Source organism: Sturnus vulgaris, chromosome 2 (genome assembly GCF_052056855.1).
Source record: "Sturnus vulgaris isolate bStuVul1 chromosome 2, bStuVul1.hap1, whole genome shotgun sequence".
NCBI classification, from domain to species: domain Eukaryota; kingdom Metazoa; phylum Chordata; class Aves; order Passeriformes; family Sturnidae; genus Sturnus; species Sturnus vulgaris.
In genome coordinates this window covers 45135072-45392997 of record NC_142244.1, presented here as the reverse complement: position 1 = coordinate 45392997, position 257926 = coordinate 45135072, and the positions used below count along the sequence as shown (strand labels likewise).

At 37.5% G+C, this 257926-nt stretch overlaps 3 long non-coding RNA genes across 5 annotated transcripts; 1 reads left to right on the top strand and 2 right to left on the bottom strand.

Annotated features, from left to right (window-relative positions):
* Window positions 1–14313: 14313 nt before the first annotated feature.
* LOC148224759 (uncharacterized) lies at window positions 14314–37386 on the top strand. Its single transcript, XR_015801342.1, has 3 exons — window positions 14314–14782; window positions 17189–17214; window positions 34001–37386. It is a non-coding gene; the product is annotated as an uncharacterized LOC148224759 (long non-coding RNA).
* Window positions 35001–45527, bottom strand: LOC148224758 (uncharacterized). Its single transcript, XR_015801341.1, has 4 exons — window positions 45311–45527; window positions 41867–41938; window positions 37708–37795; window positions 35001–35348 (listed from the first exon to the last, which is right to left on the bottom strand). It is a non-coding gene; the product is annotated as an uncharacterized LOC148224758 (long non-coding RNA).
* A 79535-nt stretch (window positions 45528–125062) lies between these two features.
* LOC148224757 (uncharacterized) lies at window positions 125063–257293 on the bottom strand. Of its 3 annotated transcripts, XR_015801339.1 has the most exons (5): window positions 257196–257281; window positions 160867–161012; window positions 150049–150196; window positions 148769–149005; window positions 125063–126907 (listed from the first exon to the last, which is right to left on the bottom strand). It is a non-coding gene; the product is annotated as an uncharacterized LOC148224757 (long non-coding RNA). The 3 variants fall into 3 exon arrangements; XR_015801338.1 differs by lacking the exon at window positions 160867–161012 and having other exon boundaries at window positions 257196–257293; XR_015801337.1 differs by lacking the exons at window positions 125063–126907; window positions 160867–161012 and having other exon boundaries at window positions 148434–149005; window positions 257196–257293.
* Between the last annotated feature and the right edge of the window lie 633 nt (window positions 257294–257926).

Here is a 257926-nt window from a genome sequence, read left to right as displayed (position 1 = left end):
TGGTTAACACACAGAGAACTGGAGCAATGAACTCTGCAGGGGCATGAATACATAAGAATGAGCAAATTGCTGTTAGGAGAGACCTCAGAAACACATCTGTGTACAACAGAAAGCACAATCCATCCTTCATTCACTCCAGTGGCTCCCTATGGAGTGCTGAATAGGTAGAGCAGGACTTGCACCTGTCTGTCTTAGCAGCTCTGTTGGCTTTTTCATATTCAGCTGTCTGTCTTGCATTTGTTTTGAAACATTGCTTCCTATGAACAAAGTCTGGAATCTCGGACAGCATTATCTTGGTTAGGTTCAATGTGGATTCCTTTCCCAGATAATAGGTTAGCAATATATATTCATTATAAGTATGGGATATAACAAGAGTGAAGGGAAATGAACACTCAAAAGAGTTGTATTTGATTTTGATACTATATATGACTATACTTGTTAAAAGCTTGTTTTGGCTATTACTCATTTCATGCATTTTAGGAAAACTGTTTTGAAATGTACAGTGCAATTTTCTTCTCAGACAGAAGGTTAGTAAATGTTTTGCCATGAGAAACAGAATTTGTCTGCAAGATAGATAGTGACTTTGTGCCTGAGCATAGTGATTGTGTGTTTTAATGCTATGTTTCTTGTGGTGCTACTTAGCTGAAATACAGCTGAGTTTTGTGATCCAGATCTGGCACTGAACAACACTGCTTCTCTGCTGTCTATGAATCTGTGCAATTTAATCAGAGAGGATGAGCCTTGCAAGTTAAAAACCATTTAGATCAAGAAGTCATTTTCCTATATCAAATACAACTGTAACAATTAAATAGTATATAAAGAACAGTAAATAACAGTTCTTGCATACTCACACAAGATGACTTCAGTGTTGACTGCTTTGAGCATCCACTCTTAAATTTGTTTTGAATAGATTCTGATGATATTTTATTTCCTCTCTAAGAGCATGTTTTCATTTAGAACAATGAAGCAGGCATTCATGAATGAGTAATAATTAGACTGAGGTATTTAGGCTCTGCTTCTAATAAGAGACATAGCAAATAAGATGTTTGCTAATAATTATAGGGAAGCAATCTAGACAGTTCTGCTATCATACTGAAAACCATTGGGAAACTGAGGAGGTTCATCTTAAATTACTAGTGCTACCTTTAGTGCTAAATTATTTAAATTACTAACAATATCTTAGAATTTCTAACCTTGTTTAGACTTCAGTTTCTTTTTCCCCTTCTTTCCCTGCTGTCTGCAGCCTAGGAGTCAACCTGGTAAGGGAAATCTTCAGCTCCTGCTGCTCAGTGACAGCTGTTCAAATGAATGGCACTATCCCCACTGCCTGGAATGGATGACATCTGTCTTTGGATGTGGGTGGTTGCTAACATGCAACCATAAAACCTCTTATTATTTTTTTTCTCGAGTTTCCCTAGTGCTGTCTTGATATCTTCCACTAATTTGTTATGCCACCATAGTCATTTGAGGTCAGTCTGACTCGGTATCATATTTATTGTGTTTCTTCTGCAAAGCACTTCTCCATAACCATTGCCAGGCACTGTTGTACAGAGACAGGGAATGGAGGTCCTTGAATTTAGGGATGTTCTACTGTACAGCCTCTGAATGCAGCAAACATCACTAATTGCCTTCTTCTTTCCCCTGCCACAGCTCAAGTATGGTGTGTGGGCCTTCACTTCATGAAGCAACCAACCCTCAGATCTGCAAATCCACCAAGCAGAAAAAAATGGGAGTTAAAGCAACAGTACCTAAAGAGAAGAAGTTTGAAATTTTCTGAGCAGTTTAAAAAAAATTAAAAATCCCAGAGATACATCCACTCCCCTCGGCCAGCACACATTTTCAGGCACCTGGAGAAAGACAAGTTTTGGGAGCTACTAGTGACATGGGCAAAATATAGGGCCTGGTGCATCCCTTGAGCTTCACCTGTCCTGTTAAAACCATGGGCTGTTGGGCAAAAAAGGCCTGCAGGCTTTCAAAAAGAGTTAATTTTCAAGTCATGAATTGAGTCTTTTCCTTTCAAAATGTTGACTTCAAACTCCAGAATTGCCTGAAGTTCAAGCACCTCCTCTGTTCAAGCAGTGCCACCTAAAGCAGGTTTCTCAGGATCATGTCAGATGGCTTTTGAATATCTGCAAGGATGAATAGTCCACCTCCTCTCTGGCAACCTGTGTCAGTTCTTGGTCACGCTCACAGCAAAAAAAAAATCTTTCCGCATGTTCAGAATTTTCTCCCATATCTACTTGACTTTCTTCAGAGACATTTGCATTTTGTGAGAACAGAGGAGTATTTTCTTTTGCAAATACAGACAGAGGCAAATAGATTATGAAATGGTAGATTGATGGCTGGAGAAATGATTGGGTGTGAGAGCTCACTACAGACTTTGCTGTCAGGCACATTCGTAACTCAAAGGAGCCATGTCCCCTTCTCTGCATCTCCCCACAAGTCCAGCCCTCAGAAAATTCAGGTAAATTGCTTCCATTTAGCTCCCTGTCTTCCTGTTCTAGCACCAAGACTGCTCAGAGCTGGTTTCTCTTTGTCTTTCCTGGGGGTTTCATGGTCATTGCAATCTCCTGCTTGCCTCTTGGGAATGGCTAGAGGAGGGAAGGACAGCCATTGGAGGTGCCACACATACAGCAGCCACTTGCCAGCTTTTAACTTAAGCCATAAAAGACAGTCTGTCTCACTGACATATTATTCAGCTTCATATGTCTTTTTAATACAACTTCATGACAGTAGCATCCTCCTTTTGGTATTTTTGTGAATTTAGTGAGCTGCCTGCCAACAAAATCTCACTTTCTTCCCCCACCAAGTTAGAAAAAGGAATGAAGCTGCTAGAGCAGATCTGTAGGCTGCTTTTCAGGCACAAGTTAAAGTACAAGACATGCTATTTGAATATAAGAATGCAACTTTATTTACTGTGAGGGTGGTCAAACGCTAGAGGTAGAACAGAGAAAAACTTTGGAGATATTGAAAGTCTGACTGGAGCTGGTCCTGGGGAGCCTGCTGTTAGTGATCCTGTCTGGAGCAGGAGTTTGACTAATGATCCCCAGAGGTACATCCCCAGCTCAGCTGCTCTGTATTGCTGTGGTTCTCCCACACTCCAGCTGTATTTCAGATGTGTTCACTTCTACAGGAGAGTCTGGGCTTTCAGTTCTGGTGGAAAATTCTTACAACTACTGACTTTTCCCTACAATATTGTGCATAACCTTATACAGTACAATCTTGATTTCTTCTGGGCTTTGAGCTCTGCTATAATGCCAGTGTTATCAATGATTTAGTTTCTTAAATGCCATGTTCACTTTTAAGTGATCACTTGTGTTTTTTGTAAAGATAAGGTAGCACCAACCACAATGACTCCAAATTTATCCTGTTTATGTTAAATAACCTAATTTGATTATAAAATACCAAACTGTATTTATTCTAAATGTAGTCTTCTTTCTAGAGAGACTTTCAAAAATTTTGTGAATGCCATGACCATTTTACCTTTAAAACTGAAAGGTGATACATTATTTATCAAGCCATGAGTCATTGTCATTGCTGGGGACTTTTGGTGTTATTGTTTGTATATGTGGTTTTTCGTTTTGTTTTGCAAAAAATATGTAGAAATACAAAAAAGCAAGAGTAATGCCTTTGTGATAATTTTCCTAAAAAGTCAAATTTGTCAAATAGTCCTTAAATTCCTATCTTAAGAAACATGTTAAGTACTAAATTTATGGGGATATATGCATGTGTCACAGAAATTTCATCTTCCATTTTGTAGAGGAGACTGTAAGAAGAAAGTTACCAGGGTCAAGAGATACTCTTCTTTGCTTCTTTTTTCTGTGATGGAGTTATAAATTACTTTTAAAATTCGTTTTTCCTATGTAGGTTTCTCTAGGAATATTTTATAGGATATCAAAATATCAAGATATTGTATCAAAAATAGCATGTCCAGCAGGAGCAGTGCAGAGATCATCCTCCTGTACTTGGCACTGGTGAGACCACACTTTGAATGCTGTGTTCAGTTTTGTTCACCACTGTAAGGAAGACATCGAGGAGCTGCTCTCAGTGCTGTGCTCTAGTTGCCAAGGTGGTGATGGACCAAAGTTTGGACTCAATGATCTTGGAGTCTCTTCCAACCTAAATGATTCTATGATTCTGTAGTTCTGTAAAACTGGACATCCTAAAAGACTAGACTTGGACTCTGAGAGAATGGCCTAAAGTTACACTGGATACCATCACTAAGTGCTGAAACTCAGTAGAGTTGAAATAAACTGTTTCTGCCACTCTGCCCATAATTCTTCTTCTTGTTCTTCTCACTGCTGATTATCACATTAGGAAAAAAACATTTCCATATCCTAATCACCTATTGAGGCAATAGGCAGGAGACAGGAAGCAAGAAGGGATTCACCTATGTTAGTCAGTCTAAGCTGTCTTTACAGACTGTGGAAAGAAACTGGTATTGTTATGAATTAATTTGATTTAATTTAAAAATTGAAATAGTTTGAACACTGCTTAGGACACATCCCAAGGATTTCAAGAGTGTAAAAACCTTTTGCCATTCACTGATAAAATTCTGGCTGCTCTTGCAGCTGAAATATTCCTTTAAGTTAAACAACAACAAATGCTACAGATTTACTGTTGCAACATAGGTAACTATCCATGGACAAGCAGGGAAGTATCCTAGTTTATTTCTACTGAGGTCTATTTTTTAAAGGAAAAAAGCCTGCATACATAAACAAAAAGATATTAAGTAATCCTAATTACTCTTCTTTCCTTTGTTTCAGCAGCTCTGAGACGTGAAAGATTCCAACAGAGATGAATACATTAGGGACCATAATGAGGGTAACACGGGCAATTTTTAATTAGCTTAAGTCACCTTCTATCTGCTTGTTTCATTATGTATTATATTTCATGTATCTCTATGTGTTTTATTTTTCAGTTTGTAAATGGTATATATAAGTAGTATGCAATTTATAAATTATAATTGGTTGTGTATATATCTTCACTGAAATTGTCTCACTAACGGTAGTAGATCTCATCCAACAGTAATGGAAATCAAAAAGCAGATTGCTACATAACACCTTACTACTCTTCAGTAGTAAGGCAAATGTTTTCCTGCCTTTATTAGCTGTAAATGAAAAATGAGAATGAAAATAAGTTCCTCTGACCAGACATGAGCTTCTGGGAAATATATGATAACACCAGAGTTAGCATTAGATTGCTCTTTCCTCCTGCTATTTATGACAGTGAGTAACAGTGTCCTTGTTACGCAAAATCTCTCAGGCTTTATTTGCTGTCCAACGCAAGGTCAAGACAATTCCATCCACCCAAAAAGCAACAGAAAACTAATTTTTTTTTTTTAGACTATGGAAGAAGTACTTTTTTACCCTCCAGAGAAATTTTCTCCCTTTACCCTGTCAGCCTTGTTCACTTCCAACTCTGTTTCCTCTGATGCCACACTTCCTTTCCAAGAAGCACCCGTCTAACCTCTTCCCTTCTTCAGGGCTGGAAATCTACTTAAAGACATGAGGTGACCTGATTCCCAGCACTGTATTCCTCCACAGTGATGGCTATTTTTCCATGTTGTGAAATGGTCTCAAGTGTTTGGTTCTATCAAAAACACTTCTGGCATCCAGTAATTCAGTATTCTTTTCTGTTTCAGTCACTGATATGTTACTCTACTGGATGGGCATTCCGAGCATTCCTCCCAAATCTCACCTGTTTTATCCAGTTGGACTGTATGGACCTGGGGGAGGAGCAGTCCTGCTCATGACGTACTACATCTATCATAACCTGGTATTTCAGATGGAGCTGTTATGTGGGGATAAAACATCTGTGCTTTGTTTAGTTTGGAAAACATTCTACACATACAACATCCCTCAATTACATTACTCAATCCCTGGTTACTCATTAGGATCATATTTATAGAAATTATGTTCAGTTAGCACAATTGTTTCAAAGTAGTTTCTAATTTTACAAATTGACCTACTTTATAAGTATTTTGCAAAAAGGTGTTTCAGAGTCATGATTGCTGTATGTATGCATTCACAGCATAAGCATTTGCTGTTAGTCTGGCAAAGCATACCCAACATACACATACACATATTTTTGCATACTCGACTCAAATACATGTTTGTGGGTATGGCTTTCTGTAAGAATAAGCATGTACACAATGTTTTGGAGTGCCTGTTGATTATTTTGTCCATTCATTTCACAGCTAGCTTAGCTGTTGCTTTAGCAACAGAAAATCCAGTGTAGACAGCTCTCAAATCAGATGGAATTATTCAACTCAGATCAAGTCCAACAGACATGATATCATCACTGTTTCTTTCAATATTTGTAGGCTTATACAAATAGAACACTCATTTTGCTTTTGCTAATGATGTAAAAAACCAGTACTCATCGTACAGAGGTTATTGTTTTAATCCCTCACTCCCTTTCTCTGTGCACTGAAAGTCATAGCTCATGCCTTTTGAGGCTGGTAATATCTGAATGCATCATATTCCTGCTGAGCCTTTACAGTGTTCTGTGTGCATCATATGTCTTGTTTAGAGTAATGATCTGGCACTAAACCATCTCTGGTCATGAATGAAGTTGTCTGTCACGTCCTCACCTCAGGCCAGTGACATCATGTGACATGACTATACTGACTTATCACATTCTGTCAAGTATTCATGGGCTAATTATTCCAGTTCACATCATCTGCATCACTGTATGACTGAAGGTACACAAATATTTTCAGTTGTTTTGTGTCATGATGATTAATTTCTTTAATTATACAAAAAATAACAATTCCAAGGGGAAAAAAATAATGCAGTGCAAATAATTCAAGGATACATCTATTACGTACCTGGGATTCAGTATTTCATTACTTAGGTACTTACATTACTTAGGAGAACAACTTAGAAAGCCAATTCAGGGTAAAGAAATGCTACATTCCTCCTTCTGTGAAGCTGGCCGTATATGGTGTTTTGGTTAAAATGGATAAAAATGTGCAGTAAATATTTAAAAAATATATGGACACTGAAACTTTGTTACAATCAGTCTAGCCATTTGATTGGCAGTGGAGTATATGGCTAAACTAGTCACTCTAAGTGCTCTCTTTAGTAAAGAAGAAAGGAGTTTATCTAACCCTAAATAGGATATCTAAATAGGTCATTTTGACTAAGTTGAGAAGACAGGAATGAAAGACTAACAGTAGAACTGAAGTGCAAAAGTTCACTAGTTAGCATTTTCTCTCTAAAGTTTCATGGATTATACACTATTGCTAGGAGGGTGATATCCCTCATATTCAGGTGGATCTTCCTGTGCATCAATTTTGCCCATTTCATCTTTCCTATTGCCTGATACCACCAAGCAGAGCCTGGCTCTTGCCTCTTGGCATCCTCCTTTTGGATACTTGTGTAAATTGATGAGGTCCCTCTGTTGTCTCTTCTCAAGACTGAACTGGCCCAGCTCCTTCAGCCTGTACTTGTAAGAGAGATGCTCCAGATCCCTCATCCTCTTTTTCACTGTTCAAGGGATAGCCTTCCTTCCAACACTCCTTTACTCTGAACTCCTGGGTAAGAGATCTCTGAGGACTGGTCTTGACAGTGAAGACCAACACAAAGAAGACATTCAGTAACTCTGACTTCTCTGTGTTATCTGTTACCAGGATCCCCCTCCATTTAGTAATGGGCCCACATTACCCTTTGTTTTCCTTTTGTTGTTGATATTGAAGCCTTTCTTCTTGTCCTTGACATCCTTGGCCAGATTTAATCATAGATAGACCTTGGCCTTCCTGGTCTAATTTCTACTTACTCTGACTACTCTCTCTCTATTCATGTCAAATGGCCTGATCCTGATTCCATCTCCTGTATATTTCCTGCTTATTCTTGGGAACAAGAGTTCTTTATTCATCCACATGGGTATCTTGCCCTCTTTGTTTATTTCTTGCTCAAGAGAATTGTTTTTGGAATTGGATAAAGTGATTCTTGAATATCAACCAACTCTTGGACTTGTCTACCCTGCAGAACCTGTCCCTATGGGATTCTTCCAAGAAGATCCCAGAAGAGGCTAAAGCTGGTTTTCCTGAAGCCTGTGATTGTATCTTACTTGCTGCCATGCTTCCTCCTCGCACAATACTGAACTTCTCAATCTCGTGGTCATTGCAGCTAAGGCTGCCCACAACTTTAAAACTCCAGCAAGGCCTTCATGGTTTGTTAGATAAGGTTGGGGAGCACATTCTCCCTCCTACTCTTCACAGTTTCACTCTATGACTGTTCCTTTCCCCATATTCAGTGGTGTTCAGTTTCCTTTGTAGATTTTGATGACTGGCTGCAAGAATCTTCTCTTGCAATTTTATAAGCAGAATTCCATCACCAACAGTTGCAGAGTGTCTAAAAATATTTCCTCTCCCAACTTAATGAGCATTTTTGCAGACTTCCTCTGGTTTAGGGAAAATCTTCGTAACATTGATATGAGACCAAAATTAAAGAAATGTGTTCATGTTCTCCAATTCTTTTTGACACCGTTTATTTGCTTTTAGTTTTGTTATCATTATCCAACTTTCCCGTTGCTACTTCCATCTCAAAAATATCAGCCAATGGAGCTAATCATTTTTTAAGAGCTACAGATCCAAAGTTTAAAATCTATGACAGCTGGTATAATGTGTGTACTGCTATGAAAATTTAAACAAAACTGATTTGTAGCTCCAGAGAATAAAATTTTAGCTTGATCTAACACAGAAACATACTGATAAATTAGTTGTAAAGCATAGAGCCATATCTCTAAAATATCTCTAACTCCTGCCTGGAAGTGTGTTTACTGGAAATAATTGCATAGAACCATAAAATTGAAAACTTGACTTATGTAGCTGTATAATTCTGTGCAAACAATTTTTTTATAATCATGTTACAAAGTGCTGTACTAGCTTAGATATGCCCATCTGAATACGTTTTGCAGCATTGGAATTGTATACTACCCTCACTTGTGTTGCTGTGGAGAAAAGTTCATAGTAGACAGAATTCTTAGGTGTAGAGACTACTATCACCTCATCAATTTACCATTGGCATAGGTATGTTGAGAAATAGCCAGAGAAGCCACAATCTTCAAGGTTGGTTATTACTGCCTGTGGATGACCCTCTGCCAGAGCAGGTGGATACCTGAATGAAGCTGTTGCCCTGTGGGAAGCCAGGACTCAAACAGGCTCCTGCAGGACTGGCAGACCCACAGAAAGAGGAGCCCACACTGGGGCAGGTTTGCTGGCAAGTCTTGTGATCCTGGGTGGGACAATGCTGGAACAGCCTGTTGCTGAAGGACTGCACCCCTGGAAGGGATTCACACTGGAGCAGTTCACTAAGAACTGTATCTCATGGGAAGGACCCATGTTGGAGAAGTTCATGGAGGTCTGTCTGTCATGGGAGGGACTCCACACTGAAGCAGGGAAGGAGTGTGAGGAGTCCTCCCACTGAGGAGGAAGGAGTGGCAGAGACAACATGTACTGAACAGACTGCTGTTCCCCATCCCCCTGCACAGCTGAGTGGAAAAGGTAGAGAATTTGTGAGTGAAGTTGAGCCTGGGAAGAAGAGAGGGGTAGAGGATCGGTTTTTTTATGCCTACTTTTTATTTCTCATTATCCTACTTTAATATGATTGGCAATAAATTAAACTAATTTCCCCAAGCTGAGATTGTCTGACCATAACTGATGAATGATCCCTCCACATTTTTGTCTCAAGCAAAGAGCCTTTTGTTATATTTTTCCTCCATTTGTCTGTCTGGGAGCTGTCCAACCAGGGTCCACCCAGCAGAGGTGCTCATTTGTGCACAGAAAGGTGCTTTACAACTTGTTGCTTCTCCTCCAGCGACCCCCAGTCTCTTCTTCAGAGCCCTGAGTGCATTTACCCTCCCCAGCAACATTTGGCTGCTTGAGCTCATGTACAGCTTTAGAAAGCACAACAGGTGGTTCTGGAAGTGAGACTGTTGTGTAAGAAAGTGAGAAGCCTTAGTGTGAATGATCCTCTTTCCCACAGGAGCTGGTTTTAAGCTAAGACTTTAGCTCTTCCCTCCTGCCTGAGATGAATTCGGGTTGCCTGTCCCTGGCCATGCACGTACTGATGCAGACCCTAACCCTGATACACAGATTGATTTACCAGCTTCAGCTCAAATCTGCCTTGTCACCATGGGTTTGCCTTGTTACTGCTGAGCTGTGTCTGATCCTAATTGTAATCACCAGGCCTGATCCTGATTGTGACCTTCCAGCTTGGCTTCATGGACTTAGCTGATGATCTGGGTTCCAGGCTGTCTCCAGCTGCCAGTCCCCAGCCTGTCAGACATGGCTCCTGATTCCCTGTCCCTTAGGGAGCAGCTGGCCCTTGCTGTGTCCTGGTTTGTTCTTCACACCTAATGCTCTTTTTGTTTTCCAGTCCCAAAAATTGTCTCGGAAAGGTTTGGTTTATGAATAGTGGAATAGCTTATTGACGGGTTCAAATAAAGTCTCACTGTTCTTCCAGGCTCATCAGTCACATCCTTGTGGGTGAAAGAGTGATCACTTTCTGGTTGGTGGTGAGTTTTTCAGCAACCCCAAGGAGACACATCATTTTCTAGTGCAGTCTCAGACATGAACTCTCTGCAAGGGGTTTCTGAAATGTGAGTTTTCAAGACCAGTGCTTAACTGTAATAAGCATGTGCCACTGCTTCCAGTCACATTTACAACTGCTGGTCTATCCCAGCAATTATTATTTTCAGATCTTCTGGATATATTCATGCCTGCATGTGCAATCCTTCCAGAGAAGGAGGATACTACAGAATTCCTCTTTGGTCTGGTTGACAGCCCTTTGTGTGAGCTCTTGGTGGTGTGACCAGGCCAGCATATACAAGGGTGGTGCAGTGAGTGCTGACTTTTTGAAGGAGCACATCAAATGCAGAGGTTTACCAGTGCAGAGTAATGAGGCATAGCCCTGGTTGTTACACTCATGCAGAAACTGTGAACTTGAAACAGTTCCAAGAGCAAGAAATGTGCATAACTTGTGGGAGATATTGGACTAATTAGACATTGAATTTCTTCTCTGGACTACTTCATATGGCTCAGAGAAGAGCACAAAGACCTTCATTTCCCTTGTATTGTTCCCCATGTCAACTCAAATTGTTTTATATGTTTAAAATAACATTTTATTGAAATTTTGCTAAACGAACAGAAACAGGGGCAACTTCTAACATTTCCAATTAACAACTCCCTGTGTGGCAATGAGAAGAAGCAGATCACATGCCAGTAGAATCCGCCTTTGACTTATCTATTGATAGACATGCCAAGATTACTCAGGCCACTGAAGGAGACAAATGAAATAAAAATACACTTTTTTTTCCCTGGTCATTTTACAGTGCAAAAGAGAAATCACAAAATGATTTGCTGCTCAAAAAGAGTGCATTAGTTATGCATTGCAAGGGATCTTTTTTATGTATTTTGGGAGGAGAGGGAAAGATGGCAAGAAAGCCACTGAAATAAGCAAAATCTGTCATGGTATTAATTTTCAAAAAAACATTCCCAACAGAGAAGGCCCATAAAGCTTCCAGCTGTGTCTCATAATCATTGTGATTATTGACATTCTTAAATAAACATTTACAATTTTCAGCCGTAGTTTTATAATTGGTTTTATTTTTTATAATTTTTTTTCTTTTAATTACACTCTGCACCATAAAGCTGGTGAAATCTGTGTACATTTCTCCTTATTTATTACTGGCTATGTTCCTTTCTGTTACCACATTCCCCTATCTTGCCATAGATTCTCTATCCCACCTCTACCCAGGATACAGGTTACTTTCAATCCTGTCCTGCCTGGTAGGTGTTCCTGGTTTCAGTTGATGTTGCTCAAAATAAAGCTTCTATTCAAGTAAGAGAATTGTACCGTGCACACTTTTCATTTGCCATATTCGGCCGGAGACTTTCAGCATTGCATTCTTTGTAATGTAAGTCAGATTTCGTTTGTCAGTTATGGTACAGGAGTTATTCTGGGGAAGTCCACCACAGAAGCCGTGATAAGAAATAATAAAACATGTCAAACTCATACAGAAAAGGGTCTAATCAAATGTGACTTAAAAGAGTTTATATAGAATCTATTTTCACCTGGAGCTTGATGGGCTGACAGTAATGATTATATGTACTTGAGTGAAGAAAGGTTCCAAAGGGTGTACTGTTATTCCATCTTGCCAGTTGAAATACAGTGAGAGGGAGAAAAGATCACATATTTATGGATTTGTAAATAATGTGAATAGTTTCTTATTACCAGTTCAGTCTTTTTCTCCAAATAACACAGGATCTTCCATGTAAAACTGAAATTTGATGTAGTTGCAAAAAATAAGGTTTTTGGCATGAAATGTCTGCCAAATTCTGCGCAGTGCTATCTACATTTTAACAGTAATTCCTGCAGAAATAAAGTTATATGTAAAATTGCATGCAAAGCCTCACCTTTAAAAATTTTCTCCTTTTGGACTCTGAAGCAGTAATTTTTCCTCAATCTGCTTATGCTTGAGAGACTACAGTTACAGAGAAGGTTGTGGTTAAGACAGAGAAATGTGGCTCCCTGTCACAGCAGATGTTTGTTTGGATTTCAGTCCTCATAATGTGAGAGACAGAGAAGTCTGTGGAACAGTACTTTATTTTACCAGCCTCCAGAAACAAGATTTATAGCCATAAATAAAAAGCTACTAAATAAAATCTATAAGATCTGAGGATTATTAAAACCTAATGGGTAGATTTGGCCATTTGCTTCTGATCTTCCCTTTATTGATTCCATAGTTTTATTGATTCCTTTTATTGATTCCAGGGGAACTTCTGGACTCACACTGGAGATGCACTACATGTATCCATAACATTACAGTCTAAGCTCTGCTTTAGGAGGTGTATTTATGGTGGGACAGAAGACTTTTTTCACACAGTGAGCAAGAGTGTTTCAGGCCCCAGAACCACTGTGCCTGGCAGGTGTCTGCTGAGTCTCTCTGGTCAGATGGAGGGAGGGGAAGTGGGGGAAACTGAAAAGCTGTCTCATTTCAGAGCAAGTAAAGAATGTCAATATTCCTGGGTTATGTGTATGCAAGAGGTAGGAGACAGAAGAGCTTCTGTGGCTGCCAAGAGGATAGATTTAGAGAAACTGAAAAGGAGAGAGAACCCAGAAGAGGAAGCTCTGGAGTTCATCCTTTGTCAGTTATGATAGAGTCCCCTCTTCCTCTGCTGTGGACAGTTGGATATATATGATGGGAAAATCTGAATAAACTGGATTAAGAATTAGAAAATCAGCTTCAATCGGCCAAGAAAGGAGGGGCTGCCTCCGTGAGCAGTGGCAATTGAAAGATACAACAGAAGCTGAAAATTCAATGTCATGTGCTCTGGAAGAGATTTGCCTTCTTACCCCCTTCTACCCTCCCCTCAGTCTCATACATATTTATCACAGTTCCCATCTGATGCACAGACTCTTCCTGCCTTGTCCTAGAAAATCCTGACAAGCTGCTAGAACATCTTCTGCCCCAAGCTGCATTACACTTGTAGAAATTTGTCTCGTAGTGGGGAGGTGAAAATGCTGCTTAGGATTTTTATTTTTCCTGGAAAGAGCAAGGCATTCATTTTGGCTGAGGGCCAAGGCTGGAACACTTTCTATCCTTGAGTAGGACTTTTTTAGAATGATGGGAAAGAGGCAATGGCAGACTGAAAATACAGTTTCCTGGGCATGCTCCTTTTGACTCTCAATGGAGACTCCTGGAGGAGCAGATGAGGTTATGTGGTCATCAACTTTCTTCTCAGTTGATTATTTTTCTATTTTTTGAAAAAAATTTCCTTTACTCAGCTGAGCTAAAACAAAGGGAGTTTCTCTTTCATTTAAAAACATTTTTATTATTTCAGGACAGGTAATATTGTTAAGGGTTCACTACTAAATTTTAACAGAATTATAGCTGTTACTTTTTTCTTTTTTTGCTATAGATCTCAGTGTCTTATCACAACTTGCATCCTTGGAACTAGCATGTCATTATAGTGCTCTGATTTATCCACTTTTTACTGGGCTGGCTCTTAGTCCACATAAATATCCTTTCATTTCATGAAGTTACATGTTTGCCCATCTGTGCGTTTGAGGAGCAGTGATAAAGCCAGGATGTCCTGGAATCACCTTTGATGCTTTGTGTGGCTGGAGCTGCTGTAAGGACGCAGTGCTTGCCATTGCCCTTCTCAAACAGTGCCAAGGCCACAGAAGGAGCTTGCTGTAAGAGAAGTCACCATAGCAGGAACTTGAGATAAGCACAAAAAGGAGGAATTTTCGACAGGAAGGTGCTAATTCCAGGCCTGGTGGAGGTGAGATCTGGTGAGCACATGCTGGTTAATGTGTAACAGGCTATAAAAAAAGAGGAGATGGGGTCACTACTGGTTGGCATCAGTTGTGTGCAGCTGTCTGTAACTCTCTCTTTCAGACTTTTCCTCTCATGGATCAAGCAGTTAAAGGTGACTCCTGGGTTGGAAACAGATTAGTGGGGAGAGGGAATGTGTCCAATGACCTCAGCCATGTCCTTAGGAGGCCCAAGCACATATTACCTCTTATCTCTTTCCAATTTGTTCCAGACTTTTCTGTGATGAGGAATGTAGGGTAAAGTGCAGGAAAAAGCTCTTATATCAGTGACCAAAAAAACCTCAGTGACCAAAACAAAACTTCATGCTTAAACTGTCATTTGTTTCTGAGCTTTTCTTTCTATCTCCCTACTTCAGCCTGCAACACTTCTTTTAATCACCAGATCCCTCTCCTGACTCAAAGGAAGAAGAAGCTAGAGTCATCCCTTCACTTTGGTAAGAATATCTTTTGGAGCACACTTCATATTTAGGGCAGATGCCATTTCCACTTTATTGAAAACCAGATGGAAGCTAAAGGCTACATTTTCCTTCCTGACCTTCTGCTGAAAAATGCTGTTCTCTAGGGGAGAACAAAGGAGGGCAAAGTGGTTCAAGATATCTCTCTATACCAGCAGAGCTATAATATCAAATATGATGCTTTAAATAAATTGATAAAACCTGGTAATTTACACCCTTTAATGGTTGCTTATATTTCCAGTTTGTCATATATTTCTGTGTCTGTAAGCTGTAAGAATGTAAGTTTTATTTTCAGTTGACATTTCATGATTCATATGTGTACGAACATCTGAAATCCCAAAAGAAATGAAAGAGATTATAAAAACATTAAATGAAATTCCAATGGGCCTGAGCTAATATTTATTCAGACTCCATGACCTTAACACTTCGTAGAATGCCTTCCACTATTATCTCTGCTCTGCACTTTGCAGTACAGTCTGTAAGAGCCAGAGGACGAGTTCAGTTTGCTTGTGGCAAACACTGGCATAGGGACAAGGTGTATGTGGTATCTGGATTATCAACAGGCAGCAGGCAGGGCCAGATTGACACCTACAGATATGTCCCACAGAATCAAGAAAAGCAGTACTTGATAATGTTTTCAGAGATGGTTTCAAATGAGTACTGGCAACCTTTCTTTGAGAAATAAACTATAGATCTTAAATATGTTTTCAACAGGTTGCAAGATTGAAAGATAGTTGCAAGATTGATAGATAGATTGAAATCTCAAAGTATATAGACAGAATAAGAGTGCAGCTGATTGAATGCCCATGAACCAGTGGTACAAAAGAACCTATGTGACTACACTGAACAAAAAGAATTTGTAAATAAAAACACATCACATTATATAAAGAAAACGTATTTGGTGCTTTGGTTATTTCTGTAGGATATTATCAGTATGCATGGTTTATAAATCCCTTATTTTTCTGTCTGAAGTTGATCCTATTAAAAAAAAAACATATTTGTCCACAGATGAAGTAGGCTGCAAGGACTCACTTCAAAAAATTTTGGTTTGGGTTTGGAAAGGAAAAATGTTTCTATGTCTTGTAGCTTCAAATTTGGTACCTTTGATAATTGCTGATAGGGTCAAATTTGTAAATTTCATACTGAAAAAGAAATACTATTCATTCCCTGAACAACTCTCCCTTTATTTACTGATGTTTAGTTTATTTTCTCAGTATTAAATATAAAACCTGAACTTTTAATATTGCTTACATCTAAAATTTCCTTCAGTTTCTTGTTCGGGTCTCACAGTTTATCTTTGTTCCTTCATTCTTTTTCTCATACAAAGTATAAGCATAATCTTTTCACACGTAACTGCATTTAAAAGTATTGTCTGTACCACAAACTGTCTTTACTGTCTTTACAACTGGAAATACTGGACAGCTTTCTTGTCTAGGTTAGTGCTAAAGTCATTAGCTAGATATCTTTTTTTTTTTTAAACCTCTCTATGTCAGATTTCTGTTCAGAGTAATGGGATTCATGACTAGTTGCTCCTGGATCAGGCTTCTTTAACTGTTGACATTTATGGCCAGTTACTGAAGTATGGTTGACAGATTAGACAGCAGGGCTGCCTTAGTTTTTACTCTTTGTTTTCGACTTCTGAAGGAAATAGCAAACTGGATCAGCACAGAAGTAGAAATGGACATAAATTTTGGTCTTTCAAGCAAAATATAGATCTGGATTTCCTCCCTGGATTACCCACAGACTTCCATGGCACCTCTGAGCATCTTTTGAAACCCCTCTGTTCCCCATCACTCATGGTGTTTAAGGATATTTACTTAGAACACAAGAGGCATGACAGCACTGAATTTTAATGTGCTTTGTTCTTTAAGAGGAAAATCTGTATAAGCATAAATGAACATGGAACTTATATTCTTCTCAAAAGAAAATAGAGAAGTGATCAGTAAAGCTCTAATTTTCCACATTTGATGTTGCATAGTCTTTATTAGATATAAAAATATTTTCAGAATTTGTAAGGTTTAGCACATCCAATATTTTGGAGGTCATCTTCTCCTAAAAGAGTGAAAAATTTAAAATATTTTATATTTAACATAAATTAATATAACTGACTCTTGTAACGTCACTTGTAAGGGTATGTATGGGAAGCTGGAGAAGGAAGGTACTCAGGCTGTAAATTCAGTTCCACTCCTCCTTCTTCTCCTTCTTCTTGATCCTCCTCCCCTTCTTCTTCTTCTTCTTCTTCTTCTTCTTCTTCTTCTTCTTCTTCTCCTTCTCCTTCTTCTTCTTCATTATGCTTTAGCTTGGCTAATACCTCTCTACTTCTTTTGAGTGAGATAGAACAGTGCAATTTAACTGACATATTTTTTTTCTTTATTTCCTGTGCAGGATTGAAGGAAAATATGTAGAAAAAGGTAATTTTTCTCCCTTAATAACATTACATCTCTTGTGGTTAACTGCTGATATTTATTTGTTATTTTAGCAATGTTACTGTTGAATGTCAAAAAGCAGTGAAATCTGAGTCATACATTATATGGTAAGCTCTTCTATAGCTCTGTTATCCACAATGAATTCATGCCATTACATCTCTGTCATTTCAGCAGCAGACGTTTTTTCTCAGTAAATACAAGATCATTAAGTAGTCAGATATCTGCCATCTAGTAACTGATGAAATTAAAGATCCCATAGTTTCACCACAGTAATAATAAATAACTTTTTCAATTTTACAGTAGGGTGGATGGATGCCTTTCAACGTAGGACTTGAACAAGTCTGGAAATGAAATATCTTTTGTATTCTGAAGAGTATATCTTATTCCTTTGCAATAGTAAATGCTAGTTTTGCTATCGGGATAATTTTTTTTATATATCTCTGAATGCAAACAGCCACAAAGGCTGGCTGTTTGCTTTTGTTTTGTCTCTGCTTACAAATTAAAGCAGTTTGTTAGGAGGAACTGCTCAGGGCTTCCAAATGGGAAAGAAGTGGCTGAATTTCATCCCTGAGTTCATCACTGAATTGCCCTGCAACTGCAGACAAAGCAGTGAGATGGATCCCACTGTGATGCTGAAAGGAGGTTCTCTACTGACCTGGCCAGGAAAGCTGGTACTCAGGAGTTCTCAGGCCCAAACAGAGGTCAAGCCTAAATACCATGTCACCATGGAGCTAGGAAGTAATTTTCTCCTTTAGAAAAACGTGAATCTTAGACAAGGTTCAGAGCAAATGGAGATGTGTGTTGTGAGATAAAGCCATATGGACTGAAATTCACTATATAATGCTTTCATGGTGCTCCCTTCAGTGTGACTGAGTTACATGGTATTAAAACCGTTATAAATGTGCCTGCTGCCATCTAATATCCATATAAGTGCTACTTAAAGAGAATTTAGAAATAGGATTCTCTTTTTTTCCCTCTTTCTTTGGCTCTGCTAATTACTTAGCAACAGAGCTTCTGCCATTGCAGAAAATGAGGTTGGCAAGACAACATTCTGTAGTTATTTTAGCAGTTCATATATGTTGCTTTTTAATATTCACCCTCTTAAACACTTTCCTCCCCCTAGCCTCAATAAAAATACATATTTAAACCCTATATGTGTCTTTAAGAGTAAAACTTTACTAGGATGAACGTCCCCTAAGTCTGTTGCACTGGACTCCTACATACCTACAGTCCTACTGGGGCTCAAGGACAGCATCTGTAATATAAACCAAATCTGTAACACCAACACAAACCTGAAGCATTTCAGAAACAGACATTGTTGTCAAAAATCCTGAGTTTAGTGACTTGTATTTTGATTTTTTGCACAGTATCAAGGCTGAAGTCTTTGAGATACTACTACTAAGAAAATATATTACCTCTGACTCAAACCTTCACTGCAAATGATCCCAGGTGGAAAGAATCACTCGGTTATAGCCTTTTCTGTGCTCTTGTCCATGATTTCTGCAGACAAGCAGTGCTAACAGGGGCTAGCAAATCTTTTCAGGGGAACTAATTGCAGCCTTCCAGTATCTGCAAAAAGAAAAAGGAAGACAGAGACTGCTTACAAAAGCATACAGTGACAGGACAAAGGGGAATGGTTCCAAACCAAGAGTAGGTAAGATTAGATAGTCAGAAAAAATTCTTTTCTGTGAGGGTGGTGAAGCACTGGAACAGAACCTGTGGATGCCCCACCTCTGAGAGTGTTCAAGGCCAGGTTGGATGAGACTTTGAGCAGCCTGGTTTAGTGGAAGATATTCGTGTCCATGGCAGGGGTTTGGAACTAGATGGTCTTTTATGTCCCTCCCAACCCAGAGCATTTTGTGATTACAAGATTCTATAATTTTGATATAACCATGAATCTGCTGCCTGGTGTTGCGAGAGATCTTTGTAGAAAAGATTACTTCAAATTTCACTCCTCTGATCCTGAGCATTTACTGAAATTGCACAAAAAACCTTAAGATCGTTGATTTATGTTGGAGATGTTATTTTAAACATATATGTATTCCCTTGAATGCAAGTGGATGGATAACTATACAATTTTACTAACATCCTTGCAAATTCAGTTTGGTGCTAATAGACAAGCTGTGCTGTTTTCATGTCAATCATCATTACTACTGGTATGAAATGAAAGGTTAGAAAAGTTGCATATCCTCTGCCTAACAGGAGCCAGGAGATGGCAATTTCAGAGGGAGGTGTAAAAATGTTTAAAAATAAAAAATAAGATCCTACATGCCAAATTATTTCCATAGTTACACTTCTGAGCATTCAGTAAGATTTCACAGCTGTCATCAAGAACTAAAATTGGCCTGTATGATCTTTCCTACTGGTTGTGATGGGAGTGAAAGAGAGTGCTCTTGCTCTCAAAATTTGTGAATTTTACAGTGGTCACCACTGTGAAACTTTATTAAAAAAGAAAAAGAATGCTATGAATGCTGTGTCCAAACATAAAAATCCACCATGACTTAGAGGTATGACTTATAATCTCTCTATTATGACTTTCTAAGTCATAACTCAGTGCGCTGGATGCTTCTGTGCAAATTTACCTTGAGTCTCTACTTGGAGACGTGCCATATACACACAATCAAGTCAAACTCTAGCCCTTCCTAGTTTACACCCATTCAGTAATGGTCTAGAAAAGGAATTGCATTTTCTTCACTGTCTTTCTGATGGTACCTTAAGAAAAGGATTTCAAATTGATATGGAAGCATATGGACCATATATTGAAGTTCATCACACTCATGGATATGATGAGGATGTGTTTCAGGAGAACTAGAAAATAACTGCATAAGTGGTTTTCATCTTATCTAACTTTATGCTTTTGTCTCTACTTTCACATGCTTGTTAAAGGTAATGAAAAAAGACAGAGAGTAAGGAGAATACACTGTGCTATGGAAAAAAGTATATCCACATTAATCGTCTTCTGGAAGCATGTAATTCTCTTCGCTGACCTTGGAGGGAGATTAGAAGCTGGATTCATCTTTCCTAATGCAAATTCTGCTGTTATATATACATATCTACATTTCAGTTAGGCTTTCTGTATAGTCAAAAGGGATAAATTGGTGTTTCTTCAAGCGATTCATCAAACACTAGAGACACAAGTTAGGTGAATTAATTTTTCTTTCCATATAAGCACACTAGAAGGTTATGATGTTCTACACTGCTGAGATAACTACATTATAGGCATGCAAAGTCAGGTGAAATAGGAATTTAAGTGAAGCAGAAAATAGGTGACTTGTTTAAATGGAAGATCTTACTTCTATGGGAGATCAATTCAGTACAATCTCTTCAGGTTCCAGTCCACAGTCCATATTCCATACATAAGCAGGTTAATAATGTATATTTGCAACCTTTTTTAAACTCTTTTTCACAATGCTAGTGTGATTATTGATTACCAGCAGAACAGAGAGGTCTGAAAATACTTCAGAGAACACTCATGGAAAGAAAATCCTATGCTTGAATGTCTGTAGTAAAAAAATAATAAAAATTAGAGAAGCCTATTTGAAGGTTCATCCCAGAAGGAAGGTAGAGAGTCATAATTCCTGCTGTTGTGTGCAAGCATAGGACCATGCAACCCAAAGCATAGGAACATGCAACACAGACCTCCTATTTTCCTAATGGGATACAATCATAACGTGCCTCAAAGTCCTTTATACCAGATGGGCATAATAAATATTATAGATTTGGGATTAAGTTCTAAATGGTAAAAGTTGGAGGTGGGTAAGTTCTGTTTTACTCTCTTCTGAGCAGGATCAGTAACTGTCTCAATTGTTGGAAGTCTTCTCCTTCCCTCAAGGTGAAACAGCCCCTAGCCATAACACTGATGTGTTAGAGCCTAAGGAAAGGGGAGTATAAGCAGCAGCCATCAGGTCTAAAAGCTGAAGATAGATAGCTGGAGTATATCCACAGTTTAATAACTGGATATTTATCTCAAATGAATTTCAGCCATATTCTCTTTCCAAAGAGCAGGTTTCATGAGTCAAGAATTTGTCCCCACAGTACATTTTTAGTTATCCTCTTTAGAGGAAAAAAAAAATCCTTCCAGTTTGTTCAAAATGCTGATCAGTGGCTTTCTTTTCATGTACAGAATGGGGTTTGATTTGTTGAGACATTTACAGATCTTTTGGCAGATGTATTGGAGGACATGAGATTCCTGCCTTACATGTCTTTTGGACCATTTATTCTGTACATCACATTTTTGCACGCAAAATAAAGAAGCAGCTTTCTCTCGGATTTATTCTTCTTAACATATCTTCCTCAAGATTTAGGAAATAGCAGTGTCCATTGCCTAAATTCAGACCAAATGAAATGCATCTGGACACCAAGGCAGATTTTTTGTTCTAGGCTTTTTGTGTCAAAGACACTATTCTGAACAATTCTTTAAATGGAAAATGCATGAGAAGAGACTTATCTGAACTTAATTTCATAGACAAATATAGCACTTATATGACTTAGATAGAAGGAAATATTCCTCCTACATCAGATGATACTTCTCAGCATCTGGCTAACAGCTGTCAGAAATGAAGGTATGAAATTATTAACATAATGGATTGATTTCAGAGGATTCCATAGGAGAATTGAAGGATCCATAGCTTGGGCAATGAAGAAATAGCTCAAAACTTAACACAGTGTATTCATATTTTTCCATAAAGGATTTCTGTTATTATAATGACTCGATATGTAGTTTGAAAATTGTTAAAATTAGCAAGAATTTGCAACTTCAATGTGAAGAAATTTAATAAGATGTTTCACTGGAAACAGGACTAATGGCCTGAAGCTACCTGAGGAGCTGTGGCCTGCCTTATTTTTCCCTCTACAGTTAGGCTTGCTACATCCTCAGCACCAAGGAACATCAGGGAGTCTGACAATTGCTCATCTCTATTTCCTACGAGCAATTGCCAGATGTTGGCTTGCCAGATCCATTTGTTTCAAAACCCATGTGGTAAAGATGGAGTGATACTGTGTGCAGGTGGGTTGTCTGATTTTTGGAGGATGTAGGCATCATCATGCAGCAAACAAAATGACAGTGGAGGAAACTGAACATTGGGAACCAAAACTTCAGTTGGTCAGAGGAGCAGAACAGGCAACCAGAGAAACACTTTTAGGGAGGCACTCCATGCTGAAAGAGGTGGGAAGAGCCCCCAGGGAGCTGTGGCCACGGGTGACCAACAAAGGGATAAAGCAGCAAACCCTGTTACAAACCGAGTAACAGGAAATCTGCTGTGTACGGGCAGCTAAAACCATCACATGCACTCAGACTCCTGTGCTGCCCATCACCTCTTCAGAATGCTAAAGAAAGGAAAACTAGGGTAGGGAAGAGGGAGTGCAGGGCTAGGGTTTGTGCTCTTTTACTTAGTAAGTAAATCAACTACAGGAGATTGTCAGTCAAAAAAGCAAAATGCTCTGAGCCTAAGAGCTTCAGCCTTAAAAGGATATTTAAGAATATCTCTACAATGATTTGGGTAAATTTGCTTATTCTTATAACAGAAAATGAGATAAAACATATTTTACCCACTACTGAGAATTTCCAGTTATTTGCTGAATCTTAAGAAAAACATTGCATTGAAATCTATTAGGGAATGGAATATTTTCTAATACCTTTAGATTCTCTGGAATTACTGCTTTCACTTTACTTGCTGTAGTGCCTGAAATGAAAACTTTTTACTAGCACCAGGGGAAAAAGTAACACATAGTGTTATTTAAACAAGATCAGTGCACAGGTTAGCTGCAAGTGTGAGTTTAATGAATTCAGGCAGATATTGGATTTATGGATGGTAATAGAGACAGTCATGCACGTCTCAAGGATTGCCACAGGCCAGGAGGGCTTATGAAGTACTTATGACATGCTGACTGAAGGTGGAGAAAACAGAGATAATAAAATAAATATGGGCTCTGATTCCAAAGTCCTGACTAATGAGACAGATACAGCTCTGCCATCCTACAGTGAAGCTAAAATCAGATGTGAGCTAAGTGCTGAAGGTGTTTACAGAAACTTGCTGCTCCTGATTGCTGGTCTCATGGGCGCTGCCCCCATTAAAAGATGTTTCACCAAAGATTCTGCACCACAGTCTCTGAATAAGAATCAACCATTTTAGCAGTCTCTATAAAGGAGAAAAAGTTATCCTTACACCAAAATTATTGTCTTCTCTTATAGAAATGTTTACTTTGTTTTGTTTTGCTCAAAATGATCGCATATTTTAGAATGTAAAGAACTTTGCCTAAGCACATAATATTGATATAAAACCTGACCAAGCAGAAGACAATGAGTCATATAAATGAAAAAGAAGTCCTTACTGCAATTTGGTAGACTTTCATGTATAAAATCAGCCCCAGCTCCTTTGCAGAAAGGTGTATAAGGACTGGACTTTCTGTACCTTTAAAAATAAAATATAAAAAATAGTTGATTTTAAAACTGATTAAAATATATTTTTGGAGGAAAATTATTAAAATGTTTTCTTTTTCAGCTTTCCCACAAAAATTTTTGAAAATTTTAGTTTATCCATACTTTTAAATAATGTTTGAAGTTCTCTACAATTTTTCCATGTCCTACTTGAAAAATGTCTTCCATATTGTGTTGATATCTCATTAGTAATAAACATTTCTGCAGCTCTGCTTTTGTTCACTAATTCATTGTTTATAAGTCTGAGTATAATTTTCCTGCCAATTCATTTTTACCTTATTATTTACCATATGTGTAGCTATCATGGGTCCTTTCCAGAGAAAGTGAATTCCAGAGCACAAGCCTTATTAACCTATGGGAGTTACATTTGTTACTTTTAGATTCATGTCCTTTCACACAATTCATGATTGCACTTTGCCAAATTGTCCAGTCAGTCTAATATAGTCCCATAGCCAACTGTGACTCCACCATACTTTGAAGTTATTGGATAGTTTTACAAGTAACAATTATGTATCTATTGCTGGATTTCATCTACTGATTTATTGTGATTTTTCACTTATATTTAATTTCTGCATATGTCATATAAATAATAAACCATATCACATAAAAATAATAGCAATATCTAAAAAAAATAAATTACAGAATCATAGACTGCTTTCAATTGGAATGGACCTCTAGAGGCAACTTGATCTATTTGTTTTCCCAGAGTAAGGCCATATGAGTAAGGTTCCTCAGGGAAATGTTGTATAAGAAAATTCATTGTTTCTTTGCGCAGGTTATTCCAGTATTTGACTACTTTCTTTGTGAGAAAACTTCTCTCAGTATTTTCTAGAAATTTTCCTTTTTGTAAATTTTGTCTACTTACTGTACATATATGAGAATAATCCAGTTCTCATTAGATATCTAAAGACGGCATCAGTTATAAACTATTATCAGACTATCAAAATGTCAAATTTACACACTACATAAGTCTCTAAGCCATTTAATCAGTAAACAAAAGTACAATCATATAGTCTGATACTTCCATTTTGACACTGGAATTTTCTAGGGGACAAAATCAAGTGCTAGAGTACCCAACCATATCTAAACCTGAGATCTCATTAAAATATTGTCTATCCCTTACAAGTTTAATTGTCATGAAGTCCTTTACTTTTTTATAGTTTTTTCTCCTGAATTTTAATTTCAGAGGCAAGTAAATTTTCCTTTAGCCCTACTTTGGTGATTTCATAACAGAGTTGCATAATATCCTTTGCATGAGAGACATTAAAATTATTCAGGATTTGGATACTCTCTCACAGCAGGATATCTGTGGAAATCTGATGCATGAGATGACCTACTGAAATTTAAGGTACTATCTATGGCCTATAATACTTTGCATGTCTTGTAATCAATTCACTTGAGAGATTATCATGCTCTCACTGTCACTGATGTGTGTGGCAGCAATGTTTTAGCTGTTGTTGTCCACTCTTTTCAAAGGAAAAGTACACACCCATCTGAACATTGCAGAATTTCCTGCATGCTCAGATTTCTTCAGGTTTCTTTCTGCAACAGCCTCATTTTTGTCTTGGAGAAAACTGAATGTGGATAGGAGGTACATAGAAAGAATAAGTGTCTGATTTGGGAACTGATTTAAATGATTATGAGGTGTAATTTAGTCATATTTAGCGTATAATTAAATATTAGACCACCTAGAACCTTGTAAAATGCCTTTATTACATTAAACTGAAATGAAAAAAAAAACCATAATCAGCACCATTACTAATTTACTGGTGATTTATTGAGGTAACAGCTTTGCAATGCCACAGATGCACGCACACTGCAGGGGGCTCTATGTAGCTCAGGTCCAGGAGTCCTGATTAGATTGGGAAATATTCTGTGCAGTTGTGCCCGTCTTGACTGTGCCATCGGTGCTGAAGAAAGACAGCTGGGGACTGTTCACTGCAGTGGTCAAGTGTGGTGCCTAGCTTGTGTCCATAAAAATTAGACACTAGTTTTGAAGCAGAAAATGCTGGATCATCCAAATCCAGAGAGTGAGTTAGCAGTTTCACTGGCTGATGAGTCTGTTATTTCAACTCAGTCACTGGCTCTTTTTTGTTTAACAGTAAAAGTGTATTTCTCTAAAGATATTAGAAACTTGATTAAATAAGTCCACAAGGAACCTGATGCACTGGATTTACTTTCAGCAAAACTGGATTAGGTAGTTTATAGCAGTCCTTTAAGACATTCTAAAATTCTATGAATAATATTTATGATGACAACTTGGTCTTCTCTAAACTAGTTAGTCATATGCTGGTTTGCTCTGGGGTGTTGAGGTCAATCTGCACAGAACATTCTGTACCTACCTAAAATCCTCTTAATCTCCTGCCTGTTGAAAATGGTGCCTTAACCAGACATCTGGTAGGCTCTGTGCCCTGCCTGAGAATTGTTCTCTGATTCTGTGGAAGATACTGGACTAGGTCAGAAAACAGCCTTCCAGGGACTGTATGAATGAATTCACAGGGTGAATGATCAAGTTTCAGTACATGAAAATGTTCCCTTGCCTTTTTTACTTGACTTGTACAGAAATAACACTTGTGTCTGAAAGCAGCTTAGTTGGTTCAGACAAGGGTTACAGATCTGGTCAGGCTCCTTGCCAGCTGTTGTATGGTTTGCTCTTTTCCCCTTTGTGAGCTGTCCCATTGTCTTGGAGTCGGGTGAACTCACAGCCCATACTTTGAGAACTAAACCAAACCAAGCACTGTGATTATTTACAGTGATATTGTTGTTTTAAGATGTTAGTATGCTTTTAGCCTGGGCCACCTCACACTACACAGACAAAGCCAAGGGGCCACTTTGGATAGCACTAGCCAAGGTATGTTCCTGATGGACAGTAAGTACAAGGCCATCTTGCTCAAAGGACATTTAAACATGAAAGGAAATTTAAACATGAAAGCCTCTGTCTTGTGCTACTTGTCATCAGAATGATCCCAGCCCATTTTCTTTACTACCATATAGTTCTAATATAATTTGCTTAGAACTCAGAAATGTTCAACAAGATCCACACTCATTTGCTTCTCTTCATTAAGAAACATTCATTACATTTTGCAATGCAGATAGAAGGTCTGAGATTTACTGAAGTTTGGTATTTCTTGGGATGATTAGTACAAGAGCTGTATGGTTAACAAGAGAAGTTTGAGTCTTGCAAAGATGTATAACTCAAAATACAAGCATTATCTAAAAGATGACTATGTATTTCCAAACTTGCAGTATTCCAAACCAATGTACACTGACTGCTTCTGAGATACCTCTTTCCCTAGAACACAATTTTCCTAAGTTTTCATACACCGTAAACTTGATGTTTTGTAAAATAACAAGAATTGCCATTCTGATGGCAATTCTGTAACTAACTTCTTGGCTACTTTAAATTCTCTCTAAAGCTGTAATGGGTTATCTAGGTCTTTTCTTTTGGACTTCCTGATTAAACTGTTCATTTTCAATCTTAAAATTACTTTAAACTTTTTGGAACTACGTTTAGAAACAGGAATATTTTGGCTTGCCCAACAATTTTTTAAATAATTTTTGACCAAACTATGAGAGATTATTACAAGGTTAAAGTGCTATGTGCCTTAAAATTTTCAAAAACCTTCAGCTGCAGAATCTTGAATTATGTTTTCTGTCCTCCTAAACACGCTATTTGGAACCCCAGAATAGCAGCAGTACATTTTGTTCCACTTGGCAGCTGGGTGAACAACATGAACAGAGAGCAGACACTAAAAGGGGACTCAGGACCAAAAATAGACTTTTTAATTTTTCCTAGTTATTTGCTGCCAGATGGTTTCCAATAGTATTCCTCAAGTGTTTCCTTTGATATTACAGGGAAGTAAGAATCTGAAGTGCCCTTAGACCAATCTTTGTGCAGTGGATTGATGTGTTCAAACAGCAGGTATGACACATTCAAATAACTCTGAAAATGTGTTTATAGGAATCAACAGTATTGTAGGATATTCATCACAGTAATTCTGATCATTTAGATGTTTATTTCTTACCCTTTTTTTCATCTTTGGAAAGGAGTTTATGAAAGACAATGAACAGGTTTAAGTTACTGGTGTGAATATTCAGCTAAAAATTATTTTACAGACAAAGTGGTGCAAGAAAGGGCCATGTTTGCTTGCTTATATTTTCATTTAGTTGGACGTGGTAAGCCATCTGAAAAGAACCCTTGCAAGACACCAATTGCTGATCACAGCTGAATTCAAGTCTGCATTATTTATGGAAAACCAAAATACAACTCAACTAATAAAGATCCAAACTTCAGATTATTCGCTTGCCAAATGTATTTCAATAATAGATTTCTACAGAGCTAATTGAACCTTCCTAATGTTGATGTGAGTTATGAGAGTACCAAGAATTCTCATAACATTAAAACTGAATGGAGTGACATCTGTAGAAACATAACTCCTGAACTGTAATAACTTGGCATCAATGATAATGACATTTCCAGACAGGAATTGTAATGCTGTTGGAAAAATGTAGAAATAATTTAATTTAAACCCACTATTTCAGTAGGATGGGATTTTTTAAGCTCTTCTACATAATGATATTAAATTAATTGAAAATATTTGTTCTTTCTTTTCAGTTCACTGCATTTATTCTTAATAGATAATATGCTTTGAACTACAACAAAGTCCTTTTTCAAAAGATTTGATAGGGTATTGAAGCACTGTCATATCTGAGGGCAGCAAGTTGTAAAATATATAATATGTCTCTAAGTATTAATAAAACCCAGCAATACTTCAAAGTTTTCAAGTAAATCATAGAATAGTTTGGGTTGGATGAGATCTTTAAAAATCATATAGTCCAATCCCTCTGTCATGAGCAGGGATATTCTCAGCTGGATAAGGTTGCTCACAAAGCTCCATCCAATCTGACCTTGAATATTTTCAGGGATGGAGCATCCATTATTTCTCTGGGTAACCTTTTCCAGCGTCTCACCAACTTTTTTGCAAAAAATATTTTTCTATATCTAGTATGAATTTACTCTCTTTCAGTTTGAAACCATTACCCCTCATCCTGCCACAGCAGGCTCTACTAAAAAGCCTGTCCCCATCTATCTTGGAGCCCCATTTAGGTACTGAAAGGTTGTTGCAAGATCTTCCCCAAACCTTTTCTTCTCCAGGCTGAACAGCCCCAGCGTTTCCAGCCTTTCGTCTTGGGAGAAGTGCCCCAGTGTTCTGGTCATCTTTGTGGACCCTCTCAGGACTTGCTCCACGAAGTCTGCTCCCTTGGTGCAGTCCAGGGTACAGCTGAATTTCTGGGCACCAGTGCACATTCCCAGTTCATGCCCAGAACCCCCAGGCCCTCCTTGTCAGGGTTGCTCTCAATCCCTTTATATCCCATTTTGTATGAATACTGGGATTACCCCAACTTACATGCAAGACCTTGCACTTGGCCTTGTTGAACCTCATGAGATCCTCATGGGCCCACCTACTGAGCTTATCCAAGTCCCTATGAATGGCATCCCATCCTTTGGGCATGCCAACAGCACCACTCAGCTTGTTGTCATCTGCAAATTTGCAGAGTGTGCACTTGTACTGTCTCTGCCATTGATGAATGAGAAAAAAGTCACAGCAGTCAAGTTGAAATCACCAGTGACTGGAAATAGGACACACTGCAGTCATTTTCTAAAGGGACAGAAAGGAGGACTACCCGCCTTGTGCATGAAAACATCATGGAAGAATTTCTCCTGGATATACTAAGGCATTTGGAGGATAGGCAGACAATTCAAGGCAGCATGGCAAATCTTGTCTGAGGTATGTATAGAAGCCATTCATATTATTCCTTGCATCCCTTGCCAAGGTCAGTTCCAGTCCCACCCTGACCTTCCTGATGGCATTCTACACAATGACTGTGTTCCTATACTCTTCCTAGGACACCTGTCCCTGTTTCCTCTGCCTGTGCATTTCTTTGTCTCCCTTTAGTTTGATCAGAAGTGTGGTCAATCTGCCTCATCATGCCAGTCTTATCTTCCTTCCCTGATAGCTTACACCTGGAGATCACTAGCTCTTACTGTGTGGAAGACGTCTTTAAAGATCTCCCACTCTATTCTGCTCCCCTGTCCCTGAAGGCGGTTTCCCAGGGGGTCCTCTTGACTAACTTTGTGAAGAGCTGGAGTTCTGCTTTCCTAAAATTCTGTGTCCTTGCTTTATTCTTCACCTGACCCATATCCCTCAGGACTGACTCCACCAGTGCTAAAGTGAAAGATATCATTCAACACACAATACAGATGAAATGCAAACAGGTGTCTGGAAAACGAGAAGAAATTTAGAAAAGAAAGTACGTGCTTCACAGTTCCTAGGTGTTTACAGATTAAAGAAGAGACATAGCAGTTTACAATGTGTGTGAATAACTGGAGGAATTCTGATTCTAATAAGGTGAACTGCAAATAATTTAGTGGCTCAAAGTTTACATCCTGAACTCATGAAAAGAGGTTTTGGTGAGGATCTTCAGTTAATTCAGTTAATTCAGTTTCTTGGAAATCATGTTTAGGAACAAAAATTTTAATTGTGTTTAGCTGTCATGTGTAATGCCTCTGATTAATAAAATTGATATTGATTGTATTCTCATTTTCTAGAATCCCAGACAGTAAAATTCTGGTCCTTTAGGTACAACTAAATAAAACTATTGCAAAATTAGGCCTTTCCTTATGAATGCCTACAACACCTACCATTTGGCCTCTCAGAACAAAAATCTGCTTTTGGTAAGAGCACTGATGCTCTCGTGTACACAGAGGTGCAGCAGTTCAACCTATGAGACAAACCTGAAATGAAACAGCACAATGTGAAAAGACATGCTTTTCAGGTTTCACAGCTCTGCAATTACAGCTTTCAGCTAAATCAAAGCAGTAAATTTTGAAGCCAGAAACAGAAATTAAACAGTACCATTCGAGCTTAAAGAAATAATTGTATAGATTCTGATAGATAGACCTTAACATACAAAATTTATTTGGTTGCAATACTAAAGTAATTAGAAAATTCTTAAATATAAGAGTGCGAGACTGACTTTCCAGCAATGCAGTTTTCTCCAGTTGTCTGGGAAAAGATGATACCTAACCTCCTGCTGCTGAGATCAACTGGCTTTTCAGCATTGAATTCAATAAAAAGAGGAGTGTGATGCCTGCTATGTGCAGTATTGCAGTTGCACATTCTGTGAAGAATTGGCAACTAAAGGTCTTGGTGATTTGAAACAACACTGTGGCATTTGAATTACTGCTTTCAAGTGCCTTCAACTAGTGCCAATCTTTAAAAGGTGAAATACCTAGATTTAAAAAATAAAGTTATAAACTTGTTATTAAAGAGTAAAATCTAAAATTCCTTCTAAGAAACACCAGTGTCACAGACTTGAATTCCTTATTTACATGATATCAGTGGTGCAGTACTAAAGTCATCTGCTAATAAAATGACCATTCAGCTCCAAATCAGATAGAAGGCATAATGCATTTTCAAAAGAGACTAAAATGCATTTTCTCAAAAAATGTTCTCTGTCTTTTAATTGAAATTAGGCCATGATTTCCCCATTTTGCAATCAGCTAATATAAGCAGCAGTTATGAGTCAGTCAGCTACATAATATGAGCAGGCATAAGTTCATTCAACTAAATTATTTGAACATGAGACTCTAAGAAGACAAAGCTCTACAAAACTTCACTCAAGCATATGGCAACGTGCATGTAGAAGGACATTAACCTGTCATCCTCATGATGGCAATTCTGGCTCTTGTTAAAATCTTACACATTTTTGGCGACAGCTCATCAAGTGTTTTGAGGTTTAAAAATACAAATTAATGAGAAAACAGTTCTTTATTCTTGCTTTGTGTCAGTATACAGTATGGTCAGGTCAAATTGCTGCCATTCTGAAGCACACACTTATTTGGCCTGTGTAAGCTTTTCCACTCTTCCTTCTACCTTCATATTTTCTAGCATTTTCTATAACAGTAATAGCCAAAATGTTCAAGATTGATATACTGAGTTACACATGCATTTAAATAGCATGCAAGTGTCAGACAATTTATAATTTTCTTCCTCTCATCTGTCTATTAAAGCAAGACATATAATAAATTTAAATTCTTATAGAAGAGCAGTGATGAAATTATTTAGCAAGCCAGTAGGACTTAGCTTTGGAGCACTTTTGCAGAAAAAGATCTGATATGCAAGGGTATTTTAAAATATCTAAAACAAATGTAAAGCAAAGAAAATTATTAAACTATGAGCCTGACTGACATTAATAAGATGAAAGATTGGTTAAGAAACATAATCAAAGATATTGATTAAAATAATTATTATAAAATAATATTTTCCATGAATTCAGGATTTTATGTTATCTTTTCTCCAACAATTTGCCAGACAGAAACTTCACAAATACAGGGACTGATTCACAGATCTTGGTAAATCCAGTGCCTTGTCCATACACCCCCATCAAATTTCATCATTGTATTCTGTTGTGAAAGTTGATCTATTAGTTTGGATCTTGGTTACATCAGAGAAACGGAAAAAACTTGCACTTGTTAATTAAATTTAACAAAACAATAACAACTGAAATTAGTAAGAAATTAAAATAAATTAACATTTAGTACAAAATCTCTGTAATCTCTTGGAGACTTAAATTCTTGCATATATGGAAGTTAAGGAAAGTGAGGTTTACTAAAGCATCCACTCCAGAGTTTTTTTGTTTTTACAAATATTATATAATAATCTAAATACAAACTTCTAAAAATTCCATCTTTCCAGGACCAACAAGATGAGGCATCTTTTGATTTTTGCATCTCTTTATTTATATATTTATTATGTAAACTATTATTACGTAAACCATTACAGAAATAATGTCAACAAAATATTGTTATTCTGTGTATAAACCAAAACACAAAATATTATTATTCGAAGATCAAGAAAAAATATTGAAGTACTCATAAAATTCAAAGGGAAATATAAACAAACAGTAGAAAATTAGTATGAGAGGAGTAAAAAATAGACTGTTATTACTAGCACAGATTCTTCTTTTGAATCCCTTGTTAATTATAATCACTTTTTTTTTAATGATTAAACATAATATTTCAAGTTTAATTCTTACAGAGCAACCCATGTTTTTTTTGAAAATATGGAGCAAAATCTAGTGGCTTCCTACATTTGCAACAATGAGTAAAGGTACACAAGTCTGTATTTCTTCAAGCTGAATATGCATCCCAAGGCAAAACCAATGGATAGGCTATTTTGATTTTTTCAAGAATCCTCCCTTAAGGTGAAGTTCAGATATCTCTGTTTGGGCTGTGATCCCATGTTTTTAAAGCTTTTCTAATGATGCAAGTGTCAACACATAATCTTTTTAAAATCTGACAGAAAAGGCAACACAGGAATGTTTTGATTTTAAGTTTAATTCCTAACACCAACAGAGTATTGTGGCACCAGGCCCTGGAGTACCATATGGGATGGCATCATTCACCCCATGGTAACTGTGCTGTTGTAGGGACAGGAGCACATAATCTTCACAGTCTGAAGAAGAGGAATTGGGAGGAAGGTTCTATGGCCTAGTAGATGTGCTGCTGGTCTGTGAGAAGGGAGATGCAGCTTCTTGATCATGCTCTTGGTGTTCTCAGTAGTGTTTTTTTTTTTTTGCACCCACTAATATTTGTAATATTTCCGCTATATATTCCCACTGTAATTCTTGCTAGCTGGAAGAACATGGTGAGGAGGCACCATAAGCTCCTGAGCAAGAAGCTGGACAGAGTGCAGACATCATTGTCACAAAGCTGCATCCAAAGTAAAGATATTTTAAGAATTACTATCTTGGATTTAAGGTCACATTTTATGCTTATCCCATTTGCTGAGCTAAAGCCTTCTCTCTGGATCTTAATCTCTGTAATAATATATCCCATCTCTGTGAAAGGCAAAGAACATCTTTTCCTTGCAGCTGTTAAATCCTTTGAAGAAAAATTCAACTGAGTACAAAGGGGTCCAGACTGAAGATACCTTGAATGCTAATAGTACCAGTTGTATTGTTTACTTTCAGTACGTTGATATAATATTAATATGCAAAACATAAGCTAAAGAAGAAAGAGCAAAGGAGTACAAAAACCTAGAGCAGAACTATGAAAAATCTTGGTTAATTTTAAGTTATTATAATGTTTCAGCTTCAGCATTAGTTTTTTAGAAGACTTGGAGAATGAGTAAACAAAGATTTTTCAATCATATTATTCCATCAGGTACAGTTTGATGACTTTTTAAATTACAAGTCTCCCTTTGTCTTTAAGGAAAAAATGACAGTTAAAGTTTGTTTTCGTCAACTGAAATGTGTTTTTTCCCCCCACAGCATTAACTGCACAACATCTACAGTACTGACAACATGCTACTTGAATACCCAGCCTTTCAGTGCCAAAAGAAAATGAATTATGTGTTAAGAAAATTCCTTAAGTTCTCTTCAGCAATACGGGTGTACAATCCTGGACGCTGTAATTATGTAAATAATAATTTGTATTCAATATTGCCCAAGTGCCACTAAGCTATTATATCTGCATGCTTGTAGATATATCTGCAAACATATCTGCATGCAACTCATTCATAATCAGAATATGTATTTGATCAGCTGAAGTGCGTTTTTGGAAGGCAAATGCCTTGTTTATTGGTAATGAAATGAAGGCCTCAGAGTAGCTAATCAAGACTTAGCTAGTGGAAAGCTTTTTTTACACATCCATGTGCCCTCAGAACTCCTGATGAACTGTGTGGTCCAGATGATCAGACAGTGTCACACAGGCATTGACTCACACTACTTGTGATTCTTCCCACATGCTTGATTTGCTCCTGTATTAACCCTTCTTACAGCCTATGGGAGTTACATCTTCCACTAAAATCCTATTGTGAGATACCAAATTAATGTCTGTTTGCCCTGTAGATGAAATTTTACACTTCACCTTCAATAATATTTGTGAAATGTTTTAGACAACCTTTTATTTCATACTACATCCTGGGCTGCGGACATACAGTATGTGATTCATTTGAAAATTAGAATATTTAAATGTACATATTTAAACATAACTGTAACTGTCTGCATAGTAGTACTGGGTGTGTGTGGACAGGTTCTGGTAGCAGGGGACCAGCAGAGGTACCTTCTGTGAGAAGTCACCAGCAGCTGCTCCTGGGTCCAACAGAGCCAACTCCAGCTGGCTCCATGACAGACCTGCCACTGGCCAAGGCTGAGCCCATCCGTGATGGTGGGACCCACACTGGGATAAGAGATTTAAGAGAGGGAAGAAAATGCTGCACAGCATCAGGTGGGAGAGAGCAGTGAGAACGTGTGAGAGAAGCAGCCCTGCAGACAGCAGTGTCAGTGCAGAAGGAAGGGGAGGAGGTGCTCCAGGCACCGAGATTCCCCTGCAGCCCGGGGTGCAGACCATGGAGAGGCAGCCGTGCCCCTGCAGATCCACCTGCAGTCTCTGGAGGACTCCACGCTGGAGCAGGTGGATGTACCCTGCAGGAGGCTGTGACCCCGTGGGGAGCTCATGCTGGAGCAGGACAGATGGAGCCAAGCAGAGAGGAGTGCACTCTGGAGCAGGTTTTCTGGCAGGTTCTGGATGGTGGGGACCCACGCTGGAGAAGGTTTTCCTGAGGAATTGCACTATATGGGAGTCCCCGCGCTGAAGTAATTTGTGAAGAGCTGCAGCCTGTGGGAAGGAAGAAATTCGTGGAGGACTGTCTCATGTGGGAAGGATCCTGTGCTGGGAAGAGTGTGAGGTGGAAGCAGCAGCAGAGACAAAGTGTTATGAATTGGCTGTGAGCCCCATCCCCTATCTCCTTGCATAGCTTATGGTAAGAGATAGAACAGTCAGAAAAAAAGGAAGTTGAACTTCGGAAGATAGGAGTGTGGGGGAAATGTGTTTTAAAATTTGTTCTATTTTTCTCATTATCTTACTCTAATTTACTGGCAATAAATTTAATTAACTTTCCTAATTCAAATCTATTTTGTCTGTGACTGTAATTGCTGAGTGGTCTCCCTATACTTATGTTGTCCCTATGAACTTTTGATTGTATTTTCTCCTCCTGTTCTGCTGAGGAAAAGGGATGATGGAGAAGGTTGATGTGCACTCAGCAGCCAGCCAAGGTCAATCCCTGTCTCTTCCACGTTATTCTGTATTGCAGCAGATATTTTGCACTGGAATTTCTCATAGGGAATATGATCATTAATGATATATAATATAATTATATATATAATATAATGATGTATAATTGTAAATAGCATAATAGTAAATTTTCCCCATCAATTTTAATGTTAATGTTAATGTTAATGTTAATGTTAATGTTAATGTTAATGTTAATGTTAATGTTAATGTTAATGTTAATATTAATTACAGTATTAGGAGTATGAGACTCTAAAAATAATTGTTACTATTTTTGTCTCTGTAGTTATTTTTGTCTTTTATCATGCTTTTGTTTTTTCTGTGAAATGGTTCCTTTTCTCATAGCCAGTTTCCCTTCTCTCTACTACTAATCAACCATCATGTATGTTGGATCACTAGAGAGTTCCTTCAAACTAGTCTGTGGAACACAACTATATTTGTGTGCATTTACTTGATCATAATCTTGGTATCCACAAAATAATAATTTCTTTAAGGATTCAAGTTCTTCAAATGACCACGTGACCACGTAAGGTCCTCAGACTATATCTGGATAGAAAATACATGGAATACAATATTTTCTGAGAAACAGAGTCACTAAATTCACATCATTGCTAACTGTGGAAAGGAGCACCAATGACTACTAAGTTGAGGGGAAAAAAAGGAATACCAATTCTGTAGGCTGGTATCCCAGTTTCAGCAATTCCTCTGAGCTGACCCAGTGAAAATATGCTCCATTCAAGACCATGTCTTGTGAAACAGCAAGGTTCTGTGCCTTGTGTGTTCCTCTTCCAAACAGAAATAATTTATAACAGGGGAAAAAAAGTTATTACCATTATGAACAGCTTTGTTTAATACTAACCACCTTAAGACCCACAGGGAAGAGGAAAACATTAATTTTTCTTCTCATGTATCCCAAGCATTAATGTATAGCTTCACAACAGTTAATCTTTCCCTTTTTTGCTCCTGTCAGTCCTACAACCTTTTTTAGGGAAAGATGTATTGCAACATCAGCCAAGAAAAATGAGTAAGTAATTTCTTTTCCATGCAAGAGGAGTGAGCAATCTATCTGGATAGGCTCAGGAAACAAAGATGAATAATGGAATGAATAGTTAGTTCACTAGAAAGTGCATTGTTGAGGTCATTGAAATGTCACTATTTCTTGAAACGACTTTTTAATAAAGATTGTTTTGAAAAGCTCACATTTTGAGCTTGATCTTTTAAAACAGGATGTTTAAGCTTTTCATTTTAACATTTAATTTCATGATTTTGTCAGTTCTGGTTAAGAATGTGAGAACTGATAATATTAAAAAAAATCACATTAAATTGATTGATTTTTTTTCTAAATCATTTAAGAAATAAACAGAAAGTTTTAATAATGGCATAAAGTTCCACTGAACGGTTCTCAAGAAAAAGTATGTGAAAATATTATCCCACCAAGAAATACTGTAAGACAGTTAAATGTACAATACACTCATAAGTTTTCATTTCTCTAAAATGCCGACAACAGAGGAAAATAATGAACAAAGTAGACAAATACATGTAAACAAATAACAATGTAAAAATAAATTATATTGGTTCTATCTTACTAATTTTCTCATCTAGTTTTTATTAAAAAAATATGTTCATGTACAGAAAAAAGGGAGCAGATAAAGACCATTAATTCAGGAAAATTAACATGTCAGTACAATAATATCTACGGCAATAAAATCTTGGAGAAAAAAATTCTTTTTTTCTTTATGTACTGACTTCAGAATCATTGACAAAGGCTAGAAATTCTGCTGTATACATGAAAATTTGGCTGATATTTCTGAAATCTGATGGGAAGATTTCCTTGGAATGTTAAAATCACTAGGTTTAAATCCATTTAATAAGGGTGAAACATATCAGAACATCAATGCATTGTTACCTTTTTTTCTGAATCCAGGGCAAGGTGGAAGTAAATGGTCTTTCTGGCTTTGAGAGTAATCTTCTATTAAAAGAGAAGACGAGGCAGTCTGAGGTCAGCCAAAGAAAGCCACAGCAGAACAGAGAGAATGAGATAAATGGTCAAGCAGGTCTAGAAACTATGACTTCAAATAAAAAATACATAAGAGCTGCAAATGTAAACATACCGGAGTGGTTTTCTCTTTTAATGGTAGCAGCAAAATAATGTCTCAAAAATATTAGTGACTGTTTTCATAACTTTAAAATATAACATTGCAAGTGAGTAAATTCTAGAGAAGACTTCTGTTGATTTTTGGGTTTTTTTGCAGGTGCTGAAGAATTGATTCAAGCCTAAAAATTAGTAACTATTATTGTGAGCCTTCATGATTTGATTATGCTTGTGTGGAAACCAATAACACATTCTCTGGTGCATACTAGGAACTAGTTACACAGGCATACAGATAATTATAGGCTTAGTCAACTGGTAAATAAAAACTAAAGAGAAAAATGTGAATAATTATTGGGAACTACTTAAGAAGACTTACCAGCTCCTTAAAATACACAGCTGTCTAAAGTCTTGTGTATTATTTACAATTATTTGCAGAGAATGAACATCTGTACATATATTTAAATCACAACACTCAGTTCACTTGTAATATCCTCGAACACCAACCTAATTTTTTCCATCTTCAGCTTTCACACTTTCAGCTTCACATTTTCTGCTAGAGTGGGAAGTCCAGTGTTGTGTGTTTCTTCCCGTGTAGAATGTGATCTAATTACCCATTTTTGTTCATGTTGCTGGACTGAGCTCCACAGTTCTTTCCTTCTAAGGCTTTGTTCAATCCTTTAATAAGCCTTGTTGCACTTCTCTGAGTCCTCCAGTCTACCAGCTTATGAGAAACGTCATTCCCTTGGCTACCAATAATAGCAGAATTAATACATGCAGGGTTCCCATTACCTGTTTAGGCTGTGGCGCCAGAGTGGACACAGATCTTTCAGAACATCATTTACCAGTATTTTGTCTTTTCAAGTGTCACTGCTTTCCCATTCCAATATTTGGCCACACTGAAACTCAAACCTATTCCTATGTGCCTATGCCTATGTGCACATTAAGTTGATGAGTTTTTTTGGTTATCTGCATCTGTCTGACTTCCTTCTAGCCAAACACTCATCTTTGATGCTGTGGATGGCAAAAATCCCTTTCTTTAACTTACCATGATTTTGCTTTTTCAACAATAGCTGACAAAATCTTTAAATTATAGTCTGATTACTTTTTTCCTTCCTAGACTCTCCACTAATCACCTAATTGATGAATTATTAAAAGCGAAAAATAATTTTGACATACAGATCTATTACTTTTTAATATGCTGTTTAACTAGTGTTTAAACTGTAGTGTATGCAGCTCACTAAATTTTTGTTGCTCAGGTTTCTAAACCCTAAGGTGTGATGTAGAATGTATTACAGAATTCTATTGCATTATCACTTGTGCATCTGCCAGATAAACCATATTCACATAAAAGTGAAGTGAAGCTGTTTTGGAATACCTATTTCTCAAAATTTTGTGGGAAGTAACATTCATTGCATTAACATCTTATTAGGTGCCAGATGCTCAATTTCTGAAGCAGCACAACAATCATTACTATTTTCAAATTCAATGATGAAACAGGACTTGGGAACTCATCTTTGGAAGTCTTCACTGCTGGTATATGTGAGGTTAGATTAGATGGTTAAGAAGAGCTGCTTAGACCGAAGAATCTATGAAACAGTTTTAAAATGTATGAGTAGACAGCAAAGAGCTCCCACACCAGGACACACTGAGCATACAAACTGTCATTACTGATTCAAATCAATAGTTAGTGATCACAGGAAAATGACTCCTTCAGGTAGATGAGAAGCTTTAAAAAAAAAAAATTCCAGGCTGATTTTCAATGGGCCTTGTATCATGATTTTACCATACATTAAATGTGCTTTCATACATTAAATGTGTTACAGTAAAATTAAGTGATGCTTATTAAGCAATGTAGGAAACAGCCTTTCCTGAGAGGAGGTGAAAAGTGATGTGGCATGGCTCCTTCTCTGGATTTTCCCTTGGCAGGATATGCTGAATACAGGCCTAAAACAAGGTAGTAGGTAAGCACAGTTTCTTACAGAGCTCCTGGCTAAATTCAACCTTATGGGTGTGATTGAAAACCTATTTTTTAAATTTCTGTTTGAGAGCAGCAGTGTTGCAGGCAGCTGGGCAGCTCAGGGCTCTGCCTGTTCCACACATCAATGTCGATCAAGGCCAAGCACTGCACTTGCACAGGCTGCAAGGACTTGTGTGCACTGACCAATTCTGCTGTGGCAGCTCCATCCTAATGGCCCTTTCCAATGTTTTGGACTGGAATATTTGTCCACAATGGTTTTGTAGTGTGAAAGTCATAGAGGGTTTTTTCCACGTGCTTTTGCATTTCACCAGCAGTGAGAGCGATTTCCATGCATTTGCCCATCTGATGCATTCTAATGCAGTTCTGTGCTACTCTTTGGTCCCAATACATTAGATTATTGCTCTAATATATTGGTGAATATTAAACCTATCATTTTAATGCAAACTTTAATTTCCCCAAGAACAAGCATCTTCTGTGTAACCTAAAAGCACCAGGCTTTCTGCTCAAACCATTTGAAACTTTGATTCATCAACAATGTAAACATACTCTTTAATCCATTTTTAAGGTAAAATTATACTTTTTGAATACATTTATGGCTTAAAGGGATTTTTTTCCTTAACTGATTGCATTGTCAGGAGAGGAAAATTCATTCCTTATGGGCAGCTTTATCTTTGAATCCTCTGCCTATCTGTAAGCAGGAGAGTGTCTCCCGGATTTTCTTTAATTCCACTTCCTTACTGAAATTATACATTTTAACTAAAATCAATCCTTTCAGTGGAAACTCAGATCTAATTTTTCCAGAGCTAGTGAAATCTTGATGTGAGGTGAATGTATACTGGTATAAGAAATTAGTCACTTTCCTCAATATATTCTTCCTGACGAATTTGTCTTTGATCCTATTAAGACTTTCAAAGCTTTAACATTACTTAAAGATCTTCAGAAGAAAGCAATCTGAAATTACATATAAAGGAAAATTATTAGACTTTTTCTTAATTACGGTTAGAGGCTCATTTAGCAGGCATCAGGGGAATGAAGCATTTTAAAATAGGCTGAGAGGAATTACAGCACTTAAAGGCTGTATTTCTGCCTGCTAGAGATTTAGTTGTGATTTCAGTGAACTCTTGTGCTCAGTTAGAAGACGTTTCATATGTAATAAAGGGACAGAGACCCCAGGCAAAATACGTTGGCAGAAATCCAGTGGGAGGAATTGTGTTTGTAGCATGGGAATGTGCCCTGACATTCAGTGCACAGTCAGTTTGAAGAAACCCTTTTCCTTATCTAACCTGAGATTCCTGTAGGAACAGCATCTTCAGAAATGAGTCTCTGGAAGGACACTTATGGGACATGCACTGCCAAAAGCAGCTGTAGGGTATCTGTAAGTATCTGAGAGGATCATGGAAAAAGAATAATTTTATGGAAATAAAAAGCTTTACCATATGATTTTTTTTGCTTTGTTTTGGGTTGTTTTTTTTTGCTTAAAACACAATTCTTCATAGAGAAAAATCAAACAAAAAAAATTAATAATTCCTGGCTGACACTTCATGACTCTATGCATTTTGCTTTTTTAGACTGATGTTTAATATTAGTCCAGTTATTAAAAGTTAAATATAACTTTGATATATGGTCTGGCTTACATCTTCTGATCCTGAAACTACATGGAGGTGTCTAGGTAAAATTATATTGGTTTTATATATTTTCTCAGATACAGTAAAATGCTCCAGGTGTTTTAATACTATGCTGTATTTTCAATATTATTTTCTTTCATCATGCTATTTTCCCCAGCATCAGAATTCTCTCTGTTATTGAGGCTGAGTTTTTTCAATATATAGAATTTCATTTCCATCTACTGTGTTACTGTTTTTCCTGACCTCACCTATGTTTTCCTTTTTCGCATATGGTTTGTAGTTTGCAGTCTCAGACTGTCTTTGCGAGAAAAGTTTCAAATGGAGATGAATCTTAGCCAAAGAGTAATTGCAATAAACTATTGTTGCTTACCTTCTTTAAAACATTTGGAAATAATAGTGATGGTATTGGAATGGAAGAAGAAACACAGAAGTCTTCACCCACCTTGAAAGAAACCATGGATATATCAGGACAAACAGAATATACATATGAAAATAAAAATCCAACATAATTCATAGTAAATGTTTTTTCCTGTTTTAATCACGTGTAATAAATTTGCAGTCATTTCCTTATCCTAAAAGTCCTTGAAGTTAAATTTTATTGCAGAAAAGAAGAGGGAAAACGACTTACCTTAGCTCCTTTCCATAGTACTTAGCTGCATTTTCTTTAATTTTCTAATATGCAAGGCTTATTCTAATCTCTGCAGCTGTTAGTCTAATTGGATGATTTCCTGTTTGAAATGCAGAATAATTTAAAGTGACTAGCAGTTGTTCAGGGAACCTCCCTTTCTAGGACATAACTTAATCTGACATATTCAACGCTCATCAGAGATTCAACATCTTTTCAAACTGATTACTGCTTCCTCCATCACACTCTAAGTTCCTTGACTTCCATTTAAGTGCTCCAATTTAGAGTTTGATTATTCAAATGAAACTAAGAGGAAAAATCAGTCGGGTTTTTTTTCTTTTTTGAATGTGGTTCCTCAAAATGTACACTGTATGCAGTCCTCTGTAATATTTGCTAGATATCTCATCTTCCGTGATGCAACAGCAAGCTCTGTGTTGAGGGTTTTATCTTTGCTGAGATTAAGAGCAGTGATGTGGAGAAATTGATGTTGCATATGGCTAATATCCACCAGAATTTATCACCAAAATCCAATTTTTTAATCAAAGTTTAACCGCTAAAGTTTAATTTTTTGCAAAAAGGGACAACAATTTCTCTTGGGTTAAGAATTTCAGTAAGATGGAATTTTACAAGAAGAGAAGATAATAGAGAAATGTTATTTCCTTACACAACCTTGAAACATCAAACTTTGGTCTGATTTGCCATACCCAAAACTTCATGTGAGTCAGGTCGCTGTGGAATCTGAAAATGTTGACTGTGTGAGAGAGACTATTCCCCTTACCCAGACAATTATTCTGGAGCATGTTCCTCCAAGGAATCTAATTACATCAGACCCTTGACAAAATGCTGCTTACCCTCTGACTTGTTTTGGTTTATTTTTGTTTGGTTTTGTATTTGGCTGCTCTATTCTTTTGCTATTGTACATGCCTACAGAATTCTCCTCCTGCTAGGGTAAAGACATAATCTTTCTCTAGATCCCCTTGAAAACATGAAAATTTTTCTCAAGTAGTTGTTCACTATTGTTAAGGAAGTCATTTGGCTTAATAATTATACCTGCAGAATAAGATTTGAATGGTAGGTAAAGGAAAAAACATTTGCAAGCAGACTATGTAATAAACTCCAAAGGAGGAAATGAGGTTTATTCTGTGTGGAAGAATTTGGGAGGCATTTGCTGAATCATAATGGGATGGTAAACCTCGCTTGAGGTTTCATCTGGAAAATTTCATGCTTTGCAAGAATGTCTGTGACATGAGCAGCACACTCATAAAAATGACTGGAGGACAGAAGATAAAAATAAGATTTCTTAAGATGTACAGTCCGTGGATATCACTTGAACTGAAACAAATACAACACTTTAAACAATCAAAATAAATAAATGCATTCTAATGCAATGCTTGCACCTGTGTTCATGGTGAAGGAGACCAAAACATCTCTCCAAGGACAATTTTCTAGCTGGTAATGTTTTCTGGCTGTCAACTTGGCAGACTTATGATTAAAAGTGGCAATCCTCTCTTGTTTCAAGCTGCCATTCTCTTTTTACCTTACATTGCTATGAGCCAAGGTTTTCCTCAGAGGTAGCAATGAAAAAGGAGTTCAAAAGTTGCAAATAAAAGCTGCCTGGGGTATAAAATATGGAGGTTGATTTTCTTCTTTATTCCTGAGGGGTAGAACATGTTTCAACTGTTGGCCCTCAGTGGACAAGTATATATTCAGTTATATACATATTTTCTAATTTTTTAAAAGCATTTATTTCTTACTACAATGACTAAATTTTACCAGGTCAAAGCTAAAATCGCACAAAAACCCAAACTTTTTTTGCTGATGCTCAAACATAATGTTTACCTGAATAATGCACAGGCAGAGGGTGTGCAGAAATCTTATTGTTTCACAGTCATCTTGGGCCATAAAAAAGTCAAACTTTATTATTTAGGTTCAGAATTGTTTTCCATTTTTATTAATTTATTTATTAATTAAATTGTGGCATATATATGGTGAAAGAAAATGTTTGTGCAATATCAGGGCTTGGATTAAAACATATAGATATGAAGCAATGTACTATGTACTTTCAGGCTCCTGTGAAGGGACTGCATCTTGCTATTCCACGAGGAGAAGCACATGTCTGTGCTGTGTGCCTGTGTTGGCACACAGTGACAGAACACTTGGAATGCACCATCTGTAAGGGAAACAACTGGCAATGAAGTTCTAGAGTAGGTTTGTTTGTTTGTTTGGGCTTTTTGTTGTTTTTTCTTTCTTTACTTCAGGCTAATTCTACTTTGGCCTGATGGATTGATGACTGGTTGATAGATTGCTTCAGCCATTCTCCTCTTCCAGTTTAGTTTCATCTAAGGTGGTACAGTTCAAGATTTCCAAAGACCATTTCTTGAGAATCCAGAGAAGAGAGAGAATCTCACTTTGGAAGCACACTGCTGACCCAGTTTATTTAGAGCTAGTCTGTTAGTCCAGTGTTCTACATTATAGCAATAATGCCTCGATACTGAGACCTCTATATAATATTTCAGGCCTGTTCTCATGAAATCAATTTTCATTGATACTCTGCTATATTCTCTTTTCACCACATTCAAAATTAAGAAAGCGTCAAGTGAACTGGCTTTCTATTTCTGGAAAGGAGATAAATGGCATTTTCCTAGGAAAAATTCTATAAAATAATTGGCTTTTTAAAGTTTTCATCAGTTTCTTTTGAACCTCATAATTTTTTATGAAGCATATTACAAATGTGGTTGTGCATGGAAAGATTAGTCACAAGACATTTAGAGCTAGTTAATTAACACTGCTTTACATAGTTTTTATTTAGTAAAATTAGAGGGCATTGCCTTAGTCTGTTTAAAGGACCTATTATCTTGCAGCTAGCGTCCAATAATTTGTCTTACATAAGCAGCTAAAGTGAGTTGGGATCTCAATAGAGCAGTTTGACAGAAGTGTTAAATATAGGTATCATCTAAATTCACTGGAAATGGTGATTGTTTTTCCTAAGAATGCAGTCCAAAAGCGAACAAAAACGAAGGGGGAAAATTTCCAGCAGGCCTTCTTGGCTCAAATCATAACAACTATGTTAATCAGAGCTTTGTTTTGCACTGCCTGCAATTGCCTTTCAACAGTCAGTACAAAAGTTAGCAAAGCATAAGCATTCATGTGACAAGAATAACTCCCCTAGGAGTAGGAGCTGAAGCTGACCTTCTGATGAGAGGACATTGCACAACTGCAAATATAAGTACTTGGGGAAGGCTTGTAGCATGGTAATTTTTGTAAAAGGCTGCAGGTATTTGCGTCCAGTTCTCATGGAGAAGTACTTCATTTGTTTCTGTGCACCATGGAGTCTGAAGCAAAGAAAGAAAGAGAATACCAGATGACTGTCACATATTTTTATGTGAACAACACAATCTCAGATACCGTTTTGTTAATTTTTTCCCTCAAGTCTTTGAAGCTGCTTGGTATTACCAGAAATCCCTCACCTTAGAGCTTGCTGACCTCACTATTGTGAGGCCACACAAATTGATCAGAGCAGAGACACAAATCAGTATCCCACAAAAGACTGGGGGGCAGAGGCTTAGAGTGTTGAGGAACATTTTGGTTGAGCTCCTTTCTTGTCTCTAAGCTATTGAGTGGGTTTCATAATAATCTGAGAAAATACTATTTTTTATAATATCATAATAATAATAAAAGGCACTTGCCCTGCTAAATCAAGCTGAGAACACCACTGATCCTGAACTGGCTGCTGTCAATAAACTTGTGCATGCCTAAAACAGGGCATGCTTCTGTACTGTGATGCACCTTAGTGCTTGAAACAAAAATTTAAAATCTATAGTAAATAAAGCAAAAAGAATCTTCAAGGTAATAAAAATAACATGCTCAGAGATGTTTGAATAAATAAAGAAAAAAAGAAAGTGCAAGATAATAAAAATAACCTACTCAGGGACATTTTAATAAAATTTAGAAAGACATAGATAGCAAGCTAAACAAAAACGAAGCATATTGTCTGCAATGTGGTAATTATGTTTTAACAGATGAGGTGGGAATCCCTATACTGAATATGATGGAAGTATTCCAAGTTCCCATAATAAATTCCCTCCTCCTTTTGTGTGTGTAGTTGTTTCAGGCAGGAACTTTTCCAAAATAAAGTGATGGGCATTTAATCTAAAGTAAGTAAGATAACAGATAAGTAAGAAAAACTACAATCCAAAATACAGGTTTTCAAAAGGAAAGGTGGCAGAGGTAGAAAAGCTGAACAAAGGAAGGCAAAAGAAGACCAGTGCTCTGAGTGGAACAGACAGAAAAGTTTTACCAATTAAAATAGATTTCAAAATTTAAAAAAATTCTGATGGAAAACCTCAAGAACCCTATTAATTACTACTCGACAAAGAACTTACCTTCAATTTTACCAAAAACTGTGTGGCATTTACAAGGTATGTAATTTTTTACACAAAATAATGTCAAATGCATGTAGTGTCCTGTTGATGGGCCTTTACTCCTTAAATGGCTATTGTTAGGTGAAAAATAAAACCATGCTGAAAAACAGTCTCTGAAGATCGCCTCTGCAAGAAGGACGATCTCTTGTGCCTGAAACATATTAAAGATCAAACTGAAGAGCAGGAAGATGCTCGCAGTAATTAGAGTTCAAGAGCACTTCTGTCAGTCAGCTTTCTCTGAGCTACTTTCCCAAACAGTACAATAAACTTTCAAATTAGCAGAAATTAAAATATTTGGTAATTTTTTCCTTTTTGTTATAATTGATCCAAGATTTTTTTCCTTTTTCTCACTAAGGTATTGGAAAATTATATCAATAATGTCTTTTTTTAAAAGCAAAATTAAAGATGTTAAAACCTCTAAATAAAACTATACATTTATTAATCCACTTAAAGTCTGAAATCTTACAAACTTATTGCCTTTGACTACAGGTTTGGTTTTTTTTCCTAACAGACTTATCTGAGTTTGTCATTTGCAGGCTTCTACTAAAAATGTGCCCCTTAGACTTTCTCTGAAGACACTACTGAATGTTCCCATGACAATTTGCAACAACAGGATCTTCTTGGGGCCTCTGTTTTTGATATTGATCTTAAACTGCATTATTACCTAGTAAATGGAGCTATTGCTAGAAATTACTGGAATATGACAGCTTCTGCAACAATTTCTGAGACATTAAAAGGCAGTTGTTCAACTTCAGAGAGAGAGAGAAAAATTTTGTTTTTCTGGAAAAAATGATTGGTGTAAAAAGGTTTATTTTTGTTTCAAAGTTTCATTCTGATTTCTCTCTGTGTTTTCAGCAGTGATCAGAGAGTCTCCCTGGAAAGGTATAAACCTTTCTTTGGCTAACATCATCAAAATCTGGGGGTCTAAGAAAAGGCTGTCTTTGCATCCTTTCTTTTTGACACTCAGAGGAAAAAACATTCTTTAGCAAAAACATTGCTGCAACTCTTTCACAGTTTACTATTCTTCTGTGGGAAAGCAGGTGCTTTCAAAATTTTATAGAAATTCCTCTTCAAATAAAGGTGACTAGCCAATAATCTTTTCATTAAGTAAAATCAAGTAAAAAAATACCAAGACAAATTCTATTGCACATTCAGTCCGTCCCTGGGTACTTATTGGGTCTAAAAGGAAGCAAGGTATACTGAAGGAAAAATATACTAAATGGTTAGCATGAGGAAAGTCTCAGCACACCCAGAAGGCAATCTTTCTAGGACAAATTGCAAGAGTTCTCCCCTGAAAAAAAAAGGCAGAAATTAATTCTTTATATTATTCTCAATAGATTAGGGTTTACTTGGAACAGGGAGCATCCCAGCAAACTCTTTACTAGTCAATGGATTTAGGCTCCAGTGTGATCATAGAATAAATCTGTCTTTGGGTCTTGTGGTATGAGATCAAAAGAAAATCCTATGAAGCAAAGTAAGAAGCCAATTTAAACTCATTCTGTATGGTCAGTTTTGCTCAAAAGATGTTGCTGTGCTGACTTTGAAGTCTCAGGCTTTCTCCTGGAATAAGTTTCAATGCATTATCTCTTTTCCTACATGCCTGAAAATAAAAGGGCTTAAACACTGTATTGTATGCTTCAGTGCTCATTTGAAGAAATGCCAGCAAGCCTTCTTTCCTGCCCTTCTCTGCCCTCAGTCTGGATAAAATTTGTATTTTCAGTTATCTGGTAGCATACAGATGCAATATCAATGGTTATTGAAACATGGGAAAAAAGGGATAAAAATTACTATTCTTGCTGTATGCCCAGGCTTTTTGCAAACAGAACTAAGCAAACTCCATTTATGATGCTTGAGGACTATAGGTAATGATTCTTCATTGTTAATTTTTTTTTTATACTGCATCTTGGTTTTTATCCATGAATCCTGTGACTTGTCTCATTTGCTTGTTAATGAAAGCTAGTACTCGAATTTTTCTATCCTAATGATGTATTTTTTTATTAGTTATGCAATGTCTTGACTAAAATAAGGTGCTGTGTATGCCTCCACCATCGTGTAGAAAGAGACAGGTAATGAGAAATGGGCAGCAAATGAAGAAAGAGGAATAAACACTGCTGGCAAGCTGACTTCACAAAACAAAAATTTCTCTCTTTTAAAAACTGAGTAAGGAGAAAAGTGGTACGAGTGCTACAGCTGGGGTTGTCAGAGAAAACCCACTTCAGAAAGTAAAACATACTGCAGAGATAAGGCTTTTTTTTTCTAGCTCATCAGAAAGGAGTTCCAAAAAGAAAATGCAAACCTCATCAAATAAATAGTCAAAAAGAGAGAGAACCATCTGTTGTATCCCTTTCCCCCCCTCCAGGGGGAAAGGAAGACCTTCATAATCTTAGTCAGAAACCAACAAATAGGAGACCTATGGAAGGGGCTTTATTTCCTACTCCAGCTTGGAGAATTTGAAACAGGATGGGAAGAGAAGAACTAAAGGTAAAGGGAGAGCATGAAAAAGAATTGAAACAAAAGAATTTCAGAGTGATTTTAATTCCTCTTTACAGATATTTAAAGATGCTATTTATAGAGAGCAGTATTTGCAAACCAGTATCCAAAAGCATATATTAGGAGATGCACTCATTGATGCAAGTTTCACAGGAAATCCTGTAATTTTGCTGAAAAATGGATAGAACCGTGGGTCTATCAGTTTACAGTGAATTAATGTCATCAAAGGGTGGATTCTGCTGAGGAAACACATTGCTTGAAAGATCAGAAGACCATTTGAAGATGTAGTTAATATTATGCCATTGTCTTGAACATTCTTTAAAGATTAGGATAATACATATTTTCTGGAAGTGGTAGTCACAAAAAAAGGAAATATTAGTGAAGTGTGAATCAATCTGTGAGCACTTCTATGTGACTGTAACCTCCATTTCACCTTGAGGCTTCTGTAGATGAAATTTCAGAGCATAATGAGATAAAATATTTTTTTCTTGAAGAGCTTTCAGCTGATGTCCCACGACTACAACCAGGTCCTACAGGGCAACCTGGTTTGAAGCTAATGGAACTCTGCAAGGATGCCGAGGTCACTCCTTGCCAAGCCTCTGGGAAAAGCTCAGCCACTCAGCCTGTGTCAGGCCTGACAACAGGAGTGATGACAGTAGACAAAGCAGCCCTGAGGCAAAGTCTGATTCAAAATCAGGTCGCATGTAAAGGAATCATTGGGGTTGCACTTTTTGCATCAGCTGGGAATCTGGTCCTCAGGGAAAGAAGGTTAGTGGCAGATGGTGGAAGTTCTGTGGATAGACATTACAAGGGCAGCAAAGCCACATAGCAATGATGAAGATCTTTGGAGTCAGAATGCGTAAAAGTAAAATACTGGAGCTTGATTTGGCACACTTTTCATTCTCCTCTTCATTCCCTTCTTGTGCAAATCTTTTATTTATTTTATATAGTTTTGCGTTTTTTCACTCCAAGATCTATTAAAACGTTAATACTTAGACCGGTGTTAAAAAAATGTGATATCCTTTACATTGAGCTCAATTAATATGTAAAGTCCTTCAAATGGTACTGCTTAAACAGCAGAAGAAAAAATAGAGTCTGCTGCAGTGGACTTCATAAATGACAGCTCTGCAATGTGGTCAAAATCTGTGATAAAGTATTTGAAAATTAATGTTAAAAAGTGGTAAAGAGTATCTATTTTTTCTTTCAGAGTAGAGTATATGAATATCATATTCCAATCCTTACAAACTAAAGTACTAAATTAATGGTATTCAATTAAATAAAATCCTCTTGAACCATAAATGGCTAATTGACAGGACTCATGATCAAGCAACTATCTGCTATTACAGATCTCCATGGCATGGTCTAAAATCTAACCTTGAATAGTGTGTTAAGGAAAAAAAAACAAATCCAGTATTTCAAACTGTATCCAGTAGGAAGATAGCAAGGACACTGGCAAGGGCATGGAGCCTGGCAGAGCTGGGGAATCCAGTAGGTGGAACACATCAGCAATGACACTGAGTTGCTTCTTGACAGAAAGCCCATACCAGCCAACTAAAGAGGTGAATGTAGTTGAAACCAAAATCCTTCCCTATCAGATGTTTGCCCTGAAGAATAATAAAAAGAATATTACAGGAAAGCAATTTGTATAGTGTCCCTTTCTTATGAAGGGGTTTTAGATTCAGTCAGCAGTAATAAATTCATCATAATCAACAATATCTATTTAATGATGAGGCTAAGTTTACTATCAGAGGCACCTGTAAAAGTGGTTTTGGTGTCCTTAAAACTACATCCAGATAGAACAATGACCACTTTCTCTTCTGGGATATGCTGTATGTGAGGCCTGAAGCACATGAAAAGAATAGGAACAGAACTTTGCAGGCACCACACGATGGCTTTGTCAAGAGCTCACTATGTGCAATCATACAATGGGAAATCAAGGCCTGAATGAAAAAATGTAGGTCTGCCTCAGGAAAACTACGGTACCAAAAATCCCATTGTGAATACTGGAAGCCAGGACAGAATTACAATTAACAACCAAAAAACTGTCAGGTAAAATCTTCCTTTTTTCACATTTTTTTTTCCCTCATATTAAGTCTTTATCTTTCCCTTGTGAGATTTAGACTTTAAAGACTCTTGCTTAGAGTCTGCTTCCCACACTAATTACAGACACTAAGCATCTGTCAGAATGTCCTCTGGTTATCGCTGGAATTTAAACTACCACCATTCCCCACAGTATAGTAGTTAAATCTTAGTGTTTTAAGTCTATATCCCCTTGTACTTAGTATGCAGTGAACCAGTTGATATATCTGAAATATGCAGCTGAGTTCTAACACACTCTGATAATGGAGATAAAGCAATCATTCACAGGTCTTTTCAAATGAAATACCTGGATCTCTCTATTCATATAGGTAACTTCTAATTACTGTTTGCCTGAGAATTGTCCATGCAATACAAAGTCCTCTTCAGCTTTTGATTTAACTGAAAGAGAAATACCAGATCTCCATTCAGCACTGCAGCTTCATTCTTCACATCTGTTTGATAGTCTCTGAAAGTTGTTTGCTTTCCTTTTGGAACTGCATAGTGATTAAAGAAAGCCAATTTGCTCAGAAAACTCACTGGTTTGTCTTTCTGATATCTCTGCAAATTTTATTCTGCTTTTAGAACTGCAATTCTCAAAATATTCAATCTCGGCTTTTCTGTTTTATTCAGATAGGGAAACAACCAGAGCTCTATTAATTTGCACAATTCCAATTCTATTCCTTGGAGTTTATCTGCTTTACCTGAGAAGGCAATCTTTCAAAATAAATGTTCCTAGCTACCAGCCTATCAGGCATTAGACACTGCATTTTGGACTTACTGCTCAGCTCTCCAGGTTCCCTCACTCCCAGCTTGATTCATTATCTCTGCCCTAAGCTCATTCAGGTCCTGCCATCTCACTAGCTCTTTCTAGTACACTGTTATGAAATGTGATCTCTTCATTTTATTTTGTGTGGGAGCTTGACTATTACAGTGATCATATTGGTTTTTGGTTCCTGCAAGATGTGTATTTTGAGTAAAATAATTTGACCAAAGTAATTTTCAGGGGAGAGTGGGGGGGGGGGAAACTGTGTTTCCAACAAACAAGTCCCAAATTTCTATCTTATTGGAGTCTTTTCATCTTAGCTACACGGGCTCTCATGCAAAATGAAACTTAGGTATCCTAAGTCAGATTTCAAAATTTTCATACCTGAATACAAAATCAAGATTTCCCCAGTCAGTCAATGAGTTGATACATTATCCTGGGACAATCCTGCCTGTATTAATATTGCACTTTTTACCATTCCTGTCTTTCACAATACACTGGAATATTCTTATCCTAAAAATGAGTAAGACTGTCCAATCTTGGTTAAACCCTCTGCAAAAGTAACAACAGCAAGAAAAGGCATTTCTTTTTTAACCTAGCTTGAAGAATTTGATTATGACTGTGAATCGTTAAAAACCGATATGATCGCGGACAAAGACCCTCTAACTAATTAAAGTTAGAAAGTGGTAGGCTTATTCACCAGTGGGCGCCACGGGAGTCCTCTCAGAAAGGTGTGACCGCCCCGAACAAGGTTCTTTGCCTTCTATTTATTTCCCAAGGTTTTACATACAGTACACATGCATAACCCCAGCACCTCCCATCCCCATCCCATATTAAAACGAGCCCATCAGTCCTTCACGCGTGCGCAATTCTTCTCTTGAATTGGGTCGGTGGTCTCGAAATGGGTCAGTGGTCTCAAAGGATGAAGTCAGGAGAGTCTTCATCAGGTCTCAGTGACCCTCTGGCCCGATCCAAGGCCCAGTGCTCCGTGATACGCTCCAGGTGCTGGCCATTGTTCTTACTGGTTTCCAACTGCTCTTATAAGGGTTCGCTTACTCTACGTTCTCCTGTCTGCAAGCCCATAACAGCAAACAATATAACAATTAGCTCTAGCTTAAGCAGCTAGTAATCATTAACCTACCATTTGCCTACCTAACTTACATCTGGTCATGGAAATTGCTTCTACCCTTAGCCGAAATCTTAACTCTTTAAAACCATGATTCAACTGTTTCTGTTCAAGGATGACCATCTGCCTCCCGAGTGGTCCTGTTCCAGGTGGAATTGGGGTCCCCACACGTGGGCTGTCCCCAGCCCGTGCTCCGTGCCCAGGCACAGCCCTGTGCTCCTGGCACCTGCTCTGCTCAGCGAGGGGCAGCTTGTCTGTCACAGGTGACTGCTTTTAGCAATTAATGCATTTACTTAAGCCTTTGGGTGGTGATCCCAAACTACATCCTGCTCTTCACAGCCCTTTCTGGAGCCATCAGAAAGAAGATGAGTTAATTAAAAATTACTTAAAGTAGTTTTGAAAGTTACTTAATCTCCTCAACAATGACCTGCATTTTGAAAGCACCTGAACTTTGCACTGATTAATTTTATAGCCACTCAAAAGTGGCTCTTATAAAATGAGAAATAATGCATCACAGTAACTTCCTGCAGCTAGCTTCGATGGGGTATTGCTTAGCTATATTCTGACTATATTATACAGTTGTAGGTGTAATTGTGCTTTGCTGTTCCTGTTTCCTGTTCTTTACAGCCAGAGCTGCTTTTTTCAGGGTTGGCCTTTGGATAATTAATGACAATAATATCTGTGAAAGAATCCTAGCCTACATAGTAAAGCCCACATTAGATTTGTTTCCATTTATATACATTTAAAATTATTGCTATTATTTCAGCTGTAAATGGGTGGGGAAAAAAAGGAAAAATATATGAAAAAAAGCTTTTTCTTTAGTTTCTTAATTGTTTAATGAATTTTAAGCTTTGTTTATGAAGTCTCCTAAATGCATAATCTGTTCTCATTTCTTGAAAGCAGGAAGATATTTAAGGTTTAATGACATAATAAAACATCTGATAGAATACTTCTGCCTGTTAAATGTATTATCTTTATTTTGTAATAAATTTAATAGAACAGAGGAAAGTCTTTCTTTCATACATTTTACATTTATGGAAAATGATTTTTATATTCTTAAATCAGTGAGGTAGCCTGTGATTTAATGAGATCTGAGCTATCAGTGATGTTTAACAGTGCTGTAAAATTGTTGCTGAACCACAGCTACTAGTTAAAGGCATGTTCACAAAACTATGATTTCTATAATACTATGTATATGTGGAAAATAGTAAGTCTATAAAAGAAATCAATAAAAAGATACAAAAGCAAAATATGCTGTATTCACCCCTCTAGCATTCATAAACATTAAGTCTTGACTGAATAAAAATTTTGCTATGAAATGGATTCATGGTCCTCCCTGTAAAGATGAAATCAAGGATCACAGAAATGCCATTTTGGCCCACCACTAATAAAAGATTTGTACCACTGAGGATTCCAGCCCCACCAAGGTATCATTAGAGTTCTGAGAGAACAGAAAATGTCCTAAACACATGGGAACTATGTAGAATTAAGGGACATAAAAAACACGGGCAGAAGAAGCCTGAGCCAGAAGAGGACAGCAAAAGGTCAGGTTGTGATGCTGAAGCTGTGAGAGATATTCTCTAGCCTTTGGACTGGAGGAAAAGCAATTTCTGCACTTCAGAGAGAAAAGGCATATAAGGAATAGTGGATATGCTTTTTTTTCTTCAGGATACTATTTTTGATTTTCCTTGGGGAGTAGAAACTGTTTAACACAAGAGGAAGAGCTGCAGCATAGGAGAAGATGAATGCAGCTGAATCCCTCCTCCACGTGACTACCTGCATTGAGCCTAATTACCCTGGATTGTTCTGTTTCCTTGATCTTTGCCAGAAAATAATTTGGAAATTACTGATACACAGAGAATTTTAAAAAATTCTCATTGGAATCTGAAATCCCCTACATTTACAGCAGAATATGAATAGTGTTTGAATCCATAACTCTTACCACACAAGAAAGACCTAAACATTTAGATATCCTCCTATCCCACCCATACCTTGAGGAATGAAGTGTGGGGAAGATTCTTTCAGTGAAAGATTCTTTCAGGCCTTTCAGTGAAACTGTTGCTCAGGTTGGCACAGTCGAGTGTCAGAAATGAGTGGAAAGAGAGAAAATGAACCACAAGTCTAAAATGTGTTTTGAGAACTCACTTAGAAAAAGGAGGCAAGCCTAATTGTCTGCCATTGTCCACTGAATGCTTACTATAAAATTAAAGTAATAAAACAATGGCAAAATTTTCCTCCTCCTCCTGTGTCCCAAACACTTAATTAGAATTACTTTTGTGCTTTTTTTCTCTTGGGACTGATGAATATTTAGATATTCAAAGAGATTTCCAACAGCAGCAACTGAATGTATTTGTTTTCACCCTATCCTGACATACCAAACAGTTCATGTACAAAAATATATTTTAAAAAAATGTGAAAGGCCTGGGTAAAAGGAGCTTTCAAGCAAAGCAGCCAGCTGATTCGAAGATGTCTTTAACATCACTAGTGCCCTAGATACGGTGCAATTAGCAGATGGGCATGTGTGCAGACACATTTTGGACAGAGCAGAGTTTTTAGGCTTGCTCTGAGAGCATCAAACAGAAGAGGCCCTGCAGGCAAGGATATGATGGCTCTGGAGAGAGAGAGATCTTTACCTTCTTCTAGGGTCAGATGACATTTTAAGAAAGTAAGAGAGATTATCATAGAATCATAACATCATAGAATGGTTTGGATTGGAATGGACCTCAAAAATCTTCTAGTTACAAGCCCCCTGCCATTGGCAGGCTAGGAGAATTAAGGCTGTGTATCCAAGCTGCTTACATTCTGCATCATTTGGGAATTTGAAGAGTGAATCAATTTTCTAAAAATCCTAAACTTTTATTTCAGGTACCTAAAATAATTCAATTTAATGGCTTTATCCTGAAGTACTTCATAGTCCACCACAGCAATTACCTATAGCTGTTTGCTCAAGGTGATGGCATAGACACTGCATTCAGTTCACTCCCAGAAATATTTCTCAGGGGTGGGCGGGGGGATTAAAAATAAATCCTAGGAAATTAAGCAATCAGCTTTTCACCTTCCTGGCTGAACCACTTATTCCTAAGCCATTAAATCAGGCCTTGCTTTCTGCTGGACCATCATATCCCCCACTCTTCTGTAAGATGCACTTTATTGCCTACTTGCTTTGGGAATTGACTCATTAGATACTATCCAGAGATTCCAGATAATGGCCAGATAAGATATGCAAAATACATAGGTGGTCTGCCACCTGTTTGCTTTGTGTCCAATGCAGAATAGGTCTCATATGTGAGGTCTGGGCCTGCCAGAGTTGTTGGTAGCTCTTCTGGACACATAATTTCCACATATTATGTTGCACAGTGGATTGGCTCCAACAGGAGGGGTAGAATATGCACTGCTCCCCAAAACACAATATAGACTTCATGCACTCTTCTGAAAACAAAATGTGAGCTACAATCCACCCAGGAATGAAGGCATCAACAATAGAATCATTGAATGCTTTGGATTGGAAGGAACCTTTAAAGATGGTCTAGTCCAGCCCACCTGCTAGAGGCAAGGATGTTTTCTACTAAATCAAGTTACTCAGAGCCCTGTCCAATTTTGCCTTCCAGGGATGGCACAAATTTTCTGGGCAACCTGGTCCTGTGCCTCACCACCCTCACAGTAAAGAATTTCTTCCCAATATCTAATCTAGCTCTACCAGATTCCCATTTAAAATCATTATTCCTTGACCTATAGCCACATTCCCTGATAAAGGGTCTCTTACTGTCCTCCTGTAGGCCTTCATGATGCAGAAAATGATGTAGAAATTCTTGCCAGAAGGCACTGAGGACATGAAAACACTTGAGCTTTGCTTGAAAAAATGAGTTACATGAATGCATGGAGAATGGATCTATTTGTGCCTACTGAAGTGGGTGAGCCAAGTGCAGTCTCCAGCTCAGGTGTTGCCAGACACAGAGGCTGGAGAGCACCAGTGGCCTTGAGAGCCCTGCCTGGCCTCCTCCTGACTCTGCCCACAGCCCAGGACCCCACAGCAGCTCCTGCACGATGTCAGGGGCTGCCCAGCAAAGCCACACAGGGATGGTCTTCAGCTTCCTTCTGTCCGTGGGCCCTCACCTGAGCCAAGCCCAGCTTGGCCTTGACTATCCCTATCCCTATCCCTATCCCTATCCCTATCCCTATCCCTATCCCTATCCCTATCCCTATCCCTATCCCTATCCCTATCCCTATCCCTATCCCTATCCCTATCCCTATCCCTATCCCTATCCCTATCCCTATCCCTATCCCTATCCCTATCCCTATCCCTATCCCTATCCCCAGGGTCAGTGCTGGGGGCTGGGGCTGCCCTGGATGTCCTGGATGCCCTGGTGCCTTTCTGGGGCTGTGGGACCAACCCTGACTGCCAAGCCCTGCCCTGTGTCCTCAGCAGTGCAGCCCTGACAAGAGCTTCCAGAGATTGCTTTAATTGTTCCCAGACACTTTAATGTGACAAGAGGAAAAGGAGGGGATGGTGACTCTTGTGACTTCACAGTAAGAACATACTTTTTTCAAGCAATAAGTTAATGGACTTTCCATAAGTGGTAGGGTAGTTGATTTACTGTCAGATTGATCATCTCATCATTTCAACAAGGAACTATCAAGGTGTGATGGAAAATCTTTTCTTTAAAGAGCTTAACATAGAACTGATCATAATTTACAAAGAGAGAGGACTCAAGTTAAATTTTCAAGTAATAAGCTGCCTGTAAATATCCTCAGAGTTCATTCTATCATTGACAATCTGAAAATATAATAGCAAAATAAAATCTTTCCAGCATTATATATATAAAATAATAGAAAACCAGAAATCATGGCAGTCAGCTTCTGTTCAGATGGTGCAAATCAGAAACGGTACACTGGCTTTCATTTCTCTGAAGCTGCTGCAGGAAAATATCCTGTAGAAATATTCCACAGAATAAGGCAGGCATCACAAGGATTATGTGAGCAACAGAGGAGTCCAAGGCCATAGCCATAGACAGAAGTGTAGTAGAAAAATATTGGATTACAAGACACAAGATCATAACAATAATTAAAGTGTTGATAGAAAATTGGGTCAGACAACCATGCTGTAACATACTGAATTCTTCTTCAGCAAATCCATGTAGGAAGGCTACCAGATTATCAAATATCTTCTGAAAGTTCACTTCAGTAGGAAAAAAATGTTATCTTGCCTAATACTGGTACATGGACTGCCAAGATTTGCAGATTATGATCTGAGCCAGAGAGGAGACAGGAAAATATCTAGGCAAAGAGCAAAACACATCGTGGTAGGTGTTGTTCAGTAACTGAAAACAAACAAACAAACAAACAAACCAACAAAAAAAAGGTACAAAATAAAAAAAAATAGTAAAAACCATCTCCTAAAATACTATGAACTTGCCAAAATTATTTGGGAGCCTGGAAAATGGCCTGAGACTTGAATACGGTCTCTGATGATTTCTAATAATAATTAGTATTTCTCTAAGTTTGGGACTAATGAGACTTGGAACCTGGTGTTCTGTCTCTTTCCTGTGAACTTGCACATTATAAAGGCTTAGTATCTGAAGCATCTTTCCTCTACCCAACACCCCTTTGCATCTTAAGGTCTTTGAGACCTCTACTTCTTCAAATTTTGGGCAAATCGGAAGAAAAAAGAAGTAAAATAGAATTGTCAAGAAAGAATTTTACTTGAGGTAACATAAGGAAGAAAAGATAGTGGTAGAATGGCACTCAAAGTCTTTCTGAATCTCCTTGTAAGCTCATGCTTAATAAACAAAGACATTGTGGCGTTTTCTGCTTTTAGCAGGGGAGATCGCCACGTGTTAAATACATTTTCTATACAATACCACAAGGAATTTACAGCATGGGTATAATGATATTTTTTATCTTCAAGATGACCAAATAAATAGAATTAAAATCTCTTATACATTTGATCTGATAGACGGGTGAGAATTACTGACCTGACCTCTCAGAGTCAAGGGCCAGTAACAGAAAGGAGCACAGGAATGCTCTGAACTGGAGAGCACTCAGAATATGCAAAGGCCACAGGACAGGAGGGAAGCAGTTTGTGAGCTTCCCATGTTTCACCTTTAGTATTTATCCTTATAGAACAAAGAAGCCAAATCTTCAACCAAATCTCTTATGCTGAGTAGTGAATACAATTTTCTCGACAAAGGTTTGCTACTTCAGGGTGTCTTATAGGGCAGAATCATCAATTAATAAAAGAAAGCTATGTTCCGTGTGTTGAAGGGAATTTGGGTGTGAGAAATTTGCTACTCTACTAATTGCAAACTCCTCCTACATTTTTAGGAAGGGAACTTTCTCCTATTGCTGTCTGATACTGTCAGCATTATATACAGAATATAAAAGCTCAATACGTGTGTAGCCAAACTGATTTTGATTAAGATTGTAAACATGTTAAAGTGTTAAATATGTTTAAAATTAACTATTTGTGATCTTGCATTGATTTATAACATTTTAAAGAAACAACATGTATCTTGAGAAAAAGTCAGACTGCTTGCAATACGACAAAAAAGCTTAAGTATCCACAAATTCTTCAGCATTCAGAAACAAGGGAAGTAAGCTGTGTTGCTAGGAGACTGTGACTAGAAGAAGAGATTGCTTTGTTTTAAAGATTAGGATCTGTAAGCAAAATACTTAGCAGATAAAACAGCTATATATAAGAGTTCAGTGCAGACCAGGTGAAGTATGAGGCAAGTACAAGAAAGCTTATGAGAAGTGCAAATCTTCGAATACTCTTCAGCTATCATGACATAATGGCCCGATAAAAGCTCATTATTAGCCTGCTAATAATTAGGATGAAATTTCAGTTGAGATACAAATTAAAGAATAAATATTGATGAATCTGTCAAGAAGAGACTGTGATTTAATTTACTTTTGGTATTTACATAGTACTAATTTGTAGGTCTCTGAAAGTTTTTTAAATTAATAACAATAAAACTTGTTTCATCTATAGAGAAAGAAAGCTTGTTGCAGAGAAAAGAGAATTATTCTTAAAGTTACCTCAGATTTGCCAAGAACCTTCCAATAAAGAAAAGAAGTTAGAAAAACATTTAAGTTTTTCCTGCCTACAATCCAGCACAAATAGCTTTATAATATATATAAAGTTTTAACTTTGTATAAATTAAAACCAAAAGTAATAGCTGTAATTTAAAATGTTAAAACTTAATTGAGAAGTAATAATGTATTCAACTTTGTCTTGAAAAAACAAGCTCAAGGTTTTCGAAGGGCTTTTTTGGGTGGAAAAAGGTGTTATTTTAGTTAAAATGCCTCAGTTCTTCTACTTCAGTGTGATTCAATCAATGCAGAGGCAGATTTTTCATGGGATATTAACTATAGAATTAATTTAAACACCCAATATCCTTAGTTTGGTAGCTGTGACACATCTCTTGCTGATGTCCACATCACATTGCAGCAGGAAATTTTAGATATCCAGGCCCACAGAATATGTGTGGGAACCCTGTATATAGGCATATGTGATTAATTATTTCTAAAGTTGAGATATTTTGAATTATTAAAATATTATCAAAATAATTTGACGTAAAGTTGTGTGTAAAAATTGCATTGTTCCTGAAATGTTAGAACAAACATTTTAGGTGGCATTTTTTCACTCCTACTTCATTCTCAGTTTCCACCTGACATTTCGGATATTTCACTGGAGGATAAGACAGAGGTGTTTGTTCTAAAGATACTGTCAGAGAGCTTGTTCATGTATGAAAACGCTCCTGAAAGAGCAAAATAAACCCTCGGTGTGGCATGTGACATCCCTCGTGCAGTCAGTCCTCCTGAAGCATCAGGCTGGTTGCTCATGTTTTCTGGTGGGTGGACACCCTTCTGCAATTCCTTCTTCCGTGCCAAGCCAGCCTGCTCAACACATCAGCCACACAGCCACGCTGAGGCCCCCTCAGCTTAGAGTCACTTACAGATCTCAACTTCGCAGTGCCAAGCCCTTGTTCACAGCAAGCCAGATGATTTTCCAGCACCACATGGTCGTCTGGTAGCTCATTTTCAGTTGTGTTGCTGTACAAGGTGAAATCTTGGCTTCTCTTGGATTTGTTGCACTTACACACCATCTACCTTTTGGAAAACACTTTGAAGTTCCCATTAGGTTGAACAATGGAGATAATTTAAGCCTAGTGGGATTTAAATTTATTGTTATTTAATCCTTTCCTATCCTTTGGGATTATTTTTCAAATGTTACCAATTGAGAAATATCAGAATTTAAAAACACCAAAACTGACAAAAATTTAAATTCTCCTCATTACTGAAGATCAGAGATCTAACTGTTCAAATTACTTCTCTGGCCACTGGTGAACTAAAGCATTCTATGATTCTATGATATCCTCAACCTTCTGCTTTCTGAAAGTGTTCATCAAGAGGAGAGGAGACTTTCTCAGAAAGTTTTCCAGAGTCCAAGATCATTCAGGTGTTTTGTCTTAGTGCTAACTTACACACAACTTCTTTATGGTGGCAACAGCACCTAATAGCAAAGTGCAGTACCTGCATTCTCAAAGAGGATGAAATGACTGAAAAATATTATTTTTTGCTTTAAGGTGTGGTTCCAGTTGATGCAATTGGCAAAATGGGATGAGTGTTAGGAAGTATGTCTTGACACTGAGATACCATGGCAACTTGCATATAAATGTGCCACTAAAGGAAAATTAAGTTACTATCAGAAAAAAAAAGCCCAAACCAAAACCAAACCAAACCAAACCAAACCAAAAAAACCCAAGAAAACAAAAAAACCAAACAAATTTTAAAAAACACAAGCAAACAAACAAACAAACAAACAAAGCAAACAAAAAAACCCACACAAAACAAAAAATCACAAAGAAAACACAAAAACCCCCCCAAACAACAAAAAACAAATAAAAAAAACCCCAACCCCCTCTCCCTCCCCCCCCCCAGTTTGTGTCAGGAAAATAATTTATTAAAGTCAATTTAGTGCTATATTTATTAAAAATTTGAACATGTTCATACCAATGCAGTGATTGAACTGTTCCACGGTGAAACCTGATTTGTATAGAAAATGAGAGAAGACCATATCTTGGGAATATGTGGTCCATGTGGTCCATGCAGGCTCAGAAAAAGGAAACAACTGTAAAAATAATGTAGTTTTCCTCAATTTATATGCAGAAAATAAGGCAAAAATTCACAAATGGCAGGGATCATTCAAACAGTTTTTGTTGTGCACGGTATAGGTATTCTGTAAGACAATGACTTCAGGATCCTTTTAAACTTTTAAATCAGTATAGATAAAGAGGCACTTCCAAGCTTTAATTCTACTCAGCATCAACCAAGTATCAAAGGATCATATAAATCACACACTAAAATTATCTTTTCCTCTCCACTGACTATAAAGTCAACTTGATTTTATGTCTGTTAACATTTATTCTTCTTCACAGCTAGGTGTGGTCCAATTAATTGCTTCTGTATGAGTAAAGTTGCCTAATAAAGTTATGACAGACTTGAAGATTGAGTCAACCTTGCTGGAAATCCTTATCAGCTCCCTGTCAAACCCATCTTTTTCTTTGCAAATGACTCTTGATCATTTGAAAGGCAAATTTGGATGCAATGTGTGAATTCCTGTGAATTTTATCTTTCACAAACTCATTTAAAGGTTCTTTAAAATTTTTGCTGATTTCTTAGGAAAACTTACAGAGACTACCATTTAGTTTTGCTCTTGATCAGCAGGTTGCTACCAAAACAAAGATCACTTTTCCTAAGAAGAACAAACAAAAAGCTTTTTTAGATTAATTGTGTTTGGTAGAAATTTCATGCTCTCTGCTCAAGGTTGTTGGGCACTTAAAATGAGTGCATACCACACATCCACACTACAGTGTGTTTTTCAGAAATTGCAACTAGATATATAGCTGCAATATAATTTGTCTATAGAGGTGTTTACCTGAGATAAAACGTCAAATTCAATTGTTAACATACAGGGCAAAATTTCCTGTCATTTTCATTGTTCATTGACTTCTGTGAGGTCTGTATCATTTTGGCAAATAATTAGGGCCATTGGCGTGTGCAGACCTCTACCAAGAGTGGGTTTTGGGTCTCTGTAAAGTATAACAGTCATAAGGAATCTTTCTGTCCCAGCCATGAAAGCATTATGCTGTGATCAGAGGATAAAGCCAGCCTGACAGACAAGTCAGTCTCAGACTGTTAGTGTCATGTATGTCATATATGCCTTTTGAGTCTGTAGAAGGACAAGTGCAATAGCAAGAATAACAACCTAGCTTGTACAATTTTGGCTGTTTTAGCTTTCCAAATACCTGATATAGAGCCCACCAAACAATCAGATATCTTCAGTTAGTCCAGTTAGAAGGAATTTAAAGAGTCCACTAATTCTCTTCAGACAGTTTCAGGGAGAAAAATCTGAAGGAGTGAATTTTCCTTCATTACCTGCAATGAACTATTATGTCAAGAAGGTTCTATCAAGTAGACTGAAGTAATTACCTTGCAAAGAGCAAAGGTTTCAAGATGAATAAATTAAGGTATTAAGTCATCAAAATATATTGTCTGCAATTTCCTAACTGAAACGTTGTATTTTCTGCATCAGAGGAACTGAGCTGATAACAAAAACAACTGCAGGTTTATGACAGTAAGCATTTGTTGCAATGCTTACGTTTGAAATCTAACAAGCCTACCCATGTTGTGTGGTATTCAGAAAGTCATAAAATACACATTTTGATCTAGCTTGTATCTCAAAAGTCTTCTAGTTGATGTATTGCTTATTTTAGAATGACTTTATTAAAAAATTCTTTTACAAAGAATTTGTTTGAGCAAGTTCCCTGGAGCAAAATGCTTCCTTGAGTTGCATAGCTGTAAAGTTAATCAACAGACCAACTCAGTAGCTACTTCAGATTTTGTGATTTATTGTAGACAATTTTTTTTTCAAATCATATTAGGTTTTTTTCACTTCTAGAAGACTCAACTCCAGTTATGGATTATACCATTTTAAAAAAGTACCAGTATTATTGCTGTAACTGATTGATGCTGTTAGTCAGCAGTTATCAGAGCACATTGTCCACAATGTTGCTTTTGTAAGATGTGCTATTAATGGCTCCAGGACAAGGATGTATGTAGTGCTGTGTTGAGCTAGTAAAACGTTAGTTCTATGAACTGAGAGAAGCATGGAGGATGCTGATATAAAAGATTTCAATGGGCACTCAAAACACAAGATTAAAAGGCCTCGAAAGTATAGGCACAAGATGATAGAAAAGGTCACAGAACTCTAAATGCAGGTCACGAATGGTTGATCACTCGCTGATTATTAAAAGAATGCAACCTGGAAAGTGGTAAAACTGGATTTAGGGATGGTAGAAAAAGAATAAGTTAAGGTGATTTTTGCAAAAATGTTAAAAATAACCTAAAGCAGACTCAGTGTCTAAAATGAAGACAACATCAGTATCACAGTTCTTTAAAAAGTGCAGTAAGAACCTAGATTAGAGATGACTCATCCTCACTTCAGTTCTTGACAAAAACCTTTTATCAAACTTAGGACCTACTGCGGAAGTGAAAGGCTGAGCACAGTATCAGGGAAAGAGAGGACAGCAGGTAGTCTACTAAATTATTATTAGGCTAAATTACTTTGGAGAAAGGGAGGCAAAAATCAGATTATTTGAATAGTAAGTTTTACTGTCATTATAACCAGGCTAATAACATTTTTATAAGATTTTTTTGATAAGAACAAATTCTTGCCTTCATATCTAAGGTTTATTACTATAGCCCATAGAAGTTGTATGTAATGTTTGGTATGATATCCTATCCTTGAAGCCTGACTGTTAAATCTGAATGCAGAAATTCATGGAAAATATAAGCAATCCAGGCTTTAATTTGCATGTAACAGCTGCTGGAGGATATGGGCATCTTCAGCTGATAGTTTGGATGACAATCAGGAAGAATCTCTCTTTGGCCCAGTGCTAATCAAGTACTTTACTGGAAGCAAGCATAAAACTGTAATGAAATTTGCAGATGAATGAAACTGGTTGAGAGAAAAGGAATAATCATGTGTAAAAATTGGTTCCTAAGAGCCCCTTGATGTGCTTTTCTCATTTTAAGCCAAATATAAGTCCATATGCCTAGTAAACTAGAATATAGGTCATACTGGCCTGCTATGTACTTTCCCCAGTTGTGGCTGAGGTAATTGCTGGCATAGAAAAAGAATGTTATGTACAGAGTTACTAGGCAAATTTCTGTGCCACATAAGCTGATTAAATCAGCCCTTCAATGGCCCTTATTAAAGGAGGTCAGAAAAAATGTTGGAAAAGCCACCAATTTTTTTATAAATCCTTGTAGGATGAGACGTGTCTCTCCATTTAATTTAATTTATCAAAGAAGAGATTTACTAGTCATGAAATGATGACAATATTCCTGTGCAGAGCTATCTCACAAAGCAAAGGCATACTGACATCCAAAGGCTGACAGAGAGCACTAGGTATTCAGGCCAGAAACCAACATCTATGAGACAATCAGTGTTATTAACTACTAGAAATATTACAAGGAGTTCAGGCAGAAGATCTGCCACTAAAGTTTAAACTGAAGCTGTTTCTCTATTTAGAAGAAGAACAATAGCTCACCCAGAGATCAGAAAATTACTGGGTGAAAAGTCTGTGCAATGTACGAGAAGAAAATAGATTGTATAGTAAGTTCCTTTGTCCTTAAACTCTGTGATTTATGTATCAGATTTCTCATTAGCTGCTATCAGTGTGTTAATAGACTTGAATTCTGTATGTTTTGATTTTAAGGTATTTGTTTCACGGGAGTTTTGCATAACTGCAAATCCTGTTAGACATATTTTTGCATGAAAGGTTTCGCATGCACTCTGACCCGTAGAAGTCAAGAAAGTGAATTCAAGCTACTGCATGCCAAAATAGACATAAACTCCCAAAGATTTTATCAGTAGTCCGAATTATAGCCTATGAATTTCACAAAGGACGCCAAACACATCACATCACATCACATTTAAAACAGACCTCTTCCAACCACCAGTAGTAGTTAACCATTAGCTTCCCATATCCATTTGCCTTTGAGTTCACTTGTTGCCCAGGAATTATGGCCAAGTTCTCATTTTCAGTGGCCTAACATTGCAAGCCACCAATCATTCATATAATGCACACAAGAATTTTGCTACTGAACTGTGAAGGATTTTTTTGGAATGCTTGAAGTTACATCTAAAAAATTTCCTCGCAAGGTTTAAAACTAACCTGTAGTGATAATAGATGGGCAGTGGGCAGGAAGAGAAATTCATGGAAAAATAAATGCTTTAAAGTCTATGTAGAGAGTAGAGATTCTCCCACAATGTTTCTAGTTTCTTAGATGAAAGCTATTGCAATATAAATGTACCTCTCCTTATTAAGATATTATATCACACTACATTGATATGTTTCTATTGAGTTGAAGAGCAGACATGACATCATGTGAATATTTTTTTGTGGAAATCTACACTCTTCTTTTCAAAGGTACTAAAGAGAGATGTAGCAACCTTACAATGAATTTCCTTCCTCCTCATACTCAATGTATATTTCTGTATCTGTTTGAGGGCTTTAAAGGAGCACCCAAAACACTTGTGGCAAATATAAAGAAGTTCAATAAAAATAAGGTCTGGAAAAAGTGACTCTTTCTAGTCAAACATAAAGATTTAATCAGCTTTCACTGAGCAGAATTTACAGGAACAAAAAACCTCAAACAATAACCTGGATGACTGCTGCCCTTCATATGTATACTTAATAGTTTCAATTAAGTTGGGGAGTGTGACACATTTAAACTTAGCTCTGTTATTCAGCCTCCTCTGTGCAAATGAATACATTGTGTTTGTACATCTGAATCCATTTAGGCATTTTTAGTCAGACACTTTCCTTCTGTCTGTTAAAGAAAGTGAATGTAAAAGATGCTGATGCACATTCCACACTTCACATATGGTGCTAAATATCCATTAGTTGAAGACCAGCAAAGACACAGGTTGATCAGAGAGAGCAGTCGAAGGTCAGATTTAAATAGATGTAGAACATCAGCCAGGCTTGATTGGCCATGGCTTTAGCATGTATCTCTGACTGGCTCTTCAAATATTGATGTTAAGAAAACGTAGAATAGTGAATACACTACTTGAAATTAAAATCAAATACAAAATATTAAAACACTAGCTTTGGACAATATTTTGAATATATTTATTAGAAAATGGTGAGATACAAAATAGATTCATTTTGTAACAGAAAGAGGATCCTTTAATACAGAGCATGGACTCTAGTTCCCATGTAGTTTTGCCGGTAAGACCCTTTTGCTGTGCTCCTAGATGTTAGCAGGCAGACTTTTTTTTGCCACTGGATCAAAGCCCCTAAGGGAAATATGAAAAAGCTGACTCAGAACATCACTTCATTACACTTTGCACTGCTTCTTAAACCTGGCTGGTAGGGGGTCATGAAGGAATCCCTTGTGTAGCCTCACAGCGTCTTGTACCGTAGTTAGCTTTTTTTTAAACTAATTTGCTGATTAGTATTTCTTAAGCAAAATCAACATGCTGGGGAAAGACTACAGGCAGAGTTGAACTCTGAATAGTGAGAAAATAATCATAAAACTTAAAAGGATTATTCAGCTCTCTTTGAAGGGTTGAAACTTTTTATATCTTCGGTGAAGAAAAGTATTTTCTCTTTCCTTTGCCTATTTTTCTGCACCATCCTGTTCATGATCTGGACCCTCGTTTCTGCAATTTATTTCATTATTTTTATGATGGTCTTCAGGTTTTTAGTGTCATGTTGATGGACTGGGCTTCTTTCTCTATTGTCTCTTATGTTTTCCTAGCTCTCATTCATCTTTTATTTCTGAATAGCTTTCATGTTACTGCCTGACATAAAGGTCATCTTGATATTACTTTTAAAGCTTATCTTGAATATGTTGGTCTTCATTCTTCCCTCATGGCTGATTGACGACCTCTGTTTCTTACCTTAGAAATTGCAGTATAATGAGCTTCTAACTAAGTTTTCATAAACTCCTTCAGTCAAAGCTTTTGAATTAGTTATTACTTTTTCTAACAAGAACTTAAAGTCTTTATGAAATCCTTATTTCATAAAGATGACAGTTTTGAAAAATATTTTTGGGACAATGCTAAACATGCTATTTTTCCAAATATTTTCAAGGTTATAAAAGCAAATAGAAGCATTTGGTCATCTTTGCTGGATTTCTACCACGATTTCATTTTCATAGCAAGGCTCCAATCTTGATAGGTAAACTGACTTATTTCTTTTAATATTTCTCTTTCTGAAGTTATGTTCCTTTGGGGACATTAATAACAATATTTCCTGTCTTCCTTTCATTGATGAAACCACCAAATTATTTTGTTTTGTTTTGCTCGCTCTTTGGTCAGTCTTTTGTTTACCAGCAATACACACAACTGAGACAGGTAATGCCATCAGAAAGATCAGCATTGTAATTTCCTCATAAATCCTTCTGTTAGTTTCTTTATCATCAAACACTTAAACTGCACAAACAGAATAGGATAGAGAAAAACCCTTAAGTGCATTGGTTATCACTAAAAACCAATAAAGGATATTTCCCACCATCTTTATTCACAGTGTTGTTCTATTTGTTACAGCAGAATATTTTTCCATGTAGTCTACAGCATGCCATAATTTTCCAAAGATCATTTCACATATTCCATTAAACTGCTTGGTAAATGCAGATATTTTATCAAAAAAATCTTCCTGTTGATTTATATCCATTTCAATCAAAAATGTCGAAGAAGAATTTGCTCTGTGTACAGAAAGCAAATATTTTAAATAATTCCTTCCTCTGCTTTTAGCTGAAGATCTATTTACTCCTTTATATTATGTGATGCTGAACATTTCTGAAACACACTGAATCTTATTACAATAGGTATAGTCATCTATCCTTCAAAATATACTATAAAGGTGGGTCTTTTTCATTTCACATTTTGTTTGAAAGCATAAAGTCTGGAGGATTGTTTTTGTCACTTGCTTTAAGCTTTTCTGTGATTAAATGTATCAAATGCCAGTATGAAAAATTCAATTATCAATACAGAAGATCTGAGTAATGTTGCTACACATTTTAGCTTCATTTTAATTTTTGATTTAAGGAAACTATTATTCAGCTGTTTAAAAATCTCATGCATTATATGTACAAAGTATCTTTTGGCTTGGCTGATGTAGCAATATCACTGCAATATAAATAGAGGATACATTATTCTGGATCCTGCAGACTAAACTGAGCTTCATTATATATCTGACACCAGTTTCAGAGAGGGGAGAGAAAGGTAAGAAGGAAGAAAAGCATGTAGCAACACAAGGCTGCTGACATTGCTCAGATTTCTTTCCTTGTCCATCAGGAAATCAAGGAAACATTGTGAGAATGGACCATGGGGAGAGCCCCAAATTTTGCAGAGCCGTTTGAACACTGTTTTCTTATTCTCCTCTCAAAGGCTGTACTGCTTCTTGCCAGGACTTCCATTGGAATAGTCAGTTAGGGCCAAAGAGAGCATGGTGATATGTAGGTGTCAAGCTAGGCTACAAGATCTGACAGGACTCAGGTAGACATCCAGGAGTCAGAGGAAAGTGGAGACAACATGGAGGTTTTTATGTGTGTAATATTAGATATCTGAAAAAGATAGTCAAGGTCTATAGTAATTGACCTAATCTGCTGAGATGCTCTTTTAAGTTGATAGCTGAGCATAGTACATTTTTTTTTTAATCTAATGCTGGTGTGGAGGAGAGTAATATATTTTCTCTATTCAGTGACTGCATGGATGTGCATGGACATACACCCCCTACCCTCCAAAATATATTAACACAGAATAATTTTAACCTTTACTGAAAAGGAAAGAAATTAAGCTGAAATTCGTCTAGTTCTAGTTACAGCAGAGGTGTCTATTCTTCTGAATCTCCTTTTGCATATAACAGAAAGTCAGATCCCTCTGGCGGACTGTGTAAATAATTTTTCTCACTTTTGCCCCTCTGATTGTCTCCTCACCCTGCCGGGGTTTAGCTGCCAGCTCTAGGTAATCCTCAGCAGTCCTTTTGAACATGTGGGGGATAAACCCACGCAATTTCAGATTTCAAGAACTAGAAAAGTATTTGAACAGCTGATAGCCTTATGATTGTATTAATGGACTGCAAAAACCAGGTGCAAGCATAACTGTTGTGGGAAGCTGGTTTGCCCAGAAAAAAGCTAAATCCAGCAACTTACTGGCTGATTTTCCTTTTTCTCCTACATACGACCTATTTTAAACTTAAGCTGATCTTGTTTTCAAAATCACTCTGTGGATTTCATCTGATCAAATACAGTCATCTGCAGTGTAGATTTTAACTTTCTCCTCAAACTCTCTCCATTCCATCCATTATAGTCAATGTATCAGAGAGCCATATTTAGGCTGACAAATTGTCCACCTACCTCAGGGAAGATTAAGCATATACATGGTCCTTTTCTTGTTTGCTTTTCTGGTCTCTGGCTATTTCAACTCAAAGAGTTTTCATCCTTGCATGTAATTTTGAGATTTTAGCAATTTGCAGATTATTAATTTTACATCTACTTGTACACCCTTCTTTTAACATCCATACACTCTTTGAGCAGCCACACAGTCCTTTGGCATGGAGGTCTACAGATCTTTTTTTAATTCCACTTCCTTTTGTTCATTTTCAGTGCCATTAGTTTCATGTAGCTACAGTCATCTTTTTTTAATGTCTTCTATTTATAATTCTTTGAATTTTTTAGAAACACAAAACAGATTATTTCATTTCACCTTTTTGCAGGCCATTCATGATTTTGTAGTCCTTTTGCATTTCACATCCTTTCTCCCTATTGCCAGTTTTCCAGACTGAAGAGTACTAATCTAAAAAATTATTCTCGTCCTCAAACATACATCTACAGCAGATAAGACAAATCACACTTCAAAAGTGCTAATTTCTCTTTACTGATTTCTGAGGGAGCCTAGGATGAGTAAACCAAAACCAGACATTTATGCTGGGTACTTTTAAATTTAGATGAAATCAGTCTCATCCTCTGTTTCTGGGAGTTATCTCATTGTAAATGAGAGAGATAAAATGTGGAAATTGGTGAAGAGTTTCCAGCATGCAAAAAAGGAATAGAGCCAGTCAAAAAAAGAAAAAAAAAGTAACTATTAAGCAATAAAATTGACTCATGCGTTGTGTACAGAGATATGGAAATGAAAAATCCAGGCTCAGACACTCTATCAGCTATAGCTACATCTTCTTCTTTTATGGTTTTTGCTGCAGAGTTATTAAGGAGGTTTTCAGCTAAAACTTCAAAATAAATACCAGCATTAGAATATTAATAAATTTGTTAAGTATTGTTCATAACTACTAGATACTTATTTGGAATTATGCTGCTATAATTATGTTCACTTTTACTCTTATGATTTTCTTCCTCATCCCACCCAAGGGAGTGAGCAAATGGCTGCATGAGGCTGGTGTGTGTCTAGGGTGACACAATGAGAATAAGTAAAAATAAAAAAAAGGCTGCAATTCTCAATCCATGAACCTTTCTATTTAATTCGGGAAGAGATAAAATTCAAGCAAGCTGAATTTTCTTCTATTTGTTTATTTAAAAGAAACAGTTTCCTAATGGCTTACTGCTTTCCTTGTCTTCTCTAGTTGTTAGTTGGAGCTGCATGTGATGCCCACAAGTACCTGGAATCCCAGATGCCAGGTTGTGAAATACATCCTGTCAGTGCCGGTGTCCGGCCGCTTGGCACAGCCCCACATTATCAGCAGTCGGTCATGCCAGCAACTCAAAATTGCCTCTGGGTCAGTCATGTGCTCTTGGCTTTTATTAAATCTGTGAGGGGATTCAGTTCTCCTGGTGCTGTGCTCCATTTAGATTCATAGATGTTAAGGCCAGAAGGGACTATTGTGATCATCTAGTCTGACCCCCTGCTTAACACAAGCCACAGGATGCTCCTGATTTAATTCCTGTTTGAAGTGTATATATTTTAAGGGAGAAAAAACTCATTCTTGTTTAATATTTCCAGAAGAATATGCCACGACCTAAGGCAGGTTATTTGAAACATTATTTATCTCCAGTGTTAAAAGTGTACACCTTATTTCTGGCATGAATTAGCATGGTTTCAACATTCAGCCTTGGGCTTTTGTTGTGCTCTGCTGGATCGAAGAAGACATCCATATTTCGTCCTCCTGTTATCAGGTCATGCCATAACTTTTCCTTTGTTAAACTATGCAGATAGCTCTGCCAATGCTCAGCTATGAAGCTGTTTTGTATTAAATTGACGTGATTATTTATAGATATTATGGATCTGTGACACCAAAATCCGTACTGAAAATCAGTGAATATGATGCTAAAATCGTTGCTGATGGAAGGGCTCTCTAGTATTTAAGCAAAGGGGCTATTTCTCATGTGCAAAATGCAAGAATGTTTTATTGCAATACAATACTCAACACCTTGAACCAAAACTTCAATAACGTGTCAAGGAGAAGGAGCCCGGCAGTCTAGAGGCGTACGTGGTACCAGGACAGGCAACAAACGGTGTCATTTCAAAATTCAGTTCAGGCTGGAGAAGATTTTTCCCACAAGGACAGTCAGAGAGTGGCAAAGGCTGCCCACATGGTGCAGTCTCTGAACTTAGGGACTTTTAAGCCCCAAATGGACCAACCTGTTCTGACCCAGTAGCTGACCCTGCTGTGAGCAGGAGGTTGGACCAGGGACCACCTGAGGTCCTTTCCAGTTTGAATGACTCTATAATTCTACAGTGTCATAAGATGCTTCAGGACACAGTGACACAAAACTTTTTCAGCTTTTTATATGCTTTTAAAAACATAAAAATAGTATAAATAACATAGTGAAATGGTGTGTAGAATTATATTTGTATTAAATGCTTTTTTTTGTTTGGTAACATTGATAATTTAGTTTATTAATAAATAACATAATATTTTCTTACTTAGATTTCTAATTGTAAAGCAAAAAAAAGTTTATTTTAATGGAGGGACAAATTCAGGAAAAACATATGCTGTTTTCTTTTGCACGGTGTAATGTCTGTATTTATTATTAACATAATTGATGTAATAATTAAGACAACAGGAAGAAATTGTTTCCTAAGGGAATATAGAGACTAGTTGATTATAATAGAATAGAATAACTCCATTTGAAAAGAACCATTCCATGCAAAGAAAAATCCCAGAATGAAGCTTGGTTATCTAAAATACATTGTGCTGAAATTTTACTGGGTTTGCATTCATTCAATATCAATGCACATTTAAAAATGTTTGGATTTCTGTAACTTGAGTTACATAAATGTCGGCTGAGTGTGCATTACAGCTTTCTTCCATTTGTCCTGATTACAGTAAAACTGGGGTGGCTTCACTTCATTAAATATAGTGGCAAAATGAAATATCTTTTCTTGATATTTTGCTGTTTAGTTGGCCAAGGACAAAGAATCAGATCAGAGGGCTACCATCAGCTGAACATCTGCTATATCAGACAAATCTCTTTAAAAGTCCTTTACAGGTCAAAGTACTTTTCAGAACAGACAAAGATGACTTCATGTTTCACTACATTAACATATGTGCAGATAAATAATCCAGATCTTTCTACAATGTCAATCCTCCTTTGCTTTCTCCCCCTCCCCTAAATTTGTTAATCTGCAAATTTTATCAATAGTTGCTCTTTCCTTTCTTTTATATTGAAAAATTTGTTTCTTCAACTGTGAATGTCTATATGTCCTGCTGGGAACCTTTATCCTCAGATGATTCCCCAATTATAGTTCAAAGTGGAGGCATGTCAGCCGTTTATTTCTTATTTTTTTATTTTTTATTTATTTTATATCTAATCTGACTCTGTTAATTTTCTCATGCTTTGTTTTATCATTCAACATTTTCCTCTACATAGGAACTAAATAAAGGGATTTGTGAACTTATCCCAATGATTGTTACACCATATATGCCTATCACTTTATTTAGTGAATGGAATTTGCTACATATCCAAATTGAAACTTCCTCATGCAGACCTTGATCCTGGTAGCAATAAATTGTCTTGGGATGAGTTCCCAGCCAGTCCTGGACTGTGTGTGCCTCCCGGTGTGCAGAGCCTGCGGGGAGTGCAGGAGATGGTTGGAGGAAGACTCCGAGTTTTTGGAGAAGCCAACGCCCTCCACATACCCCCAGATTCTTCCAAACGCCTCACAGAGCTTGTACCCAGGAATCAGAGCACAGCAGAATAATCTTTTGGTCTCTTTCCTCATGATTGTGCAAGACTCTACTTGAAGGAGAAGGCTCTTTGAGACAAACTGAAATAAAAATGTATTAATAGAGTCAGCATTTCTTCTCACAAATGCATTTGAACAATGCCATCATATGCATGATTGAGACTAAAGCATAAATTTATTGTAGATATAGACATCATTAGCTTGCTTCAGTGGTATCAAGATGAAGTACTAGACAGCAGTGACTTAGCACCTGCTGAGCACTTGACTGATTTATACATGTTGTTTTCGTACTGTAGCTGGTTCAACACTGCAGTTGTTTATTTGACAGCCCTTTAAAAATTTCTTAAATTTCATTTTGCAAGGGAGTTTTTATACTCTTAAATTTTTTTTGTGGGAATAAGATCTGGCAATTATGCAACACAGTCACTTAAAGTTGGCTTTCGGGGAAAAAGATTGAAAGAAAGGAAAGAAAAAAAGAAGGGTTTATTCTCTGATTTAGACTTTGATTGGAAGAAAGTCTTCACACCCTCTGTGAGCAACCACTGAATTTGGATTCTTTGGAGAAATAACTGCAGTAGCTGACCATACATCAGCATCCATATCAAGAATGGTACTTGCATGTTTAAACACATCTGGATAACATTGTAATTTATGTTTCTATGTCTTCTATTACCCTTCCCATTAAATTTGCCTAGCCATAGATAACTGATTTAACTCAAGAGGATGAAAAGTAGTACCAGGATAGTACAGTGAGGTAGAGACAAACAAGTACTCAGTTATTTACTAAAGGTAATTAAATTTCTCTCAGGATAATGTCAAAGTACATTTCAATGACTTTTCAAAGGAAAAGAAAGACTTTTCCTTAGACCAGAGAAAAAGACAGCTAAATAGTACAAACCACTGTATTTTCAAGGTGGGAAAACTGAGCTTTAATGATATAGAATATTTCTATTATTTGAATTAAATTCTGAGAAGCTCTGGTGTTTGGATTTAAAATCTCAAGGACATTATTGTGAAAAACTTTGAAATCACCACAGCTGACTATTCATAAACTTCATTTATGCATTTTTAACCTGATCCAGATTAATGCATAAATAGAAGTGCTGATCTGTCAGATCTGAGAGTCTTAAAAATCAGTCTACTTAGGGATACTCTGCTTCTTTATCACATCTTATCCAAGCAATTTCCTAAAATATGTTCTATTTGATAGCTTATTTCAGAACTTGGAAAGTATGTGGTATGAAGGATATTGAAGGAATCTATGCTCAGAAAACATAATTATGTTGTTTGGGTCTTTTCCTTCTAAGATAAACATGTGTCTTTAGTCTTTAGAAGGTAATTTAAACATTTTTTTCTGCTTTAGACTAATAAATCAAGAAAATATATACCATTTATCATAATGGTACCTGATTCCAGCAATGCATCTGAATTGAATGATTTGGAAATTGAGAGACTATTCCTTCCAAAGACATCCCAAAGTCAATTTAGGAGACATTTCTGTATTTTTCATTTTAGTTACATATATAATAACACTGATAGTGCCCCAACACAAACTGCTTGTGACTTCCAACAGGCTTTCAAACTGGGACATTTTCTGAATAGGGGAGCAAAGATGTAAAGAAAATTTTATCATCTGTATGTGAATCATTTTTAAAATTCTTTAAACTGGAGAGATAAAATTTCATACACACTTAAAAAATAATGTGTAAGGATTTTTAATCCTTAGAATTTGTTTTCAATAACAACAATGACAAAATATATTTTCAGAAGTAAACAGTCACACGATTGATTAAACATTCTAAAGGATGTTTTTTATTCCGATCACCTAATTTCAAAACTCCATGATCAAGATTCATTTTGTGTAATAACTTCAAGACCTTGTACATGCATAGTGGGGGTAGAGGGTATGTGTGGAGGACACAGAGGTAGGGAGAGGCTTTAGATTTAATTGAAAGAAACAGGTACTCTCATAGATAGCTGATCCATTCCTTGCCCACATATTTATAATTCAAGACATGTCAGAGCTCCAGTGCCTGAAGATTGGATCTAGAATTCCCTGGTGCAGCTTTTAGCGAAGCTAAAGGCACTTCTGTAACCTGTAATATAACAATTATTATCTTTATTTTTGAAAAAAGTTCTATGCTGTAACAAAACCCCAATTTTTCTTTCTTGGGCCCTGCTTCCTACCTTACCCATCTCCAACACAGGAGCAGCACAAGGAGCACTCTAAACAAGAGAAGTCAGATCTGCCCCTACAGATGTAATCAAGTGGCATTGGCAACCTCTTCTCCATTTCCTTGTGTGTTCTTGAGAAGATTGTTGACCTTGATCCACTCATCAGCCTGGCTTGGTAGAAGGGATCATAAATTGTGAGAATACTCTACTGCTGAACCTTTGCTTTGTAAAGGCTAAGTAGGCCAAAATTCGTGAATGTGTCAATACAAGGATGTTTTCCAGAATTGAAATAAATGCAATTTATTTGGCATTCTTTTGAACTTTTTCCAATTCAAAAAATAATGCTTTGGGTCTCAGAAATATTTATATTCCAACAATATCACTGACAACGGCAATACGAATATCACCATATAATATGAAATCTTCTTGGTATACTCTTTTTGTTACAGATATATTTTAAATCTGTCTGGATGCTAAGCAAAATAAATTCCATGAAGCTACCATTTAATTTGATAACTTATTTGACTGCCCTTTATGTCAGTTGTAGTGCAAACTAAAAATCAAAGGTTGGTTTATTTTCTCCTGCCCTTTTCTGTAAAGCTTCTCAAATTTCAAAATTGGACACTGGTTTTAAATACCTTCATTTTTAGTTACTTACACTGATATTCCCGGGGGGGTGGGAGGGGTAATGCTAACCAATTTATAACCTACTTCTGAGTCTAAACTCATCCTTTCCTTTGCCTACAGACAGTAAAGACAAACAGCCTGGAGGTTTCATTGTGTTATAAGACCTGGAATATTCCTGGAAATACCTACATATTATATATATGTATATATACATAATTATATCACTTATGCAGACTGTATTTTTTTTTAATTAAGGTAGATGAAGTTAAGAAATGCTGAGTATCAATAAAACATGTCAGTAGGATCAGGATAAGTTCAATGGTTATAAAAATTATGCTGCACTTTGGTCTCCAAGAATAAACACATTAACAATTAGCCCTTTTCACTATCAAAACACCTTGCTGATATTAGTCACAGCATTGCCTTCAGATTTTATTTTAAAACAACTTTACATGTTCTACTTTTTACAGAAACAATGTAATAATACTACATTATTACTACCTTAGCAAAGGCATATTATGATTACGATATGAAAAATGGAGACTCAGCATCTGTAATCAATATTATCCAGGATGTAGGGCTGTACTGTATCTGTCTGTTCTGGCAACAAATCCTTCAATTGATTTTTTTAAATACCTTTGGGGCTGTGGGGTGGGCAGGATAAAAAATCCTCTCTTTAACTTCAGCTCAAAATTGCTGGGTCTGTGTCTCAAAGACCTTTTGCTGTCCTATAAATCAGTGGAATGAATGCTTCAATGACTCTGTGTAAATAAGCCTCACACTGCTTATTTGCTGTGCAGCTGTCTAAAATAATCCCCTAAAGGAACAATTTGGCCCATATTGTCTGTTTTGGAGAGCTATTTGTTTATAATATTAAAATGAAGGGGGTGCACAAAATAGAGGTACAATATTCATCATCAAAAAATAGGAAATTTTTCATAATAGATTTCTGCAATGAAAAAAAAGATTGAGGTTGGAATATTTCATAATAGGAAATTTTTAGAAGCAATGTTATAGGTTTGAGGAACATTTATATAGTTGATCGTATAAATCAGAAAAGATCAGCTGTTCTACAGACACAGCAAAGATAATATTCATTTAAATTTCTCTATCAAATAGATATTACAAGAAAGTGAATCATTACAGTATTAAATGTTTTGCTTAAACGTATATAAAACCTCATCCACATGAAAATAACTATATGTACACTTCATTTATTCAGAAAGAAAAACACCTGCAGTGATCAGGCCTTCTGAATATCAAAAAACTCCTAAAGCACCCTTTAAAATAACATTGTTTAGGCACAACAGACTTTGGGTCAGATGAAAGTAAATCAGTGGAAATCAAGTTGGGTGATATTTCTCATAAAAATAACTGTGAAAGAAGAGAGTGGCAAGTACCTTGAGAAGTCTTCATATTTTAGAAGCAATTATGAAACCGAATTTTGCAGTACATGAAGGGCATGATTCCCAAAATAAAGAAAGAGTTGCCATGAGGAGAAATTATTCCCTTGATGGTGTATTCCTTTTATTTGCAAGCTCCATGCTGTAGTCCCAGGAACCATTTTTACTGCTGTAAGAATTTTACTGCTGTTCCACTCAGTCAATATTTGTTTAGTATTTACAGTATAAACACATGCTGAAAAAAAAAAGAGATTATGTTCTAATGAAGATTCTGCACACCCAACTCTGGTTAATAAATTTGCTTAAAATTAGAATGCTGTAATTTATTATTATTATTATTCCTAGAGACCTATTAGTACCTAACCTTAATTGGTAATTTTCTGTTCAATATTTATAGTTTAGATTACATAATATTGCCTTATTCTTTACTTTAGATTAAAGGGCTAAAGTTGAAGCATTCAGCTCTTTCATAGACTGCCAGTAGAAGTGATTACAGATGTACTAATTATCCTTGCTTATGTAAACAGTTGTGACATTGAATATAATTTAACAAGGGCAAGCTTCAGAGCTGAGAGTCCTATAATTCATTTCTAAAATCCAAATGCTTCCAGACTTTCAAAGAAAGGCAATGATTTTCCCCAAAACTTCTCCATCATATTTTTTTAACTTTTTACATGTACGAAAAATGACAAAATATGATCTCCCATATTCACAACCATTCCTTCCCTGATATCAAACAAAACACAATGTCAAACTTACACAAAACAGGACAACTCTGTTTTGGTCATATTTATGTAGAATCTATTTTTTTTGAAAAAAAAACACTTCACGAGGTATGTGGTAGAAATTAGAAAAGAAAGGCAGTAGTTTAAGACATCATGACAAGTGGGAAAAGACTAAAATATTTGAGTTTTTTTCTCTTAGAGAGGATGCAAGGGTTTGTCCTAACTAATATAAAGGATTTAAAAGTAACACTGTGATCAGTTTTTCACTGTGTCGGTGAGGGACATCAAAATTAGAAAACATCCTAACCTGTGACAAAAGAGACCTGGGTTAAATATTAGGGAAAACGTTCCCACTATAGGGACATAGATAGTGCCAAGGTACAACGGAACCTCTTAAGTAGTTAATTTTAAAGAAAAGTTGAGAGAAAAGTATTTCTAGATGACCTATTTAAAGTCCATTCCAAGGATGGACATTGTCAGACAGGCTTTCAAAGGGTCTTTGCCAGCCTACTGCCTTATTTCCCACATTACAGGCCATTTGAGCTGACAGAAATTCAGAGGAAGCCAGGAGTCCTTACCACACAGAGTGAATAGATGCTGGCCACCTTTTTGCAGGCACTGTGTTGCTGCATAATGTACCAGTTTCATACCTTATCCTGAGTCAGCAGCTCAGACAGGAGCCAGGAAGTGGAAAGTATCACCTCTATTGCATTTTTCTCTTGCTGACTCAGAGCTTGCCCTGATCCCAGGTGCATGCTGTGTGAAGTCTTCTCTAGTTGCTGCGTTGTGAAGCCAGGATGGGAGGAAATGACACTTGGAGCGAAAGATCTCATCAAATCTCTTGTCTTGCTCCCCTTCTATAATTCAGTGAATATACTGAACAGCAAAAGGAACAAGTGCTCTGCAGATGCACAGTCTGTTCAGGTGTATTAATGCAGCTTCACTTGGTTTTCTCCATCCATGGCCCTCCTAGGCCTAATCCAAGGCTTGAATTTTATTTTTAAATCTGCCATCTTATGAGATTGAATATTAAAGGTCCATCCTACCCCTGATTCATAGCTACATCCTAGAAAAACCACCGTCACCACTGCAGAGAAAACTGTGTCATGAGGCAAAAAAGTCTTTATGAGCACTAGCTCTGAAAAACAATAATAATAACTTCTGATTTTCCACAGAAAAATTGGGCTCAAATCTTCTTTTCTTCACGATAGTGTAAGAGGGGAAACAGGGAATATAGACATAATATGGAATATAAATTCTGCAGATTTAATCTGAAGTGTTCTTAAGTACTTATTGCTGAGTAAAACATGTGGATCTAAGAAATTTGCTTTTCGGAGGTCCACAACTAGGACACAATCAGATCAACTCATCTGGGTAAAAACTCCATCTTACAGCTGGAAAGTCTGACTAAAACCTTTTATTACTTTCTAGGACTTTCACTTAGATACAGTATTCACTGACTCAAACAAATATTTTTAAATGATTAAAATAAATTTAACAAAACATCATTTTCTCATTCAGTGGCATTTTGATGAAAAGGTCACATTAAGTTGTAATAGCAGAAGCAAAATGGTCTTTGTCTCTGAAGTGTTTAAAGGAGCTAAGTCTACCTATATAGACACATTTGCATCAGCATGGATTCTGCAAGTAGGATGCACAGATTTTTACAACTTCTAAAATTTTATTCTTTAGATACCAGTTTGTATCCTATTGTGTTAGAAATGATCCATTTAACCACTGCTGTAACAACTCTTGAAACGTTTTCTATTTTTTTAATGTTTGGCTGAATTTTGTGTAGATGAAGACTATGCTGCCTTCACTACAAATTATGCCACTTTAGTCCATCACATAAGGGTATTTGTTCTATTACAGTTTTAATGCTGTCATACTTTAGGATTTATTTTCTCTTTACTTCTGAACATTGTTCACTGTTTAAAGGTATGAAGCTCTTCTAACTATGTTTCAGCTGTTTAGTTCTCTTCATGCAATATACGACATCACAAAAATTATTTGCTAATATAAGGTTGAGAAGAACTGTGATTCCTGTGCAGAGAATTATTCAGTAGGGCTAAAAATGAGATTCAAAGAGGGAGATTTTTTTTAGTCTTTTTTATGCTAGTTTTATGAACAAAGGCATAGTAGAAATCACTCAGACAGACAGCATGGAATTTAACAGAACTGGAACTACACAGTGGGTAACCTAAAGTCAATCTTGGGAAGAGATATGTTTTCTGGTCATTCTTCAGTCTTAATAGGTTACATTTGATAATGCAATTATCAATTTACCAATTAGCAATTTTTCTCAATGAGAGAACCATTAGATTTAAAAGTCTGTTTGTGTATTTAAATTTTTAATCAGTATTACTCTGATTTAATGGCACAGAAACTTCCACAAGAGAGCAACATTTACTGGTGGACTCTTCTCGCTGTATCTTGGATCCCACTCCAGGAAGGCCAAAAGAGAAAATGACACAATGGAGGAGACTCGGAGGTCTGGTCTTTACTGGCTAAGGTCATTGATGACACACACCTATAAAGGTCTATACCCACAGACATAAAGGTGTCATGCAACTGTGGTAGTTCAAAATCACCTCTTCACTTTGTCTTCAGTGCAGCCAAGTGCATTAATTATAAGCTCTGTCACACAAATGTTTGGAGGCATTTACCCATTCCCATAGTTTTCTTGCCTACCCCATCTTTCCTTATTTAGCTACATTTCAACTGGCTTTAAAGAAGTGATTCTCCACTGCTATCTGCCCTGCTAGGGGGTGGCAATCAGTTACCTCATCTCTTATCAGCCTTAACATTGGAATGGTCAAGACTGAAGATCTGCTTCAGAATCAACACCTTCCTTCCCAAACTGCCCCAATAAATGAGTACTACTATTCTTACTCATTTACATTTTACTTATATTTTGAAGTCTCAGCCAGGTACTGGAATCCCGTTTGGACAGGGTCTGTAAAAAATGTAGATCAAAAAGCAATACTAGCCCCAGAGGTTACCAAACAGCCCAGAACTCAAAGAGTTATTGAGTCCCGTGGGACAAGATTTGTTTTGCACTCGACAAATCTCAGACAGCACTGTAATCAGACCCCAAGCTCACAAGGAATCTTGACCCAGGAACCGCTCCATTTCCCTTCCTAACCTTCAGTTCCCTAGAAAGTCATGTGGGTGCAGGGGCTAGGAGAGTCCTTCAGCACATTTGGTCTGTGTTCAGATGTGTCCAGGCTTTTCAGCTGCCGGGGCACTGGGGTGGGAGTCCTGTGGCTGAGCTTGTCTCTTGCTCTGGACACAACCACGCACAACAGCTTCATTACAATGAATATCACCTGAGATATTCAAAACTCAGCACTAACACTGCTTCAGTATCGGCCTCACTTTCTGCCTTCATGATCCATCCCAAATCATGGTAAAAGTATCCCAGTATGGGCAATTGGGTAACTTTCTGGTGAATTAAAGAAAAAAAAATGTACAGAAGGAGGATGTGCACTGTATAAGATAGCTAGCCATGGGCACCATCACTGCCACAGATAAAGCTACAACATCAAATCCTTTCCTGTCACTTTTGGGTTTCCAGGCAGGGATTAACTTGAATCCTCTATCAGATAATAAATAATTGTTTGGTATGGAAAATATTAAGTGTGTTGCCAGGACCACAGAAAGGTAGTTTCATGTAGCAACTTCCACTTAGCATGCATTCCTTTCCTCCTTCCTGTTTTCCAGCCTCAGTTCACACCATTAAAAGATCGGAAAAGGCTGGAATAAGTGGGCATCTGGGGCTTTGGAGCCTTGCTTGTACCACTACAGAGCAACAGTGGAGAGCTCATAGGGTGATGGTGAGGGAAATGGTGCAACTCAGGTGTGGGCTGGGCCCTCTCTTCCCTCCAGCACAACTTGCAGAGAGCTGCTGCTTCGAGCAGGAGGTACCCCCACTATTTCAGTCAGAGTTTATTCTACTGACATGCAAATTTCTGTAGGATTACTCTGCCTAAGCAGTAACAAATATTTTTCATTTGCTGGGTATACAGACTAATTATTCAGCTGTAAGAAACAGCTGGTTCACAATGTTCCAATATTAGTTCTTCACATGATTTTGATTTAATTTCAAGGGCAGACATGGGAGACCAGAGTTGTAGAAAGAGGATTTTTTGTTATTGCTGTTGTTCGTTCACTTGTTTGTTTCACTTCTTTTGCAAACCTTTGTTTGATGCCTATTCATAAATTACATTACTATATTATGGTATCTCATTATCCTTTATTAGCAGAACACTACTAAATTGAAGTTGGAATTATATATCATGACCTGCATATGGAACAGAGCAGCATATGGAGACTATGCCTACTGCAGTTTCCAAGCATAAAAAAGCAGGAAATTATACAGGAAATTATACATATTTCAAAGACTCTCTGCCAGGCGCTACTGTGTTGTATGCTGTAATTCAGAGTCATGTTCATTTTTACTGTGTCATTTAAAATTCATATAGTAGAAATACAGGTCCTAATCCATACAGTAAGGAAGGAAAGCAAATTATTTTCCTGAACTTAAAATAGAACAAGTCCCAGTAGAATGGGTTATTATGTCCCCAGCATCACATCAATGGAAATGGTTTCAGAGGGTATGTTCCAACTAGTAGGGACAGATTATTTGTTTAACATCAAAGCACTCAGAGCGATTCAGACTGACTGATAAAATATAAAGTGGGAGTAATGTATCCTCTGTACTATCATGAATGTGATCAGGAACATCTCCTTTAAAAGGAGTGTTGTCTTAGTAAAACATATGCAATTCTCAAAATGAAAACATTTTAAAGTGTTTACATGCTAATGATCTTGATTAAAGCATGAAGTGAATCATATCCTAAGGATTCTGGAAAGGAGTGGGGTTCTTTTCTTTACAAAAAAGCATTTTTGCCAAACAACAAAATTCAAAATGGAGCTAAATATTTGAGTTGTGTAGACATTTAAATTAAGCAAATTTTATCTCATAATACAATTTTGTTGGTAATTTTAACATCTTAAAATTTTATTTCATTGTGTATAACAGAACATATAATGACATCATACACCTTCCTGTGAAAAATAATTTTCTTTTTATGTCTCCTTTTCTTTCAGAAAGAGAGAATAAGTTTTTTTAACTAACTCTCAAAGAAACTCTCAAACTTACCTTTATGCCAAACCTCACCATACTAAACAAGGTAACATAAATACTAGTTCCACTATGTCCCATTTCATCTAAATTCAGCAGCAGAGACAGAAGAGTGAAAGAAATACAGAAGAAAACCTCTCTGTAGATTAAAATCAGAAGCATTTTAATCCATAGTGACAAGATCTGGCTAATGAATAATGTCAGATGAAATTTTACTGTGCAAGGGACTGTCCATCTATTTTTGGATTGATGGACTCGCAGTGAAATCATGCAGTACCATCACCTTTATTGTGAAACGAATATTCGGTGGCCTTTAGAGTAATTGCTAGGGGGAAAAGAATATATATTCAAGCAAAAGAAGCAGAAGAAGAAGATGACACATGAAGGTGTCCTCTGATACTGTGCTGAAAAGAAAAATCAGCACCTCTTTCCTGTACTGAAGAATTCTGCAAGATTCTCTCTTTTCGGACGCATCCTTCACCTTTTCCCATGACAGTCACACAGATGTTTCTTCTTGCAGAGGTGCACCTAAGTGCACAACACAGGCCACACTCCCAGCTCAGGAGCCTTCCATGCATGAATTTTATGTTCAAAAGCAAAATGCATGATAGGCATACCAAGATGGGAGTATTTCTATTTATGTTAGTATGGAGTGAAGAAAAACGTACCTTCCTGACTTGCTCCAGATGATCCTGCAATGATCTGCTCTGAAAAATGGTGAAGAGCCTGTGCCACTTTGACCAGTTATAAGATGATCAATCTTTTGATCACCAAGGTCTGAAGAAAAAAACTGTGGTTGAACAACGATTCAGCTCATGGAACTGCACTAGGACTATACTATGGAGTCACTCAGAATTTATTAGAATGTACCATGCAAACACTATGGCAAGAAAATGTAAAGATCTTATATGCAATAACTCTGAAATATATGTTGCATCTTTTCACTGCAGTCTTCTTCTGAAGCCTCTTACACAATGAGGATGGCCTCCACTCCAGTGCTTTCCTTCATAGAAATTAATCAGCATTTTCCTCTATTTCAGGTTTGGACTGTTTTTTGGACAGTGCAACAAGTAATTTCTTCTCATAAATTGTTTATTCAGGATTCTGGAAACTAGAGATAGCAGTATTGCCATTGGCCATTGCTTCCTAAGCTAATTTTTTTTTTTTTTTTTTTTTTTAACTGAGGAAAGGGCCAAGAGTTTCACAATGATGAAAGAATTATCGACTTTTGGCAAGTGTCAGCTCTGCCTTCAGGAAAAAAACCCTGCCTTAGATAGTTTCATTTGTTGTGATAACAGAAGCAGACAGAGGTGTTTCCTTTTTTCTCAACAGCCAAAGGTACTTTGGAAGAAAAGAAAGTGAGAAAGCCAACATTAGTTTTACAATATAAAAGAAGGAACCTGAAAATGCCCAGCAATTTAGGCACACTATTCCACACTCTGCTCTTGTGAACAGTGTTTGAGGCAGCTATCTGATGCCCTCCTATCTTCATGAAACACACCAGCACCAGACCTCATAAAGGAAGGAGCCTGGAAATATCACCCTCTTGAGTACAGAAAAAAGGTCTTGTTGAAAATGCCTCTCATGCCACTTAAGATTAAGAGTTATAGTGTGGCGATGGGATTTTCTGAGACTTAGATCGTGATTTTAGGTGTGGGCATGATTGCTGGGCGCCAGAAGGGGCTGCTATGAGGCTAAGGGACACAGAAGTCTTTGGCATTTGGAGACAGAAGAAGCTGGAAACTGTTCACCTTGGGGCACCTATGTGCTGTGTCAAGGGACAGGATGCCCTTTTTCATTTACACTGGACAGTGACAGTTAAGCACTGCATATCTACCGAGTACAAGACGGAGAGGAAAAAGGAAAGTCAAGGAAATTAAGAAAAAATATCAAGAGAACGAAATTGTAATGCAACCTTTTCATGAAAAAAAAGCCTTGATTTCCATGGGTACTTCTAAATATATGATCTTCTATACTGACGAGAAAAACTGAAAGGTTTTCAAATGGATTTTGAGAATGGTGAGTTTGAGCAATCATATTCTAGACAAATATAATAGTGCATCTGCAGTGTCCATGACAAGATGATCACTAAACAAATCAGGTGCTTTTAGAGCTAGATGAGGAGGATGCATTGTGTGAGATTCATCAACCTTTTTAAAAGCACAACTCTTTATGATGTGTGGCTTGCATCTGCATGTGCCACTTGAACCTTTGGCCTTCAAATGTCACTCTTTGTGCATTAGCCAGAAACAAGGAGAAAAAAAATACTGTATTATGGGAAAAGTTACAAAACAACATCTGCTTGTCAGAGGAGCCAAAGACAGTAATTTCAAGGTCAACATTTCCCTTGATTTTGCTCCATATGATTTTTTTATTAATGAGTTTTGGGCAAGCAATTGCTGAGCTTTTGGTTTTGGATTTAATTTTTGGGTGAGGGCTGAGGTTAGCTTCCAGTTCATTCCCTTCCTAATTAATGGCATCTGATACATTTAGATTTAATTGGAATATCTATCCATTCTCACTGTATTCATTAAGACTGAGGAAGCTACAGGCAGAGGTTTGCCAAGATACGTGACATCTTCCAGCAACCACTCAATATGGAAAGGATATCCTCTAAGAAAGTTTTCCTGTGTTGATTTGGCTATATGTAGACAGTATTTGACTATATGTAGGTCAGCAAAGAGGAACTGATGCATTTTACCATCCTGCTTCCTTACTGTGGAACTAAATATTTTGAAAAGATTGTAAAACCAAGATTCAGGAGGATAAGCAGTTTAGAGAGAGGCTAGGAAGGAAAATCACAGGGTTGGAATAGACCTTCGAGATCATCTAGTTCAACCATTCATGTAGAATCACCATAAATCACCCCTAAACCATATCCCCAAGTTCCATATCCAGATGCCTCTTGAACACTTCCAGTGACTTCACCACCTCCCTGGGCAATTTATTTCCATGCCTAATCACTCTTTCAGTGAAAAAAAAAATTCTAATATCTGATCTGAATCTCCTCTAGTACGACGTGATATCATCTCTTCTCGTCCTTCCCCTTGAGATGTGGTGGAAGAGACCAATCCCCACCTGGCCACAACCTCCTTTCAGGTACTGTAGAGAGCAATGAGATCTAACCTGAGTCTCCTCAGTCTGCTCCAGACTAAAAAGCAGCTCCCTCAGACACTTCTCATAAAATATGTTTTCTAGACCCTTCTCCAGTTTTGTTACCTGTTCTCTGGATGCACTTCAGCACCTTGGTGTCCTTTTTGAAGTGAGGGGCCCAGAACTGGATCCATTACTTGAGGTGTGGCCTCACCAGTGCCAAATATATCAGGAGAATCATTTCTCTAGTCCTGTTAGTCACATTATTCTTCATCCAGGATAAGATGTCGTTGTCCTTCTGGGCCACCTGGGCACATGCTGGCTCATGTTCAGCTGGCTGTTGACCAGCCCCCCTGGGCACCTTTGTGCTGAACAGCTCTTAAGCCATTATTCCCCAAGCTTGTAGCATTGCCTGGGGTTGCTGTGACCCAAGTGCAGTACTTGTCCTTGTTGATGCTCACACTGCTGTCCTCAGCCCATGGATGCAGCCTGTCCAGATCCTTCTGCAGGCCCTTCCTGCACTCCAGCAGATCAACACTCCCACCCACTTTCATGGTGTCTGCAAACTGACTGAGTTTGCAAACTCATCCAATACATCAACATAGATACTGAACAGAACTGGGCCCTGGATCCTCTTGTTGGATCAGGCATGAACTGGCAGTACTGAGTTTCCAAAATCTTATTTCTTTGTATTATAATTGAGCTTTCATTCGGAAATGTAGAAGAGTCCCAGTATCATCTCTTCTTCATTGTCTCTCTGTAATACACAATCATCAGAGCTGTGGTCCAAGACACTCTTTTCTTTACGTTGCTGCAGTGGTGGCAGCCTCTATGCCATAAAACACTTTCTGCCACAAAGGAATCAGCCAACCCAATATCTTATCTGGTTTTCATTTCCTTGGAGAAATAAAGAAGCTCTTCGTGTACCTGACAATATTTGTGGCTAATCTTGCTTTCTATCTGAATTGGTAATAATTGTTAGAAACATTTTTATAGAATGAGGTCTTTTTATCTGAAAATAGGCTTCGCAATATCTTAAAGGCACATGTTTTTTCAGGGTTCAAAAGGTGAAAACATGCACTCACTCTAAAGGAGACAACTCTCAGAGTAGTCTCATTCTGTAGGAGGTGGAGAATCTTTAGCTCATTATAGTTGTTATTTTATATTTAATTTGCTAAATCTATTTTAATCTAAAGGTTATAGTATTTTATTACTTTAATATTTAATTTCTTATCCTTATTTGCTTCCTCTGAGCTGATGTGCATTCAGAAATCTCAGTATTATTTAATGACATAAATCTGTTGTGTTACTTCATATTTTGCATCAATAACAAAATATTTGTCTTGCTCTTTTTTTGCCAGTTATCACAAATACAGATGAGTTAACCATTGCACACACTTTGATTCCTGTCTTCTTTTGATAGAATGTGTAATCTCACAACAATTATTTTTTGTTTGCATTTGGGATTTCTTTTTGTCAGCAGATGGCCTAAGGAAATTTTTAAAGATTTATATATCCAAACCATGTCCAAAATCTAGCAGTAATCACTGTTAGCATTTTGTCTTTTAGAATATTTGGAATATTTGTAGACATGTGAAACTATTGCATTAATGTTTTATAGACTCGAAAGTTGTTGACATTACCACAAAACCATGTATTTCTTAGTCCCTACATAGTTTTAGCCTAAGTGACAGGGTCTTAGCCAAATGCCCACAATCAGCTTAGGAGTGCTGATTGTGCACAGTGCCAGGAATGCACAGTGCCAGGATTGCTCCCCACAGGTAATACAGATGAATTCACCCTCTGCAGCAGAGCTTGGGCCCTGACTCTCTTCAGTTTACCACGAATGAACTGCTGGAGAAGACTCAGCAGTAAGATGACACACTGGTTAAAGAGCACAAGCTGTTTCTATGGAAGCACTCTTGTCCAAAATTTTTTTCTCTATCTCCAGCCCTCGGACCACTAAAGATCTGTTTATTGTGATTGTAGAGAATAATGTAATCGCTTTGATGAAATGACTTCTGAGATGTCATTTTCTTTTCTGAATCGACTGATACAGAAGTTGGATCAGGCACTTCCCGTGGTCTGAGTGTCGAGCCTGTGGATGGGATTGCAGTGGGACCCACTGCTGAGGAACCCCTTTGTGAGCCTCACCCTGATCGTGTAGGGTTAGTCCTAGGGTTCACTTCTCCCTTCCACCGAGATGAGGAGCCCTCTGCAGATGGACTCTAGGTAAGTGGTATTGCTGTGAGGAGAGTGGCACATATAATGCAGGCTTTTTCCTGATAATTCGGGCACAAAAGGGAGTCTCAAGGGAGGAGTCTCTCTATTCTCATAAACTCACCATATGTCTGTTGCTATAACAGCCTGTCTGCCTCACTCCACCACACACGTAAGCCATGCAAACACAAAAGCTTGTTCCTGGAGAACTGCTAGTCTGCTGTCATTCAGCTTCCTCTTCTTTGTCATCACATCACAATGCATACTCTAGTGCTTTAAGTCTCACATTACCACCATTTCACAATTTTCTTTGAAATCATTATTTAAAATTGAATCTCTTACAGATTATTTTTGAAGAGAAAACAAAGGGTTTTATAGAGCAACTTCGACAAAGAGACTCTTCTCCTTTTGTCTGTTCTTCTCTGCCTTTTCAATCTGTGAGAAAAATGTCTGGTGCTTTTGGTAATTCCAGCTATTTTAAGAGAAATAGCAACTGGCTGTGAAGTACGTTTTAGAAAGACTTTTTAACAGGAAGTAAAAAGATTTATACTTTAAAAATATTTCCCTTTTAAAAAAAACCTCTACGTTCCTGAAATAATTTCAAAGAAGAGTTCTCTTTTAATATCTGAGCAATTTTTTAGTGTAATTTACATTAACATGTATTAATGAAAATAATTCAATAAAACATTCAGGGATGATAATCAAGTATAATTATATACATAGGTACCTAAACTATTCTGTTATCTCTGTGGCTACTGACAACATCTTTAGCTAAGATTTTACAGTCTTTGTTGAATTTTAATTCCTTGTATTTCATTTACTAGTCCACCTTTTCTTTTTTTTTCTTTCCTTTTTTTGTGGCCACATGCTGATTTTCTTTTTTCTTTTTTTCTTTTTTTATCCCTGAATTAGGCTTTCAGTAAAATAACTCAACCATTCTTTAGGATCAAAACTAGGAAAGAGATTCTCATATAACTTTCCAATATCTTCTTGGAGGCTAAGAACAAGCTGGCAAAGATCTCAGGCTTGACTCTGCTCAGTAATAAAAACTGATTTACTATGAGGACAATGAATGACAATGGCTATTCCCTGATGCTCTAGTTCCAATGAAACTATTCCTTATTTTCATTGAAAAAGTAAGAAATGCTTGGTTTTCTGTTTTCTGTTTTCTGTTGTTTCCTTCTCAGGAATTATCATTAACTTACTCCTATATTTAATTCTTCACTTCATTTGGGTTTCTGGAGGGAAAAGGTGAAATTGTAAGCACTGTTTTCTTCTCATCTGAATGTAATTTCCCTTCGTTTCTATAATTATGCAAAGAAGAACGTTATTCTGTGAGATAGCATACCATGGAGACTGCAAAATAGGTTAAATAAAACACTAATTATACATTTATCTCTGTCAGAATAATACATTCAGAAGGGAACAGGTTGCTGTTACACAGTTGGAGGATTTGCCCCGGGATAGCTTCCTGTGAAGTAACCTGTTTAGGAGTTTTGTGGGGGACTACAGAATGTTTGTAAACACTTATAAGCCATTCTCAGATTTGACATATTTTGGGAAGAAAGGGACACAGAAGGTAAGAGCACCTGAGTCCAGCCCTCCTGTTGTTGTGCAGGGCTTGAGCTGCTTAGAGAGCACAATCCTTGGTCTGACCACAGTGGCAGAGCATGCATCAGGATCCTCCAGTGATCACGGGAGATCTTGTGCTCCATCATGACAGACACAGGATGGGAATACATGCTTCCACGAGATACTCATATTGAAAAAAACACAAAAGTTCATTATCAAACCTAAAACCTGTGGTTACTTTTCAAAAAAATCTTTTTTATTTGTGGCGTATTGTCAGCCTGTGTTAGCCCTCTCCTGCTCTCTGTAAGTATGATCAGGATCAATTTAGTGTTTATGTAGAGTAGAATGAGAGAAATTAATTTCCCTAGGGGGAAAAAACCAAAACAACCAAAAATGAAAAACACCAAGGGCTGCACAAAGAACCCTACTAGTGGTTTAATAATTTAATAATTTTTCTAAATAATTTTTCTTAATAATTTTTCCAAATCAGCTGAACTTGCTGAGGTAGCAGACTTAAATTCAAAGCCTCGGTCTGAATCAGGCAGAGTAGGGATTGGTCTTGGCAGCACTGCCTCCCAAAGAAGTTGCCTAACTGCTACATTGTAGGATTGCAGAGGTACCACCACTATTACTCAGTAATTCTGCAAGTGATTTCCAAAATCAAAGCATAATGGAAAAATTTTTATAGAATTTATGGCAGTATTTATTTATAGCTTATGGACTTCAGCAAGACTCTGACCCTCAGCACCCTCTAGTTGGAACTGCAAATGAAAAATACATAATATATCTCAGCAGGCTTTGCTACTGTGCAAGAGGGTTGGCTGCAGGTCTATGACTAGTAACTAAATAGGAAATGGCAGTAACTAGAAGGAGTGGCAAAAGAGATTTGTGGAAAACCTGGGGACCAGGAAAGAATGGTAAGTGACAAAAGAGAGGCAGCAGACAAGAGAATATTTTTATTTTATTTCACTGAAAAACTTCCATAGTAAATTTTAATTCACGGGTAGTTTAGAAAAAAACAGAATTATTTGTTTGATACTTATTCACTTGCTAAACTTTTAACATCTACCTAGATGTAATAGTATTGGAAAATGGAATTTATATTTTTGTTTTTCTGAGGCTGAAGCTGTTCCCAAACCAAAATAACACACTATGAAGCTTCTTCATGCTGAGAATTCTGTTGGAGAAATTCCATGTGCAGAAGGTTTTACTTAGGTACCAGTTGTACCTTGGAGTACTACCAGGTTTGTTTAGGGCTGGTTTAATTCTATCACTGCTCTTTGATTTGCTTCATTAGTTTGGGAAAAATCAATGATGTGTTTGATATACTTTTAATCCAACCATTAATGAAGGCTGCAGTACAGCTGAGCCTTGTCCATGGGTTTTGGGTGAACAACTACACAGTCAGTTGTTTCTTCTGATTTCCACATCTCAGAAGGGACAGGGAGAAATCTGGAATGGTGTTCCAGAAGAAGGAGAAGGCCATTGCCACAGTCTCATATGTCTCTGAGGAAGAGATGTTGACATCAGCGTTTCTGTCAGTAAGGGCTGGGCTGCAGAATCTGGCATATGTTATTGGTTTTGATTTTCATGAATTTGAGAGGTAACATCAGCCTCACACTGATAGAGAAACTGGTGAATGGTATTTGTCTGGGTATCTCTTTCCTTTGTGACTTTCCAGTACCACTTCTGTTCACAAAGACTGTGGGTTTCCTTTCATTGCTGGCATAGCCAATATTTCACAGTACTGAGGTTAATGTACTTGAAAATGTCATTTTCAAACTCCTCTATGATGTAGAAAGAAAATTTCTTTCTACATTTTTTTTTATTTTTTAGTTCAAGGGATGTACAATTTATCATAGGTGCTGTACACATATATCACAGTATATCAAACATTGAAAAAAATTATACACCAAAAATTTTCACTAAAACCAAAAAATTCTTGAACAGGGCATTACACATGTATTCAAGAAGATACAGAGGGCTGCTAACATATCAGACACAGCTGTGCAGTTGCATGTAGGTTTTTGGATTTTAAGTCTATTGGTTATCATTCTCTTGCTTCTAGAAACTGGGCAACTGCCTCCATTGAAGTTTCACAGCATAGCATGTCTGGTTTTGTGTCTCTGAGTCTTGGTGCCAGAGCAGGGAAAGAAGCATGATTCTGAGAAGTTGCATGGAATATGTTGCAGTGTACATTTATTTTATAGAGATATTCATGACCTGAAAATTCTGTTTATGCCTAGAGTGTCTCTGCCCCTAGAACATCCATCATAAATTGTCACTGGATTTAGGGGACCAGTTTTTAACTCGTATTGCACCTTTGGGGGCCTAATTACACTCAAGTTCCACCAGAGCAGGTATCCTAAAACAGCACATGGAACTTAAAGATTCACAAGAAATTAGGCTTGGAGACTTGACAGACCATCTGTCCCTCCTAAAACATCATAGGAGTCCTAAGACTCTATGGTGAGTAAATCTTCTCTGTGATCTCCCTAGTTTTCAAGTATTTGCATTTCAAAAGAAAGTGCTGTAGTCCCCATCCCGCACAAACTCTTTGTCTGCTGTAGTAACAGAAAAATTGTATAGGGAATTCTTGTGAAACAGCTATGAATTACACTCAAAATACTGTTTCTTTACTTCCTATATTCTTTCATGAGCAGCAATAAGGCTGAGTTGAAAGTATGGCCTGATATAGAACACAATCAGTATTGCCTCCTTGCATTTTGCCTGACAACTTAGCTACGACCTTGCAAACTAAGGCACCCATCTGTCATTTATAATTCATGTATCACCATCAATTTATAGAGGACTAGGCAGCTTGCCCTATGTCTCTAGCTAGGAAGAAATGAAAAACACAGCAAAATCCCTCTTGATTTTTACTTCAGTAGAATTGTTACTGAAGACAATTATACTATTAGTTACTCCTTGTAAGCCATTAGCCAGACATTAGAGGAAGACAATTTTCTTCTCTGCAGCTTATTTGAAATCAAAGCAGACTTTTTGTGCTCCTCTAACAAATAATTTCTTTCCCACAGGATGGGATAGGATGGTTGATGTGGTAGAATATCTCAGTGAATGATTGGTTACCCATGGGTATCTGGCATTCTGAGTGAAATTTTCTGAACAATCTTTTAAAAATCCCAACATATGAAGGAGTTGTCAGTAATTTTAGAAATCTGTCATATTTTTTTCTAATTAAAGAGAACTGCAAAGGTAGTAAGGTCTATTTTTTCTTGTTTCTTTGCTATTTATTTGCTCATCTTTTAAAAGCGTTTATATGAACTGCAGCTCTAAAATTTATATTTCCCAACTGAAGTAACTATCAGTTTTGGAAAATAGCTGTTTGCAATTAAATCTATCTTTAGTATTTCACGGAATCAATGCTTTAAATTTGGTTCACTTTTCTAGAGACAAAACTAGAAGGAGTAACAAGGGCATCAGAAAGCCTAAACTCTCCTCAATCTCCTTGAGACCAGATGCAATGCAGAACAAAAGAAGGGGAAAAGAAAACAGAAAGACACAAGAGAAAACTGATTTCCCATTACCCAGCAGATCAATGCCAGATCCAAGAAGCAAATCCACATCACCTAGTTCCTTATATATTGTTTCATGTAATAATTGAGGTGGCCAACTTAAGCCAATCCATACCTTCTCCTCCAAGAGAAGCAAGTAGAATTTACTTGGCTAAGACCATACCTGCCCATGAAAATTGTGTGCAACCTCCCACCAAATATATGTTCCCAATTAATCTATAATCCGTGTACCACAACTAAGTTTAAAAAGATTCAGCCACAGGACACTAAAACAGACACTTCTAATTTAATGTGGGGGTGAAGGCTGCCACTTTAAAAGATCTTGCCAATGAGCGGAGTTTTTTCAGTAGTAAAAGGCTGCTTGGAAATTGTTCCTGGACTATAATGGCATTCTTGACAACATTCATTAGAACATGCTTGAGTCTCCCTCCTACAAGATTTCATCCCTTATAGCATTTAATTCTGAAGCTGAATTATAGGAGAGGCCATATTTAAGCATCAAAATCAAAAGCTAATTAAATTGTATTGTTCTGAATGAAACAACAAAATTATGTTAAGTCAGTAAATTTTGTAAACATTTTACCCTTTCCTGAGGTTTCATTTCTGAGATACAAGTTCTATGCAAATTTCAAGAAGAGAATGAATCTGATGAATATTTTAACACCTTCCCACATGCTCTCGAAGAACATTGCAGCTTCACTGGAAAGTTCCATTATGAAGATACACAGGATAAAATTTCTTGTGCTAGAAGAGACCAGTGCATCTCTTTACAGAAAGTTTTCACTTCATGATGAAAAAAAAAAAATTGGTTGCAGCACATATTTGAGGCACAAGGATGAATAAGCTCTTGAAGTCCATGTAAATGCACAGGCAAAACCTGAGGAAGAAGCATTGATGTGAGCACCCACTGACCCTCCAAGCAGTCCAATGGAATCCCCCATGTGCCCAGTGCAGAAATGTGTCCAGGCATCCACACAGGGAAAGGCTGGCCAAGAATGCTGTGTGTGGCAACATCACAGAGGCTGGAGAAAAGTGCTGCTCTGTGGGCCACCACTAAAGGAATGGAGTGTGCCACTGCCACCTGCAGAGCCAAGGCTGCTGGCATTGATGTGATTGCCAATGAAACTCTGAAGCCACTCTACACCAGCAAAGCCATATAAAAATTATCTCTAGGGTTCCATCAAACCAGCTGCTGGGAACCAAAATATTCTAAAAGTTTGTCTGAAAAAAAAGGGAGAGATGAATAAATATTTTTATTTCCCTTACATAATTAGAATACAAACCTGGAAGGTGGTATTTTTAAATCTGTAAAATTATTAAATCTATCCAGCCCTATTCTTCACTTTCATAAATTGGAATTAAAGAGGTTTAAAATCTGGATTCTTCCTTATTCCTCTGTGGAATAAGTGGACAGTTGCATCTGTGACTAGGAAGGAATGTCAGACAGAAAGATGTGATGTGGTCCCAAATTTAAATTTATTATGGTAGAAATACACAAGGCTTTGTTGCTTTTTAATTTCATAAACAAGTTTCTGCTACAGAAATCAGTTTTAGAGTTTTTAAAAGCGTTTCTGCAGATTCTTCAAGAAGCCCATAAAAGATTATCTAGAAGGTGAACACAGTTCAAAGTGAATGTCACAACTAGGCAAGGAAAGATTAAAAGTGACAGACACTCTATATTGCTATGGCTGCATACTTAAAACATACACAAAAGTAAAGTTTTCTACATAAATTATACTAAAACCACCATGCTTTATCTAGTTTATAATTAAAATGTGTTTCCACACCTCTGGAAAACTCAGTATAGGAATAGCCTGCAGGAGGAAGGATATCTGCATATAAATAATTGTAGCTGTATATGCATGGCTTTTATCTTGACAGATTCTAAATGGCTTTGCCAAATAAAAAAAATAATGTTCAATATTAATTGCCAAATAAGTTTGAATTTAAAATTAGATAAGCTAAATCCAATTTATTATAATGGAGTTTATCCAGGACACGATACCTCTTGTAAAGAAAAGTCTTTGTTGATAATTATAATTGGTCTAGTTCTGAACTTTATACAGTACATGAAAAATATACCACATCCACATCCAAGCAACACTTGTTCTTAAAAACTAAATAGACTGAATTCTCTGCTCAGATTCCCACTGAGAAAGGGAGGACTCTTAACGTCCTGTTCTTTCTAGATATATTTTACTTGATTGGTGTCTCTTTGCTCTTAGTTTCTATTGGTTTCCATGCAGTCCTGTGTGCCACATTTTCACAAGCACTTTCTTATGAAGTGCTTTGTCTTCCTGTCTCCCTTTTAGAAATACTTTCCCTTTTCTCACAGCATATTGGGTATTGTGTTTGGGTAACAGCCTTTAAAACTCTGCAGTGGTAAAACTTCCTATTCATAGCGTGCATTTCTGCACAACTTCAGCCTGTCCCTGGTATTTCACTTCACAGGAAATTTGGGAACAATTGCTTAACATGCTTTTTTTTTGCCTGAACTACCTGAACAGTGCAGATTTGTTTCCAGTTCATCTTCCAAAGTCATCCTTGCCTTCTCTAATCCTTTCCCCATGAGCTGTCCCCTGCGTCACCTCCTCTGTATCATGGTGAAGCTGCCATCTAACACAGATTTTTCTGAACCGTGTGGTGGACTATTGGAAAATCAAGCTCCGAGTGATGCAGCAGAAAGGCTGTCACCCTTTTCAGACCTTAGTGTCATCTCTTATATAATGTATTCCACTTGAACTGAGCAAAGATGCTGAATGATTACATCTCAATAAGAGCAGCTAATTAAATATTTACATGGAAGACAGCTTGCATGCAATACAATTCACCTCCATGAAGAAGATCCATCTCATTGCACATACCTGTGAAGTGTATTCTTATCTTGGTGTACAGTGGAAATAAACATAAAATCTCCACACCGCAAGAAAAGATTATGTCCAAAATTGTTAATCCAAAAAATCATGGCATTTCCTGATGTTTCCAACATTTTTGGCACTCATTTAATTACATCTTCAAAGACAACACGTGCATGCATTTTCATCTGAAATGTTACCATTAAAAACTATTAGTTACCAAAAAAATGTTATTAGTTACCAAAAAACTATTAGTCAAAAGATATTCACTGTGTTGCTCTCTCACAGTGTTTGAAATCAACATTTAATTCACAGTGTAGTATATAATCATGATAGAATGTGATGCAAAAACAGTGCAGAAGTAAATATTTATGATGGTTTTGAAGGTTAGTAAGTTCTTCTGGCATTCAGACAAGAATACAAACTGTGTGCTCTTAACTGAAAATCTTCAATAAAATCCTAAACCTGCTATCTCTGTCTCTGAAAATACCAGCAGCATCAAAATATTTTTAGATAGAAATCCTGGCAGAATATTATTCTATGAAAGCTGGCATTAAATACACGGAGTGTAAATTATACTCACTAAGGCTCCTTTGAGGTCATGGTCATGGTCACAAAGGTATTCTATTCCCCAAAACAAGCAAAAAAAAAAAAAAGAAATAGAACCTCCACCAGTGCTTTACTTGTCAAAAATATAGAGGGGCAATTTTAGTTTTGAAGAAAAAAGTTCTTATAGCTATCTTTTCAATAACACAAGGGCAGTTTAAAAAAACAGAAATCCAGGAAAATAGTTTCCACAATGGAACCACCATTGTGCCCTGGTCTGCATAAACAGAGCTTTTGTGGGAAATGACAACTTTATAGCTTCACTTGCCCCAAGGTGATCATTCACCTGCCAAAACCATCTCTGTATAAATATGATCTCTGATTCAGTGTTGCATGAAGTCAGTGGCCATGCCATACTTTGGATTGCATGTTGACTTCCTTATCTGAGGTGTTCCAAGCTAAAATTGCAAGTTTAGTTTAGTTTCAGTTTGCAAGGTGGAAAGTAAAACAGCAACTCAGAAAATCCAAGTTAATAAATATTGTAAACAGTGAAGTAGTGAGTATGTAAATAGAAAGTCAACATTTCTTTAAATTATAGCTAGCTTCATACATGCCAATAATTTTTAAGCTTTCATAATACCAGGCAATTTACAAATACTCATTCGAAATTTACTATTCATGGTTAGCATCTAAGTATATTATTCAGATTAGATGCTATAATGTACAATTTTAGTTGCCTCTGAAGCAGTTTATGATCCTTCAGTCTGAACAGTTTATTGGTTTATGCATCTTAACATCTTGTTTTCATCATATTCAGATGACAATGTCCCATTCCTTACCCAGATATCGGCTGTAATGAGGAGAGGAGTGAAAATGAAGAGGCTGTGAAAGAACCATCATATGTGGAGTTTGCTAAAGTCGCGACACTTGGTTGTAGAATATGTGAAATCATGAATGTCTCATGGGGAATAGGACTGGAGAAAAGCTCCCGGACTCCAGGAAAACAGGCTTTAGATCGGTCAGGGAGCTGTTAAGTGTCATCCCATGGGAAGCAGATCAGAGGAGAGGAGCTGCTCAGCAAAGCTGGTAGTTCTTTAAGAGCAGACTACGTCTGAGGGCACGAATGATCCATTCTAATACTCGGGAAAACAAATAGACATATCAGCAAACTGATGGGGCTAAGCTGGGAGTTGGTGGGGGAGCAGATTACAAAGGAGGACTTTAGAAATATTTCCCAGACATACAGGAGTGCTGTCCACAAAGCTAATGCTCTAGTGTTCACAAGGGAGAGAAAGAGCAATCAGAAGAGGTAATTTTAGTAGGATGTGGCCTGGTAGGTGGAGCTGTGGCTGAACAGCATGTTTGATTTAGTGACAGTGAACACAGATGAGTCTGAGGTAGTCAGTGCCTTCTCTGCCTCAGCCATCACCACAAAGTCTCACAATCCTCTGCTTCTCAAAGGGGCTCAAGAAAGAGGATACAGACTGGCTGTGGCTGAGTAAAAGGCTGCTTGAGAGAAATTACAGAATGGCTGCATCTGGAAGATAATGCTGGAGGTGGTCTAGCCCAACATCCCTGCTCAAAGCAGAGTCACCTACACTAGCTTGCTCAGAACTGTCTCCAGTCAGGTTTTCAATATCTCCAAGAATAGATATTCCACAATCTGTCTGGATGACCTGTTCCAGTGTTTGACCAACCTCACCCCCTCAGAAAAAGAGTGGTGTTTTATTTATGTTTAAAGGACATTTATGGTATTTCAGCTTGTGCCTGTTGTCTCTTATGCTGTCACTGAGCATCACTGAGAAAAACCTGGCTCTGTCTCCTTTGCTTCCTCCCATCAGGTATTTATACACATTAGTAAAACAACAGAATGAGTCCTCACAGAGATGTAGAGCACATCTCTGTGAACATGAAGGTGAAGGTGATCAGAAATGAACAGAAATGATTTATCAAGTGCAAATCATGCCTGACCAAACTGTTTGCCTTCTGCAGTAAAACAGAGAACCTCATTGCCTTTCATAATAAAATGAGTGGATTCGTGGGCAAGGAAAGAGCACTAGACATAACTTAACTTGACTTCAGCAATATTTTCTACACTGTTTTCCACAATCATCTTGCATCCATATAAAGAAGCTTTAGTCTCTGGGTAAAGAAGAATGGATGAACAAGAAAATCAATAAAGGCACAGTTGAATGGTTGAGGGCAGTAGTTATATACCTTACCTGGAGGCCAGTGACAAGGGGAGCACAACTGGAGTCTGTCCTGGGACCTGCCTTGTTTGACACCCCTATCCATGAGCTAGAGGAGCTTACAGACTCCTTGTTCATGTTTGCTCTTAACCCCAAGCAAAGGGGAGGGGCAGCTCCTATACTTAAGTGCATAGCTGCCATCCAGAGCAATTCAAAGTGGCTGGGGGAATGGTGCAGTGGGAATCTTACAGAATTCAACAAGAACAAAAAGCAGAATTCCATATCTAGGGCAGATGAACCCCTCCAAGTGACATAGGCTGGGGATCAACTGTTTGGGAAGCAAGTCTGTGGGAAAGGACCGAGGCTTCCTGGGGGCAGTAAGCTGGACATTGGCCAGAAGTGTGCCCCAAAAGCAGAAACAGCCAATGGCATCTTGGGCTGCAGGAGCAGAGCTAGTGATTATTTCTTCTGCTCAACACTCACTGCAGCACACCTGCATACCACATCCAGATGTCAGCCCAGAGTACAAGGAAGACGTCAAGGAACTGGAGGCTGTTCAGCAGAAACCACCACTGTGGTGGGAGCTGGAGCATTTGTGCTGTGGGGAAAACTGGGGGAGCTAGACATGCTCACCTTGGAACAGAGATAACTTTGGAAGTACATAACAGCATCTGCAGCACCTGCAGAGTTTGCACAGGGGACAGGGCTGGGCTCATCACTTTGGTAGAAGGGTAAGAGACAACTGACACGAGTGGAAACTAGAGAGGGTCACAACAGATATAAGGAGAGTTGTTTTCCCATAAACACAGACAGTGGCACAGGTTGCCCAAGGATTTTGTGCAGTTTCTGTCCTTGGAACTTTCTAATCCCTGAATGGATGAAGACCTGAGCAGCCTGCTCTGACCTCAGAGCTGCCCCTGCTGTGAGCTGAAGGTTGAACCAAAGAACTCCTGAGGTCCCTCCCAGTCTGAACGATGCTCTGATTTGTGGTAAACAAAAGTTTCTTATCATTTGGCAGAATGGGTCAAATACAGTTATGGGAATAATTTCTTCATAACTTCATCTGTGGCTTTCAGACATTTTTCCTGTTAGAGTCATTAGAGTTTTTGACTTATTTTTCTTGTTTTACAGTCATCCGGAGATCAAAACAGACTCAGAACCTCGCTATAGAGTGCATAAATAATAACTTTCTATGTTGCAGTAACTCACTGTGTGGCAAAGACTCTTTCCAGAGGGTACACTACTTGACTCTGTTCTTTACTCTGCTGAATATGTTCGCTAGATCTTGAGCACGGAACATTTGAAAACATAATTTAGAGTTCTACTTATTTCATTAGGGTGACATGCGTTTGCATTAATTTGGTTTGACTTGATTCCTGGCAGACTGATGTATCACAGTTGCCATTTATACTAAAGGTGGCAGTCTATCTTCTCTTTCTCATGTGACTATTACTTGGTACAACAGAATTTGACTAGTCACTGAAAATAAATACAATTAGTTCACAGATAAATAAATAAAATCACATAGAAATAATATCAATGGGATAAAAAAGCCTTGTATTTTAAACAACAAAACTTCAAGCAGCCGTAGGAAAATACGTATGGGCTAAGTCACAGGTGGAATGTGAACAGTGTCCTGCTAAAGCCTTGCTTCTCATACACCAACGCAGTAATGTTTTGTTCATTGTAGCCTTTCAAAGATGGAACAGATGAAAATAGTACAAGAGTACATTTATGTAACATCAGGTCTTCTGAACATTGTCATCTTGTTCTCCGAAATTCTAAGCTTTAATACGGACACGCACATGAGGATTGTGGGCACAGTGATTCATCGGTGCAAGAATGAAGAATGAATCATCCCAAAATGATCATGGAGGAGGTGGATATGGTGGTACAGGAGGGCACACCAGAGGCAGCATGCTGCACCATCTGAAAAACATGTGCAGGAATGATTGAAGTGCTCTCAGATGAAGTCTCTCTTGGTATATTTAAATTAGAGCAATGTGATTTCTCTATAAATCTACCATGTAGAAAAGTATATTCTACAAATAAAACCAAATTTTCAGTCCAGGAAAGGCATCTGGGATTGTTCTTACATTTCTAGTTTCTCAAATGATCTCAGTTATAAATAAGTGTGCAAATGTGGGAATGCCACCTGTAATGTGCAGCAGTTTTACCTTGCTCCCTGCAGGATGAATGTTGTCACCTAGCTGCCTTCTGTTGTAACTTATAATGACCTCATAGTATCACCTGATGAAGAAATGATTTTCAGCTGTACATTTCTCTTCCTTACATCTGTCAAGCCCTAGAAAGGAACAGTAATGTAAAGAATCTGGTCTCATGACCTGCTGCTAGTATGAGTTTATTTAACCCGATTGCCTGTATTGCTGTATATTTGTTTTTTATTTCCAATTTATCACTCTGTAAAGCTGCCTTATAACTGACAGATGTAGCAAATGACAGTGCATTTATCCCTCATCCATAAGCATATTTCTGATTTCCATCACTTTTGATGGTTCAGGTCAACTCTTGTGACAAAATTAAGATACAGAAACAAAATTAATACACAGTAATAACACTGTATTTTGAATTAGAAACATTAAAATGTCTTTTTTTTTTTTAATAAAGCAGATTAAACTACACACTTTCATTATTTTTTCTATGGCTCCCCAAGATACTGGCATGAAATTCCTCAAATATATCCCACTCTTGAGGAGCTCAATAATTATTATTTGGTCTAACAATACAAGTAAAACCAAAATCTGTTTAATTCTAGTTATAGCAACAAGTCTCACCCTAAAATAATGTTTTGATACTTCCAGACAGAATTCTCATTCTTTTTTATGACAGTCATTCATGAAATAAAATGCCAGTATTGGGAAACCAGGAATTTACATTCCTTGTGGAAACAGCTGTGCCCATTATTGATCCTGCCAATTGCTCTGGAGTGAGATGTGAAACAGAAAGTGTTTCAGGAAATCTAATGTCTTATATTAAATGATACCTTGCCATAATATTCAGCACCATATTATTTGGGCAGCAAGGAACACATTAAGTCCATTTTTAATGTGTGACCATAGTCCACACAACTAAGAGCAACCAAAGGGTATCTGCAATAGCATTTTTTACAAAGGCCTGAGGCAGCAACTGAAGACTTTACATAAATTTTCTCACTGAAAGTGAGGGATAAAAGCATCTCAGGAAGGCAATTGATAAACTAATGGATAAACTTGTGGGGTTTTTGGAGGAATTCTTTTAATTCTTTTTTATTTTTTACAAGCCTTAAACTGTAACAGACTAAAGCTCCACCTGAATATGTTTTGGCTCTGTTCACAGCCTCCATGCCCAGGTTTTCTCCTCCTCTAATCAGGATCTAGATCTTTCAGAACTGCACTACAGCAAAGAATATAACAAGTCAAATGATTTTTCAACAGATTATTTTTCAGAAAATACTGCTTCACATATACAGAAATATTGTTTAAACTTCTCAAAGAGGATCTGAAGGTGAGAAAGATATCCCAGTGTAGCTAAAAAGGCTAAGGCAGTGACAAGTGATACCTAAGTCCAAGTCCCTACTCCAATCCTAACTTGCAAGCCTGACTTAAATTTCACAGTCCAACATATTAGACAAGTACATACAAGGCTTCTAAAATGAAGATGTCTTCTGCTGTCTCTCCTTGTACAACTTCAGTTTAATTTAGTCAGGAAAAAAACAATAGATTTTCAGACCAGTAGCTGAATTTTCTGGGCAACAGTAGCACTGAATAGTGAGAGCATCTGAAAGAGTCCGTGCAGCTCAGCCTGAGAGCATCTTCACAGGGCTTGTCCTAGGCTTGGTCACTGCTCATCTGCCTCATCCTGCCCCACTCATGACAGATAGGGCTCTCATGGGGTGCCCTACAGATTCCCCACAGCAGATCAGTAAAGAAAATAAGGATTCAAGATTTGAAAAGATTTAATCAGTCTCTCATCTAGATGTTCATGGTTTTAAGGTTTTGTTTCTTAACTCAGTGGGGAGATTCAAGGCATAAAGAATCAGTATCATGGAAAAAGTAGCAAGTAAATTCACCTTTAAATAAATAAAAGTAAAAGAACAGAGAGTTCTTTTAAATAAGGGTATTTAAAGGAAACTGTTTGTTCATTTTAATTTTATGTATCCTGCCCTTTGTTCTCTCCATTAAAGGGCAACCTCAGATGGTGTAAAGAGAAGGGCATGGGGGAACCAAAGGAAATGCAATGTTCATCTGAGTCATGCGTGAACTATGTCTTTCAGAACTAGTAAGACGTTTTTATCTAATCTCTCAGATACTTTAAAGGGCTTACAAAAACATTGCTTACATACTCAGAGCTTTAAAGAAGCTTACATTAGTTAGAGCTCCCATACATTATTTAGTCAGTGAATGGTATTTATAATAGTACAGCTCTCATCACATTTATAGAGCTTTCCAGCCATGAATATGTGATATACTATCTCTCTGCCCAAGTACAATGGCTAGATAAATGAGGCCCAAACCAATGAAAACAAAGTGCCACCATGAAAGTTTGGTAGTTTGAAATCAGTGACAAATTGCCTGTTCACTTGATTTCACTGGGACAAGGATTTCAACTAGAAATATCACCACAGAGTAAAAATCCATCAAGTACCAATTGAAAATGCACATTAATCATTTCCATTTGTGAGAGCAATAGTTTCTGATCCATTCATTTGGGCAATTCTGCAACATATTAAAATTAATAACATGCAATGTTTCAGAATAGCAGTAAAACAGAACCAAGGAGCTTAGTCTGAATCTGATAATTTTAAGGACAATTTATTTATTCCACTCCTTGTTACATAGTAACAGCATGGCTAGACAGTCATTCCTTCTCTCTTTCCCCATCTGCATGGCTGCTGTATTTACCCTGTGAAGGGCCAGACTGTTGAATACACACAGATTAGGTTAAATAGAGAGAAAATTGTTCCAGTGATTATCCGGCTTCTCAGATGTCACAATTATTCTAAAGATTCAGCAGCTGCTTCATGTTTACCAGTTACAGCTACAGACTGGTCAGTAGAAAGAAAGATTTTATTTGATTTTTCCTTTTTTTTTTTTAATTTTGGTACATTGCACTCAACTAAAAAGCCAATCGGAAGCCTTAGCTAAAGTACTGAAACAAAAAATTGAAGAAAGATCCAATTCTCCAACTTCACATTCAGATCAAGTGTTTGGAAAAAAACTCAAAACACACAAACATTAATATAAGACTCAGGAACTGAGTTTGAAGCAAACCTAATTTCCAGAGATGCCCTGACTTTTTTAGCTGTTGAGTCAAAAATCAATTACTGGAAACTGGGCTGATCCAGGGAAACGCAGCTGTTGATGTTAAGTTGCTGTCCTGCTACTTTATTTCTCCCTGCTGCATTGCTTTCAAGTTACTTTGTGCATTTTATGACCATCCTCTAAATATACTTTTTTTTTAAACTTCATTTTGAGTATCTCTAGGTTTTGGGTCAGTCAAACTCTCAGGAAGAGGCATGAGCCTTTTACTGTGGCAGGACAAATTAGACAGCCTTGTTTGCTCTGAGCAAGGTATATATTAGTTATGATTCCCTTTTTTAAAAAAGCAGTGGGTAGGTTGTTGCAAGGGAGGGAAATTCCCTAGCAATGGGCAGTTGAGATTTCAGTGCAGCATATGTTTTAGGTACAGTTATTTCTGTAATTCTGAGATTTTCAAGAAAGTTAAACAAAGTGCATTCCATGCTACGTCCAAGAACCAAAACGAGGGCATATACATACTGAAAGTCAATAATTCCTTCAGGCTTTCCCAGGTGGAGAGCTCTGCCTTAGCCAGTGCCACTATACCCATCACAATTTATGGAGCTCCAGCCTGCCTCATTTCTGTCACCTTTCCTGACCTTCCCATGGGTCACAGCAGGTTTAGCTGCTGCATGGTAGTTTGTGTTTTCATGCCATTTTATCCTCTGCAAGCCTCAGATATCGGACCATATGAAGGAAGGGTGGGGTCACTTGGTTGTATTTAGCCCTGTACCTGCACTACAGGGATTAGCAGTGATGCTAATCTGATCCCTCTGGTGACCACAGCACTGCAGGGATTAGCAGGGATTGCATGGACTAAGTGGGATGAGGTGGGTGTGGGACCTTGCACAGTCTTTTAAACTGATTCTACAACAGAGGTTCAATATGATGCACTTCCTTGCTTCCCTGTCAGCCTTCCAAAGCACTCATTCCTTATATACCATTTCTTTTTCATATTTTGGAGTTTAAATATGAGTGATGCCTAGGCTTCCAGTACATCTATCCAATTGTACCTAACATAGGTCATGGATTCTAGGGAATCAATGTAGACAAGTGAGATAGTCTGTGATCCAATAATTTAAGCCTAAAATTAACTTCTAAAATATGGTCAGACAAATCCTATCCCACAACTCTTCCAATTTGTTGCCAAGGTTGCATATTTATAGCTTGTTACTTTTATATCTAATTTAAGAGCTTCATTTCAAATGTTTTCTCAGAAATTCTTCATAGGCAAAGGCTATATGGGAAGTTTATATAGGGCAGCTAGTTCTTTCCCATACTTTTAGCTAAAAGACAGTTTGTTCAGATATGATTTGTTAAGGTAGTTCCTCCGTAAGCTCACTTTAATATATCTTGAACCAGTGGAAAATATATTACTATATCATATTTTAATTAGCACAAATAATTGTTCATTTAATTGGCAATCTCATCAGTTAAGAGCCTTTAATAAGAAGATGTAGGCAGTTCCAAGCTTGTGTGCTCTTCCACAGTAAAATTCTCAAGGGCTTTTTTCAATTAAATATTCTGTTAACTATCACAACACTTTCTGAATCAACTGATTTCACTTTCCAAGGCTAGATGTAGTCTGTGCTTTTCCCCACCATTTTAGCTCCTTGTAAAAGGTATAAGAGGGGAGTAAAAGACTCAATCAAATAAGTTTAATAGATTTTGAAATTACAGTGAACATTATGAACTTTAATAGCCTGACTCCCTAAATAACACAGACTGAAGAAGCTCTCCCAGCAATTCCTTCGTTCAACAAAAAATGTCTGTTTAAATTTTAGCACAGCCATGGGATAATTATCCAGTCACTGTAAAAACTTCTAGATCTAGCACATCCCTAGAGATGTACTATTTGGTAAATTACCTTGAAAGATTAAACGAGATTTCATCAGGTTTTCATACCACTTTTCATAGTAAGCAGAGATATTGAGTTACTTCCTATACTGTTGTTACTTCTAGATCACCAGCAGATCATCTTAATCCCTTTTTGAGCATATTACATGCATTGATCTTCCTATTTTCCATACGATAAAAATGCTTTTCAGATGGACATAATTAATAAAGTTCTTTGTGAATTTTCCATTTTTTCTTTTATTCTGGACATCAAAATGGGACCCAGATAATGTATGCAGAGGTGAATTTTTCTCTCTACTTCATCTTAATACTCTGCAACTTGTATTTCAAAGATAACACTTTCTTTCCTAATTATAACAATATACTGACAGTTTCCCCTAGGATAGCTATCAGTACAACTGAGATCTCAGTACTGTCATCAAATTCCCCTGTCAACAGTTATTATTCTTAGACATATGGAGCTCTATTTACTTCTGTTAATTAATATTTTTTACAGTGGAGATCACCTCCTCAATTGATCCAGACCACTGTGCAAAACAGACATGCATTAAAAATTTTTACCAGTCTAGAAAGTCTAGACAAATTGTCACTGATTAAATTGATTTTGTCCCATAAATTTGTTAGAAACATTGAACTATTATGAAGGAAAACTCAGATCTCTTTGTCAAGATGGTATCTGAGCTATGATGATGCATTGGCAAACTGCTTTTATTTTTGCATTTAGCTAGTCTTCATCCAGTTCTAATGATCTACTCTGATTTAGAGAAATTCTTTTTTTAACAACTGTGATATTAAAGTAAAATATCTTGTCAATATCTGCTATAATTTCTGAGGGTTTTTTTGGCATCCAAATTTTTTATATCATGATTGTTTGGCAGAGTTAAATAAAAGTTACATAAACCCTTTTTGATTGTCATTAGTTATTTCAGCATCCTTTTATTTTTATTTGAATGACTTCTATATTAGACAGACAACTGGACTCACTGGAGCTTTGAATGCCCTATCTTTTAATGATTTGGAACCAGATTTCTAAAAAGTGTAACAATTGATTTTGAACATAAGAGAAATCAACTGAATACTCACTACAAATGGCATGAAAGCCATTAATAAGTTCACTTTATTTGGGAAAAAAGGACTGTTTCAGAAGATTAATACCTTAGAAAACTGACTAAAATTTGGCAAGAGGAAAACAAAATACTTTTCCACAGTTTTAACAGCATGAGGTGTGTATTTGACCAATTGATTTATTACAAGTATTCAGCATTTTCACAAAAAACCTCATTACTTTAACCTATTTCCAGACAAAAATTATGAGAGTCATATTATTACTAAGACCAGTTTTCCTGTGAGCTTGTGGAATGTCAGTGCCAATGTGAGTAAAAAATTATCCATTCTTCATGCATAATTTGTAATGCCATTTTTTTCCATTCTAATTTTTTTTTGTGAAAACTGGTTCATTACAGAATCTGATGGCCACTTTTAGTCACTGGCCATGTTAGCAGCCCTGATGGTTTGGTTGGAGACTTGTAACTGCTGCAGTTTCTCAAAAGGTCGTGGATTTCATCAGTTGTTGTGTTTTAAAGTGTGTGTGTGGGTTTGTATTCCAGAGAGAAAATAACAGTTCTTATGATAGCACCACTTTTCTTCAAGCTAATAATGGGAGAATTCCTTCACCTCAAGTAATAGAGGATTATGATTCTTTTTTCTGTTTTATTTATGAGGTATAGCTGCATTCAAGACTGAAGGAATCCTGTAGGTCACTCAAGACTAAAACAACAAGCTACTATCTGAGTCTTTAGTCTCTTTTTTTTTTCCCAGTGTTACTTGAGAAAAATATAGGCCATTAAGGCAATATAGCAATTTCCTTCATCTTTGTAGTGATTCCTGATTATTTTTATATATCAAGTGAGAAATTAGGTCCATTTTTATTTAGAAAATGTCATAATTTTGAGATATAAAATTTAACTTTCCCTTTAATCTTGCATTTTTAAATTCAAAACTTTTATCATAGTTTTATTAAAATGTTAGTTAAGAATACAGCCTATGTATCATTTGAGGCTGCTTTAAACGTTCAATTATAGAATACAAAAACCATGCTTTTACTATTTCTTCAAATACCAAAAATAATCTGACGTTCAGGGCAGTCTATATTCAGTTTCAATTTCAAAGCCGTCCTCCTTTTGGCATTCACCCTTACTTAATATTTCTTACTTGAGGAAAATGATTCTTTCTCCAGCTGAGGCAGCAGCTGCATCATATTGATGAATCCAAAAAGGAGAAAAAAAATTAGTTATTTTTGCTTGGACAGATGACTTGAGGAGACTCTATATAGAGAATGTCACGTAAAGTAACAATGTTGTCTCTTTGAGGCAAACCCATCTGCCACTGCAATTACTAAGTTTCTTCCACACACTCAGCTTTCTTTTCAATTTGTACATTATACACTTGTTTTCCACTAATTATTCTTACTAAAAGCAGAAAAAACCCCACAAAACCCCACAAAACAAACCAAAAAATCCCATCTCTTACAGGTAAAGTATTTCATACTATCCAGTTTTGCCAGAACAGTAGTTTGATTTTTTTTTTTTTTTCAGGGGAGGTGGTATATTGTGATTTAGAGGTCATGGGTTTAGTGCTAAAGTATGAAATTTTGTCCACAAAATATATTATTGACACCAGGAAATTGTTTGGTAAATTCCTCCATGTTTGGTTTCGGGGTTGTTTTGTTTTCCTTCTCCCCCAGTATTTCTTTGTGACACATTATCTGCCAAGTCTGATGTCCTGCTTCCAGTGGTGACAAAAAAAACTAGCTGTAGTTGAAAAGCACAAAGCTCTGTAGGAGATCCTGATCATCATAGTGATTGCCTCTTAATTTCAAGAGCCCTGAAGATTTAAGCTTTATATTCTCCTGCACATAAAATAGTTTAACAGTTAATAGTCATACAATCTATGTGAATATCAAGTATGATTTTGAGTCCCTGCTTCACTGTCCTCATCTTCGCCTTCAGAAGAAGTCAGGTTCTGGATATCCACACTTTCAGCTGCTGCCCTGAAAGTTAATGGGAACAAATAGTTTAACTTCCCAGCAGTACCTAATTTCCTTATCTGCAACTTTAAATTCTTGGTTATCGAGCCAATTCACTGACTCTTTTCCAAACTCTTGAGTTTCATTAAGGAAAACAATCTGTTTGTTTTATATCGCTGGCTATTTATAATAATTTCAGTCATCTTAATTTATAATAGCTTGCAGTAATTTAGGCTGCTGCCAATTATGTTCACTGGAGATATTTTAGCTAGAGTAACCTCATATGACTTGCTGTTAAATCATATCAGTTTACTTTTTACCTTCCAGTTCTCTCTCTCATTTTTTTTATTTTGTCACAAGAATGTAGGTCTTACTGCAGTATTTTTGTTAGGTTTATTTTCTGTATGCAAGGATTTTTTTTCACTTTACATTATATTTTACTTGTTTCTTTTAGCTTCTCCATATCAAATACTCATGCAGTCACTTATATTTTACATTTCTTGAATAATTGTTTTCTGAGGTAGATTAAGGTATCTCATATGATCTTAAAAAGAACAAAATGTACACATAAAACGCTACTGAAGACAAATTAGTGTTTTGTAAATTTATTACATTTTAAATTTACCATGTTAACTCACACTGCAACAATGATCTACTCCCTTGATCTCCACTCTGTGACTTTTCAGAAGCAAATGGAAATGGATGATCTAAATAGTAGTACTGCACAACCACAAAGATTGTCAAAATTGGAGCAAAATAAAGATGTTTAAAAAGAGGCAAATATTTCCATTATTCCATTAGCATAATTTCTAGTGGTTTACACAGTCTCAGCAGCAGTTTTAAATGCAGTATTTGTATCCCTCCTCACACTTTTTCCACCTATTTGTTTCACAATTTTGTCTTAATTCTGAATATATCTTGGTTTCTTTCCTTGCATGTGTTATTTCTCAGACTGTATCTATTTGAAGGTCACCAGATATAATTAAATGATTCTGTTTGCTCTTTTTCTGATACTTCTTCTTAGCCCAGTCTTCCAAAGAACATTCTGGGATTAGAAAATAATCTTTTCTTTCCTATCTTCTTGGGAATAAACACAGTGACTTAAATATTTTATAAGTGGAGTTCCTGCAGAGTCTAAGAAGAATGTTCTGCAAATACAACATGTGCTTTTCCATCTCCTAATGTGTGCAAAAAAACCCCCATTTCTTAGATTTTTCACAACTTCCATTATGGACTCCTTCCTTTATGATGATTGCATAGCTAAGCAGCCTCTGCACATACCATGCTCCTGCCTACACTGAGCAGCTGAGCTCTTATGTTTGGAATAATGAAAGGCTTCCCACATCCTTTGGATCTTCATCATGGTACTAGATTGCACCTAATGTAGTATTTAGTTCTAGTTAGTAGAAATAATATTTTAACATCATCACCTAGAGCCAAATTCCACCACACTGTTCGCATTAATTAGCTCCTTACTCTGCCAGGGGTTCCCAAGGTGTTGCAAACTCAGTGTAAGGGTGAAAGAATATGGTTCTGTATAAACTAGGTATGTCTTCTATTTAGAAATAGTAACTAAAATTTAGTTGGATGTCTTTAATTAGTGCCCACACTAATTAGGGCACACATGCATCATCATCACAAAGCTCCAGCAAGGAAGGAGATGTGTCTGACACTACCCATGTGGTGGACCTGACCATTCATGATCTGAAAACTTTAACCCTGCTCCTCCTCCCACACACCACATAACTACAGAAAGTTTGTAGCACAGGAACCCGGGTGCTGCTTCCTTCATCCTCTGTCCAAAATCTTGCCAGCAGTTTTCTACCAATTTCTTTACTTAATATATCCTAAAAGAGCAAAAAATATCTTCGCAGCCACTCACGGAGCCAATGTATGATGCAAAGTCCATTCATGGCATAAACACACAAGAAGATTTTAGGTAAATTATATGTAAGTTAAAGAATTATTTTTAAAGATAAATGTCTTCCCATGTTACTTGATAAATGAGACTACCTGCTCTCTAATTGCAGGAGCTGGCTACTTCTGACAGCTTAGCTACATGCTTTATGCTGGAATCTGCAGATGTGTTAGGTCACATCAACTACAAAGGCTCCAAATCTTGAGTCTCAAACATTTCATGATGTATCTTCATGAATTGCCAGAGACTATACAAGAGGTATCATGCTCCCTTGGTGTGTTAGCTGGAAAGGGAATTGCATTGCAGCCCAGTTGCAAACACTTCATTTTTGTGAGACATGCACACAGACAGCACTTGTTTTCTTGAACTAAAAGGAAGATACAATTAAAAAGTTAGATACATGCACAAATGTTCTGTAGCCCAGCATAAGTCATCACAGTTCCTTTGTGTGTAGGATGGAGAAGAACACAAACATGGAAATGGGGAAGCGGGGAAACTGGGAACATGGAAAGTGCAAAAAAAGAGACAGAGTACATTTTTCTTCTTCTGTCTAACCTCGTGCCAGAAGACTCATTTCCAAGTGACTATATGGCACCATTTTGAATAACATATGTGCTTGCAAGTAGAGTAGGGCTCTGTATAAAGATGGTCCCTTCCCAGAGGAAGCCATATGAAAGGAAAACTTTGGGATGGCTGTTCCTTGGCAGATGGATCTAGTGCCACTTGCTAGAAATCACCTTTCCTCCTCAATATTACACAATATCCATTTTGCATGTGACAGTACTAAACTTACTGCAAGAAACTGTTAAAGTCCTTCCTGAAAATAAAAAATAGCTTTTCTAGAATAAAGTTTCTAATAAAATAAAAAAACTTGATCTTTGCATTGAGTTGGTAAGTTAAAAATGCTCCAAATTAAAAAAAGAATTAAAAGTTGTGGAAAAAATATTTTAAAAGAAACCTGTAATCCTGAGAGTTAGGGGAAAAGCAGTGCCCACAATATAAACTTAGAAATTATACCAATGTCTATATAGAGCTTCCTTTTTATTTTTTTTTCCCAGTATGTTCCCTTTTAAATTTCACAGATCAAAACTTTCAGTTCTTTTCATAGAGGCTAAAAGTTTTTTAGTGCTAGTACAGGGAAAATAATGAAAAGCCTTCCTGACTTTACTTTCTCTTGATCTCAGACACATCCAGGTTCCTCAAACATTGTAAGGAGAATAAGGTGGGACAGGCAGCTTGATGGATAAAGTACAGCTAAGTCCAAAGGAAGGAGAAGACAAAAAGCAAATACTTCCATAAAATTACAGTTTGGGGTTTGTAATGTATGTATTTCTGAACAGTGGAACATTTTTGCTTAGTTTTTCTATCTTTTTTAAACATCCTATCAAGGAATTATGAGATATCTTTGAATTTCAAGCAAACGAAACCAAGTCCTTGAAATGCATACATCACTCCTGACTTAATAGTGCTAATTGTTAATAAATAGTGATGTTATTTTAATTATATGCATTTTTTTTCAGTGGAATTCAACCACCTTAGAAATCTAACTTCTCTCACTACACAGCTTCACCTGAGAAATGGGAATTTTAGCATGCAATCTCAGCCACTGGATCCTTTTGCTTCAGCAGATCCCTTTCATTGTCCTCACCATTCATTTTTGGGTTTTAGCAAGAATACACAAATTCTTATGCATTACAGACAGGAGTGCTTTCTTTTAGTACAGAATAGCACAGGAGTACGATCAAGTACAAAGAAGGTGAAGGACACCTTGTTAGAACTGAAGTATAAAAAGGAACTGCATTTTTGACTGATTCTGTAATGGAGTGGCCTGCCAGGAAAAGTTCCTCCAGCAAAGAGGCTGTGGTCAGTCAAAGGAGCAATCTATTTATTCTCCCTGGATGAATAGTACCATATTTAATGAAAGCCTCAGTGTGCTGAACCACCATATCTCTGGGACCAAATGTTCAAGGAGCATTTACAATGGCCATGAGGGGAACTGCAACATCTTGTGAAATCTAAAGTGAGAAGATGGAAAGCTCCTAAGTTGCTTCAGAATTGTCTTTAACAGTGCCAACACATTTTTGCCAATCAACATGCTAGAACACAAACCCTCTTTTTAACTGTTGCCTTCTGGAGAAGAACTACATACCTTTATATTTGTTCATAAAGGTTTTAATGTAAATATATTTTCCTTTTGTGATCTGATCCAATGGGGACTTAGTTCATGTTGGTGTAGCACTGAGCTCAAGTTAACATATTTGCTTTCCAACAGGGTCTAAATTCACAGGTGCAGGAGTATGGGGTCATGCTCTTGGCCCAAAGGGAGCCATTGCAGGAAGACAGTTGTCTACATTCCTCTACAGAGGCATTTCCTAAGTTATTCTGGTTTAGGTTTGTGTGAAGACAGTGGAGAAAAAGAGCAGTTTCATATGCAAGCAGATGGGTGGAAATCTTAACATTTGCCATTGGATCTGAATTTGTTAGCCAGTTATTTCTGAAGTTTTAGAGAGAGTGTCCTCTCTACAGGTTTCTTATACATTTAAATATTTCCCCTAAGACTTTATACCCATGTGTGTGAGCACTTAAGCTTATTTTGCAAGACATGAGACAATTTTTTCTAATGGAGATTAAAATTTTGCTGTTGCTACTGCTTGCATAATCATTCAGTGAGGATTTTTGAAACATCTTTCTTTTGCAGTCTTATGACTGTTAGTTCATGGAAGGACTTTTTCTATATCCTCCTACATATAACAGTCAGCTTCTGACCAGAACAAAAAAGTTAAGGAAGTTCAAACTGCAGTCAAAATTCTTATTTTTATTTAAATTCCCAACCTTCATTGATGAATCTCTTTTCAATCTATGTATATTTTTAAAAATGAAATCAGCATCATATATGTTTGTGGGTTTTCTGCTAAAAATAATTGGAATAATGCTATGCTTGGTCATAGCACTTAAGAGGAACTATAGCATCTGCCTCTTTAAATCTTGAAATATCTGAGCAAGCATCAGCTACTATCTATTGCTCTCCTATTGAATGAGATGAAGTGCAAAAGGAACAGGAAATTTGAAAATGGTCTTTGTCATTATACTTCCCACCATCTCTAAATCAATTGTGGTTCTAGTGTTCTTATTTTCTTAGGGTAGCAGTAGAGACTTTCTTTAACAAAGGAGTAAAATTAATGATTTTACTTCTAAGATTCATTCATTTTCTCGTATAGTTAGATTTTTCCTGGTGCAATGCCTGGCACAAGGCTGTAGTTTAGTCCAAAATGCCCTTGCCTGCTCCTGAGATTTGTGGATATTTTAAATTTTATTCATGAATTTACTTCTAGTGTATGTCTTACTTGACATATCTGCTTTGCATAAACTAACAAAAAATGCAGGAGACTGCATGAGTTCACCAGAGAAAATCTTGGATAGGAGAATCTGCATGGACCCACAAGAGAAAATCTTGGATAGAATCCTCTAGGGAATATTGCCAAAGTCAAAAGAAGACTCACAGCAATGAAGTAATTTCTTCTCTTGCCATGGATCAGTAATTAAGCATAAATGGATAAAAGCATTAGCTAGAAATGTAGAATTGTCTCATTTTACATTTTTTTCAACATTTGGCAACTACAGATAATCCATTCTTGTGAGATTTAGTGCGTGTTTCTAACAATTAATTGAACTTGTGGTATTTTTTTCCCCAAATGCTAAAGAGAGGGCACAGTCACATAGGAAAAAAGTTTCTCCCAATTTGTTTTGGTTTTGCCTGGGGTTGAGTTAATTTTCCTCATAGTAGCTGATAGGGGGTTTTGTTTTGGATTTATGCTGGAAACACGTTGGGAAGACAGGAATGTTTTAGTCACTGCTGAGCAGGCTTTTTGGTTACACAGAGCCAAGTCCTTTCCAGCCCCTCACCCCACCCCACCAGGGAGTGGGCTGGGAGTGCACAAGGGGTTGGAGGGGACACAGCTGGGGCACCTGACCCCAAGTGAACCAAAGGGACATTCCAGACCATGTTTAGGATGTAAAGCTGGGTGAAGGAAAAGAAAGGGGCATGTTGGCAGTGACAGTGTTTGTCTTCCCGAGGCACCATTACACGAGATGGAGCCCTGCTTTCCTGGGAATGGCTGAACACCTGCCTGACCACGGGGAGGGGTGAATGAAATTAATTCCTCTTTTTGCTTTGCTTACGTGCACAGCTTTTGCTTTAGCTGTTCAATTGTCTTTATCTCAACCCACGAGTTTTCTGTTTTACCCTTCTGATTCTCTCTCTGATGCCTCTTCTGTTGGAGAGGGGCAGGAAATGAGCAAACAGCTGTGCAGGCTGTGTGTCAGAAAGGAATAAACCCTGACATAAACCATAAAGAAGCATAAAGAAAGCCATGTCCTACAAAGTCTTACATGCACCTGCAGTCCCATAACTTCCATGCAATTCTTCTCCTTATAAATGGTGCAACTCAGGTAGAAGGTATTGCTAAAGGAATTAATCTATCTTAAATATATAAAGATACCTGAAATTTATTTAATTTTTTCCTGATCCTATAGCCAGTAAGTACTCTCTACTCTCTTTTCCTATGTTCAGTGTTTAAACAGTTTTGATCTTGAAAACTTCAGTAGTGCTGTGTCTCAGGAGACAGTGCCTAAATCTTCTTACATAAAATTTTAAAATGCAGGTTTTAAGAACGACAACAGCATTTCAGAGCACGAGTTTGAATTCACCACAGTGAACCTTATATACAGTATGAATCTGTATATCCACAGTCCTACAACATCCAAAATTACTGTCAATGGTAAATTTGACAAAAGTCAAACCCATATGGGCCTGGTGTCAGGATTAAAATTAATAAAATGAACCTAGCACATACTTTCACTTCTTTGAGCTACAGAGCTAAAAAAAAATCAATGTCCTATGGCAATAAAAGATTTTTACGTGATATTAAGAGGGGTTTCTTTTGGTGAATATTTGTCTGCATTCAAAAACAGTAATACTAACTTAACAATGCAAGTAAAGAGATGAGAGAAGGAATAGATAAAATGTTATTTTCACTGATACTGATTTTTTTCCTTGACATCACATTTGGCAGTTATTATGGGTTTTGTGGAGTTGGAGATGATAGCTAGGCATTTCTATTAGATTTTCTGCTGAGAAATTGCAAATGTAATTTTTTTTTACTTAAATATTTCCCCATTTCCACCAGGTCTTGACTACCCTACGCCACTGTTAGACATTAATGAAATCAATGAAAATTATGAAGGATGGTATAATTTAGCATAGTTTCAGGTATGATAATTAAATACAAGACCCCTTATTTTTTAAGAAAGGAGTAAATCCTTGTGAGCAGCAGACTTTTTTTTGTTATTATCTTACTGTGTGTACTACTTAAATATTGTTTAACATTTCTTGAGAAAATGTTTTTATTTTCATACATATCATACATGTATGAGAACAGCTTATAAGACCCGGGGACTTATTTAAAAGAAAAATAAAAATAATTCCTAGCCCTTCCATATTCAAAAAAGTTTTATTCTTGTCTTTTATTAAATGAAACATACCAGAATTTGAACAGAAGAAGCTGTATGCTCACCTTCATGTCCTCTTTAAGTAGTGAGTGTTTGGAACTTCAAAACCACTTTTGCTCTCTGGTATCTTTCCTCACATCAGTTTCTTTAGAGTAACTGTTTTTCTATTGTTTCATCCCATCATGACCTTTCAAACTATGCTATCAGATCTCTTTCTTTCTTCCTTTGTGTCCTCTTTCTGGAAATTGTCATCTGAATTAGAAAAAGCTTCCTCTGCTGTTTTCATCATTTCTTTTTGTTGAAAAAGATTTCATTTTGATAACAAGTGATCATAGTGGCTATATCAAATATATACTTTAAAGCACAATTTGCCGAGTTCTAGTCCTCACATTAAAAGTGACTTAAGCCAAGCTGCTTAATGTATTAACAAAAAAAACCACTGATATGTTCTTCATTTGATTTTAATATTAAGGCTTCAAATTTTTTCACAATACTTACAATATTGATGTTAATTTGTGGAATAGCAGCTACTAAGACTTTCGCTTTAATAGATGGGAAAATAAATTACAGCAGTTTGACTGATGCAAGTGAGAAACTGTACCAAAATCTATTAACTGCAGGTGTGGCAGGGTGGGGGTTTGTTAAATTATATTTAGTGGATTAAGACAAACACACAAGTGTTTTTTCAAATGTCTTTTTTCCAGAGCAATTAAGATGACATTTAGTTTGTGTATGCCTTATGGCTTCTTCACAACTGAAGTGATAGGAAAGCTCTCTAGAGCATTATGGAAGAGCAAGAGTTGTTAACAGATCTAGCCTTTGGGAGTGGACTGTCATAGCTGCTGTGAAATTTAAGTTTATCCTGAACACTCTGTCCACAAGACTAAGAAGCATTCCTGACCTCCTGTCAGGTTCTCATCTGAACTGTCAGCTTCGAAAAGCTGTGCTTATGTCCCAACATTAAAAAAAAAAAAAAAAGCAGAGTTTACCAGGTGTTCTTTGCTTTTCCTCTGTAATAGAAGCAATGAATAAATCAGGCCTCTTAGTGTTGGGGAGATGTTTATAAAGTTAAATTAGTAAGGGGAATTTATTTAAGATGTTAGGTGCTAAATTGCCACCTGGAAAGCATTACCACATTGTCTATAATGATTGAGGCGCCTTGCAAATGAGGTCTTGTCTGTTTATGATGAGCACTACAGCTTTTGGTAAAAAATAAGGGGTAGTTAGTTGTGTAATGTTCTCTAACATAACTGAGTGGGATCATGAACACATTCCTCACAAACACAGTGGACTTTTTTGGACAGAGTTACATACACTAATGTGATAATTTCCTTATATTAATATGTCATGCACAGAGTTTCAGAATTGACTTCACAGAAACTCAGAATCAACTAGGTTGGAAAATATCTTTGAGATCATCAAGGTCCAATATTTGCCCGAAAGGACCATCTAAGGCCATTCCCAAAATCTGCTCCCAGGAGCTTTCCACATTACCAATTTCCACCATGCCTAGGGAAAACACTTCCCTGTCTGCCCCATGCAGGGTGCCCTCCCAGCTCAAGCCCCAGAAAAGTCCTGGAGAGCTCACAGCAGTCCCTACCTGTGTACAGCCTCACAGTGGGTCCTGGCAGCAGTCAAAACCCATTGCTGAAGCTCAGTTACAAAGCATTGTTAACCATTCCTTTCACACGAGCATAGAAGGAAAGTCACACACCTCAGCAGCCAAGGATAACCCATTAGAAATGCATCCATACACTGGACTAGAGAAATTGAAGATACTATCGAGAACAGCATCATGAAAAGCAACTCATAAATTCAAGCTTTTAAATCAAAATATCTGGCTGTGGTTCTGCCATAGTAAGCAATATTTTCCATACTGTTTTCAGCTCAGGACATGGCTGGGAAACACTACAGCAATGAGAGCATATCCATTCAATTAGTGGAAAAGCAGGTCAGAAGTTGAAAAAAAAGACAGATTTCTGGTTATCAAACTGAACAAATAATAATATTAAAAACTCTGTTATATTTGGCAACTGATTTCTGCCTCTGAGTCAGGAGCAATACCCTCAAATTTTATCGTGTACCACTGAAAACACTTCAATATGTGGAGTCTTGACTGCTGGTGTCCTTGCTGACCTGTTACTGCTCCTGATCACAATGTCACCCTCTCATTTATGGAAACTAAACAGTTCCTGTGACAACACATTAGTCCAGATTTCAAGAATGACTAAGGATTTTGGGACAAGCCAACAGGGAAAATTTCTGTTGATCAATTAAAGATCAGTTAAGAAGCTTCTGCACATATTTTCATGGATAATTGAAAGCCTTAAGCTTCAGAAATTACTTCTATTCATTCTAGGGACATTACTAAGAAAAAGATGATTCCATAAGGACAACTGTGATAGGTTAACCTTTTCTGGCTGCCACCCAGATGCTCTCTCACTACTTCTCTCCAGAACACAGAGAGAAGATGGAAAGGTCATTGGTTGAGATAAGGAAAGGAATGTCACTCACCAGCTATCCTTAACAGCAAAAAACCCTTAGCTCAGAGATTATTTTAATTTATTGCCAGTTAATAGCAGAGTAAGCACAGAACAATGTGGAATGGGTGTTGTGGCGAGACCATAACACTTTCTCTACCATTCTTTCCTTGTCCAGAATGGAACCTTTCCATGATACTCAGTCCTTTGGGAATGAATTGCTTTAGTGTGAGTCCCCCATGTGTCACAGCTCTGTCCAGAAAACCTGGTTCTGTGTGGACTTCTCTCCACAAGCTGCAGGTGTTGGCAGGAGCTACTCCTCAGGGGATTCCAATGCACTTCAGCTTCCTTCAGGACATGTCTGTTTGCAGCAGTGTCAGGCCCTTCGGGGGCTGCAGGTGAATCACTTTGCACAACTTGGGGGTTAATACAATGCTTAATCTTCAAACCCTCTAGCCTATGGAACTACATGATGCTTAGTTTGTACCACCATGTTAAACATTAACCAAGAAGAACTGAGTAACCAGCCCAGTTCACCCACCAGTCAAGTATGACTTTGGGGTCACTGATCACCAGGGACCACCAAAGTGACCCCTGAGACAGAAGAATGCATGTGCTGATGGGAAGGAACACATTCAAGTGATTTTGGGGAAATGATTATCATATGTGTGCTTCCTTTGGAAAAACCTATTAATATGTATTAAGACAGTATTTAAGACAGTATTTAAACAGGAGATTTTTCTGCACTCAGTATGCACAATATTTTGGAGGAGATACCCCCATGTGCATCCAGCTGAATAAAGAATGCCTCCTCCTTAATACTACATTAGTGTTAAGGAGTTCTGTTTTTACTGGTTTTTGGTAACAACACCTGACTGGAATAACCTGAAGTCTGAGAAGAAAGTTTTACCTCCAAATTTGGTTCCTCCTGAGTGATGTCTTTTTGAACACAAAGCCTGACAGTTGGAAATTTTTATGCTGAGAAACAATAATTGTAAATTTTTTTGTCATAAATAGTTTATGTTCTTTAATGGTCTGATGGCCTTCTTTAAGAAGTTTATTATTTAAATATAATGTTGTTTTATATAAGGACTGATGGAATTAGAACAATGTAAATAATTTACCTTTTTGTCAGAGAGCGTTCTGTAGTATCTTGCTGGAGAAAGTGAAGTAATTTATGACTGGTAGAACTTTCAATTTATAAGCCAGAATCACTCAGAGAGATAGAGAAAATAAAGAGACTTTTTTGCTTTTCAACAAGAAATTTAAATTAAATAAAAGTAGAGTACAAAGTTAGGTAACAAATTATCCCTTTAGAAAATATACCAACTGGTAATGCAAAAAAAAGTTTCAAAATGTGCTAAATGAATTCAGCATACTGCAGAATTCAGCATACTTCTGCTCAAAGCATACTCCCTACGAAGGTGGCTGGAACTGAGACAATCATGGGTCCTGCCATAATATCTTTCCCCAGTTGCACATGGAACAAAAGACAAGTAGTGCACAAAGCACAGCAATGAGTGACCCTTGACTGGAGGACATGAAGATGAGTGGTCCTTCTTTGTGATTCATGTAAGGTCTGACCCCATTAAGGGCTTAAATCGATAAAAATATTTATCTATTGCTTATATCAAAGTCTGAATTTTTTAGCTACTTTAAAAAATTTGTGCTTATTAGAAGAATAAAGTTGCTCTCTTCTGACGAAAGGCTAAGAGTATTGGTATTGTTCAGCCTGGAAAAGACAAGGCTGCATGGTGACATAACTGTAGCCTTCCAGTGCCTGAAGTGAGCCTACAATAAAAAAATTGAGAGACTATTTATATGGGCATGTAGTGACAGGACATGGGGGAATGGGTACAAACTGAAAGAGAATAGCTTTGATTGGATGCTGGGAAAATATTCTTTAACCTGAAGGTGATGAGATGTTGGAAGTGGTTGCTCAGAGAAGTTGTGTAAGCTCCATTCTTGCCAGTGCTCAAGGCCAGGTTAGATGGGACTTTGAGAGCCTGAACCAGGTCTGGTGGAAGATCTGCCTGCCCACAGTGGGAGGGACTGGGACAAGATGATCTTTCAAATCCCTTCCAACCTATGATTGTATGATTTTATGACTATTTGATTCTGTGATTCTATGATTCTGTGATTTTATGATAATGACATTGTCATTTATACATTTTCCCTGAAGAGGACTCCAGGGTTTAATTCCTGCATTTTGAAAGCATTTTGAATGAAAAGGTGTAAAATTCACACATACCAACTTCTCTAAAAGGTAAGACATTTAGCTACTTCCAAAGCCAAGTTTCAAGTGTCGAAATCAAACATGAAATTGTTGTGCCAAAATTGAGGGCAACATGAAACCTTCCTGCACACAGTTAATATGCATTTGTCATTTAAGCTTCTGTACTAGTGCTTTGCATTACTACTGAAATGAGGTGATATGTTCATTGAAGAAACATTGTTACATGCTTGTTCTTTCACATCACTGTAAGTAATGAAATTAGAAATATTTCTTGATATTTCTATAATTAAAGATAAAAATTAAAATCACAGGCAGGTTTATTTCAGACATCTTCCTTATTTTGTATGTTTGATTGTGAAAACATAATAGTCCTTTCCCCCTCCTGTTGCTGGTTATCTTTTGCTCTCTTTTCTTCTTTTCTTTTTTTAAGTGTAGCAATGTACTTTTTCTTAAATCTTCAAATAATTTCGTTCAAAACAAAGAGATATCTTGATATAAAATCTTACTAACATCTATGTGTATTGATCTTCAATGGGAATGACATTTGTAGGTACAGCAGTTTGTCTTGTTTGAGTTGTCTGGGGCAGCAGCGAGCTGCTTTCATCTGCACTCTTGGCAGTAAAGGGAAAATGAGAAGAGATGAGGATCTGGGGGTTTGATTCCAGATGGGGGAAAGGAATGTTCCCTAATAAAGGAGAAACTTTCTGCTCCACCCACCCCATTTGCCCCCAAAGTAGTCCTGGCACTAGAACTGGCTCTCATCTTCAGCTACCTTGTTTTGTGGGATTAGTAAATTAAACAGGGCCAGAAGTCAGGTCTGTAAGCATTGCCCTGGCTCTGTCTGTAATGATTTATTGCTAGCATTCTCTCTGCTGTGGTTTTAGGCAGGCATCAGACCACCACGGAGAACACTCACTTAGGGTTCAGGGAGCAGTAATTGGGACAGGGATAATTCTGGAGGCACTCTGAATAAAGCCACTCTCTTTTGAATGAAAAGGTGTCTATTCTTATCACATCATGCCTTACTGCTTTTCTCCTGGGCCAGAGAATGAACTCAGTGCATCTTTCCAAAATGCAAGAAGCTCATCTATAAACCACAAAATTTATTCTATTTCATTTCAGACAGAGAGATTTAGGGAGCACTCACACAATCACACATATGTAGATCTGAAGAGATGGTAGTATCTGGTCTGGGAGCTGTAGTAAACAGTTAACAAAACTTAGTTGCCCAGTTGATACCTCTCATTTCAGCAGAATTACACAATCCCATAAAAGACCATTTATGTAGACTAAATTCCAAGGTGTAATACTTATACTTGGAGATTTTATAGCTTTTAGAAACCAATCCATAAATGGAGTATTTAAAGAGAAAATTAAGTCATGTTTCCAAAGAGAAATTAAATGGTTTTTTTAGCACATGAATTGTAACTTTGATCCTGTGATCACTATAACATTAACATTAAATAAAGAATCAAGCAGTTCACTTTGTCTATTATTCAGAAATTGTCCTTAAAGTTGGCCTGGTAGGCAGGCCAGCTACCCCTAGGGTTCTTATCAAATATTTATTTGTTAAAATTCATAAAAATGTTACTTACTACAGCTATTTATGGTGATTATTGACAGGTGTGTGTAATAGGAGGGATAACATACAACTCTACATTCTTATTATTGTTATTCAATCTCTAACCTGTTCAAGATAGTAATTTGCAAACATACCATTATGACTGACATTGCAGGGTCCCCAGAACAGGTGCTTCTGGACTTTGATGCGAAACCACAATGCCTCCACTGATGAAGATGAAACCAAACAGATCTGTGTGTACTGAATAATTTGTTCTTTTGCCCTTTATTTTTACAGTGTCTGCTCTCCATGAGGGGTTTGCTCTCAGTAGCATTGTCAGGAACTGAGAAGGAAAATGAAGGATTGAATACCTTTTTCCTGTATAACTTGATTTTTCTGTGTATTTTGCCTCTTTACTGCAAAGAGCTAGACAGTTAAGGGACCCAAATAATGTGTGTGTGTGCAAGTATAAACATGAGGGAACAGAGAGCATATGATAGGGAACATTTGTGAATGCCAGAAAAATTAATGATGAATTCAAAAGCCATACTAATAATGTCAGTCAAAGTTAGATGTGCAAAAAATCTCATAAAGCTTTATTTTCATCAAACTTTATCATGAGCATTATTGAAGACATTTAGCTGCCTAGTATAGCAAGCATTCAACCTCCTAAAAATAATTTGTTGTACAGATAATTACCACTTGGCTGAACCATTGGTTATGGCTATTAGATAATTACTCAAGTGTATAGCTCTAGATACGTAAATGTTCTGTACTTCCTGATGAAGAAGATGAGGTTAAATGCTAAATATTCAAAATACAATATTTGATTCACTTACCATATTCTGGAGTGGTAATAATCACCAAGAGAAATGGTTGGTTTTCTGCTTTTATTACCATCTTTTTTATGGAAAAAAAATATTACACTACTAGGCTTCACTTCTTAACTTTATGAGTGACATTTTCCTTTTTCCAAGGGATAACAGGTGATGCATAAAGTAATAAAAGATGTGTCCAAGCTAATCAAAAGAACTGAAAGAGGAGCTGTCAATGAAATAAAGTACTGATTTTTTTTTTGGCAGTCGTGTTAGTCCCTCAGTCCTCCTTTATTGTTATTTTTGAGCTTATCAGTTTTATATTTTATAAAATGCTCTACCTCCAGTTAGAAATCAGCATCCCTCAAAGGCATTTCTTTCTCTCAAAGAAACTATTTCTTGGTATCAGTGTACTGTTCTCAACTAGCCCAGCCTGTTTGATAGGATTCTCGTTCTTCTATGTTACAATATAGGTGTGATTTTTTTTTTTACCCTCAAACCTGGCATCTAGTGGTTGACTGAATTTCAAGAGGGATTCAACTTGCATATTATTTGGTTTGGTTTTCATTAGTACATAGTCGTAGATATTATTTGGTCAATCAGTTGATGTATAACAGTCAGGCACAGAAATCTTTGTAATACAGACATGCCTGAGAGTTTATATCTTCATGATTTGTGTTCCTGCACTTGAATTTCAATTTAGTAACTCTCAAGGTAAAGCATATTTTTAATCATTTAATCATTGAGGAACAAGGAAGAGTAGTCAACACAAATCTACAAATACATAGACAGGGTAGTTGATCTGCCTGTTTAATAACTGCTGGCTTCCTCTTTTTTGTGTATCCAGACACTCCCATGAGCACAAACCCTTCAGTGCAGGAGTGGTGTGTTCAGTCACTCATCAGTGTCCTATTGTCATGGAGCTGCTTTATGAGGTGTTCCTTATGTCTCCAGGTGTCATTCTTACTAAAGACACCCTGTACAAAACCTGCCGTCAAAATCACAGGGTCATAGAAGCCAGACTTCACTATAAATTCTTTTTGTTAGGTTTTTGAACAAAACTACAAACTTTGTGGAAGCTAGGAAAACTCATTAAAATGGAAATGTAAACATTAGAAAAAATTAGCATGGCTTGTCTTAGAAAAGCACGTAATTAGCTGTATTTCTCTGCTTCAGGCTAGCCATTCTTTATTTACATAGCATCACAGTGGTTTAGCTTTTTGAAAAGCTAAAGAGTTAAGAAAAAGTTGCATCATTTATTTTCTTGTCTTTTCCCTAATAAGTCAATGTTATAGTATGTTTCAAATCATTCAACATCCAGCAAATCATATTTATCTCATCTTACCACAAAGGTTGTAATATTTTCTTGTTCTCATGCGTTGCTGACACTGAGCATTCTTTTACAAAAAGAAAACCACTTTACTAATTAGAATAATTTTATCCAAAATAATAAATACCTTGGAAAGAAATTTCCGTGCTACATTTGAGAATGAATTCCACAGCAGTGATCAGAGATCAATAACATATATGTTCCTTCCTTTTCAGATTAAAAACTTCATTATCAAAGGTCTCATTGAGCACAATGGAAATTGTCATTTGAAAAAAGAGGGAAAGGAAAATGAGGTCTGGAATGAGCAATTTGTTTAAGGTGGTAACAGTCAAATAGAAGGCATTCCTGAGAATTTGCAACTTTTTTGTAATTTATAATTTGATTGCATGAGGAGGAAGGCAGAAGTGAATGAATAATACTTTTGCAAGAATGTCTTCCATCAGCAATAACACCAGGGCTGCTGGGGCTGAAATGGCACCATGGCAGCCTAGGAAGGAAGGTCCTCATGAGAGAACTTTTGAATCAGGAGGAATATCCTCTTCCACCTGTCATTTCTTCCCTCTCAGCTCTTCCTGCCTGAAGAAAATGAGAGGAAAAGGAGCAGCAAAGTGAATAAAGGATAGAGGAAGGGTGACAAAGTTCCCTAAATCCATAATTATGTTACACCAATACTTCTTGTGTGTAGGTACAAATGACCAATCTAAAGCAGAGTATGGAGACAATTTTTAGAGGTGGCTTAGCCTATGATTTAGAGTGCAGTATGTGTCAGTGTAGAAGTGATGAAAAAAATGACTGCCTTTGCCCAAGCTAAGGCCAAATCTTGAGTTCTTACCCACAGTAAGCATCTTGGTTTTCAATCTGGTAAACTCAAGTCAGTATGGCACTTTCTGGGGAAGGCTACTTATTTTGAGCAAGACGGCTTGGATCTGATTCTCAGAAACAATTCAAAGTACTGGTTATAAAAATCACAGATTTTCAGCTAACACCTCAGTTTTCTTTCAGCCATAATTACCCACACATACAGAAAATGCTAATCTCTTACAATCTCATTTTTGACAACACGCTGCTTTCTTCTACTGTTTCACAACTGCTCCCTTCTCCTTTATTATTTCAGTAGCGTTAAGTTAAAATAAAAGCAGTTGTTTTCGTTTTCCAAGTGTCATGATCCTTCTGTTTTCTATTTCAGATTTATGGTGAAAAGTTCATTCACATTTTCCACTTATCCCATGTTTTAACTAAAGCAAATTACTTCTTCCTGTAAACCTTAGTCCGATGAAAAAATGACAGAGGTCCAAGTCCTAAAGAGCTGCCTGGATGACTATAAGATTACACGGGCATTGAGAATTTCAGAGTAAGGTCAGACTTTCTGAATGAGAATTGAAAGGTCTCATTTCAAGTCCACTTTCTTGGAAGTAAATTGAAATCTACATCTCCCAAAGAACACGGAAGGATGTGTCTAATTTGGAAAAGCAGTACTACACAGTCAGGCAATCTCTTTGCATCCTAGTGGATCCATGTCATTTGGGAGTGTAAAGAGAATATCACAAAAACTCTGACTTTCTCTTCTATTGCTAGCTGCAGTATAATACAAAAAATAATCATACATTCAGCTGTTTGTACTATGAATTGTTCCTGGGGCTAATGTTTTGGAGGCTTTTTTTCTCATGGCTAAGACTTACCCAGATTTTGGTAAGCCATCTGTCGAATGAAAGAATATTGAGCCCTTTCCAAGCTGCAGGGATAGTAATTCCAGTAGTTAATAACAAAAGATGAAATAATACATACTGAGCTAGGCTAGCAGAGTAATTATTGCCTCTTAATAAAGCTAAAGTAGAGAATAATGGGCAACTTATTTAAAATTAAATTATCTATTTTTCCACCAATGACAGCCAGTTTCTGGACAATACCACCACACATGAATCTGAGTACATTTGTCCACATCTCTTAAATATAAATCATTGCTGACAATGACACTAACAATATAGTAGGAGCATCCTCAATCTGCTTAATGGATGAAATTCAGTTTGTGCAGAGAGCCTGAATGGGGCTAGGCAAGAAATATGACCATTGCAATTTTAAATAATGAAATAACAAGGGATACAGAATATGCTCCAAGAATGTATGCTCAAATTCTTCTTGAATCGGACACACTACTAGTAAAACATTTCCTTTTTTTTCTTTAAAAATGTTCAGAATTTATACTGTGGGCATATAGCCATCAAAACAAAGCAGAATAATTGTTGTATGTTATATGTTGCTGTAAATGGTCCCTGAACCTCAGGAGCTGAGCATACATATGGATCCAAAACACCATTTTTTCCTTCACAGAAGTTTACTTTGATTTTTGGCACAGTTTGTCCATCCAGGATTTGCATATTAGACTGTGCTGAGCACCCCATATAAAAGCTGTTTTTTCTAGATTTGGTACTCAGGATACAGTCAAAATTTAATACACCTTGCTTTCTTTGCTTTTTTAATTGAAATTGTTCTTTTTCCTTGAAATTCATACTTAGCAAATTGTAATAAATTTGTGCTTTCATTTGTATTATGGAAGTTACATAGATGATCAATTCCAGATGCAAAAGGGAGCTTTGAAGTAAATGCAGCTGGACAGACATATTTTAAAATATTCTCCCAATGTTGTAAAAATTGGGGATTTGTAGAACAAGATGTCAAAATGTAAATTATCTTCTACAACAAAAAATCAAAAGCACCCACTCCTTTATAATGTAGAGTCATAAGCTATATGGATCTTTGGAAATTAGAAAAGATCCATTCATACTCTTGTGGTGAAACAGATGTGAAACCTAAATTGCAGCCACAGAAGATCACTTCCTGCATAGTGTACTATGTGGATATTTCCCTACATAAGCTCAGCCTTTTTCTTTCAAAGTTAAGCCTAGGATAGGCTTAATTCTGGGTGATATCAAATCTGTTAGTGATGTACCTTGATGAAGTCAGTGGAATTATGCTAACGTAAACTTGGTATAAGAGCCCTTAAGTTTAAGTACTGGTACATTTAAATTATTTTGGAATAGTTTATATATCTAGATTGTTTATGAGGGAATTTTAAGGATATTTTCTTCTAAAGAATATTTCATTTTCAACACTGATGTCAAAAACTTTCTATGACATTCAGTCTTTTGAGCTAAAACTCTTTTATTTATGGACTCATATATATTAAAATATATATTAAAATTCTTTATTTCTGTTACAGGATTTTTAAATTTTTTTTTTAAAGATCCTATCCACAGAAACAATCTCAGTAAGAAAATGGCTGAAATTCAATTCTGGATGGAGGTACAGGAAGCAAATAATATGGAAACTGCTTCTTCCTGTTGCATAAGTGCTGGCTTACCATCTCATCTTTTTAAGGACTACAGAAGTTATGTCCAACTACAATCACTACCTTTATCTTAATGGTGAATACTCTTACTAAAAGACACTGAAATGCATGATCTTTTCCAGAATGACTGTTATTATCCATTGCTGAAATGCTAGGATTTCAGTTTCCAGAAGTATTCACTTCACAGAATATTTCTATTTAAAGTTTCTGTCTTTTGATACCTATATCTTGTAATTTCAGACTTCTGCTTTATTGATTCTCAGTCCAGATCAATGCCATTTGTTTTAAATTATTGCAGAACTTATATAATGCTTTCCCAAGGCAGCAAGTTATACATTTAAAGGAATAGGTTTATTGCCGTTTTCTTTTTTCCTTTCTTTTTTTTACCTTTTTTTTTTTTGTTATTTTTGAAAACCACATGAATCAGACTATTTTAGTCCTTATGTGAAAAAAGCTCAGTTCCCTTGATAATTTTGACAGTTCTCTCATACAACTCTCCCAGTCTGAATTTTTTTTCTTCCCGAACAGAATGACTAAAATTTCACATGATATTCCTAAGGATGTACCACCACTCTGACGTAACTATTTTCGTATCTCAAATACAAATGTCCCAACTGATGCATCCTGCAATCTTTATTTCAGTGTCAAATGGATGTTTTGGTCTTGTGATTGTTAATGTACTTTTTTTTCCCTCCGCAAATTCCAAAACTGAATTCTCAATTTATAGCCCAAAGTTTTGGGTATGAATGTATATAATGCTTATTCTTTGAACTGATATATTTTGTTCTATTTACATGATTCCTATACTTGAAAGTGTCTAATTTTTTCTCCTCAAGTGTATTCCTATTACTTGTCTCCGTGCTGTTTCCCACAGAGGTATCTTTAGAGCAGCACCTTTGCTCACCCCATTGTTTTTACTGTAGTCATCACTGTGAAATTACATGGAGCATTCCACAGTTTTGCAGCATCACTTCTCAGTCCCCCATGTACAGCTTAGCAAAACTGACACAAGCTGTTGGCACTTTAAATGTTTACATAAGAAAGAACAAAAATGTTTCATTGAAACGTACACAGCAAAATACTAGAGAATCCCCTAAGAAAACTTGTACTGAATACCAGGAATAGTATTGGAAACCATTAGCTGTGAAGTGTTCTCCATGCTCATTTTTCTTCTAAACTGTTTAGCATATTGTGCTTTATTTTCTTAAATTGAAGTAGCATATAACATAGTAAATGTAACATAGCAGTATTAATATTCCTACTGGGAATGTAAAGCTTACATTTCCTGCTTAGGATTTTATGAGATATGAGCAAAACACACATGCCTAGTTCTGCTAGAAGCAGCTCTTGTTGAGATCTTTTTATATGCTGCAGAAACAAAGTAATTATATTTTTTGTGACTGGAACTGTCTCCCTCACTCATGACTGCAATGGTGAATACAGACTGGGGCTTCTCACAGAGGAGCCAAGTGCAGATTGATTAGGTTAGAGGTGGGTACATCCTTTTTTGCTGTTCAGTGGGTGTCTGGGCTGTAGAAGAGATCTCCAATATATTAGAAACAGAAGCAAACTGCAAGTAAAGTTGCCTCTAACACAGCTGAGACGTGAGACCAGATGCACCACTGACACCACTTCACTGAGTGAGGAGGCTCCTCTTTTCTGCACATGCTACACATCACCCAGGAGGAGACAAATAAAACCTGAGCAGGCATGTCAGGTTGGGAAGGTCATAAACTGACAGTAGGGATGAGGGAAGAAAAAATAAGTCTGTTTCTGTAAAATAATTCCCAGATAGATGAAAATTCAACAATTTCAATCCCATCTGTCACTTGTAATTTTTGTGTGTCTAAGACAACAGAGAATAATGCATCATCACTGATCAAAACTTTGCTGATACTGCCTATTAAAAAAAAAGAAAACAAAAACCCTGGGTTGGGAGATTTTGAAGAACCAAAGCCAAACGGAAGATGAGAATCACATCGAGATTCACAAAATAAGTTTAGCTTTCTTAAAAATCTACACACTAAAATACATATCTAAGAGAGCAGTCCAATGTCTTCATTGTTCATTTGAAATATTTAAATCCCAGAAGCATGGATTTATTCAATTTCTTCATCCGAATTAAACACTTATAAGGGCCTCAGTTTCAGAAATGGATTTTATATTCTTTTTTGTTCACTCCTTTGAATAGAAAATGGCTTCTTTGACCAGCAAGAGTAATGAATCATTCAGGTGATGTTATGATATAACGACTATCATGATGTACAGGTCTCACCCTTTTTCACCCCACCCTGGATTTTGACTCCATTCACTATCCTGTGCACACTTTTGATCTAGACCATAGCAATCAGACTTAAAGTTGCCTTCCCTTAGACTGAGCATCCCCTCCAAGGTGCTGAGCTCAAGATAACAGTGTTCTCAATATGGGCCTAAATAATATAAATATTATATTTAAATACCCAGTGGTCCAACAGTGACCAGCAAAGCTTTTCATGCTTACCATATCTGCCACATTTGCCCCCTGTTTTCTGCAGATCAAAGTCGCATGCGGTGACTGTGTGGTTTTTCAGGGATTTTTTGTATGCCACAGCATTCTACCTGTTGTTTTCTACCTGTTCTAGGCTGGCAACTTGGTGTAGTGTTCCAAGACTTCACAAACAGTCAAAAGAAAATAAGTTGGCTGCCTCATTTTGTTGACACAGACCATACCAAAAAAATAGAGGTTAAAATAATATTTGCTTTTATCAACCTGTATACATCTCACACGCTTTTTTGTTAACAATTGTTTTGCCTTTGTAACTTTGTAATTTCATGACTTTGGGTCTATTTCAAAAGCTGATTTTTATTCTCATTCTGATCTCTATCTAAAGGGTTTGCTAGCCCTTTTTTATACCCACACGGTATCAGCTGCAAACAGCATAAATGAAATCTTTATACCATTTTCTGTTACTATAGAAAGTATAAAATATAACTGAGCTCCAAAGAGTCCCCCTAGAGCTTTTAAGATGCCTTGAAATGTTGGTGATAAGTATATGTTATCTGTGGGGTTTTTTTCTGGCCAATTGCATACCTATCTGGTGAAGATTTCATCTTCACCTCAGTTTCTCAGTATGCTTCTGAGAATCACATAATCACAGAATACCATTTGAGATAGTGCCAAGAATTGCACTGAAGTCAAAGTATCTTACATTTACCACCTTTACCAAAGCTTGTGTGGCTTGATTTACTCTGGAAGAACTATAGTTTTTATCACTGTCTTACCTTCTAGACACTTAAATTGATTGCCTAATGATTTGTTGCGGGGATTAAATTAAGTGCCGTGAGCTATAATTTTCCGTGTCCTCCATACTCTCCCTTTCAAGGATAAATAATATGTTTGGTATTCAGTTTTTCACATTTTCTTAAACATAATTGCTAGTGATTTAACTATTACATTGTCTAACTCCTTTACAGCCCTAAGGTCAATCAGAACTCCCTCACTTGGATGCATCTATCTCATCTGAAACATATTTAGCCCAGGTGGGGAGTTTTTGCACATTTTATTTTTTAAAATAATGTATTTAACAATCAGGAGTAATGTATCCTCACAGTTATTTGGATCTTTTAGGCAACAGAAAACAGTTTAATATGCAATTATATAAAGATCACTGTATCTTATATATTTAAAATTAACTTCTGGACCCCAGTCTTTTCTTTTTAAAAATGAAGCAAAATATCTATAGGTTGAATACAGTACAGTTCACAGCAAGGGTGACCCCCTAACCTGAAAACACTTCAGAGTTTGTACAGTTGTCCAACTTAAAAAGGCAATGAAACCCATTGGTCTTCAAGGTACATACAAAACTCTGAGCTATAAAGACTAGACTTTAATCGCCAAAAGGCAAATCAGAACACGACACCATTACTCCAGCTGCTGGCTTGAATACTTCCTTTAGTTTCTTTTTTTGATCTTTTATCCTTTCTGCCAACAAACCTCTTGGTGCTATTCACTGTGTTTCTCCCAGACCACAGGCAATGCTGATGAGATGTTCTATGAAGAGCAAAAAGGAAACACTTAAGGACATATTCACCAGCTTTGGTCTGTGCTGCTATAGCTGGTGGCTGTGATGCCATCTCCATAGGATAGGAACACTGCACCCACACACAGGTGTATTATGCTGGGACTGTAGACACTCTCATGTCCATAACTTGGCAAGGAGGATGACCTCCTTCTCTTGATCCCTCCTTCTTTAAAGCTCATAAAAGCATTGAATACATTTCATCCTTGGAGTCAACAGTTTAAAAGCAACACTGGAATGACAAAGTTTCCTTCTTCATGAAGCATGAGAATAAGGTTTACTTGAAAGAGTTTGCATAGAGTGTTCCCTTTCTCTTAGCAGATGATAACTACATGACTGCATGAGAGTATTACAAATGTTTTTCATAAACTAAGAGTTTCAGCTATAAATATGGACTAGGTGGTGTGAACAGGACAGCATGTAGCTGCACTGAGGTACGTCACTGGCCTTCCTGAATCTTACAGCATCAGATTAAATTATATGAACCCAAATTATAGAAAAAACACATCTTTCACATAGGTAAGAAACTCCTCCTTGAATCATATGTGACCTTCCAAAAGGCTATAACCATTTCTTGTCCAATTGAATTGACAATGGTGGAAGAAAATGCAATAAGTCAAGGTACAGTAAGCACTGCTTGTGCTGTGCAAATGTTAGAGATGTAGGTTAAAGCATGACCTACAAAAATGACAAAAGCAGGGAAGATTCAGAATCACACCCTCAGCAAATTGAAAAGATGTAGGAAAAATACTTTTGCTATGTGGACATACAAAATACACTGAAAACTACAACCTACTTCTAAAGATTAATATAGTGAATTTACTGCTTAAAAAACCAGATTTTACCTTGAGGAATGCTGTAGCTTCTAATATAAATAAATGAATGAAGCTATTTTCTCAGATATTGCTGTTTTCAGTGTTGCAAAAATCTCAGATCAGTTCCAAATATTCAAAATATTTCTTACGTACTGGAAGTCTAGCTACAGTTGAAGGATTTTATTAGCTATACACACAGCAGTTCCCCTATTATTTAAATCTACCTGCTTAAGTCTTTAGAAATTTCTCTGTTGCATGCTCTATGTTCTGAGCCAGCTACCCGATAAACTAAAATCTCATGAAGATTTATCTGTAGATTGATATTTTGTAGCTTAGGAACATTACTATAAAATGAAAAATAAAAATACTGTAATATGACTTTTTTTCTACATAAATAATTTGCTGATGATTATGTTTCATTTAGATCTGAAGCAAATCTATATCTTAAAATTTAAAAACCCTTGAAGAAATGGGACTTCCATCTTCTGTGCAGCTTTAGTAGCAAGTGGTTATGATAAAGAGCTAAGTCACCTTGAAAATAAAAACTTAGAGAAGGCATTAGAAGAAAAGGAGTTCTGGGTATAGAATATTACACTTGCTATAGAATGACATCTCCATGTGCTGCTAAGGAAAAAGGTTATTCCCTATCTCCCACCTTATTTTTACAGAAAGAATCCTGCTGTTTCTCCACTACTGCTCTGGGAAAGCTATTAGCATTAATAGGTAATACCTGATAACATGATAAGATATATCAAGCTATTGCAGAGTATCAGTCAGTGACAGTGATCTGAAAGCAAGTGGTACCACATCCCAGGCATGGATGATCAGTATTTTGCCATTACTTAATGACTACAGAAGAAGGGGAAATCACTTTACAAAAAACAAGTTTAATATGAAAGAGGGCTTTTCAGGGAAACTGCTGTAAGGAAAAAGGGCACCAGTGTGCTAAGTTATTCTGAGAGCCAACCCACTTTCTTCATTTCTAATGGAAAATGGAGAAGACATTCATGCATGATTGATAAAAAAAAAATATTAAAAAAAATAAACTGTTTGTGCCTAATGTAATGGAAAATTTGAGAATTATTCATGCATGTGGATATGTATGCAAATCTGACCGTGGTGATACTACCAAGGTCGATGCATGGTGATCTGCTGAGTAAGTGCTAATCATTCAGCTTGAAATGTGACTTTACCAGAAAAGCAATTTTGTAAAAAAAATCTCATGCCATTCCCTGGGTTTTTTTTTTTCCTCCTGTGATTTCCATGCCATGCTTGTTTATTTGTCAAGTTTGCATTCAGGACTTTTCCAGCTAAAACATCTCCTTGTCAATCAAATTGTATTTCTGCCCTGTGCAATGTTAATGCATCTGAGGGAACAACTTAAAATTGCTCAAGCTCTAGTAGGGGAGTGGCATTCTCTGTAGGACATTAACAGCTAAATTAAAGTGTGGCACAGTGGTTGAATTTGAAGTGCTATTTAAATTTCAAAACAATGCTCTCTACTGAAAATGAGCCATACAAGGCCAAAATAAAACTGAATGAGAACGATCATAAACATGTTGGTACATACAGTCTCAGGTTTTACAGAAAGGAAGAGCTCATACAAGAGGATCTGGAGAATGTAAATAAAGGAGAAGATAATATGGTAACAAAAGGAATTGGGAGAATTTTTCCTTAACAACAGCAGAAATTAACATTTGTTTGTTTCTTTAAGAGCCCTAGAAACTTCATGACACTACAAGGCACATAAGACTTAAAGCCCTTATTTTAAACCCACTGCAACTATGTCAGCAAAACCAATGGGTTATGATTAAATTACTTTTTCTCTACTGTCTGATTAGAGCAGGTGCACCTACAAGCTCATGGTTTAGTTGTCATTGCTGTTTCCTTGGCCCTCTTCAAAATCATCTTTCAGGAAGAACTACAGAGACAAGAAGAAAAGGGTTCACTTTGTTCAATATCACCTTTTTTCATGCAATAGATGCTTTTTCACCAATCAAGGATCAGTGGATTTATGTTCATTTCAAATCTGAGGTCCTAAAAATATGCTAATTTATTCCTGATAAACCTCTTCAGTGATTCTCATGAAGCAGGTGATGGAAATGGAATTTCTTACTCAACATGAAGTGACAAAAATGCAATGTTTTGAACTGTTTCTGTAGGCTGTAATTTCTGGAAGAACTATCAGATAATTTTAAAATAGAGATAGAGATTTGGGATAGTCCAGTTCTAGAATTTTTGCCAGAAATTTTTACAGCTTATCTACTTATTAACATCCAGAAAACTGTAATTATTGATGTACTAAAGCCAAAGAGTAGAAACTAATTAGGAATAATTGTGGACTTTAAGAATGTGCTCACCATTATAATATAACATGTTAAGTACCAGATATCTGAGCAGTCATCAACAGTAACCTCAAACACAACTCTGCAAAAATCCAAACAAATTTTAACTTTTTTTTGCCATTGTCATTATGTGGACTTTAAGAAACCGTGTGAGATTAATAAGATTCCGAGCTGAACAATGAACAGAGTAAAAAGACGCTCAGCCAAGGCAGCAGGCAGAGAATCAGAAGCTCTGATTCTTTAACCCAAGCAATTGCTTCTTTCTTTATCTGATTTGATTTTCAGCTACCACCTTCTCCCTTTTCTGTGGTCTAGCATGATAAGAGGTGTAAGCTGAGTGTTGGAGGTAAGGTTTATACAATGAATGAAAGGAAAAGGTTGAAAATGTTTGTGTAACAACATTTCCTTTTTGTGCAGTTGCCAGCACTCTCCTTGAATGAAACACATCCTCTGGTGTGCAGTCCACAGCCTTCACCTGTTCAAAGGATGCATTTAGGGAACATGACATGATTACACCATGGGTCATACACCCCCTCTACGAGGCAAATTGCATTTTGTTGCTCATATTGTCCTGAAAAAAAATTTATAAAATTAATAGAATAACTTGAGAAAATATGAATTTTCTGGGTAAATTCCATAGTAACAGAAAAAGGCTGATTTTAACTATTATACTTAAACCAGTACCTTTGGCTGTAAAACTAATACTTGCACAGTATTTGAACATAAAACATGCAAAGACTTGAAGTCAAAATATATTTGAACTATTTGGCAAGATAAGCTATAATACAAATCAGTGATGTGAGCAAAATACTTCTTTCCAAGAAATCATTACATTATTATTACTGTAAAACATAGATAGTATTAAAGAATAAAACAACTTTAAAGTAAGGTGGTACAGATGAATAATGCAAGAGCTCTAAAAGATGAATGCTTAATATAGTAAAAAAGAGAAATGGAAACATTCTTTAAGCCTCTTTGCTGTCATGAAGGTTTGCAATAGAAAAAAAATATAAAAGTTAATTTCTGGAAAGAGTTTTTTGAACCATTTGCAAAAGATTATTTTTAAAATAATGGGTTTTGTTCAAATTAACAAAAAAAAAAAAAGCAAATAAGAAATGGTGGACTTTCTGTTTTCAGAAAACTGAAAAAGTGCAATAAATTACTCTTCTAGAGAGCATGATGGAAGGGGACCATAGGCATGGAGAGATCAGAAAGGTTCTTGCCTCTCTGAAGCACAAACGTAGACTCATTCTGCCAGACAATTTCCCCTGTACAAGAGAACATCAAAAAGTAAATGCTTTTTTAATGTGTAGCTCTGTTTTCAATTATACAGGAAAAGTGCATTTCCAAAACCCATTTATCTTGAATATGACATTGTCACCCTGTGCTGTTGGTTGCAGGGATGCAAAGAAAATATTGATTAGAAACCAATGTAAAGCTTGTTTTCCTTGGTTTAAGAACTTTAGATAAATAAATCCAAGTGCAGAGGGAGAAAAATACTTGCATGACGATACGCCATGAAACTGAACAAGTGAAATTTTATCATAGCAAACTCACTCAATTAACTCCTCACCTGGTTCATAGTTAATCTGTGCAAAATCAAAACCTTTTTAAGTAAGATCAGAGTACAGATTATGGATGAGTTGGAACTGACCCAGAAATCTTAATAGAGCTATTATTTCCCTGCTGGAATGGGCTCACAGCATTGTAACTGTCCTTAAAAATGCAAAGGAGAAAGGACAAACAGAGATTTTGTTTCCATTTCACTCAGGATAATGGAAGTCTTAATAATGTGGTGGTGGCGCTTACTCTATATATAGGTGATCTATGTGCTCAAGAGGGTGATTATCTAGGCACTTAATGGCAGTCCAGTTTGTCAGCAAGCACTCCAGGTATTTCAGCTAACAAAATTGCATCTTTGAGATGCCAGCCCTGATGTATTTCACGTGGGCACATGCAGACACTATTTACATTCTACGAGTTATTTTCAACAGATAACTGAAACGAGTAGATAAAAGTATCTACTAATTGCGAGCTTCTTAGTTACAAATGAAGCCTCTCCTTATGCTCCCCTAGGGACACTCTAAGAGGAGTTCTACAAAACTGTCCTCCTCCAGGGAAGATGTTTCTGGCCAGAAGTAACAGTACTCCTGTATTCCACCAGTCCAAGAACTACTATGAATACGGAGCAGGGAAGAAAGAAGAAACGCAAATTAACGATATTATGGTTTAGATAACAGGATGGAGATCAAGACATGCAGACATTATCAGAGGGCGAAAAATCTCTGTTCTAATTCTTCCCGGTATGCTTAATTATTTATATAAAACAAAATATCCTTATCAAGAACATATTTCTAGTTGAGAATGTCCTACAGTAAATTTGATTGGAGTCCTAATGTGGGTGAAATCCTTCCCAGAAAAGGACTGAATTCAATAGGAACCTCCTACGTCCCACATTAATTCTCTGTGAGACTGTGGAAAAAAAGGAGATGATATTTAGTCATGGGATGTTTGTGAATCTTCTGTTTTCTTCGCTCTTATCTGAAACTATCTGGCCAATTCAGGATGTTTACCTCCATTACAATGTTTTTCCAGGTGAAACAGGAATAAGTTTCAAGATTTGCTAGGATCTGCAAGGATCCTAGCCCCCCCCAAGGAAAGAACATACTTCTCTTGCCTTGGAAGAGTTGTTGCTTGAACCTGGTTTTCTCAGAAATTAAGGAACTAATAATTACTCGGAATAGGCTGCTTTATTAAAAACAACCAACCAACTAACCAACCAACAAACCAAATCAACAACAACCCCCCAGAACTCTCTTGCATACTTTCATTAATGTTATATTACAAATCACAAACTCTATGTGCTGGAAACACATTTCAGCATCTCACAAGAAACTATTCTCCATCCAATCCAGTCCTTTTCCTTAACTTGGCCACTATTATAAATGAAAACAGTCATTGAAAGGCTGAACCAAGTGTACCAGTCAGCTGGTGATCTGACTGGCATTCAGTACCCTCATCCCTGGCGTCACTTGACACCTTTGTCCAGGTTCCTGCACACCTGTCCAGCACATGTAAAACACTTGACATCAGCTCTGACAGCAGAGCAGAAACACCAGGCAAAATAGGAGCCACCCAGACCACTCCTATGGGGGAAACTGCAAAGTTTGAGACTTTAGCAGAGCTGTAGAAGAGTGACAACTGGTCCTTCTCCTTCCCAGCTTCTTGTCTTCTCTACCTGCAGGTAACACCAGGCTCATCCTGGTGCCACTACTCAGTGGCTAATGGTAAAAATCCCTGCAGGACCCAGAGGTCTGTACCTCCAGCTAAGTGACATGCTGCAGGTCTCCTGGGCTCACTGGATGCTGTGAATGCAGGGGGGTGGAAGAAGTCTGAATTCCCTCAGTGGATAAGCAACAGAGAGCATGGCCTTACTCTCTGTGGCTGTAGCATTTTGTGACAAATGATTGTCTCCTTGGCTCTGTCCCTGTGCAATATAACTGATGCACTCCACACAGCCATGGCTTTTCCATGGAACCAAGGTGGCAGCACAGCTGGATACAACTCCTTCTTTCCCTTCCAGCCATGGGAACTGTCTGGTGTGACACAATTCATGCCACATAACCAAACGAACCACAGAATAACAGAATCTCCTGGGCTGGGAGGGACACACAAGGGTCACTGAAGTCCAGCTCCTGGCCCTGCACAGGATACCCCAGGAGTCACACCTTGTGATTGAGTGTTGTTCAAATACTTGAACTCTGCCAGGCTGGTGCTGTGGCCACTTCCCTGGGGAGGCTATTCCACTGCCCAACCACTGCCGGTGTGAGGAACCTTCTCATCTTTTTGACTCAAATAAATGCTCAGCCTAAAGGTAAAACCTACAAAGCTCAAGGAGGTTTAGACATTGTTAATACAAAAACGGTGCAGAGAAAAAAGCACTGCTCTTTCTTCTTGTCTTTTCTCTTATAATCCTAAAATCTAATCAGATTATAATACAGTCAGCCTTTCTCGGTTGTTTATTTTTAATGTAAAAAATTGTAGCTACTCTGTACAGTGCAAAGTAGTACCTGAAATTGTAAGTTTGTTTTCATGCTTCTTACAAGCTAAATTTGGGAAACAAAAAAGATCCTTAAAATTCTGGCCTGTGATATCTCATGTGCAGATTTTAGTAAGGAATTCATTTATCACAGAAATGATACCACAGAAGAAATAGCATTAAAACCACACACGCTATTAAAAGCGCATTTCAGACCTTCTCTGTCTGCAGGTTTTCCTAACAGAAAATGCATTTCCTATGTCTTGTAATCATATGGACCAGCTGAGATACCCAGGACTGGCAAACATTCTACCTCCTCCTGAAAACAATACCAGAATTCATCATTGATGGGCAGCTGGCTTCCTTTTTATTTCTGTCTCTAAAAAATTAAATCCTGACCCTTGGCTGAGGTCTCCAGATCCCTGTCCGCAGAGTCCTCATGAAAGCATGAACTCTAAAAAGGACAGTGAAAAAGGATTGGAAAATGTACAGGTGTGCTCAGAAAACTTTGGGGAGATTTTTCTGAGTGAGAGAAAGCTTCTGTGTGTTGTGTCTGGGCAGCAAAAATCTGTAATTGTGATAAAAAGACTGAAATAAAATCCCATATGTTTTAGAGGAACGATATTGGTGAGAGAGAGTAAAGGAGGGGACAATTGGTATTATATGGAACATAAGTAAATAAGAATACTAAAATCTCTCACATGCAGGAAATCTTTCAATTTCTTCTCACATCTGATGAACCATTCATTGCTTTACCACAGATTATTTTTTTCTAACTGCATTTTCTTTCCCCCACAGTTCCTTGACTATATAAAGATAAGAGTAAAGATCAAGATATTAATGAGACAGTGTGTATGCAAAGGGGAGTCAGAAATCCTGAAAACATTCCAAAACACGAAGTCTGAGTGGATCAAAGCCAGTATACCTGCAACCTCTTCCTTTATTTTATGCAAATAAATTCAGATCAATGCAAATTGATGAATTTTTAATATGTGTCCCTTTGCTCAGTAGTGTAACAGATGTGTAAATCATGGAGTACAGAAATTTCTCACAAGCTACTACCAGAGTGTTGAAAGAATCTAAAATGGTTTTGCTTGTTAAAGAACAGTTCAATAATAAGAAACTTTCAGGTAACTGAAAAATGTTCTCTCAGTGGAGACTTTTTCTTCTACACATCTCCGTATCTCTGCTTTTCCCCTTATGCTTTGGCTGTTTCAAATACCTCTTTAAGATATATTTTTCCACCACACTTTCTCGAGATTATCTACTATAAATTGGATATCCACCATGCAGCCTATATTTTGACACCTTGTTGAACAGCCTTTTGCCGTTTTACAGAAAATTTGTGTGCTTGTATTATATCACCTAATATAAACCAAGCCTCTCTCTTGGGGAACGGTATATTTTTGACACACAGTCAACACTCAAAAAATAGCACATTTTTCTCTTCCATCTTTTAAGATTTGTCAGTAGCAATTTACAGACAAGTCCCTCAAGAAACCTTAAAGTGCCACAACAAATAAAAGTTCCGTTTAAACAATGCATTTGAACTATCCATCTCTTCACATGTGTTTGAGATAACAAACAATAGATTTCTGGAGGGTATGGATTGTATCTGTATAGATATTAAACCAGGACAGTTTCAGCTTATGATTTCCCTGGCAAAGAATGCTGTTTATTTTCACAAATTGTTGCAGGCACATTTCCATATTTCACAGGGGAGGAAAAGGACAGATCTACCATTGCAGAGGAGCTTTCAGAAGAGGAAATTAATCTTTTAAATGTGTTACTACTAGAGTTGGATAAGCAATTTCTTTATTGAGACAAGTATTTTCCTTATATTTTATGCCTCAAGTTCTCTTGGAAATTATGTGTTTTCCCTTTATGTATTTGTGTGTAAATGAATTGCCATTCAGTGTTATACATTATTTGTGGTATATGCCTTGGTCATTTTGCTTCAAGCATCTTACTTAAAAGCCAATATCTTTTAGCATTTAGAATGCCTTTTTTGGCTATAGGCATGGGAAAAGAAGAAAAAAAGTCATATGAGAGACCCAAGGAAAGCACACTTTCTGATTCTTCCTTGTGAAAAGTGGGATGATGGCATTATCTTTTTCCTTAAACCTGGTAACTTCAAGGAATCATTTCGGAGCATAGATGCATAAACAAGTCAGCACAATGGAGGCCAACCTCAGGCAGAGGGAAGGAGTGGAAAGAGAGAACCAGCCTTGACTTCCAGTGGGGAGAAAAACAGAGATGATGACTGATATACTGAAAGAAGTCATCACACCACACCCTATAATGTGGGACCACTGCTTTCATTAAAGTTCCTGTTCCTCCCTCTGGAATTCAATACCAAACAATAGCCTTGATTGTCTGGCCACTTGATTACAGACTTTTGTCTAAGAAAGGAGAAGATGGGATCTGCTCTGTGTAGTTACTTTCCTATATCTTATGTAAAAAGTTAAAATTTCCAGACAGCTCCTAAAAAGCTGTCAAAGCAGGTCAAATTCTTTTGTCTTCTACTTACCACAATTCATGAAACAGAGTTGTTTTTTCTTTTTTTTGGATATTAACTTCTCTGTTTTTCAGAGAATGCAGCCTTCTTGTTACTCTTAGGCCATAGATATTCTAAAGAAAGGACGTTAAGAGTGTGAACATGATGATGCGTGTAAAAATGTAATGATTTAATATTAATATTTAATATTTTAAATGGGACTCAGACAACTTCTAAAATAGCAATAAACAATGTAAACATCCTCAAATACATTTTCCACCAAAGTGATCACATTTTTCTTCCTAGCGTTACTGTTCAGAAAGCTTGATGACAGTTGCTAATAAATAAGGACCAAAAGATTATTACCAACACTTTTTCTTTGACCATTTTGAATATAGACTGATTCATTTATTGAAGCACATCTTTGAGGCCTGCAAATTTCAAAGCACCTCTTTATATGTCTTTCACACCAATACCACACCATATATCCTAAACAGTGTCTGCTGTATATATGAACAGCAAATCCCAGTTCTTTCTAAATGTTCCTGAGCTTTTCCCCATCCTGCTTTCTCCCAGTTATTGTGTATGCTGATGCTACCTAACCCTAAGTTTTGTTGGCTTCAATAATTGTCTTATTTTTCTCTCACAATATATAACACATACTTTCCTAGATACACAAATCTAGCAAAAAACTGGAATATACCAGCAATTTTGCCATGAAAAACAAGGATTGTTTTCTTCTGTCTAATGCATTTCTCTGTTACTCAGTCAGTGCTGTTTGAGTATAGAGAAGACACATCAGTTGTTATTCACATGAAGTACCTCCTTGCTGTCAAGGGATTTCAGTCAATTTGAAATTTCTTTCAGTCAATCAACAAAAACAGTACATGAAAATGTTCAGATGATTACTGTGGATTAGCATCCCTAGTTCCTAAAGCTTATACAATGCATTCAAAGTAGCAAAACTAAAAAAGCCCTGCCTTCTCTCTCCACATCAGGTAACTGTCCTTTGCCATTAGGTTCCAGAAGGCTGATTTCAGGAGGGTCATGAGAGGGACAGATTTGGTGTAGATCTGGATTTATTGGAGGGTGTGAATAGAGCAGAAAACCCCCATGAATCTCAAAAATAACACTGAAAAATCTGTTAATGCATCAATATCAAGCAAAGCAGTCAAAACTATATTCTAGCCCTCTTAGAAAACACTCACTGTGACGGAAAACAGGACTGGATAGTGGAATATGCCAAAGTTCTGTGTCAGGATTTGAAGAATTTGCATGCCTGCCAGTGAAAAGAGTCTAGGAAAAAGTGTAGGAAAGGGAAAATATACTTTGTACAATTTCTCTTTCTTCCAAAATGCTTTGCTGTGCTAAGAATTCCAGCTATCATTTTACTTAATGACTGTATGTATAAAATTAATCATATTCACATATTCAACAAATAATCAGATTTTAAAACCCCCAATATGTTAAAGAGCAATAATTGAAATAAAGGTAGTCCCAAAGGATTAGAAACAACCAGACCACCCTGATCAAAAAGACAAAGATAACAGCAGAGCACTCCAGAGAAGCCTTGCATACCTCCTGACTAGTTCAAAGCTTTTTCTCGGAGTCAGATACATCCATTTACAAAATAAGAATCAGGCTACCCAACAGCTACTGAAAGACATACAGAGCAGAAAAAGGAGTGGTCAGTTTGGAGGTCACTAACCAGGTGCAGCTATGAGGTTTAAATGTCCTCAGGTCTCCCCTCTGTAGGTCGAGCAGCCAAGGATCAGCTCCTGCCACCCTTACATCCTGCACGTCAATTCAAACCTAATCTAACCCAGCTTTGGTAGAAACCTGAACAATTTAGACACCATGCTTTCCAGTGGGAAGAAACAGATGCTGTGTTCCTTTTGAGAATACTGTTTGAATCATATCTAAGATCATAAGATTTGGGAATAGTTCAACTAGAAAAAATTTGAACTAAGCAGTACCAGTCATTGCCTATGTTGTATGTTCTGAAGGTCTTTTTTTCTGGCAATTTAACTTGTTGAATCTGGTGTAAAAACCAACTGCTTTTCACTCCTCATTTTACAAGCTTACAACAAATGAAGATTATGTTAAGGCCATCTGTTTATTTCAGAGAAAACTTAATGATGGAAGCAAAATTTAAATAACAAAATCTTTCCTAGGTGCCAATACTAAAAGTAATAAATTAATTTTGTACTTCTGGTCTCATAAAAATATTGTATGCAGGTGAAAAATTTTCACAGGAGATCATCTTGACAAAATAAATGATTCACTGATAACTTTTCAAAGAAAACCATGTTTGAGCATCCTATCAGTTTCCTAGTCCTTCCATTACAAATGAGGAAGATGGAGTATTCTGCAGAGACAATGACACATCTACCTTGCTACCAAATAGCAAAAGACAATAATTTTCACTAAATAGAAAACAGAGCTGTGTGATTCTCATAAAATCATAACAGTATTGAATCAAGTCTGTCTTGGAAATTCTTAGTTAAGAGCCTGGCTCTTCTTCTAAGTGGAAAGCAAAATCAGAGGTATATACAGACATCTACATCTGAGTTAATGATCTCTTGTCAATGCAGACAAGAGACACTTGTAGAGCACAATTCCTTTCAATCATTTCCTTTCAGATGGAAATTCTATCCCTAATACACCATCCTTAGAGGTACTAGTTTGTGTTTCTGTGGACAGCAGAGAGCTCATGGGATGCTAACTGCAATGCAAATGTTACCTGAAAAAAAGGTCCCTAGTTCTTGATGTTTTGCCATAGTTTTCGTTTGTTTGTATCTGCTTGGTTTTGTTTCATTTTGTTGGTTTTTCCTCAGAGTTTTACCTCTTAGTATATCATCTGTCCTTCTGAAGGTATTTAACAATAGCAGCTGGGAACATAGGAGCCAAGACCAAAGCCAGCATAGACAGTATGCTGCTAGTCAGCTAGCATCTCTTTATCCATTTTTTCATTCCAAGTTTCTGCCTTGTCACTGGGACTTTTGTCACATCCTGCTTCTCTCATGAAGAACAAGTGGAATAGCATCACCTTCTGGTGGCTCTGAGCATCTTGTAAGGAACTGTAGGTCATTCCATTAGTTCCTAGACTTGCTTGTGCCATTTTTTTCAGTCTCATAAGTGACAACATCTCCCTGATTCCTGAATATCTGCTTTTTCTCTTTCCTTATGTTATTTTCTGATGTTTCTTTCTTTTATGCTACACTATGACTGAAGGTGAAAATTTAATTCTGTCTCCAAGAATTGACATTTTGGATATTCTTGTTCTGGGTCTGTCTGCAAATCTTCAGAGAAGCCTCTTCACCCCTCTTCAAGTCTTATAACCCACATATGGACTGAATCACCGCTGTCAGCTATATCTCTAGCCTTCTGACTCAACACTCCTTCCCTTCCCTTCCCTTCCCTTCCCTTCCCTTCCCTTCCCTTCCCTTCCCTTCCCTTCCCTTCCCTTCCCTTCCCTTCCCTTCCCTTCCCTTCCCTTCCCTTCCCTTCCCTTCCCTTCCCTTCCCTTCCCTTCCCTTCCCTTCCCTTCCCTTCCCTTCCCTTCCCTTCCCTTCCCTTCCCTTCCCTCTCCTTTCTGACCTCCATGGTTCCAACAGCTTTAAAAAAATTACTTGAGTATTCCAGAAAGCATTGAAAATTACAAATAAAAAACAACCAAAAATGCAGTGGGCTTACACTATTGTTTTAGGCCAGTCTTGTGAATTTTTAGTCAGCTTATTCACAATTTTTGAATGCTTACAGAGGGAATGCCTTCTGTTTCAGGGAAATGCAGAGAGGCTTGGACCTCCATATTCAAGCTTGATGGCATAGTCAACATGAGTAAGCAACACAAAATCTCTATATCCTCCAACTTATGGGTAAAAAATCAGAAGATATTAAAAAACTTCCTACAGAAAATAATAGCAATAAATGGAAGAATCCAGGAAAATGCAAGACATGTACAGAACAAACGAGATGAGTTTCTTTTTTGTCTTTTAGCCACCATATGGCTTTTCAGGATTGTTGCTTATATAGTTTTAATGTGACATCAGTGTAATGTTTTGCATATTAAATAGATGAAACACTGCTCTGCATTTCTGTAGATTCAGAGTTGGAATTCAGCTGGCATACATGACTCCATGTATTTTGCCATTAGGCCTAATCAAGAAAATGCTGCCCCCTTTTCAAAAATTATAAACATTTCTGTTTAGGTAGAAAACCTACTGTATATTTGTGTAGTGATTTGCTAAGCTGAAATTAAGCAGGCCGATTACTTGTGTAATAAAAAGAAGATTGAAGTAACAAGTTCTTTAAGGTCAAATCCACTTGCCATTATCTGAATATCTTTGGCATTAAATTGCCTGGTTCTAACAGAAGTAATGTTTTAAAGCACTCATCTGAGAATGGTATTTCAAGATGAAAACAAGAAAGACTGACAGGCTAATTACTTCATTAGAATGACTTTGCAAACTAAATTTACATATTTTTTTCTAAGTTCCGTACTGCTTAACTCTTTCCCCATAAATCTCTATCACATTTTTTGGGTATCCCAGCTTGAAATGTATTCCAGCTTGTAGGATAGCAGGATTCTCCGGGATAGCAGAGTGTGTTTTATTTGACATAAGACTCAACGGCTTTTCCTAGTTTATATTATCAAGTTAGCTCAAAATTGTGAAGCTGAACTGTGATGATCCTAAATGGAATTTTTAAACACATAGCTACATTACCATCCTTTAACACTTCCTCACGACATTCTGTGTTTCTTTTGTGTGAAGAATATCGAATTGTTCAAATCCAGACATGGCATACACTTCTCAGTGAGTACAATATCTCAGAGTTTTCTGAGAAATATCCAAATACCCTGCAGTCCTAGAAAAGCAGTGCTTTGTGCAGAAACAATGGCTTGTGAAATGTGATTAAATGTGATAATGCCTTATGGCAGACATTACATGTTTTTGCTACAATCTCCCAGAAACAAAGAAAATAATCTCTGTCACAGATGTCTATCCAAAAGCTTGTCTATTACTTTTATTTTTGTTATGTAGTCTTTTATGTCCCACAAACATATTTTTTAGGAAGAGGCTCTACATTTTGAGTCAATATTTCTTTATGTCCCTGGGGCCCTGCTTTGCTCCTCTATTGTCACTTTGCTGTGCAGATATTAACCTCCCACACATAGACTAAAACAACCAGGGACACATTTATCATTCAATGTAAAATCTTATGTGTCAAACTGGGACACAACAGTAAAAATAAACATTTTACATATGCTTGAAGTAAATAAATGTGTCCCTTGTCACAACTTAGAATGTTTTTATCATTCTTGTAAATACTCACCCCAACAAATATGAACAGATTACGACAGGGCTGTGATATAGAAATTCCTGCTCTATAAACTCAGTAGATATTAATTTTGTAGTAAAAGAGTAGGAAAAACAGTTTCATGAAGCAGAAATTCTTCACATGCACTGGTTGGGTTATGGCAAGAAGCTGGAAATGCCCAAGTTTCAAGTTGCAGGCAGCGCTCAGGTAGGGATGGCTTGGAGTGTGGCACATGCTCTTCCCCTAAAAGGGCTGACAAAAGAGTAGCGATCAGAGGGAATTATGTCAAGGCAACAACAATCTCCCTCCCACATCTAAAAACATGAAGAAATGCGACTGAGACCATTAAAGACCGCAAACAAGGCAGAACTTTTAGGAGGGAACATGCCCAGATAACTCTATCAAACCAACTTTTCCACAGAAACTATTCCTTCAAATCCCTGTGGGAACGAAAGCACATCATAAAAATCCCTAGAAAAGAACTTAAGACAGCCCATCTTAAGGACTGCAGCTCTGCCTCCCCAGATGAGCATTAGACTTTGTTCTCACACTGGGAGGACAGGGGTGCCGAGAAGCACACAGGAAGTTTCAAATAGCACATCTGCTCATTTCTGGCCTTGGAACATATTGTGAACAAATCATGCTGGTTGTTTTCTTTTTCTCTTGGGAATGCTCACAAAACCTTTCTGGTGCTGAAACTTGAGCAATGCCACTGCAAGATTACACATAAATCTTAATCCATCTAATAATATTAGATTGGGTTTTCTCCTTTGATCTTTCTCCAATGTTATGTTCTCTCAGGAGGAGTTTGCAAAGGCTTTGTTCTTTCTCAGAACTAAGCATCCTTTGCATATCTAAACGATGTCATTTATTTCTTCTGGGGAGATTGTGCAGATTTGATTATACAGATAAATAATTAAGTAGACTTAAGTGAAAAGCTCAAATAACTTGAGGAGAAATGTCACCTATGGGCAAGCTGACTTGTCTAGATTTTTGGTTTATAGTGAATAAAAAGAGTTATGTAAAAGGTATATGTTCTCTCAAGGGCAACAGTGGAGTCTTTCTGTCCAATTGCAGTAGAAAATTACTGTTTTCTAGCTATAGTACCGATTATTCTGAAAATAAAGATGGAATAGAAAGAAAAAATGTATTTTCGTAGTACTAATGAACTTTTGCATTTTTCCTGCCGAGAGAAATAGGAATACATGCAATGCAACTTTTCTGTGATCATTTAGATTTGCTTTCAGTCTGATACAGCAGACTCCAAAATTTGAGCTTAAGATTTAGACAGTTACCTTGGAAGATAGAGGTTCCCCCTCAGCCTGAGGGGGATCAAACACAGAGGTCTACCCAGCAGCCAGGCTTCCCTAGAGATCAAGCTTCTGCCTTGGTGAAAGACATTTCTGTTTTATCTCTGAAGATCTTGCTTGGGCCTTCATTTCACTGACAAAGGAAAACAAGAAATAAAATAATATGTCTTTCTTGTCAGAATGGATTGCTTCCTCAATGGAATGACAACATTTGTTGACAAACAGAAGCCAGGTGGTATAATATATGAGGTTTTACTGTGTGCACTATCTCGTGAAATTTTTTATAGAATCGTATTGCCACTGACAGTAATATTGACACATAGGCTGAAAAACAGTTGCTTGGTAGAAACAAGGCATAATGAATAATGATAAATATCTATCCCGAAGGCAGATGGTACATGTCAAGTGCTATGTGGGTCACCTTTCTCTTTGGACTTAATATGTCATTGAACATATTGAAAAAGACACAAATAACATGGCAGGCAAATCTGCAGATGATAGCACACACATAGCTTTTTTAATGAGAAATAAGCATGGTCCATGAAGGTCATGGCATGGTGAAATTAATTGTGAGGACGATGTAGGTGAAGTGGGAAATTATAAATGGATATTCATGGGAGAGAAAAACCTGAAAAGTCAGTAATGCACAGAGACATATAATTCCTACTTTAGATTTCCTCTAATGAAATATGCTGTGCCTATTCTCTTTCACTAAAGCTTTACCACACATCAACTTCAAAACTATTCCTCCTTCCATTTACCTCTGCCAAAATTTTTGCTGAAGTCATGCTATCCTCCTTTCATGTCTATTCCTGCTTTTGTCTCTTTGGTTTTTTTCTTCTACCCAAATTCTTCAGATTTTCAATGCCATAGCTTTTATATGGGCAAGGGAATTATTCCCACACACCAATTCAGTGGCCAGCATCCTCTATAATGCAGATCTGTGCAGTGCTTCCTCTTCCCACTATCTCCCTTTTTTATTTGTAAGGCTATGTTAGTCTGAAATGGTTGGAGAATCAAAGCATCTGGACAGAATGAGCTCTCTCCCTCCAGGGGAAGATATTAAATCATCTAAGGGCCCAAACTGCAGCTTGGAGGTTTTAGATGAAGCAGTCCCATCTCTTCCTTTGGCATCTCTGACATGTTCAGTTTCTTGATTGCTTACATAAGATTGAAGGCATCTGCTCCTCTCATTCTCCTGTCCTTCATAATGATGTTGTATCTGCAATCACACTTTTCATTCGGGTGGTCACTTTTCAAAGTGATTACCAGTGCTAAATAGGGATTTTTCATTTAGTGCTACAAAGCACTGAGAGCTTACACCTTCTTTGCTTAATCCTAGAAAAACAAGGACTAGATCAGTTTTTGGCTTTGTTCCAAATGTTATTCATCAGGAAAAGTTGTTTTTATGACAGCAGTCATAAGATAAAATCAAGTGATTTCACAAAATAAACATGAAATAAAAATACATTATGTTAAGTAACCTGAGCTGGGATAACTTAAATTCCTTGCAATGTGTATATTAGCTTATGATTTGTTTTTCTTTCACAAGCATACATGTGGATCTGTGATTAGTGACATTTTAGATTTGATAATTTTCTCCGTTTGTAGGAAAATTTCTGGTATTTTCTGACCTAATTTTTTTTCTTATTTGAAATTATTTTGTATTTGCTGTCTTAAAATATTTGACAATTTAGAGGTACTACATTCTGATACACAAAGATGAAAGTAATAGCAGTGCAGTTCTTTTCAAATCTGTATCACAATATGTATTTCAGCAGGTTATTTCATATTTAAAGCTTTCCACTGAAGATATGATAACAGGAAGGGCAGTAGGAACATAGAAAAACTTCTAAATCACAGCAGCAGGAATCCAGTTAATGTTTATGAAATTGATGAGATAATTATCACCATCCCCTACAATTTCCCATTGGGGAATAATTCTGTAGTGTGTGTGGTGCCAGGATTGTGAAGTCATCTGCATAGATCAGGAGTGGCAAAACCGCAGAGGTGGCAGTTCTATGGAGTTAGGAAAGGGTGGGTGTAGAGCAGTGCACTGCACTACAGGAATTTTACTCATCACTTACTAAAACCAGATCTCAGTAGTGTCATTTTGCCCACTGCCATAGGAGAGCAGAATTAGAGAAAGTAAGATCAAAACTTCAAAGTAAATAGGCATGGCTTATTTTTATTGTAAGTAATTTTGCATGAAGAATTACTTTGACACATTTTCACAGAAGCCAAAAAGAACTATGAAATCACCCAAACCTATCATTTCAGCTGTCGTGAGACACTATTCTTATGTCAGTTATCCTATCCTGAGCCAAACAAGCAAAGCATGTTTTGCTTGGAAGAGCTCTTATGTTATTTGCCCTGTAGAAATAGCAGGACAGTGGTGAGAAAAGCCAGACAGTATCCCCAGATGTTCACGAGTAGTCAATATTCAATTTAGAAGAGGGAGGCAATACATAGGTAATATTTTCTGAACTAACGTGAGAAAAACCCTCTCCTTCCTGGTCCTAAATCTGGCCACCAGCACTGAAGTAAATTTGTCAGGCTGTCCAGCCAGGACTATGAAAGAAAATTTGCTCTGCCTCATAGCACTGGTAAGTACCCTTCCAATGTCCTCCTTCTGGCTCCTGCCAGTCCTCAGCACTTTGAAGGACCGCAGGAATTAATGGATTTGGCCCATACAGTGTCTCAAAAAGCAATCCTTTTGGATGTTGGCAGCGGAAATTACTGGAGCATTCAGTGCCTCAGTTCAGTGATGACAGTGTTCTGGGTGATGCAAGGCAAGGGCACAGCTTCCTCTCTTCCTCGGCCTGTGAAGGGCAAGCAGAGCTCATTCTCCAAGTTGGAATGGTGTTTTGAATATGCATATGGAAAAAAAATATATTCTGAGTTTGTTTGTTTGCTTACTTTAATAGTGAATTGCATACTCCCAGTATTTTATTTTCATTCTCCTCACACTGCAGTTGTCATGATGCTGAAATGCTTAGGAATATCTTTAAATAGAACTTCACAAAAATAAGAGAGATTAGTTAGAGGTCAGTGATTGAGTAGTTATGTACCTTGAGAAAAATAGGAAGTGTGAGAGTAATAATTATGATCAAATTAAAATTGATGATGTGGACTGATAGCTTTACAACAAGCAATATGGAATGCCAAGACTTTGTACCTGGATCAAAAGTCAGAGAACTTAAACAAATAAAAAACAGTAAAGAGGGAGATATGAGGCTCTGTAAAGGGTTTGGAACTGTTTTTTTTCCCCAAGCCTGACTCAGTTCAAAGGCCTGCCTTGTTCTTGTTCTTGTTCTTGTTCTTGTTCTTCTTGTTCTTCTTGTTCTTCTTGTTCTTGTTCTTGTTCTTGTTCTTGTTCTTCTTCTTCTTCTTCTTCTTCTTCTTCTTCTTCTTCTTCTTCTTGCTCTTCTTCTTGCTCTTCTTGCTTTTCTTGCTCGTTTTGTTTTTCTTATGTGTTTTCTATGCCACTATCAGAAGATCATGCTGCCTGATGTGAATTATCCAGTCTCTATGCAGGATGATGCAAACCATCTGACAGTATTCCCAGCACATTCCTGTTAAAGTGCAATGTAAGAAGAGCAATCTGTGCTGGAATTCTTGTTCAGCTGATCTCAGTTATGAAAGACTTGCATTTCTCATGTCCTTCTTCATATGACAATTGTGTAGCATCTCCTTAATGCTATGAATTTCACTTTGTTCAGAGAACATTCTTTAATGATTAATGCATTTGTGATACAGTTGTGCCTCAAACATATTTTATTCTTTGTTATAGGAATTTGAGGGTTGAAATAAGTCCTGAACATCTTACTCCTTTTGTTTGGATATGACTATTTTCTGTCATCTCTCCTGCAGCCCCACTTCATGTTCTGTATCTCATTTGTGTGAAATTTATCCCCACCAGTATGCCATTATCTTCTCCAGAATTCACCATCTGTAGAGTTTGCATAAGCCCTTCTCAGCTGTGATCTAGCACTATAATAATGAAAAAAAAAAGAAAAAAAAGAAGTTCAAGAACAAGCCAAATTTCCCAGAGATTAATATGAACACTGGTAAAAAACACTGTCTTGTATCGTGCAATCTTGTTCTCCTTTTTCTCATTCTTAGTATTCCATGTGACCTTTTGATATGTATTGTTCTCTCTAGTTTGACCCTTCAATTCCAGCCTCTTTTCGACTGTTCTGCCCTAAGCTCTCTGCATTTTGGCAGGAGCTCTGTGCATTAGGTCAGGCTTCTTGGCACTGACCACAAATTGGGCAATCTGAGTTTTCTTGAGGGAAGAAGATCATTGCTCATCTGTATTTTACTGTTTCCATCCTTGGTATTTGAAAACTAATGACATTATTAGCGGTCAATTCCCACATGGGCAGAGCCAGTGTGATTTCACATTACACATCAAATATAGAAGAGTGTTAAATGTTACTTTGAACTTTTCCAATAACATTGATTCTTCAGCATCATTCAGCAGCCATCTCCATTATCTAACCGTTCTTAGGCTTGCAAGAATTTCTTAATATTGAAACTTTTTTTCTCATACAAAGTAAGCCAATTATCTCTTATTCTGCTCTATTTAAAAAGAAAGGAAGGTGAGCTGTATTATCTATATTCACAGTGCACTTACAGAGGCCTTCTTTTCCTACTGCTCTCTTTACCTATTTTCCTGCTCTGTATTACAAAGATTTCTCCTTCCTCTTTCTCTCCCTGAATGATGATGAAACAAAACATATTCAAAGCCAGCCTGTCTTTCTCTGAATCATTTATTGAATATCAGCTTTCCAATCCCCAATTTTAAAACTACTAGGCAAGCAGAGTTCACTGTGAAAAGCAACAGGAAACAAAGAGGATGCTTAGAATCATACTAAAAAAGGTGCAATCACAGCTTTGATGTGTAAACCTTCCTGTTTCTAAAATAGCTTTTCTAGCAAGATAAAAAATGATAAAATATCGGGTAAAGTTAAATCTTAAGCAATGCAGGATCTTGTTAGGAATTTTCCACAAGGATCAGTGAACCCTTTAATTTATCTATGCAATTTTGTGGAAGGTCTCACATGATATTTTCTACTGAATGAGTTTTACATCACGAGGCTATAACATTTATTCCAAAGTCTTGCGTGACTTTAGTTAGTAGAAGGAGGTGCCAGAGTGATACTTGGAAAATTAAATTCAGTTTATCTATAATGGAGCAGCAAAGATAACTTATAGATTCTGTCCCATCACCATGACTCAGCCCTGGTCTGTGGGAACAGACAAGCTCTGCTAGTCTTCTTGGCCCATTCAGTTGCTGTCCTCACTGCAATTTGACGGATAATGAAAATCCAGTGTGCTAATGTCGCAAGGAGTAAGTCAGAACTGCGAGCTACCAAGCTCATTACATGAATGGGACAGCAAATTGTAAAATAAGAAGAGTTTTTTTCCTCCTGGTGAAATAGGTATGGTTAAGGCAGATGGACTGCATGTGCAAAGATGCATCTCTGAGTAGAAACTATTTGAATTATTCGGTTCCTTCCTGTTATCCTGACCAATCACACAGCTGGTGGCAGGTTTATGTACTGGACTCCTAGACTGGAAATAAAATTCATGGTGCTTTATGGTGTGAATATTATTTTCAACATTGTTTGGGACCTTGGCTTTTATCTTCTTCCTTTCTTTTTTCCCCCTTCTGGAAACAGTAGAGCAGGAAGCTCACATAACTCACAGATCTTGGCTGTAGCTGCACTCAGGATTCTTCTCATTCTAGAAGCAACAAACAAATCTTATCAACCTCCATTTCTCCTCATCACAAAATACTCTACTGTTTCACTCATCTGCACTTTGTCCTCCCCAAAGAAACCGTGATTGATGTTTTCTATCAGTTTATGCTAAACTACCTCCTAGGGTAATTTATTTTCTTAATAAAAGTTAAGAGCTGGTGGTTTGCTACTGCATCCTTTGTGCTGCTAATCATCTTGATGAGTAGGCAGTCAAAACCAATTCTTTTCAAAAACGGGGAAAATGTAGAAAGCAGGTACACAGACCTGCAGATAGGGTGTTGGCAGACAATTTTTCTTTTTATTATGCTTATGACAATTCAAGAGAACTGCATTGAACTAAGAAGGACACAAAGGCTTTGAATGAACTTCATGGTTCACCCAATTTGTGAACTTCTGTCCTCCTAGAAAATGTTGAATATCCTTGTTTAAATACCTCTTAATCTAAATAGATTTGACCCACTAGGAAAAAAAAATGGAAGAAAAAAGAAGTAGGAGAAAGGTTGAATATATAGAGGAAGACTAATGTTCAGTGTGACATCAATTTAGCCAATTGATATTTGAGAAATACAAAAATCTCTGTAGGTGTGTTTCTAAGGAGGAGCTCAGTTTTCTCAGTGATTCATGAGGTGGACCTACTAAAAAGAAAATAAATCATGGACATTAAATGCTGGATGGAAAATAGGAGAAATTTGCTGATCAAGAAACATTAGGTTAAGAAATAACTGTGGTAGCTGACCCATTGGTAACATCTTAAAGTGAGGAAAAAGTAAAAGAAAAAGAAAAAGAAAAAGAAAAAGAAAAAGAAAAAGAAAAAGAAAAAGAAAAAGAAAAAGAAAAAGAAAAAGAAAAAGAAAAAAAAAAGAAAAAGAAAAGAAAAAGAAAAAGGATAGATAAGAAATGGACTTCAGGAACTTCTAGGGATTTTTTAATTATAGCTTTTATTTTTTGCCCCAGCATTTCTCTTAATGATTGCATGAAGCACTTTTATACAAATTACAAATGACCACAGGACCTGGAATTGCTGGTGAATGGATGATCAGAAATCAAATAACAAGAAAAGCAAGGACGCTGAAGTCCATATGGATCACATATAACTTTCCTTAATTAGTTCTGTAAATCCTGCTTGTACCAGAAAAGCCATTCAGAACCATTTCAGAACTGTTTACTGGCAATGAAGGTACAAGAAGTGGAGTGGGAAGGGTTGTTTTTATAACCCAAGCTATATGAAATGTCATATAAAAGCAGCTTTCCTCACTTAATAATGAAGTTTAGATTTATTACAATCATTATTCCTAGAATTGTGCATGTGTAGATTATGATTAGTCATAAAACTGATATATTTTCAGGTTGCATAAGACAAGATTTCCTTCCTCTGGCATTGTACACTAGATGAGGATTTTGAAATAGGTCTGCCCTTGACCAGGAGTTTAGAGAGTAAAAATGTTATTTCCTGTTTAAATTCCTCAATGATTCCATGAAACGTTGATCAATTTTTCAATGAAAACTTGGATATTAATACAATTATTTGTGTGTGTGTTAGTTAGTTAGTTAGTTAGTTAGTTAGTTAGTTAGTTTGTTTGTTTGTTTGTTTGTTTGTTTTAGCACACACATGTGTGGAGTATGTCCAGAGGTAATGAGCAGACACCCCTCCTTATGTTGCATCAGAATATGTTCTCAGTGCTGCCTTGGTGTGTCTAAAAAATGACTTTGAGATTTGCAGAATGTGCAGATGGAACTCAGATAGTGAAATATATTTTGTAGACTCTCTCCTCACTACAGGGAATAATAACTAGTTGAATGCACTTTGTGCATTCTGGATTGTAAAGTTGGCTCAAGAGAAAAAAGCTTCTGGTGGAATTTTTCAAGATGCAGTCCATCCTGAATTTAAAATCAGTATTTCTTTCCTATGGATTACACTATTTTCTGTCAACAAAATTTTTCCATATATATTCTGCCAGTTAAATGTACTAATAAGGTGTGAAAGGCAAAACCCCCCATATTTTCAGTGTCCCCCTGATCTCCTCATCCTAAAGCTAGATCAAATTCACAAGAACTGAAAGGCATTATGAGAAATAAAACAACTTGCATGGGTCTGCCTGCACTATATTTCCCAGTAATATATCAGAAGGATGTAAACAGTATTTTCTAACCATTTAAGGCTTACAAATCCTGCCTCATAAATGCTTTGTAAATAATTAATTTAAAAATCTGCTGTACTCTACAGGCACTGTAGAAATAAATGTGCCTCATCTGAAAGCAAAACATTTTTGTATGCTTTAAACAGTAATTCTTTGAAACAACACAATGCTGAACTATATAAAATTGTTATTTAGAGACCAGTAGGAAGGATGTGCCCTGTAAAAAAGGGTTTCAGTAAGCTAGTTTCTACATCAAAGATGTTAATCAGCAATTGAGTACTTGTCTAAATTTAAGTCAGCAGTTTCTTCGATCTTGTTTGCTCATCAAAATAAACTAGAAATGAAATCCACTGTCCATAGAATTTAATCTTCACCTATTCATGCCCAGACTATGAGTGAAATTAAAACTCAGCATTGACATTTCTGTGAGCAATTTCTAATTGTTTTAAAAATATATATATGTAGCTGTTCTGTTGAGTAAAAAATATATAGTGGAATTTTATACATTGGCTGTAGTGTTGCAGCTTTCTGTTTCAGTTATTCCATTCACCTAGACCAGATATAACAGCTGACTGAAAGAGAACCTAAAGGAATTTAAATACAATATAGATGAGCCTATGCATTTGGCTACAGATGTATGTATAGAGATTTTTCCCAACTGGAACCATCTCCTATCTCCAAGTAATTTTAAGGACACTGAATACTGGGTTAGCCAATATTATGCCATAGGGACTGTTGCAAAAGAAAAAAATCCTCAAAATTTCTTGGAACTAGACGTGATTTGGCCTTTTTTTTCCAAATTATGTTTTAGTTAAACATTACTTCTATCGGAAAAGGTTCTTCAGTGTGAGAAAGAATGGTTTATATATGGGTATGAGTAGTCTGTATTAAGTAAGGGAAAAGAGGATAAAGGTAATGAAATTCCATATTGGCCCAGGACTGAATAACAGAGGAAACACAGAAGACAAAAGGATTCTTTCCTTCCATGGTGTGCCTTTGTTTTTCATCTAATAATCAAATTTAGTCCCAAATAATCCCAAATCAGTAAATAATAGTACAGAGAACGACGAAAAATCTGAAACTGCTTCAATTCAAGCACCAGGACTCCACAGGAAGAGGGACATTCAAGAACAGTCTAGAAAACAATGCATAGACTGGGAAAGCTAAGGACAGGTTGATTATACCACCTTCACTACAAGAATTTAGAGGCATTAATTGAAGCCAGCAGGTGACAGGTCCAAATGAAGTGAGAAGATATATTTATTATATGGTGCCCAGTTGCCTTATGATCCTCTGTTGTAGGACCTGGATCTAAATTTTTATACAAGACCAAGAAGTAAAAAAAGAAAGCAAAGACAGGAATACACCAAGAACTGTTCAATGCATTATTCATGTTAAATGCATAAATAAATTTTATACATTAAATCCCCCCCTAATGTCACCTGTGAACCATCAGCCCTTGAAGGAAGGAAAAGAGCTCAGATGAATTCTCGTTGTATCAGTATCAGTATCAGTATCACCGGATCCTGCTCCTTTCCTGTGGTCTTCCTTAGGCATCTGCCACTTGTCACTGCTGGAAAAAGAGGACCAGCCTTCATAGTCCTAACTAGACATCTGATCTCATGCAGTACAGCTTTCCTTTTGTTCGTACTCCTGGAACACAGTTGTGTTCTACATGTGTTTGCGCATTCAGAACTGAAAAATTTAATTTTAATGCACAGGAAACAACTTGATCCACGAACTGCAAATTGGTGCAGCCACGGTTGCTATGAGATGACATCCTTTTTCTCATCTGCCTCTGGGATGAAATAGGAGGCAAAAGATGTTTTCAAGGGTTTAAATGCAGACAAGTGCTGCACGCAGCAGGTGCAAAGCAATTTGACCTCTGGTCCTTGAAGTAAATTAAAAGTGATGTATCAGGCTGTGTAACCTGTAAGGACTCTTTCCATCACCCACATGGATGGAATGCCACAGTATTGATACCTTACATCTCCTATTAAATTTGTTTGAAACGGTCCTATTTACTGCATAAGTGATTGGTGAGGTAACAAATAAATAGGCAAATGAGGATTAAACAAAAGGACAGAGATCTTGACTCCATAAGCTTTATTAACCTTTTTTTTTCTTCAGAACTTTCTGTGAAGTGGAACTGCCTCTTTCCAGTGAGATCCATAGCTTTATTATGTACTTTCTCTACTGATATATTAGGAACTACATTGCATTCAGTCCTTGAATTACTATACTTTTTAAGGAGAGTTGTGGAGAACAAAGTTAGCTGCCTCATTTGTCATGTCTTTCTTCCATTACAACCTGTTTGCTGCTACCCATCTGTCATGCACATGAAAAAGAAACTCCTTAGTCTCTTAAATCTGCCCTGAAACACCAAAAATGCGAGCTGCAAGAACAAGAAGAAATATACTGTTCTGTGTAACCTGGGATGCCAGAGACTCTGGAAACTCCAGACTCAATGTGTGTTCCCTTCCAAGGTCTGAATTTCCTCTCCCAGTCATAAACCTCCCAAAAATCCAGAAGAGCTGATGATATCAGATGACAAAATACTTGTCTCTGCAAAGCCTGTGGGGAAGAGAAACCTATGTCAGAGAAAGGCTAGGCTGTTTCTGGCTTTATGAAGAAGATAGACTTTCCCGTGGAAAGCAAGTAGTCTGTAAGCTGTCGTGCTTCTCTGAAATAGTGCCATGTGAGTTCATTAATGTCTACTTGTCACCTCCATATTAGACTTCAAAATGTTTCTCACACCGGCACAGAGAAGTAGGTGTGAGTGAGGGATCTGTCAAACTGCAGCACAACAAGTTATTCATCCTGTAGAAGCCAGACAATGAGAATCTCCCCCTTCAGAGGATATCACTTAAACTATGTGTAAGCAAAACCCCACTTACCACAGAATCACAGAATATGTAAGGAGCCCACAAGGATCATCAGAGTCAGTTCCAGGATTGTTCCCACCCATGTGCCTGGTACTGTCCAAATGCTACTTGAACTCTTGGATCCTGTCTCTTGCTATACACGGAACCACCAGCAGACCCTTCATAAGGACACAGCATGAATAGCAGTAGATTGTCTTACTCAAAAAATGTTAGGGGCATTTTTCTTCCTTCCCCCTGGCCCCCTTCCCTTTTGTTGTTTTTAATATCCTTTTCTTATCCATTCAGTGTTTAGCTGCCTGACAAGGCCCTAGTCCCAAGTGCTGGAAAAAGATTCTGTTCTGAGTATCTGAAATACATTTGCTAAAGTGGAGATTTTAGTAAACTAAGGTGTACAAGAGACAGCCTTAACATCCCTACTGTGGACATCATGCCAGTGCACATATGCACACTCATGCATATGTCCATTCCCTTGGAAAATAACCTCAGCCTATCCTGTGACCACAACAGTGTAAAATAAAGCTGCTGTGCTCAAGCCATAACCCTGCAATTAATGCAGCAGGGAGCAAATCCAGCATCATCTGTCATCTGTGCGTGGTTAAAAGCGGAAGAGTATTTGCCAGAACTAAAGAACTTGTTGAGCTCCTCTCATCAGACCACAGTAATTTCCTTTTAAAGGTTCATAGGAAAGGCAAAGTTATTATTTTCTCAGTTTTCATTCTTTTTTTTTCCCCTAAAGGGCATAGCATTTAAGCTGTAGTTTAAATAAATATGAATATGGTGAAAAAAATCTTTGTAACGTGTTTTAGCTCTCTTGTTTCTATAGAGCTATCACTACCAGCTGAAATATCTCACCTCGGAAGGTAAAATTGTTTCACGAGATAACATTTTCCCTTCAGCCCCATGAAAGCCCAGTGGGCATATTTCTGGATGCACTTGAAAGCAGCAGAACCAGCTGTGCACCTCCATATGCGAAAGGTCTGATCAGAGCAGCCTCATTTTGAAACCAACAGAATTGACAGAAAGATTGTTTTGCTACAACAGAGCGATTCGCAGCTCCAGTACAGTTTGATGCCAAGTTTTTAAATGCTTTAATGAGTCAAGGCAGCTAGGAGTCAGGACATGATGTAGCTGTGAGGCTTTGCTGCAGAGCCTAACGTCCCCAATCAGCCATAAATTAATTTTCACAAAGGATAGAGGAAGATATTCAGAAAGGAGTAATGTGCCCTGATACTGTCAATCTTATCAGTGTGATATTTCATTGACATTCTAACCATTAGCAATGAACCTGGTGTAATGATTACAAATTAAGTAATAAGATGAAATTAAGAAAAGATAAATTTTAGAACAAAGAACTGAAAACGAGTGAGGTCTGCAAGACAGGAGCAATCTTAAAGACAACTGTGGGAAATCTGATTTCCAGGACTACATTGGACAGAGATAGTGAGCATCCTGAGATATAAACCCTACTGTGGCAGGGATTGACCTCTAGCTTTATATTTTGTACCATATTACTATAAGACTGAGATTAGAATCTTTAAAAAAACCCGTTTTGCTTTTTGGCATTTTTGTTGGTTTGGTTTTTTTGTTTTTTTGTTTTTTTCTGGAAAAGTCTGGTTCATATAAACCAGAACTTCTGTAGAAATACAGCATTTTTTATGAAACATTGCCAGAGATTGTTTCTCATGTCTAGGGGAGAATCACACGTAAATACCTGAAATGGTCACATTCTCAGCACATGGGGCCACTCTGTCTGTGATGAAGCCAGATTTCTACATAGGAACAAATGAGTGAGACTAGAAAGAAAACATGTGAAAGGGGGAGTCTGCACCTGTAGTCTCCCCACTTACAGGGATGATCCCCCCGAGACCAGAGGTCTCTGTGTCTGAGCCTTTTTTTGACTGACTTTTATATTTTCTGCAAAGGTGAGGTGTTGAAACAAGACACTTCTCACCATCCAAGAGAGGTTGAGGTTAAGCACCTTGAAAGCATTTTCAACAAAATTGAGATATGACTGTATTTCAAGACTTGGATTAAGGAAGTCCTGAACTACAGGGAGTTTAAACAGCATCCTGGCACATAAATACTGCATAGATCCTTCAAAAACACTGCAGTCTCGGGTGGTTTGAAACCAATTGTTTAGTTTTATGGACAGAAACAGTCTCTAATTAATTACACTATTTATCCCTCACCAAATTAAGCTGGTCTGTTAATGGTGCAGAATCAATATAACCCATATAGCAAATTAACTCTATTTTGTGCGTTAGTTGCCCACATTTTCTAAAAGCAGGGGAGCAGTAACTTGTTTACTTCTAAAGGAAATAATAGAAACAGGCGTTTCTCATAAAATTGTAACTCAAACACCCCCAGTGAATGTGGGTGTGCTTATGAAATTCTAAAAATATGAATCTTCTCAGAAAGTAAAGGACATTGTCAGAGATTCTTCTTTGCACAAAGACATGCTCATTGCTCCATGGTGGCATCTGGTACCTTACAGAACAGAGCCCATCTGCTTGTGAATCATGCCAGGCTGATAGTTTGGGGGAGTTTAATTTCTTGCTTATTCTTGAAAATGTGCAAAAGCCCTAGGGACAGCTGGGAGATCAATGGTCTGAACCATAAGGACCAGGCTCAGGCAGCAGCCTAATCCCTATCTCTCAATCAGCTGGAAGGTGGCTGGGAACAAAATAGTAATGGCTTTTTAGAGTCCACACACTAGCTGGGATCCCTACAGAGACGATAAAGAGAGGACATCAGGTCTCAGGGGCTTAGTCCATATATGTATTTGATAACCAGTCCTTCTGGGTTTATTGCTGTTCCCTAAATACCATGTTTCTCTGACACCCTTGAAGTCAGGATGCCTTGCAATGACATTATCTGCACCAAAACAAGGCACTTCCAGACAGAAATCCAGTCATTCCTCTTAGCAACTTGGCTTTGAAGGAGTAAAGCCAGACAACTACATGGGCATAGACTGCAAGTGCTAAACCTGCTACTTCACCTGAACATCCCTCCAATGGAGATGGGTACTAAACTTTCTGGTATGGTACTTTTCTTCCTTAGGTTCCTTCCACATCTTATACAGCTCCCATTTATGAGACTCCATTCAGTTCAAGTTCAAAGGTCTGAACTTCTTCCATAACTTTAATAAAGTTAAGAGTACTATGGATAATGTAACCTGACAGAGATAATACAAACGTGTACTTTATGGAACCAAATAAATGTTTCCACTTCGTCCACCTTTAGCATTACTGAAGATATGAACCTTACTGAAGATATAAACCACATGACTCTGAACTGTAACTGCTAATATAAATCATTTTTGCATCCATAAAGAGAGTTTTCATAACAAAAATAGGTTTTATAGTGTAATTCTATTATGTACAGTCTATTTGAAATTGAGACCATAAGGTCAATAGATATTTAGGCTTTTTTATGAGCATTTCTTCAGCTAGTGCAGAAAGTTAATGTTTTTGTTGCCTTAAACGCTAATAATAATAAAAAAAGGATAAAGAAGAAAATTATTCTTACAGTGAGTTTCTAGAAGAGAACTGATTTTTTTCTTTAATATTGCGGCAGAGAAAATCAAGACAAAAGAAATTCCGTGCTCTAACATATGCCCTTAAAAATGTTTGCTACTTTTTAACATGTTCCATGTGTCATTAAAGCTCCTTCTGTCACCAATTGTTGTTTACACAGTTGCATTTCTACAAAACTTGAGTCACAAAATAGAAGATAGAAATGATAACTTCATTACATTAAGGAAATAAAGTCCAATCCATCCCCAGCTGAATAGCGCTTTTGTGTATGTGTGTGTACGCATGTGAGAGTGTGTGTGTGTGTGTGTGTGTGTGTGTGTGTGTGCATTTTTGTTGTGGGGTTTTTTTCATGGCTCTTATCAAAATGCAGAGAACAGCTACTCCTGACACAGTTCAATACGAACATGGGAAAATTCTGCCTTCTTCACTGGGATCTATAGATCACAGTCACACAGAAAAACCACAAAAGATAATTTCCTTTTCAATATATTAATGAGAAGAGCTGCTTCGTACTGTAACACAAAACACTATATGAACAGTGATTGTAAATTTCATTTTTAACTAACACACAAAAAGCTGAGTGCTTGCTTAATTATTTTCTGCATGAGCTTAAATAAAGCAACAGACAACTTTTTTTCTGCAGATATTAGAGCAGTACCAATGGATAAGCTCTGCCGGGCACACACATGATGGACTTGCCTCTCTTGTCATGCACAGGTGTCTGAAACACATTCAGGGCACCTGAGACACCTGCAAAGAGCTGGCTGACAGAGCACCAGCAGGATCCATGCCTTGCTTCAGCAGCAGCTAGATACCTTCTGAAATGGCAATAAAATTATTGAACAGAGCTTAAGGAGGATTGGGATGGGAATCAGTTTAGGAATAAGTTAACTTAGGATGTGAAGGTAGGTGCCTGTATGTCAGACATATATCCTGTGGTCTCACTGAGATCAGTTCAGCCAGTGCAGGTGTGCTGCCCAGCCTTCAGCCTTCTCCCTAAGATCCTGTGCCTCATCTGCCAGTTACCTACAGATATCCTGCTTCTCTTTTGTTATAGCAAATATCCTGCTTCTCTTTTGGTATCAACACCTCTGTGTTAAGGAAGCTCTTTGCTAACTATGGGGACAGCCTAGTTATCTATTTGCACATATAGATACCTAAAGGTAAGAGTCTGTGATCCAGCTGTGAATTCCTTATGTCCTTCAAAGAGAAATCAGGTAGGTTGCATGAAAAATATTCTGTGGATTCTGAAAATTATACTTTTTATTATTCTGTAGATTCTGAGTATTATACTTTATATAATATACGGTTCTATCCTGTATGCCAAGTCTAGTTGTGCAAATCCTTTTCTATGATAGAAATCAGAGGAATGCCTTGCAATGTCATTAAGCATGGACTGAAGGCTTAGTATCCAAAATAATCGTGGGATCTCTCCTGCAAAGCATGTAACATGTTTCATTAAAGTAAAGGCATTGCTAAGACTGAGAAGAGACTGCAGAGGATTATCAACATTATTTAGGGCTTTCAGCTTCTGAGTCATGAGGCAAGATTAGTGGCACAAAAAGAACAGAGATTTCACAGAACTCCAACCCATCTGGAAAACAGAATAACAGTCATGTTGAGAAACTCTTCGTTACTGTAAGTAATTCAAAACCATGATGCCTTGATGTTGGCTTACATTTGGGAAAGTGCTTTCAGTAGAAGTTCTGCAAATCTTCAAGTAGCACAGTTTATTCAGACAGAAAGGAGCAGTCATTTTATCAGTGAGGGAGAAATCACGACAAGAAAAAAATGCCCTCTATTTGTCCTTTAAACCTTTTGATTTTGAATTCCATAAACTTAGGCTGGAGAACTGACAGTTTTACAGGTAAAAAGGGTTTTAGTCTGAAATAAATAAAGGTTTGGATCAGTTCAGGAAGATTCCTCTACCGATACATTGCTTTGCCAGTATTACTTTTTTACTTTCCTTCCCGTAGACAGTGTTTCTGCAACAGTATTGGCAGAAGACACTTGATTTTTTTCTTCTTTGGCGTCTGTTTCTTTTCTGTTTCTGGGAATCCTGTGCATAGGTGCAAGAAGAGACATAGACATAAGGAAGAAAAGTAAATGGAAAGACTCCAAAATAAAAGAGGATACGATGTAAGAGGGAATGAAATTTTCTTCCATTTTTCATGATTATTTTTCTTTATCTCCACAGACAACAGCGATGTCCTAGAATGTCAAAGCTGGGTGTTAGGAGCTGTGCTGGAAGGAACTAAGACATTAAGTATTATTTTCTCCTACTGTGGTTCTAATTGCCAAGCAAAGAGAGCATAGAGCCACCTAAAATCACAAACGTAGGAGTTGTACAAAAAAAGATTGCCAGAACCTTCATGTAATCCCATTTTTGAAGTTTTAAAAATTCTCATTTACCTGGCTAAGTTTTCATGGGTTTTCTGTTAAAACAACCTTCATTGCTTTTTACCTTCTTCTGTAATAATGGAGATTGGAGACCAAGTCAAGGAATCCAACAAATATTTACACAAGGGAGAAACTTTAAAAATTGAGCATGTCCTATTGGACCCAAAAATAATTTATGAGTTACCCTAATTGGAGGGCAACTTATACATAAGGAAGCAAAAGAATAGAAATGTAAGGGGATTAAAAAGGTGTTAGATGTATTATGGAAGATTGGACAACACTTAAAACTGCCTAATTATTTTTCTGGGGTTTTTTTCCTTTTTTTCTTTTTTTTAAAGAAAAAGTGCATTCAAGATTAAAAAAGGGAAAGGACAAAGGCTGAGGAGCAAAATCAAATAGCATAGATGAGGGTGACAGTTACAAGTGGACCACTAGCCTCTTGTTCCTTAAAACAAAACTACTTCTAAGGATCTAAATGGACATTTATAGGAACCCAGCAAAGCTGCATGACATACTGACTTCTTTCTTGCTCTTTGCAAGCCATGAGGTCCTCTAGTAAAAGTCTTAACTTGAGGAGTTTTGGTGCCATACCTGATCATCAGTAGCCATCATTCTGTGTACCCCTGTGTACCTCTGGGTCATTAGCACAACATAATTTCTCTTCTGTCACAGAATATTTTCACTGAAAACCTAATGGGAGGGATAAAGGTTAAAGCATTCTAAAACTAAAACCCATGGTCATGGATCTGAGTATAATACATTGCCCTAAGAGCTATGAATGCTACAAAAATAACTCCTTCAGGACATGAATAGTTTGCAAACATTTGTTTTAATGACACATGTTTTTCAAAGCTTGATTTAAGAAAAGAGATTGCCAAATTTATTTCAGAGCACTTATAGACCAGAAGCAATTTTGAGGGCTTTATTGAATATTGCAGATTTATACTGCAAGATGAATTTATGCAGATTTAAATAATAACAACAAAATTTGGTAATTGAGAGACTTTGAACAGACTTGATGGATTATCACATTTTCCTGTCATTCTCTGGCACACTACATAAATGTATAAAATTATTAAATTGAAGAAAGATGTGATGGAGAAAATTTCAAATTACAAGTGCACCTCTTACTGAATGTTACTCAAAAGTGCAGTGCCACACTTCTGGGTCCCCAGATTTGAAGTGTGTTAGAATGATTGATAAACTCCAATACTGTTTACATGACTCTTATGGATCTATCAGTGTGACATCTACTGAACGCATTAAAAAATCTAAAGAGCTGACTCATCTGTCTCTATACCTCTAAAACAGCAATGGTTTTCATGAGAAAACTTAGGATCATACTTACTTGTGAGTTCTTTGAGGAAAACGTTTTGAGACAAACCTGTTTTAAAATTGGCAAACAGTTCTTGTTGAATGACGTGAAACTTTTAAACAGCAACTCAGTCTTTATACCTCTACATTTCAGAGTTCTGTAGTAACTAAAATTTAATCTCTATTCTCTGTACACTGAGAAATTCATTGGTACGATGTCCATTTCAAGCAGTCAATGAGTGAAGAACCTCCCTTCTCTGATGGACTGTCACATCCTTCAATATATTGACTGGAGTTTAACAGAAGAGATGCAGCCTCAGGATACAAGGATTTTATAGCATAACAGTATTAAAATGAAAAGAGAAATGGGAGTGAACACTCAACCCCATAATAATCAAGAATCTTTGACCTCTCTTTACACCAAAAAAAAATCCCCATCTCTCAGTAGATCAGGGTCACCTCAAAAACTGAGTCTATAATTAGGAATTTGTCACAAATAAAAGTTTTGGTGGAAATTCAGGCATAAGGAAGTTCCACCATAATACCTCCTCTTATTCCAGCACCTCAGTTCTCTGTTTCTCCATCTGTGCTGGCAAGGGTTCATATTTTGAGAGACATCATGGAGCAGTTCAAAGTACATAGCTAAAGCGAAATGTATAAGCTGTAAGGAAAAAAGAGGACAGGAGAAAAAGGAAGGGAAGGGAAGGGAAGGGAAGGGAAGGGAAGGGAAGGGAAGGGAAGGGAAGGGAAGGGAAGGGAAGGGAAGGGAAGGGAAGGGAAGGGAAGGGAAGGGAAGGGAAGGGAAGGGAAGGGAAGGGAAGGGAAGGGAAGGGAAGGGAAGGGAAGGGAAGGGAAGGGAAGGGAAGGGAAGGGAAAACGAAAAATAGGAAAATAAAAATAAAGAAGTAAAAGAAGATTAGGGAAAAGATGACTGCTGCTGCTGAACATGTTGCAGTATCAAACCAGAATCTCAGACAGTGATGCAGAAAGTCATCAGAGACCAAATTGGTGTGAATAATCTCCACTTTTCCAGAATTCACCACTAAAGACTGTCAGTATTCTGACTGAACCTGGAGCTCAAGTAACAAGAACAGCATGATAACATCACATTATCTGTTCCTCACTGCACATGTGTTAGCAGTGTAACACAGCCAGAAATCCCACTGTTGCTGTCACATTAAACCAGAGAATTGCATTTCTAGAAGGCTGTAAGGGAGACAAGCCCCTCTCTTCCTCATGTGCTTTGGCCTAAAGCAAAACAAATAGTATGTGCTGGATTTATGTAAACAGTGTAAACATCACTGGTTTTGTGATTCTCATGTAGAAGTCATAGCAACCGACTAGCACAAAAATAATGCTTTTATTTTGGTTGCTCTCAGAGCAAAAATGTTTTGGAGCACGTAAGGTGCTATGCGCAGAGGTTTGAAATATTAAGTTTAAATAAAAGTCATCATAATTACTTTGACTTCATTGAAACAACAGGAGGAAAATAATAAAATTTGCTGTGTGGGAGGAAGAGAAAGAAGTCTGTAGGGGGAAATTATTTTCAGGCTTCTTTTAGACCACATTGAATGATAAAAACCAAAAAACCCCAAACTTAAATCTATTTTAAAAAATCACTTGAGAAATTAAATTATTTAAATTCCTTTCATAATGAAAGTCTCGCAAAATTAGAATGCATTCATCTCTTCCAGTTGTATTCCACAAAGATTTCCTCTTGACTGATGAAATAGACTTTGCCTTGAAGGACTGTCACATTAAGATTCTCGTGCATTCTTTTTATGGGAGCATGCTGCAGAAACAGTCAAACAGAAGCAGTTCTGCTGTCTGTGAAGATTTAACTAATGTACACAGAGTTTAATAAGGCCCTGCCAATGTGAGTCCACACCAAGACTAATCAATTTAAGAAAAGCAGTAAGTATTTAGAAATGAGGAAACCCATGATGGCTCAATCATTTGCGCTCTATTTTGCTTGGCATGTAAGCGTGTTCCTCACATAACCTCTGTGTTTTGGTCTGGAAATTTGCAGAGGTTGCTGTGCCAGCTTGCACAGTTATTCTCCATACCACCCCCACCGAAAAATCTGAGTTCATGCAGGTTTTCTTTTCCTACACCAAGAAGTCCCTCTTGAGGTGATGCATACTTCAGTAAATCGATTCAGGTTGTTATTATTATTATTATTATTATTATTCAGGGTACTTCCTTCACTTTCTCTTTTAAACTAATATAAAAGTGCAGATACTGTATTTTCCTAGCCCTTATATTTTCCTTTTGGCATTGTTTTTCTGCAGATCACAATGACTAGAACAAAAAACTTTAATACAATTTAATACTTTTTTTCTTATACAGAGGTAACCCCCCCCACACACACACACACTTACACAATACATTCAGGAGAAGGTAAGTCTTTTGAAAAGAATTACATGCTCAGGTTTAAATTGTCAAAATTGTTTATACCTTGTATTGGAAGGAAGTAAGATATTTTAGTTAGTTTTGTTTATTAAAGCGGGATAATGTATGTCTTCAGAGTAATTCATCAACATAAATTCAAAGTGAAGGACTCTTTGGAGATTCAGAAAAGACAGTTCCAAGTCTGTTGGGAACCAGGGATTCCCAGTCAATGTCACTCATGGACTTGAACATGGACATCCCCATGGTGTATCTGTGCTGTTGAACTGCCAACATAGACACTTGCAGGTGGAAAAATTCATTTGTCAGCCAGCCCTAAATTCAAGGTCTGATAGGTGTTTCTGAAAGAGGCCACCAATGCTGAGGAAAACTGGGACCTTGTTTACACACAGCACCGACACAGCTTGTTAATGTAATAATTTAAGAGGACAGTAACCATGTTATTTCATTCCAGGCATCTGACTTAGGGCCTTTAGGATACACACACCTCACTGACATGCTAATAAGGAAAGGACAAAGGAAAGCAGCCCTCACCTCCAACATGAATATTCACCTGAAATTTTAAATGGACCCAGGCAGACCGGCTGTGCCTCTGGAAGCAGCACACACTCCTGCCTCCTCACAGTCAGGCAGCTCAGGTGTTCATTTCAGAAGGATGGTTTCAGTGGGTAACTGATAAGTCACAGCTGCCAGCTCAGCTGTCTGGATGCCAGCTTAGGACCCTGACTGGGGCACCTCGGTTCAGTGAGTAAATCTCAGCAGTAAGCAGACTGTGACATTAGTATCACTCATTCTTTTCCTCCATTAGATCTTCTATGTGAGAGAATTTTTTCTTCATTTTCCACTGAAAGCTTTCTGGTTTTTTTGTACTCCTTGACATCTCCTTTGCCTTTTATCTAGTTTTTGTCTTGTCTTAAACATAATTTTATAATTTTTCTCCTTTCTGAAGTGCCATGCTCTTTTTCTGCCTGAATATAAATGCTTGATTTCAGCCACTTGATTAGTGGGCTATAATTTATGCTTACATAATGTTTTCAATCCTCAACTACCACAGGAATATTGCTTAATGAATCTTTACAACTTGCCTGTGAAATAAGTCTAGCAAATCTTATTACTGCATTATTTCCTTTTTTTTTTCTTATTTACAAAGGAGGACAATATGTAAAATGAGAGGCCATACAACCCTTATTCTCAGTTTATTTAGGTTTTGTTATTTTACTTTACTATTAATTCTCTTCTGCCTCCTCTTTTTTAAAAATCTTATTTGAATCTTTAATTTAATTCAATTTATTTTCTAGGTGTAACATACAGAGGTGACTATTAGAGGTTTGTTTTGATCAGTTTAATATGCACCTGACTGATTCTGCGGTTGAAACCTACCTGTTATTATGTATAACCATTACGATAACTTTACTTGGATAGAACTACTGTGTTTCAGAAATTGCTGCTATTCTGTTATTTTTATCAAAGGCACTTTTTCTTATTTCCTTTTAAAATGCCAGTTCTTTTATCCTTTTCAACTTTCATGTCACCTTTTGAGCTGCAAGGCTTTTATAAATTGAGTTTGAAGTATCTCCTCAGAACTCAGTTATTAGTCATAGAGCAGAGTCATCTCTGCTTTTTTGTCTTTAAAGAGAACAATATCTCTTTGAGGGGTACTTGATAAACACTTCCTAGGACAAATAAAACCGTACTACAGCACCATGGACCTTTAATGATCTGTTTTGTTTTCTTTTGGATGAAGCAGAAGGAGGACATAGCCACAGTGCTGGCAGAGTCAGACAAAGACACATGTAACTTGTTAGGAATGTTGCATCGTGGAGTGTTTTCTTCGTGTTATGCTTTTGTGGCTAAAGGAGCCAAGTCACACTTGCTCCATATTTGCCAGAAATAACAGAACGAAACTTCAGTGTTGATTCTTTTAAAAGACAAACTGTGATAACACAATGACTAAAGTTTAGTTCACGTTTTTAAAAATAAACAGCTTCAGCACATGTGGTTCATGTTGGTCTGAAACCAAGCAATTTTGTGTAAAAACCACATTGTTTTACTATTTATATTCTTTATTGCACTAATGTCAGCACCCATGATCAAGATAAAGTCTAATCCAAGTCAGTCTAAAGTCTGCAGTATAAGAGAAGACAGACAAAGAATGAGCAGAAAAATATTAAGCAAAAGCGAAGTGATTCATAACCCACAGGTCAATGAGCACCTCTGATTTCAGCAGAAATACTCATATTATATCACAGCCTGACAATTTATTGTCATAGCTAAGGCTGCTGAGGCCATGAAGTCAAAAGCTGTATATCTCCAAAGTAGCTAATTTTCCTGCACACTGTGTGCAGGGATCATGATTGTGCAGCCCTAGTCCTTCCTATTTTTGGGTCTCAATTTTAAACACATCTAATTTTTAGTTTACTTGTTTATCTTTAAATTCAATTTTCTGTTTAGAATTACAATATTTTTGTGATCAGGTTCTTTAAATTTAGTAACAGAAAATCTCAGATGTGAGTCTACAACCACCTTTTTTTTTTTTTCTGCAAATGTGGATTCTTAATTATGTAACTAATAATTTTTAAGATAGTTACCTAGGTTTTTCAGTTAGGAAGAAGGACTCCTTTTTTAGTCTTTAATTTGAATAGAAAGGACAGAAGGATTGCCATGTCTATGCTGGAATTCTCTTCCATATGGAGTTCTCTTCCACATACGAGGAGTTGGAAAGCTTGAATAAATGAAGGATTGTTTAAAAGACTAAGAAGGGAGGAAGGGTATAATCTGGTATTTTCCACAGTCTCTTGTCACATTTGAAACACAGGATTAGAATTGAACAAGATGTCGTGGTTTTCAAGATATCAGATTTTCTGGGAACAAAATACTTAAAAAGCACATCACCTGTTAGCTGGCCAAATGTTTTTGGAGTGAGAATGTGCACGAGTATCTGTATGACTGTTTTGTTACCTGCCTTCTTAAACTCCTTGTTTATAGTTCTAGTATAGAATTTTGTTACAAAGAGAAAAACAGACAAACAAAAATCAAAAACTTCCCAGGCACTTGCTACAAATGCACACATTTTTGAGACAGGGATGATTGTAGTCATTGACAGAGTAATTTCCACAGAAATCTGTGGAAATACAAAATACCAGGAATTTTTTTCCGGAATGTCTTTATGTTCATTGGAAGATTTTCCTGAGTGTCGGCTGGTCCCAGAAGCAGCTGCATTTGTGGCCAGTGAGCACATTTAACTTCTTCCTTTGGGGACTCCCAGCTGCAGCCCCTCAGCACCACTTCCTGAGTGTTCCCAAGCCCTCTCACTATTAATGCAGCTACACCAATTCTCCTCCTGTCCTGCCAAGACCAATGCTTCATGACATTTTTGTATGAGCAATGTCTTTTATAAATTTTATGAATACATCAGTTGCAAATTGTTCAAATGCTGCAGTCAGGGGCACAGAAGTGTCTTTAAGAGAATTTGCAGCTTTTACTGAAGCAAAACACCATCTGGAATAAACGATACGCTTGCCTACACAAGCCCACTCTGCTTGCTTCTGTCTCCTTGTAAAACTTCGGCATCTCTGTCACAGGCATTTTTATTCCACCTACTATCTGTGGGACTATCTTGACTCCCTTAAACTGCCAAGAAGTTCGGCATCTGGTCTGAGCTGGCAGGCTGAGTCCCCCTTGAATTCAGTGAAGAGTAAGGGGTCCTCTGGTTGTGGGTGGGCTGGAGAGGAGTCCTTTTCTGGAATGATCTGCCACTCTGGGAAGCCTGAGCATCTAGCTCAAACGCTGTGCCTGCATTAATGGACCCCATACAACATTGCTTTCCAAAGCATTTTGCAGTTAAGGATGCTGCCCTTCTCTCCAGAGATAAATTGATGTGAAAATTACATTTACTTGTTATAGGAAATGGTGGCAAAAAAATCTCCACTCACTAATATATGCTGCCATTTTTCATGTGTTTTCATAACCACCCTGAAGCAGCAGTTCCTTTGTCTAAGGGAAGAAATGAAAAACGTCTTAAAAGTCTTCCTCAGAGCCCCTGGGTCTTCTTCTGTCTCTGCAGACCATTTCTGTCAGGACACCTCAGGCTGAGTGGAGAGATGTGGCATACTCTCTTTTAGCACAGGCATGGCTGTTCTGCTGTTATCATCCATAGGATTAGTGAACGCCAACCTTTGCTTGATATCTTCTTCATTCTTTCTCTGCTGAGGAAAAATACCCAGTTATAAAACACCATATAGAGTTTCCTCTGGAATCTGCAGAATCTTTCTATGTGGAGTCAATTTCCAGGTTTCCAGGTGGAGTCAGACTGCACAAACTTCAGCCCAATGTCATGCGTAGTTGAAGGCACTTGGCAACACAGAGAGGGCTATCAGCCACGTGAATCTCACTGGATTATATTCCCCAGCATGAAAATATTAGATATTCATACCAAAGGCTAAAGAAAGAGCTAATTAGGAAATATTATCTCTTAAATATTCAAATTTTACTGAATAATAACGTCAGTCTGTTAAAAGATCAAAGGGTTACATTTATTTTATCACTCTTTAAGCTAACTTTGTTGTTCTTATTAACTATATATATGTGTAGCTATTTTCTTTTTATATTGAAATCATATTTCCTCTCTCCTTGGGAGAAAAATATGTTTTACTTCCCATCCTCTTCTTCCTGGGTGATCATTTGGCAGAGATACCAGCTCGCATGGAGTGGTTGGGTGTACTGCATTCTCCTGGTCAGTAAGCAATGAGAAGTTGTTCCCTTACACCTTAGAGAGTATTACAGTATAATCCAGGGGACACTATTCATACACGTAATCAAGGAAGAATCATGTTGGCAGGACCCTCATGCATTGCCCTGAAGGTGGTGAGAAGGAGATCCCACACCCTACATGTCCAGCAGCTTTGCATCCCTGGTCCATCAGAGGCGAGCTGACCTCACGCAGAGCCAAGTACCCTGCCAGGGTGGCTGGGCTGGGGTCTGCCACGAGAGCCAGCACCTCTGCAGGAGAGAGCAAGAGAGGATCTGCTGGAGCTCAGCCCTGGAACAGCTCCTCCCCTCTCCACCAACACCTGCGCCTGCCAAATCCCAGGACATCCTTCTGGGACCCACCAGAGCATCAGCCTGTTTCCAAAAGCAAGACTTGGTTCCTATAGTGCCACACTCTCTGCAGTCTTCACCATGAGGGTTTTCCCCTAATTTCAGTAGGAATGATTCCACGATTTGGTGCCACGGTAGGAGGAACATGAAAAGAGGAGAATTTACAAATACCCTACATTTATGCATTGCATTGTGCACTAAAACGTAATATACTGAAGGTTTCCAAGGAATCTGACAACAAATAAGGACAAATTGTGCAATAAAGGTGCAGTAATTCATACCCCATCACTGGCACATCTTGTCAAATTTATTTGAAGTAAATAAAAATATTCCAGAATATTATGACTTCATTCATATGTATGATTTCTTATTTTTAAAGTATATTAGTTAGAATTTTTCTATCCTGTATGTTTTGACTGTTCTACCCAGGAGTTGTAAGACATAAAAAGGTGTGGTCCTATACTTCAGAAAATATCTAGCAATGAGGGAGAGAAAGGAAGAAAGGAAGAAAGAAAGGAAGGAAAGAAAGGAAGGAAGGAAGGAAGGAAGGAAGGAAGGAAGGAAGGAAGGAAGGAAGGAAGGAAGGAAGGAAGGAAGGAAGGAAGGAAGGAAGGAAGGAAGGAAGGAAGGAAGGAAGGAAGGAAGGAAGGAAAGAAAGAAAGAAAGAAAGAAAGAAAGAAAGAAAGAAAGAAAGAAAGAAAGAAAGAAAGAAAGAAAGAAAGAAAGAAAGAAAGAAAGAAAGAAAGAAAGAAAGAAAGAAAGAAAGAAAGAAAGAAAGAAAGAAAGAAAGAAAGAAAGAAAGAAAGAAAGAAAGAAAGAAAGAAAGAAAGAAAGAAAGAAAGAAAGAAAGAAAGAAAGAAAGAAAGAAAGAAAGAAAGAAAGAAAGAAAGAAAGAAAGAAAGAAAGAAAGAAAGAAAGAAAGAAAGAAAGAACAGCACGTTAGCTTTCTCATAATAAATATTCTCATTACATTTCTAGCTCGAGTTCTGCGGATCCAAAGGATTTTGGCTCTCCTGACAACTAGAAGCAGAAACAACTGCAGAAAAGGAATAAAATCAAAATATATGTGCCAGAAAACTAACTTTTATTTTTGAACAACACTTTTTTATTTTGGCTTGTCTTAGTATAGTTCTAATTTTTCCCTAAATTAGGAAAAAAAATCTGCATTTAAATATTAATTATTTTCTTTAATGTAAGGTACTTAATGCAATTATTACACAATTTTTCAGACCTATTTTAAATTAATAAATACTCTTCATCCTGCTTTAAGTCCAGTTTAAACTTTAGGTAGAAATTATAAAGATTTCTAGTTCATGCTATATATTTAATTTTTAATGCCTCAAATTCTCTTTATGATTGTTCAACAAGTTCAGTTTATGATTGTTAAACAAGTTCAGTTTATGATTGTTAAACAAGTTCCCACCAGATTGGTGTGGGATACTTGAATTTAAACTATAAAATTTTGTGTTAATTTTGCAGTGACAGGCTGTACATTTAAACACAAATATAACTAAGAGAAAAACCTCATATATTTCTTTGAAACACCAGTACCTCAGGCAAACTGCCTACTGCATACATTTATATCTTGCTGGATACCAAAATATGTGTTGAACTTGATGATCCTTGTAAGTCCTTTCAAACTCAGTATATTCTATGATTCCATACGCAATTACAAGAAGTAATTTTTTTAAATTATTAAAGAACTTCACATTAGTCCAGAAATGCTATTGGAGACTACACAGGTAAAAAATTCATGCTGAAGAACCTCACCTGCTAATATTTTCCCTCAGGTTTTTACATTCAATTTAAGATACAACTTATCTTCTAAAAGAGAGATCTAATCTTAATCCACAGATACAGAAGAGAAGACTTCCTTGGTTATTCTCACCACTGAAATGTCTTCATTTGTGTTATTGTGATGGTTAGTAACAAATAAATTTGGACTTTGTTAACATGAATATTCTTGGAAAGCATAAGCCTCAATGGCCTTATAAAGAAGGATAAATCTCTGCTGTTATTGAAGTAGTATTTACATGTAGTGAAAAGTCACAGGACAGCACATGAGAATCTGAGCTACTCGGCCCATAAGGGCAGCAGCCAGCATTAATTACTGGCTTGAGCTACTGGCTATGCCTCCTCTGCTCTGAGGGCTTGATATTCCACCGACTACAAATATATCTGAAACACATTTCAAAGATTAAATAAAGCCAGTGGTACTTTTGGACTGAAAAAAACTCAAAGATGATCATTATAAATTCTCAGCAGAGACTAATCACTTTTCAGTGCTGTTTTTTTTTCCAGGCTTTCCCAGTGTCTCACTTTCACCATTAAATCTTTATACATCTGTTTTCTCTTTCATAAATAGTATTAACTATCTCCCAAGTTTTAGCTTGCAGAATCACCCAGACTCCAAGCATTATTTTAATATTGAACACTTAGTAATTTTTAAAATAAGCAAGAGGACATAGACCTAAAACTGGGTTAATAGTGTTCTAGTTTGGTTATATTTCCCCTACTGTATTTCATATAAAGTCCTAAAGTCATAAGACGAAAAGAAGAAATTCTACTAAAGCTAGTTGTATAAAATTATGAAGTGTCTGGATTTATCAGTGTTAACCTTGATGTATTTGAAAGATTTCCTGATTGACCTGAGCAAAGTCTCACAAGCATCTGGAAGAATATATTACGAAAATACCAAACTGGTAAAAACCACAAAGTTTGTTCATGTCATGTCAGATAAACAAAGAAGAAACAAAGGAATCCTGAGGTTTAATTAAATGCACAGTATATCTCCACAGACACACCACGAGCTGCAGAGGGAGGCTGCACATGATTTCTGGTTAAAAGCCAATTCCTATGGTCTTCTCACAGCAGTAAGATTCCTTTCAGAAGTAAAGTAATAAATGCTGTGGAATTGTCACATGAGAAGAATCATATGTTATAGAATTGATGCACTGTGAGGACTGCTGCAATTTATGGCCACAAGTGATGGTGCTGTATCAAAGCTCTGCTGGGGGATGAAGCCTCTGAGGTGACCCCTTTCAATCCTGCTTTTCTTGTGAAGATGTGGTGACCTGGTGGGTGAGCAGAGCAGCTGAAAATGGCTTGCTAATGAGAAATGCACTATTTAGATTTAGACAGGTAAAAAATAATTGACACATTTACCTGTACATTCTTACGTTATTGTGTTTTTCAAGCAAATCAAGACATAATATCAGAATGCTTATGAAAAGCCTGTACACTGCTAGATTTCTACTGGTGTAGTTCAGATATTTAAAGCATTTAAAGGGCAATCCTTACAGAAATAATTCATAAAGACATAATGGGTTGGAATATTTTTGCCTGGTTTCTAAGGAAATGAAGCTTTTACAGTCCCTCTTCCTATTAGTTCCCTCACAGTCCCCATAACTTCGGAAGCTGTCAGGCAATTTCAACCACATTTGACAGGAACAGATGTCTCACATTTGAGAACATAAAAAATCCCTCTCAACTCACTGCAGTAGCACATCTACCCATCCCATAGTCCACTACTGCAGAAATGTTAGAGGGCTCATTCCTGCCTGTACCCCCTAGCAATTAATAAATAATTTCTTACATATTTTGATAAAACCAGCAGGAGGGCAGAAGAGAGACCTCAAAATGAATGCCCTCTCTGACATCCTCTTTGCAATTAAGTTTGATTAGACCTTCCTGGTAGCAGCCAGATAATCAATAGATAGGTTCCATGAGCCAACTACTGAGTGTGCATTCTAAATGGTAAATGGTGCCTCTGTCAAGTTGGCAGGCAGGGAAGGACAGCTGGAGGAAGGATGGCTGGTGGACAGGAGCCAGGAGTAAGTACAACAGAGCTGGTATACCTTGCCATGTTTGTTTGCTTGTGCTTCCCTTGTTACTCTTCTAAAACATTTATGGTGCTGGCTGTTTGGCTTTATAACTAGGCAATGGCAGTACCTTCAAAAGCCAAGCTAGTTTGCAGTAGGTCATCCAATCCCCTCAATATTAACAGCAGAAGACAACCTAGCCAGAGTACAGTGAAATACATTATTTTGAAAAACGTCTTCTAACCCATTTGTCTGAACATTTACTCTTACCAAGCCTCAGGAAAATGAAACCAAAGAAGGATTAAAAACAATAACTATATATAAACTAACTGCTAGTTGACTAAGAGAAAGGGTAGGTGAGAACACTCTTAAAACTTGGGCAACAGAAGAAATACTTGATATAAAGAAAGAAGGTAGAAATCTAATGAAGACAAATTATATGAAAGCCCTTTTGGGAGTTATAATCTTTGCTTCTTTGAGGAAAAGAAGAAACATCAAGGGTTCAGATGTCTAATTAAAACAGCACAAACAATGAAACCTGGACATTAGAGAACACTTTCAGAAAGGTAAAGAGATGCTGTGGGTGTATGTGTTTCAACTTCTCTTTTCAGTGAATTTCTATGGGGTTTTATTCATATGAATTTGCTTTTTTTTTTTTTTTTTTCAGATACAGCTTAGAGAAATCTTGTATTCACATACAATTTGGGAAGACATCATTAAAGTTTCAAAAGGACATCCTCTTTGACTTAAATCCATCTTTCTGTTGGTCAAGAAGAGGAGGGATTTTTGGTCTGAATTGGAAAAATCAGTCATCATCTGGTATCCCATGCCATCTGCCATGACAACTGGTGAGGGCGTACACAGGGGTGCACATGGACACGTGTGCCACACCTGAGTGTAAGTCAAGCCTGTTTCACAGACAGGCATCCATAACCAATCTCACTTCCCACCTGCCCCACACCACCCTCTCTCCGTAGTCAGATGCTGCTCATCAGTTTTCCTTTCACGTCCTCTGCGAGACAACAGAGGTCTGGGAAAGGGGAGTGGATGGGGCTACACTGGCCACAGATTCACCACAGTTCATGCTGATGCCTGTGATAACTCAAACCTCAGACAGAAATAGCTCAAATATTTCAGCCAGGAGCAGTGCTTCTCCTTGTTTTCCAACTGTTTAAAAATATTGATGGCATACATGTGACTGCATATCTGGGCATGATCAGTGTTCTCAGAAAATTATTAATTAAACACCAATTATTTATGTAAATTTGCAAGTTGTTGTGCCTGCCATTTAAAAATGTCACCCAAAATTCAACACTTGAATTCCCTCCCCAAGGATACAGCTAAGTTCCCCGGTGTTTTTGATGAACACACAGCTTAATTGATTAGGAGAATACTTTCCTATTTCCTGCCAGGATCTTTTTTCCCTTAAATGCAGTGCAGCAATTACCGGGTCAAGGCAAGAATTGCATTGACTAGGTCTGTGAATCTATATTACATTAAGCCAGTACAGTAATTTTTATCTACAGCAACCTTCAGAGCTGCTCAGAAGTGAGCATTGGCCAGGTGGGAGTGATGCAGCAATCCTGTGGCATTCCTCACCATTACTGTGTGAAGCAGTACTGTGTTCTTGGCAGACAAAGCCCCTTCTTTTTTTAACAGGTGCAGTTTGAGTGGCTGATTATGAACTTTGAGGTCATGAAGATCATTGATTTAAATGATTAATTCCGTGGGAAATCAGTTACTAGAGGTGATTAGTGGAGGCATTGAAAGCACTGTCTTCTTACTCCTAATGACTGTGTTTCTTTTTTTGCATCACCATAACACCAGAGATTTTGGCCCAAGGTGAAAAATTAACCTGAGAAACTGGGTTATTTACTGGGCAGAGGAAATCTCCCTCCACATGGATTGAAGCCTATCATTCCCCACACCACTCCAGTAGAATCAGAATTGAATCCTAACCTTAGGCTTTGAAAGAGACTTCTGAGAGGCTTTTAGGAGAATTAGCATTTGTAAGTAAAATGAGGGAGTTATGTTTTTGTTATAGGCCTTTTACTGTGGGGCCTGTGGAAAATTCTGCTTGTACTGCAACGGAAATACATATGAAAAAATATAATTGTATTTTGACATGTTACAGGCAGTTAGGTATGTTGATAGTTGGGTAGTTATGCATCATCTGTAAATAAATGTCTTCCATCCATCAAGCAAGCGTACGAGCAAAGTGTCACTGGAAAAATACACATTGCATTAATGCAATCTCTGATGAAATGTTTTTCCATCTGTCACAAAATTTGGCATAAGAAATGGGAACTCAGTGCAAGCTTTATATTAATGTATGATTTAGCACCAGGCCTTTTACATCATAAATAGTTAGTAAAAACTGTATTTCAATGAATTTTTATTGACCATTTATTTCAATGTGTAAGGTTTCATAATATCCCTTTCCTCTTCCAGAAAGAGTGGGGCAGCATTCTCTCTAGCTGGCATGACACCAAGAAAGCATCCTCTTTGTGCTCTTCAGCAGCAGATATGTTCTCAGCAGTAAAATATCCAATTCCCTCTTATAACTGTGCTGAATGGTGCCCTGCCCCTGCTTCTATACCAGGGTCTTCATGTGCTTCATTGCTAAATGAGCTACCATATGAGGAAGATACCAAGTGCTTCCTGGGTTTAGATCAAACAGATGCTGCCCAGAAGTTGGGGCATATTTCTACTTGTTTTGCTGACTTCTCTGCATTGCAAGAAAGCATCAAGTATCTACTATAGCACCAGTGCATCTTTCACCAAGGTTACATCAGGAGTGGACTTAATATAATTTCACCCTTTGGATGATGATGATGAAGGAAATAGATTCATTTACAGGAATATTTCAGTATTTGTGATTAGACTATGAGCTGGGCAGTGACAGTATGGCTGACAGTGAGAATCCTAAAACTTCAAAATCTCTAAGCTAAAAATCCTGAAAGAATACTAAAGATCAACAGTAGTGGGCAATCACAGCAGCACAGTAGTGGCAGCAGAGTTCAGTTGAATCAGGAGCATTAATCATTCATGCTGTAAAACATTGGCTCATTGTGTTAGAATGTCTTCTACATGCACAGGCTGTTTGTACCAAAAGACTGGTGGGTTGGCTGTAATACAATCCTTACGGAAGCAAAGAAAGTTAAAATTTAGGATTAGATTCAATGATACAGAGTTGCACTTGAATCTCTTCGGGAGTTCAAACTAGAGAACTGCAGTCAATTTTCCATAGAGTTCCAGATAATGAGACAGTGAGGTAAAAAAAAAGTGCTTTATGTTTTGTCTACCTTCTTATTTATGTATATTTAAATACTTTAAGCAACAAGCTTTTTTGCTACTTAAATGTAGTGCTTCTTTGCTAATATCCACTAAATTTACTCATTGAGTTTGCATAATACGTTTCTGGCTCTAGGATGGACGCTATAAATTCAGTATATTCTTTTATATTTTTAATGCATTTTCACCTCTGTAATAAGTACATTTGTTGAGAAATCTGGAAGCTCTAAAGATAAGACTAGGTTATATATATTTTAGTAGTATAAGGAAAGTGCCTGTTCTGGTCTCTGGAAAAACCTTGTGAAGAAACTCATAGATTCATGTAAGGAACCCGCTGAAGGATAAAAATTGTTGACTCATCTCCCTGGTGAATTTTGAACTGAAGAATATAGAGTGAAGAGCTGAGAGGAAAACAAGCCAATTCTTATGTAGAGGGTAGGTACAATTTTTTCAGTAGTATGCTTAGTTCTAACTGCAGCTGATGGGTGAAAAATGTGTGGCATTCTTATAAAATCAGTGTTAGTTTATTTAAAGATAAAAATGGATATGATAATATCCAACAGGTGAGATCTTTAAATCACAGTTCCTTTTATTTGCTTGTGTTTGCTGGAGATCTTATTACTGCAAAATCATTATTATTCTGGTTTTCCTCCTTCTGGGTGATATGCTTTGAAATTTGTTACTGTAAGAACTTTTACATATACCCTTCCCTAGTCATTGGGTCAGACGTAGCTGTCCCTACATACTTTTATTTCATTCAGGTGCTTCATTCCATTGAGACCCCATCCAGGAGATATTTTGATGGAAGACAATGCTGTTGTTGGTGTTCCTGTGCAGTGTGCACTGCAGCCCCAGTTCCCACATTGGGGTGTGCCACAGCTGCCCCCATTGCATACCCCTTTTCAAACAAGCCAAGATTCTGGGGAAAACCTCGTTAATAGCCAGTCCTCTCCTGATCTACTCTGGGTACACTGTCATAGAACACAGCCAGATCTGGGAGCTGAGAATCCTTAAAGAGCTTAGCCCTGGAATAAAAAGTCTTCTAGAAGTGAGGTCAGAAAGGATTGTGCATAAGACCCTGGGACAAAAAAGACTCTGAGCTATATACTCTGCATACATCTTTACCATTGCTTTTGCCATTGCAATGGCTCAAAGCTTCAGTACTCAGTTCATAGACTTTTTTCCGGGCCTTTTATGCAGTACAAGATATGAAAATACCAAACGAGTGAGCAAGTGAACACATTTTGAAGAGAAAAAACAGCTGGCATGTTAAACAGTTCTGTTAATACAGCCCTGGTGACATTTGCACAATGCATACAGTGACACCTGATGCTGATGACTTGTATTCCTACACTCTTGAAGTCTTACAGGTTATTTCCTGCATTAGGCTTATGTTTTTTATTACCTTAAAGCCAGCACTTTCTATTTGCCCTTAACAAATGTCATTGTGTTGATTTTCACCTGTTCTCCAGTTTATATTATTTGGATTTTGACTCCACTCTTCAAAAGCTTCCGACCCTTTCAGATTGGTATCATACAGACATTAATGCAAATCACTGAATAAGTAATTCCTTGAAGTATTGAGTGGGAGTAATCCTAGGACAGATTCTTCCTGAAGAAACCAAGACTTCCCAGAAAAACAAGCCATTGATAATAGTGCATTGAATTAGATGTCAATAAGAAGTAGCATCACAGATGGAGGAAGGATGAGAACAATGATTCAACAAAAGACAATAGCTGGAGCAGCAGCAGGCTGTGGAAGATTTTAATGATAAATAGATTTTATTTAACAGTGGGAAGTATATGTGAAGAGGGACACACCGCTTTTGGCTTTGTGGTTGTTTTTTTTCAGCACTGGCATATGGAGAAAATTCTTTTCAGCAACAAAGTGAATCGAGTTTAGAGTTTAGAGAAAAAGAAATGAGAAAAGAATGTGCAATGGTCAAGTCAAGAGGGTAAAACAGAGTTGTATGAGAAGCTGAAGTGTTTAAAAAGAAAAAGTCTAGATACTTGAGACACTGGACAAGAAAAATCTATTTATTCACTGCCTAGGTGCAAAGTAATACCTAGGATGAAGCAACCAGCTCTCTACATGTACTTTGCTTATAAGCTCTTCATTAAAGATACTCAACCTAATTCCAGATGATTGTTAGTCATCACAGTATCATGCAGAGATAGTAGCTTGCATGGTACACTTATCTGTGGATACTTTTTGCCACCTATTTATGGAGTTGTTCAGCTGCCTGAATATGTTTAACTACCTAAGTGAGTTACCTCTGTACCATTTTTTATTATGCAGGATAGATTGCACCAAACAACACAGCAATTGCATAAGAATTACTTCCTTTGAAATGCAGACAAATACAGTATTTCAGAATTCTTGCTGAAGTCACTGAAGTAAAAGGAGCAAAAAATGAGTATTAAATTTCCAGTATTAGCTTAAGAAGAAATGTAACTCCATTCTTTTCATGTTTGTTAACAGTAAAATCATCTCTCACACAATTAAAATATTGCAGTGATGTTTACCAAGACTGTACCCTCAGAGAGTCAAGACACCCATACTCTGGACACCCTGTCCACTTCTGGCAGAATAATTTCTAATCCCTGCTTTCAAAAGGAAGAAGAAAATTACCTCTTTAACAGGTAAAATCCATTAAAAACTTTGCAATGCTGGAAAACCAAAATCTATATCTGCCAATTTAATCTGGAAGGAGAACAAAAGGTAATAAGAACGTTTTCTACAAGTATACATCAGCAGCAAAAGATGAAGACAAGGGAGACTGTGGGTCTGTTGCTGAGTGAGAATGGGAACCTGACAGCATAGGGCACAAAAAAGGCTGAGGTACTCAATGCCTACTTCACCTCTGTCTTCACTGGTAAGACTGGCCATCAAGAATTCAAGACCACCGAGGCCAGAAGGGAAGTCTCTAGCAAGGATTACTCCTTCTCAGTGAAGAAGGATCAGGTTAGGGAACATTCAGACAAACTCAAAATATACCAGTCAATGGGACTTAATGGGATACACCCAGCAGTGCTGATGCTGCTGAAAACTATGTCATTGCAAGGCCACTCTGGATTATCTTTAAAGGGCTCAGTTGTTGTGGGAGGTTATTGAGTCCCAATCCCCCCTGCCATGGGCAGGGACACCTCCCACTAGACCAGGCTGCTCAGGGCCCTGTCCAGCCTGGCTTTGAACACTGCCAGGACTGGGACATCCATGACCTCTCCAGGCAACCTGTTCCAGTGTCTTACCACCCTCACAGTAAAGAATTTCTTTCAAGTATCTAAACTAAATTTCCCCCCTTTCAGTACCCATTACTCCTTGTCCTGTCACTGCAGTTTCTGACAAAGAGTCCCTGTCCAGCTTCCCTGTAGATGCCTTTCATATACTGAAAAGTTGCTACAAGGTCTCTCCAGAGCCTTCTCTTCCCCAGGCTGAACAGCTCCAACTTTCTGAGCCTGTCTTCATAGGAGGGGTTCTCCAATCTGCTTATCAGCTTCATGGCTTACTCTGGACTTGCTCCATGTTCCATGTTCTTCCTATGTTGTTGGCCACAGAGCCAGATGCAGCACTCCAACTGGGGTCTCACAAGAGCAGCACAGAGCAGGATCACCTCCTTTGTCTGGCCACTCTGCCTTTGGTGCAGCTCAGGATGCCATTGCCTTTCTGTCCTGTAAGCACATATTGGTGGGTTCTGTTGAGCTTTCCATAAAGCATCAACCCCAATTCTTACTCTGCAGGATTACTCACAATCCATTCTCTGCCCAGCCTGTAGGTATGTCTGGGTTTGTTACAACCCAGGTGCAGGACTTTGCACTTCACTTTGCTGATCTTCACAAGGTTCACACAGGCCCACCTCTCCAGCCTGTCCAGGACCCTCTGGAATGCCCTCCAGCATGGGAAATCTCCCTCCAGCATGTCAATTGCACCCCACAGTTTGGTGTCATTGGCAAATTCACTGAGGGTGCATTCAATCCCTGTCCATGTCACCAGCAAATATGGAATGTTGAACAGTATCCACCTCAGTAGGTATCAACCCCTGTGAGACACCACACATCACTGGGCATGTGGACAATGATGCCTTGACCACAACTCTTTTCACAGAATAGAACCATAGGTGGTTATTCTTAATTTCTCCTGTCACAGAAAAAAATCTTCAGTATCCCATTTTTCAATAATTCATTGTATGTGATTAGAGGGTTGTCTCACACTACAGTCTTTAATATCTCACTGCTGCTGGTACCAGAAAGGCTGTACAAAATGCAGTGATTGGTACAGTGGATAGGCTGTCAAACTTCTGCAGCTCCCAAATATATGAAGTATATTTAGTTGTCTGAGAAGACACAGACATAAAGTCATTCTTGATTGCTGTGGGTTAAATATAATGCAATTTCACTGAAGCCTTTCATTTATGATGCTGTAACACAACATGAGCTATGACCTCTAAACTAGTAAAATTAAATTGTTCATCTGAAAAAATGTTGCCAAGCATTGCATGGAAAACATTGCAAAATCAATACTCTTTGTAACATTACTGCCACTTAACAAATCATACCCGGGCCCCATACAAAACAGCCCTAAATAGGCTAACATATAACTTTTATGGCAGAAAATGTGTAATACAGAGCAATTGCAAAAACAGACCAGTTACTGGTAAGTTTAAATGTGGATGTAATTTCATCTGTACCATTTTTTCTACTAAATATTTCAATTTATTTGGGCTCAAAGACCTGAAACTTCTATGTCTTGATACAATATTTTAAATTTGTTTTAAAGCACTGAATCAGTACTATTCTTTAGCCTTTATCTACAACTTTTGCTGTACAGCACAAATGTAATGGAAATTATTGGAGAACCAGGTAGTGGTATAGCATGGCACAGACACAAAACATATAAATATGTAAGCCTAGGGAGTTAGGCTGATCTCTGGATGCATAGATCAATAGGATACATAAAATCAGCAATAAACAGATATAAGGTATAAGGAGCAAGCATAACTTTTTCAGTCTTGCTGGCAGAGTGACTCAACTTAAATCTGCGTGCCAGCTTTATAACGGTGCTGGATGTCCCCCCTAGTGTGTACACAGTGCAGCATGCTAACTGCACTTAGTGGTGTTTAAAATGGTCCAGATTGTGGCAGAGCAGAGAACTGGGCAACATAGCTTGGAAACAGCAAGTGGGTCACTGCATATTTCCAGCTCCCCCTCTAGAGAATTTCCATCTGCCTGGCTGGCTGCCCCGCTGCTGCCTGCCCAGGAGCAAAAGAGACAGGAGGGCCATTGCAAAAGGTGGAGAGAGCTTCAACCCCTGCTCCCATGAGCCTACTCCTTAGGCAAAAAGAGGAGAGAGAGGAAGCAGAAAGCATCTAACAAAACAACTTAACTCTTTCCTAGTGGCACTGAGTGAAGAAGGATGGGGAGCACAGAGAAGGAAGCAGGAGGAGCAGCCAGGACTTCAGTTGCTGCTGAAGGTCTGGGTGAAGGGAGCAGACTGGTGGGGACATGGGGAAAGGTACACTTACATGCTGACAAGCTATCTGAATGCAGTAATGGCCATCGCCCTTACACACATTTTTCAGGCTACCTTAAACACTTAGCTATCTACTTTAAACATACACCCAGTCTCTCTATCCTGCTCCTCCCTCCTTCTGTTTTCTCCCCAAATCACTAAATAGATACTCCCATTAGAAGCTGTGGGAAATAGGTTGTTGTCAAGGTAGCTGAATATCTTATTCTTCCAAATATGTGCAATTTTAAGTTTTATATTCAGTCTGTTCATCTTTTCCTCTGGCTCCTGTGCAATGTTCCACTTAATCTGATTTTCTTTCTTAGTGATTTTTATTACTCTTATATTTTACATCAGATCTCTTATTTATGACTCAGTCATCATAGTCATGGTTAAATACTGGTAGTCCTCACTATATTTATGCAAGAAGGGAATCAGGAACTTACTATTCAGGAATCCAAATAATAATAATAATATGATGGATTGAATTATGCTCTGATTAGTGAAAATTGTCTGCCTGTCAACAGGCAGAAAGTCTGTCTCAGCATTCAGAATACAGAGGGCTATTGTGTTCTGGTAAATGAGGCAGACTGATGAAAAGCCTTTCAGAAGAGTGAGAGAAATACCCAAATTCATGCCTCAACTACTGCTCCTAAAGGATCCCCCAAAACTTAGGACTCTGGAAAATACTGGACATTCTTATATTTCTGTTGCTGCAGAGTATGGGAATTTATATTATTTTTAATATAATGGAAGCAAAGTTAGCTTGAGAGACAGACTACATTCACAGAATCATAGAATCTTAGAAATGTTAAGGCTGGAAAAGATCATCAAGTCCAACCATCAACCCAGCACCACCATGTTCAGCATTAAACCATGTATTCAATGAGTTATCTACATGTTATTTGAACATTTTCAGGGATGATGACTCCACCACTTCCTTGGGGAGCCGGTTCTAATGCTTTGAAACCCTTTCAGTGAAGAAAGTTTTCCTAATATCCAATTTAAACCTCTCCTGGCACAACTTAAGACCATTTCCTCTTGTCCTGTCCCTTGTTACCTGGGAGAAGAGGCTGACCCCACCAGGCTGCCCCCTCCTTTCAGGCAGCTGCAGAGTGATGAGGTCTCCCCTGAGCCTCCTTTTCTCCAGACCAAACACCCCCAGCTCCCTCAGCTGCTCCTCACAGCACTTGTGCTCCAGACCCTTCCCCAGCTCCGTTCCCTTCTCTGGACACGCTCCAGCCCCTCCATGTCTTTCTTGCAGGGAGGGGCCCAGAACTGAACACAGGATTGGAGCTGTGGCCTCAGCAGTGCCCAGTACAGGGGGACGGTCACTGCCCTGCTCCTGCTGGCCACACCACTGCTGATCCAGGCCAAGATGCCATTGGCCTTCTTGGCCACCTGGGCACACCCTGGATCATGTTCAGCTGCTCTTTTCCAGCACCCCCAGGTCCTTTTCTGTCAGGCATTTTTCCAGCCACTGCCCCCAGCCTGTAGCACTGCCTGGGGTTGTTGTGACCCCAGTGCAGAACCCAGCACTTGGCCTTGTTGAACCTCATACAATTGGCCCTGACACTTTGGTCCACCATGTCCAGCTCCATCTGGACAGAACCTTCCTGCTCTACAGCAGATCAACACTCCCACACAACTTGGTGTTGTCTGCTAACTTGCTGAGGGTGCACTTGATTCCTTCATCCAGATCATTGATAAAGAAATTAAACAGGGCTAGCCCAAATACTGAGCCCTAGGGAGCACCTCTAGTGACCACTAGCACTCTCTGGTCCCAGACAATTTACTCCAAAAATTCAGGAGATTAACCAGATATTTATTATCAGTTATCTGAAGCCTTGCACTGGTGGGCTGCACTTAGGTTCTTTTTATGAACATTCCTTTATGTGGCATACAGTATCTATAAAATTAGTCTCAATTAACCAGCTTAAGAATTTTTCTTGAGGAATTCTTCATTGTTCCAAAATTGTCTGAATACACATTATGTATATGTTGAGTAAAGTTGTAGTGGAATACATAACTTGAATATTTCATAAAGCACATGTAAGTTTATGTTTAATTTAGTTTCTGCTTGTCACACAAAGTAAAAATGCATTTATTTTATTTAGAGTGATTCCCTGCTAACCAGCTAAGTCAGCTGAAATCGGTCATTTATTTTTAAAGTAAATCCAGTGCTCCTTCTGTGCCTGTTTATTCTTTATTTATACATACAGATATAATTATGTGTATGTGTCTGGAAGAAACCGTAACTGCATTTTCCTCTAATTGTGAGCTTTAAAATTCTGCCATCTATATTTTGTTTCTGTGATGTCACTTCAGGGACATTTTATGCTTTCAGTAGACATTGCCTTGAGGTTCTTGAAAATATACGGCTTCTTTAAACCAAGCTTGAACAGATGGAAACTTCATTGCTTAAACAAATGGCTACAATTTTCCTCAGGGCACAAAATAGTATCATGAACTTGACTGTGAACCTAGGAAGCTTCCAGAAGCTTTTAGTCTTTCTTTGTCGGCAAAGGATAGAATTCACAAATTTTGATCAATAAACATTTTACAAAAATCCCCTTGTGTTTTTTCATTTTCTTGTTTTCATTTTTTTTTCACTTTGAAGGAGAGGAATGACATTCCCGATTCAGATGACCTTTTGGATCAAATTATTATGAGATAGATTTTGCATGACAACACAATTTTCTTGTTAGCTGTAGAAATTACAGTGTAGATGCAACAACCTAGACTATTTTAACAGACTTCACATTACTTAGTTACTACTTCTTGCAATTTAATCTAACAAAAAAGTGCTGTGAAGTAGTGATATGAGCTGCCAAATAATTTTTCTGTCTTTGTAACATTTTTCATCCTTGAATGAAGGCATAGAACTAATTCTTGCATAGCCTACACCAGGCAGAAGCTGGACTATCATTTTCCCATAATACACATTAAGGTAAATCGCAACACATCCTCTGAGTCAGGGTCTTTATTGATCTCAGTTCAGAACATGCTTGTATCTTTGTGTGTGAGAGAGAATAATCCCAGTGCTTTTACAGCTGTTTTAATTTAAACTCCACTGATAAAACACATCTATAATAAGGTCTGCTGGAAGAGTTCCCAGCCCTGACAGTTATCTATAAATTAATGGGAGTCATATACTTGTGCTTGTTTGGAAAATATGTACGACAGCCTAAAGCAGATAACAGAAGTCACATCTGCTGGAGGATGCTTGCAGCAAAGGTAAGCCTTGTTACAAGTCTCTAGTTCTGGCAACACAGTCACGATGTTAACACAGTCAAGAATAAGGTATGGAGCTTAGTTAGAAACACAAGCTCAATATGTTTCTGTGAATCAAATACAATGAGACTAATTACCTATGGCCCAGTCTCTAAGTTCCTCTTTATGGTACTCTAAGTATCTACTTGATTTTGGCAAAAATCCAGACTAGAATTCTTTGAACCCTCAAAACATATGCTAAAGGTCTGTTCATTTCATGTTCTCTTGGCATTACTTCAGCACCTGCAAATTAGTAAAAATAAATGAATCCTTAGCATGACATAGAGCAGATTTCCCAGGTGCGACTTACACACCAAAGGTTTTTGCCTCCATTTAATAGGTTTTGAGGGTGGGGAGTGCGAGTGACATGGCAGCTAGATATACCCCCTGAATTTGGATCCTGCAGGCTCATTTCTTAGAATTGACAAAGCCAAAACAACTATGCTGTGCCTCAGCTGTGCTTATAAACCAGGACCAAAGTGTGGAGTGAGAACTGAACAAGGTGACTCTGACTGCAAGTGTTTACACAGAAGACAAGAGGAAGGCACAAAGGGAGTATGAAGTAGCCATGGGACAGTGCTGGTGAACGTGGTGGGGAGTCACCATAACATAGTTGTAATCTAGTCAAATGTGTGAATTCTGCTAGCATCTCTATAGGATTTTGGAGAGGGACTGGAAAAAAGATAGTGAGGCAGCTTTGTTCAAAGGAAGCTGCTTACAAGCATGAAAAGATATGTAAGGTTGTTTGGAAATTAACCAGTGCATAAGAGAATGGTAGCATAAACTGATGGAGAATGACAGCCTGGCCTCCCAAAACCCTTAGGATTAGGGAGAAAATAGTGTGTGAAAAACTGTGAATGTGAGGATAAGCTAACGAGGCTTAATGCAGTAGTTGTTATTGGAAGGGCTATCTAGCCAAATACTAGGCTATCACTGCAATGGCATTCTGCATCGATAGGAGGATAAACTTCATTTATTTAGGGCAAGAGAAAAGGATATTGTAAGAATTGAGTCATAAAATCATGTGAGTCTGGATAAATTTCAGCTATGAAGATGAGATTTTAACCAGAATTTCAGGAAATACATAAGCATGCACACTGAAGACCTGCAGATAAATCAGTCTGTGACAGTGCCTCAGCTTTGAATCCAGGTGATGGGCAGGTTGGTGATTTCCACACCGACAAAGAAGACAGTTGTAAAATATACATCAGATAAAGAGAAATTGATATGAGTTTAGCCATTTTTGAGATCTAGGTTTTGACTACTCTCCCTGTCAGATGTGGGAAAGGGGCTGAGATTTTTACTTCAGTAGATTTGTGCTTATTTATATTAGGGGATTATCAGGCTCATTAAGATAAAAATTGGATAGTGTTAATCTTTCCTTTGAAGTGCCTACATGTAAGTTCTGTACTCCATGAACAACAGTTCAATCCAACAGAAACACGTGGAAATACATTAATATACACACACTTGCTTATATAATAATTGAGACATAAGGCTCTGCTATGCAGAGCACCTTTAACAGTATCTCTGTGTAGTCCTTTAAAACGTCCTATAGCAACAATTTTCATTAGCAGTTCATTTGATGTTTTCTTGAACTTCCAGTCTTAGTTTGTGTAACAGCTTATTAAACCATCCTGAGTATTGTGACTCTCTGGTTTTTGCCTCAGTTTCTCTTAGTGCATACAAAGAGAATAGCAGTGCTGACTCCACTTGTCAAACATTCTGAGAATAGCTGAAAAGCACTGTGTAAGATGTAGGCTCATCATTAGCAACTTTTTCTACACATCAGAGTTGCATTTGCACATAAGGGGAAATGTCATAGAAGATGTTTGTTTCTTGTCTATTTAAAAATCTTAGAGTACATAAAAGAGTTTGTATTGCAGTTCAGACATGAAAAGAAAAACAAAAAAAAGTAATAAAAAAGAAGTCTTATTCTAGCTCATGTATGTCTTTCCTGAAATGTAGCCATGTCCTAATACTAAAGTCTCTGGTTTACCAAAGCCAAGTCTCAGTCATTCAAAATATATTCAATAGTCAATGTTCTAGTAAAAACATTTCATTTACATTTTGAAATGTTACAATTTTCTCTCTCATCTATCAAAATTTCCCATTATCTCAAGACTTTCCATTGCCTCTGTGCACAATTTCAAGTTAAATAAGCATTTTGGGGTTGTCTAGGTTGTATGAATGAGGCCTTATGGAATAAACATTTATCCCTCAAAAAATCTAAACAAATTAATTGTTTTGACAAATAGACTGTTTGAAATGGCATGCCAAAGAATATATAATAGTGGATGTTATATTCATTCTGTTTCATTCTGCTGCCTGTGTGAGAAAGAACACTGGAAGGTGAACCAGCACACACGTGTGTGTAGGCGGTAATGACAGAAGGAATAAAAAGGTGGCAAAAAACTCCACATTTTTTAAATTTTAAATAACAATTCAAATTTCAGTTTTAGGGAATAATCACGATTGATTATACTGCCTATAATTTTGAAGAATGGTAGATGTGTCTCAGAGACCATTATGGGGTTTATACCAGATCCAGGAATTCAATGCAAAGAAAACTAGGTTGGAGTTCTTTTGTTTATTGAAAAGAAAAAGACCACTTCAGATACTGCTCAGAGGGTAAAAAATGCAGTACTATCAATCCCCAAGCTAACTCATAATTTTCATTACATTTGTACAAAACCATGTCAATAACAGTTAGAGGATCTTCAGAGCCTATTCCCATATGACCTCCCACGTACTCCACAATAACACAAAGTCTTCTTCTCCATGCAAATGTCCTCATTACCCCCAAATCCGTTCTCCTGCCTAAATATGACAAAAATAGAATTATTACTCCTTAAGAACAGATTAGTTAGGAAAGCCAAAAGCCCACGATATCTCTACGGGATGGAATTGTACTCACAGGTGTATCCTGCTATCCATCACCCTAGGTAACACTTGCAAACACTTTTTATCCAAAAACAAAAGCACAGTCACCCCAAGGGCATTTCTGACTCTTCTCTTTTTTATTAAGTCATTATGTTGGTGGGAGACCTTCTTTAGAGGAAGAGGCCAATGATACTTGCTCTGTGACAGCCAAGGGATAAGAATGCCTTCATTCTTCATGAAATGTGACTAATATTGGCCCCTTCTTGTCTTCCACTGTGGCATACACAAATTTGGAAGTACAATGCCTTGCTCTTTCTTTACCAGAGCAAAGAACGGAGGCATGTTTGGGGCTTCTCTTTTAGAAAAAACATCACTTTTTTTCAGAGACAGAGAAGGAGTAGGAACCTTCCAGTGTTTATCTTGTTATTAAGTACTGATCCGATTTTTTTTTCCTTTGAAGTATTAGAAATTGTGAATATAATGGGTTTCATTTCATGTTACATTTGTAATAATCCCCTGCATCATTCATCAGCCAGTGAAGAGCTCAAGTTCATCAAAGAAGGAAGTAAATAATAACAATTAATCTGTTCAGTGTTACTTAATAATAGCAAATCTACTCCATGAAGCCAGGAGCAATCACCACTAAGTGTATTATACAGCAGCTGAGAAAAACTGATTTATAAACCTAGATGCCAGGCTGCAATCTAATAGTGGAGATGTCATTTTGTAGAAAGCTGTAGTAATTTGGGGTATGACCTCACTGAATATTTTGGAGGAGAGCTTGCTGTTATCAGCATTGACATCTGCACTACTCTTTATATCACTCTCAAGAGATGCCCCCCAACCCTGGCTGATGCTCTTAATTTCTGCTTCACATATGCACTCCAAATGAAATGTCCTTGGGGCTGTCAGCTCTTCTGCAAGATTTTGCCTGCTACCTTTTTGCTGCTCAGGATCTGTATCTGCCACAGTCTCTCTGGTAAATATCAGTCTTTGTTCCAGACCTACCTACAGAAAAAGGGCATCTCTTGGCAGGCATCCAGTCTAACATGGCCTTGTAGCACTTGCACTGGAATAGTCCAGGTTGCTTAAAACTTTGAATCCTTAAGGCACAGTAGAAATGCCACTCTCTCCTTGTTCTATGATAATAGGAAACCCTTCCTCTAAAGCAAGATTATCATTAAAGGTCCAGAAGAGAGTGAGTAGTGTCGCTTTTGAAAATTAGCTATGCTACATCCTTAGATGATGTGGTATTAACATTGGATGCCTCTGCCTTTACCCATCCCTATCACTATTTTATTTTCCATCCTTCCTCCCAATCCCTCTTTTCCCCACAACTCCATTTGTGGACAATAGTAGGAAGCTGTAGTCTCCACTGAGCTAGGTGATAATTTGGGTTCTTTGCCCAACTGACTGTCCCTGAGTATTCCTGGCTACTGTCACAGGTAGCAGCTCTTCTTTTTATCAGTCACTTTGCTTTTTCACCTTCTCCAACTTCCATTAAACAGACTGGAGGTTCTCCCATCTGGAGTGTCACTCTGTCCCTGGCAGGGCAGTCCACTCAGGGCACAAGCATGATCACCCATACTTTCTTTACCATCTTTGGCACACTTTCAGGTCAGAATGTGCTTCCCGTGGACAGAGGCTAAGAGTGTGCCAAGGAAATGGCAGGTCTGTGTCTGTGTGTCTACCCAGACAGATCCTACCTGCCCAGCGCCTCTGAGCACCATCTACAGCTCCTGGAAGCCAGCAGGGGTAGAGCAAACCATACTCTGAATGGCACAGCTACATGGAGACCTGCTGTCCTGTGTACCTTACCTATGGCAAAGACCAAGGTCTGACAGCTTAGATTCAGCTGGAAGAGGTCATTTGGGTGGCAGCAGTCTCCCATCAGCTCAGGGCAGAAGAACCACTTCAATCTCCTCAAACAGCAGTCTGTGGCCTGGCCTAGGCCAGCCATTTTTCTGCCTGAACTATCTTTACCAGCAAGTAACACCAGCAAGTGTTAGTGTCCTAACAACATGTGGCTTGGCCTCCTGGTATGAAGAGGTCATGTACAGTTATTGACTTAATGTAGCCTCCCCCATACAGGATCTCCAGAAGATGGGTGTGCAAATAGGACTGGCTGGCCATAAGGGGCATTTGGACACTTTTTAACAGTATGATTACAATCCTGTAGGCTCATCACAGTGCGAATCAGTGCATCATTTTCAAGTCATGGATGGGCAGGCCACGACTACAATATCATCCATCCAGAGTGGTCAGATCTTCAGTGGCACAGCTGGCATCTTTCCTGGCTGCTGGGAGACAGTATATGAGTGATAAAAACAGCCTCTGTGGAGCCACAAAATGTAATTTGGCACTATTTCCTGGTTAGGTGGACTGCAAAATCCATAAGCATCTGTCTGGGAGCTCCTTATCAGAAAGCCAGGCCAGGGACAGTCAGGGTGAACATGACAGCTGAGCAGGGGAACAGACGTTTGGAAGGTACCCCTGTGGCTGACCAGCATGAGCACTTGGCAAACTTGAGGTTGTTTCTATAAAGCAATGTGAATGTTTCCCCGTTGAAGGTGGCATTACAAACAGGGACTACAGTGCCATTTTTAATAACTAAAAATAGGTAAGCATAGATCTCTTAGTTTGTGGAGACAGAACATACAGAAAGACTCTGCAGTCATTGCAGTGTGTCACATTTGTGGAAATAAGGAAAAGAATAACATACTTTTCAGACAAACCAATGCTATTGCTTCTAGGCTCAAACAGAAACAAACCTTTGTAGGGCTTATTTGGGAAAGAAGGAAGCTTCTCACTTTCTGATGCATCATTAGGAAAATCTTGGATTTGTTGGAGATCTATCAGCCTAAATAGACAAAATGGCATCTTTCATTGTGACTATTTTGCAAAGATCTCATTGACAGTTTCACCTAGGTATTTTTAGGACCTTCAGTTGTTTCTTGTTAATGGGTGCATTTTTTTTCCACCCTAAACCCATTTTTACTCCACTGAAATATCTGTGCTGAAGGCAGCAGAGTAAAGTATACTAGCAGGAAGTTAGGAGACATCATTTCCATTCCCACTTCTGCCAATACCAGCTCTATGACCCAAAACACCAGCTTCCAAATCCCCTCACACATTCAGCCTTTAAGGGAAAGTTTACATTAGGTGCAGATTTTTTCTCTCTCTAGTTTTTGCAAGTATTTTGCATGCTAATAATAAAACATGATTTGAGATAGATAGGGTTAAAGGTTACCTTCGCTCAGCAGCCTCATTTTTACCATGCCAGTCAAGGGACTTTCAAATCCCCCAGTTTTCTGTGTATGGTTTCTTTTGTGAGAACATGAGTAGAATATGCCTATTGACGTTACCTATCTCTTATCAGTTGCTCCCTCATGTGGGGATCTGTTAATATTATGTTTAGTTCATATAAACCTTTTTGTACTTACCATGCAAAATCAAGAGTTTACAATCTCTTGTAAAGTTTACAAGCCGAGGATCAATTTTAAATGCAAATATGTGAGTAACTGGGTCTCATAAATGTTATTGCTCATTCCCCTCAAGTGAGCCACCCTGTTCCACAGCAGAAGAGGTGCTTTGCAGTAGTGATAAGTCCGGGTAGTCTGCAAATCAAGAAGTAACCAGAGTGTTACTGTATTTGGGATCACAGTGTGGCTACTCCTGCTGTGTTTACAGATGGATGTTTCCTGCAGATGTGACACCAAACGGTGGGTGCCACAGTAAAAGTTCCTGGTCTCATCCTTCCATCCCATGCACATATTGATAATGAACAATGACTAGTATAATTTTTTTTTTTTATTCCAGGTTTGTTATTGTGTATATAAGAGAGAGATTGTCAAATTTCAAAGGAAAAAAATGCAATGACTGTAAGGCTTACTCAAAATTACGATAGCATGTCTTGTGAGCAGTTAGGATAAAAGAGCTGGTACGACAGGCCAGGAACGAGTATAATTTAGTAATTTTTTTCTGACCAGTGTTGCCCTGGACTTACCACATCAACCCCTCCCAGAAGCACCTCTGATTGCTAGCACTGATCCACCCTGCATCCTACCCCTGTATCCTAAGTATGAAACAATTGTCTAATCTGCCAGTTCTGATGTCTCATAAGGTGTATCATATCACAGAATCATAGAATGTTTTGGGTTAAAAGGGACTTTAGAGATCATCTAATTCCAACTCCCCTGCCATGAGCAGGGATGCCACCCACTAGACCAGGCTGCTCTAAGCCCTGTCAACCTGTTCTTGAACACTTTCAGAATAGGACAGCTACAATTTTTTTTGGGCAAGCTGTGTCAGTGCTTCACCACCCTCACAGTAGAGAATTTTTCAGTAACATATAATTCAAATCTACCCTTTTTCAGTTTAAAGCCATTCACAAACTTCCTATTACCACATGCCCTTGTAAAAAGATCTTCTTCAGATCTTCCCTCATCCACCAGTGCTGTAACCCCATCACAGAACATAAAATAAAATTCTTGGGCACAATTTTCCCTTAGTAAAGCCATGTTGGTTGTCACCAGTAACTCTGTTATTTTCCATGTGCCTTTGAATAGTTTCCAGAAGCATGTGCTCCATGAACTTTTCCTTCTTTAAAAATGGGGATCATGTTTCCCCACTTCCAGTTTGTGGGAACCCCATTGACACAGTTTCCCAAATATGATGAATAGTAGCTTAGGCACCTCATGTGCCAGTCCCTACAGGACCCACAGATACATTTCATCATGTCCAATGGACTCATGCACCTTTAATTTCCTTAGATGGCTCCTTTTCTGCAACTTCAAAAGGTCTGGCTTCAGTCTTGCCTAATGTGTCAAAACTTTTGCTTTGCATCAAAATAATATGAGTGATTTCAAGTCAACTTTTAAAAGGCCATTTACATTTTTGATTTTCACTCCTTTCAAATGTCTTTAGGTTTGGATTTTTATTTTAGTCACTAGGTAAATCTCTAATTTGTAGACTCAGTCTCTCTGGGGTTTTACTTTTCTATAAGTGGTGCTTATTTACAGAAGATTTGACAAAAAATTAATGAAGGCATTCCATGCACAGCTTCATTACATTGTTTTAAGAAGGCAAGTCAGGTGAGAGATTAGATTAGAAAACCTTGAGTATTGAGATGAACTCCCATGAATATAGAAAACATACAAAAAATTGATTTACATTTACAGTTATTGAGAGAAGGCTATGTCCTATATAAGGATATATTTGATAGAGCTGTATTTCTATACAACTCAGTGTCTTGTATGCATTGGCATACAATCAGTAACTTAAATGTTATATGTATTACTTTACATATAAAGACATAAACTAGATATTTCAGTTCCATTAAAAAACCTTGATTTTGCTATTTTTGAATTGTTTAAAAAAGAAAAAAGAATTGGGTCTTTACTTTTTTCCACCTGGCAAGATATGTAATATTGACATGCTGCATGGGACACTTCAGCTTTATGTTATGGACAGCTTGTACGAAAATTTCTCTCATAGAGTCAATCTGAATATTTTATTGCTTAAGTCGGAAGGAGAAAACTCAGAATGACCTTTGAGTATCATATCTTCTTTTAAAGTCAGATTGATGGCTTCCCTTCTTTTCACTCTCCTGTGCCTTTTTCTCAGTACTGCATAAAAGCCTGGAATAAAATCTCCAGTGTGTAATGCATAAGTAATTTTATTTTTTTACTCCAAACCCTAGCAATTCAAAGCCAAGTAAACACCAGCAGGCTGCATTCACTTACACTATGCATGTTGATGCTAATTGCAGTTCCCTAAGCATTTTACATTGTTTGCACAAAATAGCATTGCTCTGCCTTCAAACAGTCAGTTCAGTGACAGCTGGAATGAGTTTATCTCATACTGCTTAGTGTCAGGTGCATTCTTACAGCTTTCCTGTCTCCTTTCGAGGGCTAATTAAGGCATTCTTCTCTCTTGTTTAACATTTACATTTAAACAGCTGCATCTCATTTGGATATAATGCAAAGATGGGCACCTGGCTTTCTTTCCCTGAGATAATTCTGGGAGTTTTTTTTTTCTTTTTTTGCTCCCCTCCCTTCACCAAAGCTCCAAAATGGTTATTTTTGTGCTTATGTAGGGAAATGAACTGAAGTGGCTGTAAATGGAAAGAGCTGCTCTTCTGTCCCAAACAGGGTGCATCTTCCCAGGATCCTTCACAGCTAGTCTCCATAGGATACTCAGGATGAGAGCAGAATGCAAAGCAGAGTCCTTGAGCCTTTCATCAGTCTGCTGGCTTTGTCAGGCTCTGGTAACCTCAGGGGCTTCTTCATTGTTCCAGTCCTTTTTGCATCTTGGGTTGTTTGGTTATTTCTTCTCACATGAATAAAAGGCTTACAGGAAAAAAAAGAAAAAAAAAAAAAGAAAAAAAAAGAAATAAAGCCTAAACCTTATTCCAGCAGAAAAACATGGCAAATGTAACCAAAGCAGTTCCATAAGACCTCTTGTTCCATGTGAGCAAGAAGGGGGACAGAGGTGCAGCCCACTGTGGTTTTAGAGGTCCACACAGGCCCAAGTTCTCCAAAGAGCACAGAGAAGTGGCCAGGACTGCAGCCCAGCCTTCAGGCACCAAGCATTTTGACAGATTCAGCAGCAGCTTTCACAACAATCCAGGTGCAAGGTACGAGCCTGTCAGGTGTAGCACCTTTTGTGGTTGTCTCCATATGTGCAGATCTCCATCTTCAATAAGGTGACTTCTTAAGATCATGAAAAAAACAGAAAGAATATTCCCAAGAAGCTATGGAAGATCCAAGGGCAAAGATCTATTGCCACACATCTCTGCCGGACAAATGCCATCATCTTTGCTCAAATTTTTATGATATTTTCTTGTCAGTAAAAAAATTACTGAGGACATTATATATTAATTCTGTTCTTGAAAGAAATTGTTTATTAGACTGCAATAATCCAGATAATAATAATAGTATATATACACATAAGAGAATTCATGAAATAGGAAAACTAGACAGTGATCATAAGTTTAAGGGCGATGTGTTTATTGATATATGTTAATGATGTTATCTTCTTATTTCTAGGCAATTGATCTACATTTCTCAAAAGGAACGGGCAAAGAAAACACTTTGGAAAACACTATAATGGGAAGCAAAGGAATACAGGAGAAGGTTGGAGGGGATTTGTGCTGTTTCTGGGGATGACTTCTCTCTTCCTGCCAGGCAGTAACCAGCCTGCAGCTTGTTCCCTCTCTGCTCTGCCCCAGGCCTGTCTCTGCCCTTTGTCCTTGCCCTGGAAGAACCAGAATTGATGCCCCCTTTCCATCCTTCTCCCATTCTCAGACTTCTTGTCCTGATACCCCATCCTGCTTCGTTGACTCTAATTTTCCTAATCTAATATGATGGCTCTTTGCAAAGCTTCTTTTGCCATCCTATAAGGTTCCACTTGATGGCTTCGCTTTGCCTATCCAGAATTTCCTTTCTTCATCCCTCAGCCAAACTATACTTACACTGCTATGCTCTTCCTAATCACACGTCATTTTCTTCTGATTTCAGTAATAGAACTTCTCCTTTCTTTCTGGTTTTGTTTTTTTTGTGGTTTTTTTCTGGTTTTTTTTTTTTTTTTTTTTTTGGTTGGTTGGTTGGTTGGTTGGTTGATTGGTTGGTTGATTGGTTGGTTTTGTTCGTTTGTTTGGTTGTTGTTGTTTTGGGGGGGGGGCTGGGTTTTGTTGTTTTTTGTGTGTGTGGTTTTGGTTTATGGGATTTTTTGTTTGGTTTTGGCCAGGGATTGGTTTAGAGAACTTCAAGACATTCTTGGAATAGGGACTCAAGAGGGACTGGAACGGTAACAAAAACTGAAGAAAAACGATGTAAGTCTCAAATAACATTCAGTATAGGACTGCACACAGGTAGGACTTTCAGAAGACTTAATTGTGAAGCTGTAGCAAGTCTCAGCATGTAAATTCTATTTTTTCCCAACAGGTTTGTAACTGGGCAGGTCATCAAAAATTACAAAAGGCACATCTGGTTTGGAGGTTAGATACCTCCAATTAAATTTTCAAGTTTGAATGTGAAATTATGGGACACTAGAGCATCTAAAGATGAAGAGTAGCAATGAAACATTCATCTGACTACATATTAATGTCTTTATTTGAGCTTGCAGTCACTGAACATTCAGGGTACTAAAGAAACAGGCACGTCTATGACAGACTACTAATATAAGCATTCATTTTAAAGGTGTCCTAGGAGAATTATCTCACATACAAACCTCTGAAGTATAGATATCTGAAATAAGGTGAAATTGATATCAAAATTCAACTTGAGCAGCCTCCTTTCCAACCTCCTACTTAAAAACACCCAATGGATATTTACTGAACCATGCTGTGCAGAGCAACGTGAGTCCTGAATATAAAATATTACTGGAGCATTGCATACGGAATGCACCAAGCAATCCTAAGAAGACAAGCTGCATCTTAAAACAGAATTTTATTATTCTTTTTTTCACCTAAAAACATCAACCTTTTATGTTACAGCAGAAGTACACTGTCTCTGAGGAACAGGACTGCACTGAAGACAGATTGTTGCTTCTCATAAGCCATTTTTGTATACATAAGCTTTCTGTTCCTCAAATATATTAATGATATAACCACAGGGGAACTATCTACATTGATCACTGTGTAAAAACTGAAGTTTTTTAAACAGCCTATCCTTGCACAAAGGTTTATTATCAACTTGGACAGTAGCGCAAAGTTTGGAACAAGGAGCTGGGTTTATTGCCAGATTTTATCATGAGAAAAAAATGAAGACTAGATGAGCTGGTTGTCATTTTGTTCTGGTTTCAAAAGTATATTTTTCCACTGGAAGAGTCAGCTCCTTAGGAATCTAAACGTGCTTCAGGAACTTATTGATTTTAACAAACAAGTATCAAAAGGCAGTCTTTAAATCTCTCAGTTTAATTCAAGTGATGTTTAAGTGTTTCATGGAGACTAGCTGAATAATTTCATTGAATTTGAATAATTACATTCAATAAATGTTTCTCTGTGAATGTAGAAGTATTTTACTTAGGTTTGTAATTTTTTTCAAATTCTAAATTACAGCTTTCATATTGTGGCTGTGTTTTGCATTTTCCTCTATCCAGCCTAGTTGACATCTTTCATTATTAATAATGAATCCTGACCTTTTCTATTTCTGATAAACAGTTCAACCTGCATAAAGCTAAAGTTGGGAGAAATAATACATGACAATATATGATCCATGTTAAAAGATCATGGTGGTGTTTTCTTTGAGCCACAGTAAAGCCGTTCTATGGGGCAAGAGATTACAACCCAGTGAAAATTTAACCAAAAAGAACTTTTTCAAAATTGTTTTTTTACACAGACTAAAAGATACATTCTTGAATCTGTTTCAGCTTCTGATGTTGTCTGACCCATACATTACTTCCCCACCCAGCACAGTTGTTCATTCCTCTCACCAGTATAGGGCACAAGGATGTCAGTGCTATGACCAGAGATCAAAGAGCACATGCAGTACCAGAAAAAAATTGACACTGAGTTTGAAAGGTATTTTGTTCTTTCTGCGAATATCTCTCAGGTACCAGAGCTCTTCAGAAGGAGAATCAGGTTTTGAGAATACAGAAAAGCAAAAGTAAGATGGGGAAGAATGTAGAAAGTGGGAGGATATTCAAGTGTGAAAAGAAACAGAGATTTGGGCAGAAAAGAAACTACTTTCAGGAGTTACAGGAGAGGAAATTGGTCAGAGGGAGGAAGAATAAATATTGGATATGCAAACTGGGACTAAAAACTTTGGAATGATTCTACAACTAGCAGTTGATGACAATAACAGGATACATATGTGGTAGGGAGAGATCAAGCTAAAATCTCTGGCCGTTCATGCCCTCTGATATGGGCAAATGGTCAGAGAGTGCCAAGGAGGTCAATAGAGCCACCAAGAAACAAGGGAGAAGATGAAGTGAGTGTGATGGAGTAAGACAAACACAGGGCTTGGGCTGTGTGCAGGCAAGAAAACATGAAGTTCAGTAAAAACACTGACAAGAGAAGTCTGAGAGAAACGTGAAGGTTTCTTGAGCCAGGAGACTTATGCAAAGGTTATGAGCTTTTATATATAGGGGTTATATGATAATGGCTTGTAAGGATGATAGATTCTGTGGAGGCAAGTCCCTCATCTGAAGTTGTGTGCTGAGTTCTGGTTTTCCTGCAGCAAAAACAGTACAACACCAGAAGGTGGTTCCAGAGAAAATTACTTTCAGGAACCAAAAAAACCAAGAAAAATAAATGTGACTCTTTATTTTACTGAACGATAAAGAGAAGATAAAGAAGAAGGTGCAAAATAGAGACATGCAAACTAATGAGGAGCATTCAGGTGGTAAATTGAACTCTGCTCTGTACTTTCTCCATACTTCATTGTAACAGGGGGACATCTGGGGTAAAACCAGTAAAAGAAAGCGTGTTTTTCCTGCTCAGGCTCTAGAACACCTGCTCATGAGGCAGTAACACAGCCAAGACCTCAGCAGGACTGAAAAAGGGATTGAACATTTGCATGGATGAGGCCGTGCAAAGTTACAGACTTATAAACTGTAAATAAATTTAAAAATATTGGAAAGGATAGAAGCCTCCTGCCTCAGGATGTTTCCCAGCTTTTAACAAAACAATAAGAAAGATAAAAAGTTTCTTCCTTAGGAGCAGTTTTTGATTTCCAGTCTCATATAACATATAACATATAATAAGACAACTTTATCATATAATAACATTAAATTACTCTTCTCTGCTTTTGGTGATTCTCTCTATTTTTTGTCAGTAATCATATACTGTTCTAGCTGGCTGTCAGTCACACGCACATTTCTGCTGTGTTTGGACAAACCCCATGATATGCTGGTCACTGACTGATAGCTCTTGTCTAAATGTGTGTTTACAGAGTTTTACAGAGTCTACTGGTCACTCTTGCTAGGGAGGGCCTTCAACACACCATTCAAATCTGGCCTGTGCACAAAGGTAGAACTGCCATTGTTAGCACTCTGGAGTAGATGTTAGTCATGCATTAGTTTCAAATCTGACCTCTCTCACTTAAATTAGGTGATCTTATGCTGGGGGCAGAGTGTTTCACAGCCATCTACTGCAGGGGTGCCTCTGCCTTACTCTGGGCAGAGCTTAACACCACTGCAGGCAGCACATGGTCCTAGCAGCTCCCTGTTGGGATGCATATCTCAACATATGGCCAAATTCCCAGCAGGGATAGATAGGTGAGGACTACCACACAAAAGCATTATTGTAGATGCCCCAGCCTTTAAAAGTCTGAACTTTCATGGGCTCAGATTCATCAAAGGACAAAATAATGTGAGCTGTAGGAACTGTATATCCTTAGGTACTTTATTTAATAAGTGTCTTTCATTCCAGCTTTCCCACCTCTATTTCTAGCTGCTACTTGCAAACCATAATAAAATAAGAATATTCCTTGCTGCTAAAAACAAGCCATTCAGTGCTGCAAAATGATATATGAGCTCCTCAGTGTGTGCTAGTACAGGATCTTCTGATGAGTTAGAAACAGTACATTCCACCCAAGTCCCAGAGGGGTGCCTATTTTGGTGTTTTAATTTAAAGGAAGAGTGAGATTTTGAAACAAATTGCCTATTGTCTCTTTTTGTTGTGCTTTGATTTGCACCACAAAATGGTCTCGGAGTGCATGACCTGGATTCCTTCTGGATGGAACTAAGCTGGAAGATGTGCTCCTGGGAGTGTACTTAATGCACTCCAGCTGTAAAGGACACTCAGGTCATGGGACTGGTTTAGTCCTAATATAAACCTGCTGAAATGTGCATATTGCAGATGTCAGGCCCTAAACATCAACTGTTACTTCTACAGATCTTACTCGTCCACATTACTTAATAATATAGACTTTAAAAACGTCACCAAGACCCAGACAAGTATAAGAGAAATGACTATATAAACTACATCAAATCTATTGTCCTGTTGCTCTTTCATATTCAATATTCAGGCAAAATTACCATATAGTGATGATTTACTTTTCCTCGGAGGTACCAAGGCATTTATCAACATGATATCTAAGCATTGTAAAAGATGAAAAAAATGTTGTAAGCACTATTTTAAGACTGTAGTTTTTCTGTTTCTTCTGCCACACCCGCCCCCCCCCCCCAATTTTCCCCTCTCAATTTTTTTTAAGTTTTTTTTAACTTACAGACACCTGCACTTATTATTTCTATAGCACTCCCTTAGCAGGTATACATGTCTAGCTACTAAAAGGGATCCTCAATTTAGGTACAATGCTTGAGGGATGCAAAGCATTATGTGACTGCTAAGTATTATTAAAATGAAGAGAAGACAGATTAATGAGGAAGGCATTCTGCTCCAAGATGAAAGGGGCTGTATTAGCTTTTCATACAAAACCTTGTAGGGAAATCCTGTTTTTATGAACATCACAAGCTCCTGGTAATTTGTTTTGTGTAATGCCATCGGAACCAAAACACTTCCTTGTTCATCTTTAAGTGATTAAGCAGGTTACAATAAGATGCTGAGGTAGATGGATGGCATAGTACTTCATAAGACAAACAGAACAGGAAGTACTGATTCTCTGGAAAATAAAGAGGAGAGCCTTTACTTGATTTTATTTCAGTATTGATGACACGATTATCACTGAAGTTTTGAAATTTTGAATTTTTTCTTAAATTTACTATTTCTTTATGTTCTATTTTATTAAGAACAAATTGTAGTATTTCTGTTTGCAAATACAATTATTTCAAAAGATATAAAATTTACTAGCATATAAAAACCAAACCAAGTTAAAAAACCCCAGACATTTCCTTTAAAACTTTGTGATGACCGCCCAAAGGTATTTTGGACCAAACTGCTTATGAACAACACTGTACAGTCAGATAGGTATAAGAAAATAATTTGAATTAACTTCTTACCTTCTAATTTATCTTTGGATTTCTATAAATCAAAGTTCTGCTATAGCTCAGTGCTCAGCCAGTTCTCACAAGCTTTACAAAGGTACAGCTGGGCACTGTCTCAAGTGGCAGGTTCTAACCAGAACTATGGGGCACTCTTCCAGTTTGACCCTTATATTCTCCCTGCCACTGTGGAACCTGGCATAGACTCAAAATGCCAGGGAGGATCAGAGATAGGCTGCACTATACTTTTAGATAATGGCTATTGTTCATTGAAAGGAGAATCCTTCAGAACACATGAATATGTGCTGAAAATATGTCAATGTTTAGATAACATCACAATATTAAACTGAAGTTAAGCATTTTCCAGATAATCTGCAAATAGAGTTTATTATTCATAAATTATCCAATGTGCAAACATTCTTAGTTAGCAGGGAGCACACCGTATGAAGATTTTATTCCCGAGTACCTTTATGTAGCTAAGAATTCCACGAAAACAAGATGGAAGTCTCTGAAAGATGGAAATATATGAAAGGCAGAAAACAGCAGTGTCTAAATGTAAGCATTTCAGCTCAGTGGTACTGGGTCTGAAAAAAAGAATCCAAATAATTTTTCTCCATAATGAGCAACAACATCTGCTAATTGAAATGGTGGGTGGAGGTGGGGAGAAGAATATAGTCCCATGTTTTAAGGCCAGAAAAGCCTGTTTTCACACAGTCCTGCAGTAATAGATACCCCAAGATTTTCCAAAGGTACTCTTGCATTGTACTTTTGACTTCCAATATTGTCTTATCCTTTCCTCTAAGAATGGATTAAATAATCTCACTCTGAACTGATCTGACTTCACTGCAATGGAAACACTTAAATTCTGTTATCGAGTTGCTCTTGAAATTTCTCCCAGGCTGGCTAAATTGGGTGAGTGTGTTATGACTGGCTGTGAAAAGAGCCTCACTGTAGGTCATTCAGGGAGCCCTTCACTTGGCACATCTTTTTGCAGCTCTTGGCCACAAAATGGACCCTGAGCTCCCATTCCTCATTTCTCCCCTCCAGAGCAGCAGTACCAGACCTGTACTCCTCCTCAGTCATACTTTCTCCGTGCATGTTGACTCTCTCAGCCAAAACTGACTGCTCCCTATTCAGCTGACTCTTTCCAGGCTGCTGCTTTCCACAGCACAGTCTCCCACACTGCCGGTACACTCTGTGCTGCTTACAGATGTGTCAGATCTAGCACCAAAATGTTACAAAATTTCAAAACTAATAAAAGTTTCCTAGCAAAGGTTTTTATATCATCTTCTAGGAGACATCTCTGTGAATATTTAATGAGTATTAATTTTTAAAAAGAAATTTAATTTTCTTTTCCTGAAAAACATTCTGTATGATCTCTGACCTAAAACTTTTTATTGTTACATTGTAGAAATTAACTTGAAAGTAAGTGATTTGTGGTAATGTCCTGCTAATGCTGCCAAGATATATATCCTTAAACAAATACAGGTTTCATTCCAAACCTTACTTTGGGATTTCAGACAGTCATGAGTCAGATTTTCCATGCTGCTAACACCCAGGCTTTTCCAGTGGTTCAAGCCTTGGATGCAGCTATGCAGCCCAAGGACCATGTCATAAAGTTTACATTTCTCAATTGGACCAGTGCTATACTATCTCCTGTCTATATAATCACTGTCTATCTGACAGGCCTCCTTACTGCCATAATGCTGGTATGGGCTTTGTATCATTGTTGATATGCTTTTTCAAGAGAAAAATAGTCTTGTTGCACAGCACAGCTTCTGATTATTCAGGCTTAATAAAACTCAATATTGTGTACTACAAATGGCTGCTTCTGGCACCTGCTGCTATCAGTTCTTAAAAGTGCTGGCATTAGATGGGAAAATAGGCAACAAGAAAAAACAGTTTCTCTCACCCACATTAACACAGCAATGTATTATAGCAGTGGGAAGTCCTTTTTTGCCTTAAAAATTATAACAGAGAAGAAATATTAGCAATTTTCTTTGAGCATTAATTAAATTGATCTAGCTCTGATTACCACAATCTGCAAACAGCTTCTCCAATGTACAGAGGATCTAATTATTCCCAGAAGAAATGTCCTGTAAATCTGAGGTATAGTAAGTATGTGAATGGACTAAATATTCTTGCAGTTCATAACCCTGTAGGTATCTCTCTTCTTACATGGCAGAAAAGCAAACAGAAACATCAGAGGCATAAGCGGAAAGAACAGCTTTAAAAAAAAGGGTTGTATCTAGCAGACAAATGTACACCATGTGGCCCCATGTGCTTCTCTTTGAAATCTAAAGATGCTTGAGGATTTCAGAGCGTTGTAGGGAGAGTCAGAACAAGGACACCAGGGCACCTCACAAGGCTTCAGCAAAGAACAGATTGTTAAAAAAGACATTCCAGATTATCTTCTGCTTGACAAAGACAAGACTGTTTTGTAAAGGCAGCATCTATTGCCATGTGGCTGAGGATAAAAGAGCAGCAAGAGTCATTACCACAAGTAGCAAGTCATCAGCTTTCTCAATATGCATGCCCAATCCTTTAATCATTTACCATACACATGCATCTTAATGGGAATTCTGCCAAAGTATAAACTGTTAGATTAACTGCTACAAATCTTGAAAAATTAGAGCAAATGGTCTGTACAGGAATGGTACTGCACAAACAATATCAGTAATTTTTGCATTGGCAGCTGAGCCAGAAAAGCCATGAGCAAGAAAATAATAGGAAAGCCATTTGATCGTGCCATTTACTTCACTAATAAGCTCAGTTTTTGCATGGAGTATTTTCTGAGATGCTCCTACCATGTTACTTACTAAAACAAACCCACCCTAAATGTCCCAGGCAAAATATCAGGTCCAAAAGGAACAGTTTCCTGAACTTGTCAGAATTTGATTAGGCAGACAAAATGATCTTTTTTTCATGGTTCATTAGGATGCTATTAATGTTGTTTCTACGGTAGAGCTTATGTAAACCAGCATGGCATTTCTGAATTCATTTGCATACTCCGTAGTGCAGGACTGACTTCCATTGTTCACAAGCCTCATTTCAAAACCTGAAGATTTCACACACCTCTCCAAGGTCTGAGAGGAAGAGACATCAAGAATAGCACTTGATAAGTGGACAATGACAATAGATTCCCAGGCTCTCTGTTGCAGAATAAGGACTGGCTGAACATTGAGCTGAGATGCCATTAGCATCCACCTCATCCCATCTTCTAGCCTGCTACTTCCCATATTTGGAGACTGAGATTTCCTTCCATGTCACCAAGGCCCCCGACTGCTCCTAACTTAGTAAGCCTACATTTACTGATAACAAAACAATATTCCTATTACAGGAGCTTCCCCACTAAGCTTAAAACAAATTATACCAACATCAATACTACTAGTATTACTACTAAGGTCCTTCCAAAGGGACTAGGATCTCACAGAGGCTATAAAATGCCAAGAAGCAATGCTGCTGTGGGTACATTCATCTGTGCTTTTGAATGGTAGATTATTCTGATCAACAGGAAAGAGGACATTCCTGAGGCATGTGGAGGGAGGGAGAATCTAACCAAGGCAGTCTATTTCTAGGCTTCTGGCCTTGCCTTATAACCAGTGAAACCAACAAACAGTTTTAGAGAGTAATTTCTAGAATTTAGGCTATTAGTATGGACTTAATGTATTTCACTGTAGAGGTGGTTATTTTTATCTCTTGTCCTGACCTTGGAATAGTGTCCTGGAGCAGCACCTTGCCTTCCTCCCTTTATGCAATGATGGGCTGTTTTGAACCTGTCAGAGTCTCATTCTCACTTCCAACAGAGTTAGAAGAGGACATTAGATGTGCTGACTGCTGGTTTTCTTGGTAAGCTTGAAGCACAGTCAGCGGCACAGTCAGTTTAGGGATCCTTGGTTCCCAGCTGTAACTCCTTACGCCCTGCTCTCCCATGATCCAAAAACATCAGTCAAGTGTTTGCTTAGAGTTTAATAACTAACCTTAAAATAATCTATAGAAAGGATCGCTGGCTGAGGAACGGGCATCAAATAATTTCACTCAGGGGATTTTGGTAATTCGTTTTTCCATAAAAAAGCAAAGTTTATAATAAATGTAATTCATACTGAGTTTGATGTGTTCTATTGATAACAGTGACTAGTGTACTTTTATTTCAATCTATATACACCACAGAAGTCTCAATAAACACACAAACTATAAAGAATTTCCTGTGCTGAAGCAAAGTTCCCAGTTAGTTCTGCAAAGAGGGACTTGTGGTAGTGATGACAATTATTTCAACAGGATTTCCTCAGTGAGAGCTTCCAGAACCATTTCTTATTGGTAAACCCATTACTTCAGTTTGGCTACAATTGATGCCTTCCCACCCCATAATTCATAGGCTGATAGGAAGATAATTATTTTTTCTTTGCCTAACCAGAGGCCAAAGTATGGTCATGTGAGCTATTTTAAAAGCTTTTTAAAAATATAGCATATGCACACACTGTTCATTTGGGCATTAACTCAGTAGTATGATTGGTGCATGTTTTTCTATTTCTAAAGCTTTGCTTTTCATTCACCTCTGTGCTGTAGTCCCAGCTTTTCATAGACTTCCAATAGGTAAATGGCTAAGGTATATATATCTGATGGATGCAAAACCAACTTGGCATCATTATCTCTGTCCTTTTCATGGACAAAGGCAATCAAGTTCAAAGGAAAACAAAAAATTTATTCCTTTCTAGGTGTTTGTCCCATATATTGAATAAATGGTTCAAATCAGTAATTTCTTACAAGTATAATCCATAAAATTGGTAAAAGAAATAAGTTACTTGTATTTTTTCCCTGAAAACAGTGAAACTGGAATGAAAAATCCAAGTCGAAATGGGACAAAACCAGAGTACTGAAACAGGTAGCCCAGATTTCATTCTTTTTGCACTCAAAAGAAAAAGCCAACTCATCCAGAAGAAACAGGAAGGGAAGAGAGGATTGGAGGGGCAGACACTTGTGATTTGTGCCATTGTAAAAGAGGCTCTGAAGTGTCTGATCCACTTATAGCGCCTCACATTAAACTTAAAGGAGACAAAGAATCCCTCCTGACATATTCTGTCGTCTCTCATGAAAGTGGGAATCAAACCTTTTGCAGAAAAATCTTACACCAGGTGCTGGGCAATAGAAAGGATCTGGGGCTCCATTTGCTCACATCTCAGCTGGAAGCAGCCCACTGGGCTGTCACCTCTGATGGCCCAGGGACACCAGCTTTTCCCCCAGCTCCTTGGCTTGAGTGCTTGCCTCCTTCTCTTGGAGAACTCTCCTATGTTCAGGGAGAGTATTTCCAGTATTTTCATAGCATGTTCCCCTCATTCTGCCTTGCTTTCTCTTCTGCAAGCTCTGCAGCACGGGCGTGGATGGGAGCACGGCCTCTGCCAGCAGCCCCGAGGATGAGCAGTGCTGACTCCTTGCAGATAGGAAGTTAGAGACAACATCAAAACCTTTCTCACCCTAGAAAGGCACAAACACATTAGTTATACACATACAGAATTCCTGCATGGGTTCAGTTTGTCTTCCTTTGCATCACTGAAAAAATCTATTTTTTCTGACAGCAGTTGCTATTTGGTGTCCAGACAGATGTAGTCTCTCTAACTCTTAGTGTTCTCAAATTCTTCTTCCTGCAGTGACAACATTAAAGATCAGAAGATTACCTCAAATATTAAGAGTAGCATAAAGAGCAGATGAATACCCAGAGAGGTACAGGGAGAGGCAGAGGCAAAAAGAAAGGAGGAATATCTGAGTTCATGGCAGCATGGTTGAAATGTTTGTCTTTAAATTGTTCAAAAGAACATAATGGTGATCTAATTAAATTTCAGCCTTACCTTTCAAGTCCCCAAATATACCCTGAAGCAAAGTCAACTTTCTTTATTGTTAAATATCAAAATAAATGTTGTTTGATTTTGTTGGGGATTTTTTTGATTGCTGGGGTTTTTTTCTCAAGTGATTGTTAGTTGTCAGTGTACAAAAATTTTTCAGACGAGGCCTCACAAGTGTGATACTGAATTTTTTTTTAGAACTGTGTTCTCCAGATTAATTTTTAAAGGTTGACTTGACTTTCAAAAGACTATGTTTTCTGTCCTTTTTCTTGTTCAAAGAAACAAGAGGCTTTGCCTCTATCTGGAGAAGCAGAAATCACATAAATGCTCCTTCCCCTTTTTTTAAAATTTTTTTTTGTTGTCTTTTCTGGGACATTCCACCTTAAATTTTGCTTTCTTGCCTTGCTAGGCAAAAACTGGTGTCTGTATTCTAACTGCTGACACCAGCTTTCATATCCCTCCTGAAATTTATTCAGCTAATCGTGCCTTTTCAGTTAATACACTTACATGGAACTAATAACATAATCAAAACACTGAGAGGTTCCTTGTAATAAAATATATCCTGGCTCATTGTGTTTCTAGTTTGACCTTGACAGTGAGCTTTTTTTTTTTTGCTTTAAGTAATTAGTTAGATGGCTACTACTCCCTCCAGAAATTCCATTCCCTTTTGTGATATGAGGGGTGTGTGAAATATTGCTTCAGTGTTTTGTCAGTTTTTCAAATCATTGCCCAACTGGGCTTTTTCTTTTCTTCATGGACACTAGTGTAAGGACTAATTTCTAATACAGATGAGAGCTTCTGGGTGAGGTGAGCAGGATCCAAGTCAGTGGTCACCATGTCATAAAGTCATAAAGTCATAAAAACACTGAAATGGCACAGGCACACCCAAATAATGAAAATCTGAGACATGACTAAGTGAAAAAATAGGACTTTTTCTATGCAAATTTTCTTTTAGCCAAAAGTAAAAAAAAATACTATGTTGGTTAGAAAACCAAATGATACACATTAACTTATAAGGGGTTTCTAATGGCAACTCAAGGCCAGGAAATGAGTCACAGTCCCATTTTCTTCTACAGTCTGGACCTCCAAATAGGACAACACTTTCCATGAAGAACTGTGAGGGAAGACAGTTCCTTGCAGCCTTAGAGCCTCAGAGATGGTGAGGCTGTCAAAGAATGCAGATAGGGATAACCAGACCTCTACCCTGAGGTTCTGTGGCCACAAAATATTTCGAATTATCTATGCTCTACTATGAAAGATTTTTTTTTTCCCCCAAAGAAAAATAGTGATATTTTCCATGGAAAATCTATCTAAAACTGTTTAGTGCATAATCAGTTTCATCATATTTTTAAAGAGCCTTGAAAATGGAGAAGATGAACAAGATTCCCTGATCATATTCTCTCGTTTGTTTGTTTGTTTGTTTTTTTTTGTGCAAGAAAACTTGAATTTTCTTTAGCAGCTGCTATTACTTCCAGCTGCGGGTCTTTTAGAAAAATATTAGACCTCATGTAAACTACATGTCCACATATAAGTTATAGAGTATTTTACATTCTTGTAGAGAAATTGCAAAATTTTCTTAAAAGGCATCCTCTAGAAAATCAGATTTGTGAAGCATCAAGCTTTATGCTAAAGCATCAAAATGCGATATTTTAGAAAATATTGTCAGGTTGGACTAAGAAAAAAGTACCCTTAACTTGCAAAACTTAGGGCCAGGAAAGTACATCTCATTCTTTTCTTTCTTCTTTATAAAACTTTTTATTTTTAGAATAGTTCCTAATGTGTGACCCCATTCCCTAATGTTACATAATCTGAAACTATCTCTTTTTTATATTGATCATCTCTAGCCAAAGACTTGAGACTCTGCTGTTGGATCTGCAATGTAAATGACCTTTTTTCTTTTCCTGTGCTAAATTTCTGATACAGCTGGTGCAAGTTCTGTGCAGACAGGAGAATAGCAATCTGTTCTTACTGAAAAAAATTGCTGAGAAACAGAGAATATTTTCCTTATCATTATTTTACATGAAAATGCTACAATATTAACAACAGGATATGTTAACATGCACTGAGACTCCAGCCCCTTTAAAAATTTCCCTTTACAAAAACATTTTTTGAAAGATGTTTTCCACCACTGAGCCTTTTTTGAAAAGATCTTTAGAAAGTAAATCTAAAAGAGAGTTTGATCATGCATTTCAGAGAATATAAGCCTGAAAAAGTTCCATATGCTGCATTTTCAAAACGGCAATAAAATCCAGTTCATATTCCATTTTTCATTAAAGATATATAGAAACGAATAACAGTCGAGAGTTATATAAAGGTTGTGCCAGTAAAGCTTTCTTTCTGCCTTTCTCTATCACTTATTCTATGTAGGTCATATAATTTACAAAAAAAACCTCAACCCAACTTTCAGAATGTGTCACTTCTCAAAACATTTATCAAGTCTTCTCATATCCTTCTTCATTTACAAACATACCTGGTCTGCCTGGTACACCTCTGGGATACAGGGAGGGGAAACCAAAATAAAAGTTATATGCTTTAAAAATGGTGCACATCCATCAAAAACTTGGGTTATCCAAGTTATATATGTGTTTAACTTTCTTACAAGCTTTCATGGGATAATTGTAGCATTGGGAAGCTTTTGAGATGTTTCATTAAACAGAAAACAACAACAGCATTAAAATTTCTGATATGGGAAAATGTTGACTATTGTTACAGTGCTCATAACATGCAGCAATGCTCATGCTTCACATTTCTGTGGTTAATTTGGACCACAGTGACTGAACAAAGCAGCCTAAAACTAAAGCTAAGGATAATGTTATTGTGAGATCTCTGGAAAGGCTAGCATGGCAAAATTTTATGAAAGATTGGATACCCCAAAATATTGCTCTCAAAGAACATTTCAGTTTGCTTCAGAATTTCCACAACTTAATAAATATGCTTCATGGAGTTTAAGTGATTGATTTCCTAGTTTTAGCTTTATACACAGTTTTGCTTTTCAGTCTGCCAATCTATGATCATTACAAACGTACAGTACTAACCAAGTATTTGTTTTTTTAGTGTAGCTACTGGCTGAGAACTCCTTACTGAAAATGCTCCTGATGTTCCACTTGGCATATAAAGAGAGAAACTTACCCAGTCTCAGGAACAACTAAGAAATTCACAATATCTTACACTGGGACTGTATCTCACAAATCTTACAAATAATTTGAACTCCAAGAAATGAAAAAAAAAAAATTCTAAACCTTACAGAAGAAACTCTGAAGACAAGCTGACACTTTCTTTTTTATAGAGGATGTTGCCTCAGCAATAGCTGTAAGTCATCCATTTTTTGTGTTGTACATTATGTGTAATTATTTATATTACAGAAAGATAAAGTCCAAAAAGTAGTTCTGGATTGAGCTAAGCATTCACCTATGCAAAAGGTACTCATGCTTTTCCCTCCACCCCCCAACACTCCAATTTCAAATTTTAATTATTAACATTGACAGCTTGGTCAATCTGAAAAACTATTCACAGAAGAATTGAAGCAGAACTGAGTGAACAAAGTTAGGTATCAAATCATCTGTCTTCTAGCACAGGCTCGTTCCTGAATGATCTTTCCTCTCTGACACTGGATGTGAGGTGAAGTAGATCTGCCTGGTTGCCAAGCTCTGATTAATTAGCTAGTGAATTTTGCAATTCCAGAGGCTGGAGCATATTTGTGTAATTTGCACACAGTATACATAGTAAATAGAGAGTACACTGAGCTTGTGGGCAGGCTCCTGTTATTGTTGCATAAAGCTATCTAAATAGAGAGGGGTTTTTTTTTCAGTGCAGCATTATTAATTCCTTCCCTGTTATTGTGTAACGTGAGGAACAGAAGGCCCTTATCTCCTTTGTTGGCTGCAGGCTTTCAGCAGAGTTTAAACACATATTTTGTTCTGCAAGTACAATCTGGTTCAAAACTAAACGCAAACAAAAGCAGGTTGAAAAATATTTTTCAAAAGAAACTTTCTCTACCAACCTTCCTTCCCCATAGCAATCAGTTCCCAATTAGGACCGATCAGTCTTCACTTTTCATTATGGTTTTTGGAGTCTGCTCTTTCTCTGCCTCTGTCTCTCTCTGCAGATACACCAAGCTTTCCTTTTCAGACCCATCCCAGTACTGCTTTCCTCCCACCAAAACTGGTCTAAGGCATGCAGAAGCCCCATGCCCCCAGCCCTTCCCACCAGTCCAGCAGCTCTGGTCCCAGTGTCCCCATCCCTGTTCCCAGCAGGCTGTCTCCATTACTGGAGAAGCAGTACTGTGGGTCAGGGCACTAGCAAGGCTCGAGTTCTTTGGGCACCCACCCAGCACTGGCCTCCTGCACACATGCACACTTGAGAGAAACTTCTCTGTGTTGCTGAGAAAAGGGAGTAATCCTGGCAGCTTAGCAAAACAAAAAGGGAGGAAGATGCAAAAATTATTTAAGGGAATAATAAATAGACAACAAAAAAATTTCCTCTTCCACAAAATCCCTTTCTGGAGGCTTTACTGTTGAACATCTGGATTCAAAGCTATGTTCCAGGTGGTTTTTTGGTCATTTGAACTTTGCACATCTCACTCAGCATCTTGATGGGTAGAGGCCCTAGTGTTTGTCTGATGGGTAAATAAAAGTAAATGACATTGGCATGAATCTGAAATAACTGCAGATACCACAAGTATACGTGGGAAACCACATCAAACTAATTTTAACCTGGAATCCTACCCTTTCTCGATGGAAGTTCTCTCTCTGCTTAATAGGGTGTGTCTAGAGAAATCTGCAACAAACCACTTACCTGATTAACCAGGCAAAAGGTATGGGAATTAAATGCCAACAGATATTTCTTCTCATGCCTCAAGCTTAAGCATCCTACTCCCTAGCCTGAAATACACACTTTAATTCTGTATTTGGTGAGAACAGATGACAGTCTCTGCTGTAAGACTGGGAATCTTGTTGGTAGCATAATGCTTTCAAATATCCAGGAAGCTACCTTCTGTTCTGTACTGGTGAGTAGAGGACTCAGTGGGCTGACACACATTTCACAGCTCTGCATATTAGAACTTCAGATTTCAATTATCACTTCAGGTACATATGAATGAGAAAAGAGGGCAGAATTGTAGTGGAAAGCTCTTGCAGGCATAATTTGTGCTTCTTAATGTGCTTGGTTATGAAAGAGAATTACAAATGACCTACACAACACTATTTAGCAGGTACGAGACTAAAAATAAGTGTGATGATTAACCCTTGGTTTTCTAGCAAAGAAAAGTCTTCATTACTGCTTTCCTGTGTATTTTTTTCCTAACACTTTCAGACTGTACTGGAGATTCAGATCAACAATCATAAACATGTACTAGCCCTCTGTCACAGATGACTACCAGATTTCACCTTGATGACCATTAAAATCAAAGCTCAGCATATTGTGAAAGAAAATTGAGTACAGAATGAGGCCCAAAGAATTTTGAGCATTACTTCCTTTAAATTACTAATACTCTGGGCCATAGATATGCTGTAATCACTGATCAAAGTTTGTCAAACTTCACCTTTGAGATCAAGAGTATGGATTTTCAAGAGATCTTATACTCAAAAAGTTTCATAGGTAAGATGTGTAGCTACATGTGTGTTTCAAAGGGAGGGAAAAGTTTGAATATGAAAATCAGTTGTTTGCCTAATGGTGAGATTAGATTTCCTATTTGTTTCCATGTGATTGCAGGCATAACATAATACAAGAATTCCAGACTAATTTTCTGTGCTTTGGTGTTTGTAACAAAAGTTAAATGTGATCTCATAAAAATTTATTTCTTTTTTCCCTTTGTTTCTTCATCCTGTACATATTTTGAACTGAAATCCTTAAAGAGACAACTGTTGAACAGCTCCATCTTACAATATAGGCTGCCAGAACAAACAAGCAAATCAGATGAGGAGAAAAAATAATATAAAACCCTACTGTTCAAAAATGTTGGCATACCCCATTGTTTTCCATCAGTTTGATGTAACTTTTTTGGTGCTACACGTCTTCATTTTTCATGTGAACAACAGTTATGTGCCCCATCCTCTAGCAAATGCAGTGGTTTGCCTGACTCACTCAGGATGTCCCTGATGCAGGCGTGCACATCTGAATGGAAATCACAGATCTTTTACTGTCAATAGGAATTGAGTTAATGCAGTCAATGGAGTATAAATGCAATTCATTGTCTGCCAAGGTAGCCAATAAACTTTGTTTGATTAGACCTTCACTCCAAGGCAGATCAGGATGATTACTTCAGATACAGATCCCTAGCGAACAACTTCAGTTATCTAAGTACAGATGTCTCATATCATGTTAGGTGCCGTGGTTCATCTCCTAGTGCCTCACACAGGTGTTTCAGAGAGGAGCAGATCTATTGGAGCTCTTGGCTCAAACATTATTTAGAATTTCATGACAGTGCACAACAGCTTCAAACAGATGCTGCGGGTCATGCAACTGCATCTGGACCCTAAAGTAAAGTGAGATGAACCCCAACTGTCAGGACAGGAGAGCAAGTGAAAAAACACATGGCTTCTTCAGCTTAGCTCCAAGCACTGTAGCAGAGTTCTCATGTGTCACACAATGACAGTCAGACCTGAGCCCATGGCCTTCGGGAATTTTCCTGCAAAATGTAAAAGAAACATTTTTGAACGCATTTCTATTGAGTTCTGCTGTTGTATTTTGTTACTGTCTAATCAAACAAGGCAGGCAATAGAGAAGAAATAGAGACACTAAGACAACATGAATCTAAAAGCCAAGTATTAGATCAGCAGAAAGCACAAGAGCAGAATTTGGCTTTCTAATATCTAATCTGAAGCCCAGGCTCTGGGCCACATGGATTCTGTTCCTACTTCTTCCCACCAGTTTTCTGTGCTTACTCTTTTCCTGAACACCACAGCAGTGAAACAGCAACAGAGAATTAGACTCGTTCTTCTAATTTCTCTTACTTTCTTCTCTGACCCTCGATGAGCATACTTCTTGTTCCCAGGCTGGGACACATTTTTTTGTGAAGCCATCCAGCTCTCCCTCTCCACTGAGCCCTTCCTGGCTGCCTGCTGCTGTGTTTGCCTGTAAAACACACTCTCCCCTGCTGACTCTCAGCAGGCTAACTGCTGGCATAGATTTTCACATTTTCTCAATTGGATAATTACATGGAAGGACTCCACACAACCAAAATTACCTGTCTGTAAAAATTCTGCTTTTCCTGGGGTGCTGAAGATAAAGCTGAGCTTCCATCCATGATCCCCCAGAATGAATGCCAGGCTTTTTTCCAGTCCCTGCCTTCTGCAATTCAGGCTTCTCTTGGTACATGCAGGTTCTAGATCATTCCCTGGCACACTAACTACAGGCAACTGCAAATAGCTCTGCTCCATTTCTACAGGAAAAGAAACATAATTTCTTGAATGAAATTGACAAATTCACCCCAGAATTGAAAACATTAATTGGAAGTTCCCAGGAGCAGGTACAGGGGAACTACGCACCTCTCTCACTCCCAATTTAGATGTCACTCACTGTCAAAACTGATCTCATTGCTACAGTTATGCACACAGTGAGGATATCCTTGGAATTATGGTGATAGAATATGGAAAACATTGATGGACTGATACAAAAATATCTTAATTTTTTTCATATTCCTACATTTACCTGTGCTCCCTAATCTGCACAGCCAATGTGATGTTTAGAAGGTTCATGGAAAATAAGGAGGAATGAATGTTGGGGTAGGGTTTCTCTGAAGAATTTCCAATCTCATAAAGGAAGCTGAAGCATTTAGATACTAAACTGGGAGGAGCTGTTGACTCCCTTGAAGGCTGAGAGGCCCTGAAGAGACACCTTGACAAATTAGGGAGCTGGGCAATCACCAACCATATGAAGTTTCGTAAAGAGAAGAGCCAGATTCTGCCCCTGGGATGGGTCAACCCGGGATGTAAGGACAGGCTGGGGAATGAGATGCTGGAGAGCAGTGCTGCACAAAGGGACCTGGGGGTCCTGGTCAATGGCAAGCTGGACATGAGCCAGCAGTGCCCTGGCAGCCAGGAGGGCCAACCCTGTCCTGGGGGCATCAGGCACAGCATGGCCAGCTGGGCAAGGGAGGGGATTGTCCTGCTCTGCTCTGAGCTGGGGCAGCCTCACCTCCAGTGCTGGGGGCAGTGCTGGGTGACAATATAAGAAAGATATAAAACCACTAGAGGAGGGCCAGGGAGATGGCAAAAGGCCACGAGGGGAAGCCCTATGAGGAGTGGCTGGGGTCACTTGGTCTGCTCAGGTTGGAGAGGAGGAGACAGGGGACATCTCCGTTTGTCACAACAGAATGCACATACAATACAAGTTGTGTTCTGTGTTGAATAATCATGTTGAAAGGTCACTTGACTGATAAGTTTTTAAGACTGTCCTGATAAATAATCCTCTCTTGAGTTACCCTTAATAGAACAAATTTACACTTAATGTATTGAATAATGACAATAAAAAGGTGGCCAGATAGAGAAAGAGTCAGGAATACGCTGATATTTTTATAGCAAACATAAAATAAATCAATCTACTTACCTTTCTCTTGAGATGCCTTGGATAACTACCTTCAATACATTAGTTGTTTAAAAGAAGTTGTGTTACCTTCTGATACAGTAATCCAAGCATTCCACAGTTTTCTTCCACCCTCTGTCTCCCTGCTTTCTGCAGCACTGTTTGGTCATGCCTGGCTGTCAGATCAGGGCAGGGCAGAAGGCCACAGCTAAAGTTACCAAAGGCTGGCACACTTGGCTAGGGCTTCTCTGCTTCAGTATTTCTTTCTGTACGTGAAATGTGTTATATAGGCCTGTCGCTACAAACCACATACACTGTATGTCACGGTAATAGTAACTCTGATACAATGGGACACTGGCAACATTCAGAATCATGATGTGGTGTCTGCTCTGACCACGGTGCTCAGTGTCATATGAGGCTTTCACTCTCTACTTACTGAAATATTAAATATTGATCAAGAAGCATCCCTGTTAGCTTCAAAGATGCCATAGCCTCTGAATAGGGATACACTAGGATGTCTGCACTCCAAAATTTATTGCTCAAACTGAGAGCATCAACACTAGCATCTCAGTCTTGTGAAAATTTCAGTTACAGATCTTTTTGTTTTGAGATGTTTCTTAGGTGATTTTTTAAAATCTTCTCCAGCTACACTTTTCTTCACCCACCTTAAGTTAATTTCTGTATATGTTCATGGCAAAACAAATTTCAATTTCATGCATCTAAATTTGCTTCTGTGACTGTTTATTTGATAATATATGCTGCTGATATGCTTATCCAATCAGAGAACAAACATAATTTCTTTTCAATCTATGAAATTAAATGGTGAGGCCTAAATAACCTAAAATAAGCTGATTTCAGATCCCTGGTCCTGTTATATTTTGAATAAGGTGCATTAAAGTGAAAAATTAATACAGTGAAATAAGATGTCCAGAGACGATGTGAGGGAGAAAAAATGACTGTTGGCTAATATAATACAAATTGAGTGCAAATGACCTGGTACTTTGTAATAACAGCTACTGCTATTCACAGACACCACAGAATCACTGTGATACTGTACAGACAAGGCTAACCTACCTAGAAACCCATCATGGATGTTTCAGTCAATACAGATTGCAGTACAGATGTCATGCAAAAGAAGTTTTTTATATATGAGTTATTTGGAGATTTGAAAAACCACACAAAAATTCATGTGAACATAAGAAAATACTCTAAGGGATTAGAATAACATCATGCCTCTTTGCTTAGTGATTCTGACAATGTGTTAAAAGTGTGGCTAATTAGACACAGAATAACGTAATCTATAAAATTTTTAGTTTTGCATTGGAAAACAGTCTTCTAATTTGGACTGAACACACTATTTGCAGAGAAAATTGAAAAGAGATGCAGTAAAACATATTGAATCATCATCAGCTTCTTAAACAACAAAAAAGAGAGGAATTTTAGCTGGTTACAATTAATCTCTTGCTTTACAGACTAGTAATATTGCTAATAGTGCCTACATATTTTCACAGGAGTAAATTTACTTTTTTTTTTACACATCTACACTTTAAAAGAATGGCATTCTTGGAAGAAGATTTATTCAACACTCTGGATTTTCTAAATGCCTATGTAGATTATCCTGCACCATTTCATATTTCACAAGTATCTGTGGATCCAAATTCCCAAGTTGTACTGGACACAAAACCCAGGGGAAGTACCAGAATTCCATATACAGTCATTGGGGAAAGACAGACAGCAAAAGGACTTCCAATGTCAGCTTTGTTTGCATTAACAAGAAATGAGAGAAATTATTTTCTTTCTCTACATCCTTCAATGACTATGAGAAAAAAATATAGCCTGAAAACCCTTCCTGAATTTCCACATCCCTTCCCCTTCATGTCTCTTAACAGCCTGCTAGCCACACAGGTAACAGGAGCCAGCAATTTACTACCACAGATCAAGCTTGTAGCTCCTCATCAACAGTCTTGTAGAAGAGCTGAAGGCAAAGACTAACTCATCCATTCTCTATTCAAAAGTTGAGCCAGAGACCAGAACACAAGGAGCCTGATTTTGTAACTTTGCAAGGATGACACCACCTTCCTACAAAGGAACCCTCTCTACTCCTGTACTACTTTAGAATGTAAAATTTCAATCCCATTAATCTAAGAAATGCTGCAGTTTCTTGTCCTCAAACAGCAGCTTCAACATTCCTTCTACCTTGAAGGAGACTTGTAAGGTCGCTCACTGCCATGTCAGATGCTAGGGGAAAACACAGGCAGTGGCAGGAAAGGAAGAGAATTTTGGGACATCATTTGTAATGTAAGATTTTTCCACAGGGAAGGCAACTACATCTACCCTGATTACCACGATGAAGCAGATAAAGCTGGAACTGGTGCAGAGGAAACACGAAATGGGGGGTGGCTTTGCAGGCATTTACAGGGCTGGAAGCTAATTTTCTCAATAAAGAAAGGGCTGCAAGAATTTCCAAGGAATTATGACTAAGTCTGTCATGGGATACTTGAGAAAGCCCTTATCTTTTGCAAGAAACTGAAATTATTCTTTGGACTATTGTAAATTGGACCGTTATTCTTTTCCAGAATAATTTTCTTTAGCCCTCCAAATTCCGCAGTGTGCTTTTATGAGTGGTCAAGGCTGGACAACGATTGTAATTCACAATGACCTTGAAATCTGTGAGGTTCAGCCTCTCTATCATCAGTTTCATGGATGAGTAGATGTTGTTTTCAGCCTTATCTGTATTTGGTCAACCCTTGCATTTTCACTTGTTATGGAACTTTTAATACAGCATTCTTCTCTGCAGCAGCTGTTCCTCAGCTCATTTCAAACATTTCCAATAGAGTGCTGTGATGAATGACTAAGCTGAAATGGTTACAACTCTTTGAATGAGGCTCTTTAACTGGAACCAACTGGAATTTGATACTTTCAGCAAAATTTGACCTGGCTGTACTAATAAATGAAGATATTTCAAAACTTGGTGTCATAATCAAGGAATAAGAAGGTAGCTTGACTTGTGCTTGGTTGATTTTGGCACATGACCACTCTGTCATGGTCTTCTGTCAATAAAAAGGATAGCAATCACTGTCTCCAGAGAAAAACAATATTGCAGTGTGAGATATTCAAGGCCCTACCTAAGACCTACAAACACCCCTAGATTGGGTCGCTAAGAAAAACTTCCCTACAAGAAAAAGGCAGTTGTCATTAAGTCTTTCCTAATGTCCAAGTCAACTTGGAGATTAGATAGACATAAGGAAAACCTAGTCAAGAGTATTAGCAATGTTTTTTCTGGAGAAATCTAACAAAAGTGTCAGAAAGAGAAATTAGAGTGTTATTTGTTATCTGGAAATTAAGGTCTGTAGAGATAATATCTTACATTAAACGAACTTGTATAATCTTTAAAAGGTACAGAGATTTGACTCTGGGCACCTGAGATGCTCTCACATTCAAAAAAAAAAAAAAAGGCAGCATAAGACTTCATAGCTGTGGAGTGGAACAACTGCTCTAATTCAAATTCAAGGCAGGTATGTCAATCAATCAGGAAGGGCATCTGAGGGAAATACAAATTGATACTTGCTCAACAAATAACAGGAAGATGAGAAGTAATTATGGCCACTCCCATAAAAAGCTGCTAATAAAAGTATTCTATGCTCTTTAAAGAAGCATTCAAATATAGAAAAACAAAGTTCTTGTTCCATACAAGTGTGTTTTCAAACACAATATCAAAACAAGCTTTTCTGCACTGACCAAGGTTTGCAGCCTTAAAGGAGAGGAACTCAAATATTCTCATCACTCTCAGACACAACTTTGTATTTCATATATGAAATCTGAAATATCATATTTTTAAAGTTATGGACTGTTATCTAGAAACCAGGCAATAATTTGTGAATTTGGGATTGGATGCCAAAACCACTTTTCTCCATATTTTCCTTGAAATTATCATATTGGAAATTACGAAAAAAAAAAAATGAGATGTCAAATTACTTCTTTATTAACTAATACTAATTATCCCAAGAATCTGCTTTACAATTAGTATGCTAATTTCACACAAACTGCTAAAATTACTTTTTTAAAAGTGTGCAAAAGATTGAATTTTAATTTGTTTATCTGTAAGGGCTCATATTTTTCCTTTCTTACTGGCTTGCTCACTGTTGGAACACCACTGTTTTGCAAACATCCATCTCCATAACATCATTACCACCATCTCTTTCATTATCATCTCATAGCACAAGATCTTCTACTCCCAAATATACCAATAGAGAGTCCTTCTCCTTAGTGCAATTCAACAATAAAAGTTGACAATTCAGTCAACAATTACTGAAATAAGAGGATGTTTCCCAAGCAAATGATTCTAACAGTCTGGATCAGGTAAGCAATTCTAATTACTACAGCAAAGAATCAGCACAAAGTAAAAGCACATTTATATATCAGGGAACCAGATCTGAAGAAGGTAGAACAATGTTACACGTGTGCAGCTCCAGTCTGTGGCAAAACTGAAGGAAACTGCTGTATAAGTAGGGAGGAAAAAACTTTAATGAAAAGCATTATGAAGGTGACAGATTTTTATGAATTTATTAATATATACTCTTGCACATTCAAAGGCAATTCCTACCTTCAAAGTAATCTCAAAATCTATTGAGCATTCTTCCCTTGTGTTCTTTTAAGAAGCCTAACTTTGCTGCTTTGGCCTGTTTTGGTTGTTCCAAAAGACTCTCATGTTGTGTTGTAAGAACTGGATGCAGGTAATATCTGAGCCCTACTAATATTGTACATCGTTAACACTGATTTAGCTGTTTTTCCCTTATGCCTCCCTGAGCTTAGTGCAACAAACTGGACGTAACTAAATTGTGTTATCAGGTCAAACAGACTCGATATGATTATTCATGGGCCAGACAATTGTTCTGAGAAAATTTCATTGGCATCTAAGCCTGGGAGCTCTTACATTCCGTTTTATTTACTTCTGTTCTGCATTGAAAAGAATGAATATTACTTATTGGCAGAAAGAACCATTAAAACACTGTGGCACAGAAGTCTCTTCCACAGAACTGTCAGAAGAGACACGAGGTAACAGGTAGCCCCACCTACCTGAGGCATCATCTCTCTGAAGCCAGCAGGCTGCAAGTCAGGATGCAGTGCAACCTGAGGAGGCAGAAATGGGATAAAACTCTCTTGCACAACCTGGCAGCTACTGCAGCAGGATGCAAACTGGAAGAAAGCAGAGAGCCCCTAAGCGTCATTGTATGTCCATGCCTAGTGGTGAAGCAGCTATGAAGAAGAGGAAGAAGCATAGTCTCTTAGTCTGCATAATAAGAGAGGGAAGATTTCAAGCGCATCTCTACTCTTCTACCTTCAGTTCTCAGATACAAATGCGTTGCTTGCTCATGCAAAACCACAGTTTTGTACCCAGACCCCTCCCACAGTTCATTATTGCTCCTAAGCACAAAAGTACTGTGTACACATCAGAAATTGCATTATCTTGAAATAGATACACTTTTCATCATCCTCCCTTCTCCCATCTTATGTCTGCCTTAATTGCTTCAATCAAAACAGCTCTTAGAAAGAAGCATCAGCTAGACTAAAGGTACTTAACAAGATTTAAGTCCTTCTGTTTCCTCCCACATACTGTAAGAGAATGAAAATAGATGGCCTTCTACAAACTGATGATCTGTGTATTCCCTGACATCGTATTCCACTTTGTGACCAGAATGGGGCTGTTTGGGGTTTTTTATTCACAAAATTTTAAAGAACACTCCTTTTTCCTGAATCTTGCATGTTATGAGTGAGTTACCATTCCCTTAGGTCAGAAAAAGGAAGCTTTGATAGCCAGAGACAGCTGCAATATAGCTGATATAGTATATCCATTATGAGTTTGGTTTAGTCACACATAAAAGTTCTGTTGACTTAAGTATTCATGTGTGTCTAATTCTGCTGCATGAGACAGAGCTTTCAGGCATCTGTGTGCAATATATCTTTCTATTTACCTTCCATGTGAATTGAGGGAATAGTTTGTCAGTCTTGACCCTGATTTGTCTGTAGTTTTCTGCTTTGCCTTTTGCCATGTGGGCATCCCTGCTTCCCACTTTTCAATTCAACTTTATTTTAGCAAGGAAATCACTTTAATTGTTATTTACAGATGGTAAGAGGACAACTGGCACTGAAATTTTTCAATTTGCATCACATAGGACTCTTGGAAGCTTTACAATTCCAACTTCATTTGAATCACATTTCCCAGAGATTAAGTAAAATTACATGCTAATTAAGGGGGGGTTCCTGCCTCCTTCTAAGTCAATGCAACTCGATAAATCAAACAGGCTTCCCTAAATTTAAATCAGCTGAAGCCTTGATCCTGACTTTTTCTTCTACAAAAAGTTAAGAAATGGGATAAAAAACATATAAGAACAGATTTCTTGCACAAACAGATGGAATTTTTAAACTTTAATCTGTCAAGGTGTTGAGTAAATCCTCTTTAACTCATATAATGTACCTATTTAAGTAGGAAAAGAGGCTGGAAGTAACACCACTGATATTGCAAAGTACACTACAGGATTCACCACATCATCCAGCTGTACCTTTGGCCAATGTCACTTGAGAAAAAAATGAACTTATCCACATGCCTAAGATTTCACACTAAATTTCATTATATTCCCCATGAAATCACTGCAGCTATTGGCTTTGATAGCTGCACAGTGGGCATTTATATAAACAATGGCTGAAATTTGGTCACACAAATACAAATAGGTCTCTCAGAGATCTTTTGTCTGAATTATAGCTAAAAATAAATAATAGCAGAAGTAAAAAAACCAAAATTATACCAGTTCTAGAAATGCACGTTAAACCCTGAAAAAAATAAAAAGAAGCCTCTTTCAAAGTTACTGTGGGAAGTCTTTTCCCTTGTTCAAGAGAAAGTCATGTAAGCACAGCTGTGAGTGAATGGGATTACACATAGCTCAATCCTTGTCAGCCTAGTAACATATAGGAATTGTTTTCCATATGCCCCCTTGGAAAGGGAATTATAACTTCTGCCTTCATATTCTCTTAAGAACTGCTGCACCAGAAGATAAAGCCTTGGGTCAGTCTTGTCCCAGGGATGTAACTTCGTTCTTTGACTGAATAAAGGACTTTATTGAATTGAGTGGAAATTTTTAAAAAAGCATTAGACTTTCATTGATTTCTAAAAATCGTCATTTTCTGGCTGCCTGATTTCTCACATGCAACACTGTAGAGAGATACACATGCCATCTGGTAACATGTTATACTGCATTTACCTTTTATAATGCTCTCCAACAGGTGCTCAGATTACTACTAAAAATATAAGGTCAATGTTTAAATCATGGAGTCAATATATATATATTTATTTTTTAATTAATGCAATTTATAGACTTTAAAGTGAAGACACTTTTTAGTATGCAGAGCTATTTGGTGTGGCCAGTAGAATTTTATGCATCCATTCACAAGAGCTGTAAATTGATTTTCTACTTGAACTCCCAAGGTTGCTCAGTAATTTCAAACTATTATAGAAAGATAATTTTCATTATATTTCAAAGGATCTCATTAAAGAAGAAATTTGGTTTTAACATCTTCTTGCTCTTCATTTTCACTAAGCATTTCTGTGAATCTTCTATTGCATTTTTTAAAATGTAAATAATAAGCACACTAATTTATAATTTTTGTGCATATTGTCCATATGTATGCAACTGTGTGTGAAAATGAAGAAATTAATTACTCCAAAGTTATAGTTCATCTGTTAAACTTATTAGTTACATACGGATCACAGAACCAGGATCATAATTTTGTGTGAAATTTGTCTCAGTGTTTTGCAATCCCAGCAGGTGGCTGACATTGTCAACATTCTGTCAATTTGCATATTCTCTTTTCAATGCTCTTTTTTTATTATTATTTGTTAAAATCAAAATACCATTAGACAGTCTTTTACCTATCTTCCTTTCAGCCTCTCCAAGAAAACACATGGACTCCTGCACACTCACAAACAAGACTAGCACAACTTAATCAAACTGTTTTTTTCAGATGAGAAAGCCGCAGAGATTGTCACAGCAAATGTGTTACTGAGCTACTGCAAAGCCATGGGGAGAGCATGGTAAGTTATGCCAAGCCATTGTCTTTCAGGTCAGAGAGGGGGCACAGATACCAAAGCAATCCAGAATTCAGGACTGCAATCCTAAACCCTGTTAGCAAACAACTCATTGCAGCTCGGATCTCTGCTTTTCACTGGTGTTCATCAGCTGGATAGACCCTTCTGCTGCTCAGCCAGAGTGCCTCCAGCCAGCCTGGGCAGTTCAGTCTGATGCTCTTGCCTGTGCAGCAATGTGTGCTACAGTCTATCTTTAGAGGAGCCAGAAAGAATGAAAATCAAGAAGAGTCACGAGATTTATTTATTTCAGTGATTTTTAAAAGCTCACCACAGTTAAATTACTGTATAAATGTCTTCAGCATGTAATTGAAATGCAGCTATGCAACTGAGGTTTTATTCTTTAAACTTCCAAGGAAAAATGTTATTTACATTCAGAGATATCTGCAATTATTTCTGTGCTAAAATTATGAATCTATTATTAAAAAAAAAAGCAAAAAGATAAATATCATTAGTAAACAGAATGTAATGATAATTTTGTCATTTAGATGACTCCAAAGTAAAACCTATGCATTTTCTCTCCCTCCCCCACATTTTTATGTAATCCTTCTGTCAGGATAACTTTCTTTAAAGTCTGAAATACATCTCAAGGTTTTATTTGCAAAGGTAAGAAAAAAAATAATTTCTATTTTTTCTAGACAGGAAAATTACCTTTATAACATAAGTTCACAGCTAGTAAAAGTTCCTACTAAAGATTTGCCTTTATGTCTATTAATCAGTATTTCTACCTTTTTATTCCTCCTCTTGTTTTTAATATAATTTTTTATTGTTACTAAATGGTCTAAAATGCTGTTCTGCATGCAAGCTTGTGCATGTAAAGCATTGATTCTGCAAGTAACAGCAAATAATTGAAGTATGTACTGCCAAATTCCTGAGTAATTTGTATGCAATGTAAATCCATACAATCACTCGCAGGAGTCTGTCATGGGAAAAAGCAGAAGTCTAGAAGCTATTCAGAGCCTTTTTTATCTATCCATCTACCTATCTGTCTATTTCGACACTTTAGCTTACAGCAGTGCTCAAAATGATTGCAATAGTTAAATCTGTATCTTAGCTCCTACTTTAAATCCCAGTCTTGAAAGGATGAGAACACAGAAAAATTCCCTCCAGGCTGGGTTGACATATGGTTTCTGACAATACTGCCAGTGCAGAATGGTGGAGGAAAGACCAGTTAAAAAAACTTTCAGGATGAATCTTGTACACATCTAGTCCCACCTAGGAGTCCACCCAGACAAGTTTGAAAACGGGGCTCTTGGGAATCTCGTGCAGTTTAAACAAGGCCAGCTACAAGGTGCTGCACCAGGGTCAGGACAAACCCCAATATCAGCACAGGCTGGGGATGAATGGATCAAGAGCAGCCCTGCTGACAAGGACTTGGTGGTGCTGGTGGGTGAGAGGCTGGCCATGAGCTGTCAGTGTGCACTCCCAGCCCAGAAAGCCAAAGGTGTCCTGGGCTGCATCCGATGGTGGGCATCAGGGCCAGGGAGGGGATTCTGCCCCTCTGCTCTGCTCTGCTGAGACCCCACCTGCAGTGCTGCATCAGCTCTGGGGGCCCAGCACAGGGAGCACAGGGACCTGCTGGAGAGAGCCCAGAGGAGGGACACCAGGATGATCAGAGGGATGGGGAACCTCTCCTGCGAGGAAAGGCTGAGAGAATTGGGATTGTTCAGCCTGGAAAAGAGAAAGCTCTGGAGTGACCTAGTTGTAGCCTTCCAGTACCTGAAGGGAACTACAAGATGCAGAGAGACTATTTACAAGTGAATGCAATGACAGGACAACGAGGAATGGATTGAACTGAAAAAGAGAGTAAGTTAGATTAGATATGAGGAAGAAACATTTTAGTGTGAGGGTGGTGAGGCACTGGGAAAGTTGTGGATGCCCCATCCCTGGAAGTGCTCAAGGTGAGGTTGGATGGGGCTCTAAGCAACCTGGTCTAATGAAGTGTCCCAGCCTTTTCTCTATTGCATCAAACACTCTGTTTCCTTTTCCTGATGGTCCAGGACTATTTCTCACTTTATTTTCAGAAAAGCATTTTCATGCCTTCTCCATGACTGGATATCTTCTGGCTCTATCATTGTAAAATGTCACTGCTTTCTTGCACCCTTACACTTTGACTGTATTACAATACACATTTATAAGAGATATCTATTATGAGATAGAGCTCTCTGAAACAGGAGCCAGCCCTCTGCTGTGGTGGCACTGCAGTTGGGATCTAGAACCATCAGCAGGTGTTTGGGTAATACCACCTGCAAAAATGTTATCACTGTGCTGAACCATTGTGGTAGAGTTTCTAAGTCTCCCAGAAATTATCATGACATCCTCTAAGCCTTCACATGTACAGAAATGTCACTGAAAATTTAACTTAACTGCCAATCTTTCTCGGGACAAACATGCATTTTGCCCCCTGTATCTCACTGTTTACCTTGGTCTGAATACATTATCTACTCTGTGTACCTAATGCATTATGAAAAGAAGCCTGGTTTTGTCAGAATAAACTACAGGAGGTTGAAATGCATCAGATAAATCATCAGTAATTACAACTTTATATCTCATTTGCCCTAGAATGATTCCTCATTCTCATGTGGCCTAACAAACCTTCAAGTTGACTCTTTATGAGCCAAACTATGACTTTCTTTCCAGTACAATTACTAATTTGTTCCTTTTCATTGTACCGGAACATCACCAAAAATGATTATTCTTTTAGCAATCAGAATACCGTAATCATAAGTATTTATTTACTACATCACCTTAAAATTTCATTGAGACACTGAGTCCTCACTACACTCTAAAATTAATGAGATCACCTTCCTGCCCTTAACAACTTTCAAGGAAATTGTCGAAAAAAGACACCAGCTGCAGCAGAACAAATCAAACAAGAAAATGTTTGGAGAAGCTTAACGAAATAAAATTACAATTAACCCCCCATTCTTTTCCATACTTAACCATAAAAAAGTTAATGAAGTTTTAGCTATGAGAAGCCATTCCACACAGGATAATGCTACTAAGTTTTTCTCCACACATCAAAAAACAGGTCAAAATCACATGGGTCTGATTGCCATTTGCACAAAAGCCACTAATTGTCACTTTGGCAGTATAAAGGAGCTTTCAAGTGGGTACAAATTCTTGTCCTGCATTCTTATTAAGGCTCCTTTCATCTGTCAGAAACATCTACAAAAAGACAATGGTCATGTCTGTAAAAACTTCCCATTTCATTGTAAAATACACTCAAACTCGCAGTAGCTGTTTATTGCAGTGTAAAATTCAGGGAACTTAAAGCTCAAGAAAATGCATCAAAGTAACTGCATCTTGTCTCCTCTAGCACTTTACACTGAACAGTCTGTCTATAAAAGCAGTGATAATAGAGTTTTCTGATAAAGATATAAAATCCTGCATCTTATTAGTTTCTATTAAATTTGAATAGCATACTAAGCTGTTATCCCTGGGTCTACCTATACAAAGACAGGCTTTTTAACAGGCAAGGGCTCTGCTATTTCACCCTCATTTTAATCTTCCTGTCCCGTTTCAAAAAAAAACAGCTATATGTTTTTAAAGAGGAACATGTGATTACATCTTTATGAAGCATTCCTGAGTCAAAAATATTAGTAGAGGGATTCTTGCTCTATAGCAGATGTTGTTGGTGAGGTGCATGTGTGGACATATCTGTAGATATGAGGCACACATGCATATATGTCAAAACAATTTAAAGTTATGTTGGACATACAGGTGAATAAAAGATGATGTCACTGGAAACAGTCTGAGCGTACAAATAAATGCTCTTGCAAGAATCACATTATTGACTATGCTCTGACTCTTCTCTCATCTACCTTTATGACCTTTCCTTGGCTTATGTTCTCTAACCATCCTGTAAAGTCTACAGGTCACAAAGTTCAGTGCTGCTTCTCAAGGTCTATTACCATCCAGAGTAAGTTTTCCTAGTTGTACTGCAACCCTCTACCCCTGGTCATTCATGGCTGAACACCACCAAAACATAAAAATATTAAACAGGAGGGGAAAATGGTTTATTTTCATTTGTCCTGTATTTCAGCAGTAAGATTGGTTTGGAAAACAATCTGCAATGCACCAGCCTAACATTGTACCAGGAAATCACATAGCAAGTCCCACCCACACAAAACAGCTTGAATTTCCTAGCATCACTTTTCAAAGATAAATAATCAATCAACTCATGTAAAAAAAAAAAAAGCAAAGAAACAAACAAAAAAAGCCCCCAAGAATCCCCAATGACAAGAAAATCCAACCACCACAACGCAAAACTGAAAAAAAACAGATGGAAACTTGAGCAGCAGTCATATTTGAATGAACCCTGACACCACTACAGTGTTAGAGAGAGAGCTCTGTCTTTGTACTCATGCATGATGAATGGTTTTAACAAGCGTGTTTCAGACAGTGGAGTAGGGTGTTCATAAAGTCCAACACTAGCTTGGGGAGAATGCCACCAGTCAATAGGGTCTAAGGACAAACAAAAAATTTACTCAACTGAGAAAATTGAGAAAATTATTTTCCACATCCTGGACTAGTCTGTCTTGCTACGTTTCTCTCCATTCTTAGCTATAGCTCCATGGCTAATATTAACATTTGCAGATGATCCTTCCCTAAGTGATTATTGATTACTACTTTGAATATCATCCACTCATAGCTGGCTACTTCTGTGTCTGCCTAGCCACGAGCTATTCCTTCTGTCTGTACAATGGAGGGGTTTCAATCCTAAGGGGTTTTTATGTTGATTTTTAGCTGCTGCCAATACAAGGAGGGCATCTAGGCACACAAATTGTATGCTGCATTTGTAGAAATACTCTGATATGAATATTCTATTAACTTGCTTGTCAAGGAAATTGGTTTTGCATGAATCTTACTTTTAAGTGACTAAAGGGATCACAAATATTATCTTAGTGATTGGTTTTGTATCAGTCTTGCAGCTGTATTTCAAGTTATAGGTCCCTGGATAACAGTGAACAATTCATCTCCATCCAAGGAACATATGTCTCTCAAATAATACCTGTAGATCGTTATTAAAAGCAGAGTAATTGTAATTTAACCAAGCAATATGTGTAAAGTTATTTTAATCTTTTCTCATAAATCACTTATCCTAGCCATTCAATCAATTAGGTAGAACTCCACTAAAGGCCTGCTAATTTGAGAAAAATCTGCTGGTACAGAGATTTTCAGTACTTCAAAGTGTCCTCTAGACTTTATTTTAGGAGTGGCAGATTGAAAAAAAGATCTTTCCCCAAGTAAGAGAGCTGCTCTGCACTGCTTTGAGAATTTGGCTGACTAGCTCATAGCTATATCAAAGCAAATGAAATTGAGGGGAACCAGAACACTGTAAAACTAGGAATTGTTGTATTCCAATGCTCACCAGTAACAGAGACAATATATCCAAACAATACCTCACTAGCCATATGCACTGCAAATTTCATTTCCTGATCCCAAATTAGTTGAATGAGTTCTGACTGTATATAAATGTTCCTCCACTGGTTAGCAAGCATACAATCTTATTCTTGGAGAACAACTTGTCAAGATAGACTGAATAAAATTTAATAACTATTTGAACTATTCTGTCATTAAAAAAAAAAAAGTGGTAGGCTATTCTTTACTCAGAGATTTAGTAGTGCAACATGACAAGTCTTATCATACTGAGGGTAAGTTGTTTTTAACAGCAATGCTGAGTTACTCAGAAGATAACATTTTAGTCCATAATTAGGGAAATAGAATTCTTTGCTGTCATACAGCACTGGAACATCTCACATCTTTAGTTTAAACAAATGCGTGCCACTTATGTCATAGGAAATCTACCTTTCAGTTTGATCCTTCTGGATCTTTGCCAGCATAGAACTTGAGGGCTTGAAAAGTGAATCTTTTAGTGATACATAATCCTGGCACCTGGTGTCTTTAAAACTATTGCCTGTCAAACCAGCAAAAGCAGCTGTTCCTGTCTGTTTGGCAGTGCTGTTGCAGCAGGTTAAACTGTATTTATCTTTATAAGAAAGAATATCTTTATAATTTTTCTGATCATTATTTTTCTAAGAATCATTAATCTGCTTTGCAGTTTATATAATACTGAAAATACATGAGCCCCTCTCTTTGGCCATCCACATCTTATAATAAATGTGGTAAACATTCCCTACAGCAATTATCCTGGGTGCTTGTAAGGAGAACTGACTTCAAATTATCTTCCACTCTTTACTTCATTCTCTTTCTTCTTTTTTTTTTTTTTTTTTAGTTTTCTTTCATGGAGTGTGGATGGACTTAGTACAACTTGCAGGAGTCTCAATCAATCAAGATGGTAAAATGCAAAAATTTCCACCTCTGGCTAATCAAAAGCAGCTATCGTAAGAGGAGTATCATCTATAACCATGGTGACCTACAAACACAAAACCTCTGCCTGTCTCATAACTGTGGTGTTACAGTTATCTGTAATATCAACAGCAACCTGTCTTCCTTTTGCAATTGTGTTTTCAAGAAAAAGAAGCTTCAGCCATAAACTCCTGTCAGAAAGATGTTCCATTCCCCTGGTCATACAGCAACTTTTCCCAGTATATGGCACTATGAATAAAGAGAATTGCACAGGGGCTTTGAGGGCAGATGCAGCTTCAATGCTTCCTTGTCTTTACCAGAACAGCAGAACCAAACCTGTTCCACTATGTTTTAAATGCATGATCGCATTTTTGTAGTGTCTTCACTTAGGAATATAGACTCATCCTGGTATCAACTTCTGAAATCCACTGCCTCCAAAGTTTTGTCTCAAATGCACATTCATTGGGTCCAATAAAATTAATTTAACAGCACCTAAAGAAATAGCTGAAGCAATGGCAGAACCATTAATGTTTCTCTTTGAGAAATGACCAAGTGAAAAGGCAGAAAAATACTCAGAATGTGAAAAAAAGACTGAATATTGCACTGTTTTTAAAATAAGGAACAAAATAAGAGACGATGAACTAAACACTGACCATTTCGACTTAAATTTGCAGCAGATTTTGTAATAAATAAATAATCTAGACACTGGAAAACAGCTTGTAAGACATGCACAATGGCTATCAAGTACTTTTCAAGAACACCTTGTGCTAAATCAGTCTAATAGTCTTCTACGTGCAAGAAAACACAGATAGCAAATATCCGATGTTTAGGAATTTTGAATCCAAGTAGCTCAAATGATGCTTACAAATCAAGTTATGAACATACGATATAAATATTATACTGTTTCTTTTTTTTAAAAATAATATCTTTTACCAGCAATCAAATAGAAGAATGTTTAACATAAAGTTTCACCTGGGTTTGGGTTTATCTTTCCTACATGACACAGATTATGAAGTAGAGTTTATGCTTATGAAATCTGCAAGAAATATGAAAGTGGGAGTGGAGGACAGGATTCAAAGTAATCTTAACAAATTTGACACAGGAAGAAGCAATACTAAATGAAATTCAAAGGGCGATAAGGGGCAAGTTGTACACTTGTGCAGGAACAATCCATTTAAACAGAATACAGAACAACTGTTTATGAAACCCACTTCACAGTAGGGTCTGAGATTACAGCAGATGACAGCTGAATATGAGGCAACAGTGCCACACTTGCGAAAAAAGTAGTGTCGTCTCCAGGTCATACTGAAAAAAGAAGAATCTGAGAATTTTGAAGAAATATCATGCTGAGGCAGCCTCATTTGGATCAGTTTTGATCAAAACTTTCCAAATAAGAAAGTCCAAGAGAGAATTTGCAAAATGATGAGAGGACAGGAAATTCACCTGTCATTTGTTTTAGCTCGTGGTGTGAGCTGAAATCAGGAAGACTGAAAAAAATTAAATTGTTTCGTCCAAAGAGGAGAAGATTGAGGAGGTAGCTGATAACAAAGTATGGCTGCCAAATAGAGAGAAAATAATCACTTTCACGCTAATGACAGCTAGTACAACAGATAGGAGGCTGAAATTGTACTAAGAAAAATTCAAGGAGGACTTTAAGGATATTTTTCTTTTGGTAAAGATAGTGAACTGCTGAAATAAACTGCAAAGAGGAAAGGGAGAAGTTGTTTAAGAACAAGTTAACTGAGAATTTGTCAATATATATCTTATAGGATACAGTGGACTACCTCTCCCCCTCCCACCACCAAAAACATCTCCTAGTCCTATTTTTCTGTTATACTTTTCCTTCATTCTATTACATTTCCTTTGTGTGGATATGGATTCGACTGTTTTTTCATTTGGTATATAAATGTTTTATGATATTATCCAAATCCCATTAAATCATCCCTTGGGATGAGTTATCGATAATAGTATCAGCTTCTAGAAAGTTAATAAAATGTCCATTTCTTTGAGATATGTCATTTCAGCTTTGCAGTTAACTATCCTGCATTTGAGCATTGCTGAGCTGTTTACTGTTGTATTTTTGGGATTTGACAGCTTTTATTTGATAGATGGTGATTTATTCTTTCAGCATATCAACATTATCCATTTAACTACATAAATAATACTACACATGAGTATTGAAATATCAGTGCCTTACACTGCTGTATGGATGAAACAATTACTTTCCAGCAGGCCACATTCTTGATATAACAAGAATAAATTATTATAATCAGTTCCAAAATTCCTAATAATTTACAAAATATATTCTGTGTTATCATTTATAGGGGTAACTCTAACAAAGTTTTGGTATTTTATGAATGATCTAAAAGCAAACAGTGAACTACTAAATATAGTTCATAGTGCACAATGGAAATGCCAAGCTGGAAAAAAAGTACCTCAAAGAAGAATTTTAAAACCAAATCTCCCATTTGAGCAAGAGTTTGTGATTTAGAATAAGAGATACAGTATTGCTTTTTGTGCAGATCACTTCTTTCAATATCAGTTGTCTATTTTATTGGTACAATCACAAAACAGTGCAGAAAGACAATGATGCCATCAGTTATTTATGCCTATAAAAACACTGCTGTAGCACCTTTAAAAAGAGCTAAGTACTGGTCTCTAGGTAAAACTGTAGAGTCTTTAGTCCAGCAAGTAAAATGCAGGCATGAGTAGCACTTAGATGACCCAAAAGTCTGCTTGTTGGTGGTTGCATCACTTATCACACACCACATTAAACTCCCTTCTGAAGGCTTCCTTGAGGTGCAAAAAATATTTATGTGTGGTATTAATCTTCATTCTTTAATCCCTAAAATGAGACGGCCAGAGCCAATTAAGCCAATGCTTATTGAGAGTGATCTCCAGCCCTTGCAAACTCAAAAATCCTTCCTGCCCTCTGTCTGGAAGATTTCTGTTAGGCCTAGGCCCAGACTAAGATGCAGTCCAGACTGACAGGCTTGGAACAGTGCCTGGCACTTGTAGCTTGCCTGTTGCAGTCTCTACCCCATCTCCTGTGGCACCAGTCAGGACTGGACTTGGCATCTGATTTCTGATCTCCAGATTGAATCTAGTTTAACTGAGGCATGCACTGAAAAACAGGAAATGGACAGAGATGCCTTATGTACAGCCATTTGCCATCACATATACTCTGGCACATGAGAGTCCAGACACCACTGTAGTGCCTTCACTTCCTTTTATTTACCTGAAGAAAGCCCCAAAACACACGTGAGGCTGCTCTGAAAACCTCCAATGTTCACCACTGACTGCAAAGAAGGCTAGGATTGTTTTACAATATATTATCTTTTATTTATTTATTTATTATTTTATTATTTAGTCATTATTTTATTTATTTTTTTATTTATTGTTTACAGTATATGTTTTTACTATATCATCTTGCAATGCAGCACCCAAGTTGGAGGTGCTTGAGAAAACTCTTTAGGTCTTGCCTGAAATTATAGAAGAATAATTATTTCATAGTTCTGAAGCAGCAGAGGAGAATTTGCTTTCAAGATTACTCTAGAGTTATGAGTTTTTTCTTGTAAGGGTGGTATGACACTGGAGCAGGTTGCCCAGAGAAACTGTGGGTGTCCAGTTTCTGAAAGTATTCAAGGCCAAGTTGGATGGAACTTTGAGAAAACTGATTTAGTAGACAGTGTCCCTGCCCAAGGCAGGGGGGGTTGGAACTAAATGATCTTTAATCCAATCCAAACCATTCTATGATTCTATGGTCCACCTTCAACAGAAGATACCTGAGAAACTTGAATACATTTTCTTTGGATGTCCTTCCCTGTTTGCAATAACTAGAGAAGGACACTACAAAACTTCATGTAGCTTTTAAATGACAATGCAAGGTTACATCTATCCAGTTACATGATGCTGGAACCCTGGAAACTGAGGGTTTTGGGCTTTCTGTACTGACAGGCACTGACCCCCAGGAAAATACTGCTTTTGACCTGAGGCTTTGGAGAAAGCTTCCAAAATTGAATTATAGAACTGGGATCACTGGCGTGTAGTTTGAATAGAAGCATGTAATATCACATGGTGGAAAATTTGCAATTTAAGGTGTTAGAATATAGTAATATATATGGAGCAAGATGAAGGTTTTAGGGCAGAGGTTTCTTTCTTCTTCACCTTCTTCTTCGTGGGTCTAAGTGGTACTTTTGTAATTGGATAGAAAATTCCACATTGCAGGTCATGGGTGATTGGTTATTGGGTTAAAAGTAAAAATAATTTAGGTGTTAGCTCTTAATTGAACAGACTGGCCTTGTAGAGAGAGAAATACATTACCATTTCTAGCTTGTTAACTAGAAGTGCTGTAAAACATAGATAAGAATTAATAAACATCTGAGTCCGAACATGAAATACCGTCTCTCGAGCAATTAATCCCGACTTTGGCAAGGAAAAAAGAAGATAAAACATAATAACACCTAACAAAACAAATAAATTTAACTATTACATTAAGGCCCTGTTCTACCTATGTCTCCACTCAAACTTCCTCCGACATCCTTGGCAGATTTGTTATGGACTCGAATACAAAGAACAGAGATACAACTGCTCTGAATCAGTGTGAAACCCCTCTTTAATGCCATAGTTCCAGCTTCCCCCCAAAGTACTGTGAAGTTTTCCTGATAACCTTCAGCACCTGAGAAATGTAGAGCCCTTTCTGAGCACTTCATAGTACTGCTTCAGTAGTGCAAATCTCACACTTGCCATTCCAATCTTACTTTACATATTGATGAATGTCACATTCCATCACCCAACTACTAATAATCCACAAAGAATTGCCTGCCATCGCTTTGTTTTCAAAATGAAAAAAATATTTTAAGTCTGGCCTTTCTTTGTATGCCTCTCCTTTATTCAATACTCATATACAGGTGATATTAAAGCACACTATGCAATCCTTTAAAACTGCATTATCCATGGGTATGCACAAAGGAAAAGCACTTCAGTATGAAAAATGAATGTAATATACAGTAGAAATAATCTCTCAATCTCAATTAACTTGGCTTCTGAAGGATTACAGAACAAAAATGAAATTTTATTTTATTTACTAATTTATTACCTTCAGTTAGCATGTGCTTTTCCAAGATGTCTTGGAATTGCTGTCAATAAAAATCTGTCTGTACAATGTTCTATTAGGTAGAAGTGTACATGTTGGGGCAGACTTTTTTTTTCTAAAAAGATTGTCACGTTGGAAATTAATCTTTTCGCTTTCTGAGTGTTCATTCAGATGATAAAAAATATTTAGGAGAAACTGATAACCTAACAATATCCATTCGTGTTCCTCCTATCCCTGATACTGCTGCAAGCCTAGCTCCCACTTCTTCAGAAAGGCCATGAATCAGTGGCTCGGGATAATATTTGCAGAAATCTCACAATTACCTAGATGTGGATTTATTCAAGGAATGAAGCCTTCATTAAGAATGCGTAAGGCTTTAGAAATACAAGAGACACCATCACTAATAATTCAATGCACAATGTTAATTTGACATGGCATGAAATAGCCTTGTAGAGAAGATGCACTTCTGGCTTTACATGTCTTTTTACCACCATATTTGACAATAGGCCTGGATGCAGTACCAGCAGCTTTTTGGTTTCATTCTTTGCAAGCTGAAGTCTAACGATGACAGCAGTAACTCTGAAATGTAAATTCATAATAGCTACATGGAAACAATATAAACTGTATTATAATGTGTTAAAGATATCTTAACTCGCTTAAGTGAATACTCTACCAAACTTCTGACATACTGCTGGGAGTTAGAAGATCATATGATAAGCAGTGCAGTATTCTTTTATTGCCCTGTCAATCCATCCTCATCCTCACCATTAAATCTTTCATTTATTCATTTGTCTCTGTGAGTCCCTGTAAGCCTTTTCATAAAATGGAATCCAGGGATTTTTCAGGCTCAATTTATCATACAGTAGAGTTTGAGGCATCATATCTTTCCCAGTAATTTATAGCTGTGTGACTAATAACTTTATTTCAATGACAGTGCAAACTCAGCCAAGATAGAAATTTCACTAAGTTATGACCACTTGTCTGGGATACAAAACGTCACAAAAGTGAGTTGATGGTTTCAGTAGAACACTGTTCTTAGCAAGATACACTATAATAGACACTAATAACTCAAAGATTAGACTGGGCTAGCAAAATTATATTCCTTAGATTGCTTGTTATGATTCCACATCACAGACATACCACAGGATTTCTATAGATTTCACAAAATATATAATTCATAATGGAAGTGTTATCAAGATGTAGTCTTTCAAACACTATTTTTTTCAGGAGACATAATTTTCAAAGATAAAATGCTAAAGCAAATGTTATCTTAATGTTTTGAATACTGATGCTATTTCTATGCATAGAGGCAGATTTTTTAATGTATTTCTATGGCCATGCCAATAATCAGATATAATTTCCTTGACTAACTGGGTATGTAACACACTGAGTATGTATACTGTATGTACTTGATGTCTACAGTATTGCATGTATTGTTACAGGTGGCTTTGGGGTTTCACCTGATAAACATTTGTTGTGCAGTATTTGGAGCCTGTACAGTCCTTCACTGAGTTGTGCCAAAAAAACCTTTATGTTAACTATAAATAGCAACCAGGTTAATTAAACCTGATATGCAGCACACTGAATATCAACTTGTAATACAATTAGTAAACAGCAGTTAGTTCTAGGATACATTGGTTTTACTCCTAACTGCTCTTGATTCTGTGGTTCTGGGCAATGTCTCTTAATGTTTAGTCTTCTTGAGTGACATAATTACAGAGTTTTAACTGCCTACATAGGCCTTAACTTTAAGGGTCAGTGGTTTCAACTGGTTGGAAGTTCTTCTAGACACAGATGCTCCCTGAGGTGGAATCACGTTGCCTCAAAAATTCACACTATCCCATTAGAATTAAAGTAGTCAGTAAAAAAATTAAATTACCTAAAGGTCCATGGAGCAATAGCATAAGCAAAGGGGACTGGTAAACAGAGTCAGGGGACTTAAAGCTCTTAATTTTTATCAGTAATTGTGTCTTTAAAAGATATTTAATATAATTTAATAATTTTAGTGCACTTTCTATTATCTTTAGCTTCCTAAAAACTATTTATATTTCTTTTGGAAACTTTTCAGTTTTATAGATGAAAAACTGCTTGATATACCTTTTGTTCTTCAAAAAACTATGAATAGTCACTTTTTCCTTCCTCCAGTCTCACTGAAGATAAATTGTTTCGCAGAAAAGTTGCATGAAATCTAAAGAAGCAAGAAGTTGTCCAAAGTGCAGGATTAAGGGCTTACGTGCAAAAGAGCTTGACAACTTTTCCCATGTCTCCTACATATAGTTTATTTGTTTATGGCTTATCAGGAAGCTGGGTTTTCTGAAGGTGCTTGAAGTTGTGTTACTGAAGACAGGCAGCAGCTGACAGCAAGCAAGCTGACAGATTCTTTGCTTAGAGTGCAAGCGAAAGCTTTTCAGCTGAGTGATGGAGGTATCTGGTTCCAATATTAGCCAAGAACTCTCCACCTCAGCAAAATGCTTTCGTTTTACCCTCTGCTTTGAAGTAGGATGTTTAATTCCATCCAGGAAACTCAGGAATCAAGCCTACATGCATACTGCCAGAGAATGCTCTAACTGAAGAGCTCTGCCACAAAAAGCAGGCAGTGAGTGGCTTGTTCTCCCATAGAGTGTGCTTTTTACACACTTTTTACACTCATGGTCCTGGCTGCAGTGGCATGGAAATCAAGGGAAAAGATTATTTACTGGATAACGTCTCTTTGGCACTCCCCCATTGCTGGTTCAGCCACTCCCTGTTTAGTCTACTAAACACTGCTGCAAATCTCATATTTTGGCATGCACCTTTCCTCATTCACCGTCCTTCAGCTTAGTCTCAATTGTATTCTTGAAGCCAGGCCGCTACATCTTTGTGCTGTCACCCTGGCTGCCAGGCAGAAAAGGCTCTTGGGGGCCCTTATGCAGTTGCATTGTCCCTATTTGTATTTTTCTCCTTTTTCTCACCATTAGTTTTTCTGTTCACTGACTAGTTTCAAAACCTGTTTTATGGAAGGGCCTGGTCAACACCTGAAAACATCTGTATATGCAGTACTTGCAGCAGTGATCAAGCAGATCATCAAGCAGATGATGAAGCAAAGAAGAAAGAACCTATTAACATCCCAAGTAAACAGTATGGTGATGCAGGAACTAAAGATGTCATTGGTGCTAGAAAACATAAGGAGGATGAAGTTTCACCTTCTTCCTGTCCTTTCCCCAATCTCTACCCCTCTCCTTTCCCAGACAAAGCTTCACTCAGATTTCATGAAGAGACACACCAAAATCAAACAGTCATGGGATACAAATCCGCACAAAGCCAGGATCTTTATTTTCCTGTACTCAAAATACCACTTGGATCACTCTACTCCCGATAACACTTTCACACAAGAATATCAGAAGCAGCCATCATGTAGGTATAAGGACTAATTGTCAACAGATAATTTATGGGAAAGGTTTCGACTTGTTCTGCTCACACATCATCAATTCACAGCCAGATTCCTACTAATGCACTAATTCGCCAGGTATTTTTCACTCTTTAAAGGTGTATAGGATATTCACACATTCACACTACAAGCAAGTAAATGGTTCTATCTGTTATCCCACAGTTAACTATAGCAGCTCCTTTGGATAGGACAAAGTCAACCAATTCCATATTTTCACAGGAGGCATAAAACATTTCTAAACTTGTAGTGAATAACTTGAAAATGCCTCACTGAATATTTTCACTTTTTCTGTCTTAGGGCTAGTCAAGCAGGATATTCTGGCATACAGCTGGAAGGATAACAGCCAACACTCACTTTTGTGTTCTGGCCCCTAAAAACTGATATTCTAAAAAGACAAATGCACTTTATAGATCCAGAGATTATGAGGGTTGTTGGAAAGTAACAAATGTTAAGTTGTAGTTTATATAACAACAGCTGTGATTTCATATCTGGAAGAAAAAGAAGTAGACCCATTACTGAATTTAAGAACAAGATCAAAATGGGATTTTTGACAGCAAAAAAAATGAAAGAATGTTACCTAGTTCCCACAGCAAAAATAAAAATAAAAAAAATTAAATATAAAAAAAAGATAAAGAAGACATATGAACCCACCATAGGAAATAACAGAGAAAAAAGAGGCAGAATTTCAGTTTGTTGCAGGCATAGAATCGTAGTATCATGGAATCCTTTGACTTGGAAGGGACCCTTAATATCATCTTGTTCCAATCCTCTTGCTATGGGCAGGGAATCTTCCCCAAGACAAGGTTACTCAGAGCCTCATCCAGCCTTAAACACTGCCAGGGATGGAAAGTTCAAAAAAATCTTTTGATTTATAGATTTTTTTTATTTATTTTGAGTACAGAGGTATAGTAGAGGATGGACAGAGAGGACACTAAGAAAAAAAGAAAGAAAGGACAAGAAAAGTCATGTAGCTATCACTATATGTCTAGGGGCTTGACTAGACCTCTTCTTTTTAGGTTGGCCAGATGGTAAACTAATGAAAGGCAAAACTGAAGCAGCAGATATACTCAATGTATACCCTAACAAGCTTGTTTACAAATAAACCATAAATTTGTTTTCAGCCTTGAGTGATGGTAAGCAAAAATTTAGTAAAGAATGATGCTCTGTCATTGTGTTGCTTTGCTCATGAGTGATTGTAGGAATTACATACTCTGCCTCAGATTCACATGGAATATCTTAATTTTATTTTCTCAGCCATACAAATAAGTATTTATTGAAAAGCAATATAACTACTTTATTTTCAGTACTTAACAGTTTTATCACTTCTATGCAATAATTGGCACCATGTAGAAACTCATCACTGTGCCCCTGCTAAGACAGGAAACACGGCCTTAAAATTCACTATATTGAATTTCCTAAAAGACACTAGTGTGTCAGGCTCATTTTTCATTAATGTGGAGTAGTATAAAAAATTAAGGAATTACTCATCCTGCTGAGATACTGCCCATGCAGTGCAACAGTTGCCTGTAGTGCTTTGTTTAAAGATGCATCTTTGTAAAGGCTTCCAAACATTCAAAATACAACTCATTTTTCAATTATTTCAATTTCAGTTGGATCTGCAGAGCTGTTTTCTTCCAAAGTCAGAGGAAAACATGGTTCTGCCTATAAGAAATCTACAAAAGTCGACAAGGCAAGATTCCTCTGTTGCTGAATTACATTGCACTGGTGTAGTTATTGCTCTTACTATGAAGGACCAGGAAGACTGATTAGTGCATAATGTAAGGATTGTTCATGATGCTCATGCAGGGGGCTGAGGAAAGCAGTAGCTTGCTCATTGTTGTGCTACTCTCAGAGGTCAGAGGCCACCTGTATCTACTACTCCTTAATGCTGGGTTTCTATTGAAAAAAATGTTTATTTTCCCCAAGGATTCTTCTGAAGGAGTTAGGCCTACCATATTTCCTGGAAGAAAAGATTGCAGTTCTGCTAGACTTTGATAACTAAGTGGCCTACCGAGAGGATGGAAATAATAGAGAGGAACCTGGTTTCCACATCTCTTTTATCAATATACAGACACTATAAATACCAATTTGCAGCCACAGCTGCAGAATAAAAAGATGCCTTCTTTCTGTATCAGGCATCCTTTACCCATAAATCGTTCCAAAGCTCAACTCAGTTAACACAAAATGAAAGGAGAGGTGCAACAGTAGGATTTCTTACTCATGAATTTAATGTGAAGAGTTTCAACCCCATTGCATTTATGCTCTGGTTTGGGGGCCCCAAAGTAAAGCTCTGCCAAGGGAAGAGCCCTCACATCAACATTACTGGGAAAGTCCAGCTCCTTGACATCATCTGTACAACACGAGTCATTTAAGCTCTCCATCTAAAATAACATACAAATAATAGTACTGCGGTAACTCATAAGGGCAGCAGAAAGAACAGGCATCCAGAAGCATCCAGATACTATGTGATCATACAGAGAAAGGAAGATAATAAATTTTGGATTTCATTGTCAAAAAAATCCAGATGGGAGTAGAACTGGGTTTTCTTTTTTTGTTGTTTTTGGGTTTTGGTTTTTTCTTTTTTTGAGAGGATGTTGGGGTTTTTTTGACCAAGCATAAAGCTTTTTCCAAGTTCTTAGGAAAACAAAGCAAAGAAAAAGTATTTACAATGCCACAGCTAGACAAGCTCAAAGTTGGTAAAAATGTCAACCCATGGGAAAATTAACTGAGGCCTTTCTCTAGTACAGTTTCACAGTGAAACAAATAATGTGAGCAGCGACCTTACTGAAAACCACATTTTTTGGACAGTTGAATATATTGCATTTGAACTTTCAGTTTTAAATATCTTCTTACTGCTCTACCATGTTTTTCATTTCTTTTTTTTGGGGGGGGCGGGGGAGGAGAGGGAGTGGGCAGGAGAGAAAAAGCATTAGAGCTGCTGATGGCTTACTGGAGCCAAGAGTCACGTGAACTCAGCTGAATTTGTGGACAAGCAATCCCCTTATAGGCATCACAGGATGACTGAAAACAACCACTGGTCTTATAGCTCAAATACAGCTTCTCAGCACGCTCCCTGTACATATTAATGTCAGAAACCAGCTTTTTTCATGCCAGAAGCCCGTAACTCACCCAACAGCTATTTTCAAATTTTCTGCATAGAGTGAAGAAGAGGCATTGAAAATGTGAGTTAATCTTTGGAGGGGAAAGCAAAACAAACAAAAAATAGAAGGGAGGTTTTATTCGGAGTTTTAGGCTGAGGAATAAGTGTTTGGGCTAAATTATTTCTAAATATTTCTAAATATATTACAATTAGCACATTAGACAGTTTTCATTTTATGTGCTGTGCCACTGATTAGATATAACTTCACTGAAATAAAATCAAACCAGAAATTTGGTGTATTGTAAGAGATCTTGTTATTCTCAAAGAAAATTGTCCAATGCTTCCAGCCCATTTGATGTTCAAGTTTATTTTGTCTTTCAATATAGGATGACCTTGGTTACCGGCTAACAAGGGACCTTGTTTACTTAATAGAGCTGACAAAAGGTACATAAAAGACAGTGGAATATACATAATACTTACTAACTATGACTAAATCCCACATGGCACAACTTTAAAAGAGAACACTTGTGTCCTGTAATCTTTCATTATGACTGAGGGGTTTTATTTCTCCTATAGTGTCACAAAACACCTGGCATGCAAAGCCTCAGTCTCAATGAAGTGTATAAATCTAAATGAAGTTTCCTTATACACTGAGATTACAAGCTAGGAAAAAAATTGGACAAAACATCCAACTAACATAATGGAAATTTGAAAGCTATACAAGCTAAGAAAATTAAGAATGTAACTCTTGGCAGTATTTGAGAGAAGCCATCTAGAAAGACGGTGTGGAAAGTGGACTAGCAGAAGAAACTTGGCTGCACCACAAATTGTGGACTTGCAAAGGCAGATATCACTTTTCAGTTCCACCATAATAAATGCCACAGTACAAAACTTGATAAATGTGGCTTATACATATAAAAATTATTCAACAAGAGGGAAAATAATCTGCTTTTTGAAAGGAAGGGTTAAATGATTTAACTTCTCATTACTTCACATTATTTTGTCCTGTGTGAAGAAATGCACTTGAGTATTCCATGGACTACATTTATGAAGGTAAAATAAATTTTTTGGATGTAACCCCAAATAGAGAAGGAAAAAAGAAGGTACAGCAGGCCTGGTATGTGGCCTGGCTTCTGAATATAGAATGGGGGTAATAATGCAGACACCAGAGACTTCAAAACCCACATTGTTATAACTGAAGATATGATTTCTGATAATTCAAATTCTGGTGGATCTTCTCTGGGTCTAGGGAGATCCAAAGGAGTCCCACTGTGATATTTTATAACCTGAAAGGCAGGTGCAATCTCCAGAGGTGCTGATGGCATTATCTGACATATGAGCTGTAGAAGCTTGTTCTCCAAAAGCTGTGCATAATTTAACCACCTATTTTCCTCCACTCTGTTTTCTAGATGGAAGATTTTTTCAAGCTTCAAACAGAAGTAGAACAAAAGTTTTCTTACATCTGAGAGAGAAAAACTCTTTTCTACCAGATGAGCTTTATACTTGTATGCATGTATTGCCCAAAAATTAAAGTGGGAAAATACAAATTATTTAAGCTCCAGTATAACCAATATAATTTTTTCCCTTCCCTAAGAGTTATTGTCAATACTAAAGAAACTTGAAGCAGGACAGAAATTAAGTTAATTTTAACAAGGATTCTATGGGCTCAAGTGAGTGAGTGATCACATTCTTATAAGCCCAAACTCTCTTTTTAAACAGAGTTTAAATTTCCTGAATTCTACTTCCAGTTCCACTAAGTCTGATGCATACGTAAAAATTAAATAGTTGAAGAATTTTCTTCATGACTAAACCTGAAATATAGCCTATGTGAAGTTTGACATTACACTCAAAGGGCATTGCAGTCAACATCTTTAAAATACCTGTTTTCCACAACCTAGACTTTGATAATGTTTAAGACCCTCTTGTAGAGCAAAAAGAGGTGTTTTCCATGAGAAGCAGAGATTTAACAAAAGCATTTAAAAATTTTCATTCCTATGCAACCCTTACTTTTTAGCATGCTTAGCTATGTACTTTAAAACACTCAACTTATTTTTTTCCAGCTTGGCCTTCAAGACTGGCACAGTTACAGGTTTAACTTCCACTCTTAGATCAAGACAAATTGCTCTATCATTACTATTTTATTTTTATAGTCATTCCAGCCTAAAATTTTGTCTCAGCGGTGTGGCTTTTTATTAGCCTTTTGAAAACATTGGGTCAGAAAATTCAAAGTATAAAGCAGCCATTACTTGGTTATTGATGCTAACCCTTTGATAGGTCTTAGGAAGTCAGGTACATTACGTCTGGGCCTTTGAACATTTTTTCCTTTTCATTTCAGCAAGCATTAACATCAGAGACATCAAGCTAATCCTTTCAGCTTCTAATCAGTGTTGTGGGCACTTTTATTTCAGCAACTGAGCCTCTCTTCAGCTACTGAGAATTTCAAGTTGAAATGTTAATGATTATAAAAATGTCACTGAGATGACATAGTGCCCCTTTCTGCTGCCTACAGTTTTGTAGGAAAACAAAGTTACTGGAAGTAGCATTTGTTCATGCTGGGGAAGTACAACACTACCACAACCATCTTACATGTGTAAAATGACTTTTTAGAAAAGTCACTATCCTAAAGTGCTACTGCTAATAGTCAGCATGGACCCGTCTGCTCTGGTCCAGTGCCCTCTTTACTCATCCTCCAGGAAGTGTGAGATGGCCTTTGTGGTACTCAGTGCTATCTCAGACCTCTAGACTTTTCCTATGGTGTTCTTTTTACCTCCTCTAGAAGACAGCTGTGCTGTCCACCAGAGAGATGCCAAGGAAAAGCCAGTGAGTGAAAGAGTTATTTTCTGACTGAACATGCTGAAAGTTAGCATTTGTTCTTAAATGATCAATCTTGGCTCTGCTTTCTGTTTTTCTTCTCTTGTGACCAAAGAGCATGAAATAAAAGTGAAGAGATTGCTTTTAATTTCTTTTTGAGCAACACAGAGCTGCAAGGGATCACACTTTAAGGCCCCAGGGAAAAAAGCTAAACAAAACAAAACAAAAAACCACAAAAACAAACAAACAAACAAAAAATACAAAAAATAAAACAAAAAAAAACACACAAAAAAACACAACAAAAAAAAATCCTTTGCTACTAGCCAGGATTTTCATATAAGTCCCAAAGTCCCAGATCTCAAAATCCAAAGAGAATATTAAAGCTTATGATGATTAAATTCCCCTCCCCCCCAATAATTTACAAAAATCACAAGACTTGACAATACTGAAAAATTTAAAACTTTTGTCCATTATAGAAATGCACTAAAGAGCTTAAAAAGTTTTCTTATTTTTGCAGGGGAATAAACTCTTTTTCTTCTACCTGCAAGAAAACTTTGATTCAGAGTGAAGGGAGAGACAGCTACTGGTGCTTGTGATCTAAATGAGGCAGAGTAATTACTCATTGCTCCTACTCAAAGGCACAGACATTGCTAGAAAGAATATCAAAATAATAATTGTTCTAGGTTTCTAAACCATTAACAAATTTCAGAATGTTACTGTATTCAAACATTGGTAAAATCTTTTTTGTTTACTAGCTATTTTCTTATATTGATTCCAGAATACTTCAGTATCCGTGGAATATTTTGACCAATCTGGATGAAAGTATATATGCAAGACACTTAATGTAGAATTATGGAACCCAGAAACTACTAGAAACCCAGGTTTATAATCCCAGGTTTATAATTCCAGGTTATATAAAGTCAGGATTTTCATCTCTAATCTGTGCTACTAAATATTTTTAAAAGGCTTTTAAAATTATGTCTAGAGTCAAAATCAACAGCAAAACCATTTTTTACAATTCTAATACCAATTAATTGGTTTAACATCTGCGAAGTCTTGCTAAAACTTAGCACTGATAAGCAACACCACTATCTATCCATCACACTTTTATATACAGAATCAATGTTTAGCAAAAGCTGAATAACTAGTGAGGGTTATCTGCCGTGTCACAGGTCATGTTGATATATCATGATAGGTCAAGCTCTTAAAATAGACCTCTTGCTTCAGAGTTTAGGAACTTCTAAATTTTATGATAGCTTTAATTGATACACTTCTAAAGAACCAAGTCCCCTTCATATCACTGATATTATTTTATGAACAGGTGGGGCTGCAACTCATTTTTCTGGAAGGGCAAGTCAGGTACATTTCTACTAAAACCAGTGGGCACTAGTGTTTCATTCCCTTCCACTCTACACTGCATATAGCCTACAGCAGAAACTGTCTTCATTTTGCCTGCATCTTTCTAGATGGATGGTGGTGTATATTTAGTGACCGAATTTGGACTTTCCCATAATTTATGTACAAAGACTTCACAGTTGTCAACAAAATAGTAACTTTTATTTCCAAGCTTTTCTTGTAGTAATTGCAAAGGAATATAGGTGCACAACTCACAGAATTAGGTTGATTATTTCTGGTAACATTTTTCATTGGTAAAAGTATGTTTTGGATTTATTTACAAGTTGCTTTGTAAGTAGGGGCAGGCCTGGTTTCATAAAGATCCTTGGCAAAACGTAAGACACACAGACTAGATCTTTCTGGACTCGTGCTTGAATTTTCTTGAATTGTTACTATTCTGACTTAAAGATGGAGCTTGCATTTTTCCCGATATGGATAATTAGATAGCTTTTTTCTGTCTTTTTTTAAATTCAACTTGGTCCTCTGCTCATAAACCAATCTATTAGGTAAATATGTGCATGCAGTGACCAGCTTTGTCTTCAAAGCATTTTGAGAATATTCCAGCCTTTTAGAGCCATAGCCTTTTTAAAATTATTATTGTTATTAATTTGGAATTCCAGTATTAACATTTGGTTTATTCTTTTTTAAATAAGGAAAAAAATTCCTCAACAATCTCTATTGACTGAAGTTTCCAAAATAATGTTCACTTACTCATCTTTGCAGTTAAATTAAAAGTCAGTACTAACACAAGCAATAGTTTTCCAATAAATGCAAACTACTTTGGCCTTTCCTGGGTCCTTCTAAGACAGCTGACTCCCAGAATAAATGACAGTAGCATTTTCAAAGCTGCTAAATTATTCCAATCCTACTGAAGCAGATACTGTCTGGCATGAAGGATCCTAAGACTGGTGAATCTGAACAGACAGCAGTAACTGAGTGAGCAGAATTCACTGTTAAAACTGTGATAAAGAGCTTAAGATAAAAGGAGAGATTTATACTGAAATAGCAGCTTACAGTAGCAGATCAGTTTAATTTACTCCGCCATGTAGTAAGCAAAAAGCGTGTAAAAGGTGGGTAGACAGATTTGACTTGTGAATCAATATTCTGTTGATCTCTGGCCACAAAACAATTAATCTCTGCAGTACAGGACAAAAGTAAAGGGGAATTTAATGTCAAATCAGTTAACCACAATCTGAAATTGAAAAAGCAGTATTGATAATGATGGTTAGCACAAGTTCTTCCTATTAAGTGATGTCATCCAGTGCATTCATCGCAATGTATTAATTGCACAGTGCAGTCAGCCTGATCTCCTAGGCTAACATCGTAGCAATCAATTGCAGCAATGTCTCCACCACTCTGTTAAGAACTACATTTCCTTAGCTGATTCCGAACTTCTTAAAGAAAAAATTAATTTCAGCTATCTGCCATAAGCTCTCTTTATCTACACAGCTCTCATTCTGGGGGGAACACACATCTTTGGAAAATAAATTTAGATAATTATTTTAATATATGTGGAAATTCCATTTGGAGACCAGCTTTATTTGTCAGGTCTCCAGTCAAAAATCAGTAGAGTTTAAGAGACACAAATAGATTCCGAGTTCTTAAAAAAGAAAGAAAGAAAGAAAAAAAAAAAAAAGCATGTAGAGATTGATAGCACAAGAGATGATACTAAAAAGGAAAAAAAAAAGGAGAGGAAACAGATAATTAAGGTCTTTAAAGAACAGGATAAGAAGCAGATATAGACACAGTGTGCCTATAAAATTAATAAGGGCAATGATTAAAAAACCCACTATGCAATTGTACTAAAAGAGTAACTCTTTGAAATTACAGGAATATTCCAAAGACTAACATTCTTACTTCTGGGCATCCCTCAAGTAGTTGAAAACTCATCCTTCATTTTAAAAAAGTCGGACCTTGTCAGTTCTCTCCTGATGCTTTGCAGCTTTACCACGAGTTGCTCACATGAATAGGTTAAACATTTTTTTTCTTGTTCCTCACCAGAACTAAGGCTTCTCAGTTTTCCTCATGAAACAGGAGCAGCCAAGAGACACACTGACCATGTTGGACTGAGATTTATCCACTTAATTTCAGCCTGCTACCTGAGTTCCCTGATCAAGAAGAATCACTGAGGTTCCAATACCACCATAGGACACAGCATTGCCTTCCCACACAGCCATAAATCAGACCTCGTGGCATCAGATCAGTGCAAGAGAGACCTGTGCTAGAGCCACATCCACTTGGGTGAATTTAGAACAGAGCACCTTCCCTTTATCACAGACACTGCTCTAAAACTAAGCCAGGTAACATCAAGACACATGTGGTGAGACACCTGAGTAACTAGTCACTCAAGGATCTCCCTGTAAACACACAGAAAATGTTGCTTTGGGTTTTTTTAAGGTTTGGTTCGTCTGATCTATTTTAGCTGTCTACAAGCTAAATCTCAGAAGCTCCTGTTTCTCTCCACTGACTGGTTCAACAAGGTTCAACAGCCAACTTAGGTGTAAGAAACTACAAGAAATATGAATTTGGTCAGGTAAATGCATTGCCTTCTCCTTTCACTGGCTCTCCATGTGTCATCCTGTATCCTACTGCAACTTCTTGAAAAAGCATTCTTCCCTATCATGCACTCTTTTTTTAAAGAACCAGTTATTTACCTGCAACTTCTGCTATTCCTGATCCTTGAAATGAACGGGATAGAAAAAAATAATATTTCAGGAGGACTTTTTGCCTGAGTTTAATATATTTGTTTTGAAACTGCTTCAGATACATCAATTATATCAGTCCCTAGGGATTACAGAAACATTCTTAACCCACTGTAACTTGTCTCATCTATAATCTACCTTGAGGAAAAAACATGAACCAGAGTTACAAATACTTGAAATTTATAATGGAAGAGAAGCAGAAAGAAAAAAAAAAAAGACAACAGATAATGTAAGTACATAAAGGGGCAGTACTGTCAATTAGAACTACTTTTTCAACGAAAACCCTTTCAATGTAAATATTCACACAACAAAGGCATACAGGTTCAGCTATTAAAGAGAATATGTACATATATGTAGATTCACTGGGGCAAGTAGAGAAAAAGAATTGTTGAGCCTTCATCATGACCTGACATTATTGACTGTACTAAAAATGAATTATGGCATTTTAATATACTTACTGATATTGGCAAAACTCTTCCTGAATGAATCATTGGGCTAGAAATCAGGGAAGAACTATTTAATCAAGATCACTGGCCCAAATGCAGGTCAAACCCAAATTAGTAATTTCTAAACTGAAGCATATTGGTAAGACAAAAAATTAATTACTCCTGAATGAATTACAACTTAAACTAAAGTAATTCTACTGAGTACCTGTATTCTTAAGTATACCTTGCTAGCATGGCAATATCACCACTCTATTCCCACTTCAGAGGCACTCACAGCTCAGCTCTGCAGGGCATCTTTTTACCCCCCAGTTGCCTTAAAATATCACAGGAGGTGTCAAACATGTAAGCACCTCCTCCAGAGTGCCAGAGGAAAGGTTACAAGGGTGTCTCTAGAGTCGAACAGTGATATCAGAGAAGTTAGCAGGTTAACTCAGGCAGATCTCAGCACAGAGTAATTCCAAACAAACTCTTTTACACTAGCTCCTGGTGTGGAGCTAGCAGTGATTAGCTATCAGTGGTTACAGGCAATATAGGCTTTAAAACAGGCACACCCATACCTCTGCCAAAGAGACTTGAGTCAGATATACACAGGGGATGCCCACAGAAGAAATAGACAAAGCAAACAATTCAAATTCAAACCCAACTCCAATGCTTCATTTTTAGACTAGATCTCATTGTTTATTTTCCAGGTGTTTTCCTTCGTTGTCGCAGTGCGGGCTGGAGACATCAGAAAACGTGGATGGTTCAAATGTTGAATAAAATTAAGTGACAGCTTGTTTTCTCTGAACTGTGTGTCAAACTATTAAACATTTGATGTTACATTCTCTGCTGCTGTAAAGACAAGTAATTCTACTTAATCCCAGAGAGTTGCACCCACTTAGACCTGTAAAACAATCTAACCTCCTTCAGTGCTGAGTTTGCCTGCATATCACTCAGGTCAGAAGCACTTGTCTGTGTTTTCTTGGTTTCTACCTTTTAATGGCTGCACTTTGCCCTTTTTGCCAAGAGGGAGTTAGCAAGCGAACACAGAGCAAGATATTATTTTTGAGTATGAATAATGTTTATGTCCCACCAGTCCAGCAGCCCTTCCTTTTACACTAATGAGCCATTAAAATCTGTGTTAGAGGATCACTAATCTTTCAGGAGGTTAACATGTAGCTCATCCAATTCTAACACTTTGATCACAGAAGCAGGAATTTAGGAACAGATCATGTTTTATTAAAAAGGAAAGGAAACACATGGAAAGAGAAATGCATTCTCAAGACTTACGAGTGCTGTGTTATTTCAGATATTTATACTGGAATAAAAGCTTTCACTCTGACCCCATTTTTCCACTGTTTTGTCCTGCAACGACATCAGCCTTCTGACATGATTATAGTCTTAAAAATGCAGAGTAGTGTAAGGTCAAAGATAGGGCAGAGAAGCAAGCATTAATAGCAGTGGCCCATCATAAGAGCACCTCGTAGGAGGCATTTTCTGTGCATCTTCAAGACAATAAGCATGGACAGAGAGAGACCCGCTTTGGCACAGTGGAGGTCACCAAAAGGCCCCCAAGAATGGGGGTCCATCAAAAGCCCAGGTCACCAAGTGATGCATGGTAGAATAGGTGGTGAAGCTGATGCTCAGACTCTGTCGTCTGATTTTTATCCAACAGGAAGAAAAATATCTCTAGTGCAAACATGAAGCTCAGAGGGCTCAAACAGTGCAGCAGCAGAATGCATATGCTCTCAGCAATTATAGTAGTATGCAGTTCAGAAACCAAATCCTCTGAAGAGATGAAGGTGGAATGTACCCTTGTTTCCAGCAGGAAAAAGGGGGGGAGGGTGGTTTGGTCTCCTGCCCTCTCCTTGTGTTAGTACTTGTTTGTGCCCTTGGTGGTCTCAGCAGACATATTTATCAACAAACAGTGAAAAAATAGCCTCTAGGTCACAGCATCCCACAGTCATATACATTAAAACCTCCTTTCTCAAAATGCAATCATTCCTTCTTCCTCCTCCTTCCATCTCGTTCTTTGAGAGGGATCTTTATGTTCTAATTCATCTATGAAATTCACTGGAATTATTCACAATATAGAAGAGAGTTGCAAGGTACCCAGCTATGCTGCACGTAGTATAAGAAAATTGAAAATCAAATAGGCTTACCAACAGCTCTCTGCTCTCTACAGTAACCTGTCAGCGCCACTTCTCTGCAGCAAGTGACAGCAACAGGAAATGATGGGAGGCTGACTGCTCTCTGCACTGCTGGGACCCAATAATATAGTATTTCCTTTATGGTACCAAAGGAGCTACCTAAACCTCAGAGATGAATTCTCTAAGGAACTTGTAAAATATTAGCAGCCTCTTTCTGAGACATTTGGAAAAACACTGAAAAAATCATCGAGAGATCTCTTGCTGCCTGTAGCTGATGCACAATTTGGTGAGCTCTGCAGAACTATGCTAAACAGAAGCATCTGTACATTTCCTGCTACTGCTATTCTAGCTTAGCTGTTTCACTGTAGCAACATAACAAAACACATACCAAATGGGAAAACTGACTGCGGCTGTTATGGAGATGGCTTTATTTTATACTGTATCCTCACAGATTATCCCTTAGCAGCTCATGGAGTTTTTGCAGTCACTACTCAAAGTTCTTTGTTTGATCATTTCCAATAATCTATTCTGAATGTCATTTAGGAGTGTCCAAAATAGGAATGGTTTTGGCTGGGGGGTGAGCACACTGTCTCAGTTCTCAAACAACCTGAGTTCAACTCACTGCAGGCACTCATCAGACAAAATATGAATCTTTAACTTCTCAAAACTTTTATGGCACAGTGTCTGGTTTTGAAAGACACGTGTCTGCTAAGGAAGGCAGGAGCCCCCATTGGAATGGACAA